The 254,802-nt window shown below is 45.2% G+C and overlaps 1 protein-coding gene across 1 annotated transcript; it reads left to right on the plus strand.

The window, feature by feature from the left end:
• The first annotated feature begins 10,109 nt into the window (after window positions 1-10,109).
• UBE3C (ubiquitin protein ligase E3C) lies at window positions 10,110-118,177 on the plus strand. Its single transcript, XM_088445422.1, has 16 exons — window positions 10,110-10,747; window positions 12,235-12,386; window positions 14,163-14,350; window positions 37,869-37,955; window positions 38,128-38,285; window positions 41,628-41,860; window positions 52,331-52,435; window positions 54,829-54,916; window positions 57,403-57,500; window positions 64,681-64,813; window positions 65,445-65,692; window positions 83,558-83,770; window positions 96,542-96,730; window positions 97,329-97,395; window positions 99,799-99,929; window positions 117,154-118,177. The coding sequence occupies exons 1-16, from the start codon at window positions 10,456-10,458 to the stop codon at window positions 117,322-117,324; spliced, it is 2,553 nt and encodes an 850-aa protein (XP_088301548.1). The 5' UTR covers window positions 10,110-10,455; the 3' UTR covers window positions 117,325-118,177.
• The last annotated feature ends 136,625 nt before the right edge of the window (window positions 118,178-254,802 follow it).

Raw genomic sequence — 254,802 nt, forward strand, 5'->3', positions numbered from 1 at the left:
AGAAGAACATTGTTGGATTTGGCCCATGGTCGTATCACGGCAGGTCATCTAGGGGTAGAGAAAACCACTGAGCGAATAATGCAGAGGTTTTTCTGGCCCGGGCTTCATAAAGAGGTATCTGACTTTTGCGCATCCTGCCCTGAGTGTCAGTATCATGCTCCCAGACCACGTTTTAATGGACCACTAGTTCCATTGCCTATTATAGAGGTGCCGATAGTGAGAGAGCACCTGAAACAGGCTCAACAGGCACAGCAGAGGGTATACAACCGCAAGGCTCGGTTACGCAGCTTTGCTCGTGGGGACAGAGTGTTAGTGTTGGTTCCCACGGTGGAAAATAAACTTTTGGCTAAATGGCAAGGGCCCTTTGAAATCTTAGAAAGAGTGGGACAGGTCAATTACAAAGTTTACCAGCCGGGGAAAAAGAGACCCGGAACAGATATACCATATAAATCTGTTAAAGCCCTGGAAAGATAGAACGGTACTGTTGGCCGTCCGAGCCCCTCCAGTAAGTCCAGGGCCCTTAGTTTCCGAAGTGACAGTGGCAAAAACCCTGTCAGCAATTCAACAACGAGAGGTCAAGGAGTTTCTGGTCAGAAATAGGGTGCTGTTCTCTGACGTACCTGGGAAAACCTCGGTCGTTAAACATGACATCATCACTGACCCAGGGGTTAAAGTTAATCTAAAGCCCTATATTACCAGAAGCACGAAGAGCATCGGTGTCCAAAGAAATTAAAAATATGCTAGAGTTAGGGGTTATTGAAGTATCACATAGTGAATGGTCAAGTCCCATTGTGTTGATTCCAAAGCCCGACGGGAGTGTGCGTTTCTGCAATGACTTCCGAAAGTTGAACAGTGTTTCAAAATTCGATGCCTACTCGGTGCCACAGTGGAGAAGGAGGCGTTGGCCATAAAGTGGGCATTAGAGGCTCTTGGTTGGAAGAAAGTTCAAATTGATCACTGACCATGCCCCTTTGAAGTGGATGTCCGAAAATAAGGACAGTAATGCGAGAATTACGAGATGGTTCTTGGCGTTACAAACTTTTACATTTTCAGTGGAACACAGGCCAGGGGGCCTGTTGTCTAAAGCAGACGCGTTGTCACGCTTTCATTGTTTGGGGGCTTCAGTTGTTCCGCCCCATAGGTCGAAATAAAGGGGGGGGGATATGTGATAGGATCACTGGTAAAGTGGTCTGTGACAGGTACATTTATCCCAGATTCCTGTCTTATGTGTTTTAAATCCCCAGGAGAAAGTCTGCAGTGTAGCAGGCTTGAGTCTCGGCTTTTTGAAAAGCCGGTTTGGGACCTGGGGGTTGTGGGTGAGAGGAGAGGGAGGGCTCCACCCACGGCCACTCCAGGTTTTGGTTCTCGCAGCCTGGTATCAGGCTTGTTAGTTTTCCACCTGAGAGTGGCCAATATAAGCCTAGTGTGTTGAGGGCTGATTGTCTCACCTGGGAGAGCAGACAGGGAGTTTGCTCAGAGACACTTGAAAACCTAACTGTAAGTGTTGTGCTGTGCTTTTGTTGCTGGTGAGGGCATTAGGCCCTGCCAGGTTCTGGTAGTGAGGGAACTACCTGTGAAGTTAGTGCCCCGACAGGGCTAGGATTTTTGTTTATGTTTTCTTTGTTATTTCTGACATTGCACAATAAAGACTGGCGCCGACCAGCTTGTACTTGCATCCAGTCTGGCGTACTGTTTCCCAGCTGCTGTGTGTGAAAGGAAGGAGTCCTCTACCCAGGAGAGGGACCCCCTAACCTAACTGTGTCACAGCGCACATTACATGCGCTGAAAGCACTAATCCCCCTAATGCCGGATAATACATGTCCCCCAATGTCTGACTGTTCACATAATATCAGGCTACTTGATGTCTCATAGCATAATGGTCATATTTCAGACAGTGCAGGGGATTATTACAGTAATGTCTACACAATTTTTTTCATAGCTTCCATAACTAATGCTGCCGCTGACTACTCACTTTGCCCATTTTTCTGCCTAGTATGGTAGGCAGGTTCTGCTTTTAACTCCATAGGCTATGAGCAGAATTTAATGTTCAGGCAGCTTTTGTGTATAATTGAGTCTGCCCCTAAATGTACCTTTATATTCTGTTATGTTTTCTGTTCAGATTTAATATGCAACTGTGTGCAGGGAATGGCAATAAGTTTAGGGGCTCAAAATGGTATTAATGAGGAAACAAAGTTAAGATTGTAGCTGTAGCATCTAATTTTCCGTGACCCTTTACATCTTGACTATCTGGTGGAGAGATGATGGAGATTGTTAGTGACTTCTATCTATCTAGGTGCTGTTCTAGATAAATCCTAGAGATGTGATGAGAGATCACAACAGTGGAAAACTGCAATGATTCTTGGAACAGGGTAGTCGATGGGACAGTATTGTTGATGGGCTTGTCTATAAAGGGTAATGCAGGATTGTGTATAGCTTTAAGGCTCCCCATATGTATTATTCAGTATGTTACTTTAGTTATGTAGTTTAAATATTGAAGTTTCGTATAGCTTACATTTTGAAATGTAACCCCTTATTAAAGTAAGTTTATTTGTTGTAGCAAGAAGCTAACCCAGAGTCCCCAGGTTACTGTGAATCTGTTTTATTCTGTCTATTTTACAGTTTGCATGCCAGTGATGAGTCTTCCAGCTTTGCACATCAAGCTTAGAGCAGGGGTGACCAACCAGTCAGAGGCAATGTGCCCAAAAATATCTGTAGGTATGTCAAAGAGCCCAGATCATGCGCGCGCAGAAGTCGCACGTACAAAAAGGGGTGTAGACTTGTGCCATCTAGGCCACGCCCCTGGTATGTTTGTAGGAGCATGTAAAAGCGCATACAGACAATTGCCGTGGAGGGAAAGAAAAAGCCAGAACAATATAAAAAACCTTAAAAAAAAACAGATTCCCATAAAATTCACTGAAACACGCCACATCCACATAAAATACACTGAAAAAGCCATATCCACAAATAATACACTGAAAAAGCCACATCCACATAAAATACACCAAAAAAGCCATATCCACAGAAAATACATTGAAAAAAAAGAACAAGAAAGGCCCCCCTCAGAGGCCTTTCATGTGTCACTTCAGCCCTCCGTGTGTCACTCCAGACACCCCCCCGTGTGTCCCTCCAGACACCCCCCCCCGTGTGTCACTCCAGACACCCCCCCGTGTGTCCCTCCAGACACCCCCCCGTGTGTCCCTCCAGACACCCCCCCGTGTGTCCCTCCAGACACCCCCCCCCGTGTGTCCCTCCAGACACCCCCCCCCGTGTGTCCCTCCAGACACCCCCCCCCGTGTGTCCCTCCAGACACCCCCCCGTGTGTCCCTCCAGACACCCCCCCCCGTGTGTCACTCCAGACCCCCCCCCGTGTGTCACTCCAGACCCCCCCCCGTGTGTCACTCCAGACCCCCCCCCCGTGTGTCACTCCAGACCCCCCCCCCGTGTGTCACTCCAGACCCCCCCCCCGTGTGTCACTCCAGACCCCCCCCCCGTGTGTCACTCCAGACCCCCCCCCCGTGTGTCACTCCAGACCCCCCCCCGTGTGTCACTCCAGACCCCCCCCCGTGTGTCACTCCAGACCCCCCCCCCGTGTGTCACTCCAGACCCCCCCCCGTGTGTCACTCCAGACCCCCCCCCCCGTGTGTCACTCCAGACCCCCCCCCCCGTGTGTCACTCCAGACCCCCCCCCCGTGTGTCACTCCAGACCCCCCCCCCGTGTGTCACTCCAGACCCCCCCCCGTGTGTCACTCCAGACCCCCCCCCGTGTGTCACTCCAGACCCCCCCCCCGTGTGTCACTCCAGACCCCCCCCCCGTGTGTCACTCCAGACCCCCCCGTGTGTCACTCCAGACCCCCCCGTGTGTCACTCCAGACCCCCCCGTGTGTCACTCCAGACACCCCCCCGTGTGTCCCTCCAGACACCCCCCCCGTGTGTCCCTCCAGACACCCCCCCCGTGTGTCCCTCCAGACACCCCCCCCGTGTGTCCCTCCAGACACCCCCCCCGTGTGTCCCTCCAGACACCCCCCCCGTGTGTCCCTCCAGACACCCCCCCCGTGTGTCCCTCCAGACACCCCCCCCGTGTGTCCCTCCAGACACCCCCCCCGTGTGTCCCTCCAGACACCCCCCCCGTGTGTCCCTCCAGACACCCCCCCCCGTGTGTCCCTCCAGACACCCCCCCCGTGTGTCCCTCCAGACACCCCCCCCGTGTGTCCCTCCAGACACCCCCCCCGTGTGTCCCTCCAGACACCCCCCCCGTGTGTCCCTCCAGACACCCCCCCCCCCCGTGTGTCCCTCCAGACACCCCCCCCCGTGTGTCACTCCAGACACCCCCCCCCGTGTGTCACTCCAGACACCCCCCCCGTGTGTCACTCCGGACACCCCCCCCCGTGTGTCACTCCAGACACCCCCCCCGTGTGTCACTCCAGACACCCCCCCGTGTGTCACTCCAGACACCCCCCCCCCCGTGTGTCACTCCAGACACCCCCCCCCCCGTGTGTCACTCCAGACACCCCCCCCCGTGTGTCACTCCAGACACCCCCCCCCCCCGTGTGTCACTCCAGACACCCCCCCCCGTGTGTCACTCCAGACACCCCCCCCCGTGTGTCACTCCAGACACCCCCCCCCGTGTGTCACTCCAGACACCCCCCCCCGTGTGTCACTCCAGACCCCCCCCCCGTGTGTCACTCCAGACCCCCCCCCCCCGTGTGTCACTCCAGACCCCCCCCCCCCCGTGTGTCACTCCAGACCCCCCCCCCCCGTGTGTCACTCCAGACCCCCCCCCCCGTGTGTCACTCCAGACCCCCCCCCCCGTGTGTCACTCCAGACCCCCCCGTGTGTCACTCCAGACACCCCCCCCGTGTGTCACTCCGGACACCCCCCCCGTGTGTCACTCCGGACACCCCCCCCCGTGTGTCACTCCAGACACCCCCCCCCCGTGTGTCACTCCAGACACCCCCCCCCGTGTGTCACTCCAGACACCCCCCCGTGTGTCACTCCAGACCCCCCCCCCCCCGTGTGTCACTCCAGACCCCCCCCCCGTGTGTCACTCCAGACCCCCCCCCGTGTGTCACTCCAGACCCCCCCCCCCGTGTGTCACTCCAGACCCCCCCCCCGTGTGTCACTCCAGACCCTCCCCCCGTGTGTCACTCCAGACCCTCCCCCCGTGTGTCACTCCAGACCCTCCCCCCGTGTGTCACTCCAGACCCTCCCCCCGTGTGTCACTCCAGACCCTCCCCCCGTGTGTCACTCCAGACCCTCCCCCCGTGTGTCACTCCAGACCCTCCCCCCGTGTGTCACTCCAGACACCCCCCCCCCGTGTGTCACTCCAGACACCCCCCCCCCGTGTGTCACTCCAGACACTCAAGAGCCACAGGTAGAGAATAGCTCTGGTTGCCATACCCTAACTTACATTAATTCAAGTTAAAACTCTATAATGCTAAGTTTACTAGTTATAAATTATCCATTATTTCCATGTTTTCTCTCTCTTAAAATGCTGCACAATTTATACTGAATACTTTAGATGAGAAGATTAAGATACATACAGTACCAGTCAAAGGTTTGGACGCACATTCTCATTCAATGGTTTTTGTTTATTTAGATTATTTTCAACTTGATCATTTGTTTTTCAACAAGACAATGACCCCAAACACACCTCCAGGCTATGTAAGGGCTACTTGACCAAGAAGGAAAGTGATGGAGTGCTGCGTCAGATGACCTGGCCTCCACAATCACCCAGCCTAAACCCAATTGAGCTGGTTTGGGATGAGTTGGACTGCAGAGTAAAGGAAAAACAGCCAACAAGTGCTCAGCACCTCTGGGAACTCAGTCAAGTCTGTTGGAAAGCCATTCCAGGAGACTACCTCATGAAGCTGATTGAGAGAATGCCGAGAGTGTGCAAAGCTGTCATCCAGACAAAAGAGGGCTACTTTGAGGAATCTAAAATATAAATGATTTGTTTAACACTTTTTTTTGTTTACAACATAATTCCATATGTGTTCTTTCATAGTTTTGATGTCTTCAGTATTAATCTACTATGTTGAAAATAATTGAAATAAACAAAAAGCATTGAATGAGAAGGTGTGTCCAAACTTTTGACTGGTACTGTACATTGTGAATGTCTAAGCCACTGATCTGGAGGCTCTTTGGCATTGAAGATTTCATTAAATGAAATATTCTGCTTAATTTAATTTGCCAGCACTGTCCCTGCAGGCGGTCAACTATTTTCATGGCATATGTTCTTGTTTTAATCTTCTGATTAAAATACTGGATTTTGATCCATGAGTCATTAAGAGGTGGCCCAAACAGGCCTCCGTGTTTAAATGGTAGCCAGAAGCCATTATATTCCATTATATCCATTAATCCATCATGTTCCTTGTAAATTCACATACTCCATGCAACTGTAATTGGCTAATTGTTTCGCTAGATATTTTAGTTCATTCTGCATATAATTGCTTTAGACTGTTTTTTACTTAGAAAACAAAGATACACACATATTGGGAGTATCTTTGTAGTAAAATCCATTCCATTATGCAGTGTTTTATTTATGCATAAGTGGGAGCTTCCCCCTAAAAGTGACCCCTCTGACAGCTAAGTCTTATCAAAGTGGAGCTAGATTTCTTGGCTCCTAACCAGTCTCTCCAGCAAGATGCTGTTTCCCTTATAAGGAAATGGTGAATGCTGGAAACTACCATTCACTGTACAGCAAGATCTGTTCATTTCATAGGTGTTTTCCACCTTCATATTTCGTAGTTGTATTGGTATTCACATAATCTGCAAATTTTTCTCAGTAGTTATTTCCGTCTGGCTACCTTTTTTTGCATTTCAGCCATGTCTTTATATTAATGGGCTGTGTTTTATTTTACACGTAGATACTGCATAGCAGCCCCATGCTATGGGACACATTCCTCTGAGTTAGGTTGAGAAAGGCATATATAAAACACACCCTGGATGACCTATATATTGCTGCTCCTTATCCGTCGCTTGTCTTTCCCTGTCTATAAGCACAGGAAGGTCAGATGGTAGTTTGTTGCTTTCTGTAGTGCAGGGGCTTACTTTCTCATCAATCCCAGTGATGCACCAACTGATTTTGCTGGACTGGAAGGGATGGATTACTCAGTTACACCAGTCTGCTGTTTTCAAAAGAGTGCGCATAAATGGGACAATGGTTTTTTGCCCATGCGCTCGCTTTCCTCGCAACATGAGAAAGGATCTAGATTTCCTCTCTCACCTGAACTACTTTTTTGGCATATACAAATAGAGGAATGGCGTCCGGAAGCAGGTTGGATCCTAAACAGCTGAAAGGCCAACTCAAGGGAAGCCTCTAAGTTTTGGGGTGTTTTCATATGGTGCACTGAGGTTAGACTATTGTCAGGTTTTTTTCTTTTCAGTACCGTTAGAGAACGTACCCTAAACAGGAAAGCTAGTACATCCCAACAAGGTAAAATCTGTGCTCTCTGTAATGGAAATGTTTCTGCGCAAATTGCAACATTGCCAATTCTCAAACTGAGGGAATACTTTGCCACCGAGGAAGATCTGTGTGAACAAGATCTCTTCTTACAGGTTTGGATCTTTTGGATGCTCATTCTCCTTATGAAAGGGATTATGGAGGTATATTTGGAAGGCTGCTCAAGTGAAGAATCTGGGGAACTTAAAGAAACGCCTGAAATTCTGCTTGAAAACACATCCATGTGGATGACTGAAATGACAGCATCCATATCAGAACAAAGGTCCCTTTTGGAGGAGCACAGGAATAAGAACAGTCTTTCTGGCACATCAAGTTGTAAAATATTTAATCCATAAGGAATTGGAATCACCTGGAGAAACAGCAGTCTAATGCTAAATGACTAGAACCCATTTATCCCCTTATTGAGGAAGTAAAGGCAGCCACAGCCAGCATGTTTGCTAGAACTACACTTTTGCTTGAAGGTCATTTTTGAGACCCCAAGTATAAAGAAATGGAAAGTGATTTTGTAATGAGTCCAATTTCCTCAGGAATCACATTGAAATATGGTTTTACAATAGCTTCAGTGGCTAGAGGGTCTCATTCAGACCCGCTCGCGAGCGCAGGATGCTCGCAAGCGGGTCGATGGTACCCAAATGCGCATGCGCACGACGGAGGGAGCTCCGTCGTGCGCATGCGCGAGACTCGAATAACGACGGCCAAGCTGTTGTTATGGGTCTCGTACTAAAGGGGGCGTGCTGTCGATGGTGACTGACAGCACGCCCCCTTTAGGGGGCGTGGTTGCCAGACAGAGGCGTTCCCATGGGAACGCCTACCGTCTGGGTCCGGCCCCACTGACATCACTAGTGATGTCAGTGGGAGTGAGTTTGGCTCTGATGGAGCCAAAATCACTCCTGGGCTTGCGGCAGCGAGACCCAACCGCAGGGTCTCGTCGCAAGCCCGATGGTCGCGATGGTCTTGACCATCGCGACCATCATCATGGACGCTCGCATAAGTTGTGGGTGGTCACCCACAGCTATGCGAGCGTCCAAGAGCCCGCTCCATTTTTAGGTAGGAGGGCCCTGATTCAGAGCGAGCGCTCTGGTCAGAGCGTCCGGCTCTGAATCAGGCCCAGAGTTCTAAGGTTATGAGGAGATGCTGTAAACTCCACAAGGATATCGGGGAGAAGGTAAACTGTACCTGAAGTATGGGAAAAATAAACCGAGAAATAGATGTCCTGTGTGAAGCTTTGATAGACACCATTGTTTGTTCAGCACGATCTAGGGCATAAGCAGTAGCATCCAGAAAAGCCCTCTGGTTAGGCCTTTGGGTGGCAGATGCCCAATCTAAACATAATTTCGAAAATTCCCTTCAAATTGGAGGTAAGCTATTTGTAGAGAAACTAGACTCTGTGGAAATTCAATTTGTGATAGTGGCAGAAAAGTGCTGGCTTTCGGTCCATTTCCCTGGTAATTTGCAGCCACCAACATTGCAGATTTTGCCTTGCAACCCATGTCAGTCCTTACAATGAGGTGCACCGAAGCAGTACAATAGGGAGGGCCATAAAGAAAAATCATGCTATATATGCTACATAATCAATTATTTATTTAAGTGGCTGTGTGTTGAACATGTCCCCAAACTGAGACGCTGATTCAATTGGTTTTAGATGCCTCCTGCTGGGCACCTATACGGAGCAATTCAATTGGTTCTCCATTCGGGTGCCCATTAGTATTAATCGCAGCTACAAGCACCGGGTTTAGCCGCGCACAGCAGCTAAACCAATCTAAAGAAGTTGTTAGTGCACCCAAACCTCCATTTGGGCGCCCCCAAAAACAGACTTGGCACACAGCCTAAGGAGGCTTTGAGAAGAAATGTCTCCCCCCACAGTGTTAGGCATCTGAAAGGAGCAGCAATTGAATTAGTCCGTTGGGCAACTGTTTGTATAGACGCCTAGCGGGTGGCACCCAAACAATTGAATCGCCCCTTGAGTTCAGCAGATGGTAATTTATCCAAACGGAATGGGCCTTTGCCCTCTTTACCCAAGAAGATGCCACCACTCAAGTAGAGTAAGCTTAATATTTTTGGCACTTCATGTCCATCTCTTTTGTACAACTACATGATTATTTGTCCAAAATAACCTTTCTGTATACCCAAGACTATTTGTCCTGGATACACCATCACTGTCACTGTGGGTGTGAAAAAAAATAAAATTCACCAGTGTCTCTCCCGAGTAAGAGAAAAAAATAAATATAAAAAAAAAAATATATATATATATATATATATATACACAATTTTTTTTTTATTTTTTTTTTTGGGTAATAAGATCAGGGTAGGAGGACCCACTCCTGGGTAAATGGACACCTCCAAACACACAACAGCCAGGAGACGGCACACCAGTCCAGTTTTTCATGCAAGCTAGCAGCAGCTGGTTTTTATTGTGCAGTATAAAAACAGAAATAAATAATAAAAATAAATCCTAGCCCGTCTGGGCACTAACTAAACAACAGATACAACAACTTAATAATATCCATACTGTATTAAGGTAGGTATCCACTTGCCGAAATGAACGATAACGTTATCATTCAATTGCTCATTAATCTTGCACTAATCGGGCATGAAAATGTCAGAAACGACCAGCGATGCGCACTCCCGCTGGTCGTTTCCGACTTCAATCATCGCCTGAACAATGCTGGTCAGTCTGCCGATAACGACAGATTGACCATGTGATGAGGGAGGGAAAGAGGAACGACTATGATTACAATGTTGTAATCGTACTGTTGTTTCACTATCTGCTAGTGGATACGCACCTTAAGTTTTCAAGTATTCTGTCTTGAGAAAGTCCCCAACTGCTAGGGACAAAACACATTGACATAAGCATCCAGCAATCATTCCTGCACGTACCGAGTACTGCACAAACATTGGCAGACCATTTCTACCTTATTGATGCAGCAGAGCTATAATATAGATCTATATCAAGTTTTGTGTTCACATTTATGCATTTCTGTTGATTCTGAAGAATGCATGAATACATTCTCACTGCAGATCCTTACCATATTCCCTGTGTTTTTTGTGCTTTTCCTTCTTCCAGGCAACATGTGTTCTCCGCTTTTACCAGAGAGTTCCTGGCTGCACCTTACACAGACCAGATCTTCCACTTAATCATTCCAGCGCTGGCGGATGTACACAATGCTTTCCCGTATGAACGCTATCTGAGTGCGCTGCTAGGTGAAAAACGCCAGTGCCCACTGAAATGTGACCCGGCTCCCTGGCTTTTTTATTTTGTGCTGACAGTTGGGGAAACATACTTAGGTATGTAGTAAATAGTATATATTTTCTGTGGTATTTATATATCTTTATTTTTCTCTGTGCAAGTTGCAAAATTGTCTAATTTTTGGGGATGACCTATAGTAGTAATGTAGCTTGGGATGCAAGTAAATGCCTGGTATACAATTATATATTTGGGTTATTCGCTGTTAAGGGGGATTTAACAGCACCTCCTAGAAGAAGGGAAGAGACGGCTGAAACGCGTTGAGGTTACACCAAAACACAAACCTCCAAGCATTAAGAACACTGCGAGAAGTCTGCATAGAAATGTAACAAGTCGGCTCACTTTTTTATTTTCACTGAGCCGCGATCACATGACCAGGAACCCAGAAGCAACAGAGATCGAGGAAGATGGCACTCGGACGTCGAGCCGGCAAGTAAGGGGAGTGGATATTTGGCAAACAGTACTGAGGTGAGTCTCCGATTAGAAGGTGGTGCCCGGCCACCGGTTCCAACGAGCCTCTAGCTGGAACATCTCCTCCCAAAGCACTGGCTAGCCCCCTCCGAGTTACGGGACCCAGTGTGCGTCTGACCACAGGCACACAGCCGGGTGCCCCGTCCGAAGGGTAGAACGTCAAGCCAGGAGGCCCTCTCCACTGTCCCAGCATCCCAGCTCCCCGTTCCTGAGAAGATCACCCCAGGCAGCACTCAAAAGGTTTTTAACCAACGGTACCGCTCCCTTTTTTTCTGTGTGTGACATTCCACCAACAGATAAGCGGGTCACCGCAATCTGTTTGAACATGACAGTGTTCTGATCACCTTGGAGTTTTCCCTTTTTGATTCATTGCTATACATATTGCCCATACAGGAGCCTGTTCCAACAAGCTCCAGCAGTATGATTTAAGTGGACAATATACACATCCACAATTTACTCTTAAGCTAAGAAGATTTATTGGTGTTATATATACATATATCTCTCTGTTTTTATCCTCATCAATGTACCATTATTTTGTATTTTTCAGTGTTGTATACATTAGTGTGATATACAGTTGTTCATTTCTTCATTAAGTAAAGATATATTTTTATTTTTAATTTCCATTTGTACATCATTATGTCACCACCAGGACGTGCATAATAACACCAACCCTCTTCCCATATTCCAATAACACCCCCTGAAGGGTCCAACACATACCACTAAGATACTCCCACAAGGTTAGGCTGAGCGCTACATTCATTAGTTTTCAGACTGTGTGTATATTTATTTAGGTACGGGTGCCTATCTGACTGTATAGCAGCTCGCTGGTTACACAGAGCCCAATGCGCAGAAATAACCCATCCTAAAGGGGATTTAAGTTTATACCCTTTTTGTGTGGATATTTACAGATTTTTAGAAGTAGGAACATCCTCATGCGTAACATTACATTTTCTACACTGTAACCAGTAGTCTCTCAATAATTTAGAATTGAACTTTATTTAGTTGTGTTATTAAATACAATAGTGTCACAATGTATGGCATTGCTGTTTCATTCCAGGCACTTTGTCAGAAGAGGGAATGCTTTTGTACTTAAGAGTACTTCAGACTTTTCTCTCACAGTTACCAGTATCTTCTGCTACAAACCAGCAAGAACTAAATAGTGATTCTGAAGATGAGGACGAAGATATCAGCAAGATGGTCACCACGATTGTAAGCTCTTCAGTCCTAATAAACAATTCTCCTTAATTGATCTGTTTTCCCCAATGATGACAGGGGACCATTCAGGGTTATTTTAACAAAACAAAAACTAAAAGAAACGTTTTAACTTGAGCTGTGTACACATAGATACGATTGGTGTGGACACTCGTTTTTCATGTAATTGGTGACTTATCGGCTCATATAGGGGAATAAAAAGAGCTGTATAGATTGTTTGCAGTAGTTATTTTGCCATGCCAACATATCCCGATGCTACTGTCTGCAATTATACACTCAACATTACGAGATTGATTAATTATATCTGCTTATGCTCTGATAGCTCTTTCCAGATACAAATTTTTTATGGTAGATTTGCAAGCTAGAGTCCAGATCATGGTGGATGCTTGTGTACACACAGATACAGCAGATCTAAAAATGCATAATTCACACATGACCTTTTAATTTCCTATTTCCCCATAGATTGTAAGCTTTACCTCTTTGTCTGTCTGGTGTGATATCTTGGGGGTAATTAGCTCGGCAGAGAGTGGATTGGTGCAGTGTTTAGGTGCTTAATGAGGGTCCACACACAGCTTTCAAGTAAAATAAATGAGATGGTGCTGTACTTCCAGCAGGGAAAAACAGGTTTAACACAAAGGAACAGAAAATAATAAACAACCTAGCCCCTGTTTAGGGCATCTAACTCACTTCTTGAGCCGTCTCTATCGTGGTGCAGCTAGTCTGCCAACAAAGTTTCTGCCTGCTTCTTGCAGGTCTATCACCGGCTCCAGCCTAGCTTGGCTTGGCTGCCACAGCTACACAAATACAGTCTGGGTGGCCTTCCCTGTATCCTACAGATTTAGGCCCTGGTTTCTTCAGCCTGCAGCTTCACTGCTTTCTTGTCACACAGTCTGAGAGTTTGTGGTCCCGCCTTGCCTCCTGCAAGGTCCAGACACAGGCCTCCTGGCCCCCAATGGCTCGCTTAGCTTCACTGGGCACTCTGGCTGCCATAGTCCCACATAGACTGTTTCCCACAGCAGCCTGACTGGTCTGCCTTCTCATCAGCCCACACCTGAGCTCTATCCACAAGGCAGCAATTAGGCATCTTCCCACAATGCTTTTCTAGTCTGTGTGGGCAGATCTCCCCTGCCCCACTCAGAATCTGCTGCTCACCAGTGCCACCTCTGGTGATACTGCCACACTGGTATTACCCAGTTTTGTTTTATTACTGTTTGTTGCCAATTGTAAAGGACAACGGAATATGCTTGCGTTGTAGTAGTAACCGTAACTAGTAATAACATCAATATTTATATATTTTTTTGGTTTATTTCAACTATTGGCATAACTAGCTAGAGATGGAGAGACTGACAGCCTGTCAGTCTTGCTTTGCAGAAATTAACTCTGTGTTAACTTGTACACAGAGGTGGTGCAGGTGATTTGCACAGTAGCTTTAATGGCTATGCTTAGTTTTTGGACCTCAGTCAGATCCCATTAAGACAGTCCTGACACAGGCTAGCAGGTATGCTGACACCAATAATTTTACAACTGTATGAGAAACATGTGCCTTCCAAGGCCATTTCCATAGCATGTATGTGTCATTTGTGGGCGGTTTTCTTTGGCAGATCTGCATTTTCTTCTCTTGTCCTCCTAGTGTCTGGTGAAGGTAGCCTGCTTGCTTACCAAAACCAGTTAAGCAAAAAAGTTCAGTGCTTTCATCCCTTGTTTTCACATGTTGTATGCATCTGTTAAAATACAGAAGCATAAGCATATATTGAATATCACTTTTTCCCCTAGGGTGATGGCAAGATATCCGTGCAATATATCACAGAAGAGTGCCTAAAGAGACTGGATACTAAACACCAGACAAACACCCTGCTCAACATGGTCTGGAGAGACTCCGCCAGCGAGGAGGTCTTCACTCTGATGGCCTCAATCTGCCACACACTAATGGTGCAGCATCGCATGATGGTCCCAAAAGTCAGGTAAGTGGTCAGACTACCAGATCTTCGTCTTCCGGATACTTGAACGGAGATGTACTTTCATTATGGAGAAGCCTGTGTAGCACATGCTTATTGTAATACATTTGAGGCCTGCCCATAATGTATTGCTTTGTAAAAATGTTATGCCATTTCCATTCTATATTGTACATAAGGGGTACATGAGTCAAACACAACACCATACCACCTACGCGTGATGATCTATTCCTACATTCAGAGATGTTCTGTTTGCAGCATGACTTGTGTTCTTATGTTTTAGCCACAAAAGCATTTAAAATTACATCTACTAGGTTTTCCCGCCATTACCTCACTCTGTTTAAGGGCCATTATGGCGTAGTCCTTGCACCATTTTGACCAGCGTATTTCCACTGCTTGCTTTCACATTTTACAACATTGCATAATTTTCCCTGAAAATGTTTATTCCACTTCAGTATATTCACTGTATGCACCACTCTTGGATGCTATAGATAAAGTAGATAGATAGATATGACCTTGCCTTCCCCACTTGAAGAGTCACAAAGGTGAGGTGGAAATGACAACAGTCAAATAATAAAAGAAAGCAAGTGTTTTCTTGCAAAATAAATGTTCTATTTAAATTGGGGGAGCATAAAAATGGATATAAGTATATATTTGGTTCATTTTAAACCACTTTTAAAAAACCTTCAAAATACACCTCTAACGCCCATCTGCAATCTTAAATACACCTATCCCACTCATACAGCACCCCCATATACCTGTCCCACATCAATTAACCCATTTTTCTGCACTTTGCACTTTTCACCCCAAAAATGACATGTCATTATTGGCCAAATTAAGCTAATGGGCCAGCCTCTAGGCAGGTTTAGTATAAACAATGTGAATAATGAAATAACACAGCAGTTGGTGATTGAGGTCCCCGCTGATATGTGGCTGCAAATAACTGACACAGTTTCCAGACTGCCCAACAGGTCACATGTTCCAGGTCACCCAGCAGGTGCACAGGGAGAGTTCAGTAACTCACATTTTCCAGAGCACAATGGTGATGCATTGTAAATGGCGGGTGGACATTTTGCCGCATAACTGTAAACAAAGCAACCAATTACAACGCCAATATTTTTCTGCAAATCTATGGACCAAGACTTTTAATTTGGTATATAACGTGCCATCCTCAGACAATGGCATCATAGAAATATGTTACTCCATAAAAGTCGTTCTTCTGCTATTAATATATAGATAATGGGTGGGATCACTGAGGCATGACAAAGATGATCCAGGCATGTGCAGGAAGTGTTCCTGTTAATGGAATTACATTGGTGGAGGAGGGGCGTGGGCTGCATTAAGTTTAGAAACTAAATAAATCAGCATTTTATGGAAGAAGTCACAGCATGAGTGGCACCTTATACCCCTTTTCCACTGCCAGCAATAACCTGGGTTTTTGCTGTGTGAAAGGGCAGGGATGACACAAGCCGGGTCGAGTGACCCAGCATTTTAACCCTGGTCACGAGCAGGGTTGAACGCGATTTCAACCTGACTCGTGAAGCAGTGTGAACGGGTAACCCGGGTCCCATTCTCTGCATAGGAAGAGCCGGCCTTTGGAGATTATATCCTCTCCAAGCGCTAGTTCTTCTCGTAACACCAATGAGCATTAGTGCGCTAACGGCATTAGTCGGGCCGCCTAGGTCTCAGCCGGATCGCTCCCGGGATGGGCGCGTGAGCATCATCCCAGGTGCCACCCAGCAAACTAGTGGAAAAGGGGTATTACTTAGAATACATTCTGTTTGGGAGCAATCTGGGAGGTCCGACGTTCTTTAGATTCTGTGTGAGGTGGCTCTGTAGGGGTAAAGAATGACCTTCCCTTTTTTGGTTAATTTATTTTTTATCTCCCTTAGGGGCCGATGTACTAAGCCTTGGAGAGTAATAAAGTGGAGAGAAAGTACCAACCAATCAGCTACTAACTGTCATTTTTCAAACAAAGGCCCTGATTCAGAGCCGGACGCTCTGACCAGAGCGCTCGCTCTGAATCAGGGCCCACCTCCATAAATATGGAGCGTCCTCCTGGACGCTCGTATAGCTGTGGGTCACCACCCACAGCATATACGAGCGTGCAGGATGATGGTCGCGATGGTCTTGACCATCACGACTATCGCCACTGCGACCAGAAGCCTGCGGTTGAGTTTTTCAACCGCAGGGCCAGGAGTGATTTTGGCTCTATCAGAGCCAAAATCACTCCCACTGACATCACTAGTGATGTCAGTGGGGTCGGCTTCTGACGGTAGGCGTTCCCTTGGGAACGCCTCCGTCTCGCAGGCACGCCCCCGGCACGCCCACCAAAGGGGGTGTGCTGTCAATCAACATCGACAGCACGCACCCTTTGATCAGACACAACGAGCGAAGGAAAGTCCTTCGCTCGTCGCGTCCCGCGCATGTGCACGACGGAGCTCCCTCCGTCGTGCGCATGCGCAGTGCAGACCATCGACCCACTTGCGAGCGGACAGCCGCTCGCGAGTGGGTCTGAATCAGGCCCAAAGCCTTTAACGTTGCAGTTAGGAGCTGATTGGCTGGTACTTTATCTCTCTCCACTTTATCACTCTCCAAGCTTATTACATCTCCCCCTTAATCTTAATGCAATGATCTTCATTCAACGTACTTCAAACACGGCAGAATGGTCAGGTGTAGCTCGACTGCACTGGCAAACTGCATTGCATTTTAGATTACCTATATTTTGCTGTAAAACATAACAAACTTTGTTTCTGATGTTCAGAAAATGTGCCTCCATACATTTCATATTTGTGTAACACGGCAACAGCAAATGTAACTGTTGTGGATTAGACAAAGGTAATGATCTATGGCAATGGTTCTCAAACTCTGTCCTCAGGACCCCAAACAGTTCACGTTTTGTAGGTCACCCAGCAGGTGCACAGGTGTATTCCTTACTCACTGACATATTTTAAAAGATGCACAGGTGGAGCTAATAATTTCATTTGTGATTCTGTGAAGAGACCTAGAAAATATGCACTGTTTGGGGTCCTAAGGACAGAGGGCCTGATTCAGACCCGTTCGTGAGCGCTCGCAAGCGGGTCATTGGTGGCCCAGTGCGCATGCGTACGACGGAGCCGGCTCCGTCATGCGCATGTGCGAGACCCGGATAGCGACGGGCAAACCGTCGCTCCGGGTCTTGTACCAAAGGGGGTGTGCTGTCGATGTTGAGTGACAGCACGCCCCCTTTGGTGGGCGTGGCTGTCCAGACGGAGGCGTTCCCATGGGAACGCCTACCTTCTGGGGCCGGCCCCACTGACATCACAAGTGATGTCAGTGGGAGTGCTTTCGGCTCTGTTTGAGCCGAAAGCACTCCAGGGCTTGCGGCAAGGGTCTCGTCGCAAACCCGATGGTCGCGATGGTCTTGACCATCGCGACCATCTTCCTGGCCGCTCGCTATAGCTGTGGGTGGTCACCCACAGCTATACGAGCGGCCAGGAGGCCGCTCTAAAAATCAAGAAGGACGGCCCTGATTCAGTGCGAGCGCTCTGTCAGAGCGTCCGGCTCTGAATCAGGGCCAGAGTTTGAGAACTTGTGATCCTTGGAATAGTAGTACATGGTTTCAGCAAAAATGCAATTTGTTTTGTAAGCACATTATAGGTAAACATCAAGAATGCACAGTGTTTTACCAGTGCTTAAAGAAACCTTAAATAAACTATATATACCGGTACGTAGGTAGGCAGTCATACACTTTTCCTTTACTAGAAGAGTGCGAAAGCTATGTTATAGCTCCTGGTTTAAGTGGCTTTATCTGGTTGCATGTCACAATGTAATGAAGGCATCTGTCTGCAAAACCTATTAATACTCACACTGACCTATCAATCTTAATGAGATGTGCTAATATATCATTGTATCATTGCCAGCATATTGTGATGTCACCTGTCATTCTCAGACCTGAACATGCTCCGTACAGGCAGAGATTTCAGCCACAACTCTGCAATGTTGCTCAAAGCCTGAAGAGAGGCATTACTTCAAATAATATATAAAATATATTTCTTCTCCTGTGTTAGGCACAATTAAGCAAATAACATGGTTGAGTTTACAGTATTTAAAAGTGTATTTTTTTTTCTTCCCTTTGCTCAAAGAGCTGTGGTAGCTGACTTTTTTTTTACTTTTACATGTCTTCAGTTACTGAATGTGTCTCCTCTGCATACCAGAGGTACAGGCATTTTTCAGTGTGTTTTTTATTATGTGGCCAATTGTGGGCATGTCACCAGCCGAGGAGCACTGAACAGGCATCATCATTTTGCTGCCCTACATGATATGTTCCATAGATCTTGCCATTGGTGGGATAGTCATGTGCAGCTTGTTGGCTAACAATGGATTGTGTTACATGGGTAATGAGTTGGAGAACTCCAATGGATGTTGTACTTCAGTAGATATACCTGAGTGATTACAAGTGACGTCCTGTTCATCAGGGTAGAGAGACCGTAAAACTGAAGTTCAGTTCAACAAGGCATTGATGTGAATCTGTTTCAGCCATAATGCTAACAACACCGCAGCAATCTCATTAGGGTCTGTCTTGGGCGACTGATGTTTATTGCTGTCAGGAAGTAAGATGTCAGGGAAGCTGTCATCCTTCGATTAGGGCTGTTGGCTTCTTTTTTTCTGTACTACCGTATATACTCGAGTATAAGCCGAGTTTTTCAGCACATTTTTTGTGCTGAAAAAGTACCCCCTCGGCTTATACTTGAGTGAAGTGTAGCGCTGACCGGACGGAGTTTGGTCAGCGCTACACAGCACAAACACACAGCCGCCGGAGCCGGCAGCTGCGTGTTTGCTGTAATCAGCAGCCGCTGAGAGTCTGTCAGACTCTCATCGGCTGCTGCTGCTCCCATGCAAAGCGGCCGGAGGAGCTGTTAGCGGCGGGACCAGGAGCGGGAGTTTCAGGTAAGTGATTTTTTTTTTTTAATTATTATTCTTATTACGTCTCTCTCTACTGGGGGGGGGGGGGGACTACAGGGGGCACTACCAGGGGGCGATTACTACAGGGGGCGCTACCAGGGGGCGATTACTACAGGGGGCACTACCAGGAGGTGATTACTACAGGGGGCACTAAAAGGGGGGATTACCACTGGGGGAACTACCACAGGGGGATTACTACAGGGGGCACTACCAGGGGGGGATTACTACAGGGGGCACTAAAAGAGGGGATTACCACTGGGGGTACTGCCAGGGGTGGATTACTACTGGGGGCACTAAAGGGGGGGATTACCACTGGGGGCACTAAAAGGGGGGGATTACTACTGGAGGCACTGAAAGGGAGGATTACCACTGGCGGCACTACCAGGAGGGATTACTACTTTGGTCACAACCAGGGGGAATTACTACTGGGTACACTACCAGCTGCTGCCATTTCCCACCCTAGGCTTATACTCGAGTCAGTAAGTTTTCCCAGTTTTTTGTGGTAAAAGTAGGTACCTCGGTTTATATTCGGGTCGACTTATACTCGAGTATATACGATAATATCGTTAAAGCAGGAAGTGAGAAGTAAGATCATAAGATTCTTGTGAAAAACATTTTTGTACCTTGAATAGAAACTATGCAGTTACGTTACTGTATGATACCCGCTTCATGTTCAAGTGTGTTTTTCTGTGAGTATACTAAACATTACTGCTTTTTATGTTATGCTAAGAGTGGCCGGCATATGTGTATAAAATACACCTATCCGCTCTCAATAGAAATAAAAGCCTGTTCCTAGGATGCAATCATGTGATGTGTTTCATCAATAGTCAACGTGTTGCCTGTCTGCGTATAGAGTACGCTGGAATGAGTGCGCAGCTACCTGCGAAGCAGCCGTTGTCTCGCACAAGATTTCTATTTAGGTGTTTAGCAACAACTCATATACAGGGCTTCATCTTAATACTACCCGCCTCCACATTTATAATTCCAACCATGCATGGCATAAATGTAGTTTCAAATTTATTCAAATGTGTCAACCTCATTATATCGCTACTCTCACTTCCTCCCCAGTTTTGGTATTTATTTTAAGATGGTGCCATAAAGTGGGAGTACTGCCTGTTATTACAAATAATAACACTACAAATAGCAAAAAGAGGAAATTGTTAATTAAAAAGTAAATCATTGGTCCTGAAGTCGATTCCTAATATTAATCTGTTTCACAGGACATAAAAGTTTAAGAGCTGGTCTGGAGGGGTCCAGTTAGTCTGTGTTAGAGGGAGAGAACCTCAGAGGGCCGGAGTGACCCTACTGAGACTGTATATTGCAGGGTGATAAACTTTCCTTTTTCTGTCGCAATGATTTTGTGCTGGAACGCCATCCAAATGAACAGTAATGCAGATCATTATATTTAATTACAACATATATTATTGATAACATCTTGAGATCTTTGAAACTACTCAAAGCACAGTGCCAAATATGACATTAGTGAATGCACAAGTCCTATGCTTACAGTATGATTCTCTGGGGGTCATTGTAGTTACAGAGCGTGTGTAGCATGCGGTCTGCTAGCTTTAATTTGTATGTAAACCCCAACATATCATTCATTGTGATGGAAACTGTGGTAAGCAATGACTAGGAGAGAAGGATAGATATTGGCATGATATGAAAGGATAGAAAATGTGGATTTCAGAGCATGACATTGGGTGTATGACCTTTATAAATATTTATAATGTACCTCGGTGCTACTATAAAAATTTATTATTATAAAAGCCTGTCCATCATTCAAGCCCACGTTATACGTACAAACAGGGATGTGAGCATGCATCTAGGCCATAGGTTCCCAAAAGCGGTCCTCAAGGTACCCCAAAAGTTCAGGTTTTAGAGAGATCCATGGTTGAGCACAGGTGGTTGGGGCTGCTTGTCTTCAGCGTGACTGGCAGGTGGCGCTTCCAATGGGAAGCCACCTCCAGTCACAGTCAAGCCACTGTTCGCATCGCTGTGTGAATGATACATTTGAAGGTAAAAAGTTGCACGTAAAGACGCTCGGCGCTACCGAGTCACACCACGGCATAGCACGACTAGAAGGGCTGTTTAGCGCGCAAGGAAGCTAGATGTATGAGGACACATCTGTGTTTACAAGGGAAATTGTTAGCCGTCAGCCGTCTTCTGTATTCCAGTCTGGTTATGTATTGGTATAAACACACAACTGCTGCCTAATCAATTGGGCTTTTTGCAATTGAATTAGATCTCAAGGTTATTTGTCTGCGATTTACTTGTAAAATGATGGGTTTTTTTTTCTTTTTAAATAAATTGTTACAGCTTTCAAATAATTTATTTCTACTTATTCTGCTATTGATTTTTTTTTTCCTTTTTTATGTCAAGTGGGCAAATGAGGGAACTCTACGTGTTGGCATGTCACTTACCGAACAAGTATGCTGATGATTGTGTTTCATAGGCAAATGTCACGCTAAAAAATCTAGACTCTTTTACAAAGTAACACCAAGATGTAGTGTTTGATTCAATTTAGAAGTCAATTTAACCTTGGTTTTCCCATAGCTACAAACAACCAATATATGTTGTGGCTCCCCAGGGCATGTCAGGTCTGCACTATTGATTCCACTAATCTTTAAAGTGCATTACAAGTCTTAGTCTACTTAGCTGCTCTATTCATTTGCGGCTTTATCAGGAGACGTTTCAATTCAGAGGCTTTTTAATGTTGATTGGTTCGTCAAACGACCGCTTGTGAGCTGCCTATATATCCTTGTCTGCATTTAACTACAGTTCTCAGATGGGCTGAACATGCATATTCTAGATCAGGAGTAAGCAACCTGTGGCTCGCCAGCTGCTGTGGAACCTATAGTCACATCATGAGGTTTTCAGGGCATGCAGGAGTTTGTAGTTACACAATAGCTAAAGAACCATAATTTGTCTCTGCTTAATCTAGACCAGTGGTACTCAACTCCAGTCTTCAAGTAACAGCAACAGGTCATGTTTTGTGGATTTCTTAAATCATGCACAGGTTAGTTAATCTATTTGTTGGGTCAGTAATTCTCCCACCTGATTCCATAAAGACATTCCCAAAACATAACCTGTTGGGAAAACTTGAGGGTTGAGGTTGAGAATAACTTTTCTACATTAAATAAAATCTCACAAGTTACATATTTCTTGATATATATTAATGATATACTTTTCATTAAACGCTTGTTTGCATCTGCTGCGGCCATGTCAGTAGAGCCTGATCAGCTGCTGGAAGCTGATCTTCCAGCAGCTGCTTGGCTCAGCCCACCTAGCGGCCCCATGGTTGCTTGCACTGCCTCTCCTCAGCCCTCTCATGCCGACCAGGCTTCAGAAGGAGAACAACCCTAAAATGATTGTCCACCTGCTGCTGCAGGAAAACAGTCTTTCTGCAGCAGGGCTATATTTATTTATAATCTGATAATTCAAAGTAAATAAATAAATGAAACCATAATTGACTGTAATTGGGGACACTTTCTATGTGTGTGTTGCTATAGTTCTTCCAGATTGGTGCTAACATTTCTCCTCCTCCCTGAATTCAGACCCTGTATAACTTTTACGTCATTGGACACCTGTAAGGGTAGAAGGGCTGACACTTATAGATTGAGCCAATGTCATGCAGCATGGCCACGTTTGTTACAAAACAATAGCAGCCCAATGACCATAGTGTATTGCAGGTATAATGAGAATAGCCAGTGTGGAATGAAAGGGGATGTAGTCTGCAGGTGGTCAGAATACCGGCACCGGAATCCCAACAGCAGTCGGAATCCTGGCTCCAGAATTCCGACCGCTGACATCCCGATCATGAAGTATTAGGGGGAGGGTTAGGTTTAGCATTGGGGTTAAGCAAATTAACCCGATACTAGAGTGATGGTCTGACAAGTAATTAAAAAATGTACCCCGTTTTGGAGATGACAGTGATTTTTGGTCTCTTACTTATGTTACCCTCGATAACTGCAGTAACCCATTCTGAAAATGTTCCATTTATAATCACACCCTGGACTTCATGTAAATAGTGCACTGGAGGTGCACAGCAGAACGACTAGGCTTTCCACTGAGAACTCTAGATGGTTCACTAACTGGGATGTAGTCAACATCCCGGCGCATACAGCGCTGGCAGTCAGAATCCCGGGTCCCGGAATCACCGATGGGGAGTAATAGAGTTATGCACTAGGGGGAGGGTTCGAGTTAGGCTGTGGGAAAGGTGGGTTAGGGGCAGGGTTAGGTTTAGGATACTTACCTAATCCTGTCAGGATTCTGACTGCTGGTATCCCAACCGCTGGGATCTCGTTCCCAACCCGACTGAAAGTACTGCGGCACACTTTATGGGTAAAGGGTGGTTTCTGTGCTTTTTACAGACCTTTCTTGATGGATGCACATATACTGTATGTGGAACACGTCCTTCATAACACAGCACCTCCGTCTCCTGCACTTAGTGGGGGCAGCCATTTTGTTGGACCTAATGGATGAGTGTACAGCTCTTCTATTCACTAGACACTGAAGTGTTTCTAAGATGTTTCTAGGATGCATTCTCTGGAGTTACAGATTGTATAATAATAGTTATTTGTCTTAAATGGCGTGCAAGGCTATTCCTGGAAACACAAAAAATACATGGTAACATCTGGCTGTGATGTTTCAGATTATGTGTAGAGGGTCTTAAACCCAAGAGCAGAGAATGTAGCGATTCTCAAGCCCAAGAGTAATGAAAAAAAAAGACACTGTTTTTTGGCGGGTACTCTTACAAGAAAATAGAATTAATATTGTAATAGATGAAAAGTATATTTTACTAAAACATAACTTTTAATAACCCTTCATAAAAAGAGTATATTATAGATATACTCTATTACCTAAAAATTATATTCAACATAAATGAATGCAATATGCAATGAAAATACGGCGGCACAAGTTGCAATGATCCTTTGTCATAATATATATTAAATTCAATATCTCAACTGATATAGCTGAACACATACCAATTAGATCTCATATTCCATCATATGAGATCTACCAAAGTGGAATAATAAATTATATCCTAATCAATTAAATATCAATTAAAATCCTCTAATTCTGTTTTATTAAATGAGTCACAAACAAAGTATATTGAACCAGGAAAATAAAATTACAGTTTTTTTTGTTTTTTTTAAGAATGATCTCTTTGTTACCAGGGATATGGGAAATAAATCTGATCATAAGCAGAGTTAATCAGTCAAATGATTATTGGGTTATAGATCTTGCAATTAAATCACAAATTCCATTTTGTTGGTGTTGTGTACACCCCGATAAAACAGACCCAACAATTAGTCTGGTTATTATATAAAAATGAAACTGAAAAACCTATATCATATCATCACATGTAAGGTAAATTCTTGCCGCCGATGTTGGAGCAACAGTGAATCTTAATTATACAATTAACCCAAATGTAGTTGAAGTCAATTCAGTATTAAAGATGGTAATAATTATTACACAACACAAATAACAGACCGAGCAATTAGTCTGATTTTTACATAAAGATGAAAGTTTAAAATGAGCATCATGTGATATCCCGTGTAGGATAAATTCTTGCTACTGATGTCAGGGCAACAATGGATCCTAATACTGCAATTATCCCCAATGTGGTTTAAATCAATTCAGTGTTAAAGACGGTAATATTTAAACAATTCACCACAATAACTTATTATAATTAGACAAGTAATAAACAACTGCAGAGAATAAATACCACTGTTAAGATATTTTTTCAGATGCCTGAAAGGAAGGGAGAATGGATAGAAAAAAATCCAAGGGGATGTCTTTGTCCCACAACTTCTACTTTCCCCTGTCTTGTAGAACATTGAACAGGGGATGAGGGGGTGACAGGCGCACTGCCCTGGGGGAGAGTTGGTGTGCGCTTCTGCTGTCCCGCAGGGAGCCGTGTCTCCCTTGTTACCATCGGGGCATTGCAGAGGAGGACATCGGTTCTATAGGGATGAGGGAGCACTGAAAGAAGAAAAGATACCTCCGGTCCGAATGATAACTGGAGTGAGAGAGCTCAACGTAGTGTCAGCTGTACAGCTTGCTTTGAGCAGAATCACTGACACGCGTTTCGCCAATTCTGGCTTGGTCACCTGATCGCCGTGAGGTTTGTTCTCTCTCTGACTCTATTAGAGCCTGTGTACAACCAATCACTGTGTCCATATTGAGATAGAAAGTGGTTTTGGCCAGTGGGGAGTGAATGTAGTGGGACCAATGGTAGATAAACAGTGAGGAAGGTGTATCTCCATGAGATTGAAATACCATATGTAAACATAACCCCAATCCTTTTAACCCTATATGAATAGCGCCCTTACCTAAATATTACCGTGGACAGTCATTTATTTGTATTAGCGCTATTCTGTTCTTATTAAAATATGTATTACCAGATCTAGAAGAATCAGTATAGCCAATAAGGATTAAAGAAGGGGGGCATATCTTCAACTTTAATCGGTACCAAATTAAATCGGAATTCAAGAAAGAAGAAAAGGGAAGTAGAATTTTGCCAATCTAGATACATTAAAAAGGCACAGCATCTGCCCATCCAAAAAATATAAATATTAGTCCATAATAAAATACAATTGATCATAGATGGATCCTACAGTTGATAAACTAAAACTTAATGACAGACTGTATTTATAGAATTATCATAGTAAAAAGGGGGGGGGGGGGGGAGAAACACAAAACAGTAATAAAATAATAAATTCATATACAATTATCCTTATCTTAATCAAAAAAGTATATATTAAAAATACGTAATTGTGAATCTATAAAACGGAGATAAATGGTGATAATAAAACTGAAGAAAGACTTTTCTAAAAAAGAAAATATTCTCGATTGATCACATTGAAAACGTACTCAGTGACACAGTATTAGGTATAAACAACCTGTAATGATGGGTATGAATACCATAAGGTGCTATAATAACAATAAAAGTCACAATTCTGAAAAATTTACAATTTAAATATAAGTGCCTAAAAAAATCATAAATAAAATTAAAAATGGTGAATATAAATGTAGATAATCTAAGAAAATAAATAGTGTTATCATGTATCTTGTAGTGGATAGTGTGCAATAAGAAAATGATTAGATCATAAATACAGAAATAAAATAAGAATAAATACCTGAGTAGTAAGATTAACATGTGTGATGTGTGAAACTAAATTCAAATGAAAACAAGCCATAAGAAAAATATAAAAAAAAAGTAAATTCATGAGTACATAGTGAGTGGAGTGTATAAGTCATTAAAAATGACCAGTGGGATAAAATAATATAAATATACGGTCTCAATCGAGCCTAATTATAGGTCTATGAGAGATCATGACGTTTAAGACCTTCTGCATAATTGTGAATCACAAATTCTATGGGAGCACCACCAACCAAGTGTCATCTTTAATGTTTACTTATAGATAGACCTATATGTTGGTTCATTTCATATCAAACATCTACCTCTATACTTATAAAGAACTAGTGCGGACTCATTACCTATATTGATACATGTTTCAGATGATGTCAGTGTAGGCGAAGGTGCATTTTGCAAATTGTAAGAGATTTCATGGTGTAAATGTAAATGGATTCAGTTTCTCCCACATTCTCGCAAGGAATACTAAGTTGAAATCTGGTATCTGGATAAAAAGATGCTATAACAAATTAGCCATCAATAGGATCTTGGCTTTCATTTGCAAAGAATACTGTAATTGCTACAGATTATATATAGCACAGTTTCTGCTTCAGATTTCATAAAGATCCCCATTTTCTAAACAGCATTTAAATTTGCATTACGGCTTTTCAACTTTGTGATATGTTAAAATATGGTTCAATGTGCAGAACTTTTAAATATAAAATACTCCTAAACATAGGCTTTGTAAATGTAATGCAAAGTAAATGCTTAATTCCTAGTCCTAAAGTCATCTAACATGTCAGTTGTCATAAGGGGTTAATTGATCTCTTCATACCCATTGTAGCTTCTTCCCTGGATGGCTTGTTGAGGTGTTGGCTAATTTTGGGCTAACTGTTTAACACTGATAACCCTTGGCTTTTATCCAGTGCTAATCTGTTAAATAAGCTGGGATCACTAACACCCAGGTGCGATATTGAACATGCCACACAGTACTTTATGTGAAAACTATGCATCCTTATTCCCAACATTCATGTGTCAATAGTGCATTCAGTGACCTTCCTTTCAGAGGAGGAATGAGCAAACCTATATTAGATCTTTTCCTTGTAATTGCCCTTTGATTGTTTTTCCTAGAGATTTACCATTGTATTGTAATTGTTGTCTTTGGTTTATCAGCTAAATACTATCTGTGCTGTAAAGGATGAATTGTCTAGAGCAAAGCACTGGACGTTTACAGCTGGGTGATAGGATACTTGAATAGATTGAGTACTGGCTGCCATGTTCTTTCGGTGACATCTTATAGCTTGGTAGAGGTGACAGTATTTTGAATCTTCCTTTTAAGCCTATTGTGTTAAATTCATTATCTTAAATTATTGTAGTGGGAAATAGGCCTATGTTTATGACCGAGGCATATTTAGGAGAAACTTGCATTCAGCTAATTAAGTTTTGTTGGTGTTTCTGCTGAATAAAAGCTTAATGAGTCATTTAATCATTGCATAGAAGGAATTTCGCACTTCATTTTACAGTCTTTAGGCAAACACGAATACGTTTTGTGCCATGGTTGGATGAAATGTCTTTAGGAACATAAGTTACATGCCCCATTCATTAGCCTTTTTTACATTTTGAACAATCCAGTGAGACAGTAAAATTTATTTTAAGGCACTTGTCACCCACACAGCTTGTGGCAGCCATTTGCTGAGCTGAAGTCAATTTCCCTGAGGCACGAGACTTTCATTTATACTTCCATGTTAATAAGAAGTGAAGTCTAGTGGTTAAGGAAATGTACCCATGCTACTACTATCTTTTCATACTTTGGCTAGTCAGGCAGATACTAGGTTCTGCATTACTGACAGACTGGAAATCTACAGATGCAGACCAAACAGAGGAAGGGGGGGGGGGGGGGTTGTCTGTATATTGAGAGGTGTGATGCCATCCGCTGGGCTGACCCACTGTTTAGGAAAAACTACTAAAGCAGATACTGTGTGCATATCAAGAAGAACCTTCAGATTGAAAATGTCATTGTGTGATCTATAATATTACTTCATTGTCCCCGGTTTTATGTCATCATTTTTTAGAATATTCTATATCTATATGCTTGCTATTTTCTAAATTATAAATTTAAATGGTTAAAGATTAAGCACTAGGTGCCAATATACATCAAAAAGAACTTCCTTATTTGAAAGTGATAAAATGCTTCGCTGCACATTTGTGGAGGAAATGACTTGTTTTATTGCACCTAATGTTTATCTATTTCACTAAAACACTAGACCTTCTATAATTATGGTTTATACTTGCTAAGTTGAAAAGTCTTTGCACAGATGTCATGAGGGCCACAGAGGCGTTCTGCCAAGAGCTTTGTTTAGTGTAGAAAGCGCAACTGGTCACTGAGCCATTTCCTCCTATGTCCATGCTAGTGCCTCCTATGTCCATGCTAGGTCACATTTCACAGTTACATTTTGGAGGTTGCTCTTCTGTTGAGTTTGTCACTATTAAGCGCCATTAAAAACAAACGTCCATGAAAATGTTGAAGAATAGGGAACGCTACCCCAAAAAGAGGTTACCAAATTAAAAACCTACTCCTATACTAAAACTTAATGTGATACTTAATAATGGTATTGTCAAATATTGGCCATATTTACAGTTGAGAGTAAGTTAATATATTTAGTAGCACTTCTTAATCCTCAAGGCTCTATTTTCTGCCCTCTGCTTTTTCTTTTTAATACCTTTTCTCTCATTGAACTAATGTGGTTTTTCAGCCTCAGCTACCACTTCTATGGTGTTACAATGCACAAATCATCCTCTCCTTCACCAACCTCTCCATCTTTTTTTATCTTGTGTGTCCATCTGCCTCTCTGCCGTCTCCACCTGGATAGCCCAATGCTTCCTAAATCTCATGTCCTAAAAGAAGCTCATTGCCTTCCCACCTTCTAGTGTCTTCTAATCTTCCTCTCGGTTACTATCACACACTCCCTCTGATGCCACCGTTGACTCCACCCTTAAGCTGGGTACACACTGGGCGATATATCAGCCATTCAATCGAACTTCCGATACATCAGGAGCACGTTGGCGGGTGTGTCCTCGATATGTCTCTGAACTAAATCGTTCAGACGTATCGCGTCGGCTGTGCAGAACAGCCAATGTCCAATATATCTGCAGACATATCGGTGCATCTGACTGTGTGTACAGGCGATGCGCCAACTGCCCATACACTTTCTGCAGGGACCTGGCAGTGGTTGAAATCTCAAATGGGTGGGCAAATTCAAAAGCCTGCCCAGTTGTGATGTCAGCGCTGAGAATGCAGACATATTGCCTGAACGACTGGTAAGTGTGTATGCACTTACCAAATGTTAGGTCAGCGGGTCGGCAGTTTGGCCGACTTGTGGGCTGTGTGTACCCCGCTTTAGCTTGGATCCAAAAATCCAGTTCCTTAAGGTGCGATTAAAATGAGCGATTGAACGGTAACGACAAATCGTGCATTAAAATGTCGAAAATGACCAGCGATGCGCACTCCCGCTGGTCATTTTCAACATCAATCATAGCCTGAACATGCAGGTCAATCTGCCGATAATGACAGGATTGTGCATGTTCGGGTATGAGGGAGGGTCGGCAACATATCGTTCAGTATAGTCACTAACAGGATGAGGAACGATTATACGATTACAATGTTTGAATCGTACTGTCGTTCCTCTATCTGTAAGTGGATACGCACCTTAACACTGGCTTGTTGCCTCCTCCATTGAAAATATTGCTGTTGACAACATTGTCACAGCCATATTCAATTCACTCTTGATCTCATGCTTTAACTACTGCACTCCAATTATTTTTGTTTAGTAGCAGCTTTTTATATAGCTCTGCAGCGCTTTACAGAGAATTTTTGGCCATTCACATCAGTCCCTGCCCCAGTGGAGCTTACAATCTATATTCCTTATCACATGCACACACGCATACACACTAGGGCAGAAACCCACTCAAGCACAGGGGGAATGTGCAAACTCCACACAGATAGAGCCATGGTGGGAATTGAACGTAGTACCTCAGTGCTGTGAGGCAGAAAAGATAACCATTACACCAACTGTGCAGCCAATGATATTGCAGAGAATAAGGACATAGGGAGGCAGCTGTCAATCTTCCTCACTAAGCGGGCGGTGCATTGATCCAGCTAGAGCAGAGGTCAGGGAACATTTTTACCATTTACCCCAAAATATATTTAGATACGCCGACGTTACCCCCTTGATTTGAAAGGAAGGAAATCATATAGTAGTGCCCCCATATAATGCCCCTGTAGTAGTGCCCCCATAGTTGTGCCCCTGTAGTAGTGCCCCCATAGTTATGCCCCCTGTAGTAGTGCCCCCATATAATGCCCCTGTAGTAGTGCCCCCATATAATGCCCCTGTAGTAGTGCCCCCATATAGTGCCCCTGTAGTAGTGCCCCAATAGTTATGCCCCCATATAATACCCCTGTAGTGCCGCTTGTACAAAAAAAAACCCACTGACCTTAATCCCTGCTTCTGCATCCGCCGCCGTCCTGTCCGCCCGGCTGCTCCTCGGAACTATGGGAGAGACGTCATGACGTCTCTCCCATAGTGCGCATGGAGAGAGCCGGAAGCTGGAGTTCAGAAGAGAACTCCAGCCTTCGGCTAATGTGGCGCTGCAGGGAAGGAGCCGGGCACCCACTGGTAATAACATCTCAGCGGGCGTTCCGGCTTAGAGCCTCCCTGCGGCACACCCGGGCATGCATATGAATCATTCTGTATTATAGAATAATTCATATGCATGCCCGGCTGTCCGTCCATTACCCCCAGGAATTTAATTTTTACCCCATGTGGGGTAATTTACCCCTGTTCCCTGACCACTGAACTAGAGAGTTGGAAGGAGGCTCCGCCTCCAATCCTCTGACGCTGGCTGCTGGAGTCTGAGGGCTGGGCACAACACCACCAGTCTCCTCCCACCAAATGGGCCGTACCCCCCTTCCCTTGACAGCCACCTCTTCCAGACATATGACCAGATCCCAGCAGCAGCTGGAGCAGAGATTTGGAGGCTGTAGGGCTGCAAAGATGGCTTGCTCTCGACTGCAACAGCAACACCAAGTAGTACTCCCATTCCTCCAACTCAGTGCCCCCCTCGCCCCCCAGCCCAGCGGCCTCCCCGATTCACTGACTTCCCCATTCCATTGTCTCCCCATTCTCTAGCCCAGTGTCCCCCACCATTTCAGATCCCCCCATCCCAGTGTCTTCTCCCTTCCCTCCCTAACAAACCCGCTGCCTATGCACTGCCACCTAGAAACCCCCAGCCAGCCCAATCACAGTGCCCTCTCATTGAGCCCAGTGTCCCCCCTTGTCCAGCCTAGTGTTCCTCTCCCGTCCCACCCACCCCATCTCACTGCCAGTACTTCCCATTCAGCCCATTGCACCCCTGCAGAATCACCCCCCCAACTTTCCCCCCTCATCGAGCCAGTTTCCCCCCACCCATATCACTGTTTCCTATCTTAAGAAGATGTAAAAAAAAAATATATATATATAATTAACGTGTAATGTTACAAACAAATAGTACTGATATGAGCACTAGTCCCTCTAGGAATTTGTGTAGACAAAGTTCTTATGTGTATCCGATTGTTCCACTATAATCCCGTTGTCACGGCGGCTGCTCGCAGTTCTCCAAATGGACCGTTGTTGTGCAGTCCCAGGGAAAATGAAATATAAAAGGTGAGAACAAGCGCCATATAGTGTAGTATATTTTATGAGCTAACTGCACACTCTTAAAAATTTTAATGCGCTTAAAAATTATATTATATATACAGATGTGTCCACATAAATCTATTCTCCATGCGCTACAAGTCGCACCACACAACGCGGGAGCTCCATGCCGAGCTTCTTTCATGCAACTTTTTACCTTCAAATGCGTTTTATTCACACAGTGCAGCTTCTGCTGATTAACATGATATGCAGCATGTCTATGTTTTGTGTGCGTCTGCGGGTGTATCTCCGTGTGAAATGCTACATTACAGTGCAGCGGCTGTAACACTATTGTAGCGTTTCGCATGCAGATACATCGCATGCACAGAGAACATAGGCATGCTGCATATTATTTTAATCAGAAGTTGCTGCTGCTATTTGCATCATTGTGTGAATAAGACGCATTTGAAGGTAAAAAGTCACCCAAGAAAGATGCTCAGCGCTACTGAGCCATGGCATGGATCGATTAGAAGGGCTGTTTAACGCGCAAGAAGACTAGATGTATGAGGCCGCCAGTTGATACAGACATCCGAATCCCAATAAGGAACTTAAGATAGGAGTTGAAATACCGACTCCTATCTTAAACCCGACGCCGAAGGACGCCAGCCCGAACGAGGTAAGTCCTGAGCGCCCTTTGCGTTAGCCGCAGGGGGCAGGGTTGGTTTGGGGAGCAGGTTAGGGTTAGGCACCCCTAGGGGGAAGTGTTAGGGTTAGGCATTCCCCTGGGAGAGTTAGGTTTAGGATACGGTAAGGGGGTTTTAGGGTAGGAACCCCTGGGGGGAGGTTAGGGCTAGGCACTGAGGGAGAGGTTAGGGTTAAGCACCACAAAGGGAGGGTTGGAGGGGGGTAAGGAAAGGGTGCTTACCTGCCCTGTCGATCTTCTCCCTTCGTGTTGCCGGGGTCGAGATATGAACCGGCGGCTATTCAGCAGTCGGGACTTCATACCCATTTCATATATATTTAGGTCAAGGTTCACAGTATCCACAGTGATGAGAAACTGTCACGTATCTTGTTGATACGCCCCTTGTGGCATGTGACCACGCCTATTTTTTGTTGCGGGGAGGGTGTCCCATTTTTCATCTTGCCCTGGGCGCCAAAGACCCTAGTTGCACCACTGGCAAACTGCCAGATGCTATTTATCATTTATCTTGCACCTTCTACAAGTTATAGAAAGGAAAAAGGGGTGATCCTGCACCAAACTCTAAAGCATGTAGCAAATGACAATAATCGCTCAATATGTACCAACAATACTGTGAAAATATCAAGTGGGTTAATACCAAGTTTTAAGTATTTAGTGTTGGTGGTGCTCCCCATGACTTGTCAAAACCTACCTGTATAGTCTGAAATACAAGGGAGCAAAACAAAGGAAAAAAAAACTCTTTTTGAGGGCACTCTTAATAATAATTCTGTTTAAAATAAAATTTTCATTAGGTATACATTAAAACAGAAATGAAAATACATACAGGTTGAGTCTCCCATATCCAAAATGCTTGGGACCAAGGGTATTTTGGATATCTGAATATTCCGTATTTTGGAATATTTGCATATCATAATGAAATATCTTGGGAATTGGACCCAAATATAAACACAGAATGCATATTTCATATTAACCTTATACACACAACCTGGAGGTAATTTTATACAATATTTTCATTAATTTTGTGGCTCAAACAAAGTTTGTGTACATTAAACCATTAAAAAGCAAAGGTTTCACTTTCTTAGTCAAGTTCAAAAAATTCTGTATTTCAGAATATTCTGTAATTCGGAATATTTGGTATGGGAGTCTCACCCTGTAATTGTTTTTCTGGTGATCAAAGAAAGGCACACAGAGAGGCCTTATAAGTATGCTCCTTTAAAAGAACGTTTATGCAATTAAATTCCACATCATACTCTGTATATGAGCGAAAATATTTTTTTTATTATCACCACCACCACCAATACTATAGTGTAGGTGTTCTTATATGGTAATATATAGGCACAGATAATTTATTAGTTTGTTAATACATAGTGTAATACCACAGGTAACCCGGTATTTCTTCAGCAAGAACATGCAGTAAAGATCTGAGAAAGCATGTGAGAGGCGCTGAAAAAGGCTGAGAAAAAGCCAATAAAGGGCAAGATAAGTTTAATCTGATAGCACAATATTGTCTGATTTCTTAGAAAGACAGCATATTGAGTTTAACTGTAAAGATAGCACATATGTCAGGTTTGTTATATTTTGCAAAAGTAGCATCAGTAACATCATCATTTTATAGTTTGATGCAGTGGCATGTTTTCTGGTCTCAAAATATATCATATCCTGAAAAGACAATAACAATAGTAGCAGTGTGAAACGGCCTGACACAGGGCCTGATTCAGAGCCGGACGCTATTTGCGCTCGCTCGTTCAGAAAAAGGGGCCGGATATTTAAATAGAGCGCTCGCTCTTTGCGGTCTGTTGACGCCTCTGTCTGAACGAGCGAACGAAACATGCGCTCGCTATTTTTAAAAAAACGACCCCTGGCCGCTCGCATCCTACGTCATCTCCGCTATTTATTAGATTAATCGAGTACATCGAAAGGCGTATGAACTGCTCGCAGTGCTTGTGGTAGGATTTTCCTACCGCAATCATGCGAGCAGTTCAGGCTAAAAGAGAACCAAGTGACGTGGCCGATGACGCTGCTTTGTTAATTATGCACACCCTTAAAACGCCCGTTTTGACCGTTTGGCACGCCTGCGTTCGGATCACCACTCCCCGTTTTCAAGCACCTTCCCCTGTTACCACCCACAAACGCCTCATTCTGTCATTTTGCGAACACACAATTTCCGACCACAATGACTGGTTCGCGCATGCGTATTACAACCCATACGCATGCGCAGTTGTGCTAACATCGCTCAGAGCGAACGAGCGGCCGCTTACGAGCGGCTCTGAATCAGGCCCACAGTGTCAGCTTTCCAGATCACAGTGGTTTTAGATTCTATTTTATCGTATAATATTTAGAACAACTACAATCTTATAGTTCCATCTAATCATACGGCCTGATATGTTGGCAAAAAGGTACAAGAGTAGACAATGACAATATTCACTCAATAGTTTCCTGCAAGATGGTTGTAGAAATGCAAACAGTGATGTTTTTCTTATATACTTGATAGTCTCATACAATTTCAGAAAAACACAGCAAATTATCCTGCTTTTTTAGACAATCCTTGAATATCAGGTTTGTCATGTGTTTTTATGAAAACCGTATCACAAATGGTATAGTTCTGCAGCCTGATGCAGTACCAGGTTTTCAGGTCTCAGCGTATCAGGTGTTATTATTTAGATATCAGAACAGCAGATAACAGAGCAATTCCATGTAATCAATATATTCAATATTCTGATATCCTCACAGACACCATGACCTCCTGCAATGTCACAGAACAACAGGGTTGGAGGAGGAAGCTGGTCCTGACAGCAGAAGCGTCTCTAACTTTCCCTTCCATTAAACTCAATAATGTTGTCTTTCTAAGAATGTAATACTTGATCATCTCTAAAAATATCAGACAATATTGTGCTATCGGATTAAACGTATCTTGCCCTTTATTGGCTTTTTCTCAGCCTTTTTCAGTGCCTCTCACATGCTTTCTCAGATCATTACTGCATGTTACTGCAAACCGGGTTACCTGTGGTATTACACTATGTATTAACAAACTAATAAATTATCTGTGCCTATGTATTACCATATAAGAACACCTACACTGTAGTATTGGTGGTAATAATAATACAAATATTTTAGCCCATATACTGAGCAATATTGGGAACTTATCCCCATTATGATGTGGAATTTAATTGCATAATTGTTCTTTTAAAGGAGGATACTTATAAGGCCTCTCTGTGTCTTTTTTTGATCACCAGAAAAACAATTTATATATTTTCATTTCTATTTTAATGCATACCTAATAAATTTAAATTTTAAACAGAATTATTAATGAGTGCCCCCCCAAACTTTTTTTTTTCTTTGTTATGCTCCCTTGTCAAAACCTACCTGTATAACCTTCTACAAGATAAGGGATGTAGTCATGTGCGGCCACCGGTCACAATCCCGACAGCAGAATGCCGTCTAGGGATTTATGATAGGAGTTGGAATATCGACGCCTATCATTCCGACGCCAGAATCCAGGACGATGCGTGACCGAAGGAGGTAAGTCCGGGGCGCCCGTCACGTTAGCCGCAGGAGGGGAGGGTTAGGTTTAGTGCAGTTAGCCCTGGTTTTGGGGGGTGGTTAGGGTTAGGCACCCCCTGGGAGGGCTAGGGAGCGGTAAGGGGGGCTTAGGGTTGGGCATCCCTGGGGGGAGGTTAGGGTTAGGCACCACTAATGGAGGGTTAGGGGGGGACGACAGGGGAGGTTAGCATACTTACCTGCCTCTGTCGGGATTTTCCTCCTGTCGGGCAGCCGCTGTAGGGGTTTGAACCCGTGATTTCAATCCCATTCCGAAGATAATAGCTAGAATCTGATTGTTTGCTATGGGCAACAACTTCACTTCTAAAAACCTGCACTTAACTATACCCTTAAGTGCTTATGAGCAGGCCCTTATCTATCCATTATCTCACATCTGTACCTACTTTGTCATCGTCATCTGTATTTTTTATGTTTTTATAAGCCATTTGATTTGGTGTGACTTGTAGCTGACTCTTCAGCATGCAGAGTTTTTTTTTGTGCCTTGCAAGGAGGAGGATTATGAATCCAGCAATGTTGCTCCTTGGCAAAACCATGTTGTGTTGCACTGGGAGCAAATTTAAAATGTTTGTACAGATCAGAGTAACAAGGGGGTGCCTCCTAGCCCAAATCCCAAGTACTGGGCTATATATATATATATATATATATATATATATATATATATATATACAGCATTTTCCTGCATAAAAAAGAGAGAATGTTGCATTTGCACCCCAGGCCTTGCAGCATTGTTTGTCCAGGTGCAAACTTGCAGCCATTTGCTCATAACTCCAATTTAGACCTACTATATTGTGTTGCTGTCATTTCATAGATAGTTTGTGAATAAGTGACCTTCCTTAGCTAAATCTATAACCATGGAAAAGATTGGCGCAATCCATAAATTGCTGATTTATATAGTTATTTATGAGGGTAAGGAAGATCTGTTATTGGAAACCTGTCTGTGAAATGTTGTTATGCTTACAGGCAGAACTGTGGTGTAGGATTCAGAGGATCCGAGGATAAACCTATATTCACTGCACAACTAAAACACATACGTGCATTCTATAAAATATAATTGGTGCAATTTATTTATACTCCAGTGACCGTATCACCATGGCAATAAGGGTAAAAAAATCATACTCCAGGAATATATTCACAGAAGAAACTATTTGAGTCCAATTACATCTGTTTTTTGAGCTTGGGCAATTTTGCAGGTGTCATTTGTGGCCCTAAGAGCAAGCTAGGGCCAGATTTGACAATGGTATGAAATAGGTGGGATTTAATTACAATCTTATGGAAATGGTAAAGATTGCTATATTTGTTTTACTTGGTATAGAAGCATACTACCTTAGTAGTAGGGTCATTATGATGATCTGTCTGGTTTACAGCAGTAACATTTTGTTTTATAGAACTTAAGACCAGTTTGTCCTTTTATCAACTAATGATTTTGTCATTAGATGACCTCTTATTGCAGCTAGGAGTAAAATGGCTGAACAGTTGGTGTGATGTTGGTAAATGCTGTTTATATTTGTTTTCTTTCAGACTTCTTTACAGTCTAGCCTTTAATGCAAGATTTTTAAGACACCTTTGGTACTTAATTTCTTCAATGACAACAAAAATGATTACAGGGTATGTACACCTAAATTACGTTTTTTTTTTTATTTGAATTTTGGCAGTTATAGATATGTTGTCTCATTATCTATTATCCATCTATCACATATATAAAGCTATCCCATACATTACCATCGACAGTGTTTGCCCATTACTGCTTTACTAATCCGATATGTCATTTTGTTACCAGGTCCATGGTGCCACTCCTCCAGGTGATTTCCAGGGGGTCCCCAATGTCATTAGAAGACTCTAATCGGATCATCCCTTTGTTTTACCTGTTCAGTTCATTATTTAGTCATTCCCTTATTTCTATACACGATAATGAATTCTTTGGTGACCCCATTGAAGGTAAGAGTGCTGAATACTTTCAGAACACATTTAAAGTGCACCTGTTTGCACATGCATGGGAGGCAGCCATTTTGGGTGACCTTTCGCCTACACACACTGTGAGGCAGCCATTTTGGGGCATTTATCTCCAATAACACAACAACGAGGCAGCCATTTTGAGTGCGTACCAATATTACCATTGATGCCACAAATCAATTCACCCAGAATTAATGACATCAGTAAGACGTTTTGAAACAGTTTGCATTGATAGTCTGCTATGTTGCTCTGCCATGGTTGCTTGAAAGTGCTTTTTTTTTTTTTTTTAAACATTGACTGTGCAACACATTTTTAACTCCAACAGAATACGTCATGCAATAAAGTGTTAAATATACTAAAATATATATTCATAACCTTGTTCACCATTTATGTCATGGTAAAATTTTAAATGCAGCCTTGATCTGTCTAGGCCGGTGTTTTTCAAACTCTGTCCTCATGGAACCCTAATGGGGCATGTCAAGGTATCTTCTGGAAAAGTTAGTACCACCTATAGATCTATTGTGATAGTCGATTAACACACCTGTGCTTCTGGTTGATGATCTGGAAAACATACACTGTTAGGGTTCCATGAGGACAGAGTTTGAGAAACACTGGTCTAGACCGTGTATTAATGGCGAATATTTTTTCCAAAAATGTTCCCAAAATTTATGGTGTTTTTTTTTGTGTTTTTCTTATCAAATTTTTAGTGTAATTTTATGAACAAATTTATCAATAAAATGATAGCATTCCATGCAACCACGCCAAGCAAGTGATTAAGACGCACCTATGGAGCAGCAAAATGTCCCTAGAAATAATAAACATATTGGAAACTACAGTTAGCAGACAAGTAATAGAAAACTTCTAGTTGGGTCACCATGTGGCCTTTATGCACAGTGGTATTGAGTCTACAAGAGTCGCTCAATTGATACCTGGTTTATGGTAGTGGAATAAGCAGCCTTAGGCATTGTTTTACATATTGCATGAATGGTTGTTTCTGTTCAGAACTGGTGTCTGAGATTGCCTTGACCTATAACATATGCTTGTCAAGCTCCTGAAATGATTAACGACAAGTACTTTGTGAGTGGAGCACTGTCATCCTGAAAGACACAAGACCCATTGCTAAACAAATGCTGCAAGGTGAGGTAAATGGTGATCACTCTGTACCATTAAGTAGGTGTCCAAAGTGCACTCAAACCATGCCAAGAGAAAGTTTCCCTCAACATAATTAAACCACCTGAACTCTTCATTGTTATAAACAAAGACTTAGGGCCATATTCAATTGCCTGCAAAAAAGCCGTTATCGGCGATACTTTTTCGCCGATGACGTCATTTTCTCCAATCTGGACTTATCCCCGTATTCAATTCCTCTGACTTTTCGCCGCTGCTGGAAGTCAGTGGTTCGAACCCTGCGAAAAAGTATAACCTGTGAATAGGTGTCGGGGAACAAAAAGCAGAATTGGGGTACTTCCAGAAACCACCCAGCACCCTTTGGACTGTCCCCCAAAGGTAAACTGTTTCAAATTTTTTTTTTAAAAAAGTTACCCAGGAAACCCCAAAAAAGTACTTTCGTTTTAGGGGCGAAAAAATAAAAACAAAGTTGGGGGACAAACTTCTAAACTAGTGAAATAGACTCGGGTTTCCCGGTCCCCAAGTATGCCACTGGTGTTTTTTTGATTGCAGGTGGTTGCGGCAGATTGATTCTTCACGATTTTTAAAAGTTCACATTAGCCACTTTAAAATATGCCTGCACCCATTTTCATGTACCCCAATTTTGCTGGGACTACTCATTTTACCCCCAAAAACTTGCTAAATGCTATTCTTCATCACTTTTCCAAAGACTCTAAACAGCACCTTTTGGGACCATTTAAACATCCAAAATACCTTCAGCAGGGCTAATCAGGGGTGCCCATAGTGAACCCCACATGCCACAGCATCTTTAGGGGGGTATCAGGCTGATTTCCCCAAAAATGACAGCACTTTTCGCTCACTTTGTTTTCACCGGGTCCCGTTTTCGGCGATTTGGAATTTAATACGGGGATACGCGTGGACGAGCGCGATACTTTTTCGCACCCTAAACCTCCGATGTTGGTGAAAAGTCCTGGAACCGACTTTTCGCATCAAATTGAATATGGCCCTTAGGGGTATTCAATTCAATTAGAGGCAAAAAGTCCGTTGCCTGACTTTTCGCCGACATGGGAGGTTTAGGGTGCGAAAAAGTATCGCACTCGTCCCCGCGTATCCCCGTATTCAATTCCAAATCAGCGAAAATGGGACCCAGCGAAAACGAAGTGAGCGAAAAGTGCTGTAATTTTTGGGGAAATCGGCCTGATACCCCCCTAAAGATGCTGTGGGGTGGGGGTCTCTGTATTTTCCAAGCGTCTCTGCGGAAGAAATTTGATGATACTTTAAAACCTGAAGTACCAATATTACCAAAGGATACCACTTTCTGGTGGCACCAGTCATTTGCTTCCTTCCAGTCCATTGCCTGTGCTCTTTGCACGTCTGAACTTGCTAACCTGCATTGCTAGACGTGACAAGTTTGGTGTTGGGGGGTGGGTAGATTAATCTATTGTTTGTATCTGAACACAATGGACCTTTTTATTTCATAATTAAATGTGTATTAATGCAGTTTTTATTGTGTATTTGATCATCATTTCTATTGTTTGGTGTAGCTGTTTTCTTTTTTGTTCTTAATGTATTCTTTCGCACATGAACTATATATGATCTGTTTTTCGTCTCTTTAGGAACATGGTCAAGTAGAGCAGTCACTCAAATGTAATTTTACAACTGTGAAAAATGGTTTAAATAAAATAAGTGCTGCTTTTTAAGCTGTTGCTTGATGGTTTACAAGAACTCCTGTTTAATTCTTTTGTAATATTTATTTTGTTTATTTTAGATATCAATGACTATTTACTCTTAATTGAAATGTATAAAAATGGTGATATTGTTGATGTTTGTATATAAAGGGATGTAGCCAGTACATGCGTGAAGATATGGGCACTTTGACTACAAATAACCTCTAGTAATGTAAATGCGTCCTTGTAGCATTGTTATACATATGTGACTGTGGGGGTGATGTATCAAACCTTATAAAGAGGACAAGTGGAGAAGTTGCCCATACCAACCCATCTCCACCTAGCTATCATTCATTCATCCATCCAGTGCAGCTAGAATCTGATTGGTTTCTTTGGGTAACGTCTCCATCTATACTCTTTAGAGGGTTTGATACATCTCCCCATGTACCTGTGTCATGCGTTTATTGCATTTTGTTTCCCTGCCCTTCCATAATAAAGTTTTTTTTTTTCTTTTTTTTCTTTTTGCTGCTAGTGACTGGTCAGAGACAATCATCAATGATGCCTTTCACATTAGAAGAGTTAGTCAGCCTATCCCGCTGCTTACGAGATGCTTGTTTAGGAATCATCAAGCTGGCTTACCCGGAGACCAAGCCGGAAGTGCGGGAGGAATACATGGCGGCCTTTCGGAGCATTGGAGTCACCACCAATGTTGAGATGCTGCAACGTATCCAAACAGAGCAAAAACGATGGATTCAGTTATTCAAGGTACCCATGAAATGTTCTTCTCAGCCTACCAGAGATGGCCTCTAACATTGGAGCCAGCAGAAAGTGGCAGAGCATTGTCATTGCAATCTGCAAATGTATTATGTGTTACATTTTTTTTTTTTTTTTGTGGCATACATGTTTGTGGTTGTTATTTTAAGATCTATTTACCTCCACTTTTTTATTTAGTTAATGGCCGTTCATATGGCCATTAGAAGTAGAGATAAGTGGGTCCGGTTCCCTGAGAACTGGACCCACATGAACTTCGTGATCTGGGCCGGGTTCTGAGTCCGACTCGGGTTTTCCCGCCTAACTCTGATCCCAAAACGAGGCAAAAAGGTCATCATCCCGCTGTCAGATACACGCGGGTTTTGGATACTATAAAGATGGTACCTGGTCATAGGTGCCATTTCACTCCGGCTGTGGAGAGTGAAATGAACAGACGTGCTGTGTCCGTCTAGGGGCAGTGTCTGCCTGCCGTGTTCGTCCTGGGGCAGTGTCTGCCTGCTGTGTCCGTCCAGGGGCAGGGGCTGCTTTTTTGTGCTGTACCCCAGTGTATTACATTATTATGTTTTTTTTACTGTGCTGCTACCGGTCAGACCGCAGTGTAATATTCATACACATATTGACACTGTGTGGATGCTCCACGGAGCTGTAAGGGCAGCTATGTGACCATCTGAAGCATCCTAAGGATGCACTGCTGCATAGATTCTGGCTGCAGGCAGGGTTCCTTTCTAGACACCCTGCTAGCCAGATGAGGCTAGCAGGAAAAAGCTCAGAGGGCCAGACCAAATGATTCCGAGGGCCTTATACGGCCCCCGGGCAGGAGGTTCCCCATCCCTGCTGTAAGTGGTAGCGCAGTGTATTATTCATAGAAAATATTGTGACACTAAGTGGAAACGCAATGTATTATTCAACATGTATTGTGATACTGTACGTGGTAGCGCAGTATATTCATAAAAATATTGTGACACTGTAGGTAATTGATACCACAGTGTAATATTTAAAATTGGTTCAAATTGACGTGCGCTGTACCCCACTTCATTATTGTTTGTTGATATGGAGAGCGATCAGTTGAGAGGAGAGCAGGAACCAAATACTAGTGCTGGTGCCAGTGCCACCAGTCATGACGATACTAGTCCTCCTACATCATCTACTAAAGCTGACCATGGGTATACAGGGCTTAAGTCAGGGCATCTAAAATCAAAGAAGCAAACACTTACAGTGGTAAAGAAAAAAAACACCAAAGGGAAAGTTAGCTGCAGAAAGACATAAAATTGGCAATATACCTTTCACCACACAAAGTGGCAAGGAAAGGCTAAGCCCTGGCCTTTATTTAAGACTGGTGGTTCTGCCTCTTATGATGATGTAAGCCCTTCTCCCTGTAGATGTTACAAAAAAAAAAAATGAAAATCGTGAAGGCACAGGAACCAACTGAGCACTCAGAAATGTCACAAATTCCTGAGGAGAGTCTAAGTGTGACAGTGGGTTCCATGTGTGAGCTTGACCTTTCCAAAACTGTACTCGAAGAGGAGCCCCCTTCCACCACTTGTACATCCTTTGCAAATGTGGGGATGAGCAGCACAAGTCAACATGCTGACATAGGAATCGAGGATGCTTCTGTGGAAGTGCACCAGGATGAGCAGGATATTTGTGTAGCTGACGCTAACAAGGATGATGAGGATGTTGTTTGTGTAAGTCAGGCCCTAGTGGATACCGTTGTTGACCATGATAAGGAAAAGTGCATAGTCATGCCTGGGCATAAAACAAATAAATTACTGTGTGGAATCATTTCTACCTAAATTCTGACAACAGTTGTCAAGCCATCTGTACCCATTGTCATGCCACAGTAAGTAAAGGTAGGGACCTTAACCATCTAGGAACCTAGATGGTTAAGTAAGTTTGCAAAATTCAGAAACTTTGGCTAAAAAAGGAATAACAAGCAGTCCAGCCTCAGCTAGCTCTCTTCTCTCTGCTAGATCCAAGCACCTGGCATCTTCACCACCAACACCTTCGTCAACCATATCCTCAATCATGTTCGGAACTAGTCCTGCATCCATTTTTATAAGGCTAACTGAGTCCTCTCCTATCCTGGATTCCTCAGAAGAATACTCGAGCGCAACGCATGCAGCTGCTTGGAGAGGATCTTCATCCCAGAAGGGGACCAGGAAGACTACTATGAGTAGTTAAAAAAAAAAATTGACTGTTAAACAATCCTTTGCAAGGGGGAGCAAGTATGACAGCAGTCACCCAGTTGCACAGCGGATCACTGACTCCATAACATCTATGCTGGTATTAGATGTGCGTCCGATATCCGCCATTAGTGCGGTGGGTTTTAAACAGTTAATTGAGATCCTGTGTCCCCGCTACCAAATCCCATCTAGGTTGCACTTCACTAGAAAAGCAATTGCCAGTCTGTACAGGGACGTTAAAAAAACCAACTTCATTTATGTCCTCCAAAATGCCGTTGTACCCACTGTCCACTTAACCACAGATATGTGGACAAGTGGAACAGGGCAAACGCATGATTACATGACTGTAACAGCCCACTGGGTGGGTGTATTGTCTTCAGCGTCAGCAGCAGCAGCTTCTAATAAACAGCAGCTCATTCAAAGGCAGGCTACTCTGTGTATCACCAGTTTCACTAAGAGTCATACCGCTGACAACCTCTTAGAAAAACTCAGGGAAATCGTTGCAAAATGGCTTTCCCCGCTTGGACTCTCCTCGGGTTTTGTGATTTCTGACGTCACCAATATTTTGAGAGCATTACAGCAGAGTGAATTCCAACATGTCCCATGTTTTGCCCACACAATCAACTTGGTGGTGCAAAATGTTTTAAAAAATGACTTGGTGATTCTCCCTGTGGCCCGCAAAATTTCAGACATTTTCGCCATTCAACAGTTGCATGTAGAATATTGCAGCACCTGCAACAAATGTTGAATTTGTACTGTCACCAGCTGAAGCAAGAGGTAGTTACAAGGTGGAACTCCAATCTTTATATGCTTAAGCGGGTGGAGGAACAGCAAAAAGCCATCCAAAGCTACACGACAAACTATGTCCTAGGAAGAGGAGGGGGATGTACTTTACTCAAGCTCAGTGGAAAATATTTTCCGTGTTGTGCAAAGTGCTGAAACCCTTCGAAGTAGTCACCTGTGAAGTGAGTTCAGACACTGCCAGCTTGAGTCAGGTAATTTCCCTAATTAGACTGTTGGAAAAGTAGCTTGAGAGACTGAAAAAGGAGCTGAAACGAAGCGATTCAGATAAGTATGTCGGACTTGTAGATCAGGTCCTTTATTCGCTTTGCCAGGATCCAAGGGTTGTCAGGATCTTACAATCGGATCAATACATTTTGGCGACCGTGCTGGACTCTAGGTTTAAGTCATACGTCGTGTCTTTCTTCCCAGCGGACACAGATCTGAAGAGATGCAAAGAGCTGCTGTTAAGGAAATTGTCAGCTCAAGCGGCATGTGATGCAGCGATGGCTCCTCCTTCAGTTTCTCCAGCAAGTGCGGCTGCCAAGAAAAAACGAAACTTTGGTCGGGTCTAAAAGAATTGCCTACAATCAATGAGACCTCTACCGTGACTCCACCTGATATGGTCACCATTCAAAGAATGGTTGAGGACTATTTTAATGATCGCATCCAAATAGGCATGTCAGACAGTCCGTTTCACTACTGGCAGGAAAAAAAAGGCAATTTGGAGGCCCTAGCACAAACTGGCTTTGCTTTACTTGAGCTGCCCACCCTCCAGTGTGTATTCCGAAAATGTTTTCAGCACAGCCAGGAACCTTGACAGCGTTCGGCGTAGGAGGCTACTTCTGCGAAATGTGGAAAAGATGATATTCATCAAAATGAACTACAAATTAAATTACATCCAGAAATTACAGAGGCACCTGAGGCTGTATTTGTGGGTTTCAGGGGGAACAACTTTATATTGTGTGAAGATGATGTACACACTGATGAGGGTGAGGATACGGATGATTATGATGGCGACAACATCTTGCCTCTGTAAAGCCAATTTGTGAGCAATGTCAGCTGCCCGTTGGTATCTTGTTTTGTGGGGGCCCAAACAAACTAATCGCTTCAGCCACAATTGGCAGTCCCTGTCTGTGAAGTGATTGATTTGTTAAATTGTGCATGTCTTGTTTACTATATACAACATAAGGGTGGGTGTAAGGGCCCAAGGACAATTCCATCTTGCACCTCTTTTCTATGTGCTGTTTGGGGCATTGCTGCCTGACATTTTTAATTGTATAGCTTATTAAACTGCCATCCTGTCTGCCACTCTGTGCCATTTTGGAAGCTGAACTGCCATATGTTAGTGCCGCTCACTGCTGTCGCTTAGCTTATTCAGCCAGTTAGCTTGATGCAACCTTTTGGCCTAAACTTGATGAAATCAATATTGTGAGCTGTGAGGTGGTCAAAATTGACTGGAAATAAATGTTATTGATGTTAATATTGTAGGAACAAAAACAGGCCCAAATTATGTGATTTCAGCTATTTTTATGATTTTTTTTTAGAAAAAAAATTCCAAACCAAAAAATGCAAGGGTGGTTTTGTAAAACCAAATCCAGATACAAAACCAAAACACGGGGGTCGGCACACATCCCTAATTAGAAGTAATACATTTTTATCTTCATTTTAACCCAACAAGTTATACGACTCTGTATTCAAGAGGGGTAAACCCTTCTATTTTTTTTTCCACATATCTTGAAAACACAAATAGTTGTAGCTTTGTTATTCTAGACCTCATTAGTTGGAACACAACTAAATTGATTTTTTTTCTGCATTTTTGTGACAAGACAGAAGTGCTAATGGTTTGAAATCCAGCTTTTTTTAGTAGCAAACTAGGATTTGTTTAATGTTGGGGTTAATGGAGTAAATGGAAAGTAAATCATTTTCTCGTGACACTAGAATAAATCTTTTGTTTCCTTGTTGTCTCTTTGCTTACCAATGTCAGCACTCGGAGCTTAGAAAAAACCACCACCACAATCTAGCAGAACAACGAATGCATCTAATGCAACTGAAAGAGCCACTTGACTTTTTTTTTTTTCTAAGCAAACAGATCCCGTCAGCTAAATAAAAAACCTAGTCATTAAAGACACAGGCGCAGGAGAAATGCATTTTCCAAATTGAATGCTAGATTTACTGTCCGTTTAATACCAGCGACCTCTCGCACAGTAATGTTCAGCTCGAGTCATCAGCTGTCCCTCCAGGTCTTTTATCACTGCTTTTGTCAAGCTATCTATTTAATTGAAAGAAGTTAATTGAATGAAAATGATCAACTAAGCTTGTATTAATATTGCTAATGGAACTTTCTTCTTGGCCATGTTTGGAGGAAGATGTCACGCTAGACTTTAAGAAGGACCCATTAATGCGTGCACTTAACCTGATGGGCTAATTAAGCAATGCTTATTCATTCTACAAGCCTACAATAGCCTCTATCCAACCCATTCGGTCTGATTTTACAACACATTTCACTTACAAGCATAGGCCCGATGAACATTAGCTGAAGTGAGACTAAATGATAATATTTTCATAAGAGAGAGAATACAGCGTTAATGTGTCATAATATGCAAGGTTTTCTTGCCACCCATCCATCTCAGTTCCACTTAAGTCTTAAATTTCTCCATACTAATGTTGTTACCAATTGCTTCTATTTTAAAGAAAAGCATTGGCTAACGGGTTGTCTCATACAGTGGTTTGAACTTAGAACTATAAGGAATTATAATCTTGATCCATTGTAGGGCAGCTAAAGCCGAAGTACAGTATAACTTGCTTGTGAAACAACTATTGGGCTTGGGTTCTTGATTGCCAAAATACTCTTCACAATAAACTATTGGGTATGTTACCAATGTTTGTTTAACAATTTAGTTGCCCACTATATAGGCAGATATTTCACAGACGTGTCCTCACACATCTTTGCTACAGTCACACCAAAAAGCCCTTCATGGCACGCCAGGTCCCGTGAGACTCTTTTTTGCGGGCATCTTTTTTTTTTTTTTTTTTTTTCGAAAATGCGACTAGGATGCACCAAGAGACTGTGCTGATTAATTAATTAGATATGCAACACTTGTATATCTGTGTGCGACAGTCCCTGAATCTGTATACGAAGTGCTACAGTGTAGCGGCTACAGCATTTTTCATTCCAAGTTTCGTTGTGGTTCATATACAGACAGGTCCTTTTTTTTTTTTTTTTTTTTTCTTTTTTTGATTAACAGGGTAAAACAATATATGTAATCAGCAGCTGTTTGCCACTGGAGTTATTCCTGCCTTTCAATTTTATTTTGTTTTAGAGGTTTATTATGTAATAATTAGTATGCCTGTGGGGAACATTTCGCCAATTTTTACCAGCGCATCTTCCAACCCCTGGAACGTCAGCTCGGGCAGGTCCAGCGCGGCACCATACCACTCCAGGAAGGAACAGAGCACGGCAAAGTCCGGCTGTGCTCCCGCTGGGCTGGGAACCACCACTGGGGTGACCACCGAGGGCACCTGAGCCTCCGCCATCTTGGAGCTCGAAGAGGGTGGGAGCTGTGACAGAGAGGGGGTGGGGATGCGCGTCCTCTCCAGCGCGAGCTGGGTCAGTCAGGGGGGGCGCTGCTGGTCTTTGGGTGGGGTGGAGAGGGAGTGATGCTTCCCCCGCCAGGTGGGTTGCACATCCTCCTCCGGAGCAGAGCCCATATCCCACAATGCACCCGGAGAGAGGGACCGCTTGAGTCACCTCCCCTTCCTCTACATAGCCACACCCGAACCATCATTTCTTATTCGGCATTGTTTTCTACACTTGGTAAATAAAAAAAGATTGATTAATTGCATCAGAATCATAGTAACTTGCATTCGTTACAGGTCACATGATCACCACTCACTGGCCGAGCCACGCCCATTTATGGTTTTTGTCGATTTTGGATTTTATACAGTTTCATTAAATTTTCTGTCATTTATTGCTGATTTGAAATCTATACACTCAAACATAGAGATTAGAAATACACACACAGACACTTATACACAGATACACGTTTCCAGAAGTACCTACTATGCCATTTGCACGATGTCTGTAGACTTCATTCTCAGTCTCAGCCCTGCAGCTGGCTCTGCCTCCTCGTTTTCAGCCATGTATTCCCCAAGGGAAGTGGGAAGGAGAGCGAAAGGGAGTAAAGCTACCGGGAAGGGTGCCTGCACTTGTTTCACAGCGGACATCAGCTGATGACGTCAGCACTGTGACAGTCCAGGCGGACAGACCAGTGTGGGATGATGATGGGTCACAGTGAAGTCTGGGATAGTGGCGGCTGCGGACAGCTGATAAGACGTCAGCCGATGATGTCAGCGCTATGACAGCCCGTGTCTGTCTATCACTTTTGTTGATTGTTCTATCAAAAGCTGAACTTATAGGAAATTGTCTCTTCTTTGAGTAAATGGCAAATTAGGCCCTCATTCAGAGCCGTACGCTCTGAGCAGAGCGCACGCTCTGAATGAGGGCCGGGCTCCATTTTCATGGAGCGTCCTCCTGGACGCTCGTATAGCTGTGGCAACCATCGCGACCATCGAATTTGCGAGCCGGAGCCTGCGGTTGAGGTTTTCAACCGCAAGCTCCGGAGTGATTTTGGCTCTATCAGAGCCAAAATCACTCCCACTGACATCACTAGTGATGTCAGTGGGCCAGCTTCTGACGGGAGGCGTTCCCGTGGGAACGCCCCCGTCAGGGAGGCACGCCCCCGGCACGCCCACCAAAGGGGGCGTGCTGTCAATCAACATTGACAGCACGCCCCCTTTGATCGGACACAACGAGCGAAGGACTTTCCTTCGCTCGTCGACCGGCGCATGCGCACGACGGAGCTCCCTCCGTCGTGCGCATGCTCAGTCCATAACATTGACCCACTTGCGAGCGGACAGCCGCTCGCGAGTGGGTCTGAATCAGGCCCTAGTTTCACTCTGGGCCAGTTTGATTCTTGGAATGAAAACTCTTTCTCCTTTATTGCTTCCACTCAGGATTTCAGCATCAATGAAGTGGAGTGCATCTTTGTTCTTGGCAGTTAGAATAGTTTTGTTAGATAGCTCTGAAACTGATTCTGAGCTATCAACATAACCACGTCTATTTTTGGTATTTATTTTTTTTTATCAGTTTTATTCCAAATTCTGTCATTTATTTCTGATTGAAATCCGTCGCCAAAGAATCAAATGAATATCTCAATTAGTCTTGGAGATATTTAAATTCAAAAGAGCGTTCGAGACAAAGGGACGAAGGGCCTGATTCACTACAGATCGCTATTCTGCTTATATGCACGCAACGCAGTTGCTAATATCAGCGGTGATATGCAAATGTTTGCATTGCGATTGCAGCCTTACATAAGGACGCCCACTTCCCCCTTACTCACATCCGTATACTTTGGCAACATAGCAAAACAATCTGTAACATTGAGTACCATGGGACCTATATGCACAGATAAGGCAGGTCAGACCTCACTCAGGAATTGCTTACTTCAGCGCACGCTATGAAGCCTAAGGCTGCGTATGGCTTTGTAGTGGATAATTCATGCACACCCCTGAAACTGCGTGCGAATGCACTGGCACGCCTGTGTTCGGTCGACCACCCTCCCGTCACCACCCACACACTGCACTTCCTGTCAATCACTCTGCCATGGGCGTGCGTAGCCTCTGCGATCGCAGTCCCGACCGCAGTAGCTAGTTTGCACACTGCGATCCATGCGCAGAACGCAACAATCGGCCGATTGTGTGCGTATAAGCAACTGCGTTCCTTGCTGAATCAGGCCCTAAGTAAATATATATAATTAGATTTTAGTTGCGACATGGATGGGTTTTGGATCTAGCGGGGAATTTGCTATCCGATTTTTCTATGGATCTCCTTGCTAAATTTAATAGTTTTTGTTCCATTTCAATGATACTTTGTAGGGTGTTTAAGGTCGAGTAGCTATAGTGCTTGTGATGCACCCATAGCCAGTTGCCAGGTGAGCTCTAAACATAAATCACTGTAGCAGGCTATAAGAAGAATGTTGGTATGTACTGTTTTCCCTTGTTGTTTTTTTCAAGCTGTTGTTAATGATTCTGGACTACCATAGCAACCACAGCCCAATATTCTTATACATGCTTTATAAGTGATCATGGTTCCTTTTACAAATGTTGTGCAGCCTGCATCAGTCATCCAATAGAGCAGTCTTCAAACATATCGGTGGCAATTCAATTCTTTTATCGGGCACCTTAACTAATAGGCGCGCAACAGAGCAATTAATTTGCTGCTCGATTCAGGCGCCCGTGCCGCGTGTGCGTGCCCAACAGCACCAGTTTTAGCCGCGCAAAGCGACTAAACCTCTCTAAAGTACTGCTTTGGGCACCCAAACTTCCATTTGGTCGCCTAAAGTGCAGATGTCTCGCACAGTTCTGCTCGCCCCTTAACGAGGTGGCAGGCAGAAATGTGTCTATCCGCAGCTGTGTGTGCCTGAAAGCAACAACAATTGAATTGCTTTGTCGGGCGCCCATTAGTTAGAGCGCCTGATAAAAGAATTGAATCGCCCCCATCAAGTGTTGTGTGTACGCAGCCTATGCATAATTTGCTGCTAAATAAAGCAAGAGTCTTGTGTGTGGTTCCTGAATACGAGCTATCCTTACGTGTGCAAGTACAATTTCTATTATAGATATAGCTTTTGTATTATGCATATATACATATATATATATATATATATATATATTTAGGTATGTGTGTATATATATATATATATATATATATATATTTTAAAATATATCTCATTCAGAAGACAAATACTATTGTAAGATCTCAGTAGATTATAACAATTTGCTTATAAAGTGAGAGAGGTAAACATACTTTTCACCAATCTTTATTTTAAAATGGCAACTAGATGTATAAAATGATGTATAAAAGAGCTCTTCTAGGGGTCTATTTAGTAAAATATGAGGAAGCCTTTTTTTTAGAATTTTCAGCTTTTCTCACATATTTAGTTTCTGTATTTATATGAGTACTCCTGCCAAAAAAGAAAACTGGGCTGCGGTGGACCTGCTTTGAACCCTGTGCATTTTTAGAATAGATTATACCCGATGCATGCACAGAGCAGGTCCCAGGTAGGAAGAGAAATTCCCTGCTTTTATCCAGTGCCAGGAGACGTCACACCATCCAATGCCATCTCCGCTATATAAATATCGTTTGTGTACAGCCCACATTGAAACCTATGGGGGCTGCACAAACAAATGAAAAGGCAGAGTAATGGGAGAAACTGCACTTTTCTCTATACTACATATAGAGAAACAATATTTCTCTGTATTTTAGGCTCTCTATAGCTAAAATGCCTTTTTTCTAAGTTTACAAATAGACCACCTAGAAACAGCAGTATACTAGATAAGCAAACCTCCTAGCAATTTGTTACAAGTACTTGTTTTTATATTGGTGTGCAGAGCAGAGATCGCATAGGAATATTTAAACATATTTGCCTGGTACTTTCTGCAGGTGATAACTAACTTAGTAAAGATGTTAAAGTCTCGGGATACCAGAAGGAACTTTTGTCCGCTCAATCACTGGTTGTCCGAACAGGAGAACATTAAAGCTGATAAAGTAAGTCTCTGCATTGTACAGTCACACAATACTTGTCTATACTTTTAATAATCTTGTAGCGATTAGAATAACTTACATTTCTCTAATCATCCTTGGGTGATACAGGCTTAACCATAGGGTATAGGTGGTGAGCTGGAGCCGGTCACCAAACAGTTAAACTTTCTTCCCAACAGCTCAGGCTCCCTGTCCCCTATGCCCCACCCCCAGCCCACCAGGCCAGTTTTTTGTTTGGTGCCCAAGGAGCGGGCACAGTTTTTGGGGGGCTCTATAGCATCTCTGGTTTATTAGATTTTTTTTTTCTGCTGGAGCGGGTGATGGTTCAGCATCGTAACACCCGCGCCTCCAACACTCCCTGCGCCGGCGACCGGAGCAATTGCAACTGGGTCAGTGGCCCCTGCTGGGCTTTAGCACGCACCGGAGGAGGTGAAACCATTGCGCCGGGAAGCAGGTAGCCACATATTGCGGCTGTCGGCACCAGGGAGAGAGGTCCCCGGTGGTGCTGGTAGTGAGGGCCAGGGTAGCTTTATGGCAATAGGGCACTTATACAAGTAGTGGCCATTACCTGGGGGTTGATGACAGACAGGGGAGTTAGGCTGTCCCGTTCTACAGTAGGCAGAGCAGCATCTTTGGGCTCTGTTGGCAGTCTTCATACCTGGGGTCCAAAATTGTGAGGTGTACTTTCACTCAGTGCGAGTGTGCCCTACACACAGACATCTACTTCCATTCGGATGAGTGTTCCTGCCCTTCTGGGGCTCTCCATCATCGCTCCATTGCATTCTTTCTTTCAGGCCGGATCTACTGTATCAGGGGCCATGTTTCCATCCGGACTATTGCGATCACAGCTGCGATTACGCATGCAGCCCAGCTGCGAAAATATGCTAATAGATACTATCGTAATGCCATTGCACAGCAAAATAGAAACTCCCACTGCCGCTTACTACCACATACATCAGTAACATTGGCCCCTTACGCAGAATTACAGCAGATCTGACAAATTGCAAACCTCGTTGTACGCAGTGAGTGCTCAAGCTGTATATGCCATCACAGTGAATAATTTGAGTTTGGAAGACCTATTTTGAGTGGTGGTTGGCTAGAGACCCCAGATCCTTTTCTTTCGCGAGTCCTGGCTTTCTTACATGCTGGACTGGATTTGGGCCTCCGTCTCTCCTCATTACAGGTACAGGTATTTGCCCTTTCTGTTGTCTTCCAGCGGCAGATTGTGCTGTTGCCTGACGTACAAATTTTTCTGCAGAGTGTTCTCCACTCCTGTGGCTCCGTGGAACTTGTTTCTGGTTCTTCTGGCTCTCCAATCATCTCCTTTTGAGCCCTTGGACACCGTTGACATTCGTTGGCTTTCATGGAAGACTTGTTTTCCTCCTTGCCATCGCATCGGCATGGAGGGTTTCAGACTTGGGAACCTTGTCTTGTTGCTCTCTGTTTCTTATTTTTCACGCAGATCGGACTGTACTTGAGACCCTTCCCAAGGTGGTATCCAGGTTTCACATCAATTAGGAGATTGTGTTCCCTTCCTCTTAGGTACCGGATTTTTCACCAGAGGAGGCCTCTTTGGATATCGTTTGGGCTCCCGATTTATGTGGACAGGACAAGAGACTTCCGTAAGACTGACTCTTTGTCCTGTATGATTTTAACAAATGAGGTTGGCAGACTACTAAAACTTTGGCCAGATGGCTCTGTTTGACTATCTGCCAGGATTATTCTACGGCGGATCTTCCTGCGAAGGGTTCTTAGCGCAGCTAAGGAGCTTCCCCTCCGTTAGGGGGCTTGCTTTGCGATGTCCCATTGTAAGCCTGTGTGTCCCATGGATGAGAAGAAAAAAGGAAATTTTTGTTCTTGCCAGTAAAATCCTTTTCTTCTAATCCATAGGTGACGCACCTGGCATGCGAGGTTGTTTTGCACTGTTTTTGGTTTATTTGTTCTGTGTTTTTGAATTGTGTGTTTGCCATTCATTAGGCCTGCTGGACTAGAGGAGAGGGAGCCTGGGCTGCTGGTAAGAAAGTTTTAACTGTTTGGTGTCCGGCACCAGCTCACCACCTATACCCACATTGCTAAGCCCGTGTCACCCTTGTATTTGAAGAAAAGGATTTTACAGTTAAGGACAAAAATCTAATTATCTTAAACAACAATTTCATTCATATTTTACAATTAAAAATTATCACATATTTAGTCCGTTTGCGTGCTCTTCTAGTGCAACAGCATTTAGTGTTCAAATCACACAAAGTGACATTTATAAACTCCATGAATCCCAACTCACAGATCAATGACAGCAGTGGGCTGTATACAGTTACAGTATATGCCTCCAGTTGTGGAGCTTGTATACAAATGTATACTACTATATTGTGTGTTTGATTCAGTCTTTACATTTTACTTAAAAGGTTACCCAGCTTTATGTACCATCTGCTAGACATGTGTGGAGGTATCGGAGAATGGGAAGGATAGGACCTTTACAGTCTACTTTAGATGGTAAGTACATAGAACTGTGAAACTACCTGTGTTTATTGCACGTAAGCATTTTTCCTCTGTCTAAAATTAAATTAACCACTTAACTGACAATTTTTTTCCCCAAAAACCGCTCCAGTACTGTTGGGTTTTTTTAAGAGTGAATTAGGTCAAGAACACCTTTTTAAAACTTATCCAACACTATTTTGTAAAAAAAAATTATTTTTTTAAACTCTGTGTACCATAAAAATGGCAATTTTTATGGTACATAGTAGTGATGGCCATCGATAGAAACAATCGATGGTAACATCGATTGATACCACAGCTGCCGATGTCTCCTTAACATCGCTTGAGGGGCTGCCGCCTATATACGTGTATGTATATATACAGTGTGTGTGTGTGTGTATATATATATATATCTCTATTATAAACTTATACTGTACACCCATGCATATATATATATATGTATGTGTGTGTGTGTGTATGATGTTTGTCCATGAAAGATGACGTTTTGCCTCTTTCAGAGTCCCGTTTTTTGGAGGGAAATAATCCGAACCTGGCATGCCAAAACCGAACTAATTCGGAGATATATATATATATATATAGAGATATATAGATATATATATATTATTTTTTTTGAAGGCAGGGTATTGTATGAGGGGTGGAGCTTGCTTCCGGTTTCCCCGGACTCTAGCAGGGCTGGGAGAGGACTGGAGGACCGCAGGCTGATCTTTGCAGTGTGGGGGGGGGGTGCTGTCGGGCTGCCGCTCGTAGAATGGCAGACGTAGGGAGCCTGACAGCACTGAGCGCTGTGTTATTTATTTTCTCTGACCTTTGCAGCCGCCGGGTGTGGGGAGTCCTGCTGGGCTGCCGCTCACAGCAGGGCAGAGGGAGGGGAGACTGACAGCGCCGAAAGCGCGCTGCTGGGGTGTGGGAGCTGCGGGCGCCGATCTCTAGCAGGGCTGGGGTAGGGAGAGGAGGCACACGGGGATTATTGAAAAGTGTGGAGGGCCCAGGAGGTGCTTCCTAGCTAGGCGTCTGCTAGAAGATCATCTTCCAGCAGCCGCCCACTGAGCTTTTCTGACTGGTCATATCAGATACGACCATGTCAGGGAAAGCCCAGTCTGGTATGGTCGTATCTGATACGACCATGCCAGGCAAGTAGTTAACAGTATTACCATTCTGTGACTGCAGCGGGCACTGTGCCATGTTCTCTCTCCCTCTGTCTCTCTCTCCCCTTCATGACTTGGGTGGTTTACACTTTCATGGCTATCTCTATTTTCATTGTAATACGCTTCCTTGGGATTCAATTTTTAATTTCTTAATCTACCCAAGTTAATTTTACATGGTTTGCGTGAGCAGAGCTTCTATGTCAGCAGCACTTGTCTGCGCACAGGACTTTGGGAGGCCCTCCAAGGAAGGTCAGCTGCTCAATGAATACAGGAGCGATGATTTCTCTTACAGTTTGTATCTACAATTTCTAGTACATCCATGTAATATTTTAAGGTAAAAATAATTCCACATTAACAAAAAAACCATGCCAGGATTTGCATAAACCACACCCAGTTTTGTCTGCCGTTCTCAACTCTCCTCTGTAATTTTGGACGTGGTACTGACATGACAAGTCTTGCCTGAAGGTACACTACTGTAGCTACATCACCACAATTCAGTACTCGACAAAAGGGTTCACTCAACTATACACCATATACAAACCAACGGTAGCATCAAACAATAAGGTGCATGAGAACAACTACTCCCAGAAGAGCAGATTCACCACACATTGTAAGTCTTTTTTTTTTTTTTTCTTTTTTAGTTTTAGCCATTTATATTTTGTCTCATAATTTCTAAAATAGTATTACAAAATGTTGCAGTGGGCGAAAAGAAAATATAGTATATAGAGTAGGGACAGGTTAGGATTTGTGCAACTGATTTGACTGCCAGTGTAAAAGCTAATTAAGAAGAAAGTTCTGTATAAGAACAGCTGGCTGTATTTACTTGTGATTCCTCATTCTCCTAAGTGGCATTCCTTGGACTTCTAATGCTGTGTGTATTGACATATTCTGGCCATCATTCTCCCCACATTGAAATGTTGATGGTGAAAAGTAGATCAACGTGACTAATTGACCAGAGTAATTGAGCTCCAGCTTTCTAATTGAGTCTTACCTTTGCTGTACACGCAGTTCTATGTTTAAACACATATTAACTCTTACACTTTCACTACTTGCTTTAACAATATGCTATAACAGGATGTGCAATATAAGCTTTCCAATACAAAAAACACTAAATTAATTTGATTTCAGTCGAGTTAAACCACCCTCTTGCACATTGTTTTGTAATGATGCATGTTGACCTTTTAAAGCAGTTTTGGAAGTTTTACATTAGTTGTAACCATCCAATGACAGAAGTGGACACAGGAAGCTCTAGATTTAATTCAAATTGTTCTACAGCTGGTTGGTTATGTATGAGAATGGTATTTCTGTGTAACCTCTGATGTATTCCTTTTATTTCAGTGGGTATGGAGCCAGCACCCCTGTCAGTTTCTGAAGAGAGACAGTTAGCAATATTAACCGAACTTCCATTTGTAGTTCCTTTTGAAGAAAGAGTAAAGGTAATCCTATATAGTTTATTTTTATTTAAATGCTTAAGTTATATTGCAAAATGTATTTCTACTTCAGGGTCCATAGGGTATCCACAGGATACCTTGGGGTATAGGTGATGACGTCAGTCTTCAGGCACCACAGAGTTAAAGTTTTCAGCCTCCCAGGATGCATCTGGGTCCCTCTCCTATACCCCGCGCCCGGGCCGAGGCATCTCAGTTTCGTCGGTGCCTGGCCGGAGTCGGAGGCACTGTGCAGAGGGGGGCTATGAAGAGCCCCTGAAGTTTCTTTTAAAGGCAGCGCTGGCTGCACATCTGGGAGTACAGCATGGACAGTCAGTACTGACGTCCATGCCGTCTCCCCTACACCCCGCCGGTACCAGAACGCCGGTACTGATCCGGGGATGCTGGTAGACATCTGGGGTCACGGCTAGCGGTGTCCCCAGATGTTTTGGACCATGGCCGGATCCAAGGGTATGCAGGTAAGCAGCGGGGTCCCGCGGTGGGTCCCTGCTGGTCACATGGTCCTGAGTCCCCAGGCAGGGGGCTCCCTGGGGACTGGCTGCAGCGTGGAGCCAGGCGACCAACCTGCGCTTCCACTACCCCCTGGGACAGCGGGCCGCTGCTGAGCGGCATGCGCTGCGGCGTCCCAGGGGTTAAATGCATGCCAGGGGAGCGCGCTTTCCCTGTCTCACAGCCGGCGCCTCCCCTGCTGCACACAGCCTCTCTGCTCTGCCTGATTGGCCACAGTGTGTCAGCTGTCCTCCCCAGGCCGGCCTCCTTCATCTTCTGCTCCTCGGTGGCCATCTTTAAAGCATGGTGAACACTGCTGGAAGCCTGTGAGCGGTGGCATTGCGGTCTGGGTCCCCCAGCATACCTCTCCTCTGTTTGTCACAGGTCAGTGTATGCAGCGCTGAGTCCTACCAGCCTGAGGGTCTGAGTAGTTGAGAATCAGCGCTAATAGTGCAGGGATTTGTTTCTTCTGCATTGTATGTGACTGAACTGCTAGCCTGCTGTCTGTACTTTCACTTTCTACTGTCAGCTTTATTACTGTCCCTGATCTTGCTCTGCTCAAAGCCCTTGCGGTGCGCGGTGTGCAGGGTGTTATTCACACTATACCAATACGTATAGGTGTGAGTGTCACATACTTACCATCATGTCTGAGACTGATTTTCCTCTCCAGCTCATGTGTACTAAATGTAAGGTACCAATAGCGGAGGGAGAGGGTAACGCGGAGGGGTTATGCCCCCAGTGCCTGGCACTGTCACGGCCGATTATGGTCACGGTCCCGGTACAGGAACCTCCCTGGGCTTGTTTCGCTAAGGCGCTTACAACCCTTGTGGGCCAGCTAGCTCCGCCACCTGCGTTTACCCAGACGGGTTTGTCCCAGCAGTCAGTGGTGTCGTCACCCATGCGGGAGTTCCCGAGACAATTGATGCTACCCCACAGTCTCCCTGTCCCTTCCCAGGTTTCTCCGGAGCCTGCGTGGGTTAATACTCTTAACTACATCGGTTCAGCATTTGTCCGATGTTTTACAGGGGGAGTCTGTGTTGCGGCCTCATAACGGCCGGTGGCGTCTTTATCTGCTCCTTATGGGGATGACGATGAGACGTCAGATCATGGGGAGATTCTGGATCTATCTGACCAAGAACCTCTCCGTACCAAAGAGCCGGACGCTAAGTCCAAGGTGTATATCCCTGGTCTTATTCGAGCGGTCCGCTCGGCTTTAGTTATTGAGGATATTGATCCTTTGGTGGCCACATTCATATATGCCTTTTTAAGGATATTAAGGGTGAGGCTACGGTGTTCCCTCTTTCTGATCAGTTAGTGGATCATTTAGAGGAGGCGTGGAAAAATCCAGGTAAACGGTTCAGCCCCAGAGACGCTTAGCCGTGGCTTATCCGTTTGCGGTCAATTATTTTTCTAAGCGGGAATCCCCTACGCAAGTGGATTCACATGTCACACGCCTAGTCAAAAGTGCCACATTGCCTATGCCTTCGATGTCATCCTTGAAGGATGTCACTGACCGCAAGGTGGAGATCTGCCTCAAAGCCGTTTATTCCCTTGCAGGGAAGCATCCAGACCGGCTCTGGCCGTGTGTTGGGTAGCCAGAGCTATGGAGCGCTGGGTGGATAATTTGGAGGCGTCTTTGGACTCTGACTGTTCGGCTGAACAGACCGAGTTGGTGGGCAATCTCCGAGACTCGGCCACTTACATTAATGAAGCGGCCTTAGATATTTGTATGCTCACCTCTAGGATCTCCTCTGCAGCCGTGGCTGCTCGTCGCACCTTATGGTTGCGTTCTTGGAAAGCGGACGCGGATTCCAAAAAGGGATTAGAAGGTCTGGACAGGTACTATTTGGTCCAGATCTGGACAAAATTGTAGTTACGTTGGCAGCAGCAAAATCTGCATGTCTTCTGTCTGCTACGATTCTTTCTAGTGCTGGTGGGTCGTCCTTTTGGCCTCACGGGGCCCAAGGTAGGCCTAAAGTACAGTCCTGTCCACGGCAGGCTGGGGCCAAGAAATTGTCCAAGCCCAAGAATCAGGTCTGGAGTACCAGATGTCCGGCTCCTAGGTCAGATAACAAACCTGCGGCCTGACGGTCCAGGCCTCCTTTTGGGGGACCCCAAAGTGGGGGGCGCCTGCTTCAGTTCGCCCGGTGCTGGTCGCAGTGCATGTTCCAATTTCCCAGAGGGGCCTGGGTTTCTATTCCATTCTATTTTTGGTGCAGAAACCCAATGGGTCTTACCGTTCAATACTAAACCTAAAGGCCCTCAGCAAGTCCTTGAGGGTGCCTCTGTTTCGGATGGAGACCCTGCGGTCCATTATTCTGGGGACTACATGGTGTCATTGGACATCCAGGACGCTTACCTGCATGTCCCTATTTTTTTGCGCCATCAGCAGTTCCTCAGATTGGCAATCTGCAACGAACATTTCCAGTTCCGGGCACTGCCTTTTGGCCTGGTGACTGCTCCACGGGTATTCACCAAGGTCATGGCGGTCAGGGCGGCTCTCCTGCGGACGCAGGGAGTCCGACTGTTGCCTTATCTGGACGACCTCCTGTTGATAGCGGGGTCTCCAGAGTTTCTTTTACACCATCTGGATCTGACGATTGCGGTACTGCAACGTCACGGCTGGTTGACAAACTGGCAGAGGTCCACTCTCACCCCGTCTCAGAGGATCCTGCACCTCGGGGCCTTATTGGACTCCAGGCAGCAGTGGATCTTTGTGACGGAGGAAAAGATCCTTGCTTTGTAGTTGAGGGTGCGCAGTTGTCTGCAGTGTCGTCGAGTGTCGACACACTTGGCAAAGAGATTATTGGGCTCAATGGTGTCGGTATTCGACATGGTGGAGTACGCCCAATTTCACTCCAAACCTCTGCTGCTATTGATCCGGTCCAGATGGAATGGATTGCCTCAGTGTCTCAAGTCCCAGACGATGGGGCTCACTCCGGATGTTCGCCTGTCTCTAACCTGGTGTTTGCAGACGCCCGTTCTGGGTGGCGAACTGGGTCCTGTTAACAACGGACGCCAGTCTCCGGTGCTGGGGAGCTGTCACGGGTCCACACTTGTTTCAGGGCAGGTGGACTCGGGCGGTAGCGGAGCTTCCAATAAACATTCTGGAGCTCCATGCGGTGTCAAGAGCTCTCCAGCGGGCACAGCCGGTTCTCCAGGGTCACCCTGTGCAGGTCCCGTCGGACAATGCCACCACGGTGGCCTATTTAAACCAGCAAGGAGGAACCGGGAGAGTGGTCTTTATACCAGGACGTCTTTCGGAGTCTGGTGGACAAGTGGGGTCTTCCAGAGATAGACCTCATGGCGTCCCGGCACAACAACAAGTTGCCGGTGTACGGGTCTCGAACATGAGACGAAAAGGCGTCTCGTGTATGCCCTGTCCGTCTAGTAGATGTTCCAGTTTGCCTACCTTTTCCCTCCGTTTTCCCTTCTTCCGCGGGTATTACGGAAATTCAAATCAAGAAGGAGGTACGCTACTGTTGATAGCTTCCGTGTGGCCCAGACGGCACTGGTTCTCCGACCTCCAGAGTCTGTCAGTAGACGTTCCTCTGAGGTTACCATTACGACCGAATCTGCTGTCATAGGGTCCTTGTCTTCACCCGGACCTGACTCGGTGTGGCTGTTGAAACGGTCATGCTAAGGTCCAGAGGGTTTTTCTAGCTCCGTGGTGCAAACCATACTAAGAGCTTGTAAACCTTCCTCGGCAAGAATCTACCATCGTGTGTGGCATACTTTCTTCCGGTGATGTAGACCTAGAGGTTATTCCCTTAGGGAGTTCCGCCTGTCTAGGGTGTTGGCTTTCCTACAGGCTGGACTGGATCATGGGCTTCGCCTGGCTTCTCTGAAAGTGCAGGTGTCTGCCCTGTCAGTCTGGTTTCATCCTAGGATTGCTGCGCTCTCTGATGTGCACACCTTTATGCGAGGTGTTCTTCGCATTCAGCCACCTTTTGTTCCACCGGTGGCGCCTTGGAATTGGGCTGTGGTCCTGAGAGTTCTCTAGGGACCGCCGTTTGAACCACTGGACTCAGTGGACTTTAAATGGCTTACAGCTGAAACCATATTCCTTCTGGCCATTGCCTCGGCCAGACGGATGTCGGATTTAGGGGTTCTCTCTTGTAGACCCCCTTTTCTGAATTTTCATAGGAATAGGGCGGTGCTTCGCACTCTTCCGGGATTCCTTCCCGAAGTGGTATCCAGTTTTCACATCAATGAAGAAATTGTTGTGCCGGCTTTCAATTCACCTGGACTTTCAGTGGGTGACGCCACTTGGGATGTTGTGCGGGCATTGAGAATTTATGTTGATCGCACTTCTTCTTTTAGGAAGTCGGACGCCTTGTTTGTCCTCTATGGCTTCCGTAAAAAGGGTTGGCCTGCTTCAAAGTAGACTTTGGCAGGCTTTATTCGTATGGCAATTTCAGAAGCTTATCTTCATGAAGGTCTTCCAGTTCCCTCCTTGGTGAGGGCTCATTCCACTAGGTCTGTGGGTCCTTCGTTTGCAGCTAGACGTGGTGCCTCTGCAGTTCAGATCTGCAAGGCTGCTACGTAGTCTTCTGTCAATACCTTTGTGAGGTATTACGCTTTTGACATCTTTGCCTCTCAGGATGCTTCCTTCGGGCGGCGGATTCTCCTCTCAGCACAGGAGCGTCCCCACCCTTAAAGGATACTGCTTTGGGACATCCCCAAGGTATCCTGTGGATACCCTATGGACCCTGAAGTAGAAAATATGAGATATGGTAAGAACTTACCCTTGTTATCTCTATTTCTACGAAGTCCATAGGGTTCCACAGGACTCCCGCCCTGTCGCACCTGTACTGCAGATGGGCTTTATTCTGGTCACCGTTTTTTCCGTCTCCCTATGGTGAGAATGTGATTCTTGTGAGTGTCCAGATTTTTTTCTTCTCTCTCTTTCTTCTCCTCCTCCGGCCTATGGCTTGTGACGTAACTGAGATGCCTTGGCCCGGGGGCGGGGTATAGGAGAGGGACCCAGATGCATCCTGGGAGGCTGAAAACTTTAACTCTGTGGTGCCTGAAGACTGACGTCATCACCTATACCCCAAGGTATCCTGTGGAACCCTATGGACTTCGTAGAAATAGAGATAACAAGGGTAAGTTCTTACCATATCTCATATTTTTATGTTTACTGTGTTTTGCTTTGTTTTTGCTCTACCTTGGAATCTAATGCAGAGCACTGTGTAATACATTAGCACCTTATAAAACAAGGGTGTGAGAAGTATCCAGAGAACATTACCTTTCTGTCTCTAGCTTCTGCCATGGTAAATCTTCCTCAGAGAACGCTGCATAATGTGAATTGTTTCCCCATATAAAAATCACAAAAGCCGTGTGCCAGCTTTGTTCGGTTCTAAAATGTCATTTCCTTTCCTGAGGGCATAAACGCATGGTTAGGGTTGAAAAAAAATACATGTTTGCCACACACGAAGGGTGGAATTCAATTGCCGGCGAAGAGTGTGAATTGCCGTCACCCCAGCGTTTAAATGGCGGCAATGGTAGCCCGTCTCGCAACCTTCGGCCTGATTCACACAAAAGTGCTTGCTACCCAATGGGGTAGCGAACACTTTTCTGTGAGATTCTGCTGCCATAAACTTTCGAAACAGCTGCCACGTAGATTCAGGCTGGCGAAAAGAATTTGCCATTTATTGACTTCCCTGCAAAATGTCTCTCTAACACTTTACATGGTACATGTGACAAACAGTTGTCTTGTAATGAGTGAGGTTTGTTATTATAAATTGTAATGAGTAGTATTTTAGCAAACGGAGTTTAGTTGAATGGCGAGTAGTAACATCCATTTACTATTCAGTTTTAGGAAAACATATTTTGAAACATGGTGGTTTATAGACAGAAGTAGTAGTGATAATTCTGTAAGTGTATTTCGAAGTTCCTTGATGTTCATTACCTGTATATAAGGACTCTGGCAGTGCTTGTAATGCTTCTGCATAGTCTCATGACTGCTTGGTGACTAATATCTTCAGTTCATTTTGCACTATGTTCATCTATAGCATATTCTCAACAGTACTGAATAAATAATTGTTTTGTATGCTACCATTTATTATGTAATCTAATTAAATCTATCTTGCATTTATTACAGAATATGTACAGGTACTCCTGCTGTTGTTGTAGTACAGGTTGAGTCTCCCATATCCAAAATGCTTGGGACCAGGAGTATTTTGGATATCGGAATATTCCGTATTTTGGAATAATTGCATGCCATAATGAAATGTCTTAGGGATAGGGCCCAAATCTAAACACAGAATACATTTCTGATTTATATACACCTTATACACACAGCCTGAAGGTAATTTTATACATTATTTTCAATAATTTTTTGGCTCAAATAAAGTTTGTATACATACATGTAATTCATTTATGTGTCATCATATACACCTTATACATACAGGCTATAGGTAATTTTATACTTTATTTTTAATAATTTTGTGCCTTAAACAAAGTTTATGTACATTGAATCATCAAAAATCAAAGTTTTCACTATCTCAGTCATGCTAAAAATGTTCCGTATTTCAGAATATTCCGTATTCCGTTCGGGAGACTCAACCTGTACTAAATAAGCTTTGCTGGACAGACACTCAGTAGTGGGTGGAGAACCAGTCTCTAGAAAATGTTATGAATTTATCAATATCTCACCTTGAATGCTTATTGCTAGATCTTCCAAAGACTGATCTATGCGGACAAGCAAGAAGTACAAGGGGATGGACCATTTTTAGATGGAATTAATGTCACCATTAGGAGAAATTATATATATGAGGATGCATACGACAAATTGTCACCTGAAAATGGTCAGTATCAGATTTGACTTTTGTTTTTAATTCTCTTTCAGCTTAATATGTGATTCCTATGGATTATACATTTACTTTTGTTAACATTCCTTTTCTGATTCTTTAGTTTGTTAAATAGGGTGTTTAAATAGAGCGGAAATTGTATTATTTGTAGTTGCAGTGTTATTGATGCAGGTAAATAATTAATATCTGCTTTAGTAAATGTCGGCCATAAATATACATGTGGCCCAGTAAGGATGTGTCTGCGCGATCACAACGTGATGCGCTTTGATTCGGCAGGTCCAAAAATTATCATGCGTGCAATCACTTTCTCTTCACATGCGGGAGATCGATCTGCGACCCCACCAACTACAGGTTACTACTATTTCATCCTCGTTGTATTTGGGCATAGAAATATGGTCATGATGGTGAAATGTACCATGACATTTTTTTTACAATGATATTGTCCTTTTACTGCACCTTTTAAGATACATGATACATTATTGCCAGCCTATGAAAAAATATTTGTTCTATTACAAACATATATACACTAACATACAATATCCAGTATTTTACTTCTGTGATGTATAATATGCACTTTTCTACTAAACATTTTAGCTTTGTACAGTTTGACTTTTCTCTGTCCTTGCAGAGCCTGATCTCAAGAAGCGAATCCGTGTCCATTTACTTAACACGCATGGTTTGGACGAGGCCGGGATTGATGGTGGTGGAATATTTAGAGAATTTTTAAATGAGCTGCTGAAATCTGGATTTAATCCTAACCAGGGTTTTTTTAAAACTACTAATGAGGGTTTGCTGTACCCCAATCCTGCAGCACAGATGCTCGTTGGAGACTCCTTTGCCAGGCACTACTATTTTTTGGGCAGGATGCTGGGAAAGGTAATATATATCATTACTTTCTAAGGTCTTATGGGGCTTGTTGTTTCTATTTATTATGAACTGTTCTTTAACACCTTGAAAGGTATTACCGTATATACTCGAGTACAAGTCGACCCGAATATAAGCCGAGGTACCTAATTTTACCACAATAAACTGGGAAAACTTATTGACTCGAGTATAAGCCTAGGGTGGGAAATGCAGCAGCTGCTGGTAGTAATCCCCCCCCCCCCCCCCAGTGCCCCCAGTAGAGAGAGACGTAATAATAAAAAAATAAATAAAAAAAACTTACCTGAAACCCCGCTCCTGGTCCCGACGCTGCTACCGGCTCCTCCGGCCGCTTTGCATTATGGGAGAGGTCATGACATCATGACGTCTCTCCCATTACCCACTGCGGGAGCCGGAAGATGGCTCCCGCAGTGGGAGCAGCAGCAGCCGATGAGAGCCTGTCAGACTCTCATCAGCTGCTAATTACAACAAATACACAGCTGCCGTTGCCGGCGGATGTGTGTTTGGCACTGTGTAGTGCTGACCGAACTCCGTCCGGTCAGCGCTACACACGCGGTGCAGCTGTGTCACAGGGACACAGTCTGCACCGCGGCCCGCTGGTCCTGGAGCATCACTGCAGTATAAGCCGAGGGGGGGGGGCTTTTTCAGCACAAAAAATGTGCGGAAAAACTCGGCTTATACTCGAGTATATATGGTAATTATTTTCCCTGCGTTAAACAAAATAGACCAAAACGGTCATTTCTCCCTATAGAACTCCCTAGTTTCTGTTCTTGGTAGATGTTCTTGTATAATATATGTAATGGTATGTACATTTTTTTGACCAAGAGAGCATGAATGCACCATCAGCAGCTTAAATAGTGTTTGGAACTCGGGATTTAAAAGCTGCTTACATTAGCAAAGCATGTATCTAGAAACGTGTATACAGAACTTCATATGGGCTCTCCCTTTTCAGAAACTGCATTTATTTAAAATCTTTATATAGCACCAGCATATTCTGTTTTACAACTGTAAGATGTCCCTGCTCAGAGACTTACAGACTTAGGCACCCCCCCCCCAGGAGGATTAGGTTTAGGGAGGTCAGGGTTAGGCACTAGGGGGGGGGAGGTTAGGGTTAGGCATCACTAAGGGAGCATTAGGGGAGGGGTAGAGATAGAGTACTTACCTGCCCTGTTGGAAATTTTCTCCCTTTGGGCTGCCGGCGTTGGGATATGAGCTGCCAGGACTTTATACCCATTCCCCCCTATGCACAGCAATACAACTATAATTACTCAAATGAAAAAATGTTGGCAGAAGCGATTTCATCGTGGGCGAAGCCCCGGGCAACAGCTGTTTAAAAAATAAGTGACCTTTTGTGTCTGTTAAGTGTAATTAACACCTCAATATGTGGAAGGTTTTAAACCCTTCATGAGGACAATGTGTACTTTGTGGAAAGTTTTTTTTTTATTTTTAAAGGGTTTATATATGTGCAGGGCCAGGAACAAAGATTACCTGTTTAGAATTTTTCTTTTTCCTTACATGTTGATTTCACCCATAACCCAACGTAACAACAAATAACTAAATTTGAAAGGATGGTAAGTAAGTAAGTAAGTAGGTAGGGCCTGGGCTGGACTTTGGTTTGGAGGACGGAGGGTTAATGTGCCAAGCAGTGAAGAGTGTGGCGTAGTGAGCCAGTAGAGAAGTTTCCCATAACAATCAGCTTCTACCTGTCATATTATAGAATGTACTTGATAAATGCTACTTAGAAGCTGATTGGTTGCTAGTTGCTATGGACAACTTTTCCACTGGTTCACTTCTCAACTTTTTTCCCTGCTGGATACATCAGCCCTTTAATTTGATGGTTATTATGTTTTGCACATTCTAGCTAATGTGTATAACTACTTCCAACTGTGACCAAAACCTCATCGCAAAGCCAAGCAAGTGTAAACAATGGCATCACTCACAGAGAGACTACTGAGAGAAAAGCAGAACATCACTGCCTCACTGACACAAATACAAATATCTAACAGAACAATGAAAAAAAAGGGTTGAATTACTTCAAAGGACCTGATATCAATCCTCACCAATGATGACTGTTACAATGATGATCTCTTCAAAGAACTAGAACAGTAGCATTTTAGAGGATGGCTATACCACTCTTGGGTGTGCGGTCATGCTCTCATATATCCACACATTGGGTGGTTGAACTCACTCACACTCCAACGCGTGCGCATATCAGATCACGACGGCACACCATAGAGTGGTATATATATTACGTATATGTGTGTGTGTACCTATTTAACTCCAAACTTGTTTTACATTGTTGATCTTTATACTTTTATGTTTCATTTAGCGTAAGGAGACACATTTTTCCTGCACACTAACATTAGATCTGGTGTTTTCTGGATGTAATCAAAGTTAATATACAAGTTGCTATTGGATCCAATCAATATTGGATCTAATAGTTTTAGTGCCAGGTGAGATCCAGTCTGGACCTCCTCTCCCTTTCATTGTGCAGCACTGTTGTCACTAGGCGGGTGCGGGGGGTGCTGGCCGCACTGGGTGACACCATCTCAGAGGGTGACACCAAAATAGCAGAACTGCTCTGTTATTTTGGTGTCACCCCTACGGATGGTGTCACAGTGAAGTCAAGACACGGAGACAGGCAGGGACAGACTGTGGGCTGCCCCAGCAGCTGCAGGAGCGCTGGGGAAGCCCACTGTCTTGAGAGAACGGGAGGCAGTAACGCCCCCAAGATCGGCAAACAAGGGGACGTGGCTTCATGGGCAGAGGCCACGCCCCTTTCAGGGAAGCCACAGCCCCTTCCGGGACAAAGGGACATAGAACATCCGCACCAGGTGTCATTAAGGTTAGTGACGCCTCTGTTGTGCAGGGAATACATATGATATAACCAGGATGCCTGGCATGCCCCAAAGCTTTGTTGTGAGAGTGCTTTCCAAGGTAAACATTCAATACACTGTGTTCAGGGCAATACAAGGGGTAGCAGATGAATTGTTCAGCTCCTGCCCCATCAGCACATCCTTTGCTGGTCTGACTGCTGAGGTACAATAAAGGTGGTGCGTACAGCCAGTATTAAAAGGTATTCTAGAACTGTATCGCTTCAGAGTAATATAGGCGCCCTCCTGTTGTAGACATATTGTGACCTGTCGGCAAAAGTGGCCATTTAATTTCTTCCTTTTTTTTTTTTTCCCCCCCTTTCATCTCCTGAATTATTATATTTAGAGATTAATGATGCTATAAATTATAATTAGCATGAACATTAACATCTTTACCATTGTGGCTAATAAACTAACCTGTGTGAATTTAAAGTGGACTTGTCATTACCATATGCAATTCATTTTTCTAGATGACTAGAGGCTCCTGAATCTGTCTTTTCATACTGGCATTCTAGTTCCTCTGGCAACTGACAGGAAATATTTTTCTGTAAAATAGGAATGAGGATATGTAGTTGGCTTCTCACATACTATATAATTAGAAAATGTTAATTTGTGTTGAAAAATTAACTTTCAAGTTTCATTGCATTTAATTGACATTAGTGCCTTTTGGCCCCTGCGCCCTTTATGTTACACAGTGTGTGACTTAAAGATTCCACTTAAACTACTATTTGCTGTCCCACACTTGACAACTTCCCCATTTACAGAAGGGCAGAGTGACCAATTTCAGTTGAAAGCATACTTTGTTATACTGTCTTCCACACACGCATTTGAGCAAGTGTGGGGGGTTTATACTAATGTAGCACAGACGGTGTAATGGTTAGCGTTACTGCCTCACAGCTCTGAGGTTATGGGTTCAATTCCCACCACAGGCCTACCTGTGTGGAGTTTGTATATTCTCCCTGCGCTTGCGTGGGTCTCCTCTGGGTACTCTTTTCCTCTCACAATCCAAAAATGTACTGTCGGGTTAATCGTCCCTTAACAAAAAAAATTTAACCCTAGTGTGTATGTGTGTATGCATGTGGTAGGGAACATAGATTGTAAGTTCCACTGGGTGTTATGACCGTTCATGCGTTATGACTGGGTGTTCATGCGTTATGACCGTTCATACATGGCCCTGCCGCTCGGCGCTGATATCCTGTAGATGGCAGCGCCGATAATGACAGGGGCGCATAGCGCCCCTGTCATTTACCGCCCAGACCCCCGATCATACATCGGGGAGAAGCGGTATCAGCAAACATAACGTGCGCTGATACCGTTTCTGGGCTTCGTACATCTCCCCCATTGAGTGGTAAGGGTTATCCATTCATATGCAAATAAAGCCTAGACTATAGCTAAATGATAGGTTGCTATCAGGGCCGGCTCCAGGGGTTGGAGCACCCTGTGCCGGCCATCTCCAGTGCGCTCTATCTTCACGCGTGCACGACCAAAAATGGGGGCGTGGTCTAGTTGCCATAGGCCATGCCCCCTACGTGCCATTATTAGGAGGCGTGTCCGCCTCCAAATAAAGTCAGGCTGGGGAGAGCCTCACTAGCTGGGCTTCCCCAGCCCTCTACCGTCACTGAATGGATGTCGCGCGCATGCGCGCTACATCCATTCAGAGTCTCCAGGGTCCGGCAGCGCCACCGCCACACGGCTCCAGGGTCTGGCACCGCTGCAACCTCCCGATATGACCACCCGCGGGCCACTTCGGCCCACGGGTGGAACAGCAAGACAGCACTGTTGGGGAGGGGTGCGCCCTCTATGGGTGGTGCCCCTGTGCGACCACAAAGGTCGAACACCCCTAGAGCCGCCCCTCGTTGCTATGGTCAACACCCCACTTTTCCAAATCACTGGATTGTCAGTGCATACGTAAGCCCTACCAGCACAAGAGCTCTTGATCTTCCTACTTCTAAAGCCGGGTACACACTATACACTATATTAATCCAACTTGGATTGGAGCGATATACCGAATACATTGTAGTGTGTACGCCCGATCCGTCATTCATTGCATTTTCCCATTTGCTGTGCTGCGCAGCAGATGGGACGATGCAATGAACGGCACCATGCTGTTACATGCAGCATGTAACAATATATTGCACCGTCATACACTGGATTGTGCAGTATGTACAGCGTGCGCAATGTATTGTTACATCGCTGGATACACACATCGTTTAGTGTGTAACCGGCTTAAGTTTGTCAAAACAAGCCACTTTTTTTTTTTCTGTCTCAGAAAAAATTCTTAACTAATATAATGTACCCTTAAGCTGAGTACACACTAGACTATTTTTTTAAACGTTTTGTCGTTTTCCGATGGATCGGAATGACAAATCGTCCTGTGTACGAACTATGTGCGCTCCCTCGGGGTCGTTCATTGCACCTTCAGATTGCCATACATATTACTCAATCTGAAGATGTGATTGACGATCCCATGCGTATGGACTGCTCGATATGTCATCCGCCGCATCTGCCGTCAGCAGGGTACGCAGGTCGTCTGGTGTGTGTCCCCATCTTCAGATATTGAAAGCAATTTATATAAACAAAACACTACTAAAATTCCGAAAGTAATCAGCCCAAAATTTTTCATTTTTTTTTATATTTGACCGCTTTATTGTCCAACATTTTCTTGTTACTATAAACCATGATTACTAAAAAAATTGAAGATCCCTTTCAGATCCCAACTTGAAATTTGCTATGGACAATCTTAAAAAATCAGGAAAAAAACATTTTTGAACATTTCAAACCCTATGGTTTATTTTTTGGAAATCTTTTTTTAAATGTTTAATGCTGGGCATACACTATACAATTATCTGTCCAATCTGACTGGTTGGAATGAAAACCTGGTAATGTATGAGAGCAAATGACATTCTACCATATGTCCCAAACACATGAAAATGGACAAAAATTATTGTTCAAATTGGTTAAATATGTTTGATTTAACTAATTTGTCTGAATTACCATTTTTGTCTGTTTTCCAGTGTTCATGACCAAATGTCATGAACACTGGAAATTCATTTGATCCCATACACTACCAGATTTCATTCCAACCAGCCAGATTGGACAGATATTTAACAGATAATTGTATAGTGTATGACCAGCATTAGTCTTTGACTTTGAAATGTTGACTTGTGAGATGTAGTTATTTGGTATTTCAAATTATATCCTCTTATGTTCTGAACTAATTATATATATATATATATATATATATATTTTTTTTTTTTTTTTTTTTAACTATTCCAATTCTACCCTGAGAAAATTAGGTTTTGTGTTCTCCCAAATGCCAGAATTTGTGGATTTGATAAATCAAAAACTACTTGAAATAAAAAAAAAAATGTATGTTTGAGACACTCTCACAGTATTAAATGTGTGCAGAGAATACAAGTAAATGTTACGGTAATTTGCATTGGATTACTTGGAATAGAATGACCCTAATGTGTAACAAGAAATAAAGTGTAATGGGCTGGTGGGGAGGTTAGATCTTTGAACCGATAATCTTCCATATGCCACATACCAACCATAAAGATGAAGAGCGCATATGAAATTTAAATAGACCTCCTTCACTTAAAGCATCCATGTTTTTTCTTTTTAACAAGAACGCGTAAAGGAAAAGCCAGTTTCTTCAGATGAGGTCATAATTTTTAATGTACGGTGATGATAAATTATTTAGCAAGATTTAATAGTGTAAAGAATTGTGTTTGAAATGATTTGATTTTAGGATCTGCATTTAATCCATAACTGAACTCCTTGGCATTATATATGAGTTTAAGTAAAATGGTGCCAAATGTATATGGGAAATAGATTCAAATAGTAGAACCCAAGATAATTAAAATGAGTTCAGAAATATGAATTTCTTTTCAGCCAAATATAGTCATCTTTGATATAGTGTAAAGCTAATGGCTATCACTTCAAGCTGTGGATATATTACATAGAATACTTTTGAAGGAATTGTAATTTACACGTCGATTCGATTTCCAATTACAAAATTAATTTCTTTTTCTCCAATAGTGTATTTAAAATGTGGAAATAAATTTGTTGCATAATAATTACAACAATGAACTACATAATATGCCACTAACTTCTCAAACCATACTTTCAACATGACAGAAAATGAGTAAGAAATGCAATATAGTTTTTAGGAATGTTATAGTTTAGGCTTTCTTAAAGTGAACCTCCCCTACTAACGGGGACGGTAGGCATTTTCTGGGCAAATACAATATTAAGACTCCTAATTCACTAGGAAGTCGTAAACCGACTGCTTCTACTGTATGTAGCTGATGACTCTACTTAAAGCTATTGAGATGGCAACTGAAAGGTTAGTATATGTAAAGCTGGGTACACACTACACGATGTGTGTACCCAGTGATGATGCGTTGTAACAATTTATCGCGAGCGCCGTACACACTGCACGATCCAGTGTGCTATGGCGCAATGTGGTGTTAAATGCTGCATGTAAGAGGACCGCGTCATTCATTGCATCGTCTTATCTGCTGTGCAGAACACCTGATGGGATGACGCGATGCACGACCGTCGTTAAAGACTTATCGGAGGTACACCCTGTACAATGTGTACGAGATATTGTTCCAATCCGCTTCAGAACGATATATTAAATAGTATGTACCTAGCTTTCGATGGTGCCATACACGCACCTCCGTTAGGGTCTGGCCTCCCGAGAAGTGTTATGAGGCACACGGCCTTTCTTCAGCCCTTCTAATTGTAATGTAGGTTTCAGATAACACATGGTACATAGGGATCTGTTTATTACTAGTGGCAGCGTGGCTCTGAAAAATATTTCTTATTGAAACCATAAGAAATTCAGTTATTGGCAGTATTTAACAGAAAAAACTAATGCTGCGACAGCGTCTATGAAAGGAGCCTGTTTCAGCAAAGAGCCTGTTGTAAAGTGGTAGCGATAGCACGTTCTGACCCTGAGCATGCTCAGGAAGATGCATAGAAGCTGCCAGGCAGGGATCAGAGGATCCCTCTCCACCAGTGCTCTCCACATAGGGATAGAAAGATTTCTGCCATATTCAGATGGCGTTGTTATCGGACGCAGGCACGCAGATTCTACACAAAAACATTGCCAGTCCTAGACTCCAACCCACACAGGTGCTGCACAAGAACTTCATCAGTCCTGGAACTTCAACCACGTACAGTAGATTCTACGCAAGTACTTCTCCTGTCCTAGAGTTCCACCCACATAGATTCTACGCAAGTACTTCTCCTGTCCTAGAGCTCCACCCACATAGATTCTACGCAAGTACTTCTCCTGTCCTAGAACTTCACCCACATAGATTCTACGCAAGTACTTCTCCTGTCCTAGAACTTCACCCACATAGATTCTACGCAAGTACTTCTCCTGTTCTAGAGTCCCACACTTTGTATAGTGCAGGTATTTTATTTAAATGTTTTACTACTTTTTTACTTGACTTGCAATTGCTCTCTCCTATAGAGAGGATGCTCCGGGTTTTGCATTTAATCTGTGATGATTCACAAAATGTATTTACTACTGGCTCTTTGAGAACATTTTATGTTCCCTGGCTTCACTGAAATCCTGGTCATCCGCTAGCCTACTTGCAGCATATAATTAGAAATGCAGCTGATGCACATACTCCGATACTTAGTTACTACTGCAGTGAGCTCAGGTAACTGACCTCATACTAGTCTAGAGCCTGGGCTGGGGTTCCAGTCATCTGGAGCGTTCCACAAGCATGTGACATTAACACAGCACTCTACCATAAATGGTTTCTGCTATTCCACTTAAGATGCCCTCCCTAAGTGCCTAATTGAAACCTACTGAATTGGTACCACCCAAATGCCATTGAAACCTGTGCCATGTGACCAATCTGTGCCAACACTGTTATTCTTAACAGTTATTTACATATTACCTATATATTACAAAGCACTTTACAGGGAATGATTAATCATTCACATCAGGCTGTTCTGCATTATTGTCATTTTGGAAACTTTGACAAATATATCATCTATGCACCCAACACAATGACATTCATTAAAATGTTATCATTTGTATGAGATCATAGTCTGAAATATATTTTTCAAATTTATTTTTAATGTATTAGGTAACATTGGTATGGGCAGTATGAATGTGTTGTGCCTTTAAGTTGATGCCTGGGAGAATTTTGGGGATGATGCTACGCAATGCCATTGAAGCACATCTGATTGGTTGTAAGCAGCTGTAAACCAATCAGGTGCTGCTTCCACTTGCACTGAATGTTCCCACCTTCCTCAAAGCACTCCCAGGCGAAAATTGCATTTAACAGCTCTAAGGTGTACAACCCCTATTCTGATCTGCCATATTAATGACTGCTCTGATCTTGTACTGGTCACATTATCACAATCTTCTCATGGCCCAACTCTATGTAATAATTACCTAAGTATTAAATGACCAGTAGAGTCTGTTTTTTTTATAACACTAAGTAGCCTATTGACTGTTAAGAATATTTATGGGGTCATAATGTATTTAACTTTTACTTAATGTATATGTTAGTGAATGTTTACCGTTATAAAGTATAAAGAGATCCCTGCGTGAGAAGAATTACCTCATGTCATTGGTCTCTTCTCAGCTAAAAGTTCCATTAGTGAATGATTCCTTCTTTGGGTTTGTGTAGTGATTGCGTTTTATTGCCTGTAAATCAGCCCTGTGGACAGCGAATAAATAAACAGTTAAAGTACGGTATACGGTAATAACATCATGATCTTTTGCAGAAAGCTTTCCCTAGTTAACTTAAGAGTATTATTAGAATTAATTCTTCTTGGTAATTGCTTCATCTGACCGTTTTGCTTTGCTGTGACTTTTGTGATTTAATGTTAACACATAATAACGGTAAACACAAGTGTTTTTACTTGAAACTCAATAGTAATTTCTTCTAGTGTTTTCCTGTTTTTTAATTTTATTTTATTTTATAAAAACACTAATAGCCAGATCTGTCTGATACCATTAAAGCAGAGTTGTTTCTGTACCCTGTAAAGTAGAGTGAAATCTGTGTAATCTTACAGCAATGATGCCACTGTAAATCACTGCTACAATAAATTGCTTGCCATTGGCATGTTACCATCTTATGTAGAAACAGTCTAGCCAGTCTGAATGTCTGTATATTCTGTTACTTTCATTTACATGAGGTGTACCTGAATTATAAATAGGGACTGCTCTGCTTTTTTTGGGCACGGCTGAAGGGGTGGGCCGACGTGGGGCAGCGCAGCGTGACAGCTGCACTGCTGGGGCAGCATCTGAGTGACTGCTGCAGGTGCTCACCACTGCCTGGCAGAAAAGAAACTAAACCGCGCATGCGATCCCGAAATCCCGAGATGGAAAGATCCAATCCCGGGATTCAAATCCTGAAAATTTTAGGCCAAAATCCCGAGATCCTGCCAATCCCGGTCCCCTATTTTTAAGTAACTATTACTATTTAAATAATGAGATCATTTATTCCCGCCACCAGAGGGCTCTAGGGAGGGTTTTGCGAATGGTGCCGTCTCCCAGGGCACAATGCTGAGACGGTGGCATCATTGCTGCCCCATTGGCACCCTTCTCCAGCTTGTGAGGCGCCTGGAATGGTAACCTGGAGAGGTGATCAGAAGCACGTCCTTTGGATGCACACAACTACCCTGTTCCCCTCCCAACTCAGCTTCCAGTTTGTGATGCCATATGTTCTTGATGATGATCTTGATGATTTGGGAGCCAGTAATGGACACGGAAGTGCCCTGCTGTTACCCTGTGGCACTCTTATGCTGGGTACACGCTGGAGCGATGTCGTTCCAATTTGACCAAATTGGAACATATCGTACACTGTGTATGCATGATATGCGTGCTCCGCGGTCGCATACCACGACCGGTTTGATGTGCTGCACATCAAACGTGATGATATTGCAAGCGGCGCCATACATGTTAGTGAATGATTGAAGGAGTGATTGTTCCATCTTTCATTAATCACTGCAGTGTGCAACAGCATTCATGCGATGTCCAGGGTGTCCCGGGACATCAGCACGATTGCCGGTCGTACAAGTATGTACCCACCTTTACTGAAAACAGCTTATTGTGGAGAAGAGTATGTGTGCCAAAATAAAGATGGTATCCCAACAGCTTCTCTAAGCGTTGTTGATGCCTGTTGTATTTCATGTTTTCTATTAGTTGTAATAATTCATTGAGCATTTTGTTTTCTTACCTGTATGGACTGCTGCATCACTGATAGTTCCTTGTTAGCATTATCCATCCAATAGAGTATTTTAGAACATATAATTCCCAGGCAAGTACAAGTAGGTATTCATGGGAATGCAGCCAAGAAGTTCGCTAGCAACCAATGACTTCATGGAGGTATCGCATGACCAGACAATCGTTATTTGGTTCCCAGCAATAGCCTGCAATATCATGGTCCTATCACTAGGTTACAGGTGCACTTGAAATGTTTGCATTTTATAATAGGCATACTTTAAATTAGGTAAAGTTGGGCAACATGGTAGGTCTAAGAGCCCTCACAAGTGACCCTTCATCTTGCAATGCAGCAGCACATTAGGGCACTTTGTGGGGAAATGTTGGATCATGTTATTATTAAGAATCTGAAACGCATTGTACCGACATTATGCAACATTCTTGACTGAACCAATATCTTCTACCCGGTCTTACATGCCTACTGCAGTGGTGCCGAGCTGCTCTGCCCGGGTCCTTTATGCTATTCTAGCCCACTGCAGCACCAATAAAGGGTGAGAGACAAAAAGGGATTTTTTTTACTGGTACTTTTTCAGCTTATTTATGTGTTAACTTATTTTTCTTGTAAAAAATACTGTGATTTCTACATTTTTGTTCAACTTGTCCATTCTATCCCGTTTAATCGGGTAAGAAGTTGTAAATAACACACTATTTCAATCATATCATCTTCCCGGAATTAAGCGCCATATACACACACTACATATTTGCCTGTTATATCATCATGGTTTATGACCAGAGAAGCAGCAGCAGGTGTACATGAAGTCCACAGAGTAGGTAAGGAAGGTGAGAAGGCCTCATCATACAGTCATAGCCTAACCTGTTACATGCACGGTGTATTCACCGAGCTCTGTAATATCAGAGTCCTTCAGAAAGTCTCCCATATCCAAATATTCCAAAATACAGAATATTCCGAAATACAGATTTTTTTTTTTAGTTTTTTTTAGCATGACTGAGATAGTGACACCTTTTTGCTTTTTAATGGTTCAATCTACACAAACTTTAAGGCACAAAATTATTGAACATTTTGTGTAAAATGACCTGCAGGCTTTGTGTATAAGGTGTATATGAAACATAAATGTATTCTGTGTTTTAGATTTGGGTCCCATTCCCAAGATATCTCATTATGGCACGGGTTCTCAAACTCGGTCCTCAGGACCCCAAACAGTGCATGTTTTCCAGGTCTTCTCACAGAATCACAAGTGAAATAATTAGCTCCACCTGTGGATCTTTTAAAATGTGTCAGTGAGTAATGACTACACCTGTGCACCTGCTGGCTGACCTGCAAAACATGACCTGTGTGGGGTCCTGAGGACCGAGTTTGAGAACCACTGCATTATGGAGTGCAGAAATTCCAAAATACCCCTGGTCCCGAGCATTTTGGATAGGGGAGACTCAACCTGTACAGTGATTGGACAGTAATAACTTAGCCACGTATGACCCAAGGGCTGAGTTTTCCCACAATGCATACTGTAGGTTCTGCCTTTTTCTATCTTAATAGCACAAGTGATAATTGTACTATTTTTTTTACATTACTCTAAATCTGATCAAGGTTACTGAAAAAGAAAATGTAGTGACTATATTTACATTTAATCTGCTCAAAAGTTGGTGGAAAATAAGGTAGCAGAGTTTATATAGTTATTAGATGGAAATATAAATGTTCACTCTGTAACTACTTCCAGATTGATAGTGATGCATTTGAAAAGCATTATTTTTTTTATTGATTCTTAATGCAGTAAATTACCAAAGTTATTTGGCAGCAAACAGATATGGCGTGTGATGTTATCCCCATCCATTCTCACGATAGCAACACAATTTGCATTAATCACATTCCCAACTCACTCACTTATATTAAAAGGCTTCTACCATAATTAATCCGTTTTTATTTCAAATCATTTTGGCACAATTTCTGGCAATAAACACCAGCTAGAGACGGACACTTGAAAAATAACGTACACGTTTCTGCAATCTACCTACGGCTTTCTCTCCGGAGGAGCTGAGTTATTGATAGCCCTGTAAGGGCATCTGATGCAAGTGTCTGAGGATTAAGACCAATATGACAAATGCTAAGTGGATTATTTTGCATAAAAAATAGACAGTTTGCGGAGTTGTACAATTAACCTGTGTTTAGAAAATACCTTGATTTATGTTCACACTGATATTTGTGTTGCATACATTATGGAAATTTAATTTATAATCCATTTCGTTGATGCGGTCATGGTGCTTAACACAATCATTTATTTGGACTTCAATATTCGATGTGTTAAACGTTTAAACCTGGCTTTTATTTTTCGTATTATTTTTAGGTGGAATGGGAAGGGCAGCGAGGGGGGAGCAGGGGAGTATTTGCTGCTTTAGATTTCATGCGTCATGTAGGTAATTTGTAGTGTTCAACCAGATAGCTTTGATATTTATATATGTATATTCAATTACAATGGAGGTTTTGTTCACAGTATGGCAAACAATGACCTTGTAGTGAGTATAGGCTGAAAGCTATTCTTCACACCTCCCTGCTCGCTCTATGCAGCCAAACTGCACAAACAGGAATGTAACACACACCTTGAATAAACCATGGTATACTATATGGAGGTCTGTTTGTTTTCAGCTATTCTTTTTCGATTCTTATGTTATAATTACATTGTACTATAAGTAGATATAAACAGTGGAGAACAAGTTGATCTATGGTTCAGACGCTTACAGTATAAGGAGTCCGAATCTCATTTCTCAGCTATGTTTTTCATAGGCTTCTGCAGCCCAGCGTTTTATGTACCAATATGTATTGCAAAAGTAGATCCTAAAGCCGTGATTAAGGGAAGGGCTCTGAAGTTGGTGCTAGGTGTAGAATAAATGTCACCTGTGCTTTAAGTATACATGCCATAATACAATAAACTTTTTTCTTTTAAAATCATTTACCTCTCTTTCATCTAACACAATTATGGTGCCCCCACATCGGTAATCTGCACATTTTCCAACATTCAGGCCCTGACCATGCTTAAGTGGCAAGGTGATATTTGCAAGCCAGTGGTGGGGGTTACTAAGGATGTTTGGTCTCTAAATGCTCTTTATCATAGCTTAGGACTACATACTGCAAGACGACAGTCCAGTGCTATCTAGCCACTCCCACACAGCAGCTTTGGTTATATCTACATCATTTGTTCACCTGCGACACGCATGTTGTTGTTTTTTTTCTGTTTTTGTTTTTTTTACAGTACAGGTAGGAAGCTGATTTTAGTAGTACTTCAGTAAGGTGTGGATTGATAAGTCTACAATAAAAAGGCAGATAGTCAATAGGTCGACACCAGAAGGTTGATGGAGTCAATAGATCGACAGGGTTAAAAGGTCAGCATGGTTAAAAGTTAGTTCGTCAAATAGTCATCACAAAAAAGGTCAACATATGGTTTCTTTATTTTTTTTTTGCCTAACCCTAAAAATCATGAAAAACCATGTGTTGACCTTTTAACACTGTCGGTCAATTACCTGTCGACATAATGTCCCTGTTGACCTATAGACTTTTTGTGTCGACTTAATGACTGTCTAACGTTTTATTATAGACCACTCCTTCGTATACCCTTTAATATAAGGAAAGTATTTTGATTGAAAATAAATATTTACACAACCATGGCAATGCACAAACCCTCATTGTTGTTGTTTCCTAAGTTTTACAATTTGAATGATTAAAAATGACCATTCTTAAATGAATACAGCGATAACATTTTATTTTGAATGGGGTAGTTTAAGAACAAAAACATAACTTTTGTTAAGATAACTGTATGCTACATACTCGTGTGTATGTTTATAATGACTTATTTTATAAGGTGCCACAAAGGATTACATAGGAAACACTAATGGTGGGTACACACTGGGTGATATTACTGAGCGACTGCACTCCCGCTGGTCGTTTCCGACATTGTCCATCGCCTGAACATGCAGCACAATCTGACGACCTCGTCAGGTTGCTGCATGTTGGGGAATGGGGGAGAGAGCCCGGCGCTGAACGATATTGTTAATGATATCGTTCAGCGGCTGTGCTCAATGCTCGTGAACGACATTGAGCACAGGCTGCCGGGGACACACTACACGATATCGCTCAGGGAGCATATCGTGTAGTGTGTACGCACCTTTACACAGTGTCAGAGCATAAATACCGTACAGAAGTCCACTATCACACCACTGAATGGGTAGGACAAATAACAGGCAAGGATACGGCAACATGCTGAAGTATGCAGGAGCATACATTGGCGAGTTGCATGTGGGAATCGATTTAGTACTCTGTGATCCTGTACCCAATGTGTGGCTGAGCAAACTGATTCTGAGTCACTGAAGGGGAGACTGAAACATGGGAGCAGAGCATTGGTGACCTGGGCAGTGCAAGGGAGGAACATGAGTGGCAGGCTCTGCCCATAAGAGCTTACATATTATGAGGAAGGGGGTAAACAGTTGGAGAGTGAACTGGGAATGGTATTTGGAGGAGGGATAGAGGTGACAAGTTAACAAGAAGGCTGGTACGTTTTGATATAAAGGTACTTTTTGAGTTCATGAATAAAGCTGGGGAAGGCAGATGAGAGTCTGGCTGTGCGAGGGAGGGCGTTCCAGAGCATAGGGGCACTTCGAGTGAAATCTTAGAGTTGTTGTTATTATTATTATCCTTTATTTATATGGCGCCACAAGGGTTACGCAGCTCCTAACAAAGTACATAAACAATTGAACAGAACAAGAAAACAGTGACCTACAGTACAAGACATTGCAGGACAAGTACATGGTATATAAACATTGCTGCAATAGTAGCAGGATGGCAAAAGTCAAGGGTTAGGTATTGTTATAAGGTGTATAGAGTAGATGATATAAGTAAAGGAAGGAAAAGCACATGTGGGAAGAGGGCCCGGCTTGTGAGAGCTTACATTCTAAAGGGGAGGGGCAGACAGATGGGTGACACAGATGGGGTAGACAATGAGCATTGGACAGAGGGTTAGGATGAGAGAGGGTTGAATTCCTACTATACAGTATGTGAAGAAGTCATTTGGAGTAAGATTTACGCCACTGACATTCTACTTTACGTGAGAGTTTTTGTAGGTGTTTTGTTACTGTGGAAAGCCATTGTTGTCATTTCAGTTTACATGAAGTTTGTTGGGTAGCTGGAGCCACTTCATCAAGGGCTTTTTAAAGAGTTTGGTTAAGGTGTGAAACAGCAGTCTCAGGAGAAGTGAATGTAGAAATTGGTGACAGTCGTTGTCGAGAGGTGGTCAGTTGTTGAAAATAACGATAAGTTGTGACAGTGTGGATTCCATAAGGCACATTTAGTTATTTGGAGGGTGACGGGAGACACGTGATGTGTATGAGATTTGCAGGATTTTTATTCCATAGTGAATCAGCTGTGTGTGTGGGGCCTGGATTTGGCGACCTGGCACCAGCTTATAAAAGCAGAAGGGGAGAGAGAGAAGTAAATATAGTTGTAGAAGGTGTGTAAAAGTTTTTTATGGTGACACGATGAGGTTGTAATAGTCAATGTATGATGAAAAGACAGCTCATGAGTTTTTATAGGAGGGGAGTCAAACAATATGGCTGCAGTGAGCACAGAGGTGAGATACAGGGAGAGTTAAGGATTTGCTATCCTTAGAGAGTTGAGTGTGAGTGCAAGGTTCCAGAGGAGTTGGTCAGAGGGGTGAGTGTGGAAAGAGATGAGGTTAGAGATACACTGAGTGGAGGAGTGGTTTAAGGCTTTGTACATGGAGGGTGAGTAGTTTGAATTGGATTATAAGTGGGATTGGAGCCAGTGAAGCAGGTTGCAAAGGGGAGAGGCAGGTGCAGTATTGTATGAAAATAAAATAAATGTATATATTAACAAAAAAAAGAGAATGTGATATATTTAAACTCCACTACCTTAGAGTATATAATTTAGTGTTTAAGCATTGCTTTGTGAACTCTTTATAGTTTATGGCAGTGTGAAGGCATGTCATATGAAAGATATACAAGAAACTGCAGTGATGCCTCTGATGGTTAGCTGGAATGAATGAGACATAGGGCTTTATTACACTGACTGCGCCGGGCTTTACACTGACTGTAGGTGCCTTTTAAATATTCACCTGCAATCCATAATCTATTGTGGATAATATAAACATATTTTCCTCTAGGTTTTTGTGCCCCCCTCCCCCCCTTTAGGTTTGCGCTTCAATCCCAGCAAAGACATTCAGGAGCACATGGAACATACATCTGCTGCTGAAAGTCATTGTGTGTGCAGTGCACATAAGCTGCAATCAAGGAAACTTTCATTGTACTTGCTAATGATAAAAAAAAAAAAACTTCCTATAGAAATGTTGTTGGTCCTTTTACACTCGCTAGCACAATCTGCTGTGTTGGCAGTGGAAAGTGCTCTTGCATTTTGAGGCTTGCCATTTGGGCACCAGTTCATGTGATTGCTGACTTATTAGACATACCTTATATGTGCCAATTTCTTTGGGTTACAGTATTTTAACTCCAGGTTATTTGAATAGCTATTTGGACCTGTACTTTTGGATTGGAAAGTAACATTAGTTTGGTACATGGGGATTGCTAAATCACAATTCTAGTGATCATTCATAGAAAGTGAAACAAAACCATATAGTGGTTGCAGTACATTTTATTTTGTTATTCGCCAAAAAAACATATAAGAGACAAAATGGGAAAAGCTGCTTAAAACAACCATTATGAAACTGTAATATTAAGATGAAATGAGCTGTCTGTTATTTATTTCCGCAGGCCTTGTATGAGAACATGCTCGTGGAGCTGCCGTTTGCCAGTTTCTTCTTATCTAAATTATTGGGCACAAGCGCTGACGTAGACATTCACCATCTGGCCTCATTGGATCCTGAAATGTACAAAAATTTGCTTTTCCTAAAGAGCTACGAAGGAGATGTAGAAGAACTTGGGTTAAACTTTACTGTGGTTAATAATGATCTTGGAGAAGCGCAGGTAAGTTCTCAGCTAAACATTAATTTAATTGTTACATTCAGATTGTTCAGGTTTTCAGATAAAGCCGAGTACATGCCAGACCTGGGATGGGGAACCTCAGGCCCGGGGGCCGTATAAGGCCCCCGGAATCATTTGGTCTGGCCCTTGGAGCTTTTTTCTGCTAGCCTCATCTGGATAGCAGGGTGCCTATACTGGCATCCTGTGGCCAGAATCTATGCAGCAATGCCGCCTGGAACGTCCTCAGGATACTTCAGATAGTCACACCGCTGCCCTTAAAGCTCCTCGGAGCATTCTCAGGATGCTGAACACGTGTATAATGTTATATATATCAAAATGACCCTCGGTAGAAAAAAGGTTCCCCACCCCTGCACTAGACTGATCGGACGACATATCGTCCACATCAGCCAGTGAGTACTGGTTATGTTGCTGACTATGCGCGCTCCCGCTCGTCGCCAGCAATATCGCATTTCGGACCTGCACAGGTGATATAGTCAGTGGGGGCCACTCTGCCGATTGCAGTATGGCCTTGCTGTCACGCCGTCATTCGCAAGTGTGTACACGCTGATGCCAGCATCCCGTCATTAACAAGGATGGTATACACTAGACATCGTCTAGTATGTACTGGCCATATGGATACATGTTCCGGATGTGTCTGTTCCGTTATTGTCTTGTACTACATATGCTTGTAATGAAGAAAACCTGTAATTGTCAGGTAGACCCAAAACATGATGAATTGTTTTACTGGCCTCTTAAGCTATATATCGACGAGCATTGTATATATGTCGGATATTCTGCGTGGGTGACCTAAACCTTCCAACAATTACAGTGTAGATACCGTAAAGATTAGACATTATCTTAAAATTGCTTCTGGCATTAGGCAGCCCATTTTGTATTCAATATTTGTATTTAGCTAGGTAATAATAAAGTAATAATCCCGGATGTCGAGGGCATTAACTGAGAGTTAAAACTTTTACTGAAGCAACGAGTAAAATTCTAATGCACACGTCGTTAATTTGTCATTGTTCTGCAGCCAAAATAGATTATAGATATTTTGTATGAAATGATCCACATTTTTATATGGCCTCAGACGCTGCAAAGGCCTCTGAACTCCATTTAAGCATATGAAGAGGATTGGAGAAATGTCATTACTGTATTTTCTCAGATGTTGGTCTGCTCCATGCCTAGAATTTTAAAGGAAAAGTAATGCAGGGATAGATATTGCTCCATGATATTTTTTTTCTTTTTATAGCATTAAAATTATTATTATATATTTCAGATCTTGATACATATTTAGACATGTAGTAGTATTGCCCCTGTATGTACAGACTTTACACAAACACAAATACACACAGATAGAACAGGATGTTTCACTCGCTATTGGCCCCAAAGTTTTTCTTAACTTCTGAATTACAGATGTGTCCACATACGTCTATCCTCCATGTGCTACAAGTCATGCTACAGATAACGTGAGTGGCGTGTGTCTCTGTAGTGCCGAACGTCTTTTTGTGCGACTTTTTACATTCAAATGTGTCTTGTTCGCACAGCGATGTGAATATGACACACAAGCAGCTTCTGCTGATTAAAATGATATGCAGCATGCCTATATTCTGTGTGCGACTGCATGCAAAATGCTACAATAGTGTCAGCAGCCGTGACACTGCAACGTAGCATTTTGCATGCAGATACACCCACAGTTGCACATAGAATATAGGCATGTCGCATATCATTTTAATCAGCAGAATCAAACAGAATCTATTTAAATAGAACATAAGCATGGCTTACCAGGTGTATAGAATCTCATCAGCACCGACACCACTAGACACGCTGGAACGCACACCAGTGAGGCCACACCCCTACTCAGAGCATCAATCCAAGCCTCTTTGTAAGTGAGCCAATAGGGTTCTACCACTCCCGGTCACCTGACATCCATGTTAGGGCATTAGAGCTCCTATCAACAAGAATGCAGGTGGCCACTCCCCAAATCGCGTGATCGACATCTGTTTGATGTATATTTGACTAATTCTGATTACTGTGGCTTCTTTTGACATACACTTACCTTGACAAAGGTCTGACATCAGTCCGAAACGTCGGAATATGTGGCTTAACACTGGTGGTATGTAATTAATAAAAAAATAATTTTTTACTGCTGCAATGGCGAGTGCCCTCCAAACTTTTTATTTTTACATATGTGAACCTCATTTAGGGGGAAAGGAAGGCAGCCTAGATTGAGTGAAGACCTGCTTAACTCTAGGCCATGTAAATGTGTGTGATAAGCAGTATACCTGGGGTCCCAAGTAATGTGAGATTTTGGCACAGTATCATGTAGATTTATAAAATTTGTGATAAAAGAATCTAAAACTTTGCGCTGTTCCCTGGAACGTAGTTTTCTTATATACATAAATTATGACCACATGTCTTGAATTTTAAAAATGTGGTACATTTATTAAGAAAATCTTTTATATACATAAAGCTAAAAGTGTCACAGTGCACAGCCTTATGTAAACATTAAGATTATATGCTGTTATAACTCACAGTAATATAAAATGTAACTTGTTGCCCTGTTGTTGTACGCTCTCACCATCAACAGACAAAATTACAAACTTGCTGTCTTAATAGGCAGACCACAAGTCTTAAGGGGCCTATCCACTAGGCGACCTGAAAGACTAAACGTCTAGCGTTTAGACCTTCAGCTGCCGAGGTGCAGTGCCTGCACTGAACGGCCTTCACTGAACGTCATTCAGTGAAAGAGCCCGACCACCTATCTCTGAACATGCCGAACCTGACTAGCATCGTCAAGTTGACGGGCATGTTCAGTAGATAGTGGGGGACGGGAAGGACCCAGCATGCACGTACATCGCTGGTCCTTGCCGGCTATCCATTACCCGACTTTCTGAACAATGCGACCATAACCTCCTGGTTGGATTGTTCACAAACGGGTAATGGATAGGCCCCTTTACTCAGCAGGTTCAGGGTGAGCAGCTGTCCTACAATGTAACTGATATGAAGATGCTGTTAAGAGGGCAAAAAAGGAAGCCTGGGAGAGAGTACCTGCAGGTCAAATTTGCTAGGGTTCATCCAGCTCTTCATCAGAAGAAATCAGCTAGTTCAGTACTGCCCCAGCTAGATTCAAGTGCTTATTCAGTTTGTCCCACACTTGTAAGTTGGCTTTTACGCAAGGAACATCTTAAACCGAGGCTGGTCTCATCTTAGGGGGGAAGCCACGGAAGGAAACTAACTGGACTATCACCTACCAAATCATTTTTAATCTTCATCCATTTTTTACTACCCTCCTCTGTGTGTTTAGACACCATGTGGCTAAGAAATATCTATTGAAATTAGAAAGGCCCAGGCTGCCCTTAATAACAGATTTGGACAAACAAGCCCTACGGTGGCTAGGTTTTCTATTAGACCAAATGAAAGAGCCACATAGTGACTGGATTTCACCAAGGAAGGAGGACGGAACCACTATTGGAATTGTCTGAAATAAATATAATAATTTGGGTAAGATATTAATTTTAATAGAATTTACATGTCCTGTCCAAGAGATATACAGAGGGGCCCAATGCAATAGATTTTTTATTTTTTTTTTTTTAATCGTATGAAGGAGAGGGGACATAGGCCCTCATTCAGAGCCATACGCTCTGAGCAGAGCGCACGCTCTGAATGAGGGCCGGCCTCCATGAAAATGGAGCGTCCTCCTGGACGCTCGTGCTGTGGGTCACCACCCACAGGCTATACGAGCGTGCATTTTGATGGCTGCGATGGTCGTGACCATCGCGACCATCGAAACTGCGAGCCGGAGCCTGCGGTTGAGGTTTTCAACCGCAAGCTCCGGAGTGATTTTGGCTCTATCAGAGCCAAAATCACTCCCACTGACATCACTAGTGATGTCAGTGGGCCGGCTTCTGACGGGAGGCACGCCTACCAAAGGGGGCGTGCTGTCAATCAACATCGACAGCACGCCCCCATTGATCAGACACAACGAGCGAAGGACTTTCCTTCGCTCGTCGCGTCTGGCGCATGCGCACGACGGAGCTCCCTCCATTGTGCGCATGCTCAGTCCAGAACATCGACCCACTTGCGAGCGGACAGCCAGACAGACGCGAGTGGGTCTGAATCAGGCCCATAGTTAGCCTGATAAAGTTGCTTCTGTAATATTGTAGTAAGTTATCCCCAAATATTTAAAGGATCTGGGATGCCAATTGAATTCAAAGTTGTGCTCCAGTAGTTTTTGTGTTATAGGGGAGAAATGAAAAGCTAGTGCTTCAGATTTAGAGCCATTCACTTTGTCCCAAGCAATCGGCAAAAGCTTTCAATTCGACCATTCGGTTAGGGAGAGTGGTCAAATGATGTGAAAGTTAAATCCAAGGTTGTCCGCAAACAACAATGGTTTATATATTACGTTCCCTGAACCTGGATCTCCCGAATGTCAGGATTGTCACGAATTCTGGCTGCCGAGGTTCAATGCTCGGGTAACGATACTGCCTTTGAACCTCTATATACTCCTGCCTATACCTTCTAATATCCTGCCTATAAACCTCTAAGGATGACGCTAATTTGCGTACGCAGTCATACAGTAAATAAAGACTCCAGACCTAGAACCTGTGGTTCCAAAGCACAAAGTATTATTCAAGTAAAAGTACAGCAGTTACACGCTATGATCCTCATATAATCTTAGCGCAAAGAGATTATACAGACCCAAGTACAATTATATATACGCAGCGCTCTCTGGTCCAGATGTAGGTATCAGCAAGAAACCCCTCGTCAATCAGCATTCAGCATGAAGACTAGGAACCCAGGGTCAGAGCACACATATTTATACCCCCCAGAAATAAACAACACAATAGATAAGCTTGTTGCTAATACCATTGGTCCTAAAGGAGAGGGCATATGTTACAAGCATTTAACAGGTTGGTTCAAATAGACACAGCCCAGCCTCTAACAACTGGTGGTCTCTGGTTTCCCGCCTCATGCAAATCCTAACAGTTGTTCATATAATGTACATTTTGTTGCTTGAAGTCTCTGCAGTCCATAAGTTGAGAATGCATGTTGCGATCTCTCCATCAATATTACCGGAATACTGTTGAGAGAGTACACATCAGTACAATATCAAACATGGCTTACTTATCACGTATAAAACCTTAGTTACGAAATAACCTTTATTTCCTAGCAATGATAATAAATGTGCAGACTCAAATCTTATACCTTATGGAACCTTGTATGTGAATATGTAATGTGTGAGTATGTGGGGTTTGATGTAAAGACGCTAGTTAACTAACAGATGCATGTGCATGGAGCTAATATTCAGCATTTTCATACAGGGTCTTATACATTCGCTAATATGCGACTAGTTAACAGCGCAATTGTGCGTATTAATGTGTGTATGAGAAATGGTGAAAGATGCAATCGCATGATGCTAATAGTAATATCGCCACATGTACTAAAGTGTGAGTTTATCTAAAATGGCGCTTAGGCGGCCAATCGCAAAATGGCGTCTTGCGATCTAATTTCCAAGATGGCGTCTTGCGGCCAGTCGCAAGATGGCGTCGCTGCGATCCAATTTTAAACTGATCTTATCTCAGCCAATTATCCAGCTTCGACAGGGGCATAAAGCAAATGTGACAATGGGCAGACCTGATGCGCACCATTGCCCAAGTTGAAAACTGGCAAAGAAAGTCCTTTAGTTGATATCAAAGCTGTCGGGCCGCAGTAACTGGCTTTAATTGCTGGCAGAAAGCTGCCACAAAAATCGTATGAACACAGGGCCGAATGCATAAAAGACCACGACAGACGGTCGAAGGTTTTGTCTGCGTCAAGCGATAACCGCACAGCCGGAAGTTTGTGCTTATTAATGTGAGAAATCAAATTAATCATCCGTCTGGTGTTCTCTAAAGCCTGCCTGGTGGGTACAAAACCTACCTGATCAGCATTAATTAAATGCAGTAGGTGAGAGGACAGCCTATTAGCCAAGATTTTCGCGAACAGCTTGATGTCAGCATTATTTAAAGAAATTAGTCTATAATTGGTAAGACAAGTGGGGTCTTTTTGGGGTTTAGGTATCAAAGTAATAACCGATTTCAGAGAGTCTGGGTGGAATCGCTCACCTTCTAATTTCTTTCAAAGCGTCCTCAATTCCTCGGCAGTGATGGACGAAATCAGACCTGCAGTGGCAGAACTAGACAACTTAGGAAATTTGCATGTTTGTAAATATTTCTGAGCCAGCACTGAAGGGGGGAGTGGAGCATGTGGAGGGTCAGGTAAATTTTATGAAAGGTGTTATAGTAGTTGTAAAAGGAGCGATTAATAGGTACCGGGTAGTAGTTAAGTACATCTTGATCATCCCTATGGACTGCAGTAGTTTGAGATGCCCTCTTGGCTTTTATTTGTGATGCCATCAAAGTATCAGCTGTATTGCTTTTTTTTTATCATAAAACCTTTGATTTGCCCATCTGAGTGATTTTTCGGTCTGCTCTGACAAAACAGACTGAAGCTCACCCCTCGCACTCTGAAGCTGTTGGAGCACTAACGGGAATAGGATTCTTTATGACAACTGTCTAACTGTTCCAATTGACTAATTAGTTCAGCAATACACAGGGCCTGATTCAGACCTGTTCGCTAAGCTGCGAACACACGCTATGGGCGATTATCGCACGTTTGCGCATGCAACAAAGTACGCATGCCCGAACCACTCACTGCGCCCGGGAATTGTGCGCTCGCAGTACACAGACTGGACGCTAGTTTGAGTGACAGTGCCGTTTGTGGGTGGTAACGGGAGTGGTGCTGCCAGACGTGTCTGGGCGTCAAAACAGAGTTTTTTATAGGTGTGCATAATTGGCAAAGATGCGTCATTGTACACGTCACTTGGTTGTATTTTAGCCTGCAGTGCTTGCGGCGGAGTAGGGTATACCTCAAGGGCTACATGCAGCTCCGATGGCTCTCGATGTATCCGATTAATCATACACTTCCTGGAGATTACGTGTACTAAGAAAGATAGGTGAGCGTCTACTGGCGTGCGATTGCGGCATTTGCATACCCGGACCCTTTTAGCTGTGTGAGCGCAGCTTAGCGTCCGGGTCTGTATGAACTCCTTAGTCTGTTTCTTCCTATGGGAGGCAAATTTAATCACTGTACTCCTAATAACAGCCTCGTGGGCTTCCCATATCATAGGGTAAGGGACCTCCGTAGAAAGATTAAGATTGAAATAATCTTTAATTCGGGGCCAAAGGAAATCCTTAAACTGAGGAAGTCTGAGGAGAGTTTCATTCAATCTCGCTAATGGCGAACACTTTCAACACTTGCTATGACTTCCTCATGTTTCTCCTAGACCAAGGTATGTCTGTGTCACATTTCACTAAATTACGTCCATTACTTTAAAAGTTATCAGAAAAACTTTGGGGCCAATAGAGAGTGAAACACCCTGTATAATCAGCTAAATTTCTGACATTTTCTATTGATTTGAATCAAATCCTGCTAACCACATCATAACCGCATATGTTGCCCACTTTTCAGTCTAGTTCTCCAGCTGTTTTTAAAGTGGTGAATCCCTTTTAAGGTACAGGCCCAATCCAGTTCTGTCACATTGCTCATTCTAGAAGTCTTCCACTTTGAATTATAGATATTTCAGTAGAGGCAAAACATAGCAGTGAAGATGTGAGGAGAAAATGATATAAGCAAGTGCAAGCTATTATTAATCTAATTATACTTTATCATTAATGCAAAGATTTGGACTTATGCGGGTCATACATCAGTGCCGCAATTCTCCGATCCCCCGACGCCGATCCGATTGGCAGGCATCAATTATCGGTGATCTGTCGTTTCATCAGGGAAATTTTGCATGTTAAAATCGTACATGTTGAATTTCCCCCAATGAACGGACTCAGGCATGGGGGGTTCAGGGAATTGTGGAAATCAGTCGCTGATGTATGGGCCCCTTTATTTAAAGGGGTCCAAATTAGATCAAACCCTCATTTTAGCCTATCTACTCACATAGCAGATAGGAAAGTGTTCTTTCCGGAAGTTCCTCTCTACCATTTTCGAAAGATCTGAATCGGTCTAGTCCTCCTCAATACTTCTGTGTAGGGATTCCCTTCCCGCCACTAATAAAGAGTGTCCGAGATACACTCCTCGATTGCTTAGAGCACCCCAGGATACATGTAATGGATGGGTGGGGCAAAGGGGGTACAGGGGTGAGGCCCAATTTCTACATAGATGGAGATACAACTGTAAAGGGGGTCTTCATCTCTAAATGTTTTCTCATCAAAATGCTGCAAAAGAATGAATAGTTATGATGTACAGTTATTTTATCTACTGATATGACTCCTTGCTCTGCAGTACTTGTGCATTATGGTGCGGATTTCAAATTGGGAACAAAGCAAACCCAAAAAAATGAGCCACTTTAGACCTTGGTAAAACCATGCTGCACTGCAGGTGGGACAGATTTAACATGTGTAGAGATTTACATTTGGGAGGGACGGTTCCAACCTCAAATCTAAATTGCAGTGTAAAAAATAAGCCGTCCAGTGTTCGTGTGCTACATAGAAACGCAGCCGGTATTTACCCTGAATGCAAAATAAATAAATGTATTTGCACCCCTTGCATTGCAGCATGGTTTGTCCAGGTGTAAAGTTACTCCCTTGTTTTTGGGTGGTTGGTTTTCTTTTGCTTTGCTTCCAACTCTGAATCAGCCCCTAGATTTCCATGGCTCTATGTGTCACTTTATTGTTTAAAGCTGGGTACACACCAGAAAGTTTTATCTGCAGATGATGGTTGTTCATACACACTGAACAACCATCAGCTGGCCCCCGGGTCCCTCTGGCTGGGCGTCGCGTCGCACCCCTTTCCCCACGGCCTCTTCAGCGTTTGTCTGACTGCCCGTACACACAACACGATGTGCAGATGTATTTGCCATCGAATGTGCAGCACAGATGACACAATATGTCTGTGAACGATGTTGTTCACAGGGGATGTGGTCAATATCCCGACCGCGGGGAGTCTGGCAGTCAGATTGCAGGTGCCGGAATCCCGACACCTGTCAAAATCCCAACGCCTGCATCCAGAAGATAAGTAGCGAGGTTAGGGGGAGAGTTATTGTTGGGCACTAGGAGGAGGGTTAGGTTTAGGGTGCAGGGAAGGTTAGGTTTAGGGTGCGGGGAGGTTAGATTCAGGCGCCAGGGAGGGTTGGGATACCTACCGACAATTGTCGGTATCCTAACATTGTCGGGATTCTAACCGCCAGGACTCCGAGCGCCGGCATCCCATACCCATCCAGTTCACAGACATATCCAGTGATTGTGCTGAGCGAAAAAAAAATGTGGGTCCCAGGGACCCCTCACTTTAGAAAATTGTGTTCCAACTCCTCAGTTTCTGGGTCCCTTCACAATTTATGGTTTTGAGCTCCCCATATGCCCCACACATACTGTACACCATAGAAAATCAGTCACCAAACAGCCCATAATCTTCCCCATCCTATTAGTGTCATCATTGGATCTCTCCCAGCCCCCAAGGCTATAACAGCACCCAAATCAATAAAACGTATGAAATTAGAACAGACTATGGGGCCTATGTATCAAGCTGTTTTTCTTAAATAAAATTATGCAGAAACTGCAGTTTCTGCATAATTTTGTGTATTATTCCTATGTACTAATGGCACAATGCAGGAGCTTTCATAGAAATCTCCAGTCGAGCGCTGATTAGCACTGCAGATCGCAGTCCCCTTTATTATCAATAGGGGCCCCTATGTACTAAACTACTGTAAGCCTATGGGGGGGCTCCACGGGCAGGGTAGAGATCTTTCGAACTCTCTCTCGCATCCCACGGCCGCTCCGGAAGCTGACACTGTGCGCATCAACTTCTGTGAATGACTTCTACAATTTGCCAGGGATATAACTCGCAGGCACAGCGGTTATTACAACCGCTGTCCATGCAAGTTACCCTTAGTACATAGTGGGGATATTTTCATTAAAAATTAAAATATCACCGGCGATATGATAATCATCTTGGCTGGTCCAAGATTATTAGTACATAGACTTCTAGAAGCCCTTCCAAGTGAATATTAAAGGACACTGTAATGTTTAGCCACAAGTCCATTTTGTTTAGTGTGAAAACCAAAACTTAACAGTGCAAATTATTATATGGAAGGGTGTGTTTAGTGAAACATGGTATTATAATAACATCCCAGTGACTAACCGACCAATACGAGATACACACATGGGGAGGGACTGGATTTGTTGGGAGACCTTCTCTGCTGACCCTGTTTACAACTGCGCAGTGTTATTGCAGCAGTGAGATGGAAACTAGTCGAATAGCCGAAGACACAAGAACATAAGACATCTGCATTAGGAATATGACAACATTGTGAAGGATATAGTCTATTAGCTGAACTTAGGCTAGCGTGAACGAAAAAAGTTTTCATGCTGTAAGCATCATGTCCCCAGCATAGTGGCAGCACAGTAAGTGCAGGTTACATATCCCCGGAGATGGGGCTGCATTGTACATGTATCCAGATATGGGGCTGCAATATACATGTGCCCAGTTATGAGGCTGCACACTAGATGCACTATGCATGTACCCAATGCTGTGTGGAGCACAAGTTTCTGGGGATGCCTGGCACACAGGGATGTGGGGATGCCCCGTGCTGTGTGGCACATATGGTTGTGGGGATGTCCCGTGTGGAGGTGCAGGGAGAAGTTAAAATGCTACACTATGGGCCATATTCAATTAGGCTGTGAAAACCCGTTATTGGCAATACTTTATCGGCGATGATGTCATTATCGCCATTTTCACTTTTCCACGTATTCAATTTCAAAGACTTTTCGCAGGTGCGAAAAGTCTTTGCCAAAATCCAGGGATAAGTTTTCACCATAGAATAGGTGGCGAAAAAAAAGTGCAGAATTGGGGTTTTGGGGTACAAACTAAAAAAAAAAATTACCCTGCACCCCAAAGGTATTTCTGTGTAAAAAATGTTAAAGATCAACAGGACACCACAAAAAAAATGTACTTTCGTTTTGGGGGCAAACTTCTAAACTAAAATAGACTTCGGGGGGGTTCCCAAGTATGTGGCAGGTGTTTTTTTAATGCGTTTGGTTGCGGAAGGTGGATTTTTAATTTTTAAAAATACACTTTAGGTGCTTAAAATTATGTTTGCACCCATTTTAATGTACCCCAAATTTGATGGCACTAGTTATTTTCCCCAATAAAAGTTGCTAAATGCTATTCTTCACCACTTTGTCAAAGACGCATAAAAGCACCTGTAGAGACTGTTTAAAGACCCCAAATACCTTTAGCAGGGCTTTTCAGGGTTACCCATAGTGATCCCCATGTTAGTGCATCTTTTGGGGGGTGACAGGCTGATTTCCCCAAAAGTGACAGGACTTTTCGCTACTTATCTTTTCTCCGGGTCCCGTTTTCGCCGATTCCAAATTGAATATGGGGATACTTTATCCCCAAGAAAAGCTCCGATGACGGCGAAAAGTCCGGCAACTGACTTTTCACCTCAAATTGAAGATGGCCCTATATGTAACATAATGAAGGCTGGCTGCAGTTCTTGCTCACCCTTGGTGTTTTAGATGCCTTCACTCTACCAGCCGAGACGCACACATTTCCGGAGCATTGCTTGGACCCCATCTACAGTCACATTCCTCATCCCTTCCCGGCAGTGAAGTGCGGCTCCTGCTTCACCACCATGTCGTGGTTAGTCCAAGGCCGCATCCAGCAACCTCCCTCCAGTTCCCGTGCGGCTCATTCGCGGACACTATAGAGGCGGCAGCAGAGCAGACAGCTTTGACCGACAGCAGCTCCCTGCCAATCACAAGCCAGGACAGGAGCTACAGCCAGTCACGTCCAGGTGAGCAAGACCGGGCTGCTGCCAACCATGAGCAACAAGAGCAGGGCCAGCCAGGTCCATCACTAAGTTTGGTAGAGAAGCTGTCTGTGACACTGACAGCGCGTCCTACAGGACCCAGTCTTTTTAAAAATCTGTGTCCCTCTCTGCCTGCACCACATAAAAACGCCCTGTAGCGCGTATTTTGTCATCACTACATATCGCTGGTACGCATACATGATGTATTGACCGATCAATTGATTGGCCAATGTATTTTCCAGTTTGTACCCAGCATTATATTCTCCCCAAAGAAAGGTTCTATTTATTTATTGTTGGGTTTTCTTAGGGATAATTTTTCCAAAATTATTAGTACTATGTGGATGATTGTGTTTGCAGCAAGATCGGGCAAAAGCTACACAATTGGGTGCTGGGCATGCTAAGATGTCTACATATATATTTGGTAACAATACGCCTGTATCTGATGCTGCGATTTGGTCTTGGATTCCTAAATATATAGCTATAATATGTATTCATTTATTGTATGGAAAGAAGACTCTACAAAATATTTTTTTTGGGGTAATTCTGATCTTGTGAAATGGGTTATTGGTGAAATATTGAATCCACCAAAGGACAAGCATTCAGCAGACTTGTACAGTACAGCAAAGCACCCACTGAATACAACTGCAAGTGTGCCATCTAGTGTCAGAAAAGAATCATACTGCTCTGATTAGAAAGCAGTGATCAGTTTTACATGGAAGCAGAACATGTTGCACATTACAGGGCTGTCTATTATGTATAGTTAAAATGGACAATAATACAATGTTTACAACAAATGATGTTTCTGAAAGAAATAATGTATGTTTCCTCTGAACTCTAATGCTCTGATGTATTTCTATAGCTCCAGAAATGTCATAGTGATGTACAGTGCTGACTTACTGTGTCTTGCTGACCAGGTGGTAGAGCTGAAGCTGGGAGGAAAAGATATCCCTGTAACGAGTTCCAACAGAATCGCCTACATCCATCTCGTGGCAGACTACCGCCTAAACAAGCAGATCCGCCAGCATTGCCTGGCATTTAGGCAAGGTCTTGCCAATGTGGTCAACTTGGAATGTCTGAGGATGTTTGATCAGCAGGAAATCCAGGTATATTGTCTGTGATTGCTGTATGTGTTCTGTGTCCACATGGTGCACTGCCAATGTAAATTAATGGATAACAAAGTACACTGGCAGTTACTTCCAGGCTGTATTAATAATGCCAGAGATGAGCAATGCAATTTGCTATAGACAGTGAAAGTATTACTTTAAATGAGAGTGCATTGTATCATCATTATTTCGACTTGATCTGACCCATATATGAATTTCTCTGACGCCTCTCATGTACAAATTTTACATCAGTGCTGTACACTTCTACTGTACATGTAAAATAATTGAAACTGCAGTCTGGTATGGCACCAGCATACACAGCCCCTGTAAAGCCTACAGGTACCTAAAACGTTCCTGCTGAGTGTTACTAGGCCTTCTAAATGTCCTTACGTCCGTTATTTGTCATTATCTTATTGTATACCACCCCTTTGTGACCAAAAGGTTGCTCAGTTATTGGGGCCAAGTTAGTATCTGTTGTAGTCTGATGTGGTCACTGGTGTGTATAAGGAAAGTCTTCTCTGATTTTAGATGAGAGTATATCTGTTGTTTTTTTTGCAGTGTTCTTCACATCTAATGTTTTCCATTTATTTGTTCCTAGGTTTTGATTTCAGGGGCACAGGTTCCAATCTGTCTGGATGACCTGAAGTCCTTCACAAACTATTCAGGCATGTATTCCTGTCAGTGTGTCTGGCAGCTGAGCACACTGTTGTAATAGCAGATACGTACTTGAGGAAATACACTTCTAAGCAGTGATACTACTATTAACAATAATATTATATACAGTATTTGTGAGATATATTATATATATATATATATTATTTTATCTTTATTTTTAGGTGAGACTTCAGTTTAAGCTACCAGGAAAGATCCGCTGATTATTCTGTACCTATCTTCCTCACTATGATTACTGATATCACCTCTGGTTCCTCCTAGTCATACAATTGTTTTTGAACCATCTAATACATGTAAAACATGTTTCAAATGTAAAAAATTGTAGCAGCATATGCGGTTATGTACATTATTAGCTTAGACAGAGGAGAACCCATAGATGTCATGTACAGGAAGATTCCATCAGGACTTGTGAGCACAGGGATGTTTTATGGATATTCCATTGTGTAGAATCAGTAAAGAACAAACCAGGGCACACAGTACATTCAGTTTTAAATGCGTTTGTATCTGCATTATTGGGATCTATCTTATCATCTACAGTATGTGCCCTTACTGTTTCAAGTAAGCAGCATGAGGTATTACAGGTTGAGTCTCCCATATCCAAATATTCCGAAATACGGAATATTCCGAAATACGGAATATTTTTAGCATGACTGAGATAGTGAAATATTTGATTATTGATGGTTCAATGTACACAAACTTTGTTTAAGGCACAAATTATTAAAAATAAAGTATAAAATGACATATAGGCTGTGTGTATAATGTGTATATGAAATAGGGATGTGCAGGCTCGGATAGGTTCGAGTTTGCACGTGGAGTTCGGATTTTTCCCTCCAAAAAAACGGAACTCAGAAAGAGGCAAAACGTCATCTTGCATGGACGAACATCATTCCTGGACAAAAGTCCAGGAATGATGATGTTTGTCCGTGCAAGATGACGTTTTGCCTCTGTCTGAGTTCCGTTTTTTTGGAGGGAAAAATCCGAACTCCACGTGCAAACTCGAACCTATCCGAGCCTGCACATCCCTAATATGAAACATAAATTAATTTTATGTGTGTACACAAACTTTGTTTGATGCACAAAATTATTGAAAGTATAGTATAAAATTCCCTTCAGGCTGTGTGTATAAGGTGTATATGAATCATAAATGCATTATGTGTTTAGATTTGGGCCCTATTCCTAAGACATTTTAATATGGTATGCAATTATTCCAAAATACGGAATATTCCGATATCCAAAATACCCCTTGTCCCAAGCATTTTGGATATGGGAGACTCAACCTGTATATATATCACAATTCTGTGTTTTGGGAAATATATGTTTATTTTTTGTAATTACATTTTTTTATTGATTTTAAAGTAACATACAGTATACAAAATAATACAAAACACCAAATATAGTGTGGGAGACGTGAGGAAACAAATGCGACAGACAAATATAATGGCATAGGATATCGCACGAAAATGACTGAAAAATAGGAGAGAGGAAAATGTGCCTAATAGTGTAATAAATTAAGTGAATTAGGGTAGACACACAACAGGTAGCCCTTCTATATGCGTACCAGATATTCTCTTGAGGGTAATCGGTGAATATATTCCAATTTAGGTGTTCCAGTGTTTCAAAAAATTAACCAATGCCGAATATATATATTAAAATCCAGTGATGTAACTATGATGTTTAGGACTAGTTACTATATTACCGTCTTCCTAGAGGATAGTGATATAATTTAAATATCAATTTCTAATGAAAAAAATCTTTATAGAAATAGAGGGTAAAATACATTTATTTGAATTTATGGGACACAGGGGTAAATTCAATAAAAAATCCACAAAAAAAGGGGGATGCATTACAAAAAATGGTTCAAAAATAAGAGCGGAATATATTATACAGAATAAGTTATATAATATCTAAAAAATTTATAAGACTTAGCTGAGTAAAAAAGGCACAATAAAGTGCTAGGTAGTGCAGTCACTCAATATAGTAGTCCGTTGTTAGTCCATGTATTGGTGGGTGGAGGGTCCCAACGCGTTTCGTCTTTCTTAGACTTCTTCAAGGGGAACCGGAGGTATAGTCCACATCGTATGAGCAGAAGCTAATAGGAGCCTGAAGGCGCCCTTCGGGCCCATAAAGCTGGATAAAATGACACAAAAAAAAATACTGCGCTGCTTTTGGATATAGCAATTGCATATCAAAACATCGAATTACCACATCTGCTTGGGCATCACAACCACACAATAAAAGAAAAAAAGAAAAAGAAGCCCATAAAACAATCCTCCCCATAATCCCCCACCCTGTATAACCTAACCCCAACCTAGGCATACCTGGATCCTTAACTCCCCGAAAATATACGTTTTTATAAAGTTCTCATTTTCTCTACTAATGTTGCCTGTTTATTTTAGGAGGATACACCGCTGATCATGCAGTGATTAAAATATTCTGGAGAGTTGTTGAAAACTTTACAGATGAAGAAAAGAGAAAACTACTGAAATTTGTGACAAGCTGTTCCCGGCCACCATTACTAGGTTTTAAAGTAAGAGCTGCTACTTCCACATTCTGGTTTTATTAAGGGTGTTTTGTTTTATTAAAACAGCAACATCTTCTATACCCCCCTTCGGTATGGAAAATAGGTGTAGTTCTAGCGTTACCTGAAGCCTGGAGATGGCCCACGCTGTGGCTCCTAGTGCTATAGGACTAGGTTGATCCATAGTGCTTCAGTACAGCATTATTAAAGAGCTATGAAAGTCTTACAGTATGGTTAGGGAAATGAGCACAATTCAGCATGACCCGGAGTCAGGTAACCCGATGCTCCCGGTGAAGGGAGTGTTTGATAAAAGAGGAGGTATTGCCTCTTTAAATAAGAATATCTATATGTAATCCTCCTGGACAGTTTTGCAAGAGGGCCAATCATGAAAATGTGTGTGTTGCAAGTTACTGGAATCATCACTTAGTTTTTTTACTAAGTGAATACTGGGAGCATAATAAATTATCTGGTCATCGAGATGTAGATGCACAGTGAGGGAGGGGTGGACGCAGACTATATCAGCGGATGGGTTGGAGCATGTAACTTAGCACTTGTTTGGTCGGGCACGTCTTAATTTATTGACCTGATAATATCATCCATATAAAAAGTTACTACATCCAACTTTTGTATTCTGCAAAGGTACTTGTTGGTTACTGACATTGAGGTGCTAATTTCCACTCTAGGATTATTTACAGTATGTGCACTTAGGGCCTGATTCAGAGCCGGACGCTATTTGCGGACGGTCGTTCTGAAAAAGGGGCCGGATATTTAAATAGAGCGCTCGCTCTTTGCGGTCTGTTGACGCCTCTATGTCTGAACGAGCGAACGAAACATGCGCTCGCTATTTTGTAAAGACGCCCCCTGGCCGCTTGCATCATACGTCATCTCCGCTATTTATTAGATCAATCGAGTACATCGAAAGGCGTCTGAACTGCTTGCTATTCTTGTGGTAGCATTTTCCTACCGCAATCATGCGAGCATTTCAGGCTAAAAGACAACCAAGTGACGTGGTCGATGACGCTGCTTTGTTAATTATGCACACCCTTAAAACGCCCGTTTTGACCGTTTGGCACGACTGCGTTCGGATCTCCACTCCCCGTTTTCAAGCACCTTCCCCTGTTACCACCCACAAACGCCTCATTCTGTCACTCACCGCACTGACTGGTTGGCGAATGCGCATTACAACCCATACGCATGCGCAGATGTGCGAACATCGCTCGGAGCGAACGAGCGGCCGCTTACGAGCGGCTCTGAATCAGGCCCTTAGTGTGGTGCAAGTTATGGGACCCATAGATCTAGCCGATATCAGAGCAGTTGTCTATTCCGCCAGGATTGGAGGATCGGAGGAACCCAACATGTTGGACAATCTCCATTCCCCGATTCTGACCTGAAAATGTTCTTAATCTACGAGTCAGGCAATTTTAACATGTTGCATTTCCCTGTTTCCCCAAACGATCCCTGATAATCGATTCTTGCCGATCGTCATCAGCAGAATGGGGAATCGGGCTGTAGGTGTATAAGCCAGCATTAGACAATTCATGCGAATAGCTGATTGATTAAAGTGGGTTACCGCATATTTCTTATCTTTTGAACAAATGATTTTGTTAAATATCCCTCTATCAGGATATGATGGTTATCATTTATCATTGCTAGTGAAATGTGTTGTAGTTTGGATACAGTACATCTAGAAGTTCCAGTTCAACCATGAACAGATGTGTGTACATTTCACAGAAGAGTCTGTATATATGCCATATTGTGATAATAGATGTTCTTATCTCAAATACTACTAATCACAGCACAAAGGGTCCCATTAGTTCATGACCTTTTACATTAAAAGACAATTTGAGGCTTAGCTGAATTTACCATCAGGGAGAGGCATAAATCCAGTGAATAGACCAGAAGAAACACACATTAGATCTATAGGAAACATTGAAAATGAACATAAAAGCGCTCACTAGCTAGTGATTAGTAAATAATTAGACTCTTTCCTTTCAATAAGGGGTGTGGAAGAGATCAGGTATTTATGTGCTGGATATATACCAGAGTGAGAATGTTTGCTTTGGCTTAATCACTTATGGATGTTTTATTTGTATAAATAGTTGAAAATTAGTTCTGACTAATGTCAAAAACGTGTCAATGAATAATCTTGCATCCCTACAATAAAAGCCAGGCCAAACATAGCCTACAATATGCCACAGCAAAGTAAAGATTGACACCATTTATCTTCAGCCTATGAATGTGTACTGAAGCTTACACAAGATGCATTTAATAATGCACATTGGCGGCATGTTACAATAGTCATTATTTTCCAATATTCATTGTTCTTATTCACAAATATTCCTTCTAGGAGTGGTCTCTTTTCACAGAGGAAATCTGTCTTTGGATCATGGTTAAACAGTGATATTTATATCATAACTGGCCAAAGATAGCAGTGACGCATATTACATACTATCAATCTACTGATGCTAATGTTACGCTCATGTCCACATAAAACTACAGTGCCTTTAACACTGTAAAAGAAAGTGTTTCTTATCTTGCTATCTCTATAGTCTGTGCTGCTAAGCTATAGTTATGGACTACCCTTCCTTTTAAATTGCCAGATTGCGTGCTGAATTCAGTCCCCCTAATACCTCTTTTCCACTGTCCAAAATACCCGGGCTATTGCCGTGTCAACCCAGGTAGCAGCTCAGGGGAAAAGGCTTCTAGGGAAAAATCCCGGGTCTCGAGCAGGGTTTTACGCGGGTAAAACCCTGTTCAAGCTCAGTGGGGGTAACCCGGGTCTTCTGACCCGGGACACGTGTACAGCAAACTGATTGGGTGCTATTTGGAAGCTGTCTGTGACAGCTGTCACCGGGGAGGGAGAGATTACAGTCTCCCCGTATGATCCGGACCGCTTCGGCTTTTACCCTATCCCCGCTTCATATGGGGAGGATGTAATCTCTCCCTACCAGTCTACCCAGTGACAGTTGTGACATCACATAGCCTCCCGAAAGGACCCTCCCCCGGGAAGGACACCCTCCCGTGGTCGCCGTCCGCTCTGGTCTGGCGTTCAAGAGAGAGCTGGGGTTTCTGGCGTTTGGTGATGACCTTATCTCCAAGGGCCTGGAGATAAGGTGAACATCCCGGGTTGGCGGCGCAGTAGGAATGGGCTAAATCCGGGGTCTGACCCGGCTTGGAACAGTTTTCCAAATCCCAGGACAGACCCGGGATGTTGGTGGAAAAGGAGTATTATTTACATGTACATACAGTGCAGTCATGAAGGCTCATTAGGGCCTTGCAAGAGTGCAAAGCTGAATGAAGGTTTAGGTTAATTTCATTACAACTAGGAGGTCTAGAGGGTGTCCATTTCCATTCTTGCCATAGACACTAAAAGTTCTGGTCATGGCACTGAGGGTCACTATGTTTTGTTTTAAACTGTAAATACGCTAAAGTCTCAATCTTGTAAAGATAGTTGTACACTAAAACGTTTTCCTAAGTGTCTTAATGGCTTGCCGATGATCTTGTGTTGTGCCTGATTGCCGCGAAGAGTCCGAGGAGCCTGTGAGTCTGCCGATCCCATCTTACACCCCAGTGTATTAATGCACAATTGCAGTGTTGGCTTTACTGCCGCCAGCCTGCAGTATGATGGTGCAGAGGAGCTGAAGAATTGCCAGTCAATTACAATAAACGATGGAAAGTAGTAGCAATGTGATCAGAAGATTGATTAGAAGGAACGAGAATTGCTTAACCTAAAGAAAAGCTACTGCTAGGCACAAAGGGGGCGATTCAGTTGTTTTATAGGATGCCTAAACTAATGGGCGCCCGAACGAGCAATTAAATTGTTGCTCCATTAGGGCGCGTATAGCTGTGATTAGACACATTTATGCTTGTAGCCTCCTCCTAGCAGAAATGTGCATTAAGTCGGCTGTTTGGGCGCCCAAAGCAGGACTTTAGATGGGGTTAGCTGCTATACGCGACTAGACAACATGCTTTTTGGTGCGCACATGCGGCACGGGTGCCCAAACGGAGCAACAATTGAATTGCTTTGGTGGGAACCCATTGCGTTTGAGCGCCTAAAAAACAATTGACTCACCCCCGAAATTTTTCCTAACATTAGTACGACTTTACTACTTAGTTATTATTTAGACTCTAATAATCGTTTAACCCAGAGATTCCCAAACTTCGAGTCCAGGTATTATGGATCTCCATTCTTGAGTCCAGATGGTTAAATCAAATTGACTGAGGTACTAATTAAGTCACCTGTGCTCAAGCATGGATATCCTTTAAACTTGGACTGTAATGGCTTAATTTGGGAACCTCTGCTTTAACCCCTTCACTGGTGAGATTTTTTTGTAGTGGTCAAATTCCAACATCAATATTAACATATACTTATGCAATACCCACAGAAATTATACCTTGTTTTTATTTTCCAAAGACTTTATTTCCATAAAATAGCATTAGTTTGCTTGTTTCTCTTCACGTGGCAAAGACCATTTAAAAAAAAAAAAAAAAAAAACCTGAATTTGCAGAGTGAACTAAAATCAAATGTGTCTATTTTCTTTTCTAAACGCCATCAACAAATACTTTGTGATTTTTCCTTTGGCATTAATGCACATTCCAAAACAGCAGATATCAATAATTGTCTACCAAATTGAGGGATTGGTATCATACTAGATATAGTCTATAATATGAGGTACATAGACTCTGGATTATTTAGGATTAGAGTAATCCACGCAGTCTTGTCTAGGTGCTGCAACACGTCTAGTATAATACTGAGAAAGTCAAGGACTTCAAATTGACCCATAGATTAAGGGAGAATATAGAATGGAAAATACAGGAGGACTAGTTTGTGTAGCTTTGATATAGCACATGGGCATATAAAATGATATCCCCTTTGATAACTTCCAATATATATTACCCAGTGATAGTACCGGTCCGCAGCCTGATAATTATTATATATATTTTTATAGTATTGTTATAATAAAGTTTATATCATACACACACCTATTCACCTGTCTGTCTGATTCCAGATAGTAATCTGTGCAGATGATGAATTATACACCAAAAGGGATTTAGTAGATTCTGGACTACATTAGGATTGATATAAACCAATAAATCTCATCCAGATAGGCGTTAGATAAAATATGACTCCAAATTTAAAACTACAATAGATGTTCCCAGGAGAAAGAAAATGTATCTGTTGATGAGTATTTATTATAATGTAATATGATGAAATGATGATGCATTTTATTAATTTTTCTTTGCGTGTTTGAAGAAAACACTAAATGTATAGGAATATTATGGTAACTAAGTAAGGCAAACTATTTTGAAAAATAGACCTCCTACCGCATTAATGGATTGGACCCCTGTGTTGATGCCAAGGGGTAAATCAGCCGCAGCTTCTCAGTGCGTTTAACCCCGAAATGTAAAATTACATCTTTTGCTTTTAACTCAATTGCTGTTTTATCTTTCTGAGTTAAAGCTGCATTGAAGCAGGATACAACCCCCCCATCTCAGGAGGACTTAATGTTTTTTGTCATATAGGGTGTAATTGTCTGGTGATCACCAGACAATAATTACTAAGGTGGCACATCGTTTGAAAGAGGGGACTTTCCTCTTTCACACAATGGTGTGCCCTAGTGTGTAGGTGCAAGGATGGGGATATCATGCACTTCAAGTTCCATCCATTATCCCCTGGCTCTAGTATTTCAGTAATACTGGTTGATGTTGTCTGGTGATCACAAGATAGGAGATGATTATGAGTTGGTAGCAAAGTAAAAAAAAAAAAAAGGCAAGTAACTTTACGCCTCGACAAACCATGCAGGGGTGTAGATACATTATTTGTTTTTGCATGCAGGGTAAATACTGGCTGCTTTTGCATGTGGCTCACAGGACAGTTTTATTTGTAGTCTGCAATTTAGACTAGAGGTTGACCATGCCCCTCTTAAATTTAAAGTTCTCTGAATATTCTAAATCTGCCCCACCTGGGTGCAACATGGTTTTGCCAAGGGGCAAAGTTACTTGCTCTTTTTGCTTTGCTCCCAACTCAGAATCAGGCCCGAAGGTAGGACTATTAAATGAAGTCAAGTTGGAAGAGCTCTTCCCCCATCACTCAACTTCATAATGATTTGTGCAGTGCATGGATTATTCTCTGGGCTGTTTATCTGCTTACATTTACTAAAGGCTTAATTCAGCTGAGGTCTGTAATGTGGTACTTAGTGACCCATAGGCCTATTAAGCCCGGTATGCTGTACAAATGTCTCTGATAAAGTCATTTTATCACAGGGAAATATTTTTCACAGTGGGTGGGAGACTTCTTCTACAGAAGTCTATAGAAGGGATCTACAGTGAATCTTTTATGAACATAATTCAGATACTAATGAATAATTACTTCCACTTTGATGCCTATACAGTGCCTCCGGAAAGTATTCACAACGCTTCACTTTTTCCACATTTTGTTATGTTACAGACTTATTCCAAAATGGAATAAATTCATTTTTGTCCTCAAAATTTTACACACAATTACCCCATAATGACAATGTGTAAAAAGTTTGTTTGAAATTTTTGCAAATGTAATAAAAAAAAAAAAAAAAAAACACTAAGAAATCACATTTACATAAGTATTCACAGCCTTTGCCATGAAGCTCAAAATTTAGCTCAGGTGTATCCTGTTTCCACTGATCATCCTTGAGATGTTCCTACAGCTTAATTGGAGTCCACCTGTAATAAATTCAGTTGATTGGACGGATTTTGAAAGGCATACACCTGTCTATATAAGGTCCCACACTTGACAGTGCATGTCAAAGCACAAACCAAGCATGAAGTCCAAGGAATTGTCTGTAGACCTCCGAGACAGTATTGTCTCGAGGCACAAATCTGGGGAAGGGTACAGAAAAATATTTGCTGCCTTGAAGGTCCCAATGAGCACAGTGGCCTCCATCATCTGTAAATGGAAGAAGTTCGGAACCACCAGGACTCTTCCTAGAGTTGGCCGGCCATCTAAACTGAGCGATTGGGGGAGAAGGGTCCTAGTCAGGGAGGTGACCAAAAACCCGATGGTCACTCTGTCAGAGCTACAGCATTCCTCTGTGTAGAGAGGAGAACCTTCCAGAAGGACAACCATCTTTGCAGCAATCCACCAATCAGGCCTGTATATTAGAGTGGCCAGACGGAAGCCACTCCTTAGTAAAAAGCACATGGCAGCCCGTCTGGAGTTTGCTAGGATGCACCTGAAGGACTCTCTGGTCTGATGAGACAAAGATTGAACTCTTTGGCATGAATGCCAGGCGTTATGTTTGGCGCAAACCAGGCACCACTCATCACCAGGCCAATACCATCCCTACAATGAAGCATGGTGGTGGCAGCATCATGCTGTGGGGATGTTTTTCAGCGGCAGGAACTGGGAGACTAGTCAGGATAGAGGGAAATATGAATGCAGCAATGTACAGAGACATCCTGGATGAAAACCTGCTCCACAGCGCTCTTGACCTCAGACTGGGGCGACGGTTTATCTTTCAGGAGGACAACAACCCTAAGCACAAAGCCAAGATATCAAAGGAGTGGTTTCAGGACAACTCTGTGAATGTCCTTGAGTGGGCCAGCCAGAGCCCTGTCTTGAATCCAATTGAACATCTCTGGAGAGATCTGAAAATGGCTGTGTACCGACGCTTCCCATCCAACCTGATGGAGCTTGAGAGGTGCTGCAAAGAGGAATGGGCGAAACTGCCCAAAGATAGGTGTGCCAAGCTTGTGGCATCATATTCAAAAAGACTTGAGGCTGTATTTGCTGCCAAAGGTGCATCAACAAAGTATTGAGCAAAGGTTGTGAATATTTATGTACATGTGATATCTTAGGTTTTTTTTTTATTTTTTTTATTCAATTTGCAAAAATCTCCAAAAAACTTAACACGTTGTCATTATGGGGTATTGTGTGTAGAATTTTGAGAAGAAAAATGAATTTATTCCATTTTGGAATAAGTCTGTAACATAACAAAATGTGGAAAAAGTGAAGCATTGTGAATACTTTCCGGAGGCACTGTATAGTGTGCATACAATCAGATGCAAGTGTAGAGACTATTTCTTTTTTTTTCTCCTACAATACAGCTCAGAAATTGTCTGAGTTTTTTTTCCAGTACTGTATTTGATAACGTTTAAAAAATATTTTTAATATATTTATTTTATTAAAAAAAATATCTAAAGTTGTTTTGCATCCCCCATCCCCCCCATGTCTATATGCCCCAATTATAAATTAACTTCCTATCCCCCATTGGCAATAAATGCCCCAGTGTTCATATATCATAATAATAGTACCTCCCCCACCCCCTGTAGTTAAAAAAAAATCTCTTCTTATAAACCAACCCCCACCCCCTGTTAAAAAGCCCCTAATTTTTTGCACCCCTCCTCTTACCCTGTGAACAATGTAATTTTTTAACCCACCCTCCTTCCTCATATTTCTATATTTTACACCTCCCCACCACCACTGATGCTAGATCCCCCCACCCACCTCCATAGGCACATAACCCCCCTCCCACACATGCAACGTGTGTTTCATCATGGACTATCTATCAGTCCCCCCTGCTGCAGCTGATTTCAGCCAAATAGTACTTGGAGGAGAGTCAGACGAGATCTCCTCTACTAAAACTGGGAGACACAGCTGGGGGGCGTGGTCACATATGATCAGACCTTGCCAGCTGAAGCACTGCTGGCTGTGGTCGCATCATATGTGACGTCGCCAGGTAAGTGGTTAAAAGCATTTTTATTGACTCCACTACCTCTTTGTAGAGCTAGATGCATCAGATTCTATTATTTATCTTGTACATTGTTAAGTTAACACCTCCACCTTTCCTGTTAAGAAGACTTGCTACATCTCCCCCTTTGTGACTTAAGTTTTGGAGGAACCTCTAAGTGTGTCTAGTAGTTCTAGTAGTCAATGGGTGCTTTTGCTGGAGGTTCTAGTAGCCAATTCTAGGCTCTGGTAGCCACCTATTTTATTGGGAGATAAAAATTGATCCCCAATGTGGCTTACTTTATTGCTGTTCTGCAAAGCTAGAAAACTGGTCACTATACAGCGGTCATATATTCACATATTATTATGCATTAGCATAATGTTTAACTATGTTAGTTTGGATTTCTATATCATTTAAGACCAGCCAGATATACAATAAACTTATGAAAAATGAATGTGAGAGAAGAGCCGGGGGTCTGCTGCTGTTCTGGGACCTAAGTTTCAGGGTGTCTTTGTTCTGCCACCCCAAAAGAACACGTTGCATATCTGACAGTCAGGGGAGCCCAAAAACAGACTCCAGAACCCTACTGGGATTCTGGCCCATAGATGCACATTACATAGTGGATTTACTAAATGGGTCTATTTTATTTAACTTGATAGTGCGAATCATGCTGAATCATTTTACGAAATGTTGAAGACTGTATTTAAGAAAAATAACAATAAATGAAGTGTCCTAATGTGGTGAATAGTTTTGACTTAAAGCCTTCATATTGTTCTTTTCTATCTTAAGTAGTTCTGCTAAGAAAAAGCCCTTACTGTAATAAACATACCTGCTTTCCAGGCCTTCCAGTCTCTTACTCACGGAAAATGATCATTAAATATTACCCTAAAGAAGCTGGCGATAGTCTCCACTTTAAGGCTTTATAATGTTGCATCCCTGACAATTTCTAGACATTATTTAATGTTTGTAGACTCTAGATATCAGTAGGTTACACCATTAACAAATTAAGAGCCCATTTGGAGCCAGATTAAATGTTACAAGATAGCATTTTCTAAAACTAATTAAAGCTTAATAACTTTAATGAATTGTGTTGCTGTAGATATAGAGAAAAACTACATTTGTATTAGAGTGGGCATGATAGCAAAGTACCAGTCAGGTCAAAATAATAAATGGTTTCTCTCCACTGGTGAACTTTTGTCTCTCCTGGTTGTAATGTGCTTAATTATGCAGCTTTTACTTTGGCGAGCCACTAGTTTTACAGTAGCACTTCATTCTGTTACATTACTAAACCTTTAAAGTGGAAAAAGCCAATAACCTATGTAGAGAGAGCCTTGAAATGCAGCAATTTGGCAATAAGTTGCATTTAAATACTTGCCTTCAAAATAGACTATTGTATGTCAATGAGCTTATGGAGACCTGTCCTCTATGTGAATGTAGAGAGGGCAATGATTATATTAAGTAATGTTTAATAATGGGGAGATTTGCTTTCCAGTAAGAGAAATAATTGCATAATATAGAAGTAATGTACAAATAGATAAAATATATTCAGTAACTGTGTTAGTGGACCTCAAAATTTGTGCTTCAATATTTACATCTTTGTTCACTGCTCATCTACAATTTGCAAAGCAGTAGGATCACAATCTGTCTCACACAGTTCAGCAGATCTTAATCTCAATTGCTGTGATTTACTATATGCTTAAAAGATTTAAAGGAAATGTTATTTTCACATTGGCTCTTTATGCAATCTTGCCCAAAAATAAGCAAATTTATAGTTCATTGGTGGTTATCGGGCTGCTATTTCATGCCATTGTGAAGGATTCAAGTGATTTTGAGGAGCCAGTGGTGATGGACACCTCTTGTCAAGGTTTTTGGTCTCCCTGTAATAAGACGGTTCAAGTTTAGATCATTGTGTATATTATACTCATTGTTGCATTGGTGTCCTTTTGTTATTGAATGTTTCTGTAATAGTGGTCAACTCCTAGCTTCTTGGATTGTAATACTCCTGTACAAAGCATTAGACAGTTCCTGGCTAATAGCATAATGTGTGTAAGGGGATGTAGAATACTTGAATCCATAAATAGGCTTACGGCTATTTCACACACACCAGTTTTTTTGCCGTGTACTATTACTATTTTAGTGGAATATGTAAATCGATGGGTCCTTTCAGACGGCACGGACTCCGTGTTACAGCCGGGAATATCCACTGACAAGGACAGCTGCCGCGCCGTGTACGTGCCTTCACTGCAAGTCAGTGAAGTACATGTTGCTGTGTTTGTTTTCACACACTCACCGGGTTTTCTGAGCTTGTACCCGCACACAACTCCATCTTTTCCAAGTGTTGTGGTACTTGAGTTTCAACATTCGTGACAACTGTGACATAGATACTGAGAGGCTGATATCATTAGCAGAAGTCAGACCAGTTTTATGGGACAAAGCACAAGATCTTTATAATAGAGCTAGAAATGCCACTCGAAAGCAGTGGCAAGAGATTTGCTTTGAATTGAAAGAAGATTTCAATGTGTTGGGAGACGAGGATAAAAATATATATGGTTAGTACTTTTATTTGTAGTACTGCCTTCAATTATTGTGTATAAGCTAGTGTTATCTATGAATAGAGCTGCTTCTGCACATGCCTACTACATTAAGAAATCAAACCGCAACATTAAAAAAGGCTCAAAGCCGTTGCATGTGAAAGGCACTGATTGCCGGCAAAAAAACGTCCAGCTTTGGCCATTTTTTTGCCGTCCAGTCAAAATTGGTGTGTGTGATAAGGGGCTCATAGGCTATACCCAAGTTGGGGGGTGGCGAGTGGACTACCAGGCCCTGATGAGCTCAGTTATGGCTATTATAAGGCATATTTGCAACAGTTTCTCTCTACCATGTTTTTCATTATTTAACGCATTTCACAAGAACTCCAGAATCCACACCTCAGTGATTTATTATGGTTATCCCCAAGCCCGAGAGAAACAACTCTGGTGCCGATTCTAGGCCAATAGCTTTGTTTGCGTATAAACGTAAAATTCTTTATAAAATTGTTTGCTGGATGATTGAGCAACTACAGCCTGTAAAATTACAGTTTAGGAGCTGATTGACTGGTACTTTATCGTCGTCCACTTTATCTCTCTCCGAGGCATAGTACATAGACCCCTTTTTTTTTTTTGCTAAATCTTAAATTGGCTTTATTATTCAAGTCCTGTACTGGAAGAATGCATACAATTACGAATGTAATGTGTACCTTGGCTAAGATAATGCTTCAAATTAATTGGTTTCTTGTACACTAGCTAAAGTAACCGTCGTTGCCAGTGTTTAAAACTTCAAGTTTATTAAGTTTAATTATGTGATGTCTTCCAAATCCATGCAGTACAAGGCCCAGAACAGGCTTCCTGGGTCAAAGTTCTGCCCAGTGTCCCCGGGTCAAAGTTCCGCCCAGTGTACACCAATGAAAGGTCCGACGGGACCTCAACCCTCTAATAGGTCTTCTGGGATCCAATGTTACCACTCTGTGAAGTTTTCGTCCACATAAATCCAGTGGAAATCATAACACTCAAATAAGCAACAGGGCGTAAGTTTTAGGCGCCCTAGTGGGGAGTGAGGAGTAGATGAAAGTATAAAGAGATTTAGTAGATTAAACCAGGGCTTGACGGATTTTTCTAAAATCTAGGAGCCAGAATGAAAGTGTAGGAGCCAGACCACCGTCCCAATATGACGTAAAAAAAAATATATTTTTATCATTTATTTTCCCCAAAGCAATAAGGACATGTAATTATTGGACTAATTAAGCTATCTGGAAACTTCCATTTAGCCTAATTATTCATTAGGGGAGTGTCCAATGTTCTGAATTGAGTTCTGACATTTTTAACTCCAAATAAGGATTTTCCCTGACTGGTATTAATATATGTGAGTGTATTAATATTCACGTTTATCTATTAAAATATAAAGGATGCCAGTGTTAGCCTTCTCACCCATTCCCGTATTCCAGCAATATGCAGCCTCCTCCTCCCCCCCCCTCATGCCAGCCACCTCACTCCCCTTATTTATGCCAACCTCATCCTCCCCTTCCACTCCCCTATTCCAGCAGCCTCCTCCTTTCCCCATACCAGCCTCCTCACCCACTCCCCTAATGCCAGCCTCAGCCTCCTCCCCCACTTTTATATTCCATCAGTATGCAGCCTCCTCTCCCTTCATGCCAGCCTCCACTCCCCTATACCAGCCTCAGCCTCATCACCCAGTCCTCATTCCTGCAGCCTCCTCCTCTCCCGATACCAGCCTCCACATCCACTTCCCTTATGCCAGCATCAGCCTCATCACCCACTTCCCTGTTCCAGCAATATGCAGCCTCCTCTTCTCCCTTCATGCCAGCCTCCACACCCACTCCCCTATTCCAGTCTCAGCCTCCTCACCACTTCCCTTATTCCTGCAGCATCCCCCACACCCCTCATGTCAGCCTCCTCACACATTAACCCTCCCCTTATGCCAGTCTCAGCATACTCATTCACTCCCCTGTTCCAGCAGCATCCCAGCTCTCTGCTAATCTTCCAGTCAGCCTCCTGACCCACTCCCCGGCTCATGGCAGCCTTTGCCACCTCACCCACTCCCCACAGCAGCCAGGCTCCTCTCCCCAGACCCCGGTCTCCAAGTTCTCCCTCTGCTAGCTTCTCTCCCCACACTCCTTGCTTGGCTCCTCACCTCAATCTGGTCTCCGGTCAGGTGTTGGCCTGTCAGGCGCAGTGTCCTCCTGGTGATGTGGCTTTCTCTGTGTCTTTACCCGTGGGGGCTGCATGGTTGAGCGTCTGGACCGCGATGCACCTCATGGTGACCACGTCTCCCTCCCTCTTGTTTGTCCCAATGGCTGCGTGCCAGTTGCTGCTGCTGCTACTGCTGGGCGTGTAGAGAGCCAATCAAAGATCACCTGCTGTAGGCAGAGTTGGGCTAATCAATCATAGCCGCATAGACTGACAGCCGTCAGCCTCCTATTGTCAGCAGCAGTAAAATATAGTAAAAAAAAAAATATTCTCCGCTAGGGCTGACGGGAATCTGCTTCTTCCCATCCTGGATTATCTGGTCGCCAGGTAGCAAAATCTGGTCACCATAGTGACCTAACCCCCGGATTTGTTGAGCCCTGGATTAAATAGTTACAAAAGATTGTTTGAATGGTGTCAAAATATCATAGTTCTTTATCATTCTTTCCAAAAATGTACCTCCTTGTGCTGGAGATTTAACTATTTACATTTCGAGGAATGTTGAGTAATAAAACCCTTTTAGACTTGTATAGCCTGATTATTATCTGTGATTTTCCAAAGGCTTTGGTGTCCCCATTGACATAATATAAATTTGCATACAAGAAGCATGGAGAGTGTTATGTCCAGTGGGCCTGACTCAGAGATGGACGCTAATACCGCCGCTGCGGAAATATGCAAATGTCGCAGCCACCAGGATTTGTATTGAGACGCCCACGGATGGCTTCGAAAATACAAACGAGTTGCATACAGAGAGGCAGCTTCAGTCGATTTATTGAAGGTTTGAATGAGGTCTGCGATTCACCCCAAAAGCAGCTGCGCTATGCCTGCATTTGAGCCGTCACTCCCGTTACCTCCCACAAATGGTTGCTGACTGTCACTACTGACCACCGTTAGTAATGAAACTTGGTGCGTGCGCAGACCTCTGATAATCGCTCACATCGCCATTGCGTCCATCTCTGAGTCAGGCCCAGTGTTAATGGGACGACCGTATTTACAAAAATCTCAGATCGTTGGGACTGAATTGTGATAACTGTACGTCTTCTAATTATTTACATGTCTAATGTGTTACACTGCTGGAAAATGTCAATAACAATATAGCTATGAATTAAAAATGTGTATGCTGAGTCAAGATAGAGTCTTTTGAGGTTGGTAGTCCCAAGTTGTGGCTTCTTCTTGTCTTATTTATTGAGGTTGCCAATGACCAGTAGATATCAAGCATTTGACCCTTTGTACAGCGGTGTCAGTTACTCTTACTGTGCAGCATAAAGTGGTGTGTTCCAACATATTCCATTTGCCCTCCCCTAATCTTGCTTTGGTAGGGGTGGCATAATCTGCAATTCACTAATTGGCGGTATTGTGGGGAGGTTTATCTGTGGAAGGTAACACCCAGTGGTAGTCTTCTCCCATATCCCAGCTTCCTTTCAGATCCCTCATCTGGATTTTTATAAATACCTCCAGCTCCGGCACTGGTTATAGGACCTACATTCTGTCCCGCCTATTAGGAGCCACTTCACAGCATGTTGTGGCAGATTTACTTCAACTGGTCATAGGGGGTAGTATCTCTCGATGGTACCATGTATTGTCTCTCACCAGTAAGCAAGTTAAACTCCCGTCCCAAGTGGGAAGCGGACCTTTCCTAGTCTCAATGAGGAAATTTGGCGTTCTACTTTTCGTACTTGTTTTCATGTCTTACTTACGCTGAAATGTTTTTCAAACTTATCCATAGATTGTATTTGACACCCGATAGGCTTCATAAATGTGGCCTTCCCAATCTAAATTTTGTTTGCGGAACTGTGGTCATGTAGGGAATATTTTTCATGTGTTCTGGGCCTGCCCAGCTCTATGTCCCCTGTGGAGGAAGGTTTTTGAGTTAATTGTTAGTCACTGGAATTAGTGTGGCCCCTGATCCACTCCTGACCTTGTTTCATATATATCATGGTGTTGTTGCCTCTGGGGGTTGGTATGTCATGGGGTATATTTTGATAGCAACTAAAGGGATGATTGCATATCACTGGCGTACAGCTGTTGTTGCTGGCTGGCTATGTTTTGTTTCCTTTCCCCCCTTCCCTTTTTCTTTCTGTATCTCATTCCCTTGTGCAATAAAAACAAATGATGTATAAATAGAAAATGTGTGGCACACCCACCCCATGCCACTACCACCTCCCACACTGCACACTAAAGGTGCCCATCCACTTAAAGATCTGAAAACGACTGCACGATTACGACATTGTAATCGTGCAGTCGTTTGTCAGTCTGTGATGAGCATACACTGAACCAGCAGTCGTTCAGTGTAGGAACATTAATCATCTGCAAACATGCTGAGCCTCATGTTATCTTCAGGTTGTCCAGCATGTTACCCGATGATAGATGTCTAAACAACCAGCAGGAGCACACATCGCTGGTCGTTTTAGACATTTGTGCAAACGATTTAACGATATTCAGTAGTTATTGTTCAATCGCTCAACTTAATCGTCCAGTGGATGCACACCTTCACAGTGTTGCAGGCAGAGTTTTACACTAAACTTACAAGAAAAAAAGGAATCAGTTACATAGGGGTGCACTCAATCCCTTCTTACCCTAAAAATAAACTTTTATTCAATATACTTTTTAAAAAACACAGATATTACGCTCTTTATTGCTCATATATTTAAAACTTTAATGTATTCTTATATACTGTATGCCCTATAATAGGGCTATCATAGAGTTTGACACTACCAATACTTTGTTACAATGGGTTGGTGTCTCCCATGGAACCAGTGCCGTCACCTGTACCTTGGAGATAGACAACGCCAGTTATCTCAAGGCAGAGCTCTGCATGTCTAAGCACAAAGGACTTGGGGTACATTTATTAAACAAGCCGCCCATTCTCAGTGTGTATAAGCAGAAAAACAGCAATACCATTCAATTATCATTTTGCAAGCTGCTGCTTAGTGAATTTACCCCTTAGTCTATGCAGTCTAATTGTATAGATCACAATAGAAAACGTCTCAGACGGTGTAATGGTTAGCGTTACTGCCTCACAGCACTGAGGTTGTGGGTTCAGTTCCCACCACGGCCCTAACTGTGCGGTGTTTGTATATTCTCCCTGTGCTTGCGTGGGTTTTCTCCGGGTCCTCCGGTTTCCTCCCACACTCCAAAAATATACTGGTAGGTTAATTGGCTCCCAGCAAAAAATAACCCTAGTGTGTATGTGTGTGAGCTTGTGTTAGGGAATATAAGATCCACTGGGGCAGGGACTGATGTGAATGGCCAAACAGTCTCTGTAAAGTGCTGCGGAATATGTGTGCGCTATTATAAATAATAATAATAAATAACCCGGCAGTTCCCAAACTTGGGCAAGTAACCTGTAACAGTCCAGTTTTTAGAACATCCATGGCTGAGTACAGATGGTTATATCAAAGTGAATGAGGTACTAATTAAGTCACCTATGCTACAGAATGGATATCCTTAAAACCAGGACTGTTAGGGTGCCTTGAGAACGGATTTTGGGAACACTGCTATAACTTGATGTATTGAACGGACTGGACAGATTGAGTATTAATGTGTAAACTGCAGCATCTGCCTTAAGATAAGATGTAGAAATAGATACAGGTAGCAGTTACCTAGGGCAGAGACCTCCCCATCTGATTGTTGTAGGAAGAGTCATATACAGGATACTAGCCAGCTATCAGTTGGGAAGCGTCAAGCTACAGAAAATGTACTATGCCAAAATAATTTGCTTCCTTATCAATGTAATAAGAATTTTATATATTTTACAATTATCTCCTTCTTTATCTTTTCTTTTTTAAGGAATTATATCCTGCATTTTGTATCCATAATGGAGGGTCTGATCTAGAACGGCTTCCCACAGCAAGTACCTGCATGAACCTCCTCAAACTTCCAGAGTTTTACGATGAAAATCTAATGAGGAGCAAACTGCTTTATGCTATAGAATGTGCCGCTGGCTTTGAATTGAGCTGAGTTGGGATTTTATTCAAGATGAGGGATTGAAAACTGGTGCCTAAATAGAATTCCCCATCACATGGAGATGTTTCAGGAATCCAGGCATTATCACATCCAGCCGATTTTTTAAATCTGCATTAGATCGTCATTGCATAAGAATTTCTGTTTGTGTCGGGAACGATGTTCCGGAAAGAGCACTACTCAAATCAAGCGACCAGTCTGCAGAAATGACCAAAGATGAAGATTCGGCTTAGTGCTGTTTGGATGGAAACTCTCCAGAAGCTGGCAATACGTTTACACAACTAGCGGATTGGTTGCTTAATGGCTTATAACAGGGTCTGGATCATTTTAGAAGACAAACACATATGCCTGCAACAGAACAAAGGGATGTGAGAGGCGCATTAAAGCCAATCCTCTTCTCCTGCATCAGAAAATAGTACAAGTATTTTAACTGTTTACACTGTGTTTGCTTCACTACCGGCCCTAATGGTTGGTAAAGATAAATTGTCATTTCTAGTATTTTATTTCTTCTTTGGAAAGGTTGGACTATGAGTTTTAAGTGCTTCTGTACAATGTACATCATGATGAATATGATACAGTTGTGAATATAAAAATAATAGTTTTTGCTTCATTTCTCATTACTGTACAGTTTTTTTTTTTTTTGTATCCGTATGGAGGAGATTAATCAATTAATCATTAACATCTATTAAATATTATTTCAAACTCCCGGAGTTTTTCAGTTCTGTATGTGTAAAATGTCACTTGATACAACTATGCTTGGGACTCCTGCAGTTTGGGACATGCCATGGGCAATTACACAGCTTTTTGTAGAGATTTATCATTACTATCTGCAGCTGCAACTGGTGCTTCTCTGTACATAACAGAAAATAAAAAGCTTAGTAACTTATCAAATTTACATGTCTATTCCTTGTTACAGGTAGAAAATGTATACTCTATAATGGGGAAGGGGCTCCCCAGTGCTTGATTTCACTTACTGTTACTTGTGCCTTTAGAGCTGCTAGGGTCTAAGGAAGTCCTGCGCTTTTTTTTGAGACTCCGTATTTGTGGGAGACCCAACGCTCACCTGTAGTGTGATAACTAACATGTGATTGTGCGATCAGGTGTGTTGTCTGGATGAATGTTATTTAGTGATATATAGAATGCAAATATAGGTACAGTGGCAGGCATGTCACATAATAATGAACACAAGCAGAACATAAATTTCACTAACTTATTCAAATTCTGTTCCTATTTCTACCATTTTATATAACTAAACTTAGCCGACAGAATCTTATTCAGTTCAAAAATATTCCATGTCTCAGTCAATCAATTAATCTCCCACTATATGTGGCTTCGTAGAGTATTTTAAGACTTCAAATACAATTGTTCAGTCCCAAAGTACAATGTTCCAATATTGGGTATTATGTAATTGTTTCCGGGATAGTGGGCAGACACGTCCCAGGATAGTGGGCAGACACGTCCCAGGATAGTGGGCAGACACGTCCCAGGATAGTGGGCAGACACGTCCCAGGATAGTGGATAGATACCCGTATGTTTGAACGGTCTGCTGTCCTTTTCACTGGTGACATGTGGATAGTGTTAGTCCCCAGTTGAAGGGTATACACTCACAGCCTCTCTGATCTTACCGGTTATACGGAAGCCCTGTGCTGCATTAGCGTTTTGGGTGATCATCTGATATTGTGGAATGGAATATGCTGTTAAATGTGAAGATCTAAAAAATATTTAATCAGTATTTTTTGTGATTATTTACAGGTTATTAGGAACTGGTTAGATATTTGGATTGAGTTGTGACTTGGCGCGAGACGTTAGGAACTAGGGAAAGTTATGGGGTCAGAGATGAGACATTTAGACTAAAGCCGCATATACATTTAACGATATGCTTAAAGAGCGATATCGGTAAGCGTTTTCCCTGAACTGCCGGGCTCAATGTCCGGAACAACATTGAGCATACACACTGAACAATATCGTTAATGATATCGTTCAGTGACGTCACCCACCCTCATTCCTGAACATGCACAACCTGACTATATCCTCAGGTTGACCTGCAAGTTCAGGCGATGAAAGACGTCGTTAACGATTCGTGGGAGTGCACATCGTTAATGATATCTTGCATACACACTGGACGATATGTCGTTATCGTCCATATCGTTCAATTTATCATCTAATGTGTATGAGCCTTGAGGACTGATGTTAGGAGTTTGGGAGAAGTAGGCAGAATAAATGGTTTCCAAAGGAATTAAAGCAAAATAAACTTCCCAGATGATCTAAATGCAGTGGGTGGAGGAACAGACTAGTAATTACAATTCTCTGCCTTTTGGGTAAGGGGCTTCTTCCTGTCCCAGGAGTTGTGAGGCCAAAAAAAGCCTACATAATGCCCCCATGGTGGTAAACGGACAGTTGAAAGTGTTCTATAAAAAAAAGATGTAATAGAAAGAAAAACACTTCCACCTCCTTTTTAAAATGTTAACCATGAACCTTGTTCTATGCTTTAACCTGCTGCCGTTAGCATACAGCTACCCTCTTTCTCCACATTATATATTCCTTCTTTCTGCTATATAACCTCCTGCCCTGCACACCCTTTCTTCTCACCATATAGCTTGATACAATTATACCTCTATCCATCCAATATACTATTTATATAAACAAATGGGGTGTTCCCCAGTGAAAACTTTTTTTTAAAAAATATTAAACTACTTGGCCAAAAGTATGTTACTAATTGTGTATTTGACTATTTCAGTCACGCACATTGCTAGCAGGTGCATGAAATCAAGCAGACAGACAAGCCTAACTAGAATGGGTATCATTGAAGAGTTCACTGCAATGCAGTGTAGTATTGTGATTTGATGCCACCTTTTTGAAACAAGTCAGTTTGTCACATTTGTGCCCTGCCAGAGCTGCCTCTGATATCTGCAAGTGCTGTTATTGTAAGGGAAAACATCTAAGAACATCAACAGCTCAGTGGTAGCCCACACAAGCTCAGAGAACAAGACCACAAAGTAAAAATAGTCCTTGGTTGTAACACTACTACAGAGTTCCAAGCTTCCCTCTGGAGCAGTGTCAAGAACTGTTTGTCAGGAGCTTCATGGATTTAGTTTCAATGGCTGAGCATCCTCACAGAAACTTCAGGTCACCATGCACAATGGCAAACATCAGATGGTGTGGTGTAAAGCCCACCAACATTTGACAATGAAACAGTGGAAATGCATTCTAGAGTGATGGGCTCATTGCCACCTGGCAGTCTTAATAGATAAAGCTTGGCTTGGCACATGCAGATAATGCGTACTGCCAACTGTAAAGTATGGACATGGAGGAATAATGCTCTGGGCTGTTTTTTGTTCAACAGTATACAATGACATTCTTGTGCAGTGGTTCTCAAGTACCACCAACAGGCCATGTTTTGTGGATTTCTGTAATCATGCACAAGTGAGGTAATCATTTTGGCTGGGTCAGTAATTATCCCACCTGCTTCCATCAACAGAATCCTCAAAATATAACCTGTTGCGAAAACTTGAAGTTATGAACCACTAATCTAGAGAATTGTGCATTCCAACTTTGAGAAATCAGCATGACCATGCCCTGTGCACAAAGCAAGCCTGTAGCGAACCCTGTCCCCAGCCCCATCAAACACCTCTGGGATGAATTGGAACACTGACTGCGAGCCAGGCCTTATCGCCCAACATCCATGCTCCAGCTCACTTATGCCCTAGTGAAAAGCCTTACCAGAAGAAAGTAGGCTGTTACATCCGCAAAGGAGGAAACAGACTCTTTATGAATGCTCCTGGTTTTGGAATGAAGAGAGCACATATGGGTGTGTAGTTCGGGGTTCCAATACTTTGTCGTACACTGGTTTCAAAGTAGAATACTGCTTTTTAACATGAACAGTGTCCAGACAGTATTGGTATCCCATCCGTGCAGGCATGCAGAAAGAGACTTGTATGCTGCCTCACTGATCATCTTAGAGAAGTTTCATGGCACAACCAAATTCCTTCTATGTTTTATTATGATCGACTGTAACTCTCCCACTACACTAAGCTTTAGTATCCATTGATTCTCCTATCTGCATCACTGTGTCTTCTCTTGCTGCTGAGCTCCGATCTCTAAACACTGCAGTGCTCTTCCTGGTCACATGACACATTCAAGGTGTCCATCAGTGCTTAAGTCACTCCCCCATACTCAGAGGCATGTTTCTATTAGCTCTTTCTGTGCAGCTTACTGCCCCTGGTGTGGCCTCCTTTTCGGTTATGTACTGAAATGTATAGTGATGCTATACTGATAAATGATAGTGGCTAATAACGTTATTGATTCAGTCTGAAAGGTGAATTGAGATTCTATTTTATATCTGTCTAAAGTTACATTTTCGCAATCAGCACCTTTTGTTCAGTCTCTGGAGGCTGTGTATGATTAGGGGGTGGGAAATGGGCTGGAATTGAGTCAGTCATGGGAAGTGGGTGTGCATATGATCACAGTGAATGTGCAAATAAAATGGCAGCCTCCTGGAGGGTCCTGAGTTGCATGTGACCTGACCCTGGTGTAAGTGCAAAGCTGACAATAATGACTGCGTTCGATTAATTGCAAAAGGTGAAAACAAACCCATTTACAAAAAAATACTAAAAAGATGCAACAGTGTTTTTAAAGAAATGTTACACTGCCCAACACACTTGTTTTACTCAAAGAATGCTTCATACTCCATTGGGGGAAGGAGAAGCCTGACATATAATCTAATGCTGGGTACACACTGGCAGATATTTTGGGCAATCAATTGATGGGCCAATATATTGTGTGCCCTTCGGCCAGTGTGTACCAGCGATATGTTTGTGAACGATGTCGTTCACAGACATAGCGTCGGTTGTGCTACACAGTCGATGGCAGATAGATCTGTCTATCGTGCTGTGTGAACGGGCGGGCCGACCGCCCATACACTTGCAGCAGAGGCCGCGGGGTGCGACGTGACCCCCGGCCAGCGGGACCTGCGGTCAGATTACAGATGGTTGCTCAGTGTGTATGAACAACCATCATCTGCAGATATATCTGTTAGGTCTGTACCCAGCTTAACTTGTAATAGAATAAATAAAACTATTTAATATTTGCATTTACTTATTATTTGCTCTATACGGCCTAGTAACTAATGCAAGTGCCTTGAAGTCCTTCTGCAACCTTCATATTTTACATTGCCCTTGCCTGTAACCCCATTCCATTGATCCTGAAAAGGAACCCACTGGTTGCTAACATGGTATTCGCCCTGAAAAGAACCTATCTATCCATTTATATAGAGTATATTTACACTGTTGCCTCAACACTGAGGTATAAACAATGTTGTATAAGCAATGTTGCTGCAATACCTGGGATGGCGATTGCAATCTGCTTTTGGCTACGAACTTTGGCCAAGATTAGATTTAGGAGGAATGTTTTTCCTGTTCCTGCTGGAGCATCTAGACAGAACCTCCTGTTTTTCTTGTTACCATAGAACTAATATTGTTATATGCAACTTTTTGATCTGACACCACCTAGGCTTATTTTCTGTCACAAATCTCTGCAACTGTGCAACATTATAGCGTGTTTCACGTAACATGTCTTTACTAAGACTGGAAGTGTTATTTCTGTCAGGAGTTGGATGCCTAAGCTGATGCAGACTCTTGCCTACCATCGGTTGAATATTGTCCTCCAGCAGATTAGAGCTTGATTGAACAGTGCTTCAGTGTATTGTAACCTTAGCTCAGGATTGGCTCATTCTGCTTTATAATGAATGTTTTCACTAATTTTGGGGTCTTTTTACTAAGCCTTGGATGGAGATAAAGTGCCAGCCAACCAGCTCCTAACTGTCATTTTTCAAACACAGCCTGTAACATGGCAGTTAGGAGCTGATTGGCTGGTACCTTATTTCCGTTCACTTTATCTCCATCCAAGGCTTAATAAATAGACCCATTTTCTCTAAAGTCAAGCTCTGGTTCTCTTAGTAACTGTCAGTGCAGGTGCAGTGTGACAGTTGATCCTTCGACTCACTGCTCTTGGAGCTCCGCCTGCCTCCCCCCATGGGAGGCATCCATTCACAGTGAACGCAGCACATGGGGCTGCCCAGCATGTCTGTAAGTGCCGGGCACGCCCCCAAGAGTGACGAAAAGGGGGATGTGTAAAAAGGATACGCCCCCTTTTCCTTGAACACGCCCCCTTTAAGGGCACGCGCAGAAGTGGCCTTTTTCTAGGTCCAGCGCCGGACCTAGAGTGAACACTAAACATGCAAATAGTATGTGGAGTTATAGCATCATAAGAGGGAGCATATTACAGTAGGCAGAACTAACACACAAAACAAGGCTATAAAGTATTGTGCTATACCCCAAGTGTTTTATTAATGTAAAGATCAGATTGTATGCTGTGCTCAAATTTGTTGTGGCTCCAGGGTATTGACATTTGAAATACTCCCTGGACCTATGATGGTATATCATACAGGGGAATTGTTTCCACTATGAGTAACAAGTAGTTTATTAGGAGCATGTCCACGTAATTACGGGCTATGCAGGGTCGTGCCTAAACGTAAATACGTTGGTGCAAATGCGCACTGAAAATAATGACGGCTAGGAAGCCAAGTGTTCAGATGGTGGCAATCTGGTCGCAGCGGGGGGGGGAATATCTGTATTAGTTCCAAACACGCAACGCAGGAGCTATTACTGCCAACTTACTTGTATTATCCCATTAAGAATGACACGTCTTCTGACCATGGGTAAAATCTTGCCTGTTTACTTTTCGTGATCCCTCACATATAAATGCCAGGTCTCCCTCCTCTACCTTTTGCCCAATTATTTATGAGACTTTCATGAACCCTATTCTGTTCTCCTTTTCCTCTGTGCCAAGTGTGCCATAGACCTACCTAGTTATGCCTTACCCCACTAATACCCACTAGTTTGGGGCACCACCAAAGATGCCATTCTCACTAATCTGCCATATTATTTATATACGCAGCACTGAACAGACAATATATTCACCTGCACTAGCGAAAGTAGCCTCACTGACATCACAAACATGTAGATTTCCCACATCATAAATAATCCTAGTGTCCTAATAGGGAGCTTCACAAGCATAAGCCCAGCAATGATTACAGCAAAATGTAGCAATGTAGTAGATTCTGCTACATACATGATAGAAAATTACAACTAAACATGTAGGCAGGAAAGTACTGATACATACCTGCAGAAATGACAGGCATGACACGGATATACTGTACATGCCTTAATAAAATATTTATTTTCCATACTGCTCAGGCGAAAGTCTGTCGGACATTTCATCTTGCAGCCTGACACACAGCAGATACAGTATCATCAACCTACACTTTGAAATATATCACAGTGTATGGCCACACAATATCTGGGTTCCTCCTCTGGGGAGGAGATATTTGCCTGTTCCTCCCCTGTGAAGTAACCAGGGAAATGTTGGTCGCTCGGCCATGGCAGTCCATACACTGCCAGATGCGGCCGGTTTGCAACTAAAAAATATTGCGTCTGATGGACATGCCGGTAGACCGATATTTTGAGGTCAGTCACGCATATACACTATATGGTTATCTGTCCGTACCAGTGGCTTGGCCAGATAATTGTATAATGTATGTAGAGCATAAATCTATATATTTATTGTCAGTAGTTTGGGATATACACCCTACAGCATTGCATGTATATTTTGCGTAAATCAAAATCATATACATGTTGTAATGGAGTACATACATATAATCATTCATAAGTGATATATCCTGGTGATTTGTATTAGAAAATGAAAGCCATGTAGCATGCAATAGGGCTAATAGTTCTCATCAAATAACACTTATACGCTACCGTATGTTAACATTCATATAACACCATCAGCAATGTAACACTTATATCCTGGCATCTCTAGTAATTCCAAGCTGGGGGCTAAACAAGCTGCTGCAGAACATCTTTCTGGGACATGGTTCAAACTTCTACAAGCAGTCTCGCTGCTGCCTGATAAGATGTTCTGCAGCAGCTGAGATATATTATTGCTGGTTAGGCTGCCCTATAATATAATATTGCAATGACTGGGCTGCACTTGGGGGGCAAGTGATAGCCATTCACCTATAGTCCAGTGCTCCTCTGAACCATATGGTCCCTGCAACTTCATCTCTATGGACCCCAGCAGCTCACCCTCTCCATACCTCACTGTCCAGTCACAGCCAGAGGGGTAGAACCTGAAGCCCCTGGCACCTAGCCCCAGTCCCAGCATTAGTTATAGTACCACTACCAGCACAATAACCCTATTCAGCCCCTAGTTCCCTGCAAAGTGCCTTACCCAGAGCTGTAATCTCCTGCTTCTCCTGGTATTACGGTTACAGCTAGATCCCCTTCCATAGATGTACCCTGATGTAATCAGTTACTGTCCAACGTAATTCCCTACCATCCACGTGGGCATAGAGGCGGAATATAATCTTGTGGCGAGCCACCAAGCCCGAAGCGTGGCGAGCGGACAACTATCTTCTTTTGGTGGACAGTATAGGCAGAAAACTGCACTTCTGCCCTCACTTATGTCACTTACAGGTACAAAATCTGAAGGGGAAATATACCTTACCCTGGTATTACAGGGTGCTGCTGCTGGCTGGAGAGGTGCCTGATACATGGCACATGGCAGGAGGGCAGGGGGATCTGGTAATGTCACCTGGCTATGTGTTTCCCAGCTCAGGAGCTGCCTGTCTGGCTCTGCTCCCACTGATCACTGCTACTTGCTGCCTGCATGATACAGCTCAGCTGCAGTGAGACAGTCAGGTCGGAACCCCACTGCAGCACACCAGACAGTGGGAGAAGATCTCACCGTGGCATGTAAGGGGCCTGAAGAGAGGAGCTGGAGGCCATGCAGTGCTCTGTAGCTATTGCCTGCACGGGTACTACCATCAGACTTTATTTAGGTAATGGCCAAGGAGGATCACGCTGGTGACGCCTGCGGTATAAAACTTAAAATATTCTCTGCGGGCCGCTTTATTTTAAGTTGTTATGGGCTGCCTCTCATGAGTACATCACTAGTGGGGGCCTCGGCTTGTCTCCAGTATTTCCGGCAGTGGCCTCAAGGTAATGTATAAATTCCCTTGGCGGAGAGGACCCTGATGTCATCAGATACTGTCAAACGTCATTCTCTACCATTCATGTGGGTATAGAGGGGGAATATAATCTTGTAGCGAGCCCCCGAGCCCGAAGCTCGGCGAGCGGTCAACTTCTTCTTTAGGTGGCCTTAATGGGCATGGGACTGCATTTCCACCCTCGCTCACATCACTTCCAGGTCCCTAGCGTGAAAGGGAAATAAGTTCTACCGTGGCCTCAACATGTTTAAATAAAGAATAAAAAAAGTCAGCCAGTCAACAGGCTGCCCGACAGGTGTCAGCCCACCAGGAATCTTCCCGGTGAGGTCAACTGCCAATCCGCCCCTGCATAGTCATCAGTTCAACTGTTTTGGAAGTCCCAGACATCCATGGACACAGCATCAGATCATTTGTGTGATCCTCAGCCGGTTGAGTGACTGCTGCAGATACACAAAAGCCCCTGACTGTCCACGGCCGGCCCGGCACCTTTCAAATGTTTTTTTGGGTGGCGGTGAGCTGCCCTCATGCCCTCCCTTCCGTTTTGATGCTTATGACTGCTTGTATCTTTCTTTTTTAAACAAAATACATCTCTATTTTATTGGGCATGTGCAATAAGGAATATATCAATGCTAAGCAAGAGAAGAGCTTTTAACAAGTCCTGCTGGTTAATAACAAATGGAGCCCTACTGCTGGATAGTGCACACTGGCAAAATAATGAATGGGACAAAAATCCATTACAAAGCACTATGGGTTATGTAAACATAAGTAGACTGACATATGCATATTCATTCATGCTACGGAATATTTTATGTAAGTGGTAAGACTGCTTATTCTTGTTACCCTGCATAATCTCCAGCCTGTGATACCTTGTGTGTCTTATGTCTTGGGAATGCTAACATAACTAAACATAGGGGTAGGCCCGATTTAGAGATAGACGCAGGGGCGTTTCTAGCGAGGAGGGGGCCCGTGTGTAGTCTCCGACCCGGGCCCGCTCCTCTCCGGCTGGTGGCCGGCAGCGCACTGAGCGGTGCGCGGCCAGCGCCAGAATTATAGACTCTGGGCACTAGAGTGTCCCCAGAGTCTATAATGTATGCACAGGTTACCGAGAAAATGGCCGTGGTGGCCATTTTCCCTGTACTGCGCATGTGCAAACAACAGGAAAATGGCTGCTGCGGCCATTTTCCAATAGTTTTACAGCACCGGACCCCCGCGCCGACCTGGGACTCCGGAGAGGTAAGTAATATTATGTGTGCAGTGCGGGGCTCCCCTGGACCCAGGGGCCTGTGTTCCCAGCACACCCTGCACCCATTATAGATACGCCCCTGGATGGACGCAATATCGTTGATTACGCAGTTGAGCGATTATCGGTAATATGCGCATGTGTCGTTTCAATTTTGCTGTCGGGATTTATTTGCAAAGTGATTGGCAGGCAGGAACTGTTTGTGGGTGACAAACGCAGGCGTGTTGCAGCCGTTTCTGGGGCGTATGCAGTAAATATGGCTCCAGCGTCTGAGTTCCTGTGGACATTCTGCTTGACCATAGGAATACTCAGAAGGCAGACAATCTACTGATCTGTGACTGGTGGGTGCCTCAATGCAAATCCAGACATATAAATTTGCAGCTGCGGTGGCATTAGCGTGCATCTCTTAATCAGGCCCTATGATCTTTAGGCATGGAAGGGAATCTTAAAAATAGAGAACGCTACAAAAATATGAATATAGGCCCTGATTCAGAGCCGGACGCTCTGAAAGAGCGCTTGCTCTGAATCAGGCCTTTTATTTTTTATTTTTGGAGCGGCCTCCTGGCCGTTCGCATAGCTGTGGGTGACCACCCACAGCTATAGCGAGCGGCCATGATGATGGTCGCGATGGTCAAGACCATCGCGACCATCGTGCTTGCCATGAGACCCTTGTGGTAGGCTCTCGTTCCCGCAAGCCCCAGAGAGATTTCGGCTCAACAGAGCCGGAATCTCTCCACTGACATCACTCGTGATGTCAGTGGGGCCTCCCCCAAATGGCAAGCGTTCCCTCGGGAATGTTTCCGTTTGGGCAGCCACCCCCCGGCCCGCCCATCAAAGGGGGCGAGCTGTCACTCAACATCGACAGCTCGCCCCCTTGGTGCGAGACCCGGAGCGACGGATTGCCCGTCGCTAGCCGGGTCTCGCGCATGCGCATGATGGAGCCGGCTCTGTCGTGCGCATGCGCTGTGGGCCACCATCGACCCGGTTGCGAGCGCTCAGAGCTTGCGACCGGGTCTGAATCAGTCCCATAGTTCCAATGCCTATAGATTACTTTGTTAGTTTATTAGTGTATAAGAAAGTGAGGGAAATGATGAGAAAAAGAGTTATCTATATGTATTTCATTGGTATATTAATATATCGTGTTGTATTTGGTGCTAGAAAGATTGGGAACTATTTAGGTTTTTTAAAATTTCTGTGTAAACGTATTTTAAGTGTCGTTAAATTTGTTGCATATACTTTTTTATTCATTTATTTATCAAATTGATTCAACATTAAATTTCTTCTGTCAGATCAGTTTGGTGTATAAGTCAGGAGTGTCAATGGGATGGCAATCAGGTGTGAGTTTTGGTGGCCCAAACATAAACTGGATTCTTCACTACCAAAGCCTGGTATGCACCACACACATTTGTGAATGCATGCCATGTATCCATCAAAGGAGAGTTCTGGGGACTGACGAAAAAGAGTTTTCAATTGTCTTCAGGCTAGAATTCATTCTAAAACAATTTCTAAAGACTTTGGCCTTCACCAATCAATTTTCGGGCAGTTAATGTACAAAGGAGAAATCTAAATATAATTGTTACCCTCCCACGAGTGTTTGTCCAACAACAACCACAGCAAGAGTGAGGCGTATAATATTTTGAGATCATAAAGAACACCAGGATGATGTCAAAGGATCTGCAGGCTTCTCTCGTACTGGCCAATGTCCGTGTTCATGAGTGCACCATCAAAGCAAATACTAAACAAGAACAGTGGGCCTGATTCAGAGCCGGACGCTATTTGCGCTCACTCGTTCAGAAAAAAGGACCAGATATTTAAATTGAGCGTTCACTCTTTGCGGTCTGTTGACGCCTCTATGTCTGAACGAGCGAACGAAATATGCGCTCGCTATTTTTTTAAAATCGCCCCCTGGCTGCTCGCATCCTACGTCATCTCCGCTATTTATTAGATTAATCGAGTACATCGAAAGGCGTATGAACTGCTTGCAGTGCTTGTGGTAGCATTTTCCTACCGCAATCATGCGAGCAGTTCAGGCTAAAAGACAACCAAGTGACGTGGTCGATGACGCTGCTTTGTTAATTATGCACACCCTTAAAACGCCCGTTTTGAACGTTTGGCACGCCTGCGTTCGGATCTCCACTCCCCGTTTTCAAGCACCTTCCCCTGTTACCACCCACAAACGCCTCATTCTGTCACTCAAATTAGCAGGCATTCGCTATTTTGCGAGCACACAATTTCCGACCGCAATGACTGGTTCGCGCATGCGTATTACAACCCATACGCATGCGCAGTTGTGCAAACATCGCTCGGAGCGAACGAGCGGCCGCTTACGAGCGGCTCTGAATCAGGCCCAGTGTGCATGGGAGGATGACGAGGACAAGAAGAACATTGCTGTCCACAAAGTTTGCTAAAGACCACCTGGATGAGCCAAAGGACTACTGGAAGAATGATCTGTGGACTAATGAGTCTAAAATAGAACTTATTGACTTAATTGAGAAACTTTATATTTGGAGAAACCCAAACACTGCATTCCAACATCGGAACCTCATCCCATCCATGAAACACGGTGGTGGCAGTATTGTAGTTTGAGGCTGTTTTGCTGCCACGGGACCATGATAGCTAGCTATCATTAATGGAACTATGTATTCTGGATTGTACCAGCAAATTGTACAGCAGAATGTTATTCCTCCAAGTTGGTGTGTGGAACTGATCAGTTGATCAGTTCCACACATTGATTTGGAGGAATTTAGGCCAATTCCGCCCATTATGCTAATGCCGTCCATAGCTGTCCATAGCTTAGCTCAGCATAGGGACGCTCACTGCTGCCTTCTCATATCCGTCCAATGACGTGCAACAGCGTAAACATCTGTACTGTCAATGCACATTGGGCAGTCACACAACATGTGGGTCAAGACATGCAGAGAGCTCTCATACTGGCTAATTTATGCACGTCCATGAAGTTGCGTTTAAACGGTCAGACCCGCTTGCAATTTTCTACCACCCCATTACAACCCCCAAATGCTGACTGCCTGTCACTCACTTTGCGAGTGATCCCTATGTACGAGAGTAATCGCACTGCAATCGCTGCGTGTGCACAGTGCAGCGTTCTCACATGCACAATAGCAAACAATTTTAACATGTTGTAAGTTTTCAAGCCAAACTATTTTTCTTAAATCTTTTCTTTCTTCTGTTTTATGACTGTTTTTGTAGTCATGTGACTCCAGCATTCAATTTGCATAAATCAGCTTCTGTCAACAGCCTACACAAATTACCCAAGCTCCTCTCTATCCACGCACTTACTAATTCAGCTCATACCACAATAAATCCATAAAATATTCCTAGTCACCTAAAGTATCTGAATTCATTGCAAGTGTAATGTATTCAGGGAGGAAGGCTTCCTTGTTGGAAGTACATTATCATCCATTACAGCAGATAAAATATCCCATAGTTCAAAGTGTTAAGCGCTGTCATAAACACGGGTAGAAGAGAAAACTGGAAGTAATATACAGACTGCAGAGGTGCACTGTACACAAAATGTTATAACTTATCAACATGTTTCCACCTTAAGTCATAATCAAAGAGTCATTTTTCCAAGAGTAGAAGTAAACTGCAATAAAATATCACCAATGGCCTTTATTCATTAAGGAGGTGTGAATGGTCAAATCAAATGTACGCTAAAACATTTTCTAAGTACATTTTGGCAACGTGAGTGTTGTGACAGCGTACCGGACTGATAGAAAATACTGCCTTAATTATTCAGCATTACAGCTAAATCCTTTTCAGAAGCATGTTGTAACCTTATGGATGGCAGATTTTAAAGAAGCAGTACAATAATTGTGACCTAGGAGCCATGGTCATTGTGTCCTCTACATGTCTAGCTGATAGTAAAGGACACCCATGGGGCATATGTAATAGCCTGCAAGTTGCAGGCAGCCACGAGATGTCCACAATTTAGCTTTAATGTGGCAATTTTTTAAGAGGCAAAACCAGATTTAAATCTAAGGACTAAGGTCCTGATTCAAACCCGATGGTTGCGTACAACTCAGATTGTTGGAGATCTGAGCATGTACAGGGTCTGTACTGCACCTGTGCAAGTCTCTTTCTACGACTACGGACCCAATGCCCCTAAGCTGCAGAATGGTTGACACACTGCGGTGGTTTGGGGGCGGGAAATGGGCGGTGACGGCCAGCGCGTCACTCCCATTTTCTGGAAGTAGCTCCTTACTAACATAGCAAACTGCTGCAAAAGGATTGAAAAAGAACGTAATGAACACATTTTGCATTATATTTGTTACTTTAGGGTATTTTATTAAGTAGGACACTTTCTTTGATATACAGATGGAACAATATTCTTTTAGCATAGTGGGATAATGAGGTTAGAGGATGCCTACTTTCACCACTGTGGGTTGTGCAGCACAGCTGCTGCCACCACAGGACTACGAACTAGGAAGATGTATTAAAGAATATGGGTGCAGGGTGTATGCTGAGGGCCTCACTGGACTCAGGGGGCCATGTACACGGAATGGGTATGAAGTCCCAGCAGCTGAATAGCCGCCGGTTCATATCCCGATGCCGGCAGCCCAAAGGGAGAAGATCCCGACAGGGCAGGTAAGTACTCTATCCCTACCCCTTTCCCCCCATAACCCTTCCTTAGTGGTGCCTAACCCTAACCTCCCCCCTAGTGCCTAACCCTAACCTCCCCCCTAGTGCCTAACCCAAACCTCCCCCCTAGTGCCTAACACTAACCTCCCCCCGGGGGTGCCTAACCCCTCCTTACTGTACCCTAAACCAAGCCTTCCTGGGGGGTACCTAACCTTTGCCTCCCCCCTAGTGCCTAATCCTAACCTCCCCCCTAGTGCCTAACCCTAACCTCCCCGCTAGTGCCTAACCCTTTCTTCCCCCCGGGGGTGCCTAACCTTAACCCCTCCTTACTGTACCCTAAACCAAGCCCTCCTGGGGGGTACCTAACCCTAGCCTCCCCCCAGGGGTGCCTAACCCTAACCCGCCCCCTAGGGGCTAACACCCCTAGGGGCTAACACTAAGGGCTCCCGGACTTACTTCATTCGGTCCGGCGGTCCGGCATCGGGATTAAGATAGGCGGCTGTATCTCCAATGGGGTCCATAGGAACAGATTCCCCCAACATTTTTGCAGAAAGGTTGAGCATGTCTTTCCAAAAGGGTTGGAGTGTAGGGAATTGCCCCCAAATATGAAACGGATTACCAGAATCACTGGAACATCGCCAACAAATATTAGGCACACCGATCCCCATCTTAGACTGGGTATCTGGGCATCTGTGCCAACGGGTCAGCAACTAGTTACGCCCCTGATAACCGGTAAGGTGTGTCAGTGACAGACAGCATTTTGGGCACTTATGACAATTGACCTTAGTGCCAGGTCTAATATGACATAAATAGTATGTGACTACAATAAGAAGCAAGGATGCCGCCACACATAGCACCTGCAAAAGATCTGTCAAAACCAACAAATATGTATTCAGATGTACCGGGTCACCCTCCAAATAGCAGCAGATATCTCCATCTTCAGACGGCGTCAGCCTCTGCAGCCAGTCAGGCAATGGCAATGGCCGCCTCACATGCATGGTCAGCAGACCACGCATACACAGCAGCACTGCGGAGTCCCATAGGAGAAATGAAGTGATTGCATTAGCGATCACTTCACTTCTTACACATCGCAGGGCCGGGCTCCTTTCACAGCCTCTGTCCCTGCATGTGTCTTTTGTTACGTTTTGGCTGTATATAAATTCTTATATAATTTAAAAATGTAATTATCAGGTCTAAAACACGATAATTGATAAATATGCCCCTTAATATAAAAAGCAACAAGATCTTAATCAGCATTTGTTATACACCAGTTCACTCCCAGCATAAAGCTTTAGAACTCTCATTGCCTAGTCAGGACTATAGAGACAGTTATACTGTAAGAATAGCTTTTTGTAACCAGTCTCTGAATATGACTTTTTCTCTTTTGGAAGAGTAGCCAAAGACAACATCGTGGGGCTTATTCATCATCAGGTGCCGTAAGCTGTCCCTGCGATTAGTAGCGCAGCTACAGATGTAGCTGCGTTACTTCCTCTCCCCTGTCAGTGCATCTACCCATGCGTGACCCCAGGTCCCACATGTGCAAAGCCACCAGGGAGGTAGTGAGGAGGCAGAGGAGGGATCCACTCGGATCCCTCTTCGCATCCCTGGGACTCCTTCCCATAAGAAGGAGCGGGGATCTGAGAATAAGCCCCAACTGAAGTTTGCTGAATATCAGGTGGTCCTATTTGGACCCCTGATGATAAATGGCCCGGTAATCTAAACATGCGGAATCTAGAGTCACCGCATGGTTACCGGGCCATTTATCGTTTGATGAATAGGCCCCTTAAGAATTATTATTTTTCTGTAATAACATTGCTATTAGCTTTTTCATTTCGTGATAACTGTCCTTTAAGCAAAAAGCCACAATCCCGGTAATATAATCACCTTGCTTGGAGAATTCACCAGGAGCAAATCAGACCCTAGCAGCCGCGGATTCTACCCTCTTGCATGAGAGGGTCTGCCACTGATGGGCCGAATGGCTGGTTCCTGACACCTGTGCATTAGATCTGGCAGGCACCGGGAACAACGCAGAAGCAGCAGCGCGCATTTGCATAATACCGGCTTCTAGGGACTGCATAGACTGCAGCTCCTAGAAGCCACGTAGGGCTGCCCGAAAGGCAGAGCAGCGGCTTCCACTGGAAGCCGCTCTCTGCTAATTGCAGCCTGGACTGGCAGTCCAAGGGGGAGAAGACACCTCCTCCTGCAACTGTCTATCCTGTGTGTGACTGGCAGGTAGCGCTTCCAATAGGAAACCACCTCCGGTCACAGTGTAGCCACTGCAGTCACGGACTGCAACTGGCTCACTGAAGTGGCGGATTTTACTTGGTGGGCTGCTACCCTGCAGCCTCTAGGTAACTGACACTGGATACTAATCTGTATAGTAAGCAAGATAACTATAGATGCATATGTGTATTGATTTATCTGGCTCATGTGCTAATATTCTATTAGCAAGAAGTTGAAAACTGCATCATACCTTTGGACATGGGTATTTCTTCAGAAACATGAGCCTATTAGCACTCTCTGCGCACCTCCCCTCCTGCTGGCACATGCACTTCGAAGACTCTACCACTGTGCCAGTGTCTACTGTGCATATTATTTTCTCCAAGAAAATCCCGCCAGCACCATTTTACTGATGATTTCTGCAGTGATGGCAGAAAGGTGAGTATAGTCACTGGGAGAGGGTGAGCAGTGTGGGCCGCCCGGGGGCCTGTGTGCACTGCACACCCTGCACCCATTATAGATACGCCCCTACTTTTGTATCAGCTTTTTTTTTATGCATCTTTAACGTAAGACTTCTTATAGCTGGATAGGCTGTACAGTGGAGGGAAGGCGCAGACAAGTTTCAGCCACTGGCTTAACTATAAAAGGAGCAGGGGATGCGGCCCGGTGGATTGTGGGCCCCCGTTGGCCCAACAACCAACCCACTGCACCGTATAGGCTTTTTTAAAAATTTAAATTTGTAACTTTTATCCTTTTTTAAAACTTAGCGGCTTGCGGGCAGTGGCAGTCATGCGGCCGGGGAGATATGGGTAGGAAGGGGTTACAAGGACTGTGTGGTCACTCACTGTGCTTCCACCAGCCGCACCACCGCAGAGCAAATGGTCTTGCGAGATGATGACATCATCATCTCACAAGTCTCTCTCTTCACCATGCTCCGGGAGGATGTACTGTGGTGCAGCAGCAGTCAGCAGTCAGGCGCAAGGCTCAAGTCATCAGAGCAGAGTTTGAGAGAAGACTCTGTGAGTGACAATATGGTGCAGCAGCTGCTGCTGAAAATTATTTATAATTTCTTCATAAATATAATATGCCCATTTTGCGTGTGTATGTATATATTGTGTGCGATTGTGTGCATGTGTATATATAATTATATATATATATATATATATATATATTATTATTATTGAATTGAGGTGTTTCAATCAGACCCGTTGCCACAGGTGTATAAAATCAAGCACCTAGCCTAGTCTCCATTTGCAAACATTTGTGGTACAAAATGGGTCATTCTGAAGAGCTCAGTGATTTCAAGCGTGGTACTGTGATAGGAAGCGTGGTCCTGTGATAGGAAGCATGGTCCTGTGATAGGAAGCGTGGTCCTGTGATAGGAAGCGTGGTCCTGTGATAGGAAGCGTGGTCCTGTGAAAGGAAGCGTGGTCCTGTGATAGGAAGCGTGGTACTGTGATAGGAAGCGTGGTACTGTGATAGGAAGCGTGGTCCTGTGAAAGGAAGCGTGGTCCTGTGATAGGAAGCGTGGTACTGTGATAGGAAGCGTGGTACTGTGATAGGAAGCGTGGTACTGTGATAGGAAGCGTGGTCCTGTGATAGGAAGCGTGGTACTGTGATAGGATGTCACCTTTGCAATAAGATGGTTTGTGAAATTTCATCCCTGCTGGATATTCTACGGTCAACTGTAAGTAATATTATTAAAAAGTGGAAGCGTTTAGAAACAACAGCAACTCAGCCTCGTAGCGGAAGACCACGTAAAATCACAGAGCGGGGTCAACGACTGCTAACTAAGGCGCATGGTGCGCAAAAGTTGCCAATGCTCTGTTGATTCCATAGCTGAAGAGTTACAAACTTCCACTGGCATTAATGTAAGCACAAAAAATGTGCGGCGGTAGCTTAGTGGAATGGGTTTCCATGGCCGAGTAGCTGCATGCAAACCTCCCATCACCAAGTCCAATGCCAAGCGTCGGATGGAGTGGTGTAAAGCACACTGACACTGGACTGTGGGGCAGTGGAAACGTGTTCTGTGTAGTGAAGATTCATGTCTCTCTGTTTGGCAGTCAGATGGGCGAGTCTGGGTTTGGCAGATTTGGTGGATGAGGAATAATGGTATGGCGCTGTTTTTCAGGGTTTGGGCTAGGGCCCTCATTCAGAGCCGTACGCTCTGAGCAGAGCGCACGCTCTGAATGAGGGCCGCCCTCCATGAAAATGGAGCGTCCTCCTGGACGCTCGTATAGCTGTGGGTCACCACCCACAGCCTATACGAGCGTGCATTTTGATGGCCGCGATGGTCGTGACCATCGCGACCATCGAAACTGCGAGCCGGAGCCTGCAGTTGAGGTTTTCAACCGCAAGCTCCGGAGTGATTTTGGCTCTATCAGAGCCAAAATCACTCCCACTGACATCACTAGAGATGTCAGTGGGCCGGCTTCTGACGGGAGGCGTTCCCGTGGGAACGCCCCCGTCAGGGAGGCACGCCCCCAGCACGCCCACCAAAGGGGGCGTGCTGTCAATCAACATCGACAGCACGCCCCCTTTGATCAGACACAACGAGCGAAGGACTTTCCTTCGCTCGTCGCGTCTGGCGCATGCGCACGACGGAGCTCCCTCCGTCGTGCGCATGCTCAGTGCATAACATCGACCCACTTGCGAGCGGACAGCCGCTCGCGAGTGGGTCTGAATCAGGCCGTAGGTCCCTTATCTCCAGTGAAGGCCAATCTTAATGCCTCAGCATACCAAAGGGCCTATTCATCATTACATAATTATCACTTGTGATATTTATGTTTTAAACTCACTGCGAGTTTAAACATTGTTTTGGAGGCATTCATCTTTACATACTTATCACTTATCATCATGCGTCTTTGAGAAAAGTATCATTTCTGAAAAGCTGCTTTTTTCAGCGTTTTGTAAAAATGATACTTTTCCCCTGCAGCTGAGGTGTCTATATGGACAACCTCACACTGTGCATGGGCTGATTACTCTGACCACACACTTGCAGTACAGTGAATTGTGTATTTAAAATATATATATATATATATATATATATATACACTTTAAATACACATTTCATTACACAGCAAGTGTGCCGTTATGAGGCCAGAGTGTGTGCTGTGCTGTTCAAGTCCCATCACTGTACTCCCCCCTGCCAGTGTCCTCACAGCTCTCTCCTAGCCTGCCAGTGTTTCATTCAGCATGCAGGCTGCGGGTACCAAGGACGCAAGGAAGAAGGGACTGAGGTGGTGCCAGAGAGCCGAAGACAGTGGGGAGGGATGATAATAGCCGGCGGGTTCCAAGCTCCTGTCTGTGGCTGCCGCTTGGTGTGTGCCGGCTGGAGGGAGTGTCCTGCAGGGTCTTCGTCCAGGTGAGATGCTGTGTGCAGTGGGGGATGAAGGCTGTGGGCAGGGGGTAGGGTGGGCACAGGTGAGCAGCAGACTCTGGGCACTCAGTGCACCCTTGGACCACCTGACTACCTGCCCGGCTGCACTTTGCTGGGCAGCAGGGAGGGGGGGGCAGCAGCAGCAGCCAGTGGAGTGTGCACTGAGCCGGAGGCAGCAGGGACACAGTTTGGAGGGAGATGAAAAGATCCCTCTGCTGCATAAGTTGTTGTGTAAACAGCAGTGAAGAGATTCGGGGGCTGTACGCCATCTCAGGGTGGTGTACAGCTTCACTGTCAAATTCCGAAAAAAAAAAGCATTTTCGGAACTTGATTTATGACATAATTTCTACATCCACATACTATAGTATGGAGACTGTGGAAATTATCAGGGCAGATTTGTAACCACGACATATGAGTGATATCTCCTGCGTTACAGCAACCAGCTTTTGTTTAAATTAAGTGATGATGAATAGCCCCTGAATCATAAAGCAAAGTTATCTGAAGATGGAAACCCCTATTTAAGCACCTTGACACCTACTGAAGAACAGTGCTATATAAATAACATTATTATTATTATTATTACTATTATTATTATTAATAATTTAAAATTATTTTACACTGTGAATTTCCCAAGACAATGACATTGTTAATAATAATAATTGAACTTGATAATTAAGTGAAAGGGGGACATAAACCTGTCAGGAGATGTATCAAGCCCTGGAGAGAGATAACATGGTTGTCCAAAGCAACCAATCAGCTTTCACTGTCATTTCAAATATTGTGCTAGATAAATGACAGAAGCTGATTGGTTGCTTTGGACTACTTCTCCACTTTATCTCTCTGCAAGGGGTTTATTTGCGAAGTTTACAATACGACACTTCTGCTCCTGTTTATACCCGATAATTAAAAGGGGTCTGATCTATTAAATATCGGGTATATGCACAAAAAGAAGTGTAGGTACAACTTGACACTTATTAAATAAACCCCCAATGCTGCTAAATATAGAGTATAAATGTGTCTAGCTGTTATATAGCTGCTCAGGAGCACCAGCAGCACAGTAGAGTAACAATCATATCAGTAGTAATTTGTGAACTCTGTGAAAGTAGTATTCAGTAAATAGAGACTCTGTCAATGAATACATAAAACATTTTTTTATTATTTGTTAAACAATTTATTATGCGGAATGATGCAGAAGTGTGAACTGGAGAGATGCAGGGAGCTAAGCTGGAGATATGCAGGGCCGTGAGCTGGAGAGACGCAGTCGTGTGAGCTGGGGAGACGCAGAGGTGTGAACTGGAGAAACACAGAAGTGTACGCTGGAAAGACGTGCCGTCCCTAGCTACTCTCGTAGCACCCAGTGTGGCTGTGCCTTGCCTGGGATGTGCCCGTCCTAGCTAGTCTTGGAGCACCCAGATTAGCCGCACCCTGCCTGGGACGTGCTGGCCTTAACTACTCTCGTAGTACCCTGTGTGGCTGCACCTTGCCTGGAACGCGCCGGCCCTAGCTAGTCTTGCAGCACAAAGAGTGGCCGCACCCTGTCTGAGATGCGCTTGCCTTAGCTACTCTCGTAGCACCCACTGTGGCTGCACCTTGCCTAATCTCGCAGCACCCAAAGTGGCCGCACCCTGCCTGGGACACACTGGCCTTAGCTTCTCTTGTAGCAACCAGTGTGGCTGCACCTTGCCTGGGACGTGCAGGCCCTAGCTAGTCTCATAGCACCCAGAGTGGCCACACCCTGCCTGGGATGTGCTGGCCTTAGCTACTCTCAAAGCACCCAGTGTGGCAGCACCTTGCCTGGGAAACACCGGCCCTAGCTAGTCTCACAGCACCCAGAGTGGAAGCACCCTGCCTGGGATGTGCTGGCCTTAGCTACTCTCGTAGCACACAGAGTGGCTGCACCTTGCCTGGGATGCGGCAGCCCTAGCTAGTCTCGCAGCACCCAGAGTGGCCGCACCCTGCCTGGGATGCGCTGGCCTTAGCTACTCTCGTAGCATCCAGTGTAGCTGCACCTTACCTGGGATGCGCCGGCCCTATCTAGTCTTGCAGCACCCTGCCTGGGAAACAATGGCCATAGCTACTCTCGTAGCACCCAGTGTGGCTGCACCTTGCCTGGGACTTGCCTGCCCTAGCTAGTCTCGCAGCACCCAGAGTGGCTGCACCCTGCCAGGGACGCACTGGCCTTAGCTACTCTCGTAGCACCCAGTGTGGCTGCACCTTGCCTGGGACGCGCCGGACCTAGCTAGTCTCACAGCACCCAGAGTGGCCACACCCTGCCTGGGACGCACTGGGCTTAGCTACTCTCGTAGCACCCAGTGTGGCTGCACCTTACCTTGGACGCGCCGAACCTAGCTAGTCTCGCAGCACCCAGAGTGGCCGCACCCTGCCTGGGACGTGCTGGCCTTAGCTACTCTCGTAGCACCCAATGTGGCTGCACCTTGCCTGAGACATGCCGGCCCTAGCTAGTCTCGCAGCATCCAGAGTAGCTGCACCCTGCCTGGGACACAATGGCCTTAGCTACTCTCGTAGCACCCAGTGTGGCTGCGCCTTGCCTGGGACTCACTGGCCCTAGCTAGTCTCGCAGCACCCAGAGTGGCTGCACCCTACATGGGACGCGCTCGCTTTAGCTACTCTTGTAGCACGCAGTGTGGCTGCACCTTGCCTGGGACGCGCCGGCCCTAGCTGGTATCGCAGCACCCACAGTGGCTGCACCCTGTCTGGGATGCACTGGCCTTAGCTACTCTCGTAGCACCCAGTTTGGCTGCACCTTGCCTGGGACGCGCCGGTCCTAGCTAGTCTTGCAGCACCCAGAGTGGCCGCACCTTCCCTGGGATGCGCTGGCTGTAGCTACTCTCGTAGCACCCAGTGTGGCTGCACCTTACCTGGGACGCGCCGGCCCTAGCTAGTCTCGCAGTACCCAGAGTGGCCGCACCCTGCCTGGGACGCAATGGCCATAGCTACTCTCGCAGCACCCAGTGTGGCTGCACCTTGCCTGGGACATTCCTGTCCTAGCTAGTTTCGCAGCACCCAGAGTGGCCGCACCCTGCCTGGGACGCACTGGCCTTAGCTACTCTCGTAGCACCCAGTGTGGCTGCAACTTGTCTGGGACGCGCCGGCCCTAGATGGTATCGCAGCACCCAGAGTGGCTGCACCCTGTCTGGGATGCACTGGCCTTAGCTACTCTCTTAGCACCCAGTTTGGCTGCACCTTGCCTGGGACGCGCAGGTCCTAGCTAGTCTCGCAGCACCCAGAGTGGCCACACCCTGCCTGCGATGCACTCGCCTTAGCTACTCTCGTAGCACCCAGTTTGGCTGCACCTTGCCTGGGACGCACCAGTCCTAGCTAGTCTCGCAGCACCCAGAGTGGCCGCACCTTCCCTGGGATGCGCTGGCTGTAGCTACTCTCGTAGCACCCAGTGTGGCTGCACCTTACCTAGGACGCGCCGGCCCTAGCTAGTCTCGCAGTACCCAGAGTGGCCGCACCCTGCCTGGGACGCAATGGCCATAGCTACTCTCGCAGCACCCAGTGTGGCTGCACCTTGCCAGGGACATTCCTGTCCTAGCTAGTTTTGCAGCACCCAGAGTGGCCGCACCCTGCCTGGGACGCACTGGCCTTAGCTACTCTCGTAGCACCCAGTGTGGCTGCAACTTGTCTGGGACGCGCTGGCCCTAGCTGGTATCGCAGCACCCAGAGTGGCTGCACCCTGTCTGGGATGCACTGGCCTTAACTACTCTCTTAGCACCCAGTTTGGCTGCACCTTGCCTGTGATGCGCAGGTCCTAGCTAGTCTCGCAGCACCCAGAGTGGCCACACCCTACCTGGGATGCACTGGCCTTAGCTACTCTCGTAGCACCCAGTGTCGCAGCACCTTACCTGGGACGCGCCGGCCCTAGCTAGTCTCACAGCACCCAGAGTGGCCGCACCCTGCCTGGGACGCAATGGCCATAGCTACTCTTGTAGCACCCAGTGTGGCTGCACCTTGCCTGGGACATTCCTGTCCTAGCTAGTTTCGCAGCACCCAGAGTGGCCACACCCTGCCTGGGACGCGCTGGCCTTTGCTACTTTCGTAGTACCCAGTGTGGCTGCACTTTACCCGGGACGCGCCGGCCCTAGCTAGTCTCGCAGCACCCAGAGTGGCCGCACCCTGCCTGGGATGCAATGGCCATAGCTACTCTCATAGCACCCAGTGTGGCTGCACCTTGCGTGGGACGTGCCTGCCCTAGCTAGTCTCGCAGCACCCAGAGTGTCCGCACCCTACCTGGAACACGCTGGTCTTAGCTACTCTCGTAGCAACTAGTGTGGCTGCCCCTTGCCTAGGACGCGCCGGACCTAGCTAGTCTCACAGCACCCAGAGTGGCCACAACCTGCCTGGGACGCACTGGCCTTAGCTACACTCGTAGCACACAGTGTGGCTGCACCTTGCCTGGGACATGCCGGCCCTAGCTAGTCTCGCAGCACCCAGAGTGGCCACACCCTGCCTGCGATGCACTCGCCTTAGCTACTCTCGTAGCACCCAGTTTGGCTGCACCTTACCTGGGACGCGCCGGTCCTAGCTAGTCTCACAGCACCCAGAGTGGCCACACTCTGCCTGGGATGAGCTGGCCTTAGCTACTCTCATAACACCCAGAGTGGCTGCACCTTACCTTGGACGCACCGGTCCTAGCTAGTCTCACAGCACCCAGAGTGGCCGCACCTGCCTGGGACGTGCTGGCCTTAGCAACTCTCATAGCACCCAGTTTGGCTGCACCTTACATGGGACGCGCCGGTCCTAGCGAGTCTCACAGCACCCAGAGTGGCCGCACCCTGCCTGGGATGTGCTGGCCTTAGCTACTCTCATAACACCCAGAGTGGCTGCAACTTGCCTGGGACGCGCCGGCTCTAGCTAGTCTCGCAGCACCCAGAGTGCTCACATCCTGCCTGGCATGCGCTGGCCTTAGCTACTTTCGTAGCACCCAGTGTGGCTGTACATTGCCTGGGACACCTCGACCCTAGCTAGTCTCGCAGCACCCAGAGTGGCCGCACCTGCCTGGGACGTGCTGGCCTTAGCAACTCTCGTAGCACCCAGTATGGCTGCACCTTGCCAGGGATGCGCCTGCCCTAGCTAGTCTCGCAGCACCGAGAGTGGTTGCACCCTGCCTGGGATGTGCTGGCCTTAGCTACTTTCGTAGCACCCAGTGTGGCTGCACCTTGCCTGGGACGTGCCTGCCCTAGCTAGTCTCGCAGCACCCAGAGTGGCTGCACCCTGCCTGAGACGCACTGGCCTTAGCTACTCTAGTAGCACCCAGTGTGGCTGCATCTTGCCTGGGACGTGCCAGACCTAGCTAGTCTCACAGCACCCAGAGTGGCCACAACCTGCCTGGGATGCATTGGCCTTAGCTACTCTCGTAGCACACAGTGTGGCTGCAACTTGTCTGGGACGCGCTGGCCCTAGCTGGTATCGCAGCACCCAGAGTGGCTGCACCCTGTCTGGGATGCACTGGCCTTAGCTACTCTCTTAGCACCCAGTTTGGCTGCACCTTGCCTGGGACGCGCAGGTCCTAGCTAGTCTCGCAGCACCCAGAGTGGCCACACCCTACCTGGGATGCACTGGCCTTAGCTACTCTCGTAGCACCCAGTGTCGCTGCACCTTACCTGGGACGCGCCGGCCCTAGCTAGTCTCGCAGCACCCAGAGTGGCCGCACCCTGCCTGGGATGCAATGGCCATAGCTACTCTTGTAGCACCCAGTGTGGCTGCACCTTGCCTGGGACATTCCTGTCCTAGCTAGTTTCGCAGCACCCAGAGTGGCCACACCCTGCCTGGGACGCGCTGGCCTTTGCTACTTTCGTAGTACCCAGTGTGGCTGCACTTTACCCGGGACGTGCCGGCCCTAGCTAGTCTCGCAGCACCCAGAGTGGCCGCACCCTGCCTGGGATGCAATGGCCATAGCTACTCTCATAGCACCCAGTGTGGCTGCACCTTGCGTGGGACGTGCCTGCCCTAGCTTGTCTCGCAGCACCCTGATTGTCCGCACCCTACCTGGAACGCGCTGGTCTTAGCTACTCTCGTAGCAACTAGTGTGGCTGCACCTTGCCTAGGACGCGCCGGACCTAGCTAGTTTCACAGCACCCAGAGTGGCCACAACCTGCCTGGGACGCACTGGCCTTAGCTACACTCGTAGCACACAGTGTGGCTGCACCTTGCCTGGGACATGCCGGCCCTAGCTAGTCTCGCAGCACCCAGAGTGGCCACACCCTGCCTGCGATGCACTCTCCTTAGCTACTCTCGTAGCACCCAGTTTGGCTGCACCTTACCTGGGACGCGCCGGTCCTAGCTAGTCTCACAGCACCCAGAGTGGCCACACTCTGCCTGGGATGAGCTGGCCTTAGCTACTCTCATAACACCCAGAGTGGCTGCACCTTACCTTGGACGCACCGGTCCTAGCTAGTCTCACAGCACCCAGAGTGGCCGCACCTGCCTGGGACGTGCTGGCCTTAGCAACTCTCATAGCACCCAGTTTGGCTGCACCTTACATGGGACACGCCGGTCCTAGCTAGTCTCACAGCACCCAGAGTGGCCGCACCCTGCCTGGGATGTGCTGGCCTTAGCTACTCTCATAACACCCAGAGTGGCTGCAACTTGCCTGGGACGCGCCGGCTCTAGCTAGTCTCGCAGCACCCAGAGTGCTCACATCCTGCCTGGCATGCGCTGGCCTTAGCTACTTTCGTAGCACCCAGTGTGGCTGCACATTGCCTGGGACACCTCGACCCTAGCTAGTCTCGCAGCACCCAGAGTGGCCGCACCTGCCTGGGACGTGCTGGCCTTAGCAACTCTCGTAGCACCCAGTATGGCTGCACCTTGCCTGGGATGCGCCTGCCCTAGCTAGTCTCGCAGCACCGAGAGTGGTTGCACCCTGCCTGGGATGTGCTGGCCTTAGCAACTCTCATAGCACCCAGTGTGGCTGCACCTTTACTGGGACGTGCCTGCCCTAGCTAGTCTCGCAGCACCCAGAGTGGCTGCACCCTGCCTGGGACTCACTGGCCTTAGCTACTCTAGTAGCACCCAGTGTGGCTGCATCTTGCCTGGGACGTGCCGGACCTAGCTAGTCTCACAGCACCCAGAGTGGCCACAACCTGCCTGGGATGCATTGGCCTTAGCTACTCTCGTAGCACACAGTGTGGCTGCACCTTGCCTGGGACATGCCAGCCCTAGCTAGTCTCGCAGCACCCAGAGTAGCCGCACCCTGCCTGGGATGCAATGGCCTTAGCTACTCTCGTAGCACCCAGTGTGGCTGCACCTTGCCTGGAACGCACTGGCCCTAGCTAGTCTCGCAGCACCCAGAGTGGCTGCACCCTACATGGGACACGCTGGCTTTAGCTAGTCTCATAGCACCCAGTGTGGCTGCATCTTGCCTGGGACGCGTCGGTCCTAGCTAATCTCACAGCACCCAGAGTGGCCGCACCTGCCTGGGACGTGCTGGCCTTAGCTACTCTCGTAGCACCCGGTATGACTGCACCTTGCCAGGGATGCACTGGCCCTAGCTAGTCTCGCAGCAGCCAGAAGGGTTGCACCTTGCCTGGGACGTGCTGGCCTTAGCAACTCTCGTAGCACCCAGTGTGGCTGCACCTTTCCTGGGATGTGCCTGCCCTAGCTAGTCTCGCAGCACCCAGAGTGGCTGCACCATGCCTGGGACGCACTGGCCTTAGCTACTCTCGTAGCACCTAGTGTGGCTGCACCTTGCCTAGGACGCGCCGGACCTAGTTAGTCTCACAGCACCCAGATTGGCCACAACCTGCCTGGGACGCACTGGCCTTAGCTACTCTCGTAGCACACAGTGTGGCTGCACCTTGCCTGGGACATGCCAGCCCTAGCTAGTCTCGCAGCACCCAGAGTAGCCACACCCTGCCTGGGACGCAATGGCCTTAGCTACTCTCGTAGCACCCAGTGTGGCTGCACCTTGCCTAGGACGCACTAGCCCTAGCTAGTCTCACAGCACCCAGAGTGGCTGCACCCTACATGGGACGCGCTGGCCTTAGCTACTCTCATAGCACCCAGTGTGGCTGCACCTTGCCTGGGATGCGGCGGCCTTAGCTACTCTCGTAGCACCCAGTGTGGCTGCACCTTGCCTGGTACGCACTGGCCCTAGCTAGTCTCACAGCACCCAGAGTGCTCACACCCTGCCTGGGATGCGCTGGCCTTAGCTACTTTCGTAGCACCCAGTGTGGCTGCACATTGCCTGGGACGACTCGGCCCTAGCTAGTCTCGCAGCACCCAGAGTGGCTGCACCTGCCTGGGACGTGCTTGCCTTAGCAACTCTCGTAGCACCCAGTATGGCTGCACCTTGCCTGGGACATGCCGGCCCTAGCTAGTCTCGCAGCACCCAGAGTAACCACACCCTGCCTGGGACGCAATGGCCTTAGCTACTCTCGTAGCACCCAGTGTGGCTGCACCTTACCTTGGACGCCCCGGTCCTAGCTAGTCTCACAGCACCCAGAGTGGCCGCACCTGCCGGGACGTGCTGGCCTTAGCAACTCTCGTAGCACCCAGTTTGGCTGCTCCTTACCTGGGACGCGCCGGTCCTAGCTATTCTCACAGCACCCAGAGTGGCCGCACCCTGCCTGGGATGTGCTGGCCTTAGCTACTCTCATAACACCCAGAGTGGCTGCACCTTGCCTGGGACGCGCCGGCTCTAGCTAGTCTCGCAGCACCCAGAGTGCTCACACCCTGCCTGGGATGCGCTGGCCTTAGCTACTTTTGTAGCACCCAGTGTGGCTGCACATTGCCTGGGACACCTCGGCCCTAGCTAGTCTCGCAGCACCCAGAGTGGCCGCACCTGCCTGGGACGTGCTGGCCTTAGCAACTCTCGTAGCACCCAGTATGGCTGCACCTTGCCTGGGACGCGCCTGCTCTAGCTAGTCTCGCAGCACCGAGAGTGCTCACGCCCCGCCTGGGATGCGCTGGCCTTAGCTACTTTCGTAGCACCCAGTGTGGCTGCACCTTGCCTGGGACATGCCGGCCCTAGCTAGTCTCGCAACACCTAGAGTAGCCGTACCCTGCCTGGGACGCAATGGCGTTAGCTACTCTCGTAGCACCCAGTGTGGCTGCACCTTGCCTGGAACGCACTGGCCCTAGCTAGTCTCACAGCACCCAGAGTGGCCGCACCTGCCTGGGACGTGCTGGCCTTAGCTAGTCTCGCAGCACCCAGAAGGGTTGCACCTTGCCTAGGACGTGCTGGCCTTAGCAACTCTCGTAGCACCCAGTGTGGCTGCACCTTGCCTGGGACGCACCTGCCCTATCTAGTCTTGCAGCACCCAGAGTGCTCACACCATGCCTGGGATGCACTGGCCCTAGCTAGTCTCGCAGCACCCAGAGTGGCTGCACCCTGCCTGGGACGCGCTGGCTTTAGCTACTCTCGTAGCACCCAGTATGACTGCACTTTGCCTGGGACGCACTGGCCCTAGCTAGTCTCGTAGCACCCAGAAGGGTTGCACCTTGCCTGGGACGTGCTGGCCTTAGCAACTCTCGTAGCACCCAGTGTGGCTGCACCTTGCCTGGGATGCGTCTGCCCTAGCTAGTCTCACAGCACCCAGAGTGCTCACACCCTGCCTGGGATGCGCTGGCCTTAGCTACTTTCGTAGCACCCAGTGTGGCTGCACCTTGCCTGGGACGCGCCTGCCCTAGCTAGTCTCTCAGCACCCAGAGTGGCTGCACCCTGCCTGGGACGCACTGGCCTTAGCTACTCTAGTAGCACCCAGTGTGGCTGCACCTTGCCTGGGACGCCCCGGACCTAGCTAGACTCACAGCACCCAGAGTGGCCACAACCTGCCTGGAACGCACTGGCCTTATCTACTCTCATAGCACACAGTGTGGCTGCACCTTGCCTGGGACATGCCGGGCCCTAGCTAGTCTCGCAGCACCCAGAGTAGCCGCACCCTGCCTGGGACGCAATGGCCTTAGCTATTCTTGTAGCACCCAGTGTGGCTGCACCTTGCCTGGGACGCACTGGCCCTAGCTAGTCTCGCAGCACCCAGAGTGGCTGCACCTACATGGGATGCGCTGGCCTTAGCTACTCTCATAGCACCCAGTGTGGCTGCACCTTGCCTGGGATGCGTTGGTCCTAGCTATTCTCGCAGCACCCAGAGTGGCCGCACCTGCCTGGGACGTGCTGGCCTTAGCTACTCTCGTAGCACCCAGAAGGGTTGCAACTTGCCTGGGAAGCGCTGGCCTTAGCTACTCTCGTAGCACCCAGTGTGGCTGCAATTTGCCTGGGAAGCGCCGGCCCTAGCTAGTTTTGGAGCACCCAGAAGGATCGCACCCTGCCTGGGACGCGCAGGGATGTGAACTAAAGAAACGCAAGAGTGTGAGCTAGAGACGTAGGGGTGTGAGCTAGAGACGTAGGGGTGTGAGCTGGAGAGATGCAGGGTTGTGATATGGAGATATGCAGGGGTGTGAGCCAGAGAAACTCAGGACTTGTGAGCCGGAAAGTGGAGAGACGCATGGGTATGATGTGGAGAGATGCAGGGGTGTGAGGTGGAGAGATACAGGGCTGTGAGCCAGAGAGACGCAGGGGTGTGAGCCAAAGAGATGCAGGGGTGTGAGCTGGGGAGAAGCAGGGACATGAGCTGATCATAATGTCATAATAGCCACATACTTGGGCAACCTCTAGACTCACGAAGAGTCATCCTTCAGCACTCAGGAGAGGAAAAACCCCCTGTGGAGGAAACCTCTGGGGAACCATGGCTTCAGGATCGCCCTTCCCTCGGGGCATTAAGAGGTGAATTAATAGATAAAGGAAGAGGTTCAATACTTTCCAATACTTACCAAAGATCAGCAGCTGCTGTGCTGTAGGGGAAAGAGAGGAGAAGACATTGTTAGTGTAAGAAGAAGCAGAGTGACAAACTGTAAACGTTGATGTGGTTGTGAAGAGGAAAAATCTCTATGTAAATAGGTTAATCCGATTTTCCAACTATTGAGGACATTGAAAATGTCTACAATATGAACAATTGCCAATTTTATTCCCCCTAATGTGTGGATTATATAAATCAGTTCACTCGCCAGCGAGGTCCAGCGACGTCCCTCCGCTCAGCTGCTGGGAGCCTGACGCTGCCGGCAACAGGCTTCTATGTCATGCGCACGTGCGATGGTCAGTCTGCACATGCGCATCTAAAGATGTCAAGAGTGAACAGTGATAAACAGTGATAATGTTACATAGATTGTTAAATAGCGAGTGCTAAAAGGGTTATGTATGATAAATGGAGCCCTTAATATTTGCATAGGCAAAGATACAATCACTTATTACAGCTCTATTTCACAATTTTAGTCTATACTATTTTGTCCTATTTCATCATTGGATATACTTTGTACAATTATAAAAAGGTCAGGCATGTCACTATCTCCAGATTAATGGCTTAGGGGGAGCGAACAGAAAAAAATAGTCTCCCCAGGTCCAGGTGCTTCTCATGTGGCACTTATAAGGCCCATCAATGCCCCACATGCTCCTGATCTGTATGCCCAATATTGTGCCCTCCGACCCGATCTGTGTATCCTGTAATGTGCTTTAATTCCCCCATTTCTGTTTTTGTATTGTGCCCCCACATCTATATGTTTTGTACTGTGCTCTCATCACACCCCCACACCCCACCGCTACAAATACATTTATCTGCCCCGTCTGTCTCTCACTCCATCACCCTGTCCCTCCTCACAGCCCATTCATTGTATTACTAATGATCCCTCTGCCAGCCCTCCTCACTCTGCACAGTCCTCTGTTACTGTCTCATGTGGATAGTTCTCCTGTCTTTTCCTCGTCCATGATATAAGTCCCTGTTCTTCCAGCTACTTGATGTGTGTGTATCATCCATACTGCCCTCTTGATTTCTCTAATACTACATTATGAATTTTCATTCCTAAATGTGTTATTATTCCTTCCTGTACTTCTCCTAATTATTATGTGTCCTTTTACATATATTTCCTGTTCTATATTGTCCTGTCTTTCACCCTAATACACTGCACTCTGCTTTCCTTACCCACCTCCAGCATACCCTGCTATGTAGGACTTACCTTCCTCCTTCCTGGCCAGTAACTGTAATCTGCAGCAACTGTAGGCAGAATGTTACAGGATGAGGCATTGTGATGTCACAGGATAGGTGTATGATGTCACAGCAACCATAGCAATGCTGCTGAGTTACAGCTATCATACATATACATCAATTATATCTGGATTTACATGAACTTTTAATTAAAAAAAAGAGAATAATGTAGAAAAAGAACTATAACGCAATGTTGTACAGAGTACCCCAATGTATAAGTGAAGGGAAAATCAAAGTTACAGTAAATTCTAAATTATATCTCCATTTATATTTTAGAAGTAAATAAGATTTATGGTACCTACCAGTTAAATCTTTTTATCTGACTGTGAAATCATCTGTCCCCGTGAGCGGCTTCACTGCTCCTTTTGTCATTGCTCCTACAGGTCACGCATGCGCTCAAGAACCCCGACGTCCGGTGGAAGGAGCCGGACAGGGGCGGAGGATGCCGAAAGGAACCCTCTTCCTGACCTGGGACTCCTTCCATAGGGAAGGAGTGGGTATCAGGCGCATTCGCCATCTGAAGATGGTGAATGCTACCGCAGTCAAGCTCCGAAAATATTGGTTTTTCGGAGCTTGATGAATTCTCTCACCATACAAGTGTATTGGGACAGCGGGCCATTCCGCCAGAGAAATGTGATATCTCCTGCTTTACCTTCTTAATGAATGGGCCCGATAACTTAATTTGTACAATTGCAGGTGAAAATGTGCTTTTGTAAAAATTAAGTGATGATGAATAGGCCCCCAAGACATTTTGGACAATGCTATGCTTCCAACTTTGTGGCATCAGTTTGGGGAAGGCCCTTGCCTATTCCAACAAGACTGTGCCCCAGTGCACAAAGCAAGGACTATGGATATGGTTTGATGAGTTTGGTGTGGAAGAACTTGACTGGCCTGCACAGTGCCCTGACTTCAACCCTATCGAGCACCTTTGGGATGAACTGGAATGGAGATTGCGAGCCAGGCCTTCTCGTCTAACATCAGTGCCGACCTCATAAAGGCGACTGGGATGAATTTACGTTACTGTATATATGTATGCATATGTATATACAGAGCCGTAACTAGGGCTCTGAGCTCCCTGTGCCGAAGCTGCAGCAGTGCCTGGAGCGTCTTCAAGGCACTCCGGGCAGCTGTAATTATGGCAAGGTGCCTGTCTGAAGCATCCAATGGACGCTACAGGGAGTGATGCTGGCGGCAGGGTGCTGTTCCAAGCACCATGCAGCCAGAAGCAGGGGCCGTGGGGTGTTGACGGTGCCGTCCACAAAGCGGTCTCACCGGCCGCACATCCCTAGTTACGGCCCTGTATATATACAACTATATATATATATATATATATATATATGGATATATATATACTGTATATGTATGTGGATATACATATATGTGGATATATATTGTATATAAGTGTACTGTATATACATATCATTTTAATTAAAACATATTTTTTTGTTCGTCAGGCAGTGAACCTTTGCTATGGGGCCCCGAAGAACTAGTTATGCCCCTGGTTTCAGCTATTTAATGTAAGGGCCTGTTCAATAATTGTGACTCAGACATGGGGGCAAATACAGATTTACCTGCCAAGAAGATATACATTGTGGCTGCCAGCCACAATAATGAATTAAGTATTATCAGCTAGAGAGGTAAATCCAAAGCCTGCCCTTGGCTTAAATGTGCCCTGTGTCATGGTGCTGGGCGCATTAAGTTATTATGTTGTGCAGAGAGGACGGGTAAGTGCACCGGTAAGTGCAGCGCTGACTGGGGCATCCTGGGTAGGCTTTGATCAGCTGCACAGACTGCATGGTGCCTGTCTGGAACATCTAAAGGACACTCCAGAAGTTCAGCAACAGTGATCCTGACTGCAGGTGCCGTTCCAGGCAGTCTCTAAGCCAGAAGCAAGAGCCATGAGGCGGCGACGGTTCTGCCCACAGAGCCCTGCACTCTGAATGGCTGCACTGGTTGCACACCCCTATATATGTCCCTGGGTAAATCCACAATCAAACACCTCTATTACCTACCTAAGATACATCTCCTGACAGGCCTATTTGCCTTTCTCCTTCCGCCCCTCTCCAATACTAATGAGTCAAATGTGTAAGATGTGACACAATCTGCATACGGACACATGTTTATTCAGTGTTTGTGTGCCTACACAGTATGTATAAAAAGGATATATAAATGATCACCTCTACTGGAGCCCCTTATTCGGCAGGATTGGGTCTTGATGCGGAATCGGTATGTAATGCCGGTGGATCAAATACCGACAGTGGCAGCCTGACGGGTAATCCTGACTGCAGCAGGTAAGTACTCTAACCCTCCTCTCCCCCTACCCTAACCCTTCCTTAGTGGTGCCTAACCCTAACCTCCCCCCGTTAGTGCCTAAACCTAAGCCCCCCTCCACGTACCCTAAACCTAACCCTCCCGGTGGGGGTGCCTCACTCTAACCCACCCCTAGTGGTGCCTAACCCTAACCCCCCCTTTTTCTAGGGGTTAGAATCGGTATGTAATGCCGGTGGATCAAATACCGACAGTGGCAGCCTGACGGGTAATCCCGACTGCAGCAGGTAAGTACTCTAACCCTCCTCTCCCCCTACCCTAACCCTTCCTTAGTGGTGCCTAACCCTAACCTCCCCCCGTTAGTGCCTAAACCTAAGCCCCCCTCCCCGTACCCTAAACCTAACCCACCCCTAGTGGTGCCTAACCCTAACCCCCCCTTTTTCTACCCTAACCCTAAGTCCCCCCGGGGGTCCCTAAAGCTAACCCCCCCCTGCTGCTACATGCTAAGACACCCGGCTTACCTTCGTTTGGTATGCCGGGTGTCGGGATTTAGTAGTGGGGATAATGATAGGTGTTGGGATTTCAACGCCAATCTTTAGTCCCATGTCGGGATGTGGCTGTCGGGATATTGGCGGGCGGGATAACACCCGCCGGTATTCTGACCACATCCCCTTGATGCATGATAAATGTATGAATCTTAAAGCTTACTCTTCTACCAACTGGTTTCATTAACTTTTATTATTTCTAAAATATCAAACGCACAATAATTTAAAAATATTTATGACCATCAAAAGGTCATGTTTTTAGCATGATGAACAGAAAATTAGGTGCACATTTTCCATTAACAACAAAACTTATCCCATTTTCTGAGCAGATTTATAAATGTAGTCATACTGCCAAACACATCTTCACAATTTTGTTCATCGAAGCCTGGACATAATCCAGACTCAAGATCTAAAGTTATGGCTGAACTAGAAGCCTTTGAAGAACATCCAAAATTGCTATAATAAATAAAGAGTGAGTTACATTTTACAATAGTTTGCATATTATTGATTCATTCCTTTTTAAATACTTAGTAGCATATAGTATGCTTTTAATGTTTAACTTTTAATACCTTTATTTACACAGATAAACAGTTTTTTTATTTACTCTCTGACTATTTAAGTACAAAAATATGAACAAACAATTCTGTATAGTAAAAAAAATGCAATAGGCAAAACCAAAACTTTTATTTAGGGTAATTTCATTAAAAAACAATGATGTTTAATTAAAATAATTTTGCTTGGTACTGAAAATAATTAGGATAACTCCTGATACCTGAAATTAAATTTCTTACTGAAATCACCTATTGAGATCTTAGAAATGTTGACAGTTTTGCCAAAGCCGGGCATATTTTATGCAATTATTGTCCCGATCCGCCAATAACTGCATAGTGTATGGCCGTGACCGATCAGCGATTATCAGACGGCCGGGCATGAAAAATCTTTCATCATCCCTGACTGATCTGATCATTGGTTGCCCGCATCTGGCAGTGTATGCGCTGCCCCGGCCGACCACTCGACAATTCCTCTGTACCTTCAAAGGGGAAGAACGTGGAAATGTCTCCTCCACAGGGGAGGAACCCAGATATTGTGAGGCCACATAGTGAGACATATCTCACAGTGTATGGCCATTACATCTGCTGGGTCTGGCAGAACTTTTTATCTGACAATGTATGCCCAGCAAAAGTAAGATTAGCTTTTCACAACCTGCAAAACAGTGTTTCTGAGTTATCAGCAGGCAAGGGAATATGATAGTAATCCACACTATATAGTTACATATGTTGTGTGCCTGATTCTATACATTTGCATCAGCTTATTCTCATTCTTGACCACCTGAAGTTTTAAATGCATTTCAGTTACTAAAGAAAACTTCTCCACTACAGTCCCAGTTCTTAAGTTGATGCAACTTAAGTCCCATAAGTCTGGAAAGCATCATCCATGTTCATTCTTTTCCAAAAAATTATCTCCTAAAGAAACTACTCTATTGGAAATCGAGAAATATTGGCAAAGTAGTTAGCTTTGGAAGAATGGACTTGGAAGCAACATCTCTCTAAATAACCACTTACACAGATCATAAAATCTTCAGTATTAATGGTTGTTTATTGGTTCAATTTTACTCTCACCAAACTGGTTCCAAGAAGCTCGGAGCTGAAACCCTACATTGATCCTTTGACCACTTGGACCAAAACCATACTCAAGATCCTTTACATATTATTGGTCCCTCCAGTATAGTGGCAGCTACCACCATTAACATCTCAAAAATTCTTCCTGGAAAATATTTGTGGTAACAGCTCTTTGTCCCAGGTTTCTCACTTGGGTCCATAACTCAAAGCTCTCTAGTTACCTGGTATTAAGAAAACTAATTTAATCTGATTTACTTTTTACCTGCTCTAAGTAGCCAAAACAGAAAGTCCTTTTATTTCTTTGCCCTTTAAAATAAAACCTTGGACCTTGGATGTATTTCAATGACCTCTCTTACAGAGACTTGTTTGTTATTTTACCATCTTAAGACATTTCCTTTGTTCCTCTCATGGAAATATCATCTGTGTTTTTACACTTTGTTTTGACCAAAGAAGTATTTTACCTTGGATTATTCCTTCACATCATGTCTGAGGGGCCTATTCATCATAACTAAAAAATCTCTGGAGGTAAGTAGGTTTAGATCTCGCATGGAGTTCTACCTAATTACCGGAAGAATTCATCATTCCTCCTCTCCATAAGTATCTATTCCGAAAAGCTGTCATTTTTGCGATGATAGCTTTTCGGGAAATAGATACTCCCTATCTACTCTAACTTACCGCAGCTGGAATCAGTGCTGCGATTGCGCCGTTACATCCGTAAAATCAGCGCATGTGCACCACTGCCTACAGCTGCAGTAATTGTGTGTTCCCCCAACCCCCCCTCCCCCCTATACTCACCTCCCCCCTGTCTCCCACCTATCTGGCCGTTGCAGCCGCCTCAGGCTCCGTCTGCTGTGCTGACACTGTGTTCTCCCGGAAGAACACAGTTAAGTTTAGAAAAAAAACAAAACGTTTTTTAAACTTTACTGTGTTCTGCCGTAAGAACACAGTTTCAGAACAGCCACCGGAGCCTGAGAAGGGAACAGAGTGACGGAGGGAGCTGGCGGAGGACCTGCCCAGCTGACAGCAGGTAAGTGTAACCTGCTATACGCCACCTCAGAGTGGCATATAGTAACACCATCAAATTCCGAAAATACATAATTTTCGGAATTTGATGAATAGCATTTCCATATTCCCATACTAATGTATGGGGAGTGTGGAAATGAACGCAGGCGGATTTAACCAGGGATTTCAGTAGTATCTCCTGTGTTAAGTGTCTTCATGAACACTAAAATAACGGTAATTAAGAAAAATGTCCTTAAAACCATTATGTTAGTGTTGATGAATAGGCCCCTGAGTCTTGAACACAGATGTGGAGAACTTTCTAAAAGTTATTAAACAGGATAATTTTGTATATCATCATTAGTCAAACAGCCTGATAAAGGTGGCTATTTAGGTTATTTTACATTTCCTAAATACTATACTATTACAGGTCCTTTTACATTTCCTAAATACTTCTGTTTCTTCACATCAAGATGGTTGGACAGATGTGCCCCCTTGGCCACAATTTGTATGCAATAATTTTCATGAGTCTCTATTTAAATCTTGATCCTTAGAGCCTCAGCATATCACTTATTATATGGTGACATACATCGGCGACCATCCCTTCTTCTACATCCTGTGGATAAGGTAAAACACTTTATTAAAAATATCAAACTGAAATGCTCTCTCTCAATTTTGCCCCTAAGTTAATTGGACTGTATGAGATCATGGAAGATGTTACTCCTGTTTCTTGTAGCTGCTTGCACTGTACACCTTCTCAATGTCTCATATGTCTCTTTCTCAAACCTGTGGTGGAGCATCAGGAACTAGATTCTATGATGTTCAGGGCCGGACTGGCCATCTGGCAGTTCTGGCATATGCCAGAAGGGCCGATGACTAGATGGTCCGGGCCAGCCGTCGAGAAGCCCAGATAAGCTGAGCAGATAATAATATGCCTCTCAGAGCAGTCTGCTCAGCGGCAGGGGACCAGTCACACCGTGGTTTGCAGTCACTCCCCATTGTGTTTATAACACAATTAGAGTGGATGGTCCTGGCTGTCAGTCACAGCTCCATGCAGCTTCACTAGCCGTTTCATATTTAGAACCGCCCATTGTGGGCGGAGTCACAGAGCACTTCCCCGTCTAAGGGAAGATGAAGCAGCCTGCGAGCAGGTGCCTCTCGCCTGAGCAGTAAACCCCCCTGCGGCCCGATATACCCCTGGCTGGAGCAAATGGGGCAACTGTGAATAGTCCTGTGGCTCCTGTCTCCTCTGAAATCCCCGCAAATCGCAGCAATATGTCGCGAGGAGGTGGGGCCTAATGGTGTGAGGTGCCCGCCACCATCAACAACCTGCAGCATCAGCTACATCAAAAAGTGAGTGTGTGAATCGTATACTGTGCTAGGGTGTATGTTTGTGCTAGGGTGTGTATAATGTATGCATGTTTTAGTGTAATATAGAATATATAATGTAATGATATATAATATATACCGTATATAGGTATATATACACAGTATGTATATATACACACACAGTATATATATGTGAGTGTGTATATATATATATTATACAGTCAGGTCCATAAATATTGGGACATTTACAGAATTTTCAGATTTTTGCCTCTATTCACCACCACAATGGTTTTGAAATGAAACAAACAAGATGTGCTTTAACTGCAGACTTTCAGATTTAATTTGAGGGTAATTACATCCAAATCAGGTGAACGGTGTAGGAATTACAACAGTTTTTAAGGGACCAAAAGTAATGGGACTATCAACTCAAAAGCTATTTCATGGACAGGTGTGAGCTATTCCCTCGTTATTTCATTATCAATTAAGCAGGTAAAAGGTCTGGAGTTGATTCTAAGTATGACATTGGCATTTGGAATCAGTTGCTATCAACTCTCAATATGAGATCCAAAGAGCTGTCACTATCAGTGAAGCAAGCCATCATTAGGCTGAAAAATCAAAACAAACCCATCAGAGAGATAGCAAAAACATTACGTGTGGCCAAATCAACTGTTTGGAACATTCTTAAAAAGAAAGAATGCACCGGAGAGCTCAGCAACCCCAAAAGACCCGGAAGTCGACGGAAAACAACTGTGGTGGATGACAAAAGAATTATTTCCCTGGTGAAGAAAAACCCCTTCACAACAGTTGGCCAAATCAAGAACACTCTCCAGGAGGTAGATGTATATGTGTCAAAGTCAACAATCAAGAGAAGACTTCACAAGAGTGAATATAGAGGGTTCACCACAAGATGCAAACCATTGGTGAGCCACAAAAACAGGAAGACCAGATTAGAGTTTGCCAAACAACATCTAAAAAAGCCATTACAGTTCTGGAACAATATCCTATGGACAGATGAGACAAAGATCAACTTGTACCAGAGTGATGGGAAGAGAAGAGAAGGAAAGGAACTGCTCATGATCCAAAACATACCACCTCATCAGTTAAGCATGGTGGTGGTAGTGTCATGGCGTGGGCATGTATGGCTGCCAATTGAACTGGTTCCCTTGTATTTATTGATGATGTGACTGCTGACCAAAGCAGCAGAATGAATTCTGAAGTGTTTCGGGCATTATTATATGCTCATATTCAGTCAAATACTTCAGAACTCATTGGATGGCGCTTCACAGTGCAGATGGACAATGACCCGAAGCATACTGCATAAGCAACCAAGGAGTTTTTTAAGGCTAAAAAGTGGAATGTTATGCAATGGCCAAGTCAATCCCCTGACCTGAATCCGATTGAGCATGCATTTCACTTGATGAAGACAAAACTGAAGGGAAAATGCCCCAAGAATAAGCAGGAACTGAAGACATTTGCAGTAGAGGCCTGGCAGAGCATCACCAGGGATGAAACCCAGCGTCTGGTGATGTCTATGCGTTCCAGACTTCAGGCTGTAATTGCCTGCAAAGGATTTGCAACAAAGTATTAAAAAGTGAAAGTTAGATTTAGGATTGTTTAGTTTGTCCCATTACTTTTGGCACCTTAAAAAGTGGGAGGCACATATAGAAACCGTTGTAATTCCTACACGTTCACCTGATTTGGATGTAATTACCCTCGAATTAAATCTGAAAGTCTGCAGTTAAATCACATCTTGTTTGTTTCATTTCAAAGCCATTGTGGTAGTGAATAGAGGCCAAAATATGAAAATTCTGTCAATGTCACAATATTTATGGACCTGGCTGTATATATATATATATAATATATATATTATATACATATATATTGGTGCGTCCTCCTGGACGCTCGCATAGCTGTGGGTTAGCACCCACAGCTATGCGAGCGTCCATGATGATGGTCGCAATGGTCAAGAGCATCGCGACCATCAGGCTTTCGACGAGACTCTGCGGTAGGGTCTCGCTGCCGCAAGCCCTGGAGTGATTTTGGCTCTATCAGAGCACTCCCACTGACATCACTAGTGATGTCAGTGGGGCCGGACCCAGACGGTAGGCGTTCCCATGGGGACGCCTCCGTCTGGGCAGCCACGCCCCGGCACGCCCACCAAAGGGGGCGTGCTGTCACTCACCATCGACAGCACGCCCCCTTTGGTGCGAGACCCCGCATGCGCATTTGGGTACCATCGACCCGCTTGCGAGCGTCCTGCGCTGTATATACACACACACACACGCACGCACGCATGCACGCACATGCACGCACATACAGGGGCGGATTGGCCGTTTGATTCATCTGTAAAGTTCCCATTGAGCCGAGTGGACTGTGGACCAATTGTTGTAATGTGGCCCACCCATGGAGGAACTGAAATCGCGAGAGAGGATGCCGCTGTTCTCTGGTGAGACCGAGGCAGCCCATTCCCACTCTGTACACAAAGTACTGTGCCAGCAAGAGACAGTCATACGCAGTTTGGCAAAGGGAAAGCAGTCAGTGTCTGGCTGCCTGGATAAGTAACAACTTGGTGTGGGGCCGACGTGAAGCGGCAAGCGGGGTATACATTGCAGGACGGTGCTGGGCTGGAGAGGTGATGTCCCCATGCTCCGCTACGCCGGCCTCATGCTACATCCTGCCATTAAGTTATGCCCGGCTCTGGCTGTCCTCGGCTCGGCTCCTCCTCCCGGGTGAAGTCTTGCCTGTGCAAACTGAGCCACAGTCAGGCGCAGATTAGAGTTAGACTTCACAGTGTTTGGGCAGGCGGAATAATTTTTCTGTATTTTTTTTTATTTTCATTTTCTTAAAATTCGTGCCATGGCCAGCGCTGATCAGGAGCCGCCTGGCCTCGTCACATGTTTACTAGAGATGGAGTAGGAGAGAGCCCTCCTCATTTCCTCACAGCTCAGCCTCTCATTGACAGCTGCTGCCTTAGACTGACTCCTGGGCTTGGCATAAAACTAGTCCCTTCTTCTTCCAGCTACCCAGGCCACACCGCCAGGGAAAGGCCGTCACTTCTAACAGACACAGTAGCAGTCGGAGTTAGAAAAGCTTCTCAGGAAGCTGCTGTGTGAGCATGCAGTGGTGCAGCGAGTGTGCAGAAATTGTACAGCAGCAGGTCAGTGCTCCCATCCCAGTGTCTTCCCCCTCTCCAGCCCAGTGTCCCGCACCATTACTGACCCCCCCATCCTAGTGTATCCCATCCTGCCAGCCCAGTGTCTCCCCCATCCCTCCCCAACCAGCCCACTGCACCTATCTCACTGCCCCCACCTAGAAGCCCCAGCCAGTCCAGTCACAGTGATCACCCTCATTCATCCCAGTGTTCCCTCCTCCCACCCCTATCTCACTGTCTCCTTCCTATCCTGCCCTCTGCCACCCATCATAAGATCCACCCCTATCCAGCCCAGTGTCCCGCCCAATCTCACTGACTTCTCATCGCTGTGCCTCCCCCCCTTTCCTCACCAATCAGCCCACTCCTCCCATCTAACTGCCCCAGCAAGAATCCCCAGCCAGTCTAATCCCTGTGTCCTCCCCTCATTCAGCCCATGTACACCATTCTCTAGCCTAGTGTTTCTCCCTCCCACCCCTTTCAATCCAGCCCAGGACCTCCCCATTAGCAATGCCTCCCATCCAGGCCAGTGTCTCCCACCATATCACTGATCCCCCATCCCAGTGTCTCCCTCCTTTACCTCCCCAACCAGCCAACTGCCCCATCTAACTGCACCTCAGCAAGAACCTCCCAGCCAATTAAATGACAGTGTCCCCCCTCATCCCTACCAGTGTACCCCCTTCTCCAGCATAGTGTTCCTCCCTCTCATCACCATCTCATTGCCCCCTTCCCACCCAGCCAAGTGCCCCCCATATATCACCCACTGCCTCTCCCGGTCACTCTCTCCCTGTCATCCTCTGTCACTCTCTCTCCTGTCAACCTCTCTCCTGTCACCTCTCTCTCCTGTCACCTCTCTCTCCTGTCACCCTCTCTCCTGTCACCCTCTCTCTCCTGTCACGCTCTCTCTCCTCTCACCTCTCTCTCCTCTCACTCTCTTTCCTGTCACCCTCTCTCCTGTCACCCCCTCTCCTGTCACCTCTCTCTCCTGTCACCTCTCTCTCCTGTCATCCTCTCTCCTGTCACCCTCTCTACTGTCATCCTCTGTCACCCTCTCTCCTGTCATCCTCTGTCACCCTCTCTCCTGTCATCCTCTCTCCTGTCACCCTCTCTCCTGTCACCCTCTCTCCTCTCACCTCTCTCTCCTCTCACCTCTCTCCTGTCACCTGTCTCTCCTGTCACCTCTCTCTCCTCTCACCTCTCTCCTGTCACCCTCTCTCCTGTCACCCTCTCTCCTGTCATCCTCTCTCCTGTCACCCTCTCTCCTGTCATCCTCTCTCCTGTCACCCTCTCTCCTCTCTCTCCGCTCACCTCTCTCTCCTCTCACCTCTCTCCTCTCACCATTCTCTCCTGTCACCCTCTCTCCTGTCACCTCTCTCTCCTCTCACCTCTCTCTCCTGTCACCTTTCTCTCCTGTCACCCTCTCTCCTGTCATCTCTCTCTCCTCTCACCTCTCTCTCCTCTCACCTCTCTCCTGTCACCTCTCTCTCCTGTCATCCTCTCTCTCCTGTCATCCTCTCTCTCCTGTCATCCTCTCTCCTGTCATCCTGTCTCCTGTCATCCTCTCTCCTGTCACCCACTCTCCTGTCATCCTCTCTCCTGTCATCCTCTCTCCTGTCACCCTCTCTCCTGTCATCCTCTCTACTGTCATCCTCTGTCACCCTCTCTCCTGTCATCCTCTGTCACCCTCTCTCCTGTCATCTTCTCTCCTGTCACCCTCTCTCCTCTCACCCTCTCTCCTCTCACCTCTCTCTCCTCTCTCTCTGCTCACCTCTCTCCTGTCACCCTCTCTCCTCTCACCTCTCTCTCGTCACCTCTCTCTCCTCTCACCTCTCTCTCCTCTCACCCTCTCTCCTGTCACCCCTCTCTCCTGTCACCCTCTCTCCTGTCATCCTCTCTCCTGTCATCCTCTCTCCTGTCACCCTCTCTCCTGTCATCCTCTGTCACCCTCTCTCCTGTCACCCTCTATCAGCCTCTCTGTCATCTCTCTCTCTTGTCATCCCGTCATCCTCTGTCACCTCTCTCTCCTGTCACCCTCTCTGTCATCTCTCTCTTGTTACTCTCTCTACTGTCATCCTCTATCACCCTCTCTCCTGTCATCCTCTGTCACCCTCTCTCCTGTCATCCTCTGTCACCCTGTCATCTTTCTCTCCTGTCACCCCCTCTACTTTCATCCCCTGTCACCCTCTCTGTCACCCTCTCTCCTGTCATCCTCTGTTACCCTCTCTGTCATCTCTCTCTCACCCTCTCTCCTGTCATCCTCTGTCACCCTCTCTGTCATCTCTCTCTCACCCTCTCTCCTGTCATCCTCTGTCACCCTCTCTGTCATCTCTCTCTCACCCTCTCTCCTGTCATCCTCTGTCACCCTCTCTCCTGTCATCTCTCTCTCTCTCACCCTCTCTCCTGTCATCCTCTGTCACCCTCTCTGTCATCTCTCTCTCTCACCCTTTCTGTCATCTCTCTCTCCCTCTCTGTCATCTCTCTCTCTCACCCTTTCTGTCATCTCTCTCTCCCTCTCTGTCATCTCTCTCTCTCACCCTCTCTACTGTCATCCTCTGTCACCCTCTCTCCTGTCATCTCCTATCACCCTCTCTCCTGTCATCTCCTGTCACCCTCTCTCCTGTCATCCTCTGTCACCCTCTCTCCTGTCATCTCTCTCACCCTCTCTGTCATCTCTCTATCTCACCCTCTCTGTCATCTCTCGCTGTCACCCTCTCTACTGTCATCCTCTGTCACCCTCTCTGTCATCTCTCTCTCACCCTCTCTCCTGTCATCCTCGGTCACCCTCTCTCCTGTCATCCTCTGTCACCCTCTCTACTGTCATCTCCTGTCACCCTCTCTCCTGTCATCTCCTGTCACCCTCTCTACTGTCATCCAGTCACCCTCACTACTGTCATCCTGTCACCTCTCTCTCCTGTCACCCTCTCTCCTGTCATCCTCTGTCACCCTCTCTGTCATCTCTCTCTCTCACCCTCTCTGTCATCTCTCTCTCTCACCGTCTCTCCTGTCATCTCCTGTCACCCTCTCTGTCATCTCTCTCTCTCACCCTCCCTGTCGTCTCTCTCTCTCACCCTCTCTACTGTCATCCTCTGTCACCCTCTCTCCTATCATCTCCTGTCACCCTCTCTCCTGTCATCCTCTGTCACCCTCTCTCCTGTCATCTCTCTCTCTCTCACCCTCTCTCCTGTCATCCTCTGTCACCCTCTCTCCTGTCATCTCTCTCTCTCTCACCCTCTCTCCTGTCATCCTCTGTCACCCTCTCTGTCATCTCTCTCTCTCACCCTCTCTCCTGTCATCTCCTGTCACCCTCTCTGTCATCTCTCCAGTGGCGTAACTATTGTATTTGGAGCTCAGGGCAAATTTGAAAAGGGAGACCCCCCCCACCCCACCACCCCGATATGTGCGCGCGCCGAAGGTCACTTAAAAATGGGGCATGTCAACATTTATTTTCACACTGAACATTCCTATCCATATGCACCTTATCCCCAGTAGTACCCCTTATACAGTACCCCCAGTATGCAGTTGTGGTCCCTCTTATGCAGGCCCATAGTAGTGCCCCTTATACAGTATCCCCAGTAGTTGTCCCCCTTATACAGCCCCCAAATTAGTTCCCCTTACTCAGTGCCCCCAGTAGTGGTTCCCCCAAATGCAGTGCCCTATGTAGTGTTCCCCCTTATGCAGTGCCCCCAGTAGCAGTCCCCACAATGCAGTGCACCCAGTAGTGGTATTCCCTTATGCAGTGCCCTTTATATAGTGCCCCCAGTAGTAGACCCCCCCTATGCAGTACCCTTTATATAGTGCCCCCAGCAGTAGTCCCCCCCCATGCAGGTTTCCCAGTAGTGGTCCCCCTTATGCAGGCACCCAGTAGTGATCCCCCTATCTAGTGCCCCCTGTAGTGTTCCCCGCAGTGCCCCTAGCAGTAAGCCCCTTATATAGTGCCCCCAGCAGTAGTCCCCCCCCCTCCCATGCAGTGCCCCCAGTAGTGGTCCCCCTGATGCAGGCTCCCAGTAGTGACCCCCCCCTATCCAGTGGTCCCTGTAGTGGTCCTTCCTGTTATTGCCCCCAGTTGTGGTCCCCCCAGTGCAGTGCCCCTAGTAGTAGGCCCCTTCTATAATGCCCCCAGTAGTAGTTCCCCCCCCAAGTAGTGGTCCCCAGTTGAGGTTCCCCCTCCTGATTAAGTGCCCCGTGTAATAGCCCCCCCCAGTAGAGGTCCTCCTAATAATGGTGCCCCCAGTAATAGCCCCCCCCAGTAGAGGTCCTCCTAATAATGGTGCCCCCAGTAGTAGCCCCCCCAGTAGAGGTCCTCCTAATAATGGTGCCCCCAGTAATAGCCCCCCCCAGTAGAGGTCCTCCTAATAATGGTGCCCCCAGTAATAGCCACCCCCCCAGTAGAGGTCCTCCTAATAATGGTGCCCCCAGTAATAGCCCCCCCAGTAGAGGTCCTCCTAATAATGGTGCACCCAGTAGTAGCCCCCCCCATTGTGCCCCCACCCCAGTAGAGGTCCCCCCAGTGGTAGCCACCCCCGTTGTGCCCGCAGTAGTGCTGACAGGTTTTTAAAAATATATATATAAAAACATTCCTGAATCCACGCTGCTGCTGCTCCTCCTGTCCGCGCCGCCGCTCCCGCCGCCACCCGCCAGTCCTCCCGAGCTGGCACGCTCAGCATAATGGGACAGACGTCATGACGTCATTATGTCTGTCCCATTACTCACTGCAGGAGCCGGACGGAAGTCCGGCTCTTGCAGTGGGTGCTGCAGCAGTCAATGAGAGTCTATATGACTCTCATTGGCTGCTGTTTAACACACGCATCGCCGCCAGCGCTGGCGGCGATGCGTGTGTTATGCACAGCCTGAGCCCGCCTCCTGGCGCTATTGGGCAAGCGCTCAGGGGGAGGGAACGGGCTCAGGCGTGCAGCACAGGACCGGCGCTGGAAGCCTAGCGCCGGTCCTGTGTAAATGTGTAGCACTGACTGCACTCATTGCGGTCGGCGCTACACTGGTGGCTAACTAGGGCGGGCCGGACCATGGCCGGTGGCACCCCCCCGTGCCACCGGTCCCACGGCGCCCTGGGCACGCACCCTGCCCGACCCCCGCAGTTACGCCACTGCATCTCTCTCTCTCACCCTCTCTCCTGTCATCCTCTGTCACCCTCTCTACTGTCATCCTGTCACCCTCTCTGTCATCTCTCTCTCACCCTCTCTGTCATCTCTCTCACCCTCTCTCCTGTCACCCTCTCTCATGTCATCCACTGTCACCCTCTCTCCTGTCATCTCTCTCTCTCTCTCTCTCTCTCTCTCACCCTCTCTCCTGTCATCCTCTGTCACCCTCTCTGTCATCTCTCTCTCACCCTCTCTACTATCATCCTCTGTCACCCTCTCTGTCATTTCCCTCTCACCCTCTCTCCTGTCATCCTCTGTCACCCTCTCTACTGTCATCTCCTGTCACCCCCTCTACTGTCATCCTGTCACCTCTCTCTCCTGTCACCCTCTCTCCTGTCACCCTCTCTCCTGCCAACCTCTCTCCTGTCATCCTCTGTCACCCTCTCTGTCATCTCTCTCTCTCACCCTCTCTCCTGTCATCCTCTGTCACCCCCTCTGTCATCACTCTCTCTCACCCTCTCTCCTGTCATCTCCCGTCACCCTCTCTATCACCCTCTGTCCTGTGATCTCCTGTCACCCTCTCTCCTGTCATCCCCTGTCACCATCTCTGTCACCCTCTCTCCTGTCATCCTCTCTGTCATCTCTCTCTCACCCTCTCTCCTGTCATCTCCCGTTACCCTCTCTATCACCCTCTGTCCTGTGATCTCCTGTCACCCTCTCTCCTGTCATCCCGTCACCCTCTCTCTCACCCTCTGTCCTGTGATCTCCTGTCACCCTCTCTCCTGTCATCCCGTCACCCTCTCTCTCACCCTCTGTCCTGTGATCTCCTGTCACCCTCTCTCCTGTCATCCCCTGTCACCATCTCTGTCACCATCTCTCCTGTCATCCTCTGTCACCCCCTCGGTCATCTCTCTCTCATGTCACCCTCTCTCCTGTCATCCCCTGTAACCTCTCCTGTCATCATCTGTAACCCTTTTTACTGTCAAACACTGTCACTCTCTCTCCTGTCACCCTCTCATCCTCTCTCGCCCTCTCTCCTGTTATACTCTGCCTCTCTCAGACATCACCCTCTGTCTACGTTTAGACTGTTTATGGTATAAAGCAGTCTATTATCCTGAACACTCTGCTATAGGAATTGTGTGTGTTTTTCATTTAAGTGATTTACACTATGAAGAGTTACTTCTTGTTTTTGTTTTGAGGGACTTTGTGTATTAGAGTTGACTACTGAGGAACTGAGTTAAATTCATAAACATAGGATCCACAGAACACCATACCAGTAATCTGCTTACAAAAGGACAAAACAGAAAGATAAGCTGGGCAACTATTTTTTAACATCTGTTTAGGACATTTTTTATTGTGTCTTTAGGAGGAATCGGTATGAGTCGCCGGCGCTCGGGATCCCGGCTGTTAGAATCCCGTCTCCGGCATCTTGAAAGGGTTAACATACTGACACTTGTTGGTCAGTATGCTAACCCCCTACCCTAACCCCCCCTCTTTGGTGCTTAATACTAACCTCCCCCCTAGTGCCTGACTCTAACCTCTCAGTTGCCTAACCCTAACCCTCTCCCCTTAGTACCTAACCCTAACCCTCTTCCCTTAGTACCTAACCCTAACCCTCTCCCCTTAGTACCTAACCCTAACCCTCCCCCTAGCGCCTAACCCCACACCCTAAACCTAACCCCCCTAACACCCCGATACTTACCTTTGGTATCCCGGTGGGAAATAAAAAGGAATTTTAAGGACAGGACGTCCAGGGAGCAAAAATGTCTAGTTAGGGCTCTTTATATGGCAGCTCAACAATGACAAGACGAAGGGCATAGCCCATACTTACCTACTTTTTAATTCTCTCTCAGGGGGTGGAGTTTTTGTAAGACGTGTCTGTATCGTGACGTCATACCTAACAGAACCAACCAAATACCAAATATCTGACTATGGCACATGTATGAATCCCCTGCAGGATGAGCCCTGTTGTATGTATTTTAATACAGATAATGATGTACACTTGTATGTTTCTCTAATATTAATTGTATTTGTAATAGCATAGACCAGTGGTTCTCAAACTCAGTCCTCAGGACCCCCCCACACAGTTCACGTTTTGCAGGTCACCCAGCAGGTCCACAGGTGTAATCATTACTCAATGACACATTTTAAAAGGTCCACAGGTGGAGCTAATTATTTCACTTGATTCAGTGTGGAGACATGGAAAACATGCACTGTTTGGGGTCCTGAGGACTGAGTTTGAGAACCTGTGGCATAGACCACAGGTTCTCAAACTCGGTCCTCAGGACCCCACACAGTGCATGTTTTGCAGGTCTCCTCACAATCACAGGTGTAATAATTTTCTTCACCTGTGGATCTTTCAAAATGTGTCAGTGAGTAATGACTACACCTGTGCACGTGCTGGGTGACCTGGAAAACGTGACCTGTGTGGGATCCTGAGGACCGAGTTTGAGAACCACTGGCATAGACTAAGAAGTGGGAGGAGTCAGGATAGTAAGGGGAGGAGTCTATGCCAGGAGCCAAGTGCTGACGCAAGGTGGGCCTGTGTGCTTTAAATGCCAGGGCCTATTTTTAGTCCCAGTCCGGCCCTGATGATGTTTAAAGAACATGGAGGTCATCCCTGTATGACTGGAGTGTCATAAAGCTCTGGTCTGTCACGTGACACTCTGTTACACAGAGTGTGGGTTGGGGGGTGGTGCTTGGGTCTGTTGTTATAAGCCAGTAGAATATCAGTTGGGTTAGGGGTGGAGCCTGTCACAGGGGGTATTGTGGGAAAATGTAGTTGTTTCTCTCTCTTTTTTTCTGGAGATTGACGGTGAAGTACTGTCTGATTATTGCTCTGTGTTTTTGTGTGCATAATACTGTTAATTGTTTTCATTGTTTGTATATTGACTTTCAATACGTTTCTTTCCTTTGCTAACCTTATATCTCTTAACTTTTACTCTTATCTACTCTTCACTTTTTTCCCCTTCTCATTCTCTTCCTTTCTTTTCTCCTCCTTTCTTCACTCCTCCTGCATGGATCGCCCCCGGCGGTCTGTTAGCATCCCTGCCCGTCACCTTTTCAACGCGGCGGCTGCTGGAGCGGGGTCCCCTAAGGATGTGCACGGCAGGCCCGCAGGCCGCAACCTAGCGGCTGGCCTCCACGATGCAGGCCCCGGAGTGGGGGGGCCAGACTTCGCGCTGGGGCTCGCGGCCGGGTGGCAATAAGAGTGCTCTCCAGCTCTCCCATCCCGGCTGCTCTGCCTGCGCGGGTGCGGCCAGGCCGTCCGTTACCCTGGGCACGAGGTCCAGCAGCAGGAGGGGAGCGCCACCCTCCCCTCCTTTACATAGTTTGGCATACCCAGCGCCCGGCGGCCCTAGCAGTAGGGCGAAAAAATTGGGAACCGCTGCTCGGCGGGGAAAGGCTATGGTGCCTACCTCCCCATCGGCGCGTGTCAGCAGGTGCGGGGGGGGTGTTGTTCCCGGCCTCCCTCTGCCACAACCTGTGGCTAATATTCCCTCTGCATCCCACGTGTCCACCCATTTGGCGGGGGCAAGGGAGCATAGGGGCGCTCGGCCCCTTAGGGCAGGGGTGATAACAGCCCCCTCCCTGCTTCGTGGGGAATTCGCGGACCGGGCTGATCAGAGCAGCGGCGGACGCTTTTGGAACATGCGGGATGGTGGAAATGAAAATGTGCGCACTCCACTAGATGGGGTGGACATCGTGTCCCCCTCCGACAGCAGCGACTCCGCTTCACTAGATTGGGAAGTATCTGACAGGGGGCTTTCGCGCGGGGTGGGGGAAAGTCCGCCCGCTCAGGTTTACTCGCAGGTCTTATGCAGAGGTGGTGCGTGGGGCACCTGTGCCTCAGGCGGGATCTGTAGCTGGGTCCCATGCGGGTGCGGGGCTGCGCACGGAGACTGTGTCCACTCTGTGTGCTTCACTGCTCTCTGCACTGGTGCCCTTGTTGTCGGGTAATAGTGCGCACACGGCCTCGGGGGCTGGCGACGGTCATATTGCAGCCCTCGCGGACCGGCTCTCCGGTGCCATGGGTCCCCTGGCGCCCCCGGTGTCGCATCACGGCTTGGGAGGTGCAGGCACAGAGGAATCTCTAGGCCAAGGGCAGTCTAATTCTGTGCAAGGCAACAATGTTTGTGTCCCAGCAGGTGAAGACTTATAGGATTCGAATATGCAGCATCAAGCAGGAAGCGAGAGGGCCGTGGCTGCGGTCGCCGATGGTGCGACTGGTCAGTCGGATGGTGAGTCTTCCATCGATCCTGATTGGATAGGTGGCTCCAGTAGCAGTAGTCAGGGAGCACTGGTGCAGCGAAGCAGGAAGCATAGGCGACATAGCTCAGAGCAGGGCACGAATAGTCTTTCCTCCACCTCCTCAGACTCCTCAGAAAAATCACGGCGTTCAGGCAGGAAAAGGTCTAGGCGGTACAAGCGCAAGCATCGCTCGTCCAGCAGCAGCATGTCAGTAAACTCAGATTGTTCGGAAGGGGTCTTATGCTCTAATACAGCGGTGCTTCGTGGGGTGCGGCCCAGGATCCGAGACCAGATCAGGTGCGGCCGTTACGTCAATGTATTCGCGATTACAAGCCGAAGCAAAAAGGTTTGGGTAGCCGCAAAGAAAAAAGGGGGGCTGCCCTCGATGGGGTCCTGACCTATCATACATGGCTGAAGAACATGTATATCTTTGCCCCTTGCTACTTAGAAACGCGGCCCGACGAACACATGCACATGATTAGATACATGTACCTAATTCATGACATGTTTACTAACTCCAGAAGTGGCGCTTGGCGGGCTTACGATGAAGAATTTCGTCGTAAGCAGCATGGTTGGGAGATTATAGACTTCAGAACAAAGGACGTCGAGATCTTCGTGGACGTCACACAACCACAGTGCTTGCAAATGGAGGCGCCATCTTTTCAAAGGGGTTTCAGGGGGCAGTCAGCCGCGCCAGGGGGAGGGTCGGCGCGAGGGTCCGGTTCCAGGTTGGGTCATGGAAAATGCTTTGCCTTTAACAATGGACAATGTGCATTGGGGACGCGCTGTCATTTTCGACACACCTGCCTGCATTCGTTGCAGTGGCACCAACCCCATCAAGGACTGTGCAAAGGGACCAGGGGGTGCGACCGGGGGAAAAGGTGCTAATCTTAGCTGCAGTCCCGCGGATCCATCCCACAAGTAGAGCTCAAACACTGGATAGAGCCCCCACACCTGTCAGGGTTGAAGTCATGGCTTCATGGTATCCATTGCAGGGCGTCGCACGGTTTTTGCAAGAAGGTTTTTCGACGGGTTTTCAACTTCCCATAGTCGGCATAGTGCAAGGGGGTTCGGGCCGGAATCTTCATTCGGCTCGCGACATGCCGACGGTGTTAAGAGCGAAGGTTGAGAAGGAAGTGGAGCTGGGTCGGATTGCAGGCCCCTTTGCCGAGCCCCCCATCCCAGGGCTGGTGCTCTCACCGGTTTGGGGTGGTTCCCAAAAAGGCATCAGGGAAGTTTTGTTTTATTCAGCACCTGTCGTACCCGAAGGGGCTCTCAGTGAACGATGCTATACCAGACGAGTTATGTCGAGTGGTATATCAGTCTTTTGACAGTGCACTTGACTTGATTCGTTCCTTTGGTAATGGGGCCTTGATGTGCAAGGTAGATATAGAATCAGCCTTCAGGTTGCTCCCACTCCACCCTCGGTTTTTTCAGTTCATGGGGTTCCGGCTCGGCGAGGATTTCTACTTCGACAAATGTTTGCCAATGGGTTGCGCGATTTCGTGTGCCTACTTTGAACGGTTTAGCTCCTTCTTACATTGGTGTCTGTCCAAGGGGTCCCAGGAGGTGGGGATAGCACATTATCTGGACGACTTCTTATTGGTCGGCCCCCACGATTCGCTAAGGTGCGAGCTTTTGTTGCGTTACGTGAATAAGCTTTTTGCGACTTTTGGAGTTCCAATAGCAGAGGAAAAGACAGAGGGCCCAACCACTAGGCTTTCTTTTTTGGGCTTCGAAATTGACACGGTTGGGGGTTTTTGTCGGCTGCCGGATGAAAAAGAGCGTCGCTTGCAAGACGAAGTAGTGCTGGCCCTGTCTGTAGGTAAATTAACATTGAAGCAGGCACAGTCACTGCTGGGCTTGTTCAATTTTGCCTGCAGGGTGATCCCCGTCGGGAGAATTTTTTGCAGAAAATTAGAAAGTTTGACGGCTAAGGCGCACAGACCCAATCATTTTCTGCGACTTTCGGGGGAGATTCGGCGGGACCTGGGTATTTGGGATTCCTTTTTGATTAATTTCAACAGGGTTCACATTTGGCCAGCCCAACCGGTCTCTAATGTGACGTTACAGCTTTTCACGGACGCGGCTGGATCAGTAGGGTTCAGCGCTTTGCTGGGGAGGCGTTGGTGTGCTGCTCATTGGCCCCTCAGCTGGGTGAGTGAGGGTTTGACCAGGAACATGCTTTTATTAGAGCTTTTCCCAATCATGGTTGCACTGGAGCTTTGGGGTGGGCAGTTGCAGAATAGAGCGATCATATTTTGGTGTGATAATATGGGTGTAGTGGAGGCGCTGAATCGTCAGAAAGCAGCTGGGTTGCACGCCATTCGAGTGATTGTGCAAATTATATCGCGCTGCTTGCAATTTAATATTGGGTTTAGCGCTAGGCATGTTCCAGGGACCAGTAATGAAGTTACCGATGCGCTCTTGCGCGGTGAGTGGGCAAGGTTTCAGAGACTTGCCCCTTGGGCGAATGTTGTCGGTGACTTATGTCCCGATTATGTGTGGCAGGTGGTTCGTCCAGCATGGAGGTTATAGCACACCGGTCCCTGGCCCCTGGGACCTACAGGGTGTACCTGGCTTCTTGGGAGCTGTGGAGCGGATTCCTCTTGAGGAAAAGGTCTTGAGGTAAGATCGTTGCATGATTCTTACTCGGGAACAAGGCTGGGGCCGCTAGGCTTGGCCTGCGTTCTTTTTTCATTACAGAGGGAAAGGTAAGGTGGGAGTCTGGTTTCCGTCGGAGGCCGGCCCTATCCCGCTTTGCCTCACCTTTTTGTTAGGACGCAGTGGGCAGGTGCAATGCAGCAATGCCCCCCCCAACCATAATTTTGCCCGGGCGGGGTCGCTTGGGTTTCTGCCCGGGGGAGGTCACAGACAAGTTTCGGCGGCCTCTCGGGGGTGGTCCTTTGCGTTCTCTCTTTTGCCCACGGGCGGGGGGTATTGAGGGGTTGCACCTGCTTGCCGGGTCGTCGTCTGTTATGGTCGGCCCGTCTGGACATGCACTGGATCAGACGGACCAGTGTTATGACAATGGGACATGGTCGACGGCAGGCGCTGCGGGGGTTCGGAGTTGGGTGTTGTTACCTTAGGTTACGCCTGGCTTCGGGCCTTTGCTTATCCCAACTTGAGGACTAGCTACTCGCCCTAGGTGGTGGTCTTGAGGAATTTTTGTTTAACCACTGGTTTTTTAACTTTGGCTTCTGCCAGCTGGTGGAGTGTTTGTGTTTTTGCCTCAAGTAAAGTTGGGATCCTCCCTTGCCCAAACATCCCTCATGCCAGGTGTTAGAAACAGGTGCAAATAGGCCTAGCATTACAGTAATACACGTCCCTTAGATACCAATTTTTTTTTTAATAATTCTTGCATATGACCCTTAAATTTTTACCAATGTGCTATAGAACACCGTTTGTTTATAAGTTATATTAATCTATTATCAATTAATTTTTCCCTGCCAGGATGTCGTCTTGATGATTCCTTCATTTGGATTATAGGGCATCCTTTTGTATACTGGCTCCCTAGGTCAGAGGTGGTTATGTCGGCTAGAGAGATCCTGGAGTTGGCGCATGTTCGGTGGATCGGCCACTGGGGCATGCGTTGGGCTCAATTGGATGAGGTCCTTAGGGACGCCGTGGGCAGGTTCGGGTACCCCCGTTTCCTGGTCATTCACTTGGGAGGGAATGACCTGACAGAGAGGACATGCCTGGATTTGCGCATGTCCATGTGGAGGGAGTTGTTGGCACTTGTCCGGGAGTGGCCTTTCTGTCGGGTCATGTGGTCGGAGATAGTGGCGAGGTTGTGTTGGAGAGGGACTGAGCTCCCAGGGGCTATCGAGCTCTCCAGACGGAGAATCAACTCGGTAGTGGGTAGAGCCATTGTAAGTAATGGCGGTGCAGTAGTGCACCATGGAAACATTTCTGTGGTAGACAGGCAAAATTATAGGCCCGATGGAGTGCACTTATCTAGGGGTGGCATGGAGATCTTTTCTAGAAATTTGTTTGGTGCCCTCAGGAGTTTGGATATATTCAGTTAAGTGGGAGTAGGAGACTGAGTTATGGTGGCGGCGGTGGACCTTGTCCTTGTTGGCAGGTCGTGAATGACCCTTGTTAGTAAGTTTAGCAGGGTGGATCTTTCCTTGATTTCTGTGGAGTTGCCCGTGCGGATGGGGCAGACTTGAGGGCGCAGTCAGCACCACCGGTCCAGGTGGCTGCGGTCCCCCTAGGATGCATGGGGGCTCCACATGTTGTTATCCCCACATGGTAGGGCAGGAGGCCTGGGCACCATGCGAGTTGCAAGGAAAAAGGGGGCAGTTGGTCCCGAAGTTCCCTTTTCTGCCGGGCTGTTCAGGCCCGCAGTTTTGTTATTTTTCTTAATATATATTAATAAGCATGTTATTTCTGTTAGGCCATTCAAGCCCCCACCACCATTTTTGCCTTAGAAATTTAGTGAGTAAAAATTCAGGCTAAATAGTTAGATGGTACATGATTTAGGTGTTACTAAATAGGTCTATAGTTTTTGAGTTTAATAAAAAGCTGACCCAAGTTTCACCCAATGCTATGTCTCTGCTTCGTTATTTTAGATAAGTCGGGGTGTGTGTGGTGTGGCATGAGTGTGTGGAGTGATCTGACCATAGAGCGTTTATAGATAAAGCCATCATCCCTATCCAATCCTAGTCCACAGTCCACTAAAACTTACTGTAGTGTTACATAGCAACATCCCTCAGTGATAGAGGTGAACGTCAAAGTGCACTCTAAGGGATATATTTACTAAGGTGCAGGCTTTTAGAATTGGAGATGTTGCCCATAGAAACCAATCAGATTCTAGCTATTATCTTCTAGAAGGTGCTAGATAAATGTTAAGTAGAATCTGATTGGTTGCTATGGGCATCATCTCCAATTCTAAAAACCAGCACCTTAGTAAATATACCACAAACAGTAAATAGCCAGCACGAGCTGCCTCACTAAACACAGAGCCTGCACACAGCCACGGAAGGAACTGGGGGAAGGGAGCCGCCTGTCAGTGTCACTGAGCAGTGCTGCAGGAGTCCATTTCCCCGCAGCTCTGCTATGAAATCCATGTCCCCACAGCGTTGCTAAGAAAGTGGACAGTCTGGGGGGGCATCTAGAAAGACAGATGGAAGGTCAGAACAGCAGAGAGAGTGCAGGGCCAGCCAGAATGGAGGGCATGACAGAGAATGAGGTGACCTGGCATATGTACATAAATATCTATTTACATATTGTGGTGAGAGGGGTTGTCTCTCACCTGAATTACCCACATTCTGGTGGAATCAGCTCCCACCAAGAGAGGCTGGAGTGAAACCTGTATGTTCTGCATTAGTAGTGGAGGTGTGGAATTCCAGGGTTTCACATTTACACAGACCCAGCTGGAATAATCACTGGAGCACAGGAAGGGTTTAAAACTCTCACACACCTGATGTGCGTTGCCCTGATGCTTAGTAGCAACCAGGAAGTAGGGACACAGGGTCTGTTTCAGACCCGGACGCTATGCGCAGTGCGCTCGCTATTGCCGATGGTTGCTAATCTGCGTATGCATTGCAGTGCGCAACTACACAGTGCATTCACAGATCCCTCGCTCGCCCAGCAAAGCCAGCCCAGCAGAGTGAGTGATAGGAGTGGCCGTTTGTGGGTGGTAACAGGGGCAGTCCAGTAAAAACGGGGGAGTGGAGGTGCGAACGCAGGCGAACGCATGCCGTTTTAGAGGCGTGAATAATTAACAGGCAGCGTCATAGTACACGTCACCAGCCATTTTTTTACTCTATTTTCCTTGCAATGCTTGCGGTAGAAAAAAGCTACCGCAAGCACTGTGTTTACATCCGATAGTGGTCGATGTACCAATGTTTTCACAATCTTCCAGGAGATGTCGTGGGGCAGTGGGCGTCTCTGCATTCGCTAAGGGGAGTCTGCATACACAAAGCGAACGGTCGTACAGGTAAATGGGCGTGCTTATGCCTTGGCGAGCGATCGCTACCCGCCGCGTCACTTTCAAATATTTCCATACGCATTGAGCGAGCGTACGCTCATAGTGACCGGGTCTGAATCAGGCCCACAGTGTTGTAGTGCCAGAGTCCAAGGGCTATGCTGGGAGAGCATGCCCAAATTGTGGCTGCAAGCCACTGCTGACTGATTAGAACAAGGCGTACTGAGACTTTTATGTTTGTTTGTTTATTTTATGTTATGTGCCTGTATGTGTGCAGGCCTAACCTCACGTATGCTAAGGTGCAGTGTTTGCTGGTGCCGATAAAAGACACTGCTTTACCAGAAATACCTGCCTGTCTGGAATCCTCATTTCACTACTCAATGTTATAATATGTAAATATATGAATGCACACACATACTGTATATACACACATACACTTACACACATAATATATATATATAATATATATTTTTATATATATATATATATATATACTGTGATAGGATCACTGGTAAAGTGGTTTGTGGCAGGTACATTTGTCCCAGATTCCTGTCTTTTGTGTTTTAAACCCCCAGGAGAAAGTCTGCAGTGTAGCAGGCTTGAGTTTCGGCTTTTTGAAAAGCCGGTTTGGGACCTGGGGGTTGTGGGTGAGAGGGGAGGGAGGGCTCCACCCACGGCCACTCCAGGTTTTGGTTCTCGCAGCCTGGTAACAGGCTGGTTAGTTTTTCACCTGAGAGTGGCCAATATAAGCCTAGTGTGTTTAGGGCTGATTGTCTCACCTGGGAGAGCAGACAGGGAGTTTGCTCAGAGACACTTGGAAAACCTATCTGTGAGTACTGTGCTGTGCTTTGTTGCTGGCGAGGGCATTAGGCCCTGCCAGGTTCTGGTAGTGAGGGAACTACCTGTGAAGTTGGTGCCCCGACAGGGCTAGGATTTATGTTTATGTTTTTTTTATGTTATTTCTGACATTGTACAATAAAGACTGGCGCCGATCAGCTTGTACTCACTTCCAGACTGGTGTGCTGCTTCCCTGCTGCTGTGTGTGTGTGTAAGGAAGGAGTCCCCTACCCAGGAGAGGGACCTCCTAATCTGACTGTGTCACAATATGGTGGAGAATGCGGGCAACCACACACACTGAAGTTGCAGCAAGAGGAAAACTTTCCATTTAAAAATTAAAGGGACAGACACCCAATTTGTGAGTGTGGAAATAACACTGTGTCCTTGGAGTACCATAGAAGAGGCGTCAGCCAATGCTCAGAGAGGCAAGGTTCAGCTTCCAACCTACACCCCGGGACAAAATGGAGGACATTATTAAAGCCTTGCTCCAAGCTACAGCAGCTCAGCAGGAGACAAACAAACTTCAGCAGGAATCTACCAGGGCTCAGCAGGAAGCTACAGCAGCTCAGCAGGAATCTACCAGGGCTCAGCAGGAATCCACCAGGGTGCAACTATTGGCCTTGGAGACAGCCCAGAGGCAACAACAGGTCGCCATTGAGGAAACCCGCCAAGGCCTTAGCGGAAAACAGCCAGGCCATAAGAGAGGTGGTACAGCACCTGGTCGCCCGGCCCAGAGATGTTAATACTGGTCCTCCCATCACCACTCACTCCGTACGAGCCAGTCACTTCCTCCAAAAGATGACTTCGGGCGATGATGTGGAGGCCTATCTCGCCGCATTTGAAAGAACGGCCGAAAGGGAGAGTTGGCCCAAGGAGCAGTGGGCAAGTTTGGTGGCACCTTTTTTGTCTGGGGAGCCACAAAAAGCATATTTCGACTTATGCCTGGCTGATGCCAAGGACTATATAAAACTAAAACAGGAGATCCTAACTCGCTTGGGAGTCACCACCTTTGTTCGTGCCCAACGGGTCCACCGCTGGGAGTTCCATAAGGACAAGCCTCCACGTTCACAGATGCATGACCTCGTCCATCTGTCCTCAAAATGGCTACAGCCCGAGACGCTGACGGGACCACAGATCGTGGAAAGGGTCGTGATGGACCGGTACCTGCGATCATTACCTGTGACTCTGCGCAAGTGGGTGAGCCATGCAGACCCTAAGTCCGTGGACCAGTTGGTCGAGCTGGTGGAGAGGTACATGGCGGCTGAGGAGCTGATGAGTATGCCCCACCGAGCCCCGATGGCGCACCGGCGAACTCCCACAGACACTGGTAAGACTGTTCCAGGGGAGAAGGGTGCTGGGCGGTGGCATGTACCTAAGACTGAGGGTGTAGAACCTGGAGACAGGCCTGCCAGGCCGGGAAGGTTCTTGCCTCGTAAACGACTAGACATTAATATGACTCAGTGTTTCCGATGTGGTGGCTTCGGCCATATTGCCGCTAATTGTGCACTTACAACTGAACCTATGCAATGTGATACTGCTCATGTCTACCGCAGGGGGTCTTTCTTTGCACAGATAGCCTGTACGGCTGACCGGCAGGCTGTGACGGATAAGCACATGTGTGTACTCACTGTAGATAGCAACCGAGTAGAGGCACTGTTAGACTCTGGTAGCTTGGTGACACTTATAAAAGCTGAGCTGGTGAACCCCTTGCGGCGTGAGGGGAAAACTGTTGGTGTGACCTGCATACATGGGGATACTCGATATTATGTTACTGCCGAGGTGAACATCGAGACACCATGTGGTTCTGCTATAGTTTCTGTAGGTTTGGTACATGGTCTGATGTACGATGCAATATTGGGGAGAGACTTTGCTCACTTCTGGAAGTTGTGGGAAAGCCGTTTTGTTCCAGAGGTGAACAACCCCTATCCATTTGAGAAGGTTGTCGATGTAGTGGAGGAGGGAGTTTCTTCTGAGTCAGAGTTATTCCCTTTTTCTACTATGATTGGCGAACTAGAGAATGCAGAGCGTGACGGTGGCCCGCCAACTGATGTGCCTCCCATTGAGGTGGGAAGTGTTGTTGGGCCAGGTGATCGTCTGCCTGATTTAGAGGTCAGAAGAGAGGTCTTTGCCGTGGAGCAGTTGAATGACCCTACTTTGGTAAAAGCCAGGGAGAATGTAAAAGTAGTTGATGGTAAACCCGTAGACCCTGATAGTCCTTTGTCCTATCCCCACATGGCAATGTGGCAGGATTTGTTATATCAGGTGACTAAGAAGGGGGAAGATGTTGTGGAACAACTAATAGTACCCAAAGCCTACAGAAGAACAGTGTTGGATCTGGCCCATGGTCATATAACGGCAGGCCATCTAGGGGTAGAGAAAACCACTGAGCGAATAATATAGAGGTTTTTCTGGCCCGGGCTTCATAAAGAGGTATCTGACTTTTGCGCATCCTGCCCTGAGTGTCAGTATCATGCTCCCAGGCCACATTTTAAGGGTCCACTAGTTCCATTGCCTATCATAGAGGTGCCGTTTGAAAGAATAGCAATGGATTTGGTTGGACCCTTAATGAAGTCTGCCAGGGGACACCAGTATATTCTGGTCATAATGGATTACGCTACCAGGTACCCGGAAGCGATCCCGTTGCGCAATACGTCAACCAAGACCATTGCCAGAGAACTAGTTCATGTCTTTAGCAGGCTGGGTATACCTAAGGAGATACTAACTGACCAGGGTACACCGTTTATGTCCAAAGTCATGAAAGAGTTATGCCGCCTGTTCAAAATCGAACAGTTAATAACTTTGGTTTATCACCCCCAAACCGATGGGCTGGTCGAGAGGTTTAACAAGACGTTAAAACACATGCTTAGGAAAGTGGTCGACAAGGATGGTAGGGATTGGGATTACTTATTGCCGTATTTATTGTTGGCCATAAGAGAAGTTCCCCAGTCCTCCACCGGGTTTTCACCCTTCGACTTGTTGTATGGGAGACACCCAAGGGGGTTACTAGACATTGCCAAAGAGACATGGGAGGGGCAGTCTAGTCCTTACAAAACGGTGATTGAGTATGTTTCTCAAATGCAGGAGAGAATTGCTGCGGTAGTGCCGATAGTGAGAGAGCACCTGGAACAGGCTCAACAGGCACAGCAGAGGGTATACAACCGCAATGCTCGGTTACGCAGCTTTGCTCCTGGGGACAGAGTGTTAGTATTGGTTCCCACTGTGGAAAATAAACTTTTGGCTAAATGGCAAGGGCCCTTTGAAATCTTAGAAAGAGTGGGGCAGGTCAATTACAAAGTTTACCAGCCGGGGAAAAGAAAGCCGGAACAGATATACCATATAAATCTATTAAAGCCCTGGAAAGATAGAACGGTACTGTCGGCCATCCGAGACCCTCCAGTAAGTCCAGGGCCCTTAGTTCCCGAAGTGACAGTGGCAAAAACCCTGTCGGCAATTCAACAACAAGAGGTCAAGGAGTTTCTGATTAGAAATAGGGTGCTGTTCTCTGACGTACCTGGGAAAACCTCGGTCATTAAACATGACATCATCACTGACCCAGGGGTTAAAGTTAATCTAAAGCCCTATAGGTTACCAGAAGCACAAAGAGAATCGGTGTAGAAAGAAATTAAAAATATGCTAGAGTTAGGGGTTATTGAAGAATCACATAGTGAATGGTCAAGTCCCATTGTGTTGATTCCAAAGCCCGACGGGAGTGTGCGTTTCTGCAATGACTTCCGAAAGTTGAACAGTGTTTCAAAATTCGATGCCTACCCGATGCCAAGAGTGGATGAACTGATTGAGAGACTAGGGACGGCAAGGTATTTAACCACTCTTGACCTAACCAAAGGGTATTGGCAAGTACCGCTAACCGAGAGCGCCAAACAAAAGACAGCTTTTTCAGCGCCAGAGGGCTTGTTTCAGTACAAGATGTTGCCCTTCGGGCTACATGGGGCACCTGCTACCTTCCAAAGAATGATGGACAGGATTCTAAGGCCCCATAGACGGTATGCGGCTGCTTATCTGGATGATGTGGTCGTTCATAGTCCTGATTGGCAGTCTCACTTACCCAGGGTACAAGCAGTGTTGGACTCCATCTATAAGGCAGGTTTGACAGCCAACCCAAAAAAGTGTTGTCTAGGCATGGAGGAAGTAAAATATCTGGGATACACCATTGGCAAAGGCCTGATAAAGCCTCAGCTCAATAAAGTTGATGCCATACAAACCTGGCCACGGCCTCTGAATAAGAAGCAGGTGAGAGCCTTCTTGGGAATTATGGGATACTACTGGAGGTTTATACCCAACTTTGCCACCATGGCAGTCCCACTGACTGACCTGACCAAAGGCAAACAAAAAGTCATGGTAGAATGGAGTCCTGAGGCAGAGAAAGCTTTTCAGGAGTTGAAAGTAGCGTTGTGTTCCCAACCAGTTCTGATGACTCCTAATTTTGAAAGGGAATTCATAGTACAAACCGATGCATCAGAAGTAGGTATAGGAGCGGTCCTGTCCCAGAACAAGGAGGGTGAGGAACACCCTATTTTCTATCTTAGCAGAAAGTTGAATGTACATGAGAGAAACTATGCCACAGTGGAGAAGGAGGCGTTGGCCATAAAGTGGGCGTTAGAGGCTCTCAGGTACTACTTGATCGGAAGAAAGTTCAAATTGATCACTGACCATGCCCCTCTGAAGTGGATGTCTGAAAATAAGGACAGTAATGTAAGAATTACAAGATGGTTCTTGGCGTTACAAACTTTTAAATTTTCAGTGGAACACAGGCCAGGAAGCCAGCTGGCCAATGCTGACGCGTTGTCACGCATTCATTGTTTGGGGGCTTCAGTTGTTCCGCCCCACAGGTCGAAACAAAGGGGGGGATATGTGATAGGATCACTGGTAAAGTGGTTTGTGGCAGGTACATTTGTCCCAGATTCCTGTCTTTTGTGTTTTAAACCCCCAGGAGAAAGTCTGCAGTGTAGCAGGCTTGAGTTTCGGCTTTTTGAAAAGCCGGTTTGGGACCTGGGGGTTGTGGGTGAGAGGAGAGGGAGGGCTCTACCCACAGCCACTCCAGGTTTTGGTTCTCGCAGCCTGGTAACAGGCTTGTTAGTTTTTCACCTGAGAGTGGCCAATATAAGCCTAGTGTGTTTAGGGCTGATTGTCTCACCTGGGAGAGCAGACAGGGAGTTTGCTCAGAGACACTTGGAAAACCTATCTGTGAGTACTGTGCTGTGCTTTGTTGCTGGTGAGGGCATTAGGCCCTGCCAGGTTCTGGTAGTGAGGGAACTACCTGTGAAGTTAGTACCCCGACAGGGCTAGGATTTATGTTTATGTTTTCTTTATGTTATTTCTGACATTGTACAATAAAGACTGGCGCCAACCAGCTTGTACTCGATTCCAGACTGGTGTGCTGCTTCCCTGCTGCTGTGTGTGTGTGTAAGGAAGGAGTCTCCTACCCAGGAGAGGGACCTCCTAATCTGACTGTGTCACAATACATACACATTACAGTATATGTATCACAAAACAATGATTAAAATCTTTGGTCTGTGGCAGTGCATTTACAGAGAGAGGCACTACACCAGTGTTGGCTAACCTTGACACGCCAGCTGTTATGGAACTACATAACCCAGCATGCACTGCTACAGTTTTGCTATTAGGGCATGCTAAAACTGTGGCAGGGCATGCTGGGATATATAGTTCCACAACAGCTGGAGTGTCAAGGTTAGCCAACACTGCACTACACTGAGACTCCAGGACGTGTAATCACCTCTTCCTTGATTAGCAGCCCGTCCCCGATCAGCTCATACATAATCGCTTGGTGGGCCGCCTTCATGGAGCTGAGCTTAGCTTCTGTTGGTCATGATGGTGCGGCTGGCGGTGCTTACACAGCATGATGTCACATGGCTCGGAGGAGGCGTCGAACAACTGTGCGCATCGCAGGCAGGGATTATGAAGCCTCCACCTGCGCTGCCAGTATTAATATGAATGGCGGTACTTGAACCGCCGGTGGGCTGGCAAGAAGAGGATGGCAGTTTCGGAGGGCGGGTCTTGGGTGGCCGCTGGCAGCCAGGCTTTAACAGAAAAATATTTTTTTTTCGCTGCAGATCATGTGGGCCTATTTTAATGGTCCAGCCGACCCATTGTTAATCCAGCTCTGATGGAACATAGCTGCTGCGTATACCCACTGGCAGCATCTTTTCTTACCAAGTCTGCTGTGTGTGAATCTGAGCACACATCTACCAGAGAGACTAGAGAACAGATGCCAGCAGGAAGAGACAGGTGTCTTAATTTGAGGTGGAAGAGTTCGTGTTTAGAAAGCTCAGTTCTGTCTTCTTCTGTTTATATTATGTATATGTATTAAGGGGATGTAGTCAGCATCCCGGCTTGCGGGATGCCGATTGTCTGAACAGAGGCACCAGTTTCCCGACTGCCGGCGTCGGGGTGTATCGGGGTGTTAGGGGGAGGTTAGGGTTAGGTAGCAAGGTTAGGCATTAGGGGGAGGGTTAAGGTTAGGCACCAGGTAGGGAGTGTTAGGATTAGGGTGCTGGGAGGGGGAGGTTAGGTTTAGGCACTAGAAGGGGAGGTTAGGGTTAGGCACCAGGGAAGGGGTGTTAGGTTTAGGGTGCGGGGAGGGGGAGGTTAGGTTTAGGCACTGGGGGGAAGGTTAGGGTTAGGCACTGGGGTGGGTGGGTTAGGGTTAGGCACTGGGGAGGGTGGGTTAGGGTTAGGGTAGGGATTCAAAAAATACTTACCATTACTTTATGGGTGTCGGGATTCTGGCGGTCGGGATGCTGCTGTCGGTATTCTGACCAGAGGCATCCCAACAGCCAGGATTTCATACCCAACCCGTATTAAGGGGTTTTGGTATTATAATAATAATAATAATAATAATAATAATAATAATAATAATACATACTCTATCCAGTCATATTTGCCAACTCTTCCTGATTGTCAGGGTGACTCCCTGAAATAGTAGCAATCTCCCTGTCTCCCTGAAGAGTCTAACACTAAAAAATAAATCAGAGATATATACATTCAAATGTTATAATCAGTGCCATTTCCTTGCATTGGTTATAAGGCACTATGGGCCTGATTCGGGCGATTGTTGTGTTCTGCACATGCGTATGCATCACAGTGTGCAAACATCCATCGGGACTGCGACCGCAGTCACTATGTAGAGTGATTTAAAGGAAATACCATTTGGGGGAGGTGAGGGGGGGGGAGTGTGTTCAGCAAAACGCAGACGAGCCAGTGCGATTAATCGCCATTGCATGGCCGTGCATAAATTATCCACTGTGATGCCATACGCAGCTTGTGTACTCACTGTGTGCGCTGAGGTTAGCAATTGCTGAGTAAGGTCAGAGCTTCTGCAAGTGTGCGTGAGGCTGCGATGGCACTCAATATTACCGATGATCTCGCAGCCTTGCCGATGTGTGTAAGGTAGGTGGGTGTCCTTATGTTGTGCTGCGATGGCATAGGCATCGCAGTGGATTAGCATTTAATTGCAGTGAGATTGTGTGTGTAGTCACAGCCGCGATCCGTACTGAATCAGGCCCAATGATATTCTATGGCTACATGCATTGTTATATAAGGTTTCTCTTGGCCAGTGATATCACAAGGGGGGCGCGGGCCACACCCGGGTGTCACCCGCTGACTCCTCCTTAGTAACAGGAGCTGGGTGCTGCACTGAGGCATTACGTGCAGCACTTGGCTACTGACACAGTGAGGAAGCCTGCACTGCACACAGGCTGGACCCCCGGAGTGACTAAAACGGGGGTTCGGGCCGTGAGACCACGCCTTCTATTCATAAAGCCACACCCCTCCCCATGTGGCCACACCCTTTTTTACCCGCTTTGGGCTTTGCCATGCAGACTACTATACTCCCTGGATTCAGGCTGCACCGGGTGTCACCAAGGTGAGTGACGTCACTGCTCTTGGCCACTTATATGGAACCTATTGTAAAACATAATACATGAGCAAGCCCTGAAAAGTATCAGTGTGTTTTCATTAACAAGTAGATCTTACTAACTGCTCTGGGGCTCATTTACATTTGGATGTAAGTCAATTTTATGGCACGCCTCACAAATGTAGCAGTACACGCCCACTTTACCGCTGCGCTCATAGGTGTTGCTTTCACAATCTCCCCGAAATGCTTTTTCAAAAGTAGGTAAGTATGAATATAGTGTATAAGGAAACCAAGGTGTACATATATGTCCAGGTCTGGTGCTGTTCTTGTGCCACTACCCCAGTGTTCTGCAGAGCAGGGGATATTGTATTACATACACTGTGCTTTGTATAAGGCAGGTAATAGCTTGTTTAGTGCTAATTCTGTCCCCTTCATGTGCTGTCTACATTTGCCTTAAAATCCAGCATTTGTAAACCCTCCTCTAGAAGTCTTATGTTTGCCACTGAAAAGTGAAAACAACTATGGTATGAACACAGGGCCTGATTCAGAGCCGCTCGCTCTGACAGAGCGTTCGCTCTGAATCAGGGCCGGGCTTTTTTTTTTTTGGAGCAGCCTCTTGGCCACTCGCATAGCTGTGGGTGACCACCCACAACTATAGCGAGCGGCCATGATGATGGTCGCGATGATCAAGACCATTGCGACCATCGGGCTTGCGACGAGACCTTTGTGGTAGGGTCTCGTTCATCACAAGCCCCAGAGAGCTTTCGGCTCTAACAGAGCCGGAAGCTCTCCACTGACATCACTTGTGATGTCAGTGATGTCAGTGGGGCCGCCCCCAAACGGCAGATGTCACTCAACATCGACATCTCGCCCCCTTTGGTGCGAGACCCGGAGCGACGGATTGCCCGTCGCTAGCCGGGTCTCGCGCTTGCGCACGACGGAGCCAGCTCCGTCGTGCGCATGCGGTGTGGGCCACCATCGACCCGGTTGCGAGCACTCAGCACTCGCGACCGGGTCTGAATCAGGCCCACAGTGCCAGTAATTAAAACAGCTATTTTAGCATTTCTAAATTTAACACTGAATATGTCTAATATTTGAATATTTACTGTATTGTAATCTTTAATAAGTAGAGAAAAAAATGTATGGTTACTGTCCAATGCCAAAGTGTTAAGAACAATAAGAGAGTAGAAGAACAAATAGATTAGGTTTAGGTATTCAAGGGCAAAATCCTTATGAATAGTTTTGCAGTTGAACCCTGACTAGACATTGCCTCTTACATATAACAGCAGATTGTTCCTGGAAATATGTGAGCACACCGGGCAGATGAATCCATTATTACAGCATAAAGCATCTCTTTACTGCCAGGTCATTTTCTGCAACATAGGGCCTGACAACATGTACGTATAACCTTCGGGCACAAAGATCTTCTACTTAGTGAATTCCCATTATAATAAAACCGTTACCACAAATATATAAAAAACTCATTCTATTTAGAAGACACTAGAAAAGCTATAGGGAGCTTGTAAAATAACCAATAATATATATACTAAAGTAAATTGTCACTTTGTAGATTTTGGGCCTGATTCTGACTTGCATTCAGCTCCATATTTGGGATCTGATTCAGAGATGGATGCTGTTCGCTCCTCCATCTTTGGACGTAGCAGCAATGCTAACATATGCTCCTGCCAGCATCGTAGAATGGGCAACGGAACTTCTCAGCCAGGGCCAGGAAACCTGCATTTGAAAATGCATAAACTGGCCCCAGCACGCCTACAAAATGGGGACCACACTCACCTGTTTTGTCAAATGACCCCTGTTGCCGCCGCCCGCCCCAAACAGCTGCAGCCTGCCAATCATGATGTGGCTTTAGGGGCACTGCAAGCGATCTTGCAGAACCAGTTCTGCACATGCACTGAATGGGTCCTGCGCATGCACAGTCTAGCATGCAACCATTGGGTTTGCGTACATTGCTGAATCAGGCCCTCAGCCGAATCTAGCAAATTTTGGCAAACTGCTCAGGTGCTGATCTGAACATGCACATCTTTGCTTATGTCCAATTCTGAGTCAGATGCATCTCGTCCGCTTTTCTCCACACATGCAATGAGTGTTTCTGGGTGTCAAATGGGCAGATACACAAAAGAAAACTGTCACATGGGAGTGTCATAAGAATGTAGCCAGAGTTGTTTCTTATTTTGATTTGTACGGGTTGGGTACTGGATCTCGGCGGTTGGGACTCCGGTGGTCAGAATACCGACAGCGGCATCCCGACAGTCAGAATCCATACAGGATTAGGTAAGTATGCTAACCCTAACTATCCCCATAACCCCAAACCACATTTCCCACAGCCTAACCCTAACCCTCCCCTCCCGCAGCCTAACTCCCCTCCCGAGTGCCTAACCCCTAACCCTAAACCTCCCCCTAACCCTAATACTTACCGTTGGGATGGGATTCTGGAGCCAGGATGTCCAATTACCACAGTCCCCATGCAGGGGCGTTTCTAGAGAGGAAGGGGCCCATGTGCAGTTTCCGACACGGGCCCCCTCCTCTCCGTCCGACAGCCGGCAGCACACTGAGCGTGCCCAGAGTCTATAATGAATGCACAGGTCACCGGGAAAATGGCCGCGGCAGCCATTCTCCCTGTACTGCGCATGTGCAAACGATGGGAAGATGGCCGCAGCAGCCATTTTAAAGTTGTTTTACAGCGCCGGAGCCCGATGTGGGTCTCCGGAGAGGGAAGTAATATTATGGGTTCAGGGCGTGCGGTGCGGGGCCCCCCTGGACCCAGGGGCCCGTGTTCCCCATGCTGGTAATGATCTAATGCAATTCCACAATTATCACTACTAAATAGCCCCACTTAACTATGACATTATGATTTTTGTTAGAATAAGAGCTAATAGGTTCAATACAATTTTCTCTCAGCTGGCCAATTGAGACCCAATGGGCTTCATGTTAGACAGACAAGCTCTTAATAAAATGTGAGGAGCTCTCAATAGAGTAGTACATCATAGTCATACACCTCTGGTATCAGATTAACAATGGGACAGATGGGACTACAGCAGGATGATGATCACTGACTGGCCAGTGTCATAAATTATTAATATTACAATGTTATTTCTATTATTCTCACAAAATTATGCAATTTTTCTACTGTTATGTATTGTACACGCCCACATGGCACAGGCCACACCCACACAGCACTGGTCACACCTTCTCTGCTTCTTACAATAGACATTTGATAATTTTCAACCCCAGTCTCATTTAGTCCTTAATCTGGCCCAGTCTCATGTTGCTTTCTCTAGAGGCAGGAAAGGCCTTTGACAGGCTTCACTACTTGTCATGGCTAAGTTTGTATCCAAGTTAAAATTCAAATGCCTCTTCCTTCAAACTATCCTCACCTTGTATACAAATCTATCTGCCCATGTCTTTGGCAATGGATTCCTCTTCTCAAAATTTGGCATATTGTGTGGCACATGACAGATGTGCCCTTTTTCCTCCACTTATATTATCGCTGATTATGGAGCCACTAGCAATTATTAGGTCCACTATTACTATCATGTGTACTATTACTAGGAACATACATCACAAAATTTGCTAATTCTTTGATGATGCTTGTTATAGGGGTGTGCACCGGCCACTTTTCGTGTTTTGTGTTTTGGTTTTGGATCTGGATCTTTCTTCGTGTTTTGGATCTGGATTGGTTTTGCCAAAACCACCCTTCCATGTTTTGGGTTCTGGGTTTTGTGTTTTGGATTTGTATTTTTTTTTTTAAAAAGCATAAAAACAGCTAAAATCACAGAATGTGTTGGTTTTTCTGCTCCTATGCTATTATTAACCTCAATAACCTTAATTTCCACTAATTTCCAGTCTATTCTGAACACCTCACACCTCACAATAGTGTTTTTATGTCCAAAAGTTGCACCGAGGTAGCTGGATGACTATGCTAAGCGACACGAGTGGGCGGCACAAACACGTGACCCATCTAGGAGTGATACTGCAGTGGCAGACAGGATGGCAGTTTGAAAAACTAGGCCCCAAACTGTACATAATGCAAAGAAAAAAAAGAGGTGCAAGATGGAATTGTCCTTGGGCCCTCCCACCCACCCTTATGTTGTATAAACAGGACATGCACACTTTAACAAAGCAATCATTTCAGCGCTAGGGTCTGCCACACAACTGTGGCTGAAATGATTGGTTCGTTTGGGCCCCCACAAAACAAGCTGGCAATTAATCTGTCCCTGCACAAACTGGCTCTACGGAGGCAAGATGTCGTCCTCATCCTCCTCATCCACCGATTCCTCACCCTCTTCAGTGTTGTGTACATCCTCATCCTCACAGAGTATTATCTCGTCCCCACTGGAATCCACCACCACAGGTCCCTCTGTACATTCTGGAGGCTGGTCTCCCTGGAAGAGTTGATAATTCATTTTTATGAACATCATCTTCTCCACATTTTGTGGAAGCAACCTCCTACGCCTTTCGCTGACAAGGTTCCCGGCTGCACTAAACACTCTTTCGGAGTACACACTGGAGGGGGGGCAACTCAGGTAAAATAGAGCCAGTTTGTACAGGGGCCTCCAAATTGCCTCTTTTTCCTGCCAGTACAGGTACGGACTGTCTGACATGCCTACTTGGATGCTGTCACCGATGTAATCCTCCACCATTCTGTCAATGGTGACAGTATCATAAGTAGTGACAGTAGACATGTCAGAAATTGTTGCCAGGTCCTTCAGTCCGGACCAGATGTCCAAACTTGGTCCTGCCTGCCCTGCATCACCGCCAGCGGGTTGCTTAGGTTAGCTAAGTTTTTTCCTGGCAGCCCCAGTTGCGGGAGAAAATGAAGAAGGAGCTGTTGACATGTCACGTTCCGCTTCAGCTGACAGTGTGTTCACCAGCAGGTTTTTGCACCTCTGCAGGCTTGTGTCGGCCGGAAAGAGAGACACCACATAGGCTTTAAACCTAGGATCGAGCACGGTGGTCAAAATGTAGTGGTCTGATTTCAACAGATTGACCACCCTGGAATCCTGGCAAAGCGAATGAAGGGCTTCATCCACAAGTCCCACATGCCGAGCGGAATCGCTCCATCTTAGCTCCTCCTTCACTTTCTCCAGCTGCTTCTGCAATAGCCTGATGAGGGGAATGACCTGACTCAAGCTGGCAGTGTCTGAACTGACTTCACGTGTGGCAAGTTCGAAGGGCTGGAGAACCTTGCACAACACGGAAATCATTCTCCACTGCGCTTGAGTCAGGTGCATACCCCCTCCTTTGCCTATGTCATAGGTGGATGTATAGGCTTGAATGGCCTTTTGCTGCTCCTCCATCCTCTGAAGCATATAGAGGGTTGAGTTCCACCGTGTCACAACCTCTTGCTTCAGGTGATGGCGGGGCAGGTTCAAGAGTGTTTGCTGGCGCTCCAGTCTTCGGCATGCAGTCGCTGAATGGCGAAAGTGGCCAGAAATTTTTTGGGCCACCCAAAGCATCTCCTGCACACCCCTGTCGCTTTTCAGAAAATTCTGCACCACCAAGTTTATTGTGTGAGCAAAACATGGGACGTGCTGGAATTTGCCCAGATGTAATGCCCGCACAATATTGGTGGTGTTGTCAGATATCACAAATCCCCAGGAGAGTCTAAGTGGGGTAAGCCACTGGGCGATGATTTCCCTCAGTTTCTCTAAGAGGTTGTCGGCGGTGTGCCTCTTACTGAAAAAGGTGATACACAGCGTAGCCTGCCTTGGAACGAGCTGGCGTTTCTGAGATGCTGCTACTGGTGACGCTGCTGCTGTTGCTGCGTAAGGTGATACATCTACCCAGTGGGCTGTCACAGTCATATAGTCCTTAGTCTGCCCTGTTCCACTTGTCCACATGTCCGTGGTTAAGTGGACATTGGGTACAACAGCATTTTTCAGGACACTGAGGACACTTTTTCTGACGTTTCTGTACAGTCTCGGTATCGCCTGCCTAGTGAAGTGGAATCTAGACGGGATTTGGAACTGGGGACACACTACCTCCATCAATTGTCTAAATCCCACTGCACTGATGGCGGATACCGGACGCACGTCTAACACCAACATAGCAGTCAAGGCCTCAGTTATACGTTTTGCTTCAGGATGACTGCTGTCGTACTTCATCCTCCTCACTAAGGACTGTTGGAGGGTCAATTGTTTAGTAAAAGTAGTGGTGTTCCTACTTCCTCTCTGGGATGATGAACGACTCCCAGCAGCAGCACAGCAGCAGCGGCAGCAGGAGGCGTAGCAATGCAGGATCCTCCGGAGGAATCCCGGATAGGAGAGTCAGTCATGCCAGTGACATGGCCTGCAGGACTACTTCCGATCCTGACTAAGGAGGAAATTGACGAGGAGGGAGTTGACGGTGTGGTTTGCAGGCGCTTGGATACAACAGGACAACGGGATTTAGGTGTCCCTGGACTGCTTACCGTCTTAGCCAAAGTTTCTGAACTTGACAGTAACTTATTATGAACGCGCTGCAAGTGCCGTATAAGGGAGGATGTTCCTAGGTGGTTAACGTCCCTACCCCTACTTATTCCACCTTTACATATGTAGTGTTCCTTCTAGCTCCGGCGGGAGGCAGGGCGCCGGAGCTAGAGAGGGCATGCACGCGCCCGCGCCGAAGGCGTGCGCGCGACCGAGAAGAGGCGTGGTCATTGGGAATGGGGGCGTGTCTATAAGACGCATCCCCTTTTCGTCACTCTTGGGGGCGTGCCCGGCACTTACGGACACGCCGGGCAGCCCCCAAGCCCTGCAGACAGGGAGAATAGATGCCGGGCGCATGCACTCGGCGTCTATTCTCCGGCGGTGACCGGGTCACCGCATGTTTCTCCTCCCGCGGGACCCTGCGTCCCGCGGGTGAGAATGGCTCCCGCAGGCTGTGAGGGCAGGGCGCTTTTTGCCCTCCTGCTGGAGGGCAGGGTGCTTTTTGCCCTCCAGAAGGAGGGCAGGGCGCCGCACCCCGCTAAAACAGCCTAGCAGGAACGCTATATATGGTACATATGGCAAGACAGTTGTTGTCCGGATTTGGATAGAAATATTGCCAGACCAAAGAGGTGGAATGTTTGGTCTTCTGCCCAGGCATGACCGTGATGGGCTTTTTCATCCCACGGACAACAACTGTCTCCCCCGGAGCCTGATTTAAACAAACCACATCACCATCAGAATCCTCCTCGCCAACTTCCTCCTCAGCGCCAGCTACACCAGTATCCTCATCCTGTTGTACTTCTACAGTGACATCTTCAATTTGCATATCAGCAAGTGGACTGTGGGTGCTCCTTTCAGCACTTGCAGGGGGCGTGCAAATGGTGGAAAGAGCCACCTCTTCCCGTCCAGTGCTGGGAAGGTCAGGCATCGCAACCACCACCACACTTGGACTCTCCTTGGGGATTTGTGATATCTTCTTAGAACGCACAGTTCTTCGCTGTGCTTTTGCCAGCTTAACTCGTTTGATTTTTTTAGTGGGAGGAGGGCTTCCATCGTCATGTGAAGCTGAACCACTAGTCATGAACATAGGGAAAAACCTTAGCCATTCCTTGCCACTCCGTGTCGTAAATGGCATATTGGCAAGTTTACGTTTCTCTTCAGATGATTTAAATGTTTTTTTCAAGGTCATTTTCCTGAACTTTGTCATTTGGGATTGTATGTGCCCTCTACTATGACATTGGGCATCGGCCTTGGCAGACGACGTTGATGGAATGTTATCGTCTATGTCATGACTAGTGGCAGCAGCTTCAGCACTAGGAGGAAGTTTTTCTTGATCTTTGTCTATTTTATTTTTATCGGAGAAAGTTTGGTCCTCCATTTATGTTATATTGATATATACGTGCGGCTAAGGCGCACACAAACACAGAAAATAATTTTTTATTTTTGTTGGAGACTAGTGCACTTTGTGGGTTACACCACCCTTTAAGAAATGAGCCAGCCGGCCCTTTACTTATGGGACACAGGCGCACGCTTGGCGCTGCTCCTTTGTTGATGCACGTGCAGCTACAGCCCACACAATTCACAAACACAGAAAATATTTTTTTATTTTGTTTGGAGTGTACTTTGGGGGTTACAGCACTCTTTAACGGACAAGCCAGCCGGCCCTTTACTTATGACACAGGCGCACGCTTGGCACTACTTTGTTGATGCATGTGCGGCTACTGCGCACACAATTCACAAACAAAAAAATATATTTTTTTATTTTGTTTGGAGTGCCCTTTGGGGGTTACAGCACCCTTTAACGGACAAGCCAGCCGGCCTTTTACTTATGGGACACAGGCGCACGCTTGGCACTACTTTGTTGATGCACGTGCGGCTACTGCGCACACAGGCCCTCATTCAGAGCCGTACGCTCTGAGCAGAGCGCACGCTCTGAATGAGGGCCGCCCTCCATAAAAATGGAGTGTCCTCCTGGGCGCTCGTATAGCTGTTGGTCACCACCCACAGCCTATACGAGCGTGCATTTTGATGACCACGATGGTCGTGACCATCGCGACCATCGAAACTGCGAGCCGGAGCCTGCGGTTGAGGTTTTCAACCGCAAGCTCCGGAGTGATTTTGGCTCTATCAGAGCCAAAATCACTCCCACTGACATCACTAGTGATGTCAGTGGGCCGGCTTCTGATGGGAGGCGTTCCCGTGGGAACGCCCCCATCAGGGAGGCACGCCCCCGGCACGCCCACCAAAGGGGGCGTGCTGTCAGTCAACATCGACAGCACGCCCCCTTTGAAGAGACACTACGAGCGAAGGAAAATCCTTCGCTCATCGCGTCTGGCGCATGCGCACGACGGAGCTCCCTCCGTCGTGCGCATGCTCAGTGCAGAACATCGACCCACTTGCGAGCGGACAGCCGCTCGCGAGTGGGTCTGAATCAGGCCCACAATTCACAAACACAGAAAATATTTTTTTATTTTGTTTGGAGTGTACTTTGGGGGTTACAGCACCCTTTAGCAGTCAATCCAGCCGGCCCTTTATTTATGGGACACAGGCGCATGCTTGGCACTACTTTGTTGATGCACGTGCGGCTACTGCGCACACAATTCACAAACACAAAAAAAATATATTTTTTTATTTTGTTTGGAGTGCCCTTTGGGGGTTACAGCACCCTTTAATGGACAAGCCAGCCGGCCTTTTACTTATAGGACACAGGCGCACGCTTGGCGCTGTTCCTTTGTTGATGCACGTGCAGCCACAGTGCACACAATTCACAAACACAGAAAAAATATTATTTTTTTAGCACTTGGGGGGAGCACCCCTGACGGACAGAGCACTCCCTGGACAACACTACAGCAACCCTTTAGGACTGGGACACTGCACAGGACTTTGGAGTGGACACAGCCCCTATGGACAACTGACTGCACAACACAGTCCAGCCAGCCCCTATGGACTTTGAAGTAGTGGACACAGCCCCTATGGACAACAGCAGCACAGCGCAGCACAACACTACACTGCACTACACTACACTACACTACACTACACAGCCCAGCCAGCCCTAACTCCCACCCTCCCTCTTCACTGTCCACAGCCGAGTGAGAAAATGGCACCGACGCGGGTACCTTATATAGGATCCAAAACCCGCGAGACCCGGAAGGCGGGATGATGACGTTTTGCCTCGATTTCAGATCCGAGTCAGGCGGGAAAAGTCGAGCCTGACTCGGATCGGCCTCGGATCGGGGGGGGTGCTCGGGGGGGTTCGGATTTCAGAAATCCGAACCCGCTCACCCCTAGTTTGTTACCATTCCCAAGACCTTGTTACCGGCCCTTCATGAAGTTCTACAAGACTACTCTGAAGCCTCAGATTATATATTAAACACTTCCAAAAGGATCCCTAGATTTTAAAAAGTGCTCATGAGTCACAATATACACTAAACATTAAATATAAATACAATTAGCAGGATACAGATTTAAAAACTTAGGCTTAAAGATCCATTTGGCTCTATCATGTACTATATAATGTAATTACTCAGAACTTTTAAAACAATTTTATTAATTAACCAAATCATCAGCCAACTTCGAGATCTATTGGCTGAGCCAAATTGTTGCCGTTAATGCTCCTCCCTACAATAATAATATACCTATTTCTTTCCAATCCGTACATAATTCCTCCAAAACTAATAAACACATTCTTTACTACTAGAAATACTTTAGAAAGGAAAGTAAAATGTCTTAGACTAACCAGGGACTGCATGTTTAGAGCCAAGCTAAAAGGGGTCTAAGCCACCCCAAAATTAGAAACCTACAAGTTGGCATGCCTGTTAGTTCAACTCAAAGACTGGTTGTCTCAAAATTGCAGGTAGATATAGAGATATACTTATCAAAACCCTTTCCATTGGTAGACCTTATACGGGTGGACTCTAAACATAGCCCAATGAATGACTGTACACTGCAAAGTACACTGGATACCCTTGTTACCTGAGTCACGTATAAGCTCCCACCTTTGCACCCTTGCTCTTTCCAAATTATTTCAAAGCTACACTTCACGAACTGGTATAACCAGCTCATTATCAGAATATAAGTGTCACGAACCGGAGTAACAAAACCCGCTTATGCACCAAGCCGTGCCACTTTCTAGCAGCACATCACTCTCCAGTAACTGGCAGACATGTTTCTAGCTTCAAGAACCACTTAGGTGGTTGTTTACTTTCATCTGGAGCTGGCACCTCTGTGACATGGGGGCTGCCATCTTGCTCAAAGCCAGCTGAACACGGTTCCTCACATCCTGCTCCAGATCTCCAGCACATGACTCCTGTATCCAATCCACAGTCAATCCTATATAAGTCATAACTCATTACCAGTACAATAATTGATTACTTCTGCCTGTTGTTCCTGACTGCAACTTCCAGAGTTTGGCTCCACTGCATGTCTTCCATCCACTGCTGTTATTCTCAGTACCAGTATATCCTACTGCATTCTGCATCCTTTCCTGCATTTACCACCTTTGAATAAACTGTATTGAAATTGCACTATTACATATAGCACAGGCCTGTTCAAACCTGCTATTTTTCTCAGCAAGTGCTCAACGGCACCTCCTGCAGGTTATGCTACTCGAACACCAGTATTGCAATTTTTTTCTCAGCAGGTGCTCAACAGCACCTCCTGCAGTTCATACTGCTCAAACACCAGTATTGCTAATTCATGTAAGAAAGTGCTCAACGGCACCTCCTGCAGGTTATGCTACTCAAACACCAGTATTGCAATTTTTTCTCAGCAGGTGCTCAACAGCACCTCCTGCAGTTCATACTGCTCAAGTATCCAGCATTTCTACTTCTTCTCAGCAGGCTCATTTATTAATGAGATTTACCACCAAAATGAGTGATACATTTCACTGTGTACGATAAATGGTGCTCCAACCAATCAGCTCCCAACTGTCATTTTTCTAACAGTTGATAGTTGGGAGCTGATTGGCTGGAGCACCATTTATCATACACAGTGAAATGTATCACTCGTTTTGGTGATAAAACTCGTTAATAAATGAGGCCACAAATGCTAACTAGCAACACCTACAGTTCACATTGCTATGGCACTATCCTTTTCCTGAGTATTCTACTATTGAGCCGACCCATGCTACATCCTGAAGTACCGTCAGTCCTCTGTTACCTATATTCTCACTGTATGAAGAGAAACCTGCTCAGACCTCCCAGTTTTCTCCACACACCCTCCAACCATAATAATACCCTTGTCCCTGCTGATTCGGAACCACAAAACAAATCTCAGATCCTGACAATAAGATTTCTAGACCACCTGTCTCAAGTGCTTTGCCCAATTACATGATTACTTTCATATTCCTACTCCAGACTTCTACAAATATTTACAAGTCCATCACTAGATTCAGTCACAAATTAAATGTACCCATTATACACCTCTACCTCCCCTTATATAAACTTCAACCTTTCTTTAACATACCTTAATCATATATTTTCATCATATAAAACTCTCCCATCTCGTTTTGAAGACCAGAAGCTAACTAATCAAACTAGATGGGAATCAGATTAACAAAAATCCTTGTCAGTTGAGGAATGGGACGAGATTTTCCAGAACATATGCAAAAAGTCGACGTTTATCAAACATTCGGAAATGCTCATGAATTTGCTGCATAGGTTTTACCATATCCCAGATAAGCTCCATAAAATATGAGTGAATATTTCTTAGTTTTTTTGGAGGAATTGTAATGAGACTGGCACATATATACAGTCTCCCATATCCAAATATTCCGAAATACGGAATAATTTTAGCATGACTGAGAAAGTGAAACCTTTGCTTTCTGATGGTTCAATGTACACAAACTTTGTTTATTGCACAAAATTATTAAAATACAGTATAAAATAACCTTCAGGCTGTGTATAGGGTGTATATGAAACATAAATGAATTTCATGTATGTACACAAAGTTTTTTTGATGCACAAAATTATTAAAAATATTGTATAAAATGACCTGCAGGCTGTCTGTATAAGGTGTATATAGAACATAAATGCATTCTCTGTTTAGATTTGGGTCCCATTCCCAAGACATCTCATTATGGTATGCAATTATTCCAAAATACGGAATATTTTTTTTCTCGGCAAGGGGGCGTGGCCACGCCTCCCGCGATTAGGCCATGCCCCCTATTACCGGGGACCGCCGAGGCTCTTGGCGGGCCTGGTAATAAGGGCTGGGGGGGAGAGAGAGCCTGTAATAATAAGGGCTTGGGGGGGGAGACTAGAGCCAGTAGCCCACGGTACATACTTCCCATATACATATATGATGGCTGGTAGTAATCTCACTATGCAGAACTGTAAGAAATCCTAGACAGTGAGAGTCCGGCTGGGCCCTACATAAAAGTACCACAAGATCTTCACTGTGTGTGACTATTATGGAACAAGGAAACATAAAATTAGGGGATACTGGTATAAAGTATAATTATTGCCAATAATAAGTTCCTGGGACAAGAAAGACTTTCAGCAGAGACAGCTTTATCTGATGTTCGGTGCCAGCCTGGCACACTGGCACAGCCAGGTATTGTTTGCTGTTGGTGGTGGGGGAAATAATGTTAATGTGGTATATTAAGGAACATTCGGCATATGAAATGAGGGAGGCAGTCACTGAGAGTGACAGCAAATGGGTGCTAGTTGCATTTCAAAGTCAATAGCTTGATGTTTTTATGGATTAGATCAAAAGCCTAATTGAACATTTTGTGAAAGAAACTCAGAAGTCCTCTCTCAAGGGTCCCTTGTTAGTTTTCAATGTTGCTATACCGTAATGTGCAAGTATAGTTTGTTTATGTGCATGCCAAGCTTGACTTCAGCGTGAATTCATGTTTGGCATGCACATAAACAAATCATACTGGCACATTATAGGAAAGCAACCTTGAAAAATAACAAGGGTGTAAAGGTAGACTTCAGAACTGGAGGAACTTTCTTCTTTAAATCTTTTACTGAATTAAACTCCAAGGGGTAAATTTACTCAGAGTCAGAATTGTTTGCAATTACTCTATATCCCTGTGGTTTCTAAACTTTTTTGAATAACAGCACCCTAGAGTATTAGCATTGTTTTCACAGCAACCCTAAGTTTAAGTTTGTTATTGAGAAATTCAGAAAAAAAATGAGTAAAGTAGTAAAGTGAAGTAAATTGTGCTTATCTATCATCCTTAGGGTCAGTTATGTGGTGGTGGACAGGTTTGCACTTTTCTTTGTTCACATATTTACATTACATTGACCATAAATAATTTGATTTGGTGCTGGACCACCAACCTGAGATACACCTGCAAGTATCCCAGGGTGCCACGGCGCACAGTTTGGGAACCACTGGTATATTCTTTTGGCAGTGACCCATGTATGCTGCATACCAGTCACTGGTGTGTAGGTGTTCAGTGGGAAGGTGGGATAAGAGGATGTCTAATTTTTTAAATACACGAGACAAGCCCCCCCCGTCTCAACTACCAGTGTTCCAATAATTTCAGCAGCGCAGGAATTTACATTCTGACAGTTGCAAGAATACTTTCTACACGGTAAGGTGGTGACAAGAGTTCTCCCTGTATTGTATATCAGTCACAAGAATGCTCTATATTGTATGGTGGTCGAGAATACTCTCAAAACTACTTGACAACTAAAGGCGATAGATGAAGAAGTTGTAAGGTCAGCAAACAAGATTGTAGAGTTGTATCCAAAATTTTTGTCTAGCTCATTTGCGGAAGAGTTGCTAACCTTGAGAACTGCACTAAAGGTGGACATTCAGAAGTTAAACAACATAACTGATTTTGCACATATGCTGATCGTGGAAAACTGTACTATTGCAAGCAGCTTTTGTAACATTTGCACATCTTTACTATTGTTCTTGACCATACCAGTCACAGTGGCTTCATGCGAGAGATCATTCTCAAAGCTCAAATTAATCAAGAATTATCTTCGAAGCAACACGTCTCAGGAGCGGCTGCAAGGACTTTCACTTTTAAGCATAGAATGTGAGGCAGCTAGAAAACTTAACATGGATAAAGTTATTGATGACTTTGCTGAAGCCAAGGCACGGAGAAAGAAGTTCAGATAGTTGACAAAAATAAAAGTATGTTTTTTATTTTCTTCACAAGAAATGCTTTTTCGTTTTTATTTTTACCAAAATGCCATTTTGGGGGGGAAGGAGGGGGAGGGGGGGGGTGCCAGTAACTTTTTGGCAGGGGGGGAAGCTAAATTTATAGATACGCCACTGTTTCACGCGTAATAGAGCAGAGCAGAGCGGACGGCGGCAGGAGGTAAGTTTTTTTTTTCTTTTTTTATGTGTGTTTGTAAGGGGGCGCTACTGGGGGCATGCTAATGGGGGCCTGCTAATGGGGGCACTACTACTGGGGGGCATACTACTGGGGGCATGCTAATGGGGGCACTACTACTGGGGGCCTGCTACTCAGGGCACTGTTACTGGGGGGCATACAACTACTGGGGGCATGCTACTGGGGGGCATACTACTACTGGGGGCATGCTAATGGGGGCACTACTACTGGGGGCCTGCTACTGGGGGGCATACTACTTGGGGCATGCTAATGGGGGCACTGCTACTGGGGGGCATACTACTACTGGGGGAATGCTAATGGGGGCACTACTACTGGGGGCCTGCTATGGGGGGCATACTACTGGGGGGAATACTACTGGGGGCATGCTAATGGGGGCACTGCTACTGGGGGGCATACTACTACTGGGGGCACTACTACTGGGGGCATGCTACTGGGGGCACTGCTACTGGGGGCATACTACTGGGGGCCTGCTAATGGGGGCACTACTACTGTGGGCCCGCTAATGGGGGCACTGCTACTGGGGCATACTACTACTGTGGGCACTGCATAGGGGGTCCTACTACTAAGGGGGCTGCATAGGGACACCACTACTGGGGGTATTGTGTAAAGGACACCACTGCTGGGTGCATTGTGTAAGTGGAACTACTACTGTGGGCATTGTACAAGGGGCATTACTACTATAGGTTTTGTGTATAAGCATCACTACTGTGGGCATTGTGTAAAAGGGCCACTCCTGTGGGCATTGTGTAAAAGGGTCACTACTGTGTGTCATAACATAAATAAGAGATACTACTTTATGGTGTAATGTGAATCAGGGAAACTATGTGTGGTGTAATGTGAATAAGATTGTGCACTATGACTCCTTGGGCCATAGTCCACTTTGTAAACAAGTACTGTGATTCTGCTGGCCGTACCCCACTGGGTGGGTGCACTATTCATTTCTGCCACTGCTGTGTGGCAATGTGTCATAGATGTGCTTTAAACTGTGGTGTCTGCGCCGCTGCTTTGTCACTTGGTAACCAGTCAGCTCACTGCAACCTTTGGCCAGTAATGGTGAAAACTATAATTTAAACTGTGAGGTGGTCTAAATTGACTGTAAATGACTGGAAATTAAGGTTATTGAGGTTAATCATACTCTAGGAAGAAAAAAAAGCCCAATTTATGTGATTTTAGCTTTTTTTGTCAATTTTTGTAAAAAAATCCAAATCCAAATCCAAAGCCAGTCACCGCAGTTTGGCAAATCCAAATCCAAAGCCAGACGACGAATTAGAACCAAATACAAATCCGGCAAAAATGGTCCGGCGCACATCCCTAATGTAAATATGTGGACAAACAGAAGCTCAAACCTGTCCACCACCACACAAGTGAACATAAGGATGACATTTAAGCACAATTTATTTCACTTTACTAAATTTTTTCTGAATTTCTCAACAACAAACTTTTGGCCTAGGGGTGCCCTGAACACGATGCTGATACTGTAGGGCGCCATGATTCAAAAAAGTTTGGGAACCACTGACATACAGTATATGTTAGGATTGCTCTGTGATTCACATACTATGGACAGAAGTTTTTTTTTTTATTTATCTTTTTATAAATAGGCATAGTAGATAAACTTATGACAAGATCAGTAAATTACATTACATCTACAATGAGCATCAAAAATGTAGAACTATTAAGCCATATAATGACTTCAATAAAAACAAAAGTCATACCACCATTGTTACATGCGAGTCTTCTTTTTCCCAGTAAAAGCCGTATATAAGAACAAATGAGGAATAGGGATGAGTATGGAAAGGGGCTGAGAAGGAGGGACAGACATCAACTAATACAAGTATTGAAAAGTATGAAATACAAACACAGACATAGATCATGAAAACTATACTGTGTGGTGACTTTGAGAATAAGTGTAGGTGACACCAGGGAATTGCCTGTTGAAAAGTTTATACCAAGGGTCCCATACTGCATGAAACCTAACTATAGTGCCACAAATGAGAGCAGTAATGTACGCCATCGAGGCAGAGTACCATATTTTGTTAATTAGAGCAGGGAGAGAAGAAGCAGTGGGTTGCTTCCAGTATGATGCCAATAGCTGCATTATAAATGTGACTACAAAGTTTGTTCTGTGGTCTAGGAACCTCACTCAGCGGTTTACACAGCAGTACATATAGCAGGTCTTTAGGTATAGTTCAACCAATCAAGCTGCCTGCCAAAGAAAGGACTTCATCCCGGTATTTGAAATCAGGGGCAATCACATCAAGTGTATTAGAAAGTGCCCTTATTCCCACAATTCTGCCAGCAGAGATCTCAGGACATCGGAAATATAGAATGTAATTTTTTAGGGACCATGTACCAGCATGTGTAAATGTTGAAAAAGTTTTCTTTGATATTGGTACAGTATTCATGGATGTCTGCTCAATCTTCCTCCTCTAAACATATCATCCCAAAATCCTTTTCTCAGGCCCATTCAAAAGGTTCCTTAAGTGTAGCGGGTTGAGCAGCTAGGAGAGAATAGACGATTGAGATGGCTCCTTTGCACCCAGGGCAAAGATACAGAGGCGTTCAAATGCAGTCAGTTGTCTGAGGTTGTGTGACTTGCTCAGAGAGTGAATAAAGCTGAAAATTTGCATATATTCAAATTGATATTTAGCCTCCATCCCATATCTTTTGCATACTGTAAGTCTAGGAAAGTTTGTGGGGCAAAATTACCCCTGATGTGTAGAAATCGAGTAATCCCAAATCTAACCCAAGGACGCATGTAGGTGCTCATGCAACCCAATGGGAAATGAGGATAACGCCAAAGGGGATAGATAAGATGCCAATTCCAAACGTCCATTAAATCTGTCCCACACAGTAAGAATGGCTTTGCTTTGACACAAGGAACTTCATGTACCGAGGCTGGTCTCAAGTGTGGGGGGAGCCAAGGAAGAAAACTAACCAATTGGTGTCCAATCAGGTCACTCTCAAGAGCCACCCTTTTTTTACATCCCTCAGTTGCATGCCACAACATCATGTGGCTTAATTGTGTAGCTTGGAAATATTGTACAAAAAAGGTAGACCTAGGCCTCCATTAACCGCTAATTAAGCCAAACAGGCTCGCTGAAGTTTAGGCTTTTTATTCGAACACACAAATGTGCCCCAGAGGCTGAACCGAAAGAAGATAAGGAGCTGGAACTGCTATTGGGATTGTTTGAAACAGAGCGGCCTGGGCAAAATATTAATTTTAACCAAGTTAATACATCCAGTTCATGATATCCAGAAGGGTGCCACCTGGTCAAGTCCTCTTTAATGCATTGCAAAAAGAGAATGTAGTTAGCCTTGTATAATTGTATAATTGGTCGTATGATTTTGTGATTTGAATACCTAGGTATTTGATGGACTTCGGACAGCATAAGTACTCAAAAAAAGGCCTGATTCAGTATGGATCACAATTGCGTTCACAGCTGAGATTTTTTACGGAATGCAGGGGCAAAAATATACTAATGCTTTCCAAAAACGCCCACTGCTGGTTTCTTACATCCGTCCAAAACATTGGTACCATTGACGAACTTCGCACAGGTACGCAGCATTTACACCGAGTCTGACCAGCCACAGACACTGCAAGTCTCCTCGCACACAGTGGGCTCTCAAGCTGCGTATGCAATCACAGTGGCTAATTTATGCATGCCAAAGCAACGGTGTTCAAACAGACAGGCACACCTGCATTTTTCCGACCACTCCACCATCACCACCCCGAAATGCTCACAGCTTGTCACTCTGCGATGGATTCCTTTGTGCATGTATAATGTAGCACGATCGCAGTACACGCTCAGTGTGGCTTATATGCATGTGTAGTGTGGCTAACAATCGCTCGATCTGCGTACGTAGCTGCATTTGTGATCGCTGCTGAATCAGGCCCTAAGTTCCAAAAGCTTCAAGGTATAGGAAGGGAAGATGAAGTGTTAAGGCCACCGATTTCACACCATTAACTTTATGACCAGAGCATTCACCATAGACCGATAATTCAGCTTTTAAAATTGGGTAGTGAAATCAAAGGGGAAGTCAGAGTCAACAGTGAATAGTGACAATAGTGCAAATAGTGACAATTTATACTGTGTGCCCTACTCAGAAAGTCCTTTCATATCAGAATTATTTCAAATTTTAGCCACCAAAGGTCCAATGCTCAGTGCATAAAGAGGTGAGAGGGGGCAACAGAAGCAGTTGGGCCAGAATATAAAACTAAAATTGCCAACAGAAAGTCTCCGCCAAGGCCATAAATCTGCAAAGCTTAGAACATGAAAGGCTATAATAACCGATCAAAGGCTTTTTCTGCATCTAGGGAAAAAAGCAGCTTGTTGATATATGAGATATGGTTGACTGTGCACCTGGTGTTATCCAGAGCCTGTCTGGTAGGTACAAAGCCAACCTGATCTACATTAATCAGTTGTGTCAAGTATGTATTCAACCTATTAGCCAGCACCTTCGCAAATAACTTAATGTCAGCATTGAGTAGGGAATTGGTGTGGCAACTAGGATCTTTATGAGGTTTAGGGATCACTGAAATAACTGACTTTGACGAGTCTGTTGCAATCGGTCCCTTTAAGTATGACATCTTCCTGCTAATAGACATCCTTCTGAAGAAATTCTCTAATGAGAAAGAAACGCGTTAGAGTGTTCCTGAAGTTAAGCCTGCAATCCTGACCTGCAACCGTCCCTGTGGAGACCTGTGTGGAGTGTGCGGAGTTCTGTCCTTGACTGAAGATCCGGCACTTTAACGATACTGGATTTAAACCTCTATACGCTCCTGCCTATACCTTCTAAATCCTGCCTATACCTTCTAAATCCTGTCTATACCTTCTAGAATTGTCGCTATTTGCATACGCAGTCATACAGTAAATAAATGCCTTCAGACTTTGAAATGTGTTTCCAATGCACAAAGGTTATTATTCAACATAAAAACAGTAGGTTACACGCTGTGATCTAAAGACAATTTAATGCAAAGAAATCATACAGACCCAAGGTACAGTTACATACACACGCGCTCTGGGACCAGTTACCGGCATCAACAAGAAACCTCCGTCAACAGCATCAGCAAGAAGACTCCCCACTGGGGTCAGAGAGTGCCCATATATACCCTTGCAGGGATTTGGAAATACAATAGATAAGTTTGGCATGATTCCATTGGTTCTCCATCATGGTGCTTCTGTTACAGGACATTTAACAGGTCACTTCAAATGGACACAGGTCAGCCTCCAACAGCCTTTTGTCTCCTTTTTCCCCCTGCATTCAAATCTAAGCTGCTAACATTACAGAGTAAATTTTTAATGTTTTAACTCTCTATAGTCCATAGTTTGCAGATGCAGGTTCCGATCTTCTCACCGATGGTACCGGGAATCTGTGGAGACACAGTGGATCAGTACAACACTAGACACGGTCTGCTTACCATGCACTAAACCTTAGATATCAAATAACCTTTATTACACAACATTAATAATCCCTGAATAAACCTTGAATATTACACTTTAGTACTAGGGAACCTTTCATGTAATTTGTAAAGTGTAAAGTGTGTAAGTGTAAGAGAATATTGCATAAAGTTGCTAATATGCGTGGTGCGTTTATTTGTAGAGTAAAACAGCGCAACTGTGCGTAATGTGCAGTGTTTATGCATGTGCATCTATCTATGATGGATTTAATATATATATATATATATATATATATATATGCATACACATATATACATATACCATACCCCTCCACCATATGTTTTTTTTAAACTACAATGATGTTATTAGCAGTGAATTTCACTCTCAAACAGGGTGGAGACCCCCAGCTGACTGCTGGTGCCATCCTGTCTGACAGTGAATTCAAAGGTTTTCTTCTGCCTATTTAGGATACCTGCGTCAGTTCTTTTCAAGCAGATTTCTTACCATTGTTCATTCAGACAAATTAAATTATGCAGATCAGTGTCTGCGCCATATTTCAATTGCCACAGCTACACCTGTCCACATGTGGGGTCTCTCCATTTACATGCAAAAACACCCACAGTATCCTGGTGTATTGTTTTTCTAATTACTTTTCTCAGGAAGCTGTTTTACTACACCGTGCGTGAATACTGTTTTTGTTATGGTATATTTTTTATGCAAGGTTGTCCTTAGAATGGGCTTGTATACATCAGGGTATAGTTTCTGAAAGGATTATTAAAACATCGCCATATGTACTTAGCTTGTGAGTTGTAACTTAAAATGGCGCTGGGTGATCAGTCGCAAAATGGCATCTTGCAGATTCCGATTGTAAACAGATTCTGTCTCAGCCGATTATCCAGCTTTGACAGTTCCACCCTTTGATAGCCAATCAAACACTATCACAACCTATGTTGAATCTGATTAGCCATGCATGAGAATATATCGTTTAATGTTATATATGGTATGACACGGTTTGGTCATTTGAATCATTTAGATAATGCATCTCCAGGAGGGTAAAACAACCCTTATGCGTCATCTGCGGATCCTCAAGGGACCATTGGCAGGATGTGGGAACTCATCTCACCGATAAAGGAAGTTTGGAAAGGGGGATTGGGTCTGCGTTACCTAAGATGACTTAAAATAACATAAACGATATATTTATGCACAACCACACGAATTCAGGTTACATTGTCATACAGTACACTCTAACTCAGGATTGTAATGCAGTTTTTCCTTGACCTTGGTATCCATATCACTGCCATTTACCACCATCATCTTAATGTCTCGGTTTGCCCTAGTATGTTTTCCGCACTTCAACACATTAGGAACACATCTGACACATGAGCCAATTACTAAAATGACACTTACTATAAGGATCACAAATTTACCTACTGTAGCAACAAGCTCTTGGACCCACTCTCCTAGATTGGAGAACCACTTCACTGGGTTCAAGCATGTGAACCATTCCTCTACCTTCTCTTCAATTTCAGTCAATGAAGCATTATGGTTCTTCTGGAATTCCCATTTAAGCTGTAGGATCTCATCCATCTTCCGGTCTATCATCTCCTTGGGGTCACTACTGTTATTCGTAATATATGTGCAGCACTTTACACCAAACTGAGTAGCCAATGTCACACAGTACCCTCTTGTGACAGCTGTTAAATAATTCAACACCAACTGGTGCTGCACCAGTTCTTTCTTGTAAGCTTGGAATTCCCGGCCTAGTGTACCCCGAGCGATCCTGGTGGGATCTAATGCTACTAAAACTTGAAAGCCAGTTGTCTCAGTAATTAACTGAGTGGCTTTATGCACATCACCAGGTATCATATTTCTTTTGCCTCTGTGTTCATACTGCGTGTGAAGATATGGTGATTGTGTGTTTTTCTGAATACCAAGCATTTCAACATGTGTGAGGGTCATATCTCTTAACAATTACAGTACTAAGATTGGTTAGACACTCCCCTGATTGGCATAGCACTCCTCCTCCTGACTCCACTCCATCAGCACTGTCATCAGCTCCCATCTCCTCTATCGGTCCCCCGTCACAGAAAGCAGATATCCCCGAACAAACCAGGATGATGGAAACTCTGGAAGAGAATATTAAAATAAACACAGCAGATTAGTCCATCGCCGCAGCAAGGACCTGCAAATTTCTTTAGCTCAGGTATCTCACTACAACCTTTTAATCCTCCCGAAACAAGCTCACGATCGACAGGTCCACGTTATCAGCCTTGTCTCCACCTTGTTTCTCCACCGGTTGGTTGACCTTTTTGCAGTGAGTGGAATGGACCCAGGTATCTCTCTCGGCCACCTTCAAAGATGTGGTACTCGTCAGCAACACCAGATACGGACCCTCCCAACGATCAGTCAACAACTGAGCGTAAAAAATTCAGATCATAACAAATTCTCCAGGTTTGACATCATGACAGTTTGCATTAGACATGTTAGAAAATAAAATTTTCAATTTCATTTGTTCTTACTCATCTTCGTGAGACACTGCACAGTAACCTCATTATCATATTTTCACATGAGTCTGCCTGTCAAACAGTATCTTAAAGGGGGACAGATAAAAAAAATAAAAGAGACGGTCTGGGGTGATCTTGGTATTATTAATACCCACCAACTTACACATGTTTGTTTTTAAAGACATCACCTGTGAAATGAGGTTCCCTATACTCTAGGGATACTGTATCTGCATACAACCTTCTGTACAATTAAACCCTGTTATTAACAGCTACTGCTCTAGGTAGTGTCTTAGCCCCTGGGCTTGGACAGTTTCCCAAGTACTTGACCTTAGCCTGGTATGGCTGCAATTTGTGCTTAGCAACCTTGTGTCCTGTGTGTAAGAGATGAAGCACAACAGTTTAGTATAATTTAAACATGGCATAAATGAAACAGGGCACAAAAATAAATCATCCACATATTGTATCAGAACAGATCCATTGGCAGGTTGAAAAGATTGTAAACAGTTGTATAAGACCTGGAAGAAGATACTGGGGTTGTCTATGAACCCATGGGACACTCGTGCCCATGTGTGGTGTACACCTCCCCCTATGTGAAAGCAAAGAGGTACTGACAGTCAGGGTGTTATGACACAGGGAAGAAAGCAGAACAGAAATTGGGTATCAGATACATTAATTACCACTACCAGTTTTTTTTCCTAGTACTTCCCATCAACCTGTCTATCTGTAGAGCACAGGTATGACCTGACCCCTAGCGTTGGCTCCCAAACTCCAATAAAGCATTAACGGCCACAATTGGAGCTAGTGCCTGTTGGACATTTGCTGGTCTCTGTGTATATCCTTTATGGGGATATCCAGGTACTTCCCTGGTTAGGGGATCCTATCCTCTTTGCCGTACAGTTCTTACTTACATGTCCTGGCTGGTTGCAATTAAACACTTTCATGGGTGGTGTGGATGAAAGGATTGTTGTGTGGGTTGAGCAGGAGGGAGAGGTGTTGGGTATGGGTAAGGATATTGAGGGAGAGGATAGTACGGGAATTGTGGTTGTGTGTGATAAGTGGGGTAGGGCTGTGTTTGCGGTGGTGTAGGATTAGTGAGGATGTGTAACTGTTCAGGTGTAGGTGCAGGAGTGGATGCAGGTGTGTCTGCTGGCTGTGATATTGTAATTCCTTCTAGAGCTTGAATACTGACAGCCATTAGTTTCTCGCTCTGGGTCTCTCTCTTTTCAGAGATGTTCTTGTCATGTTCAATTGCGGATTCTATGAGGGTGTCTACAGTGACTCCCCTCCAGCCAGGCTGTGAGGTCTGAACCCGGGTCTTTAGGTCTTCTTTAAGACCATCCATGAGTACAGTGGCAATCATTCCCCTAGGGTGAGTGCTATCTTTAATATCTTCTAACCCAGTGTAGTGGGTGATAGCCCGCAGAGCCCGGTTACAATAATCTTCTGCAGATTCACTCTCTTTCTGTTTTATGGTGAAAATTTTGCTCCAGTTAACTACTACTGGAAATATACACCCAATTGAGTTATAATGCGGGAAATGTTACCTTGATTAACTTCGTCTGTCAAGGGAACATCTCCATCCAATACACAATCCGTGATAAATTTTGTCACGTTGGTATTGCATGGTAGACAGGCCCTTAGCACCACTCGCCAATCTTTATTGGTTGGCTCGTGAGAACTACCCAAATTTTTCAAAAATCTTTGACATTTGGCTAATTCCTTTTTGGGTTCGGGTAAATCATTCATGATGGAATTTAGCTCTGCTCTTGTCCAAGGACAATGCATTACTACTTCCCTTGTGGGCAGTACTCCGTTCGCATCCGCATTCCCATTTGGAACAGTTATTGTCCGGATGGGATGCAGACCGGCCGCACTGCTACTTTTGACCTTATTACCTGGCTGGGGGTTTAGTCTATTACTGCTACGTATAGTGTTAACAACTTCCTCTATGGGTGCAGTGGATGTTAACACTTCCTGTACTATCACTGATGAAGATGGCGGCACCACTTGTGATTGCCATGGTGGAGCATCTAACATGTGTACAGCACGGGAAATGGCAGACATAACAATAGACTCATCATCCACATCATAAACATTTTCCTTATGGTTACTTAAGAGTGGGTACAAATTACTTGTTAGATTTTTATGGGTTTTTTCAATAACTGTACCTGCACCCCATCAGCATAGGGCGGCGGTGGTGCACGTGAACCACTGGCAATACCTTCCACAATGCTACCTTGCTGCACGTGCGCGCCATCTCGTGGCTCGCATGTATTGCAATTTAGCGCTGCGGGTGTACTCTCTGGTAATGCGTTCGCAACGCTAGTTGACGTCGCTTGCACACCTTTAAGCCACGCATCTCCTTCATGCTGCCATAATTTTAAACATTCTTTATATTTTACCTTTTTCACTCGAGAACGCACCAGACTGATGTGATCTCGGACATTGTTCAATACATCCTTATCAAAACTACCAATTCTGGGAAACGGCCTTACACTCTTTATCATCATCTTAAACCATATATCACAGTACCTAATTGCATACGCACCATACTTAATATGCATAATATGATGTGCCGATCCAAGTGGTGCTTCCATTAGCATCATTGTCTAACATCTCCCATGTTTGCGTGGCTCCCACCCTCAGACAAATCCTACGTTTTTCAATAAAGATTTAAACTGGTGAAAGACAGTCAAGATACTTTCACTTACCTGCGAACGTCTTGGAAAAAGGGTGTATCCACGAACCCTATGGAAGACCTCTAGACGCCTCCACTCACCTATGGAAGAAAAGCTGCTCCCACGCAGAAATCCCTTTTTGACTACGTTTCAACCGCTAGGGGGCAATATATACCCTTTGTTTTCCAGTTGATTTCGTCCACCCTCTCACCAGTTCACAATCACAGTTTAGCCCCAAACTATGTGGTTCAATTACAGTGCTCAAATAAGCCTAACCGATTACTGAATACTATAATCACACTGGGAGCCGAACCCTAACATAAATAACAACCCATACACCTGGCTTGTGTAAAGTAAATGGTAAGCTGCTACCGAGTCACTAGGCCGTTCGTTACACCTAGCACTTAAGGGTCTTACGATACCCTTAACATTTAGGTGCCATGTTACACCCTAAGCATATACTCACAGTTACACACTTTTTTCCTGCGCAGAAAAATACATGTTAACCCAGTTATTGGCAACAATTGATAATGTAATCTCAACGGCTTTGTTTAAAACATGTGGCAGCAAGACCGGAAATACGTATACGCTATTGTGTGACTAGTCGCATACACAATAATACGCTATTACACAATTGTATTATGACTTACACTTAGCTGCATACGCAAAAATGTGACTCAGCTGCGTATGCAAAAATGCGACCCAGCTGTGTACGCAATAATGCGACACCCCCTTTTTAACACACAAAGTAAAACAAACAACCTATCGATGAAGGAAAACAAACTTTTTCCTCCCCCATCCCTGAATTCTCAATCAGCGCTCCTAAAGTCACAGTAACCGGTAGCGCACTCTCAGCAACAACGGTAGTAACGGATTCTGAATGCACAATGCGTTCTCCTGTCAGCCGCCTCCATCCTTTTGCTGAGAGTTCGATACCGAGTGTTACAGAAAGGTTGCGAGATTAACACTGCGAGCCCCCAATTAACGATACTGGATTTAAACCTCTATACGCTCCTGCATATACCTTCTAAATCCTGCCTATACCTTCTAGAATTGACGCTATTTGCATACGCAGTCATACAGTAAATAAATGCCTTCAGACTTTGAAATGTGTTTCCAATGCACAAAGGTTATTATTCAACATAAAAGCAGTAGTTTACACGCTGTGATCTAAAGACAATTTAGTGCAAAGAAATCATACAGAGCCAAGATACAGTTACATATGCACGCGCTCTGGGACCAGTTACCGGCATCAACAAGAAACCTCCGTCAACAGCATCAGCAAGAAGACTCCCCACTGGGGTCAGAGAGTGCCCATATATACCCTTGCAGGGATTTGGAAATACAATAGATAAGTTTGGCATGATTCCATTGGTTCTCCATCACAGTGTTTCTGTTACAGGACATTTAACAGGTCACTTCAAATGGACACAGGTCAGCTTCCAACAGCCTTTTGTCTCCTTTTTCCCCCTGCATGCAAATCTAAGCTGCTAACATCACAGAGTACATTTTTAATGTTTTAACTCTCTATAGTCCATAGTTTGCCGACGCAGGTTCCGATCTTCTCACCGATGGTACCGGGAATCTGTGGAGACACAGTGGATCAGTACAACACTAGACACGGTCTGCTTACCATGTACTAAACCTTAGATATCAAATAACCTTTATTACACAACATTAATAATCCCTGAATAAACCTTGAATATTATACTTTAGTACTAGGGAACCTTTCATGTAATTTTGTATGTGTTAGTGTAAGAGAATATTGCATAAAGTTGCTAATATGCGTGGTGCGTTTATTTGTAGAGTGAAACAGCGCAACTGTGCGAAATGTGCGGTGTTTATGCATGTGCATCTATCTATGTTGGATTTAATATATATATATACATATATATATATATATATATATATATATATATACATACATACACATATATACATATATCATATCCCTCCAACATATGTTTTTTTTAAACTACAATGCAAGATGTTATGAGCAGTGAGTTTCACTCTCAAACAGGGTGGAGACCCCCAGCTGACTGCTGGTGCCATCCTGTCTGACAGTGAATTCAAAGGTTTTCTTCTGCCCATACCTGCGTCAGTTCTTTTCAAGCAGATTTCTTACCATTGTTCATTCAGACAAATTCAATTGTGCAGATCAGTGTCTGCGCCATATTTCAATTGCCACAGCTACACCTGTCCACATGTGGGGTCTCTCCATTTATATGCAAAAACACCCACAGTATCCTGGTGTATTGTTTTTCTAATTACTTTTCTCAGGAAGCTGCTTTACTACACCCTGTGTGAATACTGTATTTGTTATGGTATTATTTTATGCAAGGTTGTCCTTAGAATGGGCTTGTATACATCAGGGTATGGTTTCTGAAAGGATTATTAAAACATCGCCATATGTACATAGCTCGTGAGTTGTAACTTAAAATGGCACTGGGTGATCAGTCGCAAAATGGCGTCTTGCAGATTCCAATTGTAAACAGATTCTGTCTCAGCCGATTATCCAGCTTTGACAACTTTTACAGCCTCAGGCGGAGTTCTGTCTGTGATCACTGGAGCTCCGGAGTGGAATTGCTCACTCTGAGTGCCTCCTTAGAGTGCCGTCCAGCATCCAATACCTGATCCGTCACGTGCAGATAGCCACTCTGCTGGGCCAGCTGATACACAGCTTGCGGCTCTGCACTTGCATTGCTCATTCTGAGCGTGTCCGTGGAATTCCATCCAGCATCAAGAACCCGATCTGGCACGTGCAGATAACCGCTCTGACGGGCCAGTTGATATACAGCTCGTGGCTATGACGGACCAGCCGCTACATATATTTTCACAGTAATCCCGGCTCACACACTAACGGAGAAGTGAGACCCAGCCATCAGGTGAGCAGTATTTTTGTTCACACTCCTCCAAATTGGAGTTTATAAGCAGGCTATAAAAGGACACGTTCACTTGTCCTTACTACCTACAAGTATATAGCCTACATGGAGAGACACCATACTGATTGACCCAGCCAGGTCTCCATTAAAGGCTTTATTAGGCTCTCTATTAGGCTGCTACATCAACAGTGCCTAGATTTGAAGTGCTTAGTTTAAAGTGTAAATAGAACATTTAAGTTAAAGCTGGAGTTATTCAGGAGTTAAACAGGAGGAGAACAGAAGGAGAATTTAAAAAATCGGCAATTTTTGCTATTAAGGACTGCTTTTATCTACCACCACATTTCCATCATGCCTATGGATTGTGTCTGCACCTGGATCTCCAATGCTGCCCGCATCCCTGCTATCCCTTACCAAACGACGCAGCAAGATGACCTCTCAAATGGTCCTTGGTTGTGGCCCACAAATCATGAGGCTTGGTGCAATTTTGCTGAACTCATTGTTTTTTTTTTCTCTTAAGTTTAGACTAACCTTTCCAGTTGTTAGATTACTGTGACCCTTGTATCCAACCCATCTGTGTCACCCATGTTTGTCTGCCCCCTCCCCTTTATAATGTAAGCTCTCACGAGCAGGTCCCTCTCCCCTCATGTGCTTCTCCCTCACTTAATTATACTGTAATTTACAACAGCACCCAACCCTTGGTTACAGACACCGTGCTGCTTATCTAAGTGTTATGCAGCAATGTATAAATCCTGTATCTGTCCTGTATTGTTTGTACTGTTAATTTCTGTTTTCTTGTGTGCTTATTGTTTATGTACTGTGTAAGTAGCTGCGGAACCCTTGTGGCGCCATATAAATAAAGGATAATAATAATAATTAAACACTGGGACTATGGACCTCATTCAGAGGCGGTCGTTAGTTGCAAGCGGTCGCACTGAATCAGGGTGGCCGCTTGCATCCTGAATGGCCGCCTCCTTGTCGATCGTTAAGCTGCGCAGGCCTAACCATTGAGTCGGTTACGAGCGCATCGGCGCTCACAACTGACTCTGAATAAGGTCCTATATGTGGCTGCATTGACATCTAAATACACAGGTCTCTGGACTGTTAGTAAGGATTGGTTACAAGTTGGCTATTTGCACATTCACAGAAAGGATAAATTTTTTTCATATGCATATACAACCTTTTTATTCAATGTTTAAACAAATGGATACATAAACATACTACAATTGTTTGAGAAAAAAGCACACAGCTGGTGCCTCTTAATGAATGTGATCTCTATGATTCGTATGAGTATTTTTAGATAACTGTGCTGTTTCTGTATTATTATTTGTTTAAATTTAATATGTTAGCTATCATCTTGTGATATATATATATATATATATATATATGTACATTTAGCATAATACATTTTATTTGTATTTATCCGGTTGTGTGTCTTTTGGGTCCGGGTTAGACATTGTGGCGCTATCCTTTATCTATATACTAATTTGTATTCGAAATAAGGGTGTTTGAAGACCCCTAGGAGAGCTGCCTGTCATGATTTGACTGCCGAGAGGTGGGCGCCCACACATATATCCCTGATTATAACTTTAAATGCCACAGCAAAACCACCAATTGATAAATAAACCAGAGTCTTCAAACAGCTGGATGCAGTACCCAGGTACAACCAGTACTCCTCTGGCAGTAGAGAATAATGAGTAGGTAAATAAGCCACTGCACAATAACAACAACTTTGCAGGCTGTAATACCATCATTTGGCCAGTAATCTTCTGGCAAGGTAGATAAATATTTGATGGTTCAACAACTGATAGTAGTAGGCAAACCAGAAGTAGTGGGATGCAGTACCACAAGTAAAGTAATATCCAGCAAGGAGGGAATAAGCTATTCAGCCAGATGTCAGTACAGAGGAACAGTAATCTGCAGCCTATAGTAGAAGTGTGCACAGGGGCGCCGAGAGGGGGGGGGGGAGCGGGTACAGTTTACCCAGGCCCGGGCTTCCAGAGGGGCCCGGCGGGGGCCCAGGTCTGCCGCCGCCCCCCCCTCACTTCCTCCCTCCCTCCCTCCATCCCTCTGCAGCAGCCCAGCACACAGCGTGTGCTGGGCTGCAGCGGGAGATTGCTTGTGGCTGCTAAGTAGCAGCCACAGCAATCTCCTATGCCTGAAGGGGGGAGCGATCACACTGATCGCGCCCCCCACTGGCTTTGCGCACAGCGCCCCCTCCCCGGCGCCACAAAACACTTTTTTTTTCACAGGGGCGTGGCCACACCTTCTGAAATTAGGCCACGCCCCTCTTTACCGGGGCCCCGCGTGGCTCTCTACGCCCCTGAGTGTGCAGCATAATGAACTGCAAAATTGAATGAACAGAAATTAACGTCAGTACAGTAGAATAGGGGGCCACAGACATAAATCAGCCCAGGTGGCAAACATGATAATCGGGGTCACAGACAAAGGGCTGGTACTGTTGGAAAACAGAATAGTTATGGTCACATACTTTGTCCAGGTGCAACTAGCAGGATAGTCAAGGCCAGAAGCAGGGGTCAGATAACAGGTAGCAGGGAGGATACAGAAGAGCACTATGCAGGATCACGGAAATACTAGCATGTGAACGCCAGTGATGTGCAGTGAGGTCAATGGCTGGGGAAGCATCCATGGAGATAGGTCTGAGTGCTGGGAGCCTGTCTCACCCCCTACAAACTATAACTCTCCCCTCACTACACTGAGCTTCAGTGTCCATTGATTCTCCTACCTGCATCACTGTGTCTTCTCTTGCTGCTGCTGACTGAGCTTTGATCTCTTAACACTGCAGTGCTCTTTCTGGACACATGACACATCCAAGGTGTCCATCAGTGCTCAAGGCACGCCCCCATACTCAGAGGCATGCTCTATTAACCCTCTTTCTGTGCAGCTTACTGCCCATGGTGTAGCTCCACCCCTAGCTGTACAAGCAGTGTCTGACTATACAGAAGCGAGGCTGAGCTATTGCTGCCTCATCTTTCGTTTCCCTTCAGTCCCAGGGCACTCCACAAAGCTTGTGAGTGTTAACTATAAAAATGATTACAATAAACAAAGAAGATGTTTATAAGTTACAAATATATTTGTATTATTCTAGTCATTTGTGTATCAAATCTTAGGAGTATGACAGGGGAGGCTCTGCCTCCCCTGACTGCACATCCCTGGTGAACACTATAACTAGCAAGGTCTGTCTGAAACAGGTGGTTATTTAAAGCAACTGGCAATAATGTGCACCAGGTAAGGGTCAGGTCCTAGGTGACAAATTAAATACGTGACCATAAACAATTCTGATTAACAAGACATGCCGGTAGATCAGCACCAACAATACTTGCACTAAGTATATGTAATAGGACTCATGTCCAGATGATCATATTTTACATAAAAAAAGAGTTACGTCTATATGATGAGCAGAATGCATTGTGGGGAAGGGGGAAGCAGGTACTAATTACTCATGCCTGGGCTTGTTGGAGGGGCTCGGAGGGGTCTGTTCCCCAATGCTTCTTACCTGTCAGGGCCAGCAGTCTCTACCCAGCCTAGCACATGCTGCTGCTGTGTGCTGGACTGCGTAGGGTCCAGGGAGGCTGCAGGGGAGTGAGGAGTGGCTGTCGATTTGTGCTGCACATATACAGTATTTCTATTATTTTGTAGGGGTGTGGCCATGCTCCCTCCAGTACAGTGGCGGCCCTAACTGCAGTGTCACCCGGTGCGGGGAGGGACATTTTGAGCGCGGCGTAGCCGCGTGCGCCCTGAAAAGGGGGTGTGGCCATGTGTTATGGGGCGTGACCTCACAGGGCAGGGGCGTGGCCTCACGGCCCGAACCCCGTGGTCCCATTTTTAATATTACTGGGGGGGAGGTGCAGTGCCGGCTCCTTCACAGTGTCAGGAGCCGGGTGCTGCACTTGATACTACAGTGCAGCACCCGGCTTCTGTCACTGTGGGGGAGTGTCAGTCTGCACCTTGGTGTCACCCCTCGGCGGGTGACACCCGGGTGCGGCCCGCACCCCCCGCACCCACCTTGTGACGCCACTGCTCCAGTACCCTCTATGGCTTTGAGCTCACTAACAGAAGCATTATGTGATAGGCTTATGCCAGACAAAAACAGTAGCATATGTGCTTGGTTTACACCAACAAAATCACAATGTGGCTTGACAGTAACATGCCAGTGAACCTGCATATGATGCAAGATGTGGTCTTTCTTGTGTGCTTACGTGGTTCAGAAATATGTGTTTTACACAAAGAACTACATTTATTCTGCATAGTTTGCTTGTAAATAAGTACACAGGAAAAATAACCAATACATTCTATTTACACCTATGGGGTATATCCAACTACCCGCGGGAGTTCACCCGTGACTTATTTCCGGCCAACAGTCCCACAGCGCAAGGTTAAGCTATTCAATTAATTTGCTTTTTTCCCCGCACCGTTAATTCGGGTCTCGCTCGTGTAACTGTGCGAGAACTGCGGAATCAGTGTGTTTTTACCTCTCGCGCTAGGCAGAATAGGCCGCTTTTCCCCGGATTTTACCTCGCTCCTCCATGAGGTGCGAGGTAAAATCTGACAGTGTGGACTCGAGCGCGGGCCTCCTGCGCGAGGAATCCCCGCTAATTGAATCCCAACCAGCGTGACAATTAGCCACGGGGTAAACCCCGAGGCTAATTGGATATTCCCCTATGTGTTTTTAATCCAGTTTAGATTTCATACCAAATAAAACAAAAAACTCATGTATAAAAAGACCCTTCGTCTGCAAGTTTTAGAGGCAACAGCACCACCTGCTGGTAAACAGTGAACACCTCATGTTACAAAGAACAAACAAGACACATTTAAATAACTCTTATGCCGGCTACACATTAGAACGATGTGCAGCCGTCCGTCCGACAGGACCATGCATCGTGTAGCATGGCATCATTAGAGATATCTTTTGATTGACCCTGCAGCAGGGCCGACCAGAATATGTTGCCTGTGACCGCAAATCGGATATACACACTTAACGATATGCCTGATTTGTCGTTTTGATTTGCCCAGAACAAATTGGGCCAATATCATTTAAGTGTGTAGCCAGCTTTAAGGTAACCTACATTTTTGTCCCTGTACAGAATAGTGCTAGCACAAATGCCAAATTAATACACAGGTACAGATTTTTGTAAGCTGACCTGCACAACCATGAGTAGAATTGCAGTCTGTTATAGGAATGCAGATTTTGGTGCAAGTAAAAATGTCACATCAAAGTGACATGTATAACTTTTGGATCAGCCCCCAATTACAGCTTTTCTATTTTTTTTTTCTTTCCTAAAACACCAAAATCAAATGTCTTTGCAGGTACCGTTGCCAAAAATAGATTGGTTCATTTCATACTTGCCGACTCTCTCCCGCAATGGCCCCCCGCAGGAAAGGGCAAGACTCCTGCACTGGCCACCACCCCCACACTTTCCCGTACCCCCCGCACTTTCCCATATTTATCAAGAGAAAGTTGGCGGTCCAGAGGGGTCAGATGACGCGATTCGCATTACATTACCCCTGAGGAAGTCCAAGAGAGAGGACATTGGTCCACCTCGATAAAACGCTTTGGGTGATTGTCAGTGGTGTTCTGTTTTTTTGGATTACAGTATGATTACACTGTTTGTTTATTTTATATTATTATGTTCTATGGCGTCGCAATAAAACACCTCGTGTGGAATCATTCTTCGAATGACCAGATAAGCTATTATTTCATTTAATTTGGTACAGGTCCACCTATATTCTTTTGATATACAGTGGTGTAATTTACAAATTATTGCACTAGGAGGCGCCCTTGTCCTTTTACTTCATTTCTTGGTGCCCATCTGGATGAGGAGCTTGGCCATCCAATACCACTGGATTTTCCTATAGACTACAACTTGCACCTGATAACCTTTGACTTTATTGTTACGATTATTACAGCGCCTGATTTTTTCCTGGCTATCTATCTATCTATCTACCTATCTATCCATACATATATATATATATCTATATATGGAGCAGAAGCTCCGGCTCTCCCTATATAGATGCATCAGCGCCGGGTGCCCGCACAAAGTAATGCACAGAATATGGAGAAAGGATGCAGCACTCCTGGCGACTTAGTAATGAACAAACTCTCAGGCAGCATGCAGAAAGGGCAACGTTTCAGTGCCGATTATTGTGGCACTTTTGTCAGGCTTAAAAAGTAACAGACAAGTATCTTACCTTAAATACCTCCCCTACATCACTGTGAAGCGTCTGACGCCGGAAGCGGGACAATGCACCCGGTCAGCGCACAAATAATGATGTCATCAACTGATGCATCATCAATGTGCTCCCCATCACCACGGCTACAGGACATATAGGACAATAACAGACCAAAATAGGACAATAGTACATAGAGACAATAAATAGTCTACAAATGCTGTATATATAAGAGTAAAAAATATTCAAAATAATCCACATATCAAATCACCTTTTGCCAAAGGAACAATATTGTTTAGAAAAGGGAAAACATATAACAGACAACACCTAATACTGGGAACAAGCTAATACGTTAGCCCAAGTTATAGAAAACTGTGAGTCCTAACTGCTCATTGAGCCCCTTGGGAACAAGGGTACCCAGACGAAAGATCCAACGAGTCTCCAATTGGAGCAGCCTTACCGCTCTATTTCCACCCCGGATAGATAGTGGGACCTGATCGATCATCCTATACTTTAGTGTGGTGAGAGGGTGATGGGCCTGGCAAAAGTGACGAGCAACAGGTTGTTTACTGTTGCCGGTAAGGATAGCTGCTCTGATAGATGACTTGTGAACTGCTATACGTTCTTTGAACATGCGTTCCATTTTCCCAATGTATGACAGACCACAGGGACAAAGCAGCTGATAGATAACAAATTTAGAATTACAAGTCAACCGCTGGCGTATATATAACATGCGCCCTGAATGGGGATGTTGAAAAGTATCACCAGAGATCAAGTATTGACAGGTAGTACATGTGCATCTAATGCACCCTTTCTTGTCCTTACCACAAGTGGTGTCAGAAGTTTCCACTTCCACTGACTAACCAAGAAACCAACATCATGGAAGTATTGAGTGCTCCAATGAATGTGGTGGCTCTGCAGCAAGAGCAACAGGCCTAGGTGCTACGGGTCACGGAGGCTTAGGAGGAAAACACCAGACTATTACTGGAGGAGTTAGCCCTGGTGGGACATGACAAAGCCACATCAGAACGTCTGTTGCCCCCGAAAATGTCACCAGTCGATGACATAGAAGCATACCTGACAACTTTTGAGAGAGTGGCAAACAATGGCTAAGTGGCCTCTGGAGGTGTGAGTTAAGAAACTGGCGCATTTCCCATTAGGCAATATCCAGCGAACTTATATGCACCTGGACCAGAACCAGACATCTGTTTACAAGTCACTGAAAACCGAGATATTGGCCCGTACTGGGGTTTCAGGGCCGAGTCGAGCCCAGCTCTTCCATGAATGGCGTTACACCAAAGAGAACACGATCAGGGCACAGATCGCCGAGCTGTCTAAAATACTGAAGAAATGACTAGCTCCAGAGGTGATCTCGCCCACTCGGATTGTGGAACTTTTGGCGATTGATCAGTCTGTTCGGGGCCAAGGACTGCAAAGGTGGGTGATGAAGTCGGACCCCTAATCATACAAGGAGCTTGCTACACTGGTCAAGCTAACATGAATATTCCACCTGCAGTGTAACAGATAACATAACACAATCTCATATTACCAATATTAAGGCTTATTCAAAGACATGCTATGGGGAATAAAAAACACACAAACTGAACGTGGATAGTTATAATATCTACTAGGGCAGGCACACTAGGGGAACATATTCAACTGATTTGTCACTCCAGTCACCCTTAAAAATCAGAGGGCCTGATTCAGCTTCGGATGGAATTGCAAAGCTGCATGCAGGCAGCTTTGCAATTCCGTCCTTGCTAACATGCAAATGCAGCAGGAGGTGTATGATACCCACTGCAGAATTTACGATCCCAGCACAGCGACTGAGGTCGCAGGCTTGAATAACCATTGCGACCATCGGTCGCAATGGTGGATGACGCCAGGCCACCAGCCAGCTGAGTAAGCCTCAGCTTACTTAGACTGGCCGGCTTGCGAGGCTAGGAAACTGTATCCGTCAACGCAGTCCTTGGCCTTGCCACTATCGGAAAATGGGATGGACATGCCCCCATTTTCGGTAGCGTCGGCCAACCCCGCCCATTAAATGCTTATGCCTGTCAATCAGGCAGAGGCTTTTAAGAGGCTGCATGCAATTATGCAGGGCCCATTCTGCACACTCACAGAATGGGTCCTGCACACATGCAGATGCTGAATCAGCCCCAGAGTGTGTAGCTCATTGCAGCTATAGCACCTAAATTACCATACCCAGTGCCAGATTAATGTACACATGGGCCTGGAGCTGAAATTTATGATGGGCCTATTGTGTGCCGCTGCAAGGGGTGTGGCAAGTGCCGTAGCAGTGTGACTGGTAATGTGGGGTCATGCCCAGTGCAGTGTGGTTGGGGTTTACATAGGGGTGTAGCCTGTGCAGCGTTCTCTTAGGACGCTCAATGCAGTGCTGCATTTCCAGGTGCCGGCGGCCTCAGTACTTTTGCGCAACAGCATGACGTCATGCACTTAAGAGGCACAGGGCCGTCACAGGGCGCTCCGGAGCCGGTCCTGGTACGCCGATGTGTATGTGTAGGCCGGCACTCCTGTGCAAAGTATAGTGCTATGGCGTCTGGTGCCCTCCTAATTACCTCTGCCTGTGAAGGGAGGAAACCATGTAGCAGTCGAATGGGCGGCAGGCACTCTGGACAAATTGTATAAAACACACTAAAAATCCATTTAAGTTATCAACAATTCAGAACTTGTATTCGTCCTCTCAGTAATCCTGATGTAAGAATAAATACAAGTTCTGAAGCGTTGAAAACTTAAACAGATTTACCCATCCCATACCCATACCCACACATATACACGTAAATTGGGAGGGTACAGGAATTTGAGGCACACTTAAGGGGGCCGAAGCAGGTGTGGTGAGATATGTTGACAGTCATAATGTCAACATTCATTATGTTAACATGAAAATGTCGACATCAGGGGTTAGGCACTAGGGGAAGGTTAGGGTTAGGCTACGGATGGAGGAGGTTAGGATTAGGCTACATGGGGTGGTTAGGCACCCCATGTTCGCTGACGACATCTATCATTGCCCGTACTTACAGGGCAACCTGACGATATCGTCAGGTTCTGCAAGTACGGGGTTGAGAGAGGGTGACGTCACTGAACAATATATCGTTCAGTGTGGGTGCTCAATGTCATTAATGACATTGAGCACATCACTGTTGGGGAAACACTAGACGATATTGCTCATGGAGCATATCGTCTAGAGGATACACGCCTTTAGACTGCGGGGGGGAGGAGGTTAAGGTAAAGACCTATAAGGTAGGGGTAGGCATTAGGGTTAGGGGGGAATTCGCACAGGAAGGCTAGAGCAGCAGAGGTCATGACCGCTGGGACCCAGAAGCCGCACTAGAGTCACTGCAGCCGTCAGGAGCAGGTTAGACAGCACTGGGCCAACAGGGATGATATGTCGACATTCTATCACTGACATGAATAACTTCAACATTATGACCATGTTGACAATCTCCTATCAACATGATGAATGTTGACATATCACACCACACCCGCTTCAGTCCACTTAACTGTGCCTCAAGCTCCTGTACCCTCCCTATTTACCAGTGTGTGTATGATATATATATATATATATATATATACACACATATATATATATATATATATATATACACATACACACACATATGAATATATACACGCACTATATATAAAAAAAAAAAAATATATATATATATATATACTGTATATATACACACACACCTAATTTAATGTGTGTGTATATATATATAGATATGTGTGTGTATATATATATATATATATATATATATAGGGAGAGGGAGAGAGAGATATATTATACACATACACACACACACACACATTTGTGTAAAAATCCACAAAGAAGAACCGCACACACTTAATAGAATTAGCGGATGCTGAGGTTACATATTGTAGCATATATCATATTCAATCCCAAGGGATCAAAAAACGAGACCAGCACACCTTTAACTTAATGCATGTAAAATGGAATGTATTAAAAAAACACAGCCATGCTTAATCGGGTTATACACAAATGCACGTCACATCTGCTATGCAGTAGATTCCTGTTATACTTATCAGTGCCTGGTGACCATATGTATATATTCAATCAAGAGCCCGAAAGGCGTTTCAGTGGCAAACCACCTTCATCATGAGCACAGAGTAAATGGGCCTATCCATCAGAAGACTTTTTGAATAATCCGACCAAAACCAGGAGGTTTTGGTCGCTTCGCTCAGAAAATCATCTAATGGATAGCCGGCAAGGACCAGCGATGCGTGTGCAAGCTGGGTCCCTGCCGACTATCTGTGGAACATGCCCGTCAACCTGAGAATGATCGTCAGGTTCGGAATGTTCTCAGATAGGAGGTCGGTCTCCTGCACTGAATGACGTTCAGTGAACGCCGTTCAGTGCGGGCACCGCACCTAGGCGACCTGAAGGACTGAACGCTAGTCGTTCAGTTATTAAGTCACCTAATGGATAGGCCCCTTAAGTGTCAAAGCATGGTGTTAAATAGGGAGTGTGGCGCCAAATCAAACAAACATACATAGATCTCACCTGTCACCCGGGGGCCAGACTACATGCTGGCAGCCGCGTCCCGGAATCAATGTCACAGAGAGTTCCATCTAACCAGCCGGACACATGGTCAGGCATAATAGGTCCGCCCAGAGGGAGAAACACGCTGCAAAGGGGCCAATGCCAGTGTGTCTCCTGGGGGCCGGACACGATGCAATGTGATCACGGCCATCAAACAAGGACCAATAGCTAGAAGCACGTGACTCACATACATCACGTTTGTTTCAGTCAATGGAACATCAATGTTATAGGCGTTGACATAAATGTTATAGGTGTTGCCATAGAAATCAACATAGGTAAACATAGACAAGATCTAATGGTGGGTACACACTGGGCGATATTACTGAGCGACTGCACGATTACAACATCGTAATCGGGCAATCGCTCAGTAATCGTGCACAAATCGTGCACTTTTATGTCAGAAACGACCAGCGATGCGCACTCCCGCTGGTCGTTTCCAACATTGTCCATCGCCTGAACATGCAGCACAATCTGACGATGTCGTCAGGTTGCTGCATGTTGGGGAATGGGGGAGAGAGCCCGGCGCTGAACGATATCGTTAATGATATCGTTCAGCGGCTGTGCTCAATGTCATGAACGACATTGAGCACACCCTGCCGGGGACACACTAGACGATATCGCTCAGGGAGCATATCGTGTAGTGTGTACGCACCTTAACAGTGTGAGTGTCTGACAGGCACCAAAAACTTGGCAAACAGACTAACATATAAGACAAAGATATTAAGCGCCAAGATACACAGATGGCCCAATCACCATATTAAATAAATGTGAACATATAATATGGCGCACTCAAATAAAACCCCAAAAGAGAAAATAACGACATTAATAAAACTAATAATTATTAATGGAAAACAATTATTAATGATTTTTTTATATATAATATGCATATATATATACATAAATATATACACACATATGTATATGTACATATACAGTACACACATGTATATATTCACACTGACCTGTATAAACGGACAAGCTGGGCTGATATACAAGTAACCTTGTAGGTGGTGCAAGGATTACTTTGTCAGGGCTCCCCTGCGTTTGTACTATACTTCACTCAGTGAATGCTGCACTTTCTCCCTGTACTTTGGATTCATATGTATATATGTATATATATATATATATATATATATATGCACACATATGTATATGTACATATACAGGATACACATGTATATGTAACATATACATGTATAATATGTTCACACTGACCTGTCTAAACGGACAAGCTGGGCTGAGCTTCCTTCCCTCTTCAGCTAGGCGATTAGTTGAGAGCAGGAAGGAACAGGGGGCGGGGCTTCGGCGGACCAAAGGTGGGCGGGGCTTCATCTGCCGAGTGTGGGCGGGGCTTCGTCTGCCGCGGGTGGGCGGGGCTTCAGCCTGGCCGGCTGGATCGTCCAAGAGGAGGGGGTCAGAATGGGCTAAGCTAAGCTGTTCTGGCGGCTGTTAGGTGAGTGGCCTGGGCTGTTAGTTGGTAGTGTCAGGAAAGAAAAAAAAATATTTTTTCTTGCCTGCACTGCAATGCAATCTGCGTGGGCCTATTTTCAATGGGAGGTCTGGAGCTGTAGCTCCACCCGCCCCATTGTTAATCCGGCCCTGACCATACCCACTTATTTTGGGTTGTGACTTACCTCTATTCCGGTCCTAATGGATTTGATTGAAAAACCCCAGGACATGAACATCAATCTTGCTAAATTGCCATTTTGGAATGCTGCTGCGGTGGCCATGAGTCAGGTGGCACGAAGGTCACGCCATCGGGAGAAGTCGGACTGTCCTCCAGTGGCTCTGCTCAGTGACACCACAGGCGAACCCATTCCTAGTCCAAATGAAGACTCCAAAACTGTTTCCCTTACAGAACTTCGCTCGTGACCAGCTTAATGACTCTACCATAGGACATGCCTTTAAAAGGGTAACTGAGGTAAATGGAGTTTAACAAACAGACAGCTGATGGGTATCTTGGATTTGCTAAAATAAGGTGGGAGCACCAGGACCTAGAGAACCAAATGGGCTTCAATTTGTGGCCCAGATGTATGAGAGGTTAGGAAAAACAGGGCTCATAGTACGCCAACACTTAACGGAAGCTGAAGTACTGCAGAAAAAAAGTTATGATACCACTGCTGTGATCCAGACTTTCAGTCCTGGGGACAAGGTCCAAGTCCTAATACCGACCCAGGAAAGTAAGCTCTTTGCCCAGTGGCAAGGCCCCTATGAGATAGTGGAGACTGTTAGTACTGTAAATGATAAGCTCCATCAAATGGAAAGGAGAAAAGAAGAACAGGTGTACCACATCAATCTTCTGAAACCTTGGCAGGACAAGGACCCAGCCAGGGTTTGAAGGCATAGAAGTTGAACGGTCCGAAGTCACTATAGAACTTGCCTTGTATATGGGGCAAAAACAATTAGCTGAGGAAATGGTACAACGAAAGAGGGATGTCTTCTCCCCCCCTTGCGGGGTACTAAATTAATATGACATTGTCACCCTTCCGGGGGTAGTGGTAACACAGAAACTGTACCACATCCCTGAGGCTAGGCGAGCAGCAGTAAGGAAAGAAGTGGAAAACATGATCCAGCTGGGCAGTGACTATGCAGACCCATTGCAGAGTAATTGTCAGGAAGTGCCGTTTGAGGGAGGTTACGGAGGGTGGTCGGTGAAACGCAGGCGTGCCAGGGGTGTGCATAAATTATCCACTGCGATGCCTTATGCAGCCTGAGCACTCATAGTGTGCAATGAAGTTAGCAATTTCTGAGTAAGGTCATAGCTCTTGAAAGTGTGCGTGAAGCTGTGATGGTACTCGGTTGTACTGATGGTTTTGCAGTCTTGCTAAACATTCCAGATGTATGTAAGGTAAAGTGGGCGTCCTTATGTTATGCTGCGATGGCATAGTGGTCGCAATGGATTAGCATACTATCACAGTGAGACTGCGTCCGTAATCGCTATTGCAATCGGTAGTGAATCAGGCCCTTGGTTGGCCAAGGGCAAGAAAAACCACAGTTAGACAAGGTCGAAACAGTGAAAAATTGGCCAAGATCTGGAACGAAGTCACAGATGTGCACCTTCTTAGGTTAGGTGGTAGGTTACTACTGGTGGTTCATAAGCCATTTTGCCACTAGAGTGGCTCTACTGACAGACCTATTAAAAAACAATGTCCAGAATGGTTAGACTTGTCTGATTTCAGCAAATTGAGTCAGGATTAATGGTGTCCTCAATGCTGAGAAATACAGGCAGGTACTTATTCATCATGCAATACCATCAGGGAATATAGAATGTGGTCAAGCGCTTCTAATTTGTAATCAAAGCAGCTTTCTTAAACAAAATTAATTGTCTTAAATTATGTGTGGTACTAGAAAGCACTATAAATGTAATAAATACAATAAATATGCCTAAAATGATAGCAAAAATAAAAAATAGATAGAGAAAAAAATATACATATATATATATAAAAATAAATAAATAATAAATAAATAATAATAACAAAATCTCTCTCTCTCTATATATATATATATACTATATATATATATATATAATATATATATATATATATAAAATGTATAATAAAAACGGATCTGCAGGGTGTAATCAGTTAATAGGACACACATAAAATGCACAGTTAAAAGATGTTTATAGCCCCTTTTGCATGAATGTGGTTATTAACCTCTCGGGTTCCGGAACAATAAGTACTGAAAAACTTTCCCTGTCTTACCATACCGAGTGATCTTCTGTTCACAGTCAGTGCAGCTAGACGACGTGCTGTCAGTGGTGTTCACTGTCCAGTTTTTGGCAAGCAACTGCACTATCACTCTACTCCGCCCTGAGCGATATAAACGGATAGTCCAGGGAAGTCTCCACGAAAGAGTAAAATCACTGTTGCTGGGTGCCTTCCTTCAAGGAAGGCACCCAGCAACAGTGATTTTTATTTTGTTTAAGAAAGCTGCTTTGGTTACAAATTAGAAGCACTTGACAGCATTCGATACTCCCTGATGGTTTTGCATGATGGATAAGTACCTGTGCTTTCTGGTACCACACATAATACCATCAGGGAGGCATCTGATAAGCTTCAAATTTATTCTGCAGCAGGACAACGACCCCAAACATACAGCCAATGTCATTAAGAACTATTTTAAGTGTAAAGAAGAACAAGAAACCTGGAAGTGATGGTATGGGCCCCACAGAGCACTCATCTCAACATCATCGAGTCTATCTGGGATTACAGAAGGATTTGAGCAAGCCTACATCCACAGAAGATCTGTGGTTAGTTCTTCAAGATGTTTGGAACAACCTCCCTGCTGAGTTCCTTCAAAAACTGTGTGCAAGTGTACCTAGAAGGATTGAATCATTGATGCTGTGTTGAAGGTAAAGGGTGGTCACACCAAATATTTATTTGATTTAGACTCCTCTTCTCTTCTGTTCACTTTGCATTTTGTTAATTGATAAAAAAAACTATTAACAAAGCATTCTTACTTTGCAGCATTTTTTCCACAGCTACCTAAAACTTTTGCACAATACTGTAACTGAAGTTGAGTCAACAATTACATTATTTTCCCCTTGTTTGGAACCTGTTGTAATGGTTTGTAATTTTCCTTAAAGTGTCAGCAGACAGTGTATATTGCCTTCAAGTACTTCCTTGGATAGTAGGCACTTCCGTTACACAAAAATGTTCCCACTAAAAAGAAATAAATACATACTCACATGGATGCCAGCCTAGGCATAGACACAATGATCCCTGATGTTGCCTGTAGTAGTCAAATAGCATTTGTAAACCCATTCTCTGAATAAGTGATGATGTGTCTGCTGGTCCATCTCATACCCCTTACACAAATAGCATCAACCTGGGTTTTTGCTATGTGTGAACGCAAACAACCTGGGTCGAAGTCCTAGGTCCATGACCCTGCTCTGAAATTCCCGGAAAATGTATGTGTTGATAGACTTGTGTATTTATCGGGTCGTCGGTCTGAAAGGGGTATCAATAACACTTTCCCTTCCTGATAATTCCCACACTACTGAACAGGAATCCTATTATCAGAGCACAAGGGTGGCTCTACCTGCCAATTCTCTGATGAACTCACACGCAGGGTTGGGGAAACATGTTAGGAAACTGTGGTTCCTGTGACTGCTATTATCTAGATCTGTACATGTGTCTAGGGCTGTTAATCTGAGCCTGCGGATATTTACACTTTAATGCTCATTTCTGGATATTCAGCTCCTACAGAACCACAGCTCTGTATGTGCACAGCAAGTGGCAACCAGCCCAGGACACAAGCACCGGTATCTTTATTTTTGGAGTGAGCCAGGACAGTCATCGAGTAAGAGCTGACAATACAGTGTTCCTGCCTAGCCTCAGGGGTATTGGCAGTGTAGCTCCAGCTCTATGATATGAACTGTATGTACTCCTGGGGGTATATTTACTAAAGTGCAGGTTTTTATAAGTGAAGATGTTGCCTATAGCAAACAATCAGATTACACTTAGTATTTATCTAGCCAGGGACAAATGCAGGAATTTTAGGGGGGGTTTATATATATATATATATATATATATATATATATATACACACATACAGTCAGGTTCATAAATATTGGGACATTGACAGAATTTTCAGGTTTTGGCCTCTATTCACCACCACAATGGTTTTGAAATGAAACAAACAAGATGTGCTTTAACTGCAGACTTTCAGATTTAATTTGAGGGTAATTACATCTAAATCGGGTGAACGGTGTAGGAATTACAATGGTTTCAATATGTGCCTCCCACTTTTTAAGGGGCCAAAAGTAATGGGACAATCAACTCAAAAGCTATTTCATGGACAGGTGTGGGCTATTCCCTCGTTATTTCATTACCAATTAAGCAGGTAAAAGGTCTGGAATTGATTCTAGGTGTGACATTTGCATTTGGAATCAGTTGGTGTCGACTCTCAATATGAGATCCAAAGAGCTGTCACTATCAGTGAAGCAAGCCATCATTAGGCTGAAAAATCAAAACAAACCCATCAGAGAGATAGCAAAAACATTAGGTGTGGCCAAATCAACTGTTTGGAACATTCTTAAAAAGAAAGAATGCACCGGAGAGCTCAGCAACACCAAAGACCCAGAAGACCACTGAAAACAACTGTGGTGGATGACAGAAGAATTATTTCCCTGGTGAAGAAAAACCCCTTCACAACAGTTCGCCAAATCAAGAACACTCTCCAGGAGGTAGATGTATATGTGTCAAAGTCAACAATCAAGAGAAAACTTCACAAGAGTGAATATAGAGGGTTCACCACAAGATGCAAACCATTGGTGAGCCACAAAAACAGGAAGACCAGATTAGAGTTTGCCAAACAAAATCTAAAAAAGCCATTACAGTTCTGGAACAACATCCTATGGACAGATGAGACAAAGATCAACTTGTACCAGAGTGATGGGAAGAGAAGTGTATGGAGAAGGAAAGGAACTGCTCATGATCCAAAACATACCACCTCATCAGTGAAGCATAGTGGTGGTAGTGTCATGGCGTGGGCATGTATGGCTGCCAATGGAACTGGTTCCCTTGTATTTATTGATGATGTGACTGCTGACAAAAGCAGCAGAATGAATTCTGAAGTGTTTCGGGCAATATTATATGCTCATATTCAGTCAAATGCTTCAGAACTCATTGGACGGTGCTTCACAGTGCAGATGGACAATGACCCAAAGCATACTGCAAAAGCAACCAAAGAGTTTTTTAAGGCTAAAAAGTGGAATGTTATGCAATGGCCAAGTCAATCCCCTAACCTGAATCTGATTGAGCATGCATTTCACTTGATGAAGACAAAACTGAAGGGAAAATGCCCCAAGAACAAGTAGGAACTGAAGACATTTGCAGTAGAGGCCTGGCAGAGCATCACCAGGGATGATACCCAGCGTCTGGTGATGTCTATGCGTTCCAGACTTCAGGATGTAATTGCCTGCAAAGGATTTGCAACAAAGTATTAAAAAGTGAAAGTTAGATTTAGGATTGTTTAGTTTGTCCCATTACTTTTGGCCCCTTAAAAAGTGGGAGGCACATATAGAAACCGTTGTAATTCCTACACCGTTCACCTGATTTGGATGTAATTACCCTCAAATTAAATATGAAAGTCTGCAGTTAAATCACATCTTGTTTGTTTAATTTCAAAGCCATTGTGGTGGTGAATAGAGGCCAAAATATGAAAATTCTGTCACTGTCCCAATATTTATGGACCTGACTGTATATCAGCCCCAGCCCCAGCCCCAAACAACCAGTCCCAGCCAGCCCCTTCCCCAGCCAGACAGCCCCTGCACCAGATAGCCACCCCAGCTGGCCCCTGTCCCATACTGCTTCTGTTCCAGACAGCCAGCCCCATAGCCAGCCTTTGCCCCAGACAGCCAGCCCCAACCCCACACTTACCTGATGCTTGCAGCTCCTCAGTCAAAAGCCGCAGCCTCGGCTCCAAGTCCTCTGCTTTCAGTGGTGCGATGTGACATCATGCGCACCAGCCGCCGGGTCTCACGCTCTCTCCAAATGAAAAAAAGATCTTGCAGGCTTTGCACTGCAGCATAGCAGATGCGGGGGTCGACGGCGACAGTGCCGGGTGAGCGGGCCCCTCTCTGTCCGGGCCTCCAGTCTAGTCCCTGATGGCGGCCCTGGTGATCGCTGCACGGCCACTGTCGGCTCAGTGGTCAGCGCTTCCACGTCAGGTGGTATGAAAGCCACCTGATACAGAAGTGCTGACAGCTGAACAGGCAGCGGCTGGGAGGCTCCGAGGGTGGCCCGCTGATTGTGCAGAGGCGAAGACAAGGCTGCCTCTGTCTCTGAAAAAAAATAATTAGTTGGTCTGGGGGGGTTCTGGGTAGCATCTTTTTGAACATAATAGCTAGAATCTGATTGGTTGCTATGGGCTACATCTCCACTTCTAAAAACCTGCACTTTAGTAAATATACCCCCTGAACTCCTATATTCCTGGAAACAATTTGTGCAGGTAATACTGATGACTCAGTTACCTGCTAATATTTGAATTTAATATCAGACTGCAAAGGATTTTATAAGCAGTACATTTGTAGCACATTAACTGATTCAAAACAGCTGATTCATGAGACATTAATTTCCATCATCATCTTATCACTGATCAGCATGCTGAAGGGTTTAGCAAACTGTTTCAGTCCTGATCTTGCTGATCTGATAATAGTCTACGTTTTATCATTCGTGTCTATTTATAAAATAATATATCTTTTATACACCAGACTCCGTGAGTAATAGTTTCAGGTCACCGCGACTTTGTATTTCTATTTTGGTTTCTCCTTTGGTGGTGTTACAGACGCCTTTTTAGTTTCTGCAGACCTGTCTATAAATTAACATTATTAGTGATTTTTGAATTGTGATACTATGACTGGTACCATCAGACTAATTTTATTTGCTAGCTGTCAGGACACCTCCACCTAACCTATACTACTCCTTGCACTAAGCTTCGCATGATCTGAGGTGTACCAAATTCCAAAACAGGTATTCAGGTCTACACTTATAAAACAGTATTATATGTTGCTCAGGAGTTTCATAGGTCTGCCCGATGTGCTAACTCTTTTCTCCCTGATATTGACTGAGGGCCTGATTCATCAAGGATCGCAATTGCAAAGCTGCATGCAGGCAATAATGCAACAGGTGTATGACACCCCTTGCTGCATTTGCAATCCCAGCACTGCGACGAGGTTGCAGGCTGGGATCACCATCGTGATCATCGGTGGTCGCGATGGTGGACAGCATCGTGCCTCCAGGCCAGGCTGGTCGGCTTGCGAGCCCAGGACACTGGACAGATCCTGGTCTGACCACTCCCAGAAAACAGGGCGGACATGCCCCCATTTCCAGGAATGGCAGCCGCTCCCATCCCTTAAATGCTTCTGCCTATCAATCAGGCAGTGGCAGTCAAGGGTCTGCGTGTGTCTACTCAGGACCCATTCTGCACACTCGCAGAATGGGTCATCAACACGCGCAGATTCTCAATAATCGGGAATCTGGGATCAGCAGTGAACTTGTGTTCACTGCTGAATCAGGCCTTCAGCTCTTAATACATTACTGGGTGATAAACTGTTTTCACAAATAAGATTCTGATAAATATTTAATTAACATAACAGTCACAGTCTGCTATATATCCTTGACTAGGAAGAAAAGGAAGGATAATCTGTATGCTCCTACATCGGTACTTGGAACTGCTTAGTTCTGGATGTGTGGACATGTTGCTGCAACACTTCCTGGGTAGTGTCGGCTAATTTCCACTGGTCTCTCACTGTGACAGTGTTCCTGCGGTAGCACCACAAATATACAGATACCAAACGTTCCGGAGCAGGCGCCGATGAAGTGCAGAAACCATCTTTATGGTATTATGAACTACTCACCTTTGTCCTGGAGAAAGAGCCGGAGAAGTGGTCTAGGAGCTCACTAGATCCAGACGAGGAAGACGTCTGTCCTGAGGGTGACCCGGACAGTCAGGATACCTTAAGTACATCAATAACTATATACTGCAAATGTGTTTGTTTTATAGCAAAGATAACTGGAGTAAAAACATGTCCAACAGTGGAATGGGTTTAACTAATTGTTTTCCCCATACCTACTTTATCATTCTGCATATATTCTTAATAATGGTAGAAAAAGTTATTTAACCAATCATGTAGTTTATTTGATAACTTTAACATTTGTTTGTCTCCTAGTTCCTTCACATGGAAGTGGATCCTGATGCTCCGGCCAGTGAGCTCCCAGAACTTGAGGAGACTGATGTTGAGACGCCACCACCACCACCTAAGCCTGCCGCCAAGAAACGGAGGTTGGCAACCAGGGTCTCCAAAACCTCAAGTTCTGAACCGTGTAGGTCAGATACATTTTTAAATCGTGCAGTGAAGGTACTTCATACTCCCATGGACAAATTTGTAATTTTTGGGTTGATATGCGGAAAACGCAGCCCAAAACACAGCTGTATTTTAAAAGGATCATATGAGGCGTCGTGGTTTGATCGATGAATTGTATGAAACCATGACATTAACCCCATATAAGCCTCTGCAGCCCACTCCCCCGGAATCTAGTATTTTTCATCCCCCGCAGTAGTATCCCCATATGAATACCTAATGATCTGTATACCTAAATGTCGATATTTAGCGTTGTAAGTCACACAAGATATAATTGCTTTCCAGACTTTGAGTGTGGTTCCAAAGCACAAAAAGTTATTATTCATATAAAAAGCATTTCGTTACACGCTGTGATCTAAATACAATTAGCGCTAGAGATTATACATAAACAAGGTACAGTCGATACACCGCAACGCAAGTGCACCGGTCCCAGTTACAGTCATCAATCCTGAGGTCTGTGGTCATCCATGAGAATGGCTACTAACTGGGACAGGGACACAGGCTATATACCCTAACAGATCATGATAACAACATTGTAGACAGACAAACATAATTCCATTGGTTCTTACTTTGGTCTTTGTAGTATGCTGTAGTTCATAGGACAGTTCACTAGGGGTATGTCCCAAATCTCCAGATTACATTGGCTTTCTTTAATTGATTTAAACTAGATAGAGACACTATATTACAGTGTATACATTCTAACCAATAATTTCCTATATTCCATAACCATCGAACGTAAGATGCGACTCCCTCGCTGATAGATTCGTATATCTGGAAATAAACATTGTGTCAGTTTAGTACCAAACATGCCATGTCTATCATGTTGTATACCATTAATATCAAATACATATATTTTACATCATAATTAGTGACTTTAATATAAACCATAATATGCAGGAACCTTTTATGAGTGTGTGTATATTTATGGTTATATGTAAGTATGCGTTGTGTGTCTACATGCAGTGTAAAAAGGTGCACTGTGTGCAGGGTTTGTGTTACAGCGCAAAACATGTGCTGTGTGTTTCTATTTATAATTGCAACTGTATATATATATATATGTGTGCACGCATTGTGGATACCCATGTGATCGTTTAAGAGTATATATACATATATATATACCAATATATTAATATATATATATACATACACATACATAACTTCAAACAGTAATATTACTTCTGTCTGAACTAAAATAATGACAGACAATGGAGTTTGTCCTGTTCACAGATGGAGCAAGCTTTGGCAAGAGGTCTGATAACTTTAACAAAAGGCTTTCCTATGTTTATTCAGAATTCAATTGTCAGTCCCTCTTAACCACATCAGCATGGGACACAAGGCCTACAATTTCTAACGATAGCTAAACATCTGACAATTGTTTCTAAATCCACATTCAGAACACTCTCTCTGAGCATATCAGTGTCTGTGTTACACTTCAATTGCCACAGACATACTGTTTCTATATGCGAAGTAAACACTCACAGTATCTTTGTATATTCCAATTACTAGTCCCAGACATGTCCACAATACTTGTTTGTCAGCAAAGAATATGTAAAGTCTTTAAATATGTGTATTCATGATTATGTAAAGACTTTAACACTGAGCAGTAACACGGCAGATGTACACAACGCCAAAATAGTGCCGTGCACAATAATATTATACTGACTACGCCAGATGGCATCGTGCAAATATTATTTTTACAATTTAGATCTCAGCCAACCATCCGGCTTCAACACCCCAAATGCTCCTCCACACTACTATCCCCAATATCTGTCGGGAAGCCCTGTACCACCACCAAACTTTCCTGGCCCATCCACAAGTGGGATGCCCTCTGCATGGCGGAGTGCACAGTCCACTCTTCATAGCAATGATCAGTTTTCTAATTTGTGATTTTTTTTATACCGTTTTTTTAGCATGTTTTAAACATTGCTCAGACCTTTTACTCCAGCTCTTTCTTGATGATGTTGAGTTGTTCATCCTACCATAAAGATAGTTTCTCAACTTCAATTGCCCCTGTTGCTGGATGTTATGCATCTGTATATTTGTTTGGGACTTCCATGGAAACTATACAGAAATATCTGTATCTTCAAATTTACCCAATTATGTCTGCATTTATGTTTGGGTCACTGCTATATATGACCAAAAGTTCATGTGCCTTATTTTCCTGATCTGAGTATTCTTTATTATTGATGCACTCATTGGCTTGGTTATAATCATGAAATCCTGTCCAGAATTCTTAAGCCTTGCCAATTAATTTTTCGATAAAAAAATTAAAAAACTGAAAATGGTTGTCTGTCATATATATTTAATAAAGATAAAATGGTTTTATGTGTATTTATGATAGTAAACCATTTGTGACCAAATGAGGTAAGACCAGAGCAACTTGACAATTAACAGGAGGGTAGGGGTGGAGATGTATGTGTCTATGGGGGGGTGAGGATTGTTTAAGGCACTATCTGGGGGGAGATTAGGGTTAAGCACCACCCCGGGTATTTTTTTTACACTGAAGGAAGGTTGTTTGGTGGGGGAAGAGGGGATGTTTAGGATACCTACCACCTGTAGTCAGGATCTTCACTGTTCAGGCTCTCCTGTGTCACTATGTTGTCCACCTGGAATTAGTTCCTGCTGCATTACATACCGATTCCTTTGGTAATTACCTGAAACTTTATTCTAGACAATTTTACCAAATTTTAAACATATTATACCATAATTTAACCCATTGTATTTATAATATAATCATAATTAATCTCTCAATTGGTAATATATTTTTGAAGTTAGCGTGTTCAGTCAAAAGAACATATATATATATATATATATATATATAAAACTGGATAACTGGCTGAGACAAGATCAGCTTAAAATTAGATCGTAAAGACGCCATCTTGCGACTGGCCACAAGATGCCATTTTAGAAAATGAGATCGCAAGACACCATTTTACGAATGGCCGCCCAAGCTCCATTTTAGGTAAACTCACACTTAAGTACATATGGCGATATTACTATTAGCATCATGCGATTGCATCTTTCACCATTTCTCATACACACATTAATACGCACAATTGCGCTGTTAACTAGTCTCATATTAGCGAATGCATAAGATCCTGTCTGAAAATGCTGTTTATTAGTTTCATGCGCACGCATCTGCCCCAAGTTAACTAGCGTCTTTATATCAAACCCCAAATATTTACACAGTACATATTCACATAAAAGGTCTCATAAGCTTTAAAGTATAAGATTCAAGTTTGTTAATTTATTATAATTGCTGTGAAATAAAGGTTATTTGGTAGCTAAGGTTTAATACATGATAAGTAAGTCATGTTTGATATTATACTGATCTGCACTCTTTCAACAGCATTCCGGTACCTTCAGTGTGAAGATCGCAACATGCATTCTCAACTTATGGACCGCAGAGACTTAAAGCACTGAAATGTACATTATATGACCAACTGTTAGGATGTGCATGAGGCAGGAAACCAGAGACAACCAGTTGTTAGAGGCTGGACTGTGTCTGTTTGAATCAACCTGTTAAATGCTCTGCAACAGATGCATCCTCCTTGGCATCAGCGACAAGCCTCTCTATTGTGTTGTCTGTTTCTGTGAGAGTATAAACGTGTGTGTTGTGACCCCAGTCTTCTTGCTGAATGCTGATTGACGGGGGTTTCTTACTGATGCTTACATCTGGTCCGGAGCGCTGCGTATGTATAACTGTACTTGGGTCTATATAATTCTTTGCGCTAAATTGTACTTACATCATAGCGTGTAACTGACTGTACTTTTACTTGAAATATCACTTTGTGCTTTGGAACCACAGGTTCAAGGTCTGGAGTCTTTATTTACTATATGACTGCGTACGCAAAATAGCGTCATCCTTAGAGGTTTATAGGCAGGATATTAGAAGGTATAGGCAGGATATTAGAAGGTATAGGCAGGAGTGTTTAGAGGTTCTAATTCAATATCCTTTATATATATATATATATATATATATATACAGTCAGGTGCATAAATATTGGGACATTGACAGAATTTTCATATTTTGGCCTCTATTCACCACCACAATGGCTTTGAAATGAAACAAACAAGATGTGATTTAACTGCAGACTTTTAGATTTAATTTGAGGGTCATTACATCCAAATCAGGTGAACGGTGTAGGAATTACAACGGTTTCTATATGTGCCTCCCACTTTTTAAGGAGCCAAAAGTAATGGGACAAACTAAACAATCCTAAATCAAACTTTCACTTTTTAATACTTTGTTGCAAATCCTTTGCAGGCAATTACAGCCTGAATTCTGGAAAGCAAAGACATCACCAGATGCTGGGTTTCATCCCTGGTGATGCTCTGCCAGGCCTCTACTGCAAATGTCTTCAGTTCCTGCTTGTTCTTGGGGCATTTTCCCTTCAGTTTTGTCTTCATCAAGTGAAATGCATGCTCAATCGGATTCAGGTTAGGGGATTGACTTGGCCATTGCATAACATTCCACTTTTTAGCCTTAAAAAACTCTTTGGTTGCTTTTGCAGTATGCTACAGGGCATTGTCCATCTGCACTGTGAAGCACCATCCAATGAGTTCTGAAGCATTTGACTGAATATGAGCATATAATATTGCCCCCTGCTGAATCGGAAAAAACGGATTTACCGGCGAGATCAAAATCCTGTTTTCGTCTTCATCAAGAAAGGACACTGGAGTGATACTCATGGGGACATCCTAAAGCTACCCCCATGGAAGGGAGTGTGCTGTGACACCTGAAAAACAGAACGGCCAAAGTGAGACTCAGAGACCACAAAGGTGTCAAACCGGTAGAACCACACAAAAGTGTGGGTGCAAGACCACGTGGCCACACAACACAACTGTGCGTCAAACCCCCCCTGGCAGCCGCCCAGGAGTGCCCAACAGATCATGTAGAATGCAGAGCAATGGATACTGGCGGAGTCCAAGACGCTGCCAAATAATCCTGATGTATCATCAGATGGATCCAGTGTACCAGTGTCTTCTTAGAGGCAGGCCACGTTTGGCTGCATCAGAGAGGACAAACAGAGTATCAGACTTCCTCAATGAAGAAGTACGATCCACATAAATCCTCAAGGAATGCACCATGTCCAGGGAGCGTGAAGAAGGCGAGTCCTCAGACAAAACCAGCACCACAATGGGCTCATTAATGTGGAATGAGGAAACCACCATTGGCAAAAAACAAAAGCAGGTACCAAGCTCTGCTCGATCTTCATTGAAGACCTGATATGGCGCACTGCAGGAAAGGGCGCCCAGTTCAGACATTCTCCTGGCCGAAGCCAAGGCCAGTAAGAGCACCGTCTTCCACGACAAAAATCAACGGTTTTCAGTGGCTCAAAAACCGCTGATTGAAGAAAAGACAGAACCAAGGTGAGATCCCATGGCACTGTCAGGGCTACAAAGGGAGGCTGAATCCAAAGGACCCCCAGAAAAAGTCTGTACCTCCGGAAGCAAGGCTAACCGGCGTTGAAAGAAAGTGGACAGGGCCGATACTTGGACCTTCAGGCATACTAAGCTAAGACCGTCATCCAGGCCCGCCTGCAAAAATAACAAAAAAATGTCCCAGGTGAAAGGAGGTTGTAGGAAAACCCCTTTTCTCGCACCAAAAACGTAGGATTTCCAAATCCGATGATAGTTGGCTGAAATAACAGGTGGGGATGATCCACTTTCAGGATCGTCCCCAGAAAGTGGAGCTGCTGAGATGGAACCAGCTGAGACTTTGGGAACCAGTAGCAAGTGATAGGTGGTCGACACATCCCGTAGAAGCTTCTCCAGTGACGCGCCTTAAAGAGAAGATCATTCAGAAGGGCAACAATGGAAGCTATGACCTTCGTGAATACCCAGGGAGCAGAAGAGAGTCCGAACGGAAGAGCTCGGAATTGAAAATGGGATTTCTGAATAGCAAACCGCAGCAAAGCCTGATGCGGTTCCCAAATCGGAATGTGTAAATAGGCGTGTTTTATGTCCAGAGACACCAGGAATTCCGCAGGTTCCAAGCCCACTATAACAGAGCGCAGGGACTCCAACTTGATCTTGTTAAAAGTAGGATAGAAATTTAGGTACTTCAAGATCAAAATAGGCTGGATCGTGCTGTCCAGCTTAGGTACCATGAACAGGTTTGAGTAGAACCCGTCCTTGCGCTGGTGTGGAAGTAACGACACCAGGACCTCCGAGTCCAGTAGCTTGGCAATGGCCTGCAGTAATACTACTTGCTTGTCTGCTGAGGCCGGAAGCCCAGACGTGAAGAACCGAGAGAGGAGGAAACGCAAACTCTGGGCCTGATTCAGACCCGGTTGCACGTGCTGAGCGCTCACAACCGGGTCGATGGTGGCCCAGAGCACATGCGCACGATGGAGCCGGCTCAGTAATGCGCGAGACCTGGATAGCGACGGGCAGTCACTCCGGGTCTCACACCAAAGGGGGCATGCTGTCGATGTTGAGTGACAGCACGCCCCCTTTGGTGGGCAGGCCGGGGTGGTGGATGCCCAGATGGAGGCGTTCCCATGAGAATGCCTAGCGTTTGGGGGCGGCCCCACTGACATCACAAGTGATGTCAGTGGGAGAGCTATCAGCTCTGTTTGAGCCAAAAGCTCTCTGGGGTTTGCAGCCACAAGACCCTAACCACAAGGGTTTCGTCGCAAGCCCGGTGGTCGCGATGGTCTTGACCATCGCGACTATCATCCTGGCCGCTCGCATTAGCTGTGGGTGGCACCACAGAAAAGCAAGCGGCCACTCCATAAAAAAAAAAAAAGCGCCCTTATTCAGAGCGAGCGCTCTGTCAGAGCGTCCGGCTCTGAATCAGGGCCTCTATTCGGTAACCCCGGGCTTGGTTCCAAACACAAGCATCTGCGTAAGGGCTGATTCAGACCCACTCGCAAGCGGGTCGATGGTGGGCCAATGTGCACGCGCGGCGTGCGCAAGCCCCGTAGCGAGTGAGAAATCACTCGCTCCGGGGCTCGCAACAAAACGGGGTGGCTGTCGATGTTAATCAACAGCTCACTCCATTTCGTAGGCGGGGAAGGGGGTGGCTGTACAAACGGAGGCATTCCCAAAGGAACGCCTGCCATTTGTGGGTGGCCCTACTGAGATCACTCGTGATGTCAGTAGTGGACTTCCTGCTCTATTACAGGAGGAAGTCCACTTGGCATTGCGAGTGCTGAGACCCTACCACAAGGGTTTCCTCACAATGCCGATGGTCACGATAATCGCGACCATCGCCAGGCTGCTCGCACAAGCTGTGGGTGGTCACCCACAGCTGTTCGAGCGGCCTGGAGGCTGGAATTTTTTTAAAAAAAGGGATGCCCTGATTCGAGCAAGCGCACTCAAATAGCGTGCGCCTCTGAATCAGGCCCTAAGTCCGTTGCCATTTGTTCTGAAACCGGCTGAGGCATGCCCCCATCATGGGAGTCCCCAAGTGGGAAGGAATCCAGTCATGCCACAGGCTTGTAGGCACACTTCAATCTTTCATACAATCTTTCATATCTGTAAGAAAATCTGACACGTGAGCCTGCAACGATGAATGATGCGAGTTTCCGATCGTCAGATAACAATATCTGACATCTGATGTGTTTGGAGTCAGATTTGGACGATTCCATTAATTTTAATACTGTCTGAAATCTTTCAATCGTTCAAATGTTTGGTAAAATCGTTCATCTGACCGTGTTTATGCACCATTAGGGTCCTGGCGGTGGGAGGAGGCGGAAGCACCAATTCATCCCCAGGGTTGGGAAGTGGAGGAAGAACCTCTTGCGCAGCCTCTGAATTTCATGGGGACACGAAAGGATTGAAAGGAAGTACCGGAGTAGGCTCTCCTTGTAGCTGAGGAAGTAGAAGAGGAAAGGAAAACAGTAGACTTACCCCCAGTAGCCTGGGAAATCCATTTGTTCAATTCTGGACCAAACAAAATATCTCCCGAGAATGGCAATGCCTCCACCGCCTTCTTTGATTCTGCATCAGCCTACCAGGAACGGAGCCAGAGGGCACAGCAAGCCGCAATAGTAGATGCTGAAACATGGGAACTGAGCAGGCTCACATCCTTGGAGACATCTCCGAGAAATATGTCCGACTCTTGTATATGCTCTGCCAAGAGAAGCAGGTCCGTGTTAACATTCAGAAATGCAGGCCCTTTGCTAACTCCTCAGCCCACCGTTCTATTGCCTTGGAGACCCAAGAACTAACAAGGGCCGAGCGCAGGAGCACCTTAGCTACCATATAGACTTAAGGGTAGTCTCTAACTTATGGTCAGAAGCCTCCTTCAAAGAAGTCACCCTGGGAAACGGTAAGGTAGTTTTTTCGAAGAGCTGAGAGACTGACAAATCCACCGTAGGTGGAGTTTCCCACCTCATCTGATTTTCTGCAAGAAAAGGGTAGGTAGCCAGGAGATGCCTGGAGATCTGGAACTTCCTGTCCAGATGCATCCATGCCACTGCCAGTTGATCATCGAGTCCTGGGAAATGGGAAAAGTAACAGAGGTCCTCTGTTTCTTACCAAATAGTGAAGCCTATGCCGGAGACTCCGTGTCCGTCACCTTAAGCACCTGGCGCACCGTGAGGATGAGAGCCTCCAAGCCCTGACGGCTCACGTCCACCTCCTGAAGATCATCCTCCAGAGGAACCTCATCATCCGAATCCTGCAGGAACTCACTCTCCCCCCAGTGGGGATGAACGGTCTTCATCTGAGTCCTCTGACTGTAAAACCGCCAGCAGAAACTGTTTCTTGGGTGGTGGTGCAACCTGCACCTGAGAGGAAGAACCCACAACTTGGACCAGACTCTCAATGGATCTGGTTGCCTGATCCCAGGTCGGCTCAGATGACTGCGCCCTCGCTGTCTCTTTCCCTGTGGTATTCTGGGCCTGATTCAGACCCGCTCGCGAGCGCTCGCAAGCGGGTCGATGTTGCCCAAGTGCGCATGCGCACGACGGAGGCGGCTCTGTCGTGCGCATGCGCGAGACACGAATAACGACGGCCAAGCCGTCATTATGGGTCTCGCGCCAAAGGGGGCGTGCTGTCGATGGTGATTGACAGCACACCCCCTTTGGTGGGTGTGGCTGCCCAGATGGAGGCGTTCCCATGGGAACGCCTACCATCTGGGGCCGGCCCCACTGACATCACTAGTGATGTCAGTGGGAATGCTTTTGGCTCTGATAGAGTCAAAAGCACTCCAGGGCTTGCGGCAGCGAGACCCTACCACACGATGGTCGCGATGGTCACCCACAGCTATACGAGCGGCCAGGAGGCCGCTCAGAAAAGAGGACCGGCCCTGATTCAGGGCCTCTGTTAACTCTGCCAAGATACCCGACATTACACCAGTAAAGGCGGCAACCCATGACGCAGTAGGGTCCTGTACAGGGTTGGCCAGAGCAGTAGGAGCAGGGTCACTCCCTTTGCAGGAATCAAAAAGCAGGGTGTCATCAGAGTGAGCTCGAGTGGCATAGTTTATGAGAAGCCTTTGAAGCTGCCCCTTTTCCTGTCATAATGAGTACACAGGAGACAGATACAGCAAAAAACAACTCAACACACAGGCACACAGTGACAGTGAGAAGTGAGGATAAACAGACAATAGAGAGGAGTGTCACACAAATCCCTTAGCAGGGCTCCCCAATCACCAGCCCCCTCACCCCAATAAAACTCACTGTCCCTGGGTACAGGCTGGTGCTGACATAGGAGTCTGGAGACTGCTGGTGGAATGAAGCCGGGTGCTGTATCCTCACACTAACTATGGCTGCTGCAGGCAGAGCACTGGGATATACTGAGTGGCAGAAAGCTACACACTGACTGTTCCCTTTGTGTACTGAGCAGGAGGAGGGAGCCTGCGCTGAGGGAGCGCCTGCCCTCGTTGCCCTGGAAGATGCTTCGCCCCCGCCTTGTAAAGTCCACCGGCCAGCCTTATGTAGAGCCTCCAGGAGAACCGCGCCATACACACAGAAGGGGTGTGCGCTCTTGACCGCTAACCCAGCCTATCCCCACTAGTGGGGAAGGCTGGCAATACTCACTCCACTGTGCCGCCCGGTGGACCTGGAACCAGTCACGTTCAACTGCAGCGAGTTCCCTTTCACAGCAGCTTGATGGACTGTGTGCTGTGGTCAGGGACCCGGACATGTGCCTCATGAGGCGGAAGCAGGTCCCCCCCAGCAGCTTTCCATGGTGCAGGCAGTCAGGGGCTGTCTGCCTGTACTGATTAAATAAAAAAGACAAATTAAAAGGAAAAAAAAAAAAAGCAGGAGATGCTGCCAAGGACCGGCTGCCTTGGCACATTTCTAAAAACTGAGGATGGGAGGGGGCATAGAGGGGGAGGAGCCAGTCACAGGTTTAAGTTTTTAAAGTGCCGGCTCCACTCACCACCCGTCTATACTCCATGAGTATCACTCCAGTGTCCCCTGCTTGATGAAGGAGAAAACAGGGATGACCATCAGTTGGTGAAACCATCGATGGTCATCCATTGAATAGTTTATTACCATCAATGACTACTTGCTATTTTGCCATGCCATCCCTAGGTAAAACTAATAATGTTATTACATTTAAATACAATTAACTTATTTATTAATTGTGTTAATTAAGTTAAGGCATATGAGCAGTTTGAGGAAATCATGCAAAAATTTATGGCACACTGCAGCTGCAGGGGAAAAGTCTCACAATTCAGAAACGCTGACTCCACTAAAAGTGTAGCTTTTCGGAAGTTATACTTAAGTTAATGAGGCATGTCATGCCTTCGGCATAGGTTTGTTATGTTACACTAATTCACATTAGCAGCCCCACCTAGTGGTCAGGACAGCAGCAGTTTAAATCTGATCTATTTTGTCGTTCTTAGCATTCCATAGCAGTCTAGCAATGCATTCTGGGCTAAAGGAGCTGTAAGCAGCCATTTTTCTTTTCACATGGTCCCAGACAGTCATCATTACATATGCTCAACCTGGTATAGCATCCGATGGTGAGTTCTAAGCTTCAACTGTGCCATCATATTGTAGATCTGCTTAGTCAGTAATGCATGTTAGCTGTACTCTGTGACATTGCAGCCTGTACTTTGCATACTGTATGTTTCATGTTGTTTGCATATCCCATGTTATGTATATGTTTGCCTTGCATTCCCATGTACATATAGTAATAGCTTTTCATTGTTTACAATTTTACCACATCACTTGTCATCAATTATCATTACATATCATTTCCACGCAAGTTCCTCTATCTAATAATAAACTCAGTTCTTCAGATCACATCTGACTGGATTATTGGAAGATAGAGTATTGGTTATGCTGGCTGCTCCAAATTTGTCAGACACTTATGTGCGGGGCAGTACAGCAAAAACATCGGGGCTCCCAGCGTGTGATGCATATATCTGACATCGTCAGCAACTTGTCTGTCAGCAAGTGGGACACATACTGACTTACAGATCTGTTACACTGCCAGCCAGAGCTATCTGCATATGACAGTAAAAGAGTTTCTATACAGTCTAACTGTGGCAGCTCAGCAATAGGAGTACTGCCATTGACTACACAGGAATTTCACACTGTCAGTACAGCCACCTGCATTTGGCAAGACAACAGTCCCTGCACAGTCAAACAGCCTAACAACAGTCCCAAGACCCTGACTACTCAGAGACCTGCGCTACAGTGTCAGCTCAGTTATCTGCACATTACAATACAGCAGCCTCTACACAGTCTACACAGTCAAGCATTTCCATTCCATCATCATGTCACAGAAAGCGACATCTTCATACAAAACAAGGTCCCAAGTCTCTAGTTCCTCCAAATCTTTAGCTGTCAGCAATGCAGCCACAATGGCACGTGCAAAAGTGGAAACTGCAAAAGTGCGGGCCACCTTTGCTGAACAAGACATGCAATTGGAAATAGAAAAAAATCACGTTTAGAAGCAGAAAAAGGAATAGAGAGATCACGTCTGGATGCAGAGAGGTCACGTCTGGATGCAGAAAAAGTTATGGAGAAAAAACACCTAGAAGCAATTAGTGAGAAGCTCATTGCAGAGAAGGAGGCAGCAGCTGCTATCGCGGAAGCAGCATTCTTAGAGTCTGTAGAATATAATGAAGATAAATGTGCTTGACGGAGAGCTTGGATCACAGAATTCATTGCAACGCACATCAGAATAGGTCAATCAAGCATCCAAAATGAGCAGCAAACCTCAATCAGTACAAAGCATGCATTCAGATTTCATCAGTGAAACAAGCCAAACACATAATGCAGTGCCCCCACTAGTCAACAGTGAACTGCAAACAAGAGAATTCTAGACACAGGGAACCCATGAGAGACAACTCTCCCCCACATCAGGTGTCTGAATCTGCAAACTACAACAAAGGCACAACTACCCGCACACAAAAGTGGCATGATACAAGCCAACAGGAACTATACAATCCTAACAGGTATGACCACACACCATTTACTTACCATGTTAATGCACAAACAGCATCTCCTAGAGCCAATCAAGACACATTAGACTTTGCCAAGTTTCTTGCTCGCGGTAAGCTAGTTACAAACGGACTCTTAAAGTTCAATGATCACCTTGAGAGCTTCAGAGCCTGGCAATCCTCTTTCCAAAATGTAATTAGAGGGTTAGGCCTTTCACATAGCGAAGAGATAGATCTTTTAATTAAATGGCTTGGGAATGAGGGCTTGATTCAGACCCGCTCGCGAGCGCTCGCAAGCGGGTCGATGTTGGCCCAGTGCGCACGACGGAGGCGGCTCCGTCATGCACATGCGCTAGACCTGGATAGCGATGGGCAAGCCGTCGCTCCGGGTCTCGCTACAAAGGGGGCGTGCTGTCGATGTTGAGTGACAGCACGCCCCCTTTCCCATGGGAACGCCAACCGTCTGGGGCCGGCCCCACTGACATCACAAGTGATGTCAGTGGGAGTGCTCTCAGCTCTGATAGAGCCGAAAGCACTCCAGGGCTTGTGGCAACAAGACCCTACCACAAGGGTCTCGTCTCAAGCCTGATGGTCTTGACCATCGTGACCATCTTTCTGGCTGCTCGCTATAGCTGTGGGTGGTCACCCACAAGCTATACGAGCGGCCAGGAGGCCGCTCTAAAAATTAAGAGGGGCGACCCTGATTCAGAGTGAGTGCTCTGTCAGAGCGTCCGGCTCTGAATCAGGGCCTGAATCGGCTGAACATGCTAGAACATGCCATATTAACCATCCTGAGAATGGCCTTAAAAAGATCTGGGATAGATTAAATGAGTGCTACGGCTCACAAGAGATAATAGAAAGTGCACTATTCAAAAGAATTGATGATTTCCCAGGTTACCTAACAAAAGCTATCAGAGAATTAAGTGACTTACTAATGGAGCTTCAAGTAGCCAAGTGCGAGGGAGACTTACCAGGATTTGCCTCCCTCGACACAGCCAGAGGCATTAACCCTATAGTGCAAAAGCTACCTTACAATCTGCAGGAGCAATGACTCATCCATGGTTCCAAATATAAGCAGCGGCACAACGTGCTATTTCCACCATTCTGATTTTGTGAACTTTGTGCACCAACTAGCTAAGACCACGAATGATCCTAGTTTTGCCTTTACATTGACTAGCTCAACCCCTATTCTACCTAACCCCCGCAAAATGTCAGTCGCAGTTCACAAGACTAACGTGCATTATACAGATTCTTCCCACAGGTCTACCTATTCTACTCATCAAAAGAACAAAGATAAAGATCTTTCCAAGCAGTGTCCCCTGCATAACAAACTGCATCCTCTCCTGAAATGCAGAGCCTTCAGAGAAAAGTCCCTGGAGAACCGCAAAGCATTCCTAAGAGAAAACGGCATCTGCTACAAGTGCTGCTCTTCTACAACCCACCTTGCCAAGGATTGTAAGGTTAGTGTTAATTGCATAGAATGTCACAGCACACAACACAACACAGCTCTACACCCTGGACCTTCCCCATTGACTTTATAACACAGTTATGGTGACACAGAGCATGGCAGGGAGCTCAGTGTGGAGCAAAGAGACACTACTGCAGTCATACCAGAGATAACTTCACAATATACTGGTCTGCAAAGACACTATTAGTGACAAATCTTGCTCCAAAATCTGTTTAGTTAGAGTCTACCTCAACAGCCAACCAGAGAAAGCGGTCAAACTTTATGCAATCCTAGACGACCAAAGTAACAAGTCTCTAGCCAGATCAACCTTCTTTGAGACCTTTAATATCAAAGGACCCAGCACTCCATACTCCTTAAGGACTTGTGCAGGGAGTTTTGAAACAATGGGGAGGAGAGCAATCGGCTATCAAGTCGAGTCCATAGATGGAAAGACATGCCTTCCCTTACCCACTATCACTGAATGCAATGAGATCCCTGATAATAGGTCTGAAATCCCTACACAAGACACAGCTATCCATCATGCACATATGAAACGTATAGCACATCTGATACCTGAACTGGACCCTCTAGCCCAGATAATTCTACTCATCGGGAGAGATATCTTACGAGTCCACAAAGCCAGAAGTCAGATTAATGGTCCACACAATGCTCCTTATGCTCAAAGGAGGACGGGTCATAATAGGAGAAGTATGTCTTGGAAATATGCATAAACTACTACTGTCAACAGCATGCTTACCTGTACTTTAGAAAACGGACGCCCTTCTCTATTTCAACTATGTCACAATCACTTCCTCATAGAGGAACTACCACACTGCACTGTCATAGACTCTCCTAGTGACATCCACATCTGTGACAGCTACCAAGAACATTTGGGGTGCACAGTCTTCCAAAGAACAAAAATGGATGACAAAGTCACAATGTCCATAGAGGACAATCTATTCCTGGAAATAATGAAAAAGGGACTAGTCAAAGATGATGCCAACAGCTGGGTTACACCTCTACCCCTTAAAACACACAGACGGCGCCCACCTAACAGCAGAGAACAAGTATTTAAACGCTTCTCTTCACTAAAACGCAACTTCCATAGGAAACCAGAAATGAAAGATCGCTTCTCTTTCATGGACAAAATATTTGAGAACGGTCATGCTGAGATAGCTCCCATTCTTAAAGACACAGAAGAATGCTGGTACTTACCAATGTTTGGAGTATACCACCCAAAGAAACCAGGTCAGATCAGAGTCGTGTTTGATTCCAGTGCCAAGTTCGAAGGCATCTCCTTAAATGATGTTCTCCTGGCAGGACCAGACCTTAACAACAAACTCCTTGGAGTACTCGTATGTTTCTGTAAGGACTCTATTGCCTTCACAGCTGACATTCAACAAATGTTTAATTGCTTCCTCATGAGGGAAAGTGACAGGAATTTCCTAAGATACCTTTGGGTCAGAGACAACGACCCCTCTAGAGATATTGCAGAATATACCCGCATGAGGGTACACATCTTTGGTAACAGCCCTTCCCCTGCAGTTGCCATCTATGGACTCAGACGTTCAGCTCAAGAGGATGAGCTAGAGTATGGTTCTGATGTTAGACAACTTGTGGAAAAAGATTTCTATGTAGATGACTGTTTAAAATCTATGCCAACGGGATGAGACAGCAATCAACCTCAAGAGAGCTCAGGAAATGCTTGCCTGCTCTAATCTCAGGCTTGACAAAATAGCTTCCAACAGCAAAAGAGTGATGGAAGCCTTCCCTTCTCAAGATCATACCAGTGACGTAAGAGATTCAGGAACTGATTCTCCACCAGCTCAACGTAGCCTTGGACCAAATCTGACTCCTTTACCTTCCAAGTGAACAGTGAGGAAAGACCATATACCCGCAGAATTGTCTTGTCTGTTATAAACAGCTTGTATGACCCCTTAGGATTTGCTGCTCCTGTCACTATCCAAGGTAAAGCCTTGCTCAGAGACCTAACCTGCGAGTCATCTGACTGGGACACGCCACTGTCTCCTCAGAAAAGAGATTTGTGGGAGGAGTGGAACTACAAAACCAGAGATTATGTGTATTTTCTGATGCTTCAATCCAAGCAATTGCCGCTGTTGCATATCTTGAAACTGTGGATATTAGAGGCCAGTGTCATATTGGGTTTGTCATGGGCAAAGCGAAGTTAGCACCACTTCCAGACAATACCATACCCAGGCTAGAACTTTGTGCTGTAGTGCTAGCTGTGACAACAATCCATACCATGATCTCACATTGTCAACTTGAGCCACACAGATTCCAAAGATTCTCTACTTGGAAATCACTTCTTAGAGCAATTACCTGCCTAACTCACATAGCCTGTTCATTTAAATGTGCCACATCTCTAAGGGCGACTGAATGTGAAGGTTGGCATCACTGTCAAAATATTTACGCAACCAAATAACTACAAATTTGCTCAAACATCAACACTAAAGGTGTAGAGAGATACCTCAGTGAGCAAAGTTGTACATGGACTTTCAACCCGCCTCATTCTTCTCATATGGGAGGTACATGGGAAAAGGATGATTGGCATAATACGCAGAATCCTTGATTCCATATTCCTACAAGTAGGTACTGCAAGACTTACTCACAAGAGTTTAACAACTTTCATGGCTGAAGTCTCAGCTATCGTCAAAGCCAGATCTTTGACTTCAGTTTCTAATGACCCAAAAGATCGGCTTCTGCTTACTCCTGCTACTCTTCTCACTCAGAAGACCGGGACTATCTATGCTCCTTCTGGAGAGTTCACCAACAAAGACTTATTCAAAAGACAATGGAGGCAAGTTCAAATTCTAGCAAACGCCTTTTGGGACAGGTGGAAAAGACAATATATCTCTATCCTGCAGCCAAGGACCAAGTTGCCAAACTCAACCTAAAACCTGGTGACATTGTGCTTGTCAGAGATTGTCGGTCACAACGTAACGAGTGGCCTTTGAGTATTGTCACCAAGACGTTCCCGAGCAAGGCCGGAAAAGTTCGTAAGGTCGAGATCTGTAAGCAAGGAGAGACTAAGTTGTTTCTCAGACCAGTGTCTGAACTGTTTTTACTGTTACCTACTTAGCTTTTAATTTGTGGTGTCAACAATACCAGACGGGGAGTGTCATGCCTTCAGCATAGGTTTGTTATGTTACACTAATTCACATTAGCAGCCCCACCTAGTGGTCAGGACAGCAGCAGTTTAAATCTGATCTATTTTGTCGCTCTTAGCATTCCATAGCAGTCTAGCAATGCATTCTGGGCTAAAGGAGCTGTAAGCAGCCATTTTCCTTTTCACATGGTCCCAGACAGTCATCATTACATATGCTCAACCTGGTACAGCATCCGATGGTGAGTTCTAAGCTTCAACTGTGCCATCATATTGTAGATCTGCTTAGTCAGTAATGCATGTTAGCTGTACTCTGTGACATTGCAGCCTGTACTTTGCATACTGTATGTTTCATGTTGTTTGCATATTCCATGTTATGTATGTTTGCCTTGCATTCCCATGTACATATAGTAATAGCTTTTCATTGTTTGTTTACAATTTTACCACATCACTTGTCATTACTTATCATCACACATTACTTATCATTGCCACGCAAGTTCCTCTATCGAATAATAAACTCAGTTCTTCAGATCACATCTGACTGGATTATTGGAAGATAGAGTATTGGTTATGCTGGCTGCTCCAAATTTGTCAGACACTTAGGGCCTGATTCAGAGCCGGACGCAATTAGCCCTCGCTCGTCCAGAAAATAGGGGTGGCTATTCAAATGAACCGTTCACTCTTTGTGGTCTGTTTACGCCTCTAGGTCTGAACAAGCGAACAAAACTTGCGGTCGTTTTTGGGAAACTACGCCCCCTGGCCGCTTGCATCCTACGTCATGTCCGCTATTTATTAGATTAATCGAGTACATCGACCAGCGTATGAACTGCTCGCTATTCTTGTGGTTGGTTTTTGCTACCACAATCTTGCGAGCAGTTCTGGCTATAAAACAACCCAGTGACGTGGTCAATGACGCTGCTGTTTTAATTATGCACACCCATAAAACGCCCGTTTTGACCTTTAAGCACGCCTGCATTCTGATCTCCACTCCCCGTTTTCAAGCACCTTCCCCTGTTACCACCCACATACGCCTCTTTCTGTCACTCAAATTATCAGGCATTCGCTATTTTGCGAGCACATGAATTTCGACCGCACGGACTGGTTTGCGCATGCGTATCGTACGCATGCGCAGTTGGGCAAACATCACTCGGAGCGAACGAGAGGCCGCTTACGAGCGGCTCTGAATCAGGCCCTTAATGCAGGGCAGTACAGTAAAACATCAGGCTCCCAGCGTGATGCATATATATCTGACTTCGTCAACAACTTATCTGTCACCAAGTGGGACACATACTGACTTACAGATCTGTTACACTGCCAGCCAAAGCTATCTGCATGACAGTACAAGAGTTTCTATACAGTCTAACCGTGGCAGCTCAGCAATAAGAGTACCGCCATTGACTACACAGGAATTTCACACTGTCAGTACAGCCACCTGCATATGACAGCACAAGTTTCACAGTTCAGAAACGCTGACTCCACTAAAAGTGCAGCTTTTCTGAAGTGATACTTAAGTTAATGAGGCATGTCATACCTTCAGCATAGGTTTGTTATGTTACACTAATTCACATTAGCAGCCCCACCTAGTAGTCAGGACAGCAGCAGTTTAAATCTGATCTATTTTGTCGCTCTTAGCATTCCATAGCAGTCTAGCAATGCATTCTGGGCTAAAGGAGCTGTAAGCAGCCATTTTCCTTTTCACATGGTCCCAGACAGTCATCATTACATATGCTCAACCTGGTACAGCATCCGATGTGTTATGCATATTGAATGGCACAGTTGAAGTTTTAAGCTTGTGTGCACGTTAGCTGTACTATGTGACATTGCAGCCTGTACTTTGCATACTGTATGTTTCATGTTGTTTGCATATCCCATGTTATGTATGTTTGCCTTGCATTCCCATGTACCTATAGTAATAGCTTTTCATTGTTTGTTTACAGTTTCACCACATCACTTATCACACATTACTTATCATTTCCACGCAATTTCCTCTATCGAATAATAAACTCAGTTCTTCAGATCACATCTGACTGGATTATTGGAAGATAGAGTATAGGTTATGCTGGCTGCTCCAAATTTGTCACTTAGTGCGGGGTAATACAAGGCATGATGAATCAAGATGAAATAGAATATCTCCAGAAACAACAGTGGGTATAAAGAAGCAATCCAATTCACACTAAAGTGACTACCAAAGGCGCTATACCACCAAAAGGTTTCTTTATATGGATAGGTGGTTTATCCCTACGGTTACTATTTAGAAAAATTAGATCATATAGAGAATTTTCATATGAGAGTGGCATAGACAAGTTCTGTTTTGGAGTTTCCGTACTTTTGGTGACTTTATCCTCCATGATATGTGTGAATGGAAAATAATTGAACCAACAATGTGTAGTATGGTTATAACAATATATAAAAAGAAATCAGGTGTACACCACAACGGAATTTCTTCAAGGGTGTGTATAGAGAACACAGAAAAAAGAAAATTGCCCTCCAGCACACTGCAGATAAATCAAAAATACTTGAATCCTACATGATAATAGAAATTCAGAGGTATTGGTTTACATACATTTGCAAATATATGAATAAGCGCTGGGCTGTCGTCAAGGCTCCTCTATACCAGCGTCCCTAAAATTAAGGGGTTCACGTCCGAGAAGCAAGGCACCCCAAAAAATTCCAGCCAAGGACCACCCCCAGGGCATCACACGAAAAGGGGAAAAAAGGTGATAGTGAAGTGTTAAAGTATAGGTGTGTAAAGATAAATCAATAAGTGTTAATGAGATGTAAAATAATTAAAATGACATAAATAATACACAAAGCATAGAAAAGTGAAAAAATATTCTATGTGAATTAAGTGGTGATGCCATGAGCAAGGTCCAGCCAGAACAATCCCGGGGGCCCCACTCCCAAACGCTCACCCCAAAATAATTATTGCTACATAATAGTAGCACCCACTCTGGGTCATATAACAAATTGATGTACTGCATGATAACAGTACATGTATGAGCTGAGAGCTAACTTACCTTGGAGGTACCCCAAAAAACCTCCACATGGCACTATAAGGATCAGCACCTCCTCCTAATGCTGACTCCTTTCATGCCTCCAAACTGCAAGTAAAAAATATGGTAGTTGCTCAATCAGCTTAATATACTACAGGTGCTTGTAAAGGGCGGGGTTTACACTGAACACAGAAAAAAGAAAATTGCCCTCCAGCACACTGCAGATAAATCAAAAATACTTGAATCCTACATGATAATAGAAATTCAGAGGTATTGGTTTACATACATTTGCAAATATATGAAGCGCTGGGCCGTCATCAAGGCTCCTCTATACCAGCGTCCCTAAAATTAAGGGGTTCACGTCCGAGAAGCAAGGCACCCCAAAAATTTCCAGCCAAGGACCACCCCCAGGGCATCACACGAAAAGGGGAAAAAAGGTGATAGTGAAGTGTTAAAGTATAGGTGTGTAAAGTTAAATCAATAAGTGTTAAGGGACGCTGGTATAGAGGAGCCTTGACGACGGACCAGCGCTTATTCATATATTTGCAAATGTATGTAAACCAATACCTCTGAATTTCTATTATCATGTAGGATTCAAGTATTTTTGATTTATCTGCAGTGTGCTGGAGGGCAATTTTCTTTTTTCTGTGTTCAGTGTAAACCCCGCCCTTTACAAGCACCTGTAGTATATTAAGCTGATTGAGCAACTACCATATTTTTTACTTGTGTATAGAGAACCTAACGTACGATATTCACTTCAATGAACTTGCAAAAAAGGTTTCTTTTAACACACCTGGGAATGTGAAGGTAATGAATTCCGTAGATGGTAGTATAATTTTAAAGATTATATATTTGGGGTTTACCAGACTGCACACCTAGGCCCTCATTCAGAGCCTGCGAACCGGAGCCTGCGGTTGAGGTTTTCAACCGCAGGCTCCGGAGTGATTTTGGCTCTATCAGAGCCAAAATCACTCCCACTGACATCACTAGTGATTTCAGTGGGCCGGCTTCTGACGGGAGGCGTTCCCGTGAGAACGCCCCCGTCAGGGTGGCACGCCCCCGGCACGCCTACCAAAGGGGGCGTGCTGTCAAACAACATCGACAGTACGCCCCCTTTGATCAGACACGAGCGAAGGACTTTCCTTCGCTCGTCGCATGCGCACGACGGAGCTCCCTCCGTCGTGCGCATGCTCAGTCCAGAACATCGACCCACTTGCGAGCGGACAGCCGCTCGCGAGTGGGTCTGAATCAGGCCCCTAATCCGAGTCCAAATTTAGGAGTAATCAAATCTTGGAGACAGATAATGTGGGTAAGTTGCCGATAGCAACCAAACAGCTTCTAATTGTCATTCTACAGGCTGTGCTAGAAAAATAACAGAAGCTGATCGGTTCTCCACTTTATCTTGCCCCATGATCTGACACATCTCCCCCACAACCTCTTTCATGGCATTCAGGCCCTGATTCAGAAGTGGACGCTCTGACAGAGCGCTCGCTCTGAATCAGGGCCATTCCTGCTCCTTTTTGGAACGGCCTCCTGGCTGCTCGCATAGCTGTGGGTGACCACCCACAGCTATAGCGAGCGGACAAAATGATGGTCGCGATGGTCAAGACCATCAGGCTTGCGACGAGACCCTGCGGTAGGGTCTCACTGCCGCAAGCCCAGGAGTGCTTTTGGCTCTATCACAGCCAAAAGCACTCCCACTAACATCACTAGTGATGTCAGTGGGGCTGGACCCAGACGGTAGGCATTCCCATGGGAACGCCTCCGTCTGGGCAGCCACGCCCACCAAAGGGGGCGTGCTGTCAATCACCATCGACAGCACGCCCCCTTTGGTGTGAGACCCTTAACGATGGCTTGGCCGTCGTTATTCGGGTCGTCGTGCGCATGCGCACTTGGGCACCATCGACCCGCTTGCGAGTGGGTCAGAATCAGGCCCTCAGTCTCCATATTCATTGTACACTAGTAACATCATCATGTATAGGATTTAACATTAACTCCAGAGAAATATAGAAATTAATCTTTTAATTCACTCAATGTAAATATCTGGGGAATTTCGTATGAATACCTATAAGTCGCTATTTAGCGCTGCAAGTCGCTAAAGAATTGCTTTCCAGTCCAATCGTGTGGTTCCAAAGCACAAAAAAGTTGTTTATGTATAAAGGGTTAGCACGATGTAAGAGTTAACAATTAGAATAAAAAGCAATAATAAAGTAACAGCGCACTGGTA

This window comes from Taudactylus pleione, unplaced genomic scaffold (genome assembly GCF_031769625.1).
Source record: "Taudactylus pleione unplaced genomic scaffold, aTauple2 ptg000380l, whole genome shotgun sequence".
Taxonomy (NCBI): domain Eukaryota; kingdom Metazoa; phylum Chordata; class Amphibia; order Anura; family Myobatrachidae; genus Taudactylus; species Taudactylus pleione.

What these genes read in the sequence shown, in the direction of transcription:
- UBE3C (XM_088445422.1), top strand. Translation starts at nt 10,456, where the DNA reads ATGCATGAATACATTCTCACTGCAGATCCTTACCATATTCCCTGTGTT. An exon ending in CTTTGGTGACCCCATTGAAG is followed by an intron (nt 38,286 to 41,627) that starts GTAAGAGTGCTG and finishes TTTTGCTGCTAG; the next exon opens with TGACTGGTCAGAGACAATCA. An exon ending in CTTTTGAAGAAAGAGTAAAG is followed by an intron (nt 57,501 to 64,680) that starts GTAATCCTATAT and finishes GCTTATTGCTAG; the next exon opens with ATCTTCCAAAGACTGATCTA.